The sequence below is a fragment of the Ovis canadensis genome, chromosome 17 (genome assembly GCF_042477335.2).
Source record: "Ovis canadensis isolate MfBH-ARS-UI-01 breed Bighorn chromosome 17, ARS-UI_OviCan_v2, whole genome shotgun sequence".
Taxonomy (NCBI): Eukaryota; Metazoa; Chordata; class Mammalia; order Artiodactyla; family Bovidae; genus Ovis; species Ovis canadensis.
This window is the reverse complement of record NC_091261.1, coordinates 73,365,855-73,646,856: the sequence shown is the minus strand read 5'-3', so window position 1 is coordinate 73,646,856 and position 281,002 is coordinate 73,365,855. Positions and strand designations below refer to the sequence as shown.

The 281,002-nt window shown below is 46.4% G+C and overlaps 5 protein-coding genes and 1 long non-coding RNA gene across 12 annotated transcripts; 1 reads left to right on the top strand and 5 right to left on the bottom strand.

The window, feature by feature from the left end:
- The first annotated feature begins 42,612 nt into the window (after nucleotides 1-42,612).
- On the top strand, nucleotides 42,613-142,767 carry SPPL3 (signal peptide peptidase like 3). Its single transcript, XM_069558205.1, has 11 exons — nucleotides 42,613-43,348; nucleotides 109,312-109,389; nucleotides 127,687-127,775; nucleotides 129,588-129,707; nucleotides 130,525-130,603; nucleotides 131,493-131,605; nucleotides 137,846-137,952; nucleotides 138,521-138,684; nucleotides 139,419-139,618; nucleotides 140,826-140,935; nucleotides 141,629-142,767. Exons 1-11 carry the CDS (start codon nucleotides 43,326-43,328, stop codon nucleotides 141,698-141,700), a joined length of 1,155 nt encoding a protein of 384 aa, XP_069414306.1. The 5' UTR covers nucleotides 42,613-43,325; the 3' UTR covers nucleotides 141,701-142,767.
- LOC138422761 (uncharacterized) lies at nucleotides 135,441-181,573 on the bottom strand. Its single transcript, XR_011250007.1, has 3 exons — nucleotides 180,883-181,573; nucleotides 151,917-152,113; nucleotides 135,441-136,518 (listed from the first exon to the last, which is right to left on the bottom strand). It is a non-coding gene; the product is annotated as an uncharacterized lncRNA (long non-coding RNA).
- A 248-nt stretch (nucleotides 181,574-181,821) lies between these two features.
- Nucleotides 181,822-203,627, bottom strand: ACADS (acyl-CoA dehydrogenase short chain). Its single transcript, XM_069558203.1, has 10 exons — nucleotides 201,859-203,627; nucleotides 200,414-200,577; nucleotides 184,809-184,958; nucleotides 184,487-184,598; nucleotides 183,970-184,121; nucleotides 183,520-183,690; nucleotides 183,301-183,438; nucleotides 183,030-183,125; nucleotides 182,776-182,832; nucleotides 181,822-182,601 (listed from the first exon to the last, which is right to left on the bottom strand). Exons 1-10 carry the CDS (start codon nucleotides 201,902-201,904, stop codon nucleotides 182,449-182,451), a joined length of 1,239 nt encoding a protein of 412 aa, XP_069414304.1. The 5' UTR covers nucleotides 201,905-203,627; the 3' UTR covers nucleotides 181,822-182,448.
- A 454-nt stretch (nucleotides 203,628-204,081) lies between these two features.
- UNC119B (unc-119 lipid binding chaperone B) lies at nucleotides 204,082-215,394 on the bottom strand. The gene is made up of 5 exons (XM_069558204.1): nucleotides 215,086-215,394; nucleotides 212,376-212,489; nucleotides 209,417-209,537; nucleotides 209,114-209,286; nucleotides 204,082-207,526 (listed from the first exon to the last, which is right to left on the bottom strand). The coding sequence occupies exons 1-5, from the start codon at nucleotides 215,327-215,329 to the stop codon at nucleotides 207,414-207,416; spliced, it is 765 nt and encodes a 254-aa protein (XP_069414305.1). The 5' UTR covers nucleotides 215,330-215,394; the 3' UTR covers nucleotides 204,082-207,413.
- A 6,498-nt stretch (nucleotides 215,395-221,892) lies between these two features.
- Nucleotides 221,893-237,489, bottom strand: MLEC (malectin). Of its 5 annotated transcripts, XM_069558200.1 has the most exons (6): nucleotides 236,213-236,549; nucleotides 235,682-235,794; nucleotides 230,333-230,511; nucleotides 229,142-229,318; nucleotides 228,967-229,024; nucleotides 221,893-227,492 (listed from the first exon to the last, which is right to left on the bottom strand). In XM_069558200.1, exons 3-6 carry the CDS (start codon nucleotides 230,495-230,497, stop codon nucleotides 227,263-227,265), a joined length of 630 nt encoding a protein of 209 aa, XP_069414301.1. In that variant the 5' UTR covers nucleotides 230,498-230,511; nucleotides 235,682-235,794; nucleotides 236,213-236,549; the 3' UTR covers nucleotides 221,893-227,262. The 5 variants fall into 5 exon arrangements, with proteins under 5 accessions (XP_069414301.1, XP_069414302.1, XP_069414298.1 ...); XM_069558201.1 differs by lacking the exons at nucleotides 235,682-235,794; nucleotides 236,213-236,549 and adding an exon at nucleotides 237,159-237,489; XM_069558197.1 differs by lacking the exons at nucleotides 235,682-235,794; nucleotides 236,213-236,549 and adding an exon at nucleotides 236,708-237,411.
- A 12,875-nt stretch (nucleotides 237,490-250,364) lies between these two features.
- On the bottom strand, nucleotides 250,365-276,848 carry CABP1 (calcium binding protein 1). Of its 3 annotated transcripts, none has more exons than XM_069558196.1 (7): nucleotides 276,811-276,848; nucleotides 262,587-262,763; nucleotides 259,400-259,430; nucleotides 259,007-259,150; nucleotides 256,761-256,870; nucleotides 256,383-256,530; nucleotides 250,365-250,837 (listed from the first exon to the last, which is right to left on the bottom strand). In XM_069558196.1, exons 1-7 carry the CDS (start codon nucleotides 276,811-276,813, stop codon nucleotides 250,812-250,814), a joined length of 639 nt encoding a protein of 212 aa, XP_069414297.1. In that variant the 5' UTR covers nucleotides 276,814-276,848; the 3' UTR covers nucleotides 250,365-250,811. The 3 variants fall into 3 exon arrangements, with proteins under 3 accessions (XP_069414297.1, XP_069414296.1, XP_069414295.1); XM_069558195.1 differs by lacking the exon at nucleotides 276,811-276,848 and adding an exon at nucleotides 267,351-267,515; XM_069558194.1 differs by lacking the exons at nucleotides 262,587-262,763; nucleotides 276,811-276,848 and adding an exon at nucleotides 275,380-276,165.
- Nucleotides 276,849-281,002: the final 4,154 nt, after the last annotated feature.

Below are 281,002 nucleotides of genomic sequence, written 5' to 3'. Positions count from 1 at the left end.
GAGTTTGCTCAAACTCACGTCCATTGCGTCGGGATGATGTTTGTGTTTTATGGCCTGTCTGCCTCTGCTAGAATGTCCGCCTCACTCCTCCCAGGGCTGGGCTTTTGTCTGTCTTGTTCAATCCCAGTGCTTAGAATGTTGCCTCATCCAGGGCTTCCCCGGTGGCTCAGAGGTTAAAGTGCCTGCCTGGAATGCAGGAGACCTGGGTTTGACCCCCGGGTTGGGAAGATCCACTTGGAGAAGGAAATGGCAACCCACTCCAGTACTCTTGCCTGGAGAATCCCACGGAGGGAGGACCCTGGTAGGCTACAGTCCATGGGGTCACAAAGAGTCAGACACGACTGAGCGACTTCACTTTCCATAAATATTCATGGAATGAACACATTTTATTGCACACCGACCACGTATACTCAGCTCTGCACTAAGCTTTAGTAATGTATGAAATGCTCAGAACCACTCTATGAAGTAGGCACTGTTATTCCCATCCTGTGGAGGAGAAAACAGAGGCTCAGAGGGGTGGAACGACTTGCTCAGAGTCCCCCTAGAGCTTGGCAGTCTAGCTGCACAAGATGGTGCTGGCAATTGCCCCTTGGGAAAGTAAGATGCCCACATTCTTCCAGCGCTTCCCTTATCTCTAGCATAAGTAGCTTTGGGGTCAGGCAGTTCACCGCTGGGGGCAGAATCCTCAAGTCCAGCCGAAGGTCAGGGACGATGCCATGTGCTGTCCCCTCGTGGCTCTCCCCCTTGTTACCCCCTCCAGGAAGCTGCTTGCCACCTGCAGCTCCCCCTTAGAGACTCTCGCCTAGAAAGTGGAGCCAGATTGGGTGGGACCTGGATGCCCAGCATGACTTTTATTTGCCACACCAAGAGGCCTGTGGGATCTTAGTTCCTCCACCAGGGATCGAACCTTCACTCCCTTCAGTGGAAGCACGGTCTTAACCACCATGGCACAACTTTTAAACTCCTTAACTTCTGGGGCCCCTGGCAGCCAGGTGCCTGAGCCAGGGACTTGGGGACGGAAGGTGGGTTTAATTGGGAGGGGGACTAAGAGCGGGAGTGGAGAGATCCTGCAGGGTGTCTAAGGAAAGAGGATCCCCCCAGGGCCCAACTTCAGCTCCCACTGCACACAAAGGCTGTTGCCCTGGGCCCCCTGAGTAGGGCTCCCCTCTTGAATGAGAAGGGTGTCAGATATTGATGCTTGGCAAACAGAAAGGGATGGATCCAGGCCCCAATTTGCCCTTCTTCACAATCAGGGGACACATCTGAATGGACATAGAGGTTGGGAGAGGCATTTTGCCTTCTTGAAAATCACATGAGACCTAGTTTGAATTTCACGGATCCCACACACACACCCCAACCCCAATGGGTGGCCTCAGGCAATGAATTTGCCTTTATTGACTTATGTATAAAACAGAGGTATAGATCTCCAACTTTTTATACCTAATGCAAGTATTCCAAACTTTCTTGGTTCTAGGCACCCTAGATATCTCAGTAATCTTTTTTTATGGCAGCCCCTACTTGCCTCCCCACTTCCCTGCAAAAAAACCCCCAACAGTTATGTTTAGTAAGTGAGGCCAAAACAATTTCATATTTAGGTCAACTTAGTTGCTGCTTGAGTGAAGTGAAAGTTGCTCAGTTGTGTCCGACTCTTTGCGACCCTATGGACTTTACAGTCCATGGAATTCTCCAGGCCAGAATACTGGAGTGGGTAGCCTTTCCCTTCTCCAGGGGATCTTCCCAAACCAGGGATCGAACCCAGGTCTCTCACACTGCAGGCAGATTCTTTATCAGCTAAGCCACAAGGGAAGCCCTTGAAAATGCATGTAAATTGAAAGAAAAATAATGTTTTAGTTTCTTCTTCAGTTCAGTTCAGTTACTCTCAGTTGTGTCCAACTCTTTGTGACCTCCATGGACTGCAGCACACCAGGCTTCCCTGTCCATCACCAGTTCCCAGAGTTTGCTCAAACTCATATCCATCGAGTTAGTGATGCCATCCAACCATTTCATCCTCTGTTGTCCCCTTCTCCTCCCACCTTCAATCATTCCCAGCATGAGGATCTTTTCAAATGAGTCAGTTCCTTGCATCAGGTGGCCAAAGTATTGGAGTTTCAGCTTCAGCATCAGTCCTTCCAATGAATATTCAGGACTGATTTCCTTTAGGATCGACTGGTCTGATCTCCTTGCTGTCCAAGGGACTTTCAAGAGTCTTCTCCAACACCACAGTTCAAAAGCATCAGTTCTTTGGCGCTCAGCTTTCTTTAGTCCAACTCTCACATCCATACATGATTACTGAAAAAACCGTAGCCTTGACTAGACAGACCTTTGTTGGCAAAGTGATGTTTTTGCTTTATAATATGCTGTCTAGGTTGGTCATAGCTTTTCTTCCAAGGAGCAAGCATCTTTTAATTTCATGGCCGCACTCACCATCTGCAGTGATTTTAGAGTCCAAGAAAAGAAAGTCTGTCACTGTTTCCACTGTTTCCCCGTCTATTTGCCATGAAGTGATGGGACCAGATACCATAATCTTTGTTTTTTTGAATGTTAAGCTTCAAGCCTCCCCAGACAGCCATTTTGCTTTTTTGCATTTCTTTTCCATGGGGATGGTCTTGATCCCTGTCTCCTGTACAGTGTCACGAACCTCAGTCCATAGTTCATCAGGCACTCTATCTATCAGATCTAGGCCCTTAAATCTATTTCTCACTTCCACTATATAATCATAGGGATTTGACTTAGGTCATACCTGAATGGTCTAGTGGTTTTCCCTACTTTCTTCAATTTGAGTCTGAATTTGGTAATAAGGAGTTCATGATCTGAGCCACAGTCAGCTCTTGGTCTTGTTTTTGTTGACTGTATAGAGCTTCTCCGTCTTTGGCTGCAAAGAGTATAATCAATCTGAGTTCGGTGTTGACCATCTGGTGATGTCCATGTGTAGAGTCTTTCTTGTGTTGTTGGAAGAGGGTGTTTGCTATGACCAGTGCATTTTCTTGGCAAAACTCTATTAGTCTTTGCCCTGCTTCATTCCGCATTCCAAGGCCAAATTTGCCTGTTACTCCAGGTGTTTCTTGACTTCCTACTTTTGCATTCCAGTCCCCTATAATGAAACTGACATCTTTTTTGGGTGTTAGTTCTAAAAGGTCTTGTAGGTCTTCATAAAACCGTTCAACTTCAGCTTCTTCAGCATTACTGGTTGGGGCATAGACTTGTCTGGGGAGGCCTTACAAATAGCTGTGAAAAGAAGAGAGGCAAAAAGCAAAGGAGAAAAGGAAAGATATAAGCATCTGAATGCAGAGTTCCAAAGAATAGTAAGAAGAGATAAGAAATCCTTCTTCAGAGATCAATGCAAAGAAATAGAGGAAAACAACAGAATGGGAAAGACTAGAGATCTCTTCAAGAAAATTAGAGATAACAAGGGAACATTTCATGCAAAGATGGGCTCGATAAAGGACAGAAACTGTATGGACCTAACAGAAACAGAAGATATTAAGAAGAGGTGGCAAGAATATACAGAAGAACTGTACAAAAAAGATCTTCACGACCCAGATAATCACAATAATGTGATCACTAATCTAGAGCCAGACATCTTGGAAAGTGAAGTCAAGTGGGCCTTAGAAAGCATCACTACGAACAAAGCTAGTGGAGGTAATGGGATTCCAGTTGAGCTGTTTCAAATCCTGAAAGATGATGCTGTGAAAGTGCTGCACTCAATATGCCAGCAAATTTGGAAAACTCAGCAGTGGCCACAGGACTGGAAAAGGTCAGTTTTCATTCCAATCCCTAAGAAAGGCAATGCCAAAGAATGCTCAAACTACCGCACAATTGCACTCATCTCACACGCTAGTAAAGTAATGCTTAAAATTCTCCACGCCAGGCTTCAGCAGTACGTGAACCATGAACTCCCTGATGTTCAAGCTGGTTTTAGAAAAGGCAGAGGAACCAGAGGTCAAACTGCCAACATCCGCTGGATCATGGAAAAAGCAAGAGAGTTCCAGAAAAACATCTATTTCTGCTTTATTGACTATGCCAAAGCCTTTGACTGTGTGGATCACAATAAACTGTGGAAAATTCTGAAAGAGACGGGAATACCAGACCACTTAACCTGCCTCTTGAGAAATCTGTATGCAGGTCAGGAAGCAACAGTTAGAACTGGACATGGAACAGACTGGTTCCAAATAGGAAAAGGAGTACATCAAGGCTGTATATTGTCACCCTGCTTATTTAACTTCTATGCAGAGTTAAACGCATATCATGAGAAACGCCGGACTGGAAGAAACACAAGCTGAAATCAAGATTGCCAGGAGAAATATCAATAACCTCAGATATGCAGATGACACCACCCTTATGGCAGAAAGTGAAGAGGAACTAAAAAGCCTCTTGATGAAAGTGAAAGAGGAGAGTGAAAAAGTTGGCTTAAAGCTCAACATTCAGAAAACGAAGATCATGCCATCCGGTCCTATCACTTCATGGGAAATAGATGGGGAAACAGTGGAAACAGTGTCAGACTTTATTTTGGGGGGCTCCAAAATCACTGCAGATGGTGACTGCAGCCATGAAATTAAAAGACGCTTACTCCTTGGAAGGAAAGTTATGAGCAACCTAGACAGTATATTCAAACGCAAAGACATTACTTTGCCGACTAAGGTCCGTCTAGTCAAGGCTATGGTTTTTCCTGTGGTCATGTATGGATGTGAGAGTTGGACTGTGAAGAAGGCTGAGCGCCGAAGAATTGACGCTTTTGAACTGTGGTGTTGGAGAAGACTCTTGAGAGTCCCTTGGACTGCAAAGAGATCCAACCAGTCCATTCTGAAGGAGATCAGCCCTGGGATTTCTTTCGAAGGAATGATGCTAAAGCTGAAGCTCCAGTACTTTGGCCACCTCATGAGAAGAGCTGACTCATTGGAAAAGACCCTGATGCTGGGAGGGATTGGGGGCAGGAGGAGAAGGGGATGACCGAGGATGAGATGGCTGGATGGCATCATGGACTGGATGGATGTGAGTCTGAGTGAACTCCGGTAGATGGTGTTGGCAGGGAGGCCAGGCGTGCTGCGATTCATGGGGTCGCGCACATTCAAGAGTCGGACACGACTAAGCGACTGAACTGAACTGAAGCTTTAAGCCAACTTTTTCACTCTCCTCTTTCACTTTCAGCAAGAGGCTTTTTAGTTCTTCTTTGATTTCTGCCTTAAGGTGAGGGTGACATCTTCATATCTGGGGTTATTGATATTCTTCCCAGCAATCTTGATTCCAGCTTATGCTTCATCCAGCCCGGCATTTCTCATGATGTACTCTGCATATAAGTTTAATAAGCAGAGTGACAATATACAGCCTTGACATACTCCATTCCCAATTTGGAACCAGTCAGTTGTTCTATGTCGAGTTCTAACTGTTGCTTCTTAACTTGCATACAGATTTCTCAGGAGGCAAGTAAGGTGATCTGGTATTCCCATCTCTTTAAGAATTTTCCACAGTTTGTTATGATCCAAAAAGTCAAACGCTTTGGCATAGTCAATAAAGCAGAGTAGATATTTTTCTGGAACTCTCTTGCTTTTTCTATAATCCAACGAATGTTGGAAATTTGACCTCTGGTTCTGCCTTTTCTAAATTCAGCTTGAACATCTGGAAGTTCTCGGTTCATGTACTGTTTCTTCTTAAATAATCCTAAGTATGTACTAATGAAATAAGTGAATTTATTGGGCTCTAAGGCAATGGCACCCCACTCCGGCACTCTTGCCTGGAAAATCCCATGGATGGAGGAGCCTGGTGGGCCGCAGTCCATGGGGTCGCTGAGACACGATTAAGCGACTTCACTTTCATGCATTGGAGAAGGAAATGGCAACCCACTCCAGCGTTCTTGCCTGGAGAATCCCAGGGACGGGGGAGCCCCATGGGCTGCCGTCTATGGGGTTGCACAGAGTCAGACACGACTGAAGCGACTTAGCAGCAGTAGCAGCATACAGCTGCTCAAACTCGAGAATTAGATTGAACGTGAGCCCCTTCATTTCCCGTCCTACAATAATTTTTACATGAAACTTTTTTTTTTAATTAGAATAACTGCCATAAACCCAGCTTCACAGAGTTATGACATCTAACATTCAAAATGCAAATTACCTTGACCTGGTAGTTTGAACGTTGGCCGATAGATGTCGCTGTTCCTTTCAAAAATCTTCTAAATTAGTCTGTGGTGCCCAGGGGCACCTGGAGGCACAGTTTGGGAACTGCGGACCTAAGAGGTGATCTTGGACAGAGGGTGTTCAGTAAACTGTAGTTGTGAACTTTTATCACCGTTCTCGCTTACTGCGTGAGCAGATGTTTGGAACATTCTGGCGAGACATAGGGTTCTACTTAGGAAGCAGCGCAAGAGGGGTGCCCTGTCATCCAATCTCCCGGCGCTCTTGGAATTTAATTACCACCCCCACCAACCCCACCTCAGGATGCATCTGTTTTCATTCTCAGACTATTCTTCCTCCCAGATCCACTGCCTTTTAACCTTTATTGAACAGTCGCTGCTATATGCAATTTTCATGCTTTTTTCATTTAACCTCTCAGCGGCCTCATGAGGTAGGTACTTTTAGCCTCGTTTTACAGATGAGCAAACTGAGGCTCTAGGAGGCTATATAATCTGCCCGTCTAGTGCTTGGCAGAGCTAACTTTGAACCCAGATCTCCCTGATGTCAGAATCCAAGCCCTTGACCGCTATTCCATGCTACTCTGCCTTTGCGGTAGTTCACGCTCGCTGAACACTTGTTACCGTTATTTTGGTCGGTGTCTCATCGTTTGTTGTTCTGGGTAAGTGTCACTTCCCATTGGCCTTGTCATCTTTGTGCTGGTTTTTACAGATGAGGAGACTAAACGTGCCGAGGAACATAAGGCACAGTGGCTAGGGACTTCCCTGGTGGTCTGGTGGCTAGTTCACGCTCCCAGTGCAGGGGGCCTAGCTTTGATCCTTGGTCAGGGAACTAGATCCCGCAACTACGAGTTCCCAGGTCCCACCTAAAGATCCTGTATGCCACGATGAAGACTGAAGGTCTTCTGTGCTGCAACTGAGACTCTGCACAGCCAAATAAACAACTAAATACTAAAAAAAAAAAAAAAAAAAGACACAGGGGTTAAAAGCAGAAACTCAAGTCTAACTGCCTGGGTTTGAGCCTGGCTCTGCCACTTACTTACAGTCGGACATAACTGGGCAACTCAACAACAGCAACAGCTGCCACTCACCAGCTGTGTGACCTAGGGCAACTTACTTAACTTCTCTGTGCCTCAGTCGCCTTCTTCTGTAAAATGAGAATGAGAGCTGTTAGGATGACTGACGGAGCAATTCACAGAAAGCACTGTGCCTGACACACTACAAGCACTCCCCATGGCTGAGTGGCTGTTCCACTCCCATTGTTTGCTGCCTGTTCAGTCGTTCAGTCATGTCTGACTCTCTGCGACCCCATGGATTGCAGCACGCCAGGCTCTCCTTCACCATCTCCCAGAGTTTGCTCAAATTCATCTCCATTGAGTTGGTGATGCAATCTAACCATCTCATCCTCTGCCTCCCCCTTCTCCGTCTTTTGCAAAATTTCTCCACATCAGAGTCCCTGCTCCCTGCTTTATTTGATTCTTAAGCCCTGATTCTGGTATCGAAGGCCATCAATACCTCAACCCCACTCTCTATCTAGTCACAGAATTTGTCCTCTCCCCAGCATACCTGTAACTGTCTCCCATCCGTGGCTTTTACACACACTGTTTACCTGCAGACCCTCACCTGTGAACCTGTCTTCAGGATCCTCCCGAGTCTCCTCCTGACTCCTGCTGCTGCCCACAGCAACATGAAACTTCACTAACCAGCCTTCCCTAACTCAAGGGAGCAGAACCAGCAGCCACAGAAAGCCTGGGGTTGGGGATTAGAAGCTCAGATTCCTGACTCCACACTCAAAGGGTTTGATATAGTAGATCTGGGGCAAAGCCCAAAGTGTGCCTGCTCCTTGCATCAAAGGGTAGAAAACTGAATCATGCTTCTCTGCAAATCAACAATAAACGGGGAGAGAGACAGGAAAGGTGGGAGGGAGGAGAAAAAAAACAATAAATGGGGTTGTATGTGTGTGTTTGGGAAAGATGAGAAAGGATATAATCCAAGCTGTCAACATCTTTAACACAGAAGTATGCATAAAGAAAACCAAAAACAGCAGTGGGAGGAGAGAAAGAGAAATAAATGTTGAAAGAAAGGAAGAAGAATGTGTAACTAGCAGCAGCAGCAGCAGCAAGGTAATTGATGTTAACTAAACTTACTGTGGTAGTCATTTCACAATATATACGGACATAAATCAAGCCGTCACGTTGCACCTTGAACTAATTTGATGTTCTAAGTCAACTAAATCTCAATTTTAAAAATTGGGAAAAATTAGGTTGTGATGATGGTTGCAGAACTCTGGTTATATACTAAAACCATTAAACTGACTTTGTTTGGCTGTAGGACATGGGGGATCTCAGTTCCTCGACCAGGGATCGAACCCATGCCCCCTGCATTGGAAGCATGGAGTCTTAACCACTGAATGGCCAGGGAAGTCCCCGAACAGACATTTTAAGTGATGAGTTATATATATGAATTATATATCAATAAAGATCTTAATAAAACAAGAAAATAAGCCTGAATAAAACGCTGCATGTATAATAAAGTGACTGGGTATACATACGTGCATCAGTGTAAACCACAGTGGGCGTGTGCGTTAGTCGCTTAGTCGTGTCCGACTCTGCAAACCCATGGACTGTAGCCCACCAGGCTTCGCTGTTCGTGGAATTCTCCAGGCAAGAATACTGGAATGGATTGCCATTCCCTTCTCCAGAGGAACTTCCCCACCCAGGGGATGGTCTCCTGCATCACAGGCAGATTCTTTACCGTTTGTGCTACAGGGAAGTCCCGAAAACACAGTGAGTCAGGTGGAAAGATGGACTTCAAAGGTACATTTGAAATATTGCTAGGTGGTTAGACTTCAGGTGATTTTTACTTCCTTGTTTATCCTTTTCTGTATTATTCAAATAGTTTAGCATGAATATTTATTTTCATAGATATAAAATAGAAAAACAATAAAGGCACTTTTATTTGGGTGGTACCTCCTCTCCAAATCCCACCTCAGGTTCACGTGATGCTCAGAGTTCGGTCCCCTATCTTAGGTGTCTGTCCCTGGATCCCCAGCCAAGCTATAAGCTACAGGTATAAGAACCATGGTATGTCTATTCCTGGGTGCCAAGGGCTCCCAAGTACTGATACCTACATTCGTGAAGCTCCAAACACAGCGAATGCTCAAGAAATAATTGCCAGATGCGGCCCCGTCCACTGCTTCTAAATGAGCTTCTCATGATTTCATGAAGATGTCTTATGAGTTCAATCAGATTGTAAATTCTGCAAGAACAAGGGGAACCTTGACCTTCCTTTTACCTGCCTTTGCCCCTGCCCAGCTCTGATCTAGGCACATAGTGACCCTGAAGGGTAGAAGAAAAATCGAGGCAGGAAAAACACCTGCTGAAGGAAGGGGCTCACAACCCCTCAATGCCTGCGTCCGTTTTACGGTCATCCTCTTTACCGACAGTAGAGGGCGCTCTAATTCCACACAGCAGAAATTTCCAACCCTCTCTTTTCTTTAGAACTCCGGGTCATGGGGGCCGAAAAAAAAAAAAAAAAGACCCAGAAATCCAAGGTCCCGCCCGCATTGTTCCTGAATCAGACTTGCTAGCAAGCCTGCCAGGGAATCCCTCCTTTGAACAAACACCTCAGGAAATTTTCTCTGGATCAAGCAAGTGCAAAAAACTGTCACACAGCCTATCTGGACCTCCCTGATAGCTCAGACGGTAAAGAATCGCCGGCAATGCAGGAGACCCCGGTTTGATTCCTGGATTCGGAAGATCTGCCGGAGAAGGCATAGGCTACCCACTCCTGTATTCTTGGGCTTCCCTGATGTCTCAGACGGTGAATCCGCCTGCAATGAGGGAGACCTGGGTTCAATCCCTGGGTTGGGAAGATCCCCTGGAGAAAGGAATGGCTACCCACTCCAATATTCTGGCCTGGAGAATTCTGCAAAGAGTGTGACAGGACTGAGCCATTTTCGTTTTCTTCATATAGCCCTCCAGGTGTTTGCAAGGTAACTAACCATGATTCCGACAAGCAAAGAGCCCAGAGAGACCTGCAGTGGCGTGAATCGAAACGAGGAAACAAATTCTTCAGCCAGGTTGTCACACTTGAGCCCCAGGGCTACATGATGGCGTTGCCCAGAGGGTAGGCTATTACAAGCTTTCCGTTCAGTTCAGTTGCTCAGTTGTGTCCAACTCATTGTGACCTTGTGGACTGAAGCACACCAGGCTTCCTTGTTCATCACCAGCTCCCAGAGCTTGCTCAAACTCATGTCCATCAGTCAGTGATGCCATCCAACCACCTCATCCTCTGTTGTCCCCTTCTCCTTCCACCTTCAATCTTTCCCAGCATCAGGGTCTTTTCCAATGAATCAGTTCTTAGCATTAGGTGGCCAAAGTATTGGAGCTTCAGTTTCAGCATCAGTCCTTCTAATGAATATTCAAGATTGATTTCCTTTAGGATTGACTGCTTTGATCTCCTTGCAGTCCAAGGGACTCTCAAAGTCTTCTTCAACACCACAGTTCAAAAGCATCAATTCTTCTGCAGCTCAGCTTTCTTTACGATCCAACTCTCACATCCATACATGGAAAAACCATAGCTTTGACTATAGGGACCTTTGTTGGTAATGTCTCTGCCTTTTAATACGCTGTCTAGGTTTGTCATAGCTTTTCTTCCAAGGAACAAGCATCTTTTAATTTCATGGTTGCACTCGCCATCTGCAGTGATTTTGGAGCCCAAGAAAAGAAAGTCTGTCACTGTTTTCATTGTTTCCCTATCTATTTGCCATGAACTGATGGGACCGGCTGCCGTGATCTTTGTTTTTTGAATGTTGAGCTTTAAGCCAGCCTTTTCATACTCCCCTTTCACTTTCATCAAGGGCTCTTTAGTTTCTCTTTGCTTTCTGCCATTAGGGAGGTGTCATCTGCATATCTGAGGTTACTGATATTTCTCCTGGCAATCTTGATTCCAGCTTGTGCTTCATACAGCCCAGGATTTCCCATGATGTACTCTGCATATAAGTTAAATAAGCAGGGTGACAATATACAGCCTTGATGTACTCCTTTCCCAATTTGGAACTAGTCCGTTGTTCCATGTCCAGTTTTAACTGTTGCTTCTTAACCTGCATACAGATTTCTCAGGAGGCAGGTCAGCTGATCTGGTATTCCCATCTCTAAGAATTTTCCACAGTTTGTTGTGATCCACAGTCAAAAGCTTTAGAATACTCAATGAAGCAGAAGTAGATGTTTTTCTGTAATTCTCTTGCTTTCTATGATCCAACTGATGTTGGCAATTTGATCTCTGACTCCTCTGCCTTTTCTAAATCCACCTTGAATATCTGGAAGTTCTTGGTTCACATACTGTTGAAGCCTCGCTTGGAGAATTTTGAGCATTACTTTGCTAGCATGTGGGATAAGTGCAATTGTGCAGTAGATTGAACATCTTTTGGCATTGCCCTTTTGGGGATTGGAATGAAAACTGACCTTTTCCAGTCCTGTGGCCACTGCTGAATTTTCCAAATTTGCTGGCATATTGAGTACAGCACTTTCACAGCATCATCTTCCAGGATTTGAAATAGCTCAGCTGGAATTCCATCACCTCCACTAGCTTTGTTCCTAGGGATGCTTCCTCAGGCCCACTTGACTTCCCACTCCAGGATGTCTGGCTCTAGGTGAGTGATCACACCATTGTGGTTATCTGGGTCATGAAGATCTTTTTTGTGTAGTTCTTCTGTGTATTCTTGCCACCTCTTCTTAATATCTTCTGCTTCTGTTCGGTCCATACCATTTCTGTCCTTTATTGAGCCCATCTTTGCATGAAATGTTCCCTTGGTGTCTCTAATTTTCTTGAAGAGATCTCTAGTCTTTCCCATTCTTTTGTTTTCCTCTATTTCTTTGCATTGATCACTGAGGAAGGCTTTCTTATCTCTCCTTGCTATTTTTTGGAACTCTGAATTCAGATGGATATCTCTCCTTTTCCCCTTTGCCTTTAGCTTCTCTTCTTTTTTCAGCTATTTGTAAGGCCTCCTCAGACAACCATTTTGCATTTCTTATACTTGGGATGGTTTTAATCACTGCCTCCTGTACAATGTCACGAACCTCCATCCATAGTTCTTCAGGCACTCTGTCTATCAGATCTGATCCCTTGAATCTATTTGTCACTTTCACTATATAATCATAAGGGATTTGATTTAGGTCATATGTGAATGGTCTAGTGGTTTTCCCTATTTTCTTCAATTCAAGTCTGAATTCTGCAATAAGGAGTTCATGATTTGAACCACAGTCAGCTCCCGGTCTTGTTTTTGCTGACTGTATAGAGCTTCTCCATCCTTGGCTGCCAAGAATATAATCAGTCTGAATTCAGTGTTGACCATCTGGTGATGTCCATGTGTAGAGTCATCTCTTGTGTTTTTAGAAGAGGGTGTTTGTTATGACCAGTGCATTCTGTTGGCAAAACTCTGTCTTTGCCCTGCTTCATTTTGTACCCAAGGCCAAACTCGCCTGTTATTCTAGGTATCTCTTGAATTCCTACTTTTACATTCCAGTCCCCTCTGATGAAAAGGACATCTTTTTTTTTTTTTTTTTTGGTGTTATTTCTAGAAGGTCTTACAGGTCTTCATAGAACTGTTCGACTTCAGCTTCTTCAGCATTAGTGGTTTGGGCATAGACTTGGATTACTGTGATATTGAATGGTTTGCCTTGGAAACAAACAGAGATCATTCTGTTGTTTTTGAGATTGCACTCAAGTACTGCATTTCGTACTCTTTTGTTGACTATGAGGGCTATTACAGGCTTTGTCTTGTACTATCTGTTGATCGGAACGTTCCCATAATCTTTACATTTATTTCCTCATTTGTAAAGTAGGGACGATGTGGACCTGAGAGACTGCTATGAGAATTCAGTGAGATAAACAGCAATTGTATTTATATAGCAAGCAGGCATTTGGTTAAATGTCAGTTGTCATCCTTCTAAAATTAGCTGATTTTTGAGCACCTACTACCAGCCAAGCCCTGCTTCACATTTTACATTCAAACGATGTTCATTTATCTTCTCCTTTCTGTTTTGCCATGCAGCATGTGGGATCTGGAGAGTCCCTTAAACAGCCAGGAAATCAAACCAGCCAATCAACCCTGGTTGACTCAGGGGAAATCAAGCCTGAATATTCATTGGAAGGACTGATGCTGAAGCTGAAGCTCCAATATTTGGCCACCTGATGCAAAGAGCTGACTCATTGGAAAAGACCCTGGTGCTGGGCAAGATTGAGGGCAAGAGGAAAAGGGGGTGACAGAGGATGAGATGGTTGGATGGCATCATCGACTCAACGGACATAATTTTGAGCAAACTCCAGGAGATGGTGAAGGACAGGGAAGCCTGGTGTGCTGCAGTCTATGGGGCTGCAAAGAGTTGGACATGACTCAGCGACTGAAAAACAACAATGTGGAATCTAGTTCCACCACCAGAGATAGAACCTGTGTCCCTGCCTTGGACTCACAGAGTCTTACCCACTGGACAGCCAGGGAAGTCCCTTATTTGCTCCTTTAAGCCTCGAAACAGCCCTGTGAGGTACGTTCTATTTCTCTCCCTATTTCACAGGTAAGAAAACTGAGACAAAGAGGTTAAGCAGCCGGCCCACTGTTTCCCAGCCAGGAGGTGGAGATCTAGGATGTGAATTCAAGAAATGTGGCTCCAAGCCCCAGGAGGAGCTGACCCCATGGGAGCAAAACTAAAACATCCTTTAGGAATCCTAATAATTGGGACTTCTCTGGTGGTGTAGTGGTTGATTCTGGGCTTCCAATGCAGGGGCCCAGGTTCGGTCCCTGGTCTGGGAGCTAAATCCCACATACCCCTGTCACAGCTGAAATCCTGCAAGACCCAGGGTAGCCGAAAAAGAAAAGTTGCCCTTGGTTTCTTTGGGGAAATGTAGACCACTCAGGTGAGGGAGTCCAAAAATGAGTTGAGGGGCCAAATATAGGCTGCCAGCCAGGATTCCTCACCCTAACGAGTTTTCCGGGACTGACTCTTAGACACCTGAATTACCAGGAAGGGCTTAGGGTCTTGCTAAAGCCAGTTGCTGTTGGCCCACCTGCCTTGGACTAATGTCCATTAGTTGCAACTCAACATCAGTTCAGTTCAGTTCAGTCACTCAGTCGTGTCCGACTCTTTGCGACCCCATGAACTGCAGCAGGCCAGGCCTCCCTGTCCATCACCAACTCCTGGAGTCCACCCAAACTCATGTCCATCGAGTCAGTGATGCCATCCAGCCATCTCATCCTCTGTCGTCCCCTTCTCCTCCTGCCCCCAATGCCTCCTAGCATCAGAGTCTTTTCCAATGAGTCAGCTCTTCGCATGAGGTGGCCAAAGTGCTGGAGTTTCAGCTTTAGCATCACTCCTTCCAAAGAACACCCAGGACTGATCTTTAGGATGGACTGGTTGGGTCTCCTTGCAGTCCAAGGGACTCTCAAGAGTCTTCTTCAATACCACAGTTCAAAAGCATCAATTCTTCGGCGCTCAGCTTTCTTCACAGTCCAACTCTCACATCCATACATGACCAATGGAAAAACTATAGTCTTGACTAGATGGACCTTAGTCAGCAAAGTAATGTCTCTGCTTTTGAATATGCTATCCAGGTTGGTCATAACTTTCCTTCCAAGGAGTAAGCGTCTTTTAATTTCATGGCTGCAGTCACCATCTGCAGTGATTTTAGAGCCCAAAAAAATAAAGTCTGACACTGTTTCCACTGTTTCCCTATCTATTTCCCATGAAGTGATGAGACCAGATGTCATGATCTTCGTTTTCTGAATGTTGACCTCTAAGCCAACTTTTTCACTCTCCTCTTTCACTTTCATCAAGAGGCTTTTTAGTTCCTCTTCACTTTCTGCCATAAGGGTGGTGTCATCTGCATATCTGAGGTTATTGATATTTCTCCCAGCAATCTTGATTCCAGCTTGTGCTTCTTCCAGTCCAGCGTTTCTCATGATGTACTCTGCATACAAGTTAAATAAGCAAGGGGACAATATACAGCCTTGATGTACTCCTTTTCCTATTTGGAACCAGTCTGTTGTTCCATGTCCAGTTTTAACTGTTGCTTCCTAACCTGCATATAGGTTTCTCAAGAGGCAGGTCAAGTGGCCTGGTATTCCCATCTCTTTCAGAATCTCAATTTAGGACCTGGTTAATTCCAGAAAGCCCTGGTTTCTGGACTCCGTCCACTGGAAGCAAGGCCTTTGTGAGGACACAAAGGGACAAGAGGGAAATCACACTGAACCAGTGTCCTCCCAACATGGCGTTGGGGTTACGTCCACTCACGGGCCTGGCTTGACTCACAAGCTATTGATAATCCTGAACAAGCCAACAGAAACCTCGAAGTCACAATTCCGGGTGGAGAGACGCAATGGAGCCTGGGAACACTGTTTCCTGGGGGAGGGGCACCCAGATTCCAGAGGACGGGGATGGACGAAGCTTTTGCTTTCATGCAGCTTCCAGGTTCACACCCGGAGCGGGGTGGTCAGGGTCCTGGCAGGACACAGCTGCCACTTTCTCAAGTGCGTGCATGCGTGTCCAGTCACTTTAGTCATGTCCCACTCTTTACAACCCCCATGGACTGTAGCCTGCCAGGCTCCTCTGTCCATGGGATTCTCCAGGCAAGAATCCTGGAGCAGGTTGCCATGCCCTCCTCCATGGGATCTTCCCAATCCAGTGAGATGATGCAAACAGGCTTTCCTGCCTGGGATCTTTACCAAAGTGGGAGCGGATGTAGGCAGACCTAAGGATGGCGTGTCCGGGGGTGGGGCTGGGGCGGGTAACAGTGGGGAGCTGTTGGCAGGCCTGGGCCTGGCTGGGTAGGGGGGGCTGGAAATGGCTACCATGGGAGGGGCTGTCCTGGGAGGACCGGTGACTCAAAGCCCAGAGGCGGGGAGGGGCAATAAATACCTCCACCTCTGCCTCGCTCCAGTCCTGCCCTCCAGCCTTTTTTTTTTTTTAATATTTATTTATTTGGGTGTGCCAGTTCTTAGTTGTGGCACGCAGGTTTTTCAGTCGCCCAACGAGGGATCTCTGACCAGGGCTCAACCCCGAGCCCCTTGCATTAGGCACTGGGAGTCTCAGCCAGTGGACCACCAGGGAAGTCCTTGCCCCTTGATCTCCTATTCGCTGCTCCATTTGCTGAAATCAACCACCAGGCAGAGACGAGGGCGACTCTGAGGGGCGCACAGCAGGGTGGAGGCATTCAGAGACCACCTGTGCGGAGCAGACGAGACCCCCCACACTGTAGGCATGGTTATGGAGATCTGGTGGTGTCAGAAGACATGTATGTTTGGTCTCCATCCCAGGGTCCTGGCACAGAGCTTGTAAACCCTTGTAAAACTGAGCAATGAGGTGATCAGAATGTCTTTTGTTATACTGTTTGATCTTAGTCCCCGTTCCTTAAGTAGAGCTTCTGAGACCTTTGTACCTCCAAAGTGACTGAGTGTCTTTCTGTATGTAAAGGAGATGATTGATGACAGAACTACACGGTGAGGGGTGGGGAGTGGTCTTCATCTGGACTGGAAAGACCCCGGGCATGGTTAGAGGGTTAAACATTTCAGCCCCATCCCCACCCCTGACCTCTGGGGGTGGGGTTAGAGATTGAGGTAATCACCTGAATGGGTGACTCATTCATGCTTTTATAAGGAAATCTCCATGAAAATCCTAAATGAAAGGGTTGGCTTTGTTTGTGCTTGGGGATATTTTCAGGAGCCTGGAGGGTGGGACACTTGTGTCCTTTATAATATCCTTTATGCATGCTGGGCATGCTTAGTCGAGTCCAATTCTTTGCAACCCATGGGCTGTCACCCACCAGGCTCTTCTATCCATGGAATTTCCCAGGCAATACTGGAGTGGGTTGCCATTTCCTCCTCCAGGGGATCTTCCTGAGTCAGGGATCAAACTCACGTCTCTTGTGTCTCCTACATTGTCAGATGCAATCTTTACCACTAGTGCCTCTTGGGAAGCCCAAATATCCTTTATAATAAGTCAGTAATTGGGACTTCCTTGCCAGTCCGGTGGTTAAGACTCCATGCGCTTCCACTGCAGAGGGAGCAGGTTTGATCTGTGATCGGGGGACTAAGATCCCCCATGTCCCGTGGCGCAGCCAAAACAGCAGCAATAATAAACCTGTAAGGCTGGGCTAGTGATGAAACATCCACCTGCCAAGGCAGGAGATGCAGGAGATGTGGGTTTGATCCCTGGGTCGAGAAGTTCCCCTGGAGGAGGAAATGCCAACCCACTCCAGGATTCTCGCCTGGGAAATCCCATGGACAGAGGAGCCTGGAGGGCTACAGTCCATGGGGTCACAATGAGTCGGACACGGCTGAGCATGTACAAACACTCGCAGTAGTATGTAAAGTGTTTCTCTGAGCTCTGTGAGCTGTTATAGCAGGTCATCCAATCTGAGGAGGAGGTCACGGAAGCCCCTGATTTTGTAGCCAAGTCGAGTAGAACCTTGGATGCCTCAATACTTACAAATCCAATATTTGTGACTGGTGTCTGGGGTGGGGGCTATCTTGTGATATAAAACCCTTAACCTGTTGGGTCTGCATGGACCCTGGGGGGTTAGTTTTAGAACTGAATTAAAGAATTAATTAATTAAATTAGTTAATTGAGGTTAAAAATAACCTTTACTTAATCGAATTAAAAGTTGAGTCTTCTAAAAGTCTCATGCAGGGTTTGGTGGTCCATTGTTTAACAGCTTTCACTTCTGTGGCCCAGGTTCAATCCCTGGTCGGGGGACTAAGTTTCCACAAGCCGAGTGAGTGGTGTGGTCAAAAAACAAAAGTCTCCTGCAGTATTTCTGCCTATGATTCACTGAAACAAAACACAAAATCACACGACCACATCTTGGTGTGAGAGAGGCTGAAAAGTATCTTTATTGTAGGCAATGAGACCAGGATTCTATTACTAAAGAAAAAAATGAAAATGTATATTAAGTATGTAACTAGCTACAAAGGCTAACCATAGCATCTCCATTTATTGAGCACTTGCTGTGCAGCAAACACAGTGCAGAGCACTTAATAAGTCTGGTCTGGTCAAACAAGATTGCCCTCTGGTAGCCAGGAAAACACACACAAACACACACAGAGAGCCTTTTAGACTCAGTGCGGCCCGTTCACTGTGAGCCATTGATGTGGAAAGTCTCTGTAATGTGATCCAGCAGGGAGGGAGGGGGTGATGTCCCCTTAGCATAATAAGGTCAGGATTACTGAAATCAAATCAAAATCTGTAACCAGGAGGAAATATGAGTGTCCTGTGCAGAAGGTAAGGGGGAGGGATGTTTTCAAAAGGAAATTAATCTTTGTGGTTTGAGACATGTTTGATTTTAAGTACATGGAGAGAAAAGCAGCCACTACGTGACAGTGGAAACCCCCGCTGTTCCAGCCAACCCCATCCTCCCCACTCCTGCCCCCAGAGGAGTCAACAAACGATGAGGACCAAAGTCCCTCTGTCCCCCCCTGCGAGTCAGCAGAAACTCGGAGAAGAAAGACTTTTAACAATCAGCAGACTCCGCGAACTGTGTACTTAGCAATTTACAAAAAGGGGTTTCACCAGGGACTTTGACATTTTTACAGAGAAGGGTGATGTTTCATGAGTCGTGAAAAGGTTGGAGACAGAAATAGGCGGTTCAGAGAGAAAGGGAGCATCGCAAGGCTGCCATTTCGCACAACCCCAGGGTCATGCCCACCCACAGAGAAGAGAGGATGACACCGGCTCTAAAGACTTAGGACACAGGGGATTGGAATGGAGGAGAGGGAAGGGGTTGGAAGAACTGTTGGAGGGCTAGAGGCTGAAGCAGTGGGAGATGCCCCGGGAATGGAGACAGGCTTGGGGTTCCCAAGTATCTGGGGAGGCTGCATCTGAACTACAAGTAGCCAGTCTGAACAAAGACCCCTGAGCCAACACTTGGCACAGAGACAGAGATATTGCCAGGGCTCAGGGGTTCCACAAGACTAATCAAAGGGCACGTGAGGGTCACCAGTGTAGACCAAAGAACAGCTGACCCAACTTTGTCATATCATTCCATCTGGCTTTGCTAGCTAGTCTGGCCTGAACAGGTGGACCAATGAGATGCAAGGAGGGCCATGGTCTGAGCTAAGGCCAGAAGGCTTCCCCCAAACTATTTTGCCTGGATAGGAATCCCACCACTCCCGTACAACACAAGAGATAGGAAGCCCTGAGTTACAATTAAGCGTGCATCTGTGCATGCTAGGTCGCTTCAGTTGTGTCTGACTCTGCGATCCCAGGGGCTGTAGCCCGCCAGGCTCCTCTGTCCATGGGTTTCCCCAGGCAAGAATGCCGGAGTAGGTTGCCATGCCCTCCTCCAAAGGATCTTCCCGACCCAAGGATGGAACCCGCGTCTCCTGCGGCTCCTGCATTGGCAGGCGGACTCTTTACTGCTGAGCCACAGCCTAAGCGTACATACTGACCGCCCTAACACGTGGAAGTCTTGGGTCAGGAGTAAGTTGATTTCAGAATGCTTAAGTGATGTTCCCAGATTCCAGTCACCATCACCATCATCCCAAAGCTAAGAGGGTTTGATATCATTAGGATCCCAGATTCTCTTGATCTTCCCTCTCAGCAGTCCACAGCATCAGCTTCCCTGAAGGTCAACTGCCCAGACGGTCACAGAGTGGCTGCCGCCACTCACTGAGGCACCTTGGTTTCGCAGAGGGTTGGCGGAGGAGAGGGAGGGGCTGCTCACACCCCTTAGCTCAGACCACGCCCCTCCTTGCATCTTATTGGTCCACCTGTTCAGGCCAGACTGAATCCATCGCTAGCAAAGAGAGATGGAATTATGTGACAAAGTTGGGTCAGCTGTTCTTAGTGTGGTCCCAAGACCAGCAACATGCACATTGTCTGAGAACTTGTCAGAGATGCAGATCCTTCAGCCTCGTCTCACACCTGTCCAATCACAAACCCTAGGGGTGGGACCCAGCGGGCTGGATTTTCACGAGCTCTCCGGGGATTCTGATCCAGGAACCCCTGCCTTAGGTAAAGGTCTTTTGGAACTGCTCTCAAGGTCTAGTCGTGGGGACGACTTTGGAGGAAGATAGTGGGGCCGTTTGAGGGTGGGGGAGGGGAAGAATACCCTCTTCAGTGGGCATTGCAGCGCCTGCTGTAAACAGCGAGATGCCAGGGACAGTGTTGACTCAGGAGTCTGCATCTGCAGTAAGGAGACAGCAAGACTAAAGTCTCCTCTTAGGACCAACCGGCTGACCCCCACCGCAGAGGAAAAGGATAAGTCCAACGGACAGGAGGAAAAAAAAAAAAAAAAAACTACACGCATACTATGTCATTTGACCTCACAGCTTCCTCTAGAAGGGATGTTATTAAATTCTCAGTTTTTAGTGATGAGGAAATCGAGGTTCAGCGAAGTCGCTGCTGCAAGGCTACACACAGCCGCCTATTCCACATACATCTCTTCCATCTTCGTGTCCACGTGATGTACCAGTGGCAGGGGCACTGGGAGTCGTGGGCACCGAAGGGGTGCTTTGGTGTAGACAACTTTAAAACTGTAATAAAGCAGGCTAATAAGTCCTTCATTGTGAAGGTGTAACGGCAGTTTTTAACGATCAAAATGCAACAGCAATTCTAATTATTTCTCAAAAAGACTGGGGAAAAATAATAAAAGAAAAAAATATAATAGCAATTCTAAATAAGGTCAGAGGCAAGATTCTCTCCCCTGAGTTGGTTTTGGGTTCTAAACAATCTCTGTGGTTAACCGTTCAATTTTAATAATAGAAATGATGATATAGGGTGTTCTCTGGCTACCCAGTGGTTAGGACTCTGTGCTGTCACTGCCGAGGGCCTGGGTTCAGTCTCTGGTTGGGGAACTAAGATTCCACAAGCCCCGTGGCATGGCAAAAAAATAAAAAGACAAAATAAAAGTTAAAATATGACACAAATAATATAGATTAAAAGCAAGCACTTTTAAATAACTTCTCTTTTAACAAACATTGTAGTCTCTGTGCTAAGTCACTTCAGTTGTGTCCGACTCTCTGTGACCCCACGAACTGTAGCCTGCCAGGGTCCTCTGTCCATAGGATTCTCCAGGCAAGAAAACTGGAATACGTTGCCATATGCCCCTCCAGGGGATCTTCCCAACTCAGGGACTGAACCCACGTCTTTTTTGTCTCCTGCATTGGCAGGTGGGTTCTTTACCATTAAGCTACCAGGGAAGCCCTCCATGTAGGGAGCTAACTCAGAGAATTCTCAGTTATACAGCTGATCCCTGACACAGTTGGTCTCAGCCATCTTGGTTTCAAAAGAAAGTTTATAATAATATGAAATTACAGGGCATGGTTTATCACTTCCAGCCCCTTTGGTACTACATCTCCCTCATTTAAACAGATTAAAAAAAAAATAGTACAGTGATTGCTAAGATGAAGAAACAGAACCTAGCCTGCTTCATTTCTGTCAATCTATAGGGCCACTTGGAGTTTTTATTTGTGTTTAAAATTTAAAACAGTGAAACAGCAGGTAACTGACAAGGTGGAATGCTTTCATTCAGTCAGTGTTCATTGCAGTTCATGCATGAAATAGTTTACTGAATGTCAATAATACCTTTAAAATTGAAATGCATTCCTACCTCCTAATTGTTGACAGTTTTAAAATGAAAGAATGAATCAAGAAAATGATGATGCTGATGATTAATACTGAAAATATTTTTCTCATCTAGACGTTACCGGAAGGTGAGGGGTCCAGCTGCTCGTCTCTCAAAAGCCGATAAACAGGGCAGGTTGGTGGAAAGGAAAGTTTGCTTTATTTCACATGCCAGGAACCGGGGGCAAAGGCCAACTCCACCCCCACTGACAACCGGTGGGGCAAGAGCCTTTATAGACAGACGGGGGAGGCTACAGGCAGAAACAGCGCAGTCAGCTCTGACAGTCACCTTCAGATTGGTCATCAGCGGTCTGACCAGTGTCGTCTGGTTAAGCACAGCTCATCTTCAGTTCTGCGGTCCACTTGTTCACATTTCTTTGAGGCCAGCTCTTGGAATTGTGGCGGCTTATGTCTTGGGTACAGTCTGGTCATCACGTAGTCAATTTCTTCTCCCTGGGGTTTTAGTATCTATAAGACAGCTCACAGGATGTGGCTCAGAATATTATTGGTGGCCCTCGAGAAAGAACGAAAGGTCTTTGACTGTCCTTAATCACTACATTATTTGGTCTCCTTTGACTGAGTTCCTTTGTTTCTGCATTTCTCATTTCTCTGATTAAACTTATTCATTGACTAAAGTTTTCCACAGGCAAAAGGCAGACAGACTGTGACCCCATGGCTTGTAGCCTGCCAGGCTCCTCTGTCCATGGGATTTTCGGGAATGTTAAAGATGATATATGCTAGGTCAAGTACAGTTCTTCAAATGTCTGAGGACGATTTTATGTTATTGCTGAGAGTTCTCTCTTCCTGGCTAAATGGCCCTAATTCCTTTGTCTGCTCCTCAGCTGACACATTTCAGACGTCTGCTTGCCCAGTGTCACAGCTAGAGCCTAGTGGAGGCCTTCTAGGACTGTGGCATCCAGAGAGGAGAATTCTGCAGGAGAGGAGAGCCAACACAAGCTTTAGAATCAGGTGTGCCTGGCTGCAAATCCAGGATGTGGCCATGTGACCTTGCGCAGGTCATTTTCTCACTGAGCATGTTTCCTCATCTCTACAATTTGGTTAAGGATGTTTATCATCTCTTAGGGTTAATGTGAGGATTAGATGAGCTAATTTATTGTTTATCGAGGTGTGGTTATTCATCCTTTTTCCCTCCCCACCTTCTAAGCGGAGAGGATTCTTGCCAACTCAGCTCCATGATACCTTGCCTTTATTATGCAGGACCCTAGTCCTGGGTTATATCTTGGGAAAGAAGGGGTCAGGCAGTTTTGAGATCTGAGAGTGTGTCTAAGGGACTACCTTCTCTAGGGAGAGCTCTCTGTAAGGGAAGAAGTGTTTTGAAGAAGTCATCCTCTGCATTGAAAATAAGCTCCCTCCAAATCCAAATCCACACCTATTAGGATAGCTACAATGAAAAAGACTGACCTAATTGAGTGCTGGTGAGCATGTGGAACAAACGGAACTCTCATGCCCTGCTGTTAGAAATGTCAACTGGGAGGATTTCCTGGTGGTTCAGTGGTTAGGACTTCATGCTTCCACTGCCTGGGCACAGGTTCAGTCCTGCAAAACACACACACACACACACACACACACACACGCAAGAAATGTAAAGTGATGCCAATACTTTGTAGTTTGTAGTTCTGTTTTTTGTGGGGGCTTTTTGGTTTTGTTTTTTGGCCACTGGGCAGGCAGGATCTTAGCTTCCCAGCCAGGGATCAAATCTGTGTTCCCTACACTTCAGGGAACACTGGAGTACTAGAGTACTAACCGCTGCATTGCCAGGGAATTCCCAGTTTGCAGTTTCTTAAAGAGCTGAATGTATAACTACCGTCTGATCTAGCTGTTTCACTTTTAGGTATCCACCCTTAAGACATGAAAATATGTCCAGAAGCAAACTTGTACCACTAATGTTCCTAGCAGCTTTATTTGTGAAAGTGAGAAGCGTTTTAGTCCCTCAGTCCTGTCTGAATCTTTGCGACCTCATGGACTGGAGCCTGTCAGGCCCTTCGAGCCATGGAATTCTCCAGGCAAGAATACCGGAGTAGGTAGCCATTCCTTTCTCCAGGGGATCTTCCCGACCCAGAGATTGAACCTGGGTCTCCCCACATTGCGGGCAGATTCTTTATCGTCTGAGCCACCAGGGAAGCCCAGTTGGAAGCAACCCAGTGACCAGCAACCAAAATGGATAAACAAAGGGTGTTCCATCCATACCATTGAATGGGACTTGGCAACAAAGTGAAAGGAGTTAATTAGACATAAAACTACGTGAGCGAATCTCAAAATAACTACACGGAGTGAAAGAAGGCAGGCGAAAATGAGAATTACTGTGTGATTTCACTGAGATAAAAGTCCAGAAAATACAGAGTCATCTGCAGTGATCGAAGGCAATCTAGTGGTTACCGGGTACGGAGGGAGGGCGGGAGAGGCGGGAGGAAAGGATTACAAAACGCAGGAGGAAACCCTTGGAGGTTACAGGTATATTCATTATCTTGATTGTGGTGATAGTTTCATAGGTAGACTTCTGTCAAAACTTGTCAAATTATACACTTTAAACATGTGCAGTTTATTGTATGTCAATTACACTGCAACAGAGCCTTTGTTAACAATGTACTCACCCATTTGCATTCTTTTGAGAGACTGGGAAAGGGTCTTAATTACTTTCATTTTTTTCCTGACAAATAAGTCACCACGCAGCGACAAGGCCACCAGAAGCCCTGGGTATATTCAGTTTACATATATTACGCAGACAGCTTGGTGCCTGGCTCAATGAAAAGCAGTGATTGGGATTATTAATGCAGCATTCCAGGTACCATCTGAATGAATTATCTATTTAGACCAGAAGCTGACAATTCAGAGAGCTTTAGGGGCCAGGCAGGTGAAATAAAGCAACAGTGAGACAAGCATATATAATAGGTAATGGTAGAGACTGGGCTTCTCTGGCAGTTCAGACAGTAAAGAATCTGCCTGCAGTGCAGGAGACCCGGGTTCTATCCCTGGGTCGGGAAGATCCCCTGGAGAGAGGAACAACCACCCAACCCAGCGTTCTTGCCTGCGAAATCCCATGGACAGAGGAGCCTGGTGGGCCACAGTCCATGGGATTGCAAAGAGTCGGACACGACTGAGCGACTAACACACACACACAATGGCAGAGACTATGGCAAAAATAATTTATGTCCGGTCCGAATGCATTCAGGTTCTAAGTGTTAAACAGCACTCATGGGTGGCCTGACTTGGACAAGTTTGGGGATAGGGGGTGGCTTGGCAGTCACTGCACTATCTCTATGACAGAATATATCAGGTCAAGCAGGTCCTTGAAACTTAGTGATTCGATAGCAACAGCTGACTTTTTTTTTGTTTTTGTTTTTATATATAAAAAAATCTTGGCCACACCCCCATGACATGTGGGATCTTAGTTCCCTGACCAGGGATCGAACTGTCACTCCCTGCACTGGAAGGCAGAGTCTTAACCACTGGACTTCCGGGGAGTTGCAGCATCAACTGACGTTTTAAACATGCTTTTATTCGGTCCTCCTGACAACACCGTATGCTGGGTAAGATTATCCCCATTTTCTAGATGAGAAAATGGATGTTCACCAGGACTCCCACCCAGGGCCAGTGAATCTAAGACTCTGCCTTGCTGCTTCTCATCCTGGCTTGAGTTTTTCCCCATCCAGCTGCACCTGTGATTGTATTAGCTCTGTTTACTCTGGTGGACAAAACTCAGCTGTTTCTCCATTCTCACAGTGGTCTCCTCTGAGACCAAGGGTATTCTGGAAGGAGAAAGAGCTCAAGAAGCCCCCTGGTGGACATTCCAGGGGAAAAAAAAAAAGAGTTGGAAACGCTCCAATTTAAAAAAAAAATAAATTCGCTTTGTAAGGAGTTCATCTGTGTCTGAACATCCTCGGATACAATGCAGGTAAGTTCACTTTAAGGAAGCTATTATCTATGGTCAGTAATTATGTAATACCTTTATACGGTGTCAGATGGTAACCAGACTTATCATCGTGATTGTTTTGAAATGTATAGACATACTGAATCACTGTGTCGTGTAACAGGAACTAACGTAGTATTGTGGATCGATTACACTTCAAAAAACAAACTGGGGGACTTCCCTGGTAGCCCAGTGACTGAGAATCTGCGCTCCCAACGCAGGGGCCCGGGTTCAGTGCCTGGTCAGGGAACTAGGTCTCACTTGCTACAAATTGGCAGGCCAAAACTAAAGATTCTGAATGCCAAAACTAAGACCCCTACCAGACAAATAAGTCAATATTAAAAAAAAGAAAAAACCAAACAAACTCATAGAAAAAGAGAACATATTTGTGGTTATCAGAGACGGGAGCAGGAGGATGGACGAAGGCAGTCAAAAGGCACAGCCCTCAGGGGATTCCCTGGAGATCCAGTGATTAGGACCGCACATTTCCACTGCTGAGGACTCGGATCCCTGGTATGGGAGCTAGGATCCTGAAAGCTGCGGGCCGTGGACAAAAACAGAGGTTATAAAATCTCAGTTATAGGATAAAAAGGTACTAGGGGTGTAATGTACAACATGATAAATATGCTTAACACTGATGTATGTTACATACGAAAGTTAAGAGGGTACGTCCCAAGGGTTCTTCTCATCAGAAAGAAAATTTATTTTCTAATTTCTTTAATGTTGTATCTATGGGTTCCCATGTGGTTCAGTGGTAAAGAATGTGCCTGCTAAGGCAGGAGATGTGGGTTTGATTCCTGGGTCAGGAAGATCCCCTGGAGGAGGAAATGGCAACCCACTCCAGTATTCTTGCCTGGGACATCCCATGGACAGGGGAGCCTACGGGGCTACAGGCCATGGGGCCTCAAAGGGTCACGACAGTGATTGAACAGCAACAGTGTTGACAGATGATGAACGTTGACTAAACTCATTGTGGTCACCATCTCCTGATGTTTGTAAGTCAAATCATTTGTGCTAATCAAATAAAAAGCAGTCAAATAAATAAATTTATTTATTTATAAATAAATAAATAACTTTAAAAATTCTATCATCTCTGTAGCGGAGAAGCGGGGTCGGGGGGAGTTACTCAGGTCTAGAGAAGTGGAACCCGTTCTGGTTTGGGGAGTCAAAGAAAGGGACTTTCCTTAGGAAGTGCTGGTGAACAAAGAGGGGAGGTGGAGTGACAGGCAGAGTGGAAAACCTTAAGAGAGCTGGGAAAAAGAGTGTGGACGTGATGCAGAAAGCCGGTGGAGAACCCAACAGAGGACAGTGGCTGAATCGGGGGTGTATTGTGAAGATCGCTGACTAAGAGGGACAGAGGGGAGCAGGGGATGTCCCTGCCAAATCCCGGCTTCCCCTCTCATGATTATTAGGAGAAAAGCAGAAGCAACAGCAACTGTGAAGCCTGTAGCAGAGTCGCTGGCTCCCAGCGTGAGCGGCTCAAGGGCAGTGGAGAGACCCAGCCCTGGGACTCAGACTTTGAGACCTCCCCTCGATGGCTTATTGGGCTTCCCAGGCGGCGCTGTGGTAAAGAACCCACCTGTCAAGGCAGGAGATGCAAGAGACGTGGCGGATTCAATCCCTGGGTCGGGACTATCTCCTTCAGTAGGAAATGGCACCCCACTCCAGTATTCTTGTCTGGAGAATCCCATGGACAGAGGAGCCTGGTGGGCTACAGTCTATGGGGTCGCAAAGAGTGGGACACGACTGAGCACGCGCATGCACGCACACACACACGCACACGCACACACTCAATGGCTAATCGGCTGTGTGTCCTTCTGCAAATAGTTTGCCCTCTCTGGGCCTCTGGGGGCTCTGGATGGACTGGGGGAGGTGAAGCTGCGAGGCTCTGAACTGCCTTCTCAGCATTTCTCAGCACGTTGTACTCTGACCAGCCTCAGGCTGTGCTGACAACTGCTGGAGTCCCCACGCTACCACCTCCTCCGCGTGGCTTCAGAGTCTCTAGGTAAATTCCAGGCCCCGCCCGACCAAGCCTCAGCTCTTAAATGACAGAGCACTGTGTTAGGAGAGCGCGTCCCCGCTCCAGGACCGCACCTCTGTTCCATGGTTTCTTGAGCTCAGGCTTGTCCACAGCCGGCCTCTAGGATCAGTCCAGGCTCTTGAGTTTGCCGAGCTCAAATCCTGCTTCTGTTGTGTCCTAGCTGTGACCTGGGGCGGGGAACAGGCTCTCTGAATCCCAGTTTCACCATCTGCATCACGAGGATTTGTGAGGATTCAAGGAGATTTCTCGGCACACAAAGTGTTCAACCCACAATGTGGTACGCAGTGACTTCCAATAACAGTTTTCATTTTTAAAAAATATGTATTTATTTGGCTGTGCTGGGTCTTAGTTGTGGCACGCAGGATCCTCAATCTTCACTGGGGCATGTGGGATCTCTAGTCGCAACGTGAGCAATCTAATTCCCTGATCAGGGATCAAACCAGGGCCCCTTGCATTGGGAGCTTGGTGTGTTAGCCACTGGACCACCAGGGAAGTCCCTGTTTTTTATTTTTTTTAAGACGTTTTATTATATAATAGTCAACACATACCTGTAACATATTTATTCCAAAAACATTGATGAAGGACCTGCTGGGTACCAGACCTCGTGGTAGATGCTGGGAATACCGCAGGGACTGAGATCTCATTGCTGTCTCTGTAGAGTTTACCCTGTAGAAAGAGTGATGAGTGAGTGAGTGCATGTGAAGTCGTGTCCAAGTCTCTGCAAGTCCACGGGCTGTAGCCCACCATGCTCCTCTGTCCATGGGATTCTCCAGGCAAGAGTACTGGAGTGCGTTGCCATGCCCGCCTCCAGGGGATCTTCCCAACCCAGGGATCGAACCCACATCTCGTATGTTTCCTGCGGGTTCTTTACCACTGCCACCTCCTGGGAAGCCCCCAACGAAGCAATGGCTGTCATATTATTATTTACATTTCTCTATTACGGCCCACCCCAGTTTTAGCCATCTTAAGAGGTCCCCCCTGGACTTCCTTGGCGATCCAGTGGTTAAGACTGAGAACTTCCACTATAGGGGTGTGGGTTCAATCCCTGGTCAGGGAACTAAGACCCCACATGCCACAGGGGGTGTGGCCAAAAATAAAGAAGAGGTCCTTCAGTCTTTCTTCATCCTCCTCCATCAAGAGGGCTTCCTGTTTGCCACACCTCACATTTGTCTCCTTACTCATGAGTCCTGAAGCGCTTTATAGCTCAGTTAGAAAACCTGAGTCAGGAGTCCTGGGTTCAACATGTCACTTAAACACAGGCTGTCTCGGTGACCTTGAGTGAATCACTGGTCTGCTCTGTACCTCAGTTTCTCCATCCTGAAACCTAAAGATAAGAGCCTCTTCCAGACCCCTTCCAGCTGAAACCATGGATTGGACTGTCTATGTGTGTGTGTGTGTGTCTTTCCAGTTCCAACTCTCATTCCTGTAGTTTGGAGGATCCACCTTGTAGATCAGATATCAGATTTTGTGTGGAACAAAAATATCAAATACTTGTTCTCACCAGGCTGGATCGTTTGGATGGAATCCCTTGAAGCGCAGGCAGAAGGCTCCACGGGAGGAGAGGGGGGTCTGGACTTCGGGTGGCCGCCAGTGTCCCTTGGAGGCAGCAGGCTCTTTGTGGCAAAATCCTTAGCTGTGGTTTCAGTCATCTAGTTCCGCTCCCCAGGGTTTCTGCCAATTTTCAGACCTGTCTCACTCGCCAGTTCTCTAAGCTTACAGGTATCCTTCCAACAACCTCCTTTCTGCTTAAGTTACCTAGATTCTGTTGGCAACCCTTGGGCTCAGACCTTCAAGTGGTCCCTGTGACATAACCACGGGTCTTGCCTTTTCTTTTCTTTTTTTTTCAATTCTTAACTTTTTTTGTTATGTCTCGTCTTTTCTGAAAACAATATTTATTTCATTTACTGGCTTATTGCGGTGGTTTCTCTTGTTGCCGAGCACAGGCTCTAGGCACGAAGGCCTCAGTAGTTGCAGCGCTTGGGCCCAGCTGCTCTGTGCCATGTGGGATCTCCCTGCATCAGGGATGGAACCTGTATCTCTTGCATTGGCAGATGAATTCTTTACCACTGAGTCACCAGGGAAGCCCTATTTTTTTTTTTTTTTAACATGTGTGGGATCTTAGTTCCCTGACCAAGGATCAAACCCTCACTCCCTGCACTGGAAGCATGGAATCTTACCCACTGGACAGCCATGGAATTCCCCCCATGTGCCTTTCCTTAAGTGTGTCTTGCCTTTTGGATGTGTGTGACTTATGTCTCCTCACCCCTAACCTCGTCTCCCCAGACAGAGGGGTATCTTGAGGGCCCCCAAAGCAGTGCAAAAAATCAAAACCAGGTGTTTCATAGAAATGAAATCTTTCCAGAGTTCATGGAGCATCTTCTTGGGGGTCAAATTGTCAGCCTGATATAGCCAGGCTATATCAGAATTCCATGGACCGCATAGTCCATAGGGTCACAGAGAATCAGACACGACTGAACAACTTTGACTCTCAAGAGGCACTTGAATTTGCATCTCTTGTTTCGGTGGGTAGAATGCTGCAGTTTCTGCCTTATTGTCCTTGTGTGCGTGCATGCTCAGGCATGTCCGACTCTTTGCGACCCCATGGACTGTAGCCTGCCAGGCTCCTCTGTCCATGGCATTTTCCAAGCAAGGAAAATTGGATTTTCCGATTTTCCAGTATTGGAGTGGTTGCCACTTCCTACTCCAGGGGCTCTTGCCGACCCAGGAATTGAACCTGTGTCTCCTGCATCAGTCGGTGGGTTCTTTACCATTGTCGCAACCTGGGAAGCCCCTGTTGTCTTTGAGTGTGTCTTTTAAGGCCATGACTGGGATAGGAGTGGCAGAATGAGATGAGCACAGACTTTGGAGTCATTCTCTAGCTGTGTAACCCTTGGAAAGTCCCTTAACCTCTCTGACTTTCAGTCTCTTCACCTCTCAAATGGAAACAATAGTTTGCAAGAATGTTGTGAAAAAGATCAGCCTGACACTGAGGGGGTATTCATTAAATGTTTATGAAAGATGGGATTCTGAGATCCCATCTCAGAAGGAGGAGGAGGAGACTTGGCTCAGAGTGGGTGCTTTGAAAGTGAGCTTTCTCTTCCCGCAGCTTTTTTTCGAAGTAATCTCTCTCTCTTTTTTTTTACTTTTAATTTCATATTGGTATATAGCCAATTAACAATGTAGTGATAGTTTCAGGTGGACAGCAGAGGGGACTCAGTCATATGTAGCCATTCTGCCTCAAACTCTCCTCCCATCCAGGCTGCCACAACTTTGAGCAGAGTTCCCTGTGCTCTACAGAAGGATGAAATAATCTTTTTTGATTGAAGTACAGTTGCTTTAAATATTGTATTAGGTTCAGATGAACAGCAAAATGGGATACATACACACACACACTTTTAATCTCTTTTTCCCATTTAGGTTACTATGAGATATTGAATATAGCTCCTTGTGCTATACAGTAAATCCTTGTTCTCCCAGCTTTTTGATGGCTGGGCGGAGTTCCTGGGTAAGGATGTTTTGGCTGAGCCAGATTTGGGCACTCAGGCCACAATGCCCTCCAGTGAGGCCCTGTGGGTTAGAAATAGACAAGTCCCCAAATGGCTTGAGAACCATAGGTATAAGGTACAGCCTGTGGGCTTCTTGGAAACGAATTGATATCCTGTCCAGGCAGGTGAATCTGAGATTCAGACAGGCTCAAACCAGCCCAGCAGGCTTAGAGGGGCAGAAAGAAGCTGGATGGAGGGAGGAATAGGGCCCTGAGGCAAAAATCATAGGAGGAAGGCAACTGGCAGAGAGGGCAGGCCCAACAGAGGACAGGGCTGAGATGGGAGAGAATGGGTGTGCTGGGAACAATCGGAGACTGTGTGTGCCCACGTGGTCCTCGCTGACTGTGGATGGAGAAGCCTGTGGTGAGGAGGCTAAAAGGGACTCACGTGGGGCTCCTCCTCCCTGTAGAAGGTCCACAGGAAACACGGCCGGGGTCAGCAAATAGCCTCCCTGCTCAACAGGCAGGGGGACGGGGCCTGAGACGCACCCCCCCACCCCCACCCTCCAGACAGCAGACAGTAGCTCAAGCTCTCCTGAAGTAACTGCTCTCTTCTGAGACCTCACAAAGTTCCACAGCACTTGTCAGAACCCAGAGCATCACTAGGATATTCGGTGAAGGGGATCGTGTCCAGGACAGGACCTGCGGACCCACCATGTGGTGGGGTTGGGGCACGAGCGGTTATGGAGGCCTTGGAGCACCAAGACTGTCGGCGTAGGCCTGGCTGTAGCTGTGGTCCCTGCTGTACTGGAGGACCATCTGCAACTGTTGGTCGCCGGCTCTGTGCCAAGCTCCACCCCAGGTGTACAGTGGGAGCAACGGGGTAGAGCTTCAAGGCAGCAGGGGAGATAAGAAGCAAGTGATCAGGTGAGTCACTGGTGACTTGGGGTGGATCAGCTGGGTGGGGCTGAGCGCCCAAGGCAGACTTGGTCCTTTGTGTCACCGTGGAAAGAGTGAGAGAGGGGCAGAGGGGCCACTGCTCTTTCCCCGCCAGGATTTGCCTTGTGGGGGTGCCTGGCCCATCTGAGAAGTCAGGGTGGGTGGCAGAATGGCCTGCCCAGGAGTGCAGGTCAGCCCAGTAGCCCCTCAGCAAGCCCACCCTGGCCTTCTCATCTTAGGAATGAGGCCAAGTGGGTGAGTGTGCTCAGAATGCTTCTGCCTGCCCAGGCTCCAGGGCTGGGGCGTCACCTGTGACTCATCCCAGGTGGTGCTGGGGAGCAGCCTGCCATGCCCCCACCCCCACCAAACACACACACACACACACACACACACACACCCCGGATCTGGACTTCTGGACCTCTAGGAGAGGACCTGATCAGTGGTGTTTATGGAAGCAGGGGCTTATGATCACTGGGGCAGCAGCCAAAACCCTCCCCTTTGTAGGCCCCATGGCGGCCTGATGAAATTCAAGGCTCCTTTCCACCACTTCCTGTGGGCAGGGGGTGTGGTTTTGGGGGACGTGATATCAGCGTTTCTTAGTTTCTTAGGGGAGTGGCCTGGGCTGTCTTGCCACATCCAGAACACTTGCTCTAGGAGGCGGCCAGCTGGCTATCCCCCCGACCCCCTTTGCTACTTCTCCCTAAAAACCGCTTGCTTCCAAGTCCACTCTGTTTCTGCCTTTGCATCCCCATCACATTCATTCAAACTGGGACACCCCGCCCGCCCTCCACCCCCCGCTGACCTTTTGCTTCCCAGGTCATCACATTTCTCTGGATTCAAAGCCTGGTTCCCGTTCATTTATTACCTCTGCATTTTCAGTTTCTCTATTTATAAACTAGGAAGAGTCTAGCCTCATAGAGTAGTTATCAGATTTTTCATCCAGCAAATACTGTGTGAGTTAAGAGACCCAAAGCCCTTTGAAAAGTGCCTGGCATGTGATAAGCACTCAATAAATGGTAGCTATTTCACTATTACTGTAATTAAATATTCACCGAGTGTCTATTCTGCTAGGCCTTGGGGATTCAGTGGTGAGGAAAACAGACAACGTTACAGTGGGTGAGGTCAGATGAAGGATGTGAGGCATCTGACACCTAAGGATCCCCAATAAGTAAGGGGATCTTCCCTCCTTTCTCGCCAGGAGTATTCCCAGCTCAGAGAACCCCTCTGGTTCTGTGTTCATCAAACCTATAGACCTGACCTGAGATGGAGGTTGTGAGATACTTTTGGCTGGCGGTAGAGCCCCCAGTGTCTAGTCACCTTGGGGGTGGGCCATGTGCCATCTAGGAAAAGTTTCCCTGGGGAGGAGTCCTGAGGAGAAGCCTAGCAGATGGGGGGGGGGGCAACTTCCAGGGTGGTAGTGAGTCCTTTCTCGTATCCCAGCCAGCTTCTAGAAATGGGGGTGTCAGGAGCTTGCCTTCCATGAGTCCTCTTGGTCAGGCCCAGGTTCCCCTTAGGACACTGACTCAGGCCTGACTCTCAGCAACAAAGTTGGTTCGTCTCAAAGGTTTAAGCGTGGTTTTGCAATTTTCACATCTCATTCTGGAATTCAGACTTGCCACTCATGTGAGGGTGTGGCCTGGTGATCATCGTGGTTTAGTTGCTTGGTCGTGTCTGACTCTTTGCAACCCCATGGACTGTAGCCCACCAGGCTCCTCTGTCCATGGGATTTTCCAGGCAGGAATACTGGTGTGGGTGGCCATTTCTTTCTCCAGGGGATCTTCCTGACCCGGGGATCGAACTCAAGTCTCCTGCATTGGCAGATGGATTCTTTACCGCCATGCACGCAGAGGGCATGGCCTAGGAGGTCTCAATCATAGGCAAGAAAGAGCACAAGCTGAAGCGGAGGGTATCTGAGTCCATTCTAAGAAGCACTTCCAGGCTCTGGTCTCAATTTAAAATGCTTCTTGGGCCTTCCCTGGTGGCCCAATGGTTAAGAATCCATCTTCCAATGCACGGGAAGTGGGTTCAGCCCCTGGTTGGGGAGACAAGATCACACATGCCTCGGGGCAACTTCATTTCGCTCACCAAAATGAAGACCTGGAAGAATTAAAACAAACAAACAAACAAACCTTCTTGCTCCAGGGCAGAGGGACATCAGTGGGGATGGATTAGTTGCAAAGATAGAGGCTGGGTTAACTTTGCGGAGAGAGGGATTTTGAAATACCTTAGAAGTTATAGATATGGTTTAACTCTGGAAGTTGGATTTAGGTAGGAGACAGGACAGAGCTCCAGGCAGCAGAAAAGCTAAGGATGTTTATCATAATAGCTACTCTCCGTGGAGTGTTTACAGGTGTCAGGTGCTGTGCAAAATACATTGTGTGCATTATCTCATGGAATCTTTACAATAGCCTCATGAGGTTGCTGCTGCTATCATCTCCATTGAAGAGGAAAGAAGGCAAACGGCTCAGAGAGGTCAGGCCAGCCGCCCAAGGCCACTTAGCTAACAGGTGACAGAGCCAGGACGTGGGCCCAGTGCCACTGTCACTACCTGGGCAAAGCATGACGCGAAAGTCAGAGTATTGAGCTCCAGAAGAAAAGGCGCTGTGCCTTTATTAGAGGGATTTTTTTTTTTTATTTGACTGCATGGCCTGAAGGATCTCAGTTCCCCCACCAGTGACTGAAGCCAGGCCACAGCCATGAAAGCTCCAAGTCCTAAGCATTGGACCACCAAGGAATTCCCATACCACAGGGGTTTTTAACCCTGACTGGGCACTAGAATCATAAGGAAACAGGGACTTCCCTGGCGTTTCAGTGGTTAACACTCTCACTTCCACTGCAGGAGGCTCAGGTTCCATCTCCCGTTTGGGGAACTAAGATCCCACAAGCCTCGCGGCACCACTGGAAAACCAGCAACAACAACCAGGAAACAGTATAAAATGTAGATTCTTAGTCCCTACTTCCGGAGATACTAATCCAGTAAATGGAGCCTAGCATCCTTATTTTTCAGTTTTGTAAATGATTCTGTTGATTTGGGTTGAAAACTATTGCGCTACCCTGAATGGGGGTTTTCAGGGAGCTGACTTCTTCTCAATTCCAGTGGGCTTTAGGCTGGAATCCAAATCATCCTGAAGACGTTTGGGAAGTGGATCAAGGATACGGTTATGTCATTTGGTTGGTTTCAAATTGTGACTTTGCCGTAAACTAGTTATGTGACCTTGAACAAATGGTTTCACTTTTTTCAAAGCCTCAATTTAATAAAGGGGGCTAATTATACTGACTGTAAGGGGACATCCTGATTAATAAAATGGTTAAAGAATATAAGGGGTGGTAATGGCCAAGTAGTTTCATCAGAATATTTTTTTGTGTGTGTGGGCTCAGTCATGTCTAACTCTTCGTGACCTCATGGATTGTAGCCTGCCAGGCTCCTCTGTTCATGGAATTTTCCAGGCACGAATAACTGGAATGTGTTGCCATTTCCTCCTCCAGGGGAACTTCTAGACCTGGGATCAAACCCGCATCTCTTGCGTTTCCTGAATTGGCAGGTGAATTCTTTTACTGCTGCACCACCTGAATGACTGTCTCTCAAACAGAAAATAAAATTAGCACTCTTGAGAGAAACAACAGAATCCAGGGTCTGTACAATAACCAGCACACAAAAATCAAGTGCTAGACACAGGAAGAAATAGAAAACAGACTCAATCTCAAAGAGAAAAAGTGATGACCCAGGTGTTAGAATTAGCATCAAGAACTTTAAAGCAACTCATAAATATTTTCAAACTCCGCCCACCCCACCCCCAAATATAGTCATAATGAAGGAACAGATGAGGAACTTCAGCAGAGAACTGGAACTATTAAAACAAAATCAAATGGAAATTCCAGAAGCAAAAAGTACAGTAACCGATATGAAGAATTAACTTGATAGGTTCAGTAGCAGAATGAATGCGACAAAGGAAAGAGTGAGTCTGTAGATAGATCAACACAAATTATCCATCCTGAAGACCAGGGAGAAAAGGAAATCACTGGAAAAAGTTACGCAGAGTTTCATGGACCTGTGGGACAGCAGTCAAAGATCTACACACCACATGTCATCCAAATTTTAGGAAAAGAAAAGAGAAAGAATGGGGCATAAAGGTATTCAGAGAGAGGGCGTTCCCTGGTGACCTAGTGGCTAGGACTCCAAGTGTTCAATTCTGTGGCCTGGGTTCAATCCCTGGGCAGGGAATTGAGATCCTGAAAGCCATGGGGTGCGAACAAAAGAAAAATATTTGAAGATATAGTTCCTGATAATTTCTCAAAGTTAATAGATACATTTATAGATTCATAGAGAAAGAAATGGCAACCCACTCCAGTATTCTGGCCTGGAAAATCCCATGGACAAAGGAGCCTGGCGAGCTATATAGTCCATGGGGTCACAAAGAGCTGGACACAGCTTAGCAACTGAGCATGCGCATGAATGATGATAGTGACATTAAGGACCTTTGCATGGATGTGTTTAACATCTTTATGTCTTCTTTGGAAAAGTATAATTTAAGTCTTCAGCCCATTTTTAATTGGATTGGGTTTTTCTGATATTAAGTTATAAGCTGTTTATACATTTTGGATATTAATCCTTCATTGGTTATATCATTTGCAAATATTTTCTCCCATTCAGTTGGTTGTCTTTTTGTATTGTCAATGGTTTCCTTTGCTGTCCAAAAGCTTTTAAGTTTAATTAGGTCCCATTTGACTTATTTTTACCTAGGTCTCCTTTATCTTAGGATATGTGTATATATATATATATATATATATATATATATATATACACATATATATTAGGGAATATATATATATTCCCTAATATATATATTAGGGAATTTTAGGGCAATGAAAGTATTCTCTATAATGGTGAATATATATTATACATTTGTCAAAACAGATAGAACTACAATTTATGTCAAAGAATGTCCTGCCTATATTTTCCTCTAGGAGTTTTATGGTTTCCAGTCTGGTATTTAAGCATTAACCACTTTGACTTTATTTTTGTGCGTTATGTGACAAAATGTTCTAATATCATGTAACTGTGCATTTTTCCAGAACCACTGATTGAAGAGACTGTTTTTTTCATCATGTATATTCTTGCCTCTTTTGCCATAAATTAACTGAACATAAAAAATGCATAGATTCCAAAATCTCTGTGAATATTCACCAAAATAAGTCAAAGGCTGAGCCATAAACAAGCTTTAACAAATTCCTGGGACTTCCCTTTCGGCCCAGTGGCTAAGCCTCTGAGCTCCCAAAGCAGGGGGCCGGGGTTTGATCCCTGGTCAGGGAACCAGAGCCCACATGATGCAACTAAGACTCCATGCAGCCAAATAAATAAATAATCTTAAAACAAAACAAAACAAAACAAAACAAATTCCAGAAGGTTGAAGCCTTACAGAGGATGTGCTCTGACCATAGCAGAATTAAATCAGCAATTAATAACCATAGGATAGCTGGGAAAGCCCCACATATTTAGAAATTAAATAGCACACATCTAAAAATCCCATGGTATTCCAAAATCCTGCACAAGGATATTTATTCTATTTTATTCATACTTGCCAAAACCTGAAAGCATCCTAGATGTCCTTCAACAGGTGAATGGATAAGCAAACTCTGGTACATTCATACAATGGAATATAATTCAGTGATTAAAAAAATAAAAGCTATCAAACCATGAAAAGACAGAGAAGACTTGGCATATTGCTAAGTGGAAAGAAAAAAAAAGTTTACATACTGAAAACTGAAAAGTTTACATACTGTACGATTCCAACTGTATGACATTCTAGAAAAGGCAAGTCTATGGATACAATGAAAAGATTGGTGGTTGCCAAGGATTTAATGAGTTGAGGGGCTGGGGGGAATGGGAGGGTGGGAGAGAGGGACGGAAGGATGAATAAGGGGAACACAAGGGAATTTTAGGGCAATGAAAGTATTCTCTATAATGGTGAATACATATTATACATTTGTCAAAACAGATAGAAGCTACAACACCGAGAGTGAACCCTAATGTAAACTACGGACTTTAGTTAATAAGAATGTGCTGTTAGTGGTTCATCAACTGTACTGAATGTACCATGCTAATGCAAGATGTAAATCATAAGGGAAACCTTGTTGGGGAAGAAGGGGTGTGTGGGAACTCTCTGAACTTTCCCATCAATTTTTCTGTAAACCTAAAATTGGTCTTAAAAAGTTAAAAAAAAATCTTTTTAAAGGAACTTATGATCAAAGACTGAAAGTGACCTGACACCTAATAAGCTCAGCATGATGTACCTTCCCTCCAATTCTCTGTCTTACCCACATCCCTAAGAGAGATTTCTCTTCCCTTAAGGCTTCTCTTTCTCAATCAAAGAGGAGGTCGTGGGGAACAGGGAGGGATGCTGAATTCGAGATCATGGGAGTCATGGGACTATCAGGTAGAACCAGTTGTTTTGAAACCTGGTTTGCCTTTTCGCTCACTCAAGAATTCATTCCACAAACTTTGAGCTTCTTTCCGCTGAGTTCTGCACTGGGATCTGAATGTGAAACTGGCGACAGGCCACAGTCCCTTTCCACAAGGCGTGCACAGCCCAAGGGAGAGGATGACAAGTCAATAGGTAGTGACAGTTCACTGTACTAAGTGTTAGAGGACACGGGGGAAACTCAGGGGTCTGTGGGAATGCCAGAGAGGAGTGTCTAACTCGGCCTGGATTTGCTCAAGTGAGACTTTCTGAAGGAGGGGACATAGAACTTAATCATTTCTGACTCTTGCAGCCCCACAGATTGCAGCTGCCCTCCTTTGTGGGATTCTCCAGGCAAAAATACTGGAGTGGGTTGCCATTTCCTCCTCCATGGGATCCAGGGATTGAACCTTCGTCTCCTGCATGGGCAGGCGGATTCTTTACCACTGAGCCACCAGGGAATCCCGAGGAGATGGAAACCAAGCCTCAAGTTTACAACCAGCTGTTAAGAAGCAGAAAGCACAGCCCATTGGAAGCTGCAAGCGGTTCACTCTGTGTGTGTGTGTGTGTGTGTGTGTGTGTGTGTGTGTATTGGAAGGGAGTGTTGGAAAGAGGTGATAAGTGGGCTGGAGAGGCAGGCAGGGACTGGTCAGACCTGAGCCCTTGACCCTCTCAGAAGCAGCACCTACGCAGCCCAGTCAAACCTGGCAATGCCTGCTCCCTGTAGTCTGCACCTGCGGCTGGTGACGCGTCATGGGGAGAGTCATCAAGTCCCTTGAACACACTGGGTAGGAGGAGCAATCCTATAATTACCATGGTGATAATTAGAGGAACTTCCCTTGCCTCTTTCAACAAAAATTTCACAAGCTCTGGCCCTCTCACCTGTGCAGCGGTGGAGGGTGGGGTGCGGGGAGCCGGGCACCCCTCCTGCAGGGAGCCAGTGCCTGCGTCTCCTGCCAGGCACACCTGACTCCCCGGCTGAGGCCCAGAGGTGCCACGGATACCACCTGGGACCGCTCCAGCTTCGAGCTGAGTGCTGCTGGCAGAAGGACTGAAAGTGACTCCCCAGGTGCCCCAGGCTGGGCAGCCTCCAGCTGATGCACAGACTTGAGATTTACTCTAGCCTGGCCTTCTCCGGAAGGGTTCAAGCCTGCAGCAGTTCTGACCGGCACCTGGAGGCGCCTTCTCCATCTGGGCAACCTTAGCCTGACATACCCCAGCTACCAGTTTCTGGGCGCATACTCCATCTGCCGGGACCACATGCACAGGCTTCCATGGCGTGGGTGTCCTCTGGCCCTGCCCAGTGCTGTTTAGTTCACATGTTTTCCCAAGAGACACTTGGAGGGGCCTCTAGTTTGCATGGAAGAGAAGGAAAACTTTCTTCTCATTTCTCATCCCATACTTTCTCCCAGAACCCTTCACGCCCCTTTCTTCCAGTGGATTCTTCTCAGGGCCCAGAAGGGTCCCTTTGCTTCTGGGAAGGCCTTGACCTTCTTTCATCAGCACCTCCTGTTCCATCCCTCCAAAACTTGAGTTTTCTCTTGGTTTTGCGTCCTCTGACTCACCGGGAATGAAAGCCCAGGTGAACTGCCCAGGGGCGCAGCGTGTCTTTTTGTTAGTGACATGTCTGATCTGTTTTGTTCTCAGTCTCCAGGGAAGGAGCTTCCTCACCTCCCAAAGCCATTTGTGCCAGTAGCTTCTAGCCTTTTCCAGGGCCCCGATGTCTCACGTTTTTAAGACTCAGAATGACTATGTGTCACATTCAAGGGTACACTTGGCATTCTGTAAGACCATCTGGAAAAGTAGTAAGCGCTAAATGAACATCAAAAACGTAGGCTCTTTGCTTTTCCATCTCCTCATTATATCCACACATCCAGCGCCATTTACAGCTGGGCAGGTATTTGCAGGGAGAAGGCAATGGCAACCCACTCCAGTACTCTTGACTGGAAAATCCCATGGGCAGAGGAGCCTGGTGGGCTGCAGTCCATGGGGTCGCTAAGAGTCGGACACGCCTGAGCGACTTCCCTTTCACTTTTCACTTTCATGCATTGGAGAGGGAAATGGCAGCCCACTCCAGTGTTCTTGCCTGGAGAATCCCAGGGATGGGAGAGCCTGGTGGGCTGCCGTCTATGGGGTCGCACAGAGTCAGACACAACTGAAGCAACTTAGCAGCAGCAGCAGCAGCACCAGCAGCAGCAGCAGCAGGTATTTGCAGGCTGGTATCTTTCTGTGAAAGGTCAGAGGAAGGGACCTTGGTGGTCTGGTATATTCTTGGGGCCCTGCCTCCAAATGTCTGGAGGGAATCTGATCTTATCATCTGGCCCTTTCCCCAGACTCACTGGTGGAGCTTCAGGAAACACACTGAACCCAACTGGTCCTGGTCACCAGCAGTGGGGGAAGGAAGAAGGAGAGATTGCTTCTGAACGAAAAGTACATTTGGCTTTCTCATGAAAGGGTTCCCCTTAGGGAACAGGCAAGCAGCAGATGTATGGGCAATGGCCAACTGATCTATTTGAAGATAGATTCAGGGCGTGGTGTTCCCCCGTAAGGCTGGGCAGGTCCTGGGAAACTGGAGCAGCGCTTGATCCCGGCCTGAAATTGGGCCAGCTGCGGAGGATCTTGAGAATACTGGTTTTGGGTGTGCCAGCTCTGCTACCTGTGGAGAACGGGGGTCTGGGAAGTCTACTGTGTCTGTTGCCCAGGCGTGCTTCTAAAGCCTGGAGCTGCACTGATCATTTTCACTCATGAACATAGTAAGTGGCCGGGAGGCTTAGCTAGGCCCTTCAAAGTCTAGCCTCAGAGCAGTCTTTCAGTCTCTTCTCTGAACACTCCGCAGCAGGAATCATCCATCCCACTCCTGGATCCAAGCTCACTCCAAGCCTTCACATCGTTGGGACTTGCCTCATGTCATTCTCTTCCTAAAGAGTGTCTTTTCTCCTATCAACACGCTCACTCTTTCAGACCACCTCATCAACTCCTAGCAAAGTATTGCCCAGTGCCCCGGGATTCAGTTCATCTCTCCCTCCTCTTTCCTCCTAAGCCCCAGATTCACTCTGTGAATCTGGTCTGCTGCTGCTGCTGCTGCTAAGTTGCTTCAGTTGTGTCCGACTCTGTGCGACCCCATAGACAGCAGCCCACCAGGCTCCACCGTCCCTGGGATTCTCCAGGCAGGAACACTGGAGTGGGTTGCCATTTCCTTCTCCAATGCATGAAAGTGAAAAGTGAAAGTGAAGTTGCTCAGTCATGTCCGACTCTTAGCGACCCCATGGACAGCAGCCTACCAGGCTCCCCTGTCCATGGGATTTTCCTGGCAAGAGTACTGGAGTAGGTTGCCATTGCCTTCTCTGTGAATCTGGTCCAGCCCCATTAAATTTTCTTCTGTGTCTGCCTCCAGATGGACTGTTCCCTGAGCTTTGCTCTTGCGTGGTCAGCTCCTTCTCATCCTTCAGGTGTCAGCTGTCACCTTCTCTGCCAGGCCTTCCTTCACCATGGAAACTAGGCAGCACACCCCCTCACACTGTGTCCCATTACCTTGTGTTATCATCTTCATAAAACTTATCAGCATCTGCAAGCACCTTCACTTATTTGTCGGCTTGGGCTATCTGTAAGTCTTTTCCTGTAGAATGTAAGCGCTCAGAGGGCAGACCAGCAGAATGAACTGATACATGGTTGGCACCCAATAAATATCTGTTGATGGATCACATGAAGGCCAGTACGGGGTATTCGACTTGGCCCCTCGAGGACTTGGCACAGAGCCTGGGCGCAATAAAAGCTGGCTGCGTGGAGTTATTTGCTAAACGAATGAATGAACCAACGAGCAGACCAACTAAGCGAGGCAGCGTCCCGCCTGCTGACTGACAGGTTGACTGACACTTGGGAGCCCGTGGCCAGCAGACTCTTGATGGATGGGTGACAGCTGAGCGGTAGTCAACAGACGCGCACGGGGTTCCTGACTGGCTGGCTGCAGCAGCCCCTCGGAAAGGGGAAGGGAAGAGGGGCCCCCAGAGGCGACCGCCCCGCGTGGGGAGGGGGCGGCACCAAGCGGCGGGAGGCAGCGCAACCGCCAGAAGCCGAGCGAGCAACAGTCGCCTCGAACCGAGGAACCGACGTCTCCGCGCATGGGCCCGGCGCGAGAGGCGGGGCGCGCGCGTCACGTGAGCGTGTTTTGGGCACGTGACCCACGCAGGGCCAAGGCTCACCCCCCCGCCCCCTCCTCGCCTCCCCTTGGCGGGTGTGAGCCGAGCGGCCTCGCCTCACCGCCTAGCGCCCCCCTCAGTCGCCGCCGCCTCCGCCTCCGCCCGCCGGCCATGTCCCCGGGCCGCCGCCGCCGCCGCCGCACGAGCGCGGCGCCCCTGCGGCCCAGCGCGCAGTGAGCGCGGGGCCCTCTTGCCGTTCGCCCGCCCCGGGGCCCCCTTGTTCTCAGTGCCGCCGCCGCGCCGCCATGTTGGGTTTAGAGCCGCAGCGGAGCCGCCGCCGCCGCCGCCGGTGAGGGAGGCCGAGAGCGGAGCCCGCCCCGCCCCGGGGCCCAGGGAGCGGGTCCGCCTCGGAGCCCGGCCTCTCCCCGCCAGTCACTTTCCCGGCCCGTCCGCCCGCGGTGTGAGCGAGAGAGCGAGCGAGCGAGCGCCGGGCCGCGGCCGCGCCTTCCGCTCCCGGCCCGAGCGAGCCCGCCGCCCGTTTGTTCCCCTGCCGCCGGGCCCGGCCCGGCCCGAGCCTGCAGCAGAGCCCTCGAGAGTCAGCGCCATGGCGGAGCAGACCTACTCGTGGTGAGTGCGGGGCTCGGGGAGGCCGGGGCGCGGCGAGGGTGGGGGTCGGGACGCCGGCGCGGCCGGCCGGCGAGGAAGAGGAGGAGGAACAGGTGCGCTTCGGGGGTGGCGGGGGGCTGGGGGCCGCGGCATAGGGGTGCACGCCCCCCTCGCCCCCTGCCGGAGGGGGCGGCTGGCGCTCGCGGAAGGCGGTGAGCGGCCGGGGGCCCGGCGTCCGAGGAGGGGCTTGGAGGAGGCGGCGGCCGCGGCGGATGTCATCTGGTCATGGGCGGAGCAGGTGATGGAGAAAGGGGAGCTTGACCCCGAGGTGGGAAGCCCACGCGAGGGAAATGGATTCCCACGGGCACTCCGGAACCGACCCGAGGCGGGAGGCTGCTGGAAAGGAGGAATGGACAAGGTGGAGAGGGGCGGGTCGGGGCAAAGGCGGGGGGCCACCGGGCCGAGAGGCATCTTCTGAGAACAGGTGATACGAGGTCGAACTTGGAAGTTGTCAGGGAGGAGGAGCCACCTCCACTGGGGCTGCTCCTTACCCCTGGGATGGGGAGTGAAGGGAAGAGTTGGTGAGGTGGGCAGAGGCCCAGACGTGAGCAGAGGAAAGCCGCGGAAGGGGAGAGTCTGGGGAACCCTGGAGGCTACACCCTGCTGAAGAGGTTGGAAGGGGAGCCTGTTTGGATAACTGGATTTTGGAGAGGAAGTCGCTGATGACAGTGGGGCCTGGCAGAAATCTTTATGAGGGTCGGTACCCTGTTCTGTAGAATAGGACGTAGCCCGGTGCCCTGGGGCAAGTATGGGGATGAAGGAGCTACAAGTCTTGTCCATTTTAAAGAGATTTTTAAAAAGTTATAAAATAGCTTACTAAGAGCTGACAAGCGTACTGTGTAGTTCATGGAGTGAGAACTATACCTGCCCTGGGAAGGGAGGGCTGAGGTTTGGGGCGAGGGGGATGCACCTCCCTTTATCAGGCTGAGGTGGAATATATGCTGGAGGGGGTTGAAGGAGTGACGATAATATCCATGAGGAGTGGAGTGGAGAGAAAGCGAGAAATGGGATGATGGTAGGTGCAGAGATGGAAAATCTGGTTGCAATCTAGAGCGATTGTTCGAAGATCGTTTTCTCTTGGAAGCCAGTGTGGTTTTTGATAAAACTGTAGGCTTTCCCTTCTTAGAAAAGAGTATAGTGGAGTGGGAAGAGCTTGGCGTTTAGAGTTGGTTTGGACGTCGGGTTCACCTCTTAACTTGCTTTATAAGTAGACAAGACAGTAAGTTCTCCATTCTTTTCCCCTCACCTACAAAATAGAATTATCTTTCTCATAAGCTGTAAGGAGTAAGTGAATTCAGTTTACAAACTACTGGGTAAACTGTAAGGTGCTATACCTTACTACATTATAATTATCTTAGGGGAACAGCAAATAAATGAGTAATACCTGAAAAGAATGGCTTTGGATGAAGGCTTTAACCCAGGGGAGGATTTGTGGTGGCTGGGGTTATGATAAGTGAGGAACGCATTATGTCTTCTCATAGGGAAAGAGGATTGGTGACTGAAGAAGATAATTCAAAAGAGAACTTCAGTTACATGCATACAAAAAAGAAAAAAAAGATAACTTAGAGAAAGCAATGCTAAAGGAAGAATGAAAATCCTAATTTACAATTGTGACAACATATTTTTAAAAAGACGTTTAAACTTCTTTGATTATTTTGAGCAACGGTGAACTGCCTCTCCAATGCACGTGATTCGGAACACCGGATTAGAATTCACGCTTTCTCATGGACAGAGTAAGAAAGCAAGTGCAGGTGCCCCTTGCATGCCTCATCTTGAGCTTCTTAACGCGCTGGCCCCGCTGAGTGTCCTGATGGCCGCCCTGCTGTCTGTAGCCTGCTGTAGAGGGGCTGTGGATGGTTCAGAGAGTAAGCGTAGCAGCCGGGAAGTGGGGATAGTGAGAGTGTTTTACTAGGTACTAGGTAGGCCACATTCTTGTGTGATGTTGGACGGCTCTGCTAGTTAAGGTGGTGGGGGGAGACTGTTGAAAAGCGGAGGTGTTTTGTGAAGTTTGACACTCTATAAGATTTATCCTCCTGAATACTTGCTTCAAGCTCAGGTCCCTTAATTTGCTTTAAGGTGAAGAAAGAAGCTCCATGAAATCAGAACGCTTAGCTCCTCACCTTAAGCACGTTTTGAGATGGAGAAAGTTTTTACATTATCTTGAGAGAGAGAGTTGGGAAACCAGGCATCATCTTGAGAAAGGGGAGAGAGGATTGGGAAACGAGGCAGCTTTCTTCCTGACTGGTTCTTCCCAAGTCAGTCGGGGGGTGGGGGGGTGATATAAAGAGCCAGCCATGTGGCATTTAACATATACACTCAGTTGATTCTCACAAGTACCTGAGGCAGGTGATCTTTCTCTTATAGAGGAAGAAACTTAGGCTCAGGAGCCCAAATGATTTGTCCAAGATACTTCACCTGTGTTCATGTGTTTTTAGGACATGAATTCTCCATCATTTTATTCATGTTCATTGAAGTATTAAGTTCAATGAGAACTTAATATTCAATGAGAACTGAACTATTGAGCATTAATATGCTCATGGAAAAGGTAATCTCAAAGTACGTGCAAACCTTTTTGGATTGTCTTGTCATATTGGAATATCTTTGTCACTGTTCCGTTGGTTTGTGTAAACAGTCAAGAGTTGATTTTTTTGAAAATAGTCTTGTACTTTATTTGTATGTGGCCTTTAGGAAAGTCAGCCTTTTGGAGACTACTGTGCTATGGATTTGTCTGAAGATGGAGTCAGTGAAAAATGCAGGAACATTCGAAAATAGGTTCCTTTAGGGTTTTTGTGAGGCAGACATGTAAGTTGTAAGAGAAAATTGGCCTTGAGTTGATGATTGTGGAAGCTCAGTGGCGAGTCCATTTATCCTGTATACGTTTTACATGTTGAAATTTTTCACGGTAGTTTTTTTTTTTTTTCTTTAAAGAAAGCCCCTACACATATGTTCATGCTGTTCTCTGGTTTCTTGTGCCTGCTTTTTTTCCTAGCAAATTCAGTCAGTTCTGTTACCCAGCTGTGATGCGTTTTCTGACCACCCCGGCTGAAAGTGAGCTCTTTCTTTTAGACACTTGTTCTATCTGCCTTACTTCTTCTTTTCACATGTGAATACCTAGTCTCCTCACTGGATGGTAAGCTTTTTGATCAGCAAGGTGTTTTTACCTGCTCCGTTTCCGACCTGGGCAGGTTCACCCCTCCTTAGGTAACTTGGTGGTCCCCCACTCCTGAGAGGTCACCATATTGATGCCAAACTTGGTGTGGACACCTGATCAGCATAGTACATACAGCCCAGAACTCCTGGGCTCAAGCGATTCTCCACCCTCAGCCTCCTGAGTAGCAGGGACTACGGATACACGCCACCGAGCCCAGCTAAGCTTTTTGAAGGTCTGTTGTTACATTGCTAAGTCTTGTCTGATTCTTTGCAACCCCTTGGCTATGGGATTTCCCAGGCAAGGATACTGGAGTGCATTGCTATGCCCTCTTTCAGGGCATCTTCCAGACCGAAGGATCTCCATTGGCAGGTGGATTCTCTACCACTGAGCCACCAGGGAAACCCAAGCTTTTTAGGGTTAGGATGCAATCCCATTAACTTTTGTCCTCCTCTAGCGCCCAGCACTTTGTCTTGCCTATAGCTCGTGCTTAGTAATTACTGAACGATTGAATATATAGGTTTTCAGGGTGGTTCATCCTTTGTTGAAAGGATAAGTGTCAGGGGCAGATCCAGAACGTTTACACCAGGATGTTTATAGGTGTTGTCCCTGGGAGAGCTTGACTTTGGATCTCAGTACTGCCACTTCCTTCCTGGGCTGAATGTCATAAAGTATCTACCTCTCTGCTCAGTTTTCCACCTCCCCTTTTTCATGCAGCCAAGCCTCAGATCGTTTTTAAAATCAAAACCCAGAAAATAATCCTTTCCTGTGCACAGGTTTCCTGACTATATTCTAGAGGGAGTAGAATACGTTTTCTTAATATCAGTTCAAGCCTAAACATTAATCTAACTTCCTCAACCAAAATACCAAGTAGGTTATTTTGTTAATGTCACCAGTATCCTATTAACTGCCAACTTCAATAAAAAATTTTTCACACTGAAAAAAGAAAAAAATGTAAGGGGAAGCTGCAGACGGCTGAATTTTGTAAACTTATAGTTACAAAAGAAAGCTTCTGGTGACTTAGTTCCCTGGTGTCTCAGTGCTGTCAGAGTGAGGGTACCGTCCCTTAATAGTTTTAAATAAAAACGATTGACAGAAGTTAAAATAATTGGTAGTAACAGCACAGTCTTTATCACGATCAACCGCAAGGTGCTCCTTGTCTCATTTTTATTCATAAACACTGAGGAAATAAAATAATGCATGTGAAAACACACGTTGAAGGTGCAAACTAGAGTTTCATTAATTTGAGAAAAACACCTTGCTCAGTGTATATTTATGAGCAGTTGTTGTAGCGTAAGGTGGGGGAGAAACATCCTTCTCTCTCGATGGAGTCCCTGCAGTACTTGTGTATAATTGCTCTCGGTAAAAATCATTTATGTTAGGGCTAATCTTGGTGCAAGCAGGGGTTGGGGCCGGGAAGTGAGCCCGTGTGAACCTCATTCAGATGAATTTGTTATCAAAGTATTGGTAGTATATCATAATTTGTTGTGTTTTCTGTGTGCTGCGGCTTTAGAAGCATTGATCGATAAGGAAACCAAGGCTCAAGGGTATAAGTAACTTGCCCAAGTATATAAATGGAAAAATGGTTCTAAGTCTAGACTGTCGGACACCAGAATTCTAACACTGATTGTGTGCTGCTTTGTCCATAGTCACTACTCTCAGCCAACCCTCTTCTGCTTGAATATCTTTTTAGTCTCCGCACTGGTTCCCTCCATTCTCTGCACAACCACCATCCATTCTCCTGAGTAGTCTTCTGACAGCCTGATTCAGGTCACCTCAGTCCTCTGTTCAAAACTCTTCAATGGCTTTTGGCCACATTAGAATAGAATCCTTAATGGGGCTCCTCACATTTTGTGTGTGTTTTTGAAGGATGTCAGTAAACCAGAAGTTACACAGATGAAAGTCTTTCTCGTTTGGTGCTCTGTCCAGTGCCTGGCATAGGATAGGTGGTTTGGCAAATATTAATATTTACTGAACAGATGAATGTGCATAGCTCCACCTGGGCTGCCTGTCTGAAGATCTGCTCTGAGGACTGCATTATACTGGGGTGAGATGTTGTTGTGATAAAGGACATCGTTATGTCAGAGGCTTGTGAATAATGCTAAAACCGGAGAGTGGAAAACAAGGTGGCTCTCTGGAGCAAATGGAAGCTGCGTCTGTTTTGGATTTCTGTTACGTATCACGATCTCTGTTGGCATCATATCTGATTGTGCATTGTGATCATTGCATCTGCTGAAAGTTTTCCAGAGAGAAACTATTTACTTGAAGATGTGTGAGCAGCATTGTAGACTTTAGACTTGGTTTTATTTTTAAAACATGTTTTGCCTGTAGTTACAGTGCTGTAGTAGTAATGTTTTGGTGATACATGATTCAAGCTAAAATTAGCCAAAGCTAAGACTATGAATTTGTATTGAAATAATTTTCCTTAGTGTTTCATATAAAGCCTTGGGGAGGGGGAGAGCTGAAGAGTTAGTAACCATGTCAGCCTGTAATTTATCAAGAATTAAAATCCCTACTGTTCAAGCATTTCTCAAAATACATTTCAGTAATCATTTACTTTAGAGATATAAATGCCTCTGTGTTGAGGTATTACGTAGTTCTGTATAACTGTATTTTACTTTAACATTAGTAACTTAGTTTTCATCATTTTTACCTGTCTCATTAAGCCATCCTATGAAAAATCGAGGATGTCCTGAGAGTGTCTCGTGAGGTCCTGTTCTAGTTGGCTATGTTTAGCACCTGAAATTTTTATGTGATTGCTGTCCCTGACAGAGCCATAAGTATAATTTGATTTTTCAGAATTCTATATTTTCTGGAGTTTAATGATTCCTTCTTAGGATTTAAAGGAAAGTAGTGGTTTTATTTGTTGTATGTATAAATCAAGAAACGTTAGCAACTTTGAGTTTCTGTGGGTTATTTCCTAATCCTCACTTAAAGAATTAGAGGCAGAGTGTGCCTCTTCTGGAATTTTTAACCCCTTGGGTATCTAGAGGAGCTCCAGGTGATCAAATTCAATTTTACAGGGAAAATCTACAGTTAGTTCCCATGATGCTCACAATGAATTACCTCTCAGATTTTGTTAATAGGTCTCATTAGAGCCACAGCTTAAAATAAAGCAGACGCACTCATTTGCCATGATAAGACTAGACTGAGCTCCTCTGAAAAAGTTAGGTTTTTAAATACTTTTAAGGCATTAGTCTGGATATGCATTAGTCTAATAGAGACCTAATAGAAAATCCTATTTCTTGGTTTGTTCAGTTCACTCTATCTTGGAAAGAAAACTTGATAATCTGTTTTGGAGTTCCAGGTTTGATATGATGAAGAGCCGCTAGAGGATTTTTTTAAAGGCACTAAAGTAGAGGTGTGTCTTGATTGTTTTTTACATGTGTGTAAATTATACTGAATATAAGTGATCACTCATTAAATTTTATTTGAAACCCTAAGATAGGGTCTAATTCTGTTCTGGTTTCTTTAAATTGATAAATCTTTAGTTGGAGGGTGATTTTCATTTCTTGATTCAGTTGAGTTGCTCAGTCATGTCTGACTCTTTGCGACCCCATGAACTGCATGCAGCACACCAGGCCTCCCTGTCCATCACCAACTCCCGGAGTTTACACAAACATGTCCATTGAGTTGGTGATGCCATCCAACCATCTCATCCTCTGTTGTCCCCTTCTCCTCCTACCTTCAATCTTTCCCAGCATCAGGGTCTTTTCAAATGAGTCAGTTCTTCGCATCAGGTGGCCAAAGTATTGGAGTTTCAGCTTCAACATCAGTCCTTCCAGTGAACATTCAGGACTGATTTCCTTTAGGATGAACTGGTTGGATCTCCTTGCAGTCCATGGGACTCTCAAGAGTCTTCTCCAACACCACAGTTCAAAAGCATCAATTCTTCGGTGCTCAGCTTTCTTTATAGTCTAACTCTCACATCCATACATGACTGCTGGAGAAACCATAGCCTTGACTAGATGGGACTTTGTTGACAAAGTAATGTCTCTGCTTCTTAATATGCTGTCTAGGTTGGTCATAACTTCCCTTCCAAGAAGTCTTTTAATTTCATGGCTGCAGTCACCATCTGCAGTGATTTTGGAGTCCCCTAAAATAAAGTGTGCCACTGTTCCCATCTAGTTGCCATGAAGTGATGGGACTGGATGCCGTGATCTTAGTTTTCTGAATGTTGAGCTTTAAGCCAACTTTTTCACTTTTCTCTTTCACTTTCATCTTTGATTAACTGGTTCAATCCCTGGGTCAGGAAGATCCCCTGGAGGGAGGGCACGGCAACCCATTCTAGTATTCTTCCCTGGGGAATGTATGGACTGAAGAGCCAGGCAGGCTACAAATACAGTCCATAGGGTCACATGGAGTCGGATGTGACTGAAGCAACTTGGCTTGCAGGCACAGTCTTGTGTTAGTCCCAGTGTTGAATTTTGTACAGTGGTTATTAATGCCTGTCCTACTCCACAGGGTTATTGCCAGTATTCAGTGAGATAATATATGTGAAAAGGCTTTGAAAATTGGTGCATGCAATATAAAAGCAAGTTATTTGTTCTCTACGTTTTTAGACCCAAATTGGCTCCAGGTAGTGTTCCTCACTGCAGAAAAGATTTTCCTTTTTCTAAAAACATGTCTTAGAATGGAAGCATAGTTGATTTACACCATTATTGGTTTCAGCTGAACAACATAGTGATTTAATGATTTAATATTTGTGTAGATTATACTCCATTTACAGTTGTTACAAAATATTGGCTATATTCCTTGTGCTGTGCTGTATATCCTTGTAGGTTATTTGTTTGATGCATAGTAGCTTCTACTTCTTCATCCCCTATCCCTTTCTTGTCCCTCCCCACAAAAAAAGTTTTCTTGTTTCACAATTTAACCAACATTTAAACTTTGAGATGTTTATTCTAGTGAGAATTCTGTAGAAATGTTTGAATAATGCTGCATAAAAAGAACTAGAAATGTTAGTTTGTAAGTTGTCATTGATTTCAGTTGTTGCCTTTGAAATGTGTTATAAGTGAAACGCTAGCTGGTCCATTTCTGACTCGTTGACACATCATGGACCATAACCCTGCCAGGCTCCTCTGTCCATGGAATTCTAAAGGCAAGAATACTGGAGTGGGTTGTCATTTCCTTCTCCAGGGGATTTTCCCAACCCAGGGATTGAACCCAGATCTGCATTGCAGGCGGACTCTTTACCATCTAAGCCACGAGGGAGGTCTTGGTGTTGTAAGGTCATCTTTTAGTAACAAGTTTCACAGTCCACTACTACTTAACCAGAAAACAAGAAAATTTGTGACTTGAGTTAAAGTTAAATTTTTTTTGTAAGTTTATTTTATTTTGATCTTTTGAAGGTAGTTTTCTTCATAATCGTGGATAATACTCTTCTTTGCCTGTTTTTTTTGTTTGAAGTGCACAGGAAATTTTTCTACCTTACAATGCCTGAGGAGGGCCTGTGAGCGGTGGGTTATCTGTTTTCCTCACTCTTCACGTTTGCCAGGCACACCCACTTCCCTCTGTCTGAGGGCCTCAGGCTTGGGCTTCACTCTTGACCTAAATAGGACATGTGTAGCCAAGTTTTGTTAATTGTTTCTTGAACCTGGTTATACACATTTGACCTAAGTATAGTGCATGACTTTTTGTTGTTTCCTTGTCTTAATTTTTGCCCAGAATAGTCTAGCTTGGCTTTCCAAATTTGACTAAATCTTCAGGCCTTGCCTGACAGTCTTAACTTTTAAACCTTTGACTGTATGCTCTGGTTTTGTAAATGCCCAGAAATGTACATTCATTTCTCAGAAGTGCTTGCAAAAATACTCCTGTTAGAAATATAAGCTAGTTTTAGAGAATGAATTCTCTTACCTATGCCCCTGAGTACAAGCACTAATATCTTAAAAACATTAAGGCTTAATACCTTAAAAACAGTTTCAAACCTAACTTCATAGGGCTCAGTTGAGTCTTATCACAGGAATACTTCCTGGGACCACAGGTGGGATAGCTGAAGGGAGAGTACAGAGAGGACAGAATGAGAGACTCGAGTTGAGCCCTGGGATACTCAGTTGGGAAATGGAGGAAAGAAGAGTAGTCAAGAGATGCTTCCTCAGAGGTAGGGTAATTAGCAAGGTGTGATGGTGACAAAAGGCTCAGGGAATCTTCAGGGGCAGCAGCGCAAAAAGTGTCAGGACCAAAGAGAATGAAGGAAATCGGGCTGTGGAATTGGCAAAGGAAGGCATTCCTGAAAGTGCGCTAATAAAGATCAGAGTAGAGGGGCTGAAAACCAAATTAGGGGTGGACAGTGAAGAAATAAAGGCATCCTTTGGGTACTGGCCATTTGTTTGAGAGATGAGATGTGAAAGACAAGGAAGGAGGATGGTTGATAGAGACAGCAGAGTCATTAGGGTCTTTTGTTTTTATTTTATGTAAGGGAGAGAATTGTGTATCTGAAGCCAAGGAGGAGAAATTGATCTTGGAAAGAAATTGTTTTGGTTTTCTTTTCTTTTTTTTTTTTTTTAACTGTAGTTTAGAGGGGTTTTTTTTATAACTCATGGATTTCAGTTAGGAGTTGTGAAGAGGACTCAATGGGGAATGAATGCTGTGTCATGTACATATAGTCTGTTTCTGTTGATCTTTGCTTGTTGCTTGTTTGGATTGTATTGCATTTGAATTCTTAGGGTTTTTTTAAATTGCCTACAGAGTAAAATCCAGTCTTCGGTCTGATTCTCAAAATAACCTGGCCTTTTAACCCTGTTGTCCTGTATCTTTAAAATTTGTTGTTTCTGCCAGGCTGGATTACTCACTGGTTCCTCTTTTCTTTAAGCTGGCTGGTGTACCTGGTTAGCCTTTCCCTGTCTTTCAAGGTCCAGCTGAAATGCCGTCCTCTTGTTACAGCCTTCTGATTGGCCCAGGAGAAATATTTTTCTGATGCCTGCACTTCTTTATCTGATCCTGTCAGATAGCTGTGCTTTTACGATTTTCTGACCTTGTATTGAATGTATTTATGTGGCTCTCTTCCCACCTTGGCGGTGAACTCTGGAAAGGTAGGATCAGAGTCATTAATTTCGCGGTTTAAGGATCTGTAATACATAATAGATGATCAGGTTTTTTATTTTCCTCCAAAGAATGATTACCTTAGCGGTGAAGTTTGTCAGGTGCAGGATTTTAGAATAGAATGTGCCCTTAAAAATAAAACGTCAGGGCACATAGAAGAGAAAGCGATACTTGCCTGATGTCTCATTGCTCTTTGAAGAAAATACAAGAGAATTGTTACTGTTAAGTTGGGTCACCTGTTGTGGCCAGATGTACCTGACTTCCTAATATCCATTCAGCACATAGAGAATGAAAGTGGCTCAGCCTGGGAACTGAACTCCCAAGGGAGACATTTACAGAGGACCATAGGTCCTTTAGAGTAGTCATCTTCGTTCATCTCCAGTCCTCAACGCCCACACACTGACTGCTGTGTGTGTATAATTCTCCCAGATCGGCACTTGTTACATATGTGACATATAGGACACGTATGAACCGGCACTTGTTACGTATGTGACATATAGGACACACACGAATCGGCACTTGTTACATATGTGATGTATAGGACACGTATGACACATACACAAGTAGAGGAGCTCTGCTATTTTGTTTCTGCAGTTAGCAAAACAGTTTTGGGGAAATTCTTCTCAAATGAAGATAGTTTGCAGGAAACTTCGTTGAGAGCTCAAAGCTATATGGATACTACTTTCTGAATAATTTAACATTTTCTCTCTCGTTACTATTTCAGAAATTCATATTTTTTGTGTTTAAGCTTCTGTTTAAAAAGTTAATGTTTTTAAAGATAGAAACTTACATTTCATCTTTTTCCTGTTTCTAAAAGACTGTTAACTTTTTTTTTGTTTTTTGTTTAATAATTCTTCAGAATGGCAATTAGAGAGTTGTAATTTTAATTTTCAAAATGTATTGGAGTATTGTTGATTTAAAATTGTGTGTTTCTGCTGTACAGCAGAGTGAATCAGTTATACATATATCCGCTCTTTTTTTAGATTCTTTTCCCATATAGGTCATTACAGAGTTTTAAGAAGTTCCCTGTGCTGTACAGTAGATCCTTATTGGTTATCTATTTTATATAAAATAGTGTGTCAATCCCAGTCTCCTAATTTATCCCTTTCGCCCTGATAGCCATAAGTGTTCTATGTCTGTGGCTAATTTTGTTTTGTAAATAAGTTCATTTGTACCATTTTTTTAGATTCCTTATATAATCAATATCATATGATATTTGTCAGAAAGGGCAATTTTAAAAGATCTCCTGGATTGGTGTGTGCATGTTTTAAATTTCATAGATACAGTAGTGAGTCAGTCTTAGGTCAGAATTAACTAACCTAGTCGTATGGAATAGGCATAAACCGAAGTTTGGGCAACTAGGAGCTTGTTTTGAACCTTTGCATTCTGTGCAGTGGTGAAAAATAACCTGCAGGCCTAAGGATGATCTGTTAGCTCAGCTAGCAGAAGTTCTGGCTTTCATGAATAGCAGAAGTTCTAAAAGCTGAACTTAAGGTTATCGTGAACTTAGACAGGAATTACAGGTAGGAGAGAAGTACATAGCAGTGGACAGCAGTGGCTAACAGACATGATTGGACAGTGGAAGCAAAGGCAGAGGCTAGAGACTCAGGAAGCTTCCAGTAGTGAGGCCAAATGGTCCAGTGCCAGCTACTAGAGGATAGGAAACTAAACCAGAGTCATTGTATACAAAGGTACCCAAGGCTCCATGGAGCTCTGGAAATTCAGATCTGTGCCTCAGTTTAGACTTGAGTTTATAATGAGTCAGCATCTTTAGCCTGTCCCATAGCTGTTGAAAGCATCTGGTTTGAGCGTCACAGCTAGAAACCTTGAAGACATTCTTGATTTTCATCAAACATGTCAGTAAGTCCCGATGACGGAGATATCTTTGTGCATGCATGCCAAGTTGCTTCAGTCATGTCTGACTCTTTGCAACCCCATGGATTACAGCCCACCAGACCCCTCTGTCCATGGGATTTTCCAGGCAAGAAGACTGGAGTGAGTTGCGATGCCCTCCTCCAGGGGATCTTCCCAACCCAGGAATCAAACCCTCGTCTCTTAGGTCTCCTGCATTGGCAGGTGGGTTCTTTACCAATAGTGCCACCTGTGAAGCCCTTTGTAATTATATATTACATGTATATAACTTAAAAAATTTGCCTCCTCTTTGTTATCTTTGTTCCTGAATGACCCTTCGTGTTCTCTTAGAACACTTCACTGCCTCTTTAACAGCTGCTGTTTGTTTCCTTGTTTATATCCCTGTGAAGTCTTGAGGATGTAGGTTATACTTGGTTCATATCTTTATCCCTAGTGGGATAAAGTGCATAGTGCATAGTTTATTTAAATTAGTATTATTCCATTTTTCATTTTTAAAAATAAAAATCCTAAAATAATAAAATTAGTAAGATGAAAGAGTGTGTAATATCTTAAGTTGTTCTCAACCTTTAGTTTAAGAGGTTAAAGGGACAAGCATTAAAATTTGAGATACATAGGTCATTTTCTTAAGCTGAGTAAATTAAACTATTTTTATTCAAGGTGTTAAGCTGGACCTACCTTGATAATCACTTTCTTTCATGGAACCTCTTCAGAATACCGTGGGAGAATTGGTTACTGTATTAGTTTAATATCACCACCATAGTACTGCATACCAAATTGCCCCAAAACTCAGTGCTTAAAATAGCCATTGATTTGCACGTTGACTTGGGCAACTTTGCTCTTGGCTTCAGATCTGTCAGTCAGCTGGGTGGCTCTGCTCCATGTGTGTTCAGTTTGGAGCTCAGGCTGAATGGGCAGCAGCTGCCCAAGGGAAGTTCTCATGACAGTGGCAGGAGCTCAGCAGGGCACATGGAAACGTGCAAGACTTGCTGAAGCTCAGGAGTGGCACACTGCCATTTGTCCTTCATTCTTGCAGCCAGAACAAGTCATGTGGTGGAACTCAAAGACAAGGAGCCACGAAACTAAACCTTGCCCATTTGGTGGGAGGAGCTGCAAAATCACAGGGCTGAGGAGTAGATTTGGGAAGGAGATCCAACCAGTCCATTCTGAAGGAGATCAGTCCTGGGATCTTTCGAAGGAATGATGCTAAAGCTGAAACTCTAGTACTTTGGCCACCTCATGCGAAGAGTTGACTCATTGGAAAAGACCCTGATGCTGGGAGGGATTGGGGGCAGGAGGAGAAGGGGACGACCGAGGATGAGATGGCTGGATGGCATCACCGACCCGATGGACATGAGTTTGAGTGAACTCCGGGAGTTGGTGATGGACAGGGAGGCCTGGCGTGCTGCGATTCATGGGGTCGCAAAGAGTCGGACATGACTGAGCGACTGAACTGAACTGAGGCATTTGGGCCGGTAATGGCAGTCATAATTGAAATTTTTTCTTTCTTTTTGTGTGGCTAGCTATCACTTGTTCCTTCTATTCTAAATGAAGCATTTCGTATAGGTCCCTTTCTGGAGCATTATGGTTTTCATTCTAATGTTTTACTTTTTTATAATGGGTTTATTGAGATAAAATTCACGTACTATTGTTCAGTCAGTAAGCCGTGGCTGCAGCACACCAGGCTTCCCTGCCCTTCACCATCTCCCTGAGCTTGCTCAAACTTATGTCCATTGAGTCGGTGATGCCATCCAACCATCTCATCCTCTGTCACCGTCTTCTCCTCCTGCCCCCAATCTTTCCCAGCATCAGGGTCTTTTCCAATGAGTCAGTTCTTCGCATCAGGTGGCCAAAATATTGGAGATTCAGTATCAGTTGTTCCAACGAATATTCAGGGTTGATTTCCTTTAGGATTGACTGGTTTACTCTCCTTGCTGTCCAAGGGACTCTCAAGAGTCTTCTGCAGCACCACGATTGGAAGGCATCAGTCCTTCGGTGCTCAGCCTTCTTTATGGTGCAACTCTCACATCCATACATGACTACGGGAAAAACCATAGCTTTGTTTATACAGACTTTTGCTTTCAAAGTGATGTCTCTGCTTTTTAATACAGTGTCTAGGTTTGTCATAGCTTTTCTTCCAAGGAGCAGGTGTCTTTTAATTTCACGGCTGCAGTCACATACTATGCTATACAATTCACTAGTTTAACGTGTACAACCCAGTGGTTTTTTGTACATTCACAGAGTTGTGCAACCATGACTACAAGCAATTTTAGAACATTTTTTTCGCCCCCAAAGAAACTCTGTACCTGTTAGCAACTCCTTCCTTCCCTTTTCCCCGGCCCTGGCAGCCTCTAATCTGCTTTTGGTTTCTGCAGACTTGTCTGTTTCATATAATCATGGAATAATAAACTAATGTCTCCTGACTGACTCTGCTTAGCGTCGTGTCTTCAGAGCCCATCATGTTGTAGCGTGTGTTAGTGCTTCATTCTTCTTTATTGCCAGATGGCCTTCGGTTGTATATGTATGCACCACATTCTGTTTATACACAGTATAGTTCTCGGGTTGTTTCCACTTTTTGGCTATTATGTACAATAATGTTGTGAGCATTCATGTAAAAGCTTTAGTGAAGACACATGTTTCCATTTCTCTTGGGTAGATACCTAGGAGTGGAATTGCTGGCTCTTAGGGTTTCTGGGTTCTGACATTTTGAGGAACTGCCAAACAGTTTTCCAAAATGGCTGCACCATTTTTTATTCCCTTAGCAGTGTATGCGGGTTCTGATCTCCAAGTCCTCACCAGTTCTTCTCACTGCCCATCTTTCTCGGCATTTATTTATTCGGCTGCGTCAGGTCTCAGCTGTGGCATGTGGAATCTTTGTTGCATCATGCAGATCTTCTCTTGTGGCTCTTGGGCTTAGTTACCCTGTGTCATGTGGGATCTTCGTTCCCTGGCCAGAGATGAACCTGAGTCTTCTGCATAACAAGGTGGATTCTTAACCTCTGGACCACCAGGGAAGTCCCTCATTGTCCCTCTTTAATTATAGACATCTTAGTGAGTGTGAAGTGGTTTTGTGTAATTTATGTTTAAGGATTTATAGAAGAGGAAGGAAATGGTGGGTTTAGAATGTTACATCTGTATGTTCTTAACAGTTTAGTACCAAAATTGAACCTTAGTTTTAGTCACCTGAAAATCTAGCATTGAGGGAAAAAATGTAATCTTTTGACTCACAGATTTTTCTTCCTACTCCTTGTTTCTTTTACATGCTAGACTAATTTAGGAAGAAAGGAGCCTCAGGTGATTGTTAAACTAGTTACTTACCTCTGGGTCTGTGAGGGACCAGATGACTCTGGCAACCTGCTGCATTGTCAGTAGTCATGGGACTGGTTTAATGACTGAAGTTGTTGTTGTTTGTATGGGTGGGGGTGAGGCTCCAGATCTCTTTTTGCCAGGAAAGTAATCATTGGAGGAGTTAGTTGTGAAATTCTAGGGCAGCACTGTCCAGTAAAAATATAATATGAGGAACATATATGATTTAAACTCCAGCTGTAGCCAAATTAAAAGGTAACAATCAATAGGTGAAATTAACTTTAATAATATCACTTATATATTTAATATTATATATCTCAATATATAGGACTTCCCGGTGGCTTCGGTGTTACAGAACCTGCCTGCCAATGTAGGAGAAGGGAGAGATGCAGGTTTGATCCCTAGGTCGAGACGTTCCCATAGAGAAGGAAATGGCACTCCACTCCAGTATTCTTGCCTGAGAAATCCCATGGAATGAGGAGCCTGGTGGGCTGCAGTCCTTAGTGTTGCAAAGAGTCAGACATGACTAAAGCAATTTAGCATACATATCAATATATGGTTTCTCCTTGTAGCTCAGATAGTAAAGAATCTGCCTTTGATGTGGGAGACCTGAGTTCAGTCCCTGGGTTGGGAAGATCCCCTGGAGAAGGGAATGACAGCCCACTCCAGTATTCTTGCCTGGAGAATTCTATGGACAGAGGGGCCTCCTAGGCTGCAGTCCATGGGATCGAAGAGAGTCGGACAGGACTGAGCGACCAACACTTACTTATCAATATATCAAAAGTATTTATCGAGTCATTTATTGTATGTAACCAGTACAAAAGTATTAGCAAGATACTTTATGTTTTTAGTACAAGGTCTTCTCAGTTCAGACTAGCCACGTTTTCAAGAACTCAGTAGCTACACGTGGTTAGCAGCTACCATACCGTACAAGACAGTCCGGAAGGTCTGAGAGCTTAGATCCAGACTTTCTGCTCACGCGTATGATGATTGTGTATCTCTGGAAAAACAGATGAGTGCTGATCAGCCTGTATTTCTGGTTCTTAAATTTTAGTTGTTACATAAAATTCCTAACAACACGTTTAAGTTTAAATTTATTTTATGCCTGACCATTTTTTGTTGTTGTTCTATTTTAGTGTGGAAGACAGTCGTTAGAGGGATACAGAGGGCAAACTCCTTACAGGTCAATTTTTTTATTGTGAGTAAAGATTAGTTAGCACAAGGAAAAAACAGTTGGTCTCCCTCATCATTAAGGATGTTTGAGTTTCCATTGTTCTTAGCAAATGAGAGAAATCTGTTAGATCTGCTGTTGTTTGGTCCTAATTATAATTGTTCTGTATGTTTAGGGTCTGCTTTGGCCTGTTCTTTATCACTTACACACTACTTGCACTGTTTGACCGAATAACTCACTTGGTTAGACATTAAAAGTTGTAGGTTTGATCTCTATAATTAATTAATGACTATGCCTGCTGGGACTCTCTCTTCTATGAGTTTGCAGTGTTGTTAGAGACTGTTTGGCATTTGCTGGGTCAAATGCCAGCAAATGTAATTAAGACAGCTTTGAGAGAAAGGAGATGTCAAGAGTGGGCCGTGTGTCCCAATCACTTGATTACTAGGAGGACTAAATTGGTCAAGTGTCTTTACTCATAGTGTACATTTTCTGATTTGGCTAAGTCCCTACCACTTTCTGTTCCTGTACACTGAGTCTCTACATCACTGGTTTGTGTTATTTATTTAGCCCTGAAGGCAGGTTGTGGCCTCCTGGTGTCTGATCAATTCGTTGCCTCAGGGATGGTGGGTTGAGGGGACTTCCCTGGTGGTCCAGTGGCTAAGACACTGTGCTCCCCTTGTAGGGGGCCTGAGTTCAATCCCTGGTCAGAGAACTAGATCCCACATGTTGAAACGAAGATTAAAGATCTTGCATGTCACAGCTAAGACCCGGAGTAGCCAAATAAACAAAGATAAATGAAATAAATATTTTTTTTTAAAAAGGACAAGGAGATAGCGGATCAGTGCCCCAGTGACACCGGATATAGACACTTGCATATTGAAGGCACAAATACTGTCACCAAATGTGACCATTGCATTCAGTATCACTCACTGACTCTGTGGTACCTTAATGTTCTCACAAATGTTCTATCAGCCGTTGTGATTTTCTGAGTGCTGAAATGCAGTTACTCTAAATGAAATTCACATGCCTTTGGGTTGGGGTCTGTGAGTGGTGTCCTGACCGCGCAGAGATCACGAGTTAACGCATACATGTTCATGGCGCAGCCTGCACACTCACCTTTGTGCTCTTGGCATTTTTGATAATGTGGACCCAGGACCCATTTTTGGGTTCATGAATTTGAAGACCATGTGAAATCCTTGTGTACTGTAGGTCCTTAGTGCACAATTGTGGGATTAAGGAATACTATGAGTGGTACTGTTGTGTTTTTTTGGAGGGGGGGGTCAACAGTTTCTTTGGCTTTGTTGTGTTTTTGGCATACGTTATGATTCTGACTCTTTGTTAACTTTTTGAAATGGGCTTGCAAGCATTAGCCTAACAGAAAAATAATGATGCTTTTTAGCTGTTGAGTTTTAAATGCTTTGGTTTGTTGGTATGATGAAATATTAATTTAAGGGCTGTTTTATTAATGCCTGTTCTCAGCTGAGTGCACAGTCTGCAAGTGGCTAAGCTTTGAGTTGCTTGGGCCAGTGGGGCAGAATTGGAAGCCTTACTTCTTCTCTGGTCTTGTAAGCTAAATAATTCCATTCCTCTGGTAGTAAAATATAATTTAGAGCTCTTCTGTAGTAAAAACACAAGATTTGGACCGATGTGAAGTTAGTTATGTGACCTGTTCGTTCCACTTAGGAATGTTTGCAGGGATGCTTGTGGCGCTTTCTGGTTTTGTTTTTCTGCTACAAAGCTTGCAGGATCTTAGTTCCCCAACCAGAGAGTGAACTCAGGTCCTGGCAGTGAAAGCGCCGAGTCCTAACTGCTGGACTGCCGGAGAATTCCCTAGAAGTTTGTTTTTAATTGCTGTGTGGATATATCTCAATATGTTTACCATTCATCAGTCAGTTGGTGGACACTTTCTCCTTTTTTTTGGTTGTTATAAATAAAACTGATATGAATATCCAAATACAAGTCTTTTTGTGGACACGTGATTTTATTTCTCTTGCATAAAACCCAAGAGCAGGAATGGGTCATGTTGTAAGTATATGTTGAATTTTAAAGAAACTGTCAAACTGTTCTCCTGTCAGTTCTCAGCTGACTGTCAGTTGAGTTAGTTGTTTGGTCTCAGTTGGTGAACTGTCAGACTGTTCTCAAATAGCCTCCAAAAAGACTGTAGCGTTTTGCATTCCCACCTGCAGAGTGTAGGATCCAGTTTCTCCAGTCTCATAGCAGTTTTAGTCGCTGCATTCTCTAGCCATTCTAGGTGTGTAATGGCATCTCATTGTTGGTTTAAATTTGTGTTTCTGTGGTGACTGATGATGTTGAGCATCTTTACACGTGTTTAGTCGAAACTAGTCTGTCTTCTTTGTTAATATCTATTGAAACCTTTTACCCATTTTTTCCATTGGTTTTTTGTTTTATTGAGTCATAAGAATTCTGAATATATTCTGGATACAAGTTCTTTGTCAGATATATTCTTTGCAAGTTCATAACTTGCCTTTTCATTTTCTGAATGGCATTTTTGAAGAACAAAGTTTTTAAAATTTTGATGGTCTAATTTATCCCCCCACTTCATTATGCATACTTTTCATGCACTAGGTGAGAAATCTTTGCCTAACCTAAGGTCATAATAGTTTTTCCCTGGGATTTCTTCCAAAAAGTTTATGTCCTTTGTTCAGGTCTTTGATCCATTTTGTGTTAAATTTTGAGTATGGTATGAGAGGCAAAATACTGCTTGTTTTTTATTTCCATTTCCATGTGAATATACAATTGATCCAGCACCATTTTTTGAAAAGACTGTCCTTTTCACATTGAATTAGTTGCACCTTTGTCAAAAACAATGACTGTAAACACGTGTTTATTCGTGGGTTCTCTGTTCTGTCGATCTGTGTTTTTATCTTCACATCACTGTTACATTGTCTTAATGACTATATCACTATAGCTGTATAATAAGTCTTAAAATCAGAGAGCGAGGATCTTTCAGTTTTCTTCTGTTTTAAAATTGTTTGACCTATTCTGGGACCTTCCTATTTTAGAGTCAACTTGTGGATTTCTAGTTTAAAAGTCAGATGGGATTTTGACTAGGATCCTGTTGAGTCTCAAGATCGATTTGGGAGAGTTAACATCTTAAGGATATTGAGTCTTAACAGTATCTCTGCTTAGACTGTCTTTAAATTTGTTACAGCAGTGCTTTGTAGTTTTCAGTACATAGTTCTTCCTCATACTTTGTTAAATGTATCTCTTTTCATATTTTTGATGCAATTGCAAATAGTGTTTGTGTTGAAATTTTAATTTTCAATTTTTCATTGATAATGTATAAAAATATAACTGTTCTAATTGCTCTTGTAGTTTGCAACCTTGCTAAATACACATTTTATAGTAATTTTTGGTGGGTTCCTTAGGATTTTGTACTTGCACAGTTATATCATCTGCATATAGAGGTACTTTTATGTAATCATTTTTAATTCAGATGCCTCTTCTTTTTCTTGCCTCATTGCACTGATTAGGACTTCCATTAGAATGTTGAGTTGAAATAACAAGAGTGGACATCTTGATCTTGTTGTCGATCTTAGGTAGAAAAGATTGAGCCTGTTACATTTTCTGTGATCTAGGTTTTTCTTAGATACCATTTATTTATTTGGCTGCACTGCTTGGCTTGTGGGCTTTTAGTTCCTTGACCAGGAATTGAAGCTGGACCCTTGCCAGTGAGAGCATGGAGTCCTAACCTCTGGACCATCAAGCAATTCTCCTACATGCCTTTTATAAGGATGAAGTTTCCTTATATTCCTAGCTTGTCATGAGGTTTTATCAGGAATGGATGTTGGATTTTGTCAATGTTTTGTATGTGTCTGTTGAGATGATCTTATATACATATTTTTTCTTGATATGGCAGATTACACTGATTTTAGAATGTTAAACCAATCATGCATTCCTGGGATTATGATGTATTTGTGGCAAGGTTTGGTTTGCTGAAGTTTTGTTACAGACTTTTGCATCTGTATTCATAAGATGTATTGATCTACTATTTTTTTGTAACATTTTGGTAGTGCTGGCCTCATAAGATGAGTGAGGAAATGTTTCCTCCTCTTCTGCAAGAGGTTTGTGTAGACTTGGTATTTTTATTGCTTCCTTTAAATGGTTGGTAGGTTACCAGTGAAGCCAGTTGGGCCTGAAGTTTTCTTTATAGAAAGATTTTTAAACTATAAATTCAATTTTGTTACCAGAAACTGGGCTATTTAGGTTTTCTTCTGGAGGTTGATTTAGGGTTTATGGTATATATCTTTATCACTGTTAGTATTGCAATTGGTAATTTGTCTTCTCAGTTATTCCAGGTTGTCTTAATTTGTTGGCATAAATGTATAATATTTTCTTAATTCTCATAATATTATTTCTTATTTTCTCATTACCTTTTATTTTTGTGCTGTGTGTTATGATATCCCTTCTTTGATTTCTGGTATTGATAATTTGTGTCTTCTTTTTCCTGATCAGTCTAGCTAGTTTATTAAGTTTATCTTTTCAGAGTCACTTTTGTTTTTTATTGCTGACTCTTCAGTGGGGTGTTTTTGTTTTTTTTTTTTTTAATGTCTGGCCTTATGTTTATTATTTCCTTTCTTCTTATGTGGTATTTTATTTGCTTTTCTTTTTCTGGTTTCTCAGGGTGAAAGCTTAGGTCATTGATTTGAAATCTTTCTTCTTTTTCAAAATAAGCATTTAAAGTGATAAATTTACCCCTCAGCACTTCTTTACCTCTAGCCCATGAACTTTAATCTGTTTTCTTTTCATTCAAATCAAAATATTTTCTATTTCTCTGACAGTCTCCTTGGACCCATGGCTTATATATTTAGAAGTGTATTTTTCTATTAATTTATAGTTTCTCGTCTAGTTAGAAAATTTGCTTTTTATTATTTCAGTTCAGTTGCTCAATCGTGTCCGACTCTTTTTGACCCCACGGACTGCAGCACGCCAGGCCTCCCTGTCTCTTACCAGTTTTTGTTTTTTTGATTGCAAAATTTTAATTTTAAAATTCATTTATTTATTTTAAAATTTATTTTTAATTGGAGGAAGATTGCTTTACAGCCTTGTGTTGGTTTCTGCCATACATCAACATGAATCAGCCATAGGCATACACATGTCCCCTCCTCCTTGACACGCTCCCATCTTCCACGCCTTCCGTCTTGTCTGTCACAGCGCACTGGGCTAAGCTCCCTGACTGTACAGCAGCTTCCCAGTAGCTGTCTGTTTGGCACACGGCGATGTACGTATTCCATTGTTGCTCTCAGTTCCTCCCGCCCTCTCCTTCCCCTGTTGTCCACAAGTCTGCTCTCTGTGTCTGAGTCTATTCCTCCCCTGCAAATCGGTTCATCAGTATCTTTTTTCCAGATTCCATATATATGGATTCAGTCGGTTCAGTCACTCAGCCGTTTCTGACTCTTTTCGACCCCATGGACTGCAGCACGCCAGGCCTCCCTGTCTATCACCAACTCCTGGCGTTTACCCAAACTCATGTCCATTGAGTCAGTGATGCATCCAGCCATCTCATCCTCTGTTGTCCCCATATATGGCTTAATATACAATATTTGTTTTTCTCTTTCTGACTTACTTTGCTCTGTATAACAGGCTTTAGGTCCATCTACCTCACTAGAACCTACTCAAATTTGTTCCTTTTTATGGCTGAATTATATTTCACTGTATATATGTACTTTTTTTTTTAGTGGTCCAAAATATGGTCATGTTTTAGGTAAGAATGTGATTTTGCTGTTTTAGGGTAAAACATTATATAAATATCTGTTAAGTCAGGTTAATTAATAGTGTTCAAATCCTTGCTGATTTTTTAAAATTTTGTCAATTACTGAGAAAGATGTGTTGAAGTTTCCAACTTTAATTGCTTTGCCTATTTCTTCTTTCAGTTCAGTGAATGTTGAATTTCTGTTCAGCATATGTGTTTAGGATTGGTATGTCCTTTTGATGAATTAACCCCTCCTTTGTTATGTAATATCTCCTATTATTTCTTGTTCCAAAGTCTATTTTGCTGATGTTTGTGCCACTCCAGATTAGTGCCTGCATATATATATATATGTATTTCCATCCTTTTATATTTAATCTATTGTGTCTTTATTTTTACACTGGGTTTGTTATAGTTAACATAGGTTGGGTCTTGCTTTTCAAATCCAATCCAGTCTTTGGCTTTTAATTAGTTAATTCACTCACATTTACTATATCGTTGATATTCTTGTATTAAAATATTTTCTTTCTTGCCTTTTGTTTTCTGTTCGTTCCAACTTTTCTTCCTCCTTTCTCATTTTTCCTGCCCCTTCTTAACATTAGCGGAGTATTTTTATGATTCCATTTTGGCTTTCTTGGCTTACTAACTTAATGTCTTTGTTTTATAATTTTAGTGGTTGATACAAGATTTCCAGTGTACATCTTTAGTTTATCACCCTTGCTCTTGAAATAATGTTATGCAATTTCACCTAAAATTTAAGGAATTTACAGGGGTATACTTTACTTTTTCCTGTTTTAGTTATGTTCATGGAATAAGAAGCCACCAGTAACTTAGTACCTTAAAACTCTGCTATTAAATTTGCAAACCTTGAATGGGGCACAGTGTGGATGATTTGTGTCTGTTCTGTGATGTCTGTGGCCTCTCCTGAGGCAGCTCAGAGCTGGGGACTGAAAGTAAAATCTTATTTTTATATTCTTAGTAATACCACCAGCAGAGCTTTGTACTTTGTAGGCACAAAAACTATTTTAAAACACAAATACTGAGGGACAGGACTAACTGTTAGGAGATTGGATTGTTTTTTATATGTTATTTCAAGAATGTGATGTTTTAAAAATCTACCAGAGATTGGATTGTAAAGTGTAATGTCAGACAGTGTTCTCCCCTGCCAGTTAAACCACAATTCAGTCCTTTGCTAAAAAGTATATAAACAAGGATATTTTATCTGTGTAGTGTCATCTTAGGGCACTGTAGTTTGTTTATCATAACAAAGCAAAAGTTCACCACAGTCTGGTTCACAAATGACTAGAAACATGGCTGATGGATAGCTAAAGGAAATCTAGATCACGTGGGTAGCAGTCTCTTCCAGATTGGTTTCCAGAAATCGTACTCTTTTCCAAAACCCTTCCCAAGGGTCTTTCCTTTCAGAACACTTTGTGCTTTGTCTCCTTCCATAGCCTATTTTTCTTTAATGTTACACTGCGGGAATAAGCAAACTATGACCTGCAAGCCGAATCTGACCCACCGCCTGTTTCTGTAGCGCAAGTCTTGTTGCAACACGACCATACCCATTTTGTTTGCATGTCATCTGTGGCTTCTTTCATGCTATTACAGCATGAGTAGTTGCAGTAGAGACTGTATGGCTTGTAAAGCCTGAAATATTTACTATCTGGCCCTTTACTGAAGAAGTTGGCTGGCTTCTGCTTCTTAAACTATTTCTGATAAAATATGAGTTCCTCCTTCCTCCCTCCCCCCAGTTTGTCACAAACAGATTTTTGGATAAAATACACTAAGCATAAATTACCAGATTAAAAAAAAAAACTGACAAAATGCGTGTCCCCAATTTTCATTATCAGGGTCAACAGACATAAAATTACCAAATTGTGTAAATGCTTTGCAACATTTAGTCTTTGTTTTTAACCATGCTTTTAAATGGATCAGTTACGAATGGTCTGTGGGCCAGTGCCAGTGCCGAACCACACTTTGAATAGTCCTGTTCTAGTAGTCAGTGTTTTATGAGAAAACGTTGACATTTATACAGTTTGCTCATCCCTTTCTAGCAAGTATCTTTGTAGACCAGGTATATTGTACACTTGTGGTTACGTATGCCAGAAGAGGATGAGGCTGGATCCTGAGTGCTGTGACTCCTGCAGTGTGAGCCACGCCCTTCCCGATCACGCTGTGTACTTACACCTCAGCCACTGAGGGGACTTTTGGACTCGCTGTGTTTTCTATTGAAATTTAACAGAGCTTTCTTATTAATGGGGACAGTATGACTGTAGGCAGGAGTGTTCAAGAAATTCTTGAAGTCAGTGATTCTGTGAACATCTCTGTCCACGTGCTGCACTGGTTTTGTTTCGGTAGAGGGTGAGGGACACGCTGCTGCAGGTAGCTTGGCTGTGCTGCCACAGTCCTCACCTCAGTTGCTGCTTGGTGAAGGCATGTAGATTTGGCACTCCTTGTTTTACTCAGGAGGACAGGTTATATTTTGTGTATAGCACACTATAAATTTATTGCATGTATAAAATCTTCCTGTTGGAAAATTGTTGAACTCTGCCTCCAAGAGACATAATGAGACAGAATTTAAAAAATGAAAATATAACACTGTTCAGTTAATAAGTAAAGGAAACACTAATAGTTTCTAAAAAGGAACTGGCTCTTAAAAAGTTAAGCAAATTTGCCATATGACTCTGCAGTTTCACCCCTCCTCGTTTGACTGCTTGTAAATTCTTGACTTACATTTGGTTTCCTCAGTGCCATGTAACATTGCTGTCAAAGACTAACAATATTCTGATAGTCTTAACATTGCAAGTGACTTTGACTTTTTGCCAGCATGCCAGGACTTCCGCTTTACAAAAGATCCAGTAATTGTACTATACTGTTTCTAGAGTTGGTCATTAGGGATTGGGTGATTCAATATAGACTTTTTTTTGTGACGTTTTTCTTACTTTTTTTTTTTTTTTTCAGTATTATGTTGCATTGCTTTGATCTTTTCTTCCCCTTTGGGGCATTAGGACATTATTACATCATTTTGTTAAATTTTTAAAGCTTGCTTTGAAATACAGTTTTCATGTAAAAGGGTTGCTTTTCTAATGTGCTTTTATTGTTTTAGGTATGCTATCTGTACCTCCTCCCCCCCCCATTTTTTTCTTTTCCATATAATATCTTTTAGGTATAACTACACTACTATTTCTTGCTCATTTTAAAGTGAGATTAATTTTTCTAAACTATTCGAAAAAGAGAAGTGAGTCTTGAAAACTTTTCTAGCTTCATGGTTCTAGAGCTCCCTCTTCGGAATTTTCTCATTTTCTGGCCCTTTCTCCTCCCAGTTCCATGTCAGGGCTGCAGTCTTCCTTTACTGTCCTTTTCTCTGTTCTGCTTAATTTGGATTCTGTTCCATAGTAATTTCTCCTCAGTATAAGACTCTGTTCTGAAAAGAACTTCAAATGGTTAACTTTTTTTTTTTAAGATTATTTTTGCGCTGTGTTGAGGTAGGGGTGTGTGTGTGTGTAGGTGTGTGTGTGTGTGTGTACTGGGTCTTTGTTGCTTCTCAGGCTTTCTCTAGTTGTGGTGATCAGGGGCTTCTCATTGCGGTGACTTCTCTTATCGTGGAGCTGGGCTCTAGGGCTTGAGGGGCTCAGTAGCATGGGGGCTCCGTAGTTACCGTTCCTGGACTCTGGAGCACAGGCTCAATCGATGGGGCTCATGAGCTTAGCTGCTCCACAGCATGTGGGATCTTTCTGGACCAGGGATCAAACCTTTCCCCCTGCATTGGCAGGCAGACACTCAGCCACTGGACCACCAGGGAAGTCCCAGATGGTCAACTTTGAGTTTATAGGGCCAGAGTCCTCCATCCCTTTCAGTCGGACTGCCGGTCTCACCCGTAAGTGGAAATGTACACAACTTTCCAGCTACTCTCATTTTGGCCCACTGCACTCTCCAGTGACTATCTCCTGTCTCTTTGGGGTTGTCTTAAATTCAGATTCATCAAATACCCTGTTGCTTTTTCTCTCACAGATGGTAGTTCCACATGAGCCTTTAGCAGTCAGTAGTTCCTCCCTGAAGTGAAGTGAAGTCACTCAGTCGTGTCCGACTCTTTGCGACCCCATAGGCTGCAGCCTGCCAGTCTCCTCTGTCCATGGGATTTTCCAGGCAATAGTACTGGAGTGGATTGCCATTTCCTTCTCCAGGGGATCTTCCCAAACCAGGGCTCGAACCCAGGTCTCCCGCATTGTAGACAGACGCTTTACCGTCTGAGCCACCCTCCCTACCTATTTGTATTTGGGGCTTTGTGAGGATGCCTTCTCACTTAGTACTGTTGTGAGTGCAGTCAGTTTTGCTATCCAGATCACTCTGTTTTTTATGGGAGAATTTAGGAGGGTTCAGAAAAGAAGTGCACCCTGGCTGCTGGCATCATTCTGGAGGTCCTGTCCCATAATTAAATGTTTTAAAAAAATTTTTAGCACAGAAGTGCCAAAAGTTGTGAGCAATAATGTTTTAGCTTTGTTTTTTAAGTGTGCATGTGGCCTGTTTAACACAATAAAATAGAAAAGTTCCAGTGTGATCCACTTGACCCAAACAGATTTGAATTATTTCACTTAGTCTGTGTTTATATGATTAGTAAAATTCATAATGTGTTATTGGACCATTATTTGGTTTCAGATCACTTAGATAATTAAATAATCCGTATTTTGTAATTGTTTAAAACAGTACAGAGGGAGGTGAGTGGAGGAGAAATTAAGTTAGAAAATTTTCCTGTTTGTACTTATACCTTACTAGTTATGACTTTAAATGAGTCCTTGGATGGTAGTATACAGGTGGTTAGTTTACTATTAATGACATGTATTTATTTATATTCCTTTTAGTAGTCTGGCCTTAATATTTGCTGATGTGATTTTTTTAGCAAAGTACTTATGACACATTATTGATAAATTCTAGAGTTTCTTTGTTTGGAATTGACATCAATATCTGATATTTAAATACCTAGGTTTGTTTCACTACTGTTCTAAGGAAGAGAGTTTACTTTCATCCACTTTTACTTTGTTGCTTTTGTGAATTAGTATCTCTTCAGCTGCAGTTAACCAAAAAATCCTAATTTTGCTGACTTAAACAGTAAGAATTTATTTAATGCTTATGGACAGGGATTTTTATCTTTTATGATCCGTACTGTATCTGTAATCAGTGCTTAGGAAATAAATGAAAATATGTAAGTATCTTAATAGATGAAAATGTTATCTTTTCAGGAGTGGTCAGGCAGCTCATTAATGTTAGTTTCACGGGGTCATGTTCTTTCATTCTCTTCTGCTCTCTTCACCACATTTGTGTCATCTGTAGGTTTGTGGCCCTACTACTTGGAAGATCGCTGCAGCGTTTCCCAAACACCACATCCTCAAGACCATATCCAGAGAATTTTCTCTGCCTTGTGTGTGTGTCTCCCCCACCCCTGCCCCCAGTACAAGAGAAACCTTTTCCTCCTTTCTCATTGGTCAGAACTGTGTGTCATAAGCCCAAGCCAGGTCACTGTCAGGGGGGCTGGAATCTCCAGGATTGTCCTAGGTCTCTCTTGTTCGGTAAGGTAGCCGCTAGCCACATGTAGTTATTTAAATTTAAAATGAAATGACAGAATCAGGTCCTCAGTCACACTCGCCACTTTTCTAGTGCTGACTTTCTGGACAGTGCAGATACAGAATGTTTTCATCATCGCAGAAAGTTCTGTTGGACAGTGCTGGTTTAGGATTATCAGGAGTCACCCTTTGGGCCTTTTAGGATCCCACTGTTGGGACTGGCGTTCTCTCAGCTGCCCTCCGGGGGTGTCTGGGTGGTGAATGTGTGCAGTGTCTGGCAGTGACTCCATCCTGGTACGGCTCTCGGGCTTCAGGCGCACCTCTGCTCTTTACAGGAGTGGCTTAGTCCATCACGTGTGGACGAGAGCAAGGCTGTCGCACTGCCAGAAAGAAGACAGCACGTTTCTGAAACAACTATTATTTTCCTTGAGACCAGTAACTTTTTTTGAAATTTAAGCTTTTAATTCATAATGCTAATTAACAGGGACCTATGATTTATTTGACAAAAATCGGTTTATATATGTTTGCCAGTTTCTAATTGGGTAGTTGAAAAATACCATTAATCTATGTTATTTCTGTTCATTTATTGAGCTATCTGGAAGCTCTTCCACTGGGAAATTCTACTTCATAAGTTATTAGAATCAGAAGTTGAGAAGTTGTGGAGTACCCAAAAGATGCTAAGTTGTTAGGTCATAAATGCTTATTAAGTTTGGGCTTCCCTGGTGGCCCAGCAGTAAAGAATCTGCCTGCTAAAGCAGGAGACATGAATTCAATCCCTGGGTTGGGGAGATCCCCTGAAGAAAATGGCAACCCGCTCCAAAATTCTTACCTGGGAAATCCCATGAACAGAAGAGCCTGGTGGGCTACAGTCCATAGGGTTGCAACGAGTCAGACACAGCTTAGCAACTAAACAGCAGCAGCTTATGAAGTTTGGACCCAACAAACTGTTAGGCATTTCTTTTGCCCTTGGGTATCCCATGAGTAAATGACATTCTGAGGGAGCAATGACCTGGGACAGTTTAGGAACCTCTGGTGTGGTCTGGATTTTTATTTTTTATTTTTTGGATACTTTGCAGTTTGGACTTTTATTATGTTAAAAAATTGTTGAAAACAAGAGGAGAAAGGCCAGGGAATTATAAATAGCATCGTAGAGGAGAAGGCAATATGTGGCTCTGGTTTTGAGTCCTGATTTTTGGCTGATTTTATGATGCCAGAGAAATTAGCTTTCTAGACCCACTTGACCCTTAAAAAAAAAGTAAAGAGGGACTTCCCTGCGGTCCAGTGGTTAAGGCTTTGCGTTTCCTTTGCAGGGGGTGTGGTTTCCATTCCTGGTTGGGGGAGTTCTGCATGCCTTGAGGCGCAGTCTCCCCCCCCCCCCGAAAAAATTAATGACACCTCATAAGATTTGAGTGAGATATTGTTGATAAGTATACTTTATAGAATTTAAAATCTCTGTCCAGGTGTATGGTAGGCTGAATAATGGCCATGAGAGATGTCCACATCCTAATTCCTTTTATGTGTGAAATGGTGAAAGAGATTTTGCAGATGTGATAAAGGTAAGGATCGTAGATGAGAAAATCAGCCTGGTTTATACTGGTGAGCCCAAGATAATCACAGGGGTCCTTAGAAAGGGGAGATAGGAGATGAGATTTGATGACAGAAACAAGAGGTTGGAGTGGTGTGTTCAAGGGCAGGCCTCTGGAAGTTGAAAAAGGCAAGGAAACTGATTTTCCCCTTAGAGCCCCCAGAAGGAACCAGCGCTCCCAGCACCTTGACTGTTAGCCTCATAAGACTCCTTGCAGCTCTGTGACCTCCAGAAGAAGTTCTATCGTGTTAAGTCAGTCTGTGGTATTTGTTGCAGGAGTAATAGAAAACTAACAGGGTATTACTCAAGTTGAAAAGGGGACATTTTAAGAAGTCATTAGTCCATTATTCAACATTCTTTTTCCTAGTGTGAAGTCTGGGATAGCAGCAGTCAGCTTTTTGGACTCCCCCACTGTGGCATAAGCTTCTGTGGTGTGGAGGATTGCCTTTGGCTCTAGAGACTGAGTAAGTGGTTAGATTGGAAAGGGGCAGTGGGGAGGACTCCTAAACCTCTGGTGCATCTGTGATAAGAGTGTCTCCAGAAGGCTTAATTTAGTGAAGAGGGTTCTAGAACTTTCTCCTGGAAGCTTTTGGAGCTGGGTTTTGTTTGTTTGTTTTTTACTGATCATCCATCCTATTTCCAGGTTTAGTTTGGTCCAGGAACTTTCTTTAGAACAGTTTCTCCAAGCTTAGTATATTTTACATGTGTACACCAGAGGGTAGTATTTCAGAACCTCTGAAGTGCAAACTTGGGGTTTTCCATGGCCTGGCGATTCAGCTGAGGGGAGCATCTGACCAGTGCCTGCCTGAATATGTCTGTTACACCGTTAGGAATGATTGTTTTTACTGAATCCTTGTCCACATTTTTTTCAGTCTTAAATTTTCCAATAAAAATTCTCACTAAATAGCATTTGCCCCGTCCTCGAATGCCTCGGACAAAGCCAGATCGTTTCTTGGAGATTTTCTCAGATGCCATATGCAAAAATCATACACAGTATGTTGGTCACTCTTTTTACAGCAGTTTTGATTTTCTAGGTAAAAGTCATGATTTTTTAAACAGTTGCTGTTGTAAACATCACCATTTCATCTGCTTTCATGGTGACCCATTAATCTGTCAGTAGCTAGGTAAACAGTAGCTTAGGAGATGTCCTGCCAGTTGGCCACAGCTTTGTAGAAATTGGTATAAACTACATGAATTTTTTACCTTTACAAAACTGCCTTAGGTGGCTTGATATGTGGGGTGTGTGCTCAGTCCTTTCAGTTTGTCTGACTTTGTGACCCTGTGGAATCCTTGCCACCCTGTGGAAGCCTGCCAGGCTCCTCTGCCCATGGGGTTCTCAAGGCAAGAATTCTGGAGTGAGTTGCCATGCCCTGCTCCAGGGGATCCTCCTGGCCCAGGGATCAAACCTGCATCTCCTGTATTGCAGATGGATTCTTTACCCACTGAGCCACCTGGGAAGCCCAAGTGGTTTGATATATCGTGCCATAAAGCTACAAACTGGGGAAAATTCCTAAAGAGATGGGAATACCGGATCACCTGTCTCCTGAGAAACCTGTATGCAGGTCAAGAAGCAACAGTTAGAACAGGACATGGAACAACTAACTGGTTCGAAATTGGGAAAGGAGAGCATCGAGTCACTCATAGGGACTTGGGTCGTCACACAGGGTATATTGTCACCCTGCTTCTGCTTATTTAAATTATATCCAGAGTACATCATGTGAAATGCTGAGCAGGATGAATCAGGCTGGAATCAAGATTCCCAGGAGAAATGTCAACAACCTCAGATATGCAGATGATATCACTCTAATAGTAGAAAGTGAGGAGGAACTAAAGGGCCTTTAGATGAGGGTGAAAGAGGAGAGTGAAAAAGCTGGCTTAAAACTCGGCATTTAAAAAACTAAGATTGTGGCATCTGATCTCATCACTTAATGGCAAAGAGAAGGGGGAAAAGTGGAAACAGTGACAGATTTTCTATCCTTGGTCTCCAAAATCACTGTGGATGGTGACTGTAGCCATAAAATTAAAGGATGCTTGTTCCTTGGAAGGAAAGCTATGACAAACCTAGGAAAAGGAAAGGAAAGTGAAGTCGCTCAGCCGTGTCCAACTTTTGCAACCCCATGGACTGTAGCCTACCAGGCTCCACTGTCCATGGCATTTTCCAGGCAGTAGTACTGGAGTGGATTGCCATTTCCTTCTCCAGCTGATCTTCCCAACCCAGGTCTCCCGCATTGTAGACAGACGCTTTACCGTCTGAGCTACCAGGGAAGTCAAACCTAGAGAGCATATTAAAAAGCAGAGATATCACTTTGCCGACAAAGGTTCGTATAGTCAAAGCTATAGTTTTTCCAGTAGTCAGCTGAACGTCAAAGAATTGATGCCTGCGAATTGTGGTGCTAGAGAAGACTCTAGAGAGTCCCTTGGACTGCACGGGGATCAAACTAGTCCATCCTAAAGGAAATCTACCCTGAATATTCGTTGAAAGGACTGATGCTGAAGCTCCAATACTTTGGGTTCAGTTCAGTCCAGTCGCTCAGTCGTGTCCGACTCTGCGACCCCATGAATCGCAGCACGCCAGGCCTCCCTGTCCATCACCATCTCCCAGAGTTCACTCAGACTCACGTCCATCGAGTCCGTGATGCCATCCAGCCATCTCATCCTCGGTCGTCCCCTTCTCCTCCTGCCCCCAATCCCTCCCAGCATCAGAGTGTTTTCCAATGAGTCAACTCTTCACATGAGGTGGCCAAAGTACTGGAGTTTCAGCTTTAGCATCATTCCTTCGAAAGAAATCCCAGGGCTGATCTCCTTCAGAATGGACTGGTTGGATCTCCTTGCAGTCCAAGGGACTCTCAAGAGTCTTCTCCAACACCACAGTTCAAAAGCGTCAATTCTTCGGCACTCAGCCTTCTTCACAGTCCAACTCTCACATCCATACATGACCAATGGAAAAACCATAGCCTTGACTAGACGGACCTTAGTCAGCAAAGTAATGTCTCTGCTTTTGAATATGCTATCTAGGTTGGTCATAACTTTCCTTCCAAGGAGTAAGCGTCTTTTAATTTCATGGCTGCAGTCACCATCTGCAGTGATTTTGGAGCCCCCAAAAATAAAGTCTGACACTGTTCCCACTGTTTCCCCATCTATTTCCCATGAAGTGACAGGACCGGATGCCATGATCTTCGTTTTCTGCATGTTGAGCTTTAGGCCAACTTTTTCACTCTCCTCTTGCACTTTCATCAAGAGGCTTTTTAGTTCCTCTTCACTTTGTGCCATAAGGGTGGTGTCATCTGCATATCTGAGGTTATTGATATTTCTCCCAGCAATCTTGATTCCAGCTTGTGTTTCTTCCACTCCAGCATTTCTCATGATGTACTCTGCATATAAGTTAAATAAGCAGGGTGACAATATACAGCCTTGACGTACTCCTTTTCCTATTTGGAACCAGTCTGTTACCTGATGCAAAGAGCCGACTTGCTGGGAAAGACTCTGATACCGGGAAAGGTGGAAGGCTGGAGGAGAAGGGGGTGACAGAGAATGAGACTGTTGGTTAGCACCACTGACTCAATGGATGTGCGTTTCCGCAAACTCTGAAAGATAGTGAAGGATAGAGAAGCCTGGTATGCTGCAGTCCATGGGGCCTCAAATAGTTGCACTCGACTTAGCCCCTGAACAGCAATGATAAAGCTATTTAGAGTTGATAATCCCATCTGTGGTAACTTTGTTAGGGGAAGAGTACTTGTGCGGGGGGTGGGGGGTGGTATATGTGAGTTTAACGTTAGTTTTGCTTTCATTAATGTAAAAATATTTATATACCCTAATTAAGTTTGCATTACAACTTGGACTCCAAAAGATGGTTAAAATAAATAACTGAATGTCTTTTGGATCATCTCTGGTGTGCTTAGTTTTTGTCATTGGTGTTATAACAGAGGTGATAAAGAACAGTTCATGCAGTTTTTTTAAAAAAATTATTTTCCTTACTGTTCGTTTACTTCATCATTTCCTTATTCTTAGATGAATAAGATATGCTGCAACAGCAGTATTTTAAAATACCTGTGAAACGCCAGTCAGAGTGGCTGCCATTAAAAAGTCTACAAACAATAAATGCTGGAGAGGATGTGGAGAAAAGGGAACCCTCTTACACTGTTGGTGGGAATGCAAACTAGTGCAGCCATTATGGAGATCAGTGTGGAGATTCCTTAAAAAACTGGAAATAGAACTGCCATATGACCCAGCAATCCCACTGCTGGGCGTGCCCACTGAGGAAACCTGAATTGAAAGAGACATGTATACCCCAGTGTTCATCGCAGCACTGTTTACAGTAGCTGGGACGTGGAAACAACCTAGATGCCCATCAGCAAACGAATGGATAAGGAAGTTGGGGTACATGTATACAGTGGAATATTACTCAGCTTATAAAGAAGAACACGTTTGAGTCAGTTCTAATGAGGTGAATGAAATTGGACCCTATTATACAAAGCAAAGTAATCCAGAAAGAGAAACACCAATACAGTATATTAATGGATATATATGGAATTTAGAAAGACGGTAACGATGACCCTTTATGCAGGACAGCAAAAGAGACACAGATGTAAAGAACAGACTTTTGAACTCTGTGGGAGAAAACGAGGGTGGAGTAATTTGAGAGAAGAGCATTGAAACATGTATTTTACCATATATAAAATAGATGACTAGTGCAAGTTTGATGCATGAAGCAGGGCACTCAAAGCCAGTGCTCTGGGAAAACCCGAAGGGATGGAGTGGGGAGGGAGGTTGGGGGGGGCTTCAGAAGGGGGGGCACATGTACGCCACCACAACATTGTAAAGTAATTAGTCTCCAGTTAAAGAAATTAAAAGAAAAAAAATACCTGTGAAAAACCTAGCACTTCTCTTTAGCCTAAGTTTGACTTTCGGAAATGAAACCATTAGGAAGTAGTTAACAAAAATTATAAATTTGGCTTCCTTTAATCTTAAATATATAGATTAATTTCACAGTTTATCTGTATAAGATAGGCAGATGATTAAAGTCATGTAGCAAATGTAAATATGATTAAAGTAGTTTCAGTCCAGTTCAGTCACTCAGTCATGTCTGACTCTTTGCGACCTCCATGGACTGCAGTACGCCAGGCTTCCTTGTCCATCACCAGCTCCCAGCGTTTACTCAAACTCATATCCATGGAGTTGGTGATGCCATCCAACCATCTCATCCTCTGTTGTCCCCTTCTCCTACCTTCAATCATTCCCAGCATCAGGGTCTTTTCCAGTGAGTCAGTTCTTCACATCAGGTGGCCAGAGGATTGGAGTTTCAGCTTTAGCATCAGTCCTTCCAGTGAATATTCAGGACTGATTTCCTTTAGGATGGACTTGTTGGATCTCCTTGCAGTCCAAGGGAGTCTCAAGAGTCTTCTCCAACACCACAGTTCAAAAGCATCAGTCATTCATTTTTCAGCCTTCCTTATGGTCCAGCTCTCATATCTGTACATGACTGCTGGAAAAAACATAGCTTTGACTATATGGACCATTTTTTGTAAAGTAACATCTCTGCTTTTTAATATGCTCTTTAGGTTTGCCATAGCTTTTCTTCCAAGAAGCAAGTGTCTTTTAATTTCATGGCTGCAGTCACCATCTGCAGTGATTTTGGAACCCAAGAAAAGAAAGTCTGTCACTGTTTCCATTGTTTCCCCGTTTATTGCCATGAAGTGATGGGACCAGATGCCATGATCTTAGGTTTATGAATGTTGAGTTTTAAACCAGCTTTTTCACTCTCCTCTTTCACTTTCATTAAGTGGGTCTTTAGTTCCTCTTTTCTTTCTGCCATAAGGGTGGTGTCATCTGCATATCTGAAGTTATTGATGTTTCTCCTGACAATCTTGATTCCGGCTTGTGATTCATCCTGCCTGGCATTTCACATGTTCATAGAAGTTAAATAAGCAGGGTGACAATATACAGCCTTGACATACTCTTTTCTCAATTTGGAACCAGTCTGTTGTTCCATGCTCTGTTCTAACTGTTGCTTCTTGACCTGTATACAGGTTTTTCAGGAGACAGGTAAGGTGTTCTGGTATTCCCATCACTTTAAGAATTTTCCAGTCTGTCATGATCCACACAGTCAAAGGCTTTAGTATAGTCAATGAAGCAGAAGTAGATGTTTTTCTGGAATTCTCTTGCTTTTTCTATGATCCAGCAGATGTTGGCAATTTGATCTCTGGTTCCTCTGCTTTTTCTAAATCCAGCTTGAACATCTGGAAGTTCTTGGTTCATGTACTGTTGAAGACTAGCTTGGAGAATTTTGAGCATTTCTTTGCTAGCTTGTGAAGTGAGTGCCATTGTGTGGTAGTTTGAGCATTCTTTGGCATTGCCCTTTTGGGGATTGGAATGAAAACTGACCTTTTCCAGTCCTGTGGCCACTGCTGAGTTTTCCAGATTTGCTGGCATATTGAGTGCAGCACTTTCACAGCATCATCTTTCAGGATTTGAAACAGCTCAGCTGGAATTCCATCACCTCCACTAGCTTTGTTCGTAGTGATGCTCCCTAAGGCCCACTTGACTTCACATTCCAGGATCTCTGGCTCTAGGTGAGTGATCGCATCATGGTGGTTGTCTACGTCATTAAGACCTTTTTTTGTATAGTTTTTCTGTGTGTTCTTGCCACCTCTTCTTAATATCTTCTGCTTCTGTTAGGTCCTTAATATCTTCTGCTTCTGTCCTTTATGGTGCCCATCTTTGCAGGAATCGTTCCTTTGTTCTGTCTGATTTTCTTGAAGAGATCTCTTAATTTTTCCCACTCTATTGTTTTCCCTCTATTTGTTTGCATTGATCACTTAGGAAGACTTTCTTATCACTCCTTGCCATTCTTTGAAACTCTGCATTCAGATGGGTATATCTTTCCTTTTCTCCTTTGCCTTTAGCTTCTTTTCTCAGCTATTTGTAAGGCCTCCTCAGACAACCATTTTGCCTTTTTGCATTTCTTTTTCTGGGGATGGTTTTGATCACTGCCCCCTATACAGTGTCATGAACCTCCATCCATAGTTCTTCAGGTACTCTGTCAGATCTAATCCCTTGAATCTATTTGTCACTTCCACTGTATAATTGTAAGGGATTTGATTTAGGTGATACCTGAATGGTCTAGTGGTTTTCCCTACTTTTTTCAGTTTAAGTCTGAATTCTGCAATAAGGAGTTCATGATTTGAGCCACAGTCAGCTCCTGGTCCTGTTTTTGCTGACTGTATAGAGCTTCTCCATCCTTGGCTGCAAAGAATATAATCAGTCTGAATTCAGTATTGACCATCTGGTGATGTCCATGTGTAGAGTCTTCTCTTGTGGTGTTGGAAGAGGGTGTTTGCTATGACCAGTGCATTCTGTTGGCAAAACTCTGTTAGCCTTTGCCCTGCTTCATTTTGTACTCCCAAGGCCAAACTTGATTGTTACTCCGGGTATCTTCTAGCCCCCTACTTGTGCGTTCCAGTCCCCTATGATGAAAAGGATATCTCTTTTTGGTGTTATTTCTAGAAGGTCTTGTAGGTCTTCAAAGAACTGTTCAGCTTCACCTTCTTTGGCATTAATGCTTGGGATATAGACTTTGATCACTGTGATACTGAGTGGTTTGTCTTGGAGAGGAACAGAGATCATTCTGTTGTTTTTGAGATTGCACCCAAGTACTGCATTTTGGCCTTTTTTTGACTATGAGGGGTACTCTGTTTCTTCTAAGGGATTCTTGCCCACAGTAGTTGATACAATGGTCATCTGAATTGAATTCGCCCATTCTGGTCCCGACCTAGATAGCATATTATAAAGATCTGTCTAGTCAAAGTGTGGTTTTTTCCAGTAGTCGTATATGGATGTGAGAGTTGGACTATAAAGAAAGCTGAGTGCCAAAGAGTTGATGCTTTTGAACTGTGATGTTGGAGAAGACTCTTGAAAGTCCCTTGGACAGCAAGGAGATCCAACCAGTCAATCCTAAAGGAAATCAGTCCTGAATGTTCATTGGAAGGACTGATACTGAAGCTGAAACTCCAATACTTTAGCCACCTGATGTGAAGAACTGACTCATTGGAAAAAGACCCTGATGCTGGGAAAGATTGAAGGCGAGAGACGGGGACGACAGAGGATGAGATGGTTGGGGGGCATCACTGACTCAATGGGCATGAGTTTGAGCAAGCTTCCAGGACAGGAAAACCTGGTATGCTGCAGTCCATGGGGTTGCAAGGTGTTGGACACGAGTGAGCTACTGAACTGAACCAAACTGATTCCTAAAATGTTATGTTTGCTCTCGCCATCTCCTGTTTCAGTTCAGTTCAATCTCTCAGTCATATCCGACTCTTTGCGACCCCATGCACTGCAGCACGCCAGGCTTCCCTCTCCTTCACCAACTCCTGGAGCTTGCTCAAGCTCACATCCATGTTTGACTGCTTCCGGTTTACCTAGATTCATGGACCTAACGTTCCAGGTTCCTATGCAGTATTGTTCTTTACAGCATTGGACTTACAGGTCAGAGTCTACTCTGGTAAACATAGACCACCTCTCCATTCCACTCCAGTGCTTATGAACAAGACTAGTTTAGTTTTGTTGCAAAATGCCTTACTTCTTCTCTGTCATCAGGCATTCAACTGCCTATAAAAATAACTCTATCCAAATAGAGATTTTCCCATTTATCTTAGCAGTTAAGATGCCTACAGGTTCACATTCACTGTGGCATTTAGAGAGTAAGGGTACACACCCAAACTGATTATGGCATGTAAGTACAGAAGAACAGGAAGACCAGTGCTCTGCTGTGGAACGCTAGTTATGAATATTGGCACTATTTTTTAAATAGATTAAAATTGGGTTCAAATGACTACTTTAAAAATAAACCTAATCTGCATTTCCTGCCTTCCCAGAGGACTAACGAGATTAGGTGGGTCCCCCCCCACCTTCTTGTTTTCTTTCTCTCACCCACTGCAGTGTTCTTGCCTGGAGAATCCCAGGGATGGCGGAGCCTGGTGGGCTGCCGTCTGTGGGGTTGCATAGAGTCGGACACCACTGAAGCGACTTAGCAGCAGCAGTAGCAGCAGTGTTGAAGTCAGCGTTAAGTCTTTTGTGTGTGTATGTGTGAGGGGTCTCCGTTGTTTGAATCTCCTTTTTCCTGATGCTTGGTACTGTGCATAGTGAAGCTCCAGGCTGTTGGTTCGGGTGTTCAGTGACATAAAACTTCCATTTATTGATGTTTTTAAATCAGAATCCTGTTTCACTTCTTCCCAAGCCTGAGGGGAAATCTCAGAAAAGTCCATTGAGATTTAAGTTATAAACACACCACTTAATTACTGCACAGGATTAACCACAGAATTTGCTGTCACAATATAAATACCCAGGTGAAAGCTGGGGTGAAGCCTCCACGGTCCACCTCCATGAACTCTCTGGCTTTCCTGATCCTGCCCTTTGTCTGGCAAACAAAAATATGAAATCCATTCCAAGAGCTTCTGTGAAACAGGTTTAAAACCTTATAAATCACTCAACTGAGTGCTCAAAACTCTGCCTCTCTTCTGTTTTGCCAGCTTTTTCCAAGCCTTTTTTTTTTAAGTTTGAAAGAAATGGTTATTATTCTTAAAAACTTACTGTATTTCATCTACTTTGCTGCACATTTTTTAAAACTCATTTCTCTTTCAAGTCTTAGGTAGCATACACTAAATAAGCAAAACATCCTTGGCTCACTAGTTTATTCTCCAAAGCCTTCATAGGATAAAACATGCTCAGGCCTTAGGATTCTCATACGACTATTTTGAAGTGAGATCACAGCTGTGGGAGTAAACCAGAAACTAGTATAGTTCATGCTTCATCAGTTTAAAATGGTAAAATAGTGCCTTTACTACAATTTAAAATCTTACTTGAAGAGATAGACACATACCATGGATGAAATGGTGACAAGCTAAACAAATACGCCATGCTCTGCATGCGTTTGTGATGAGTTTATGAAATTTGAAGACTTTATTTTCACTTCATTTAAAAAAAATTTTTTTTAGAGTGTAGTTGATGTACAAAGCTTTTGTTAGAGTATAGTTGATATACAGTATTGCATAGGTTTCTGCCGTACAGCAAAAAGTATTGGTTACGCATACACCTATATCCACTCTTCTTTAGCTTCTTTTTCCCTGTAGGTCATTACAGAGTCTCGAGGTGAGTTCCCTGGGCGATACAGTACATGTCAGTTATCTTTTTTATATATGGCAGTGTGTATAGGTCAGTCCCAGTCTCCCAATTTTATCCCCTCACCCCTTTCGCTTTTCTTCCTGGTCACCATAAAAGTTTGTTTTCTACGTCTGTGACTCCATTTCTGTTCTGAAAATAAGTTCATTTGTACCATTTGTTTTTTGAGACTCCACATATAAGCAATTAAGATATTTGTCATCCTCTGACTTAATTCACTCAGTGTGACATCTTTAGATTCAGCCATGTTGCTGCAGATGGCATTATGAAATAGAAAATTACTGTCTCTGTCCCTGTAGCGTGTCCCTACTCTTCAGTTAGGTGGTATGTTTTCAGAACTCTGGGTGTGTGCGAGGCACTGCTGTAGGTGGCAGGGATGCAGCAATGGTCACTGTGTCAAAGCCCCTGCTCCGGGGGAGTGTCCCTGCTCATGGGGAGCTGTGAACTAGTGTAAGAAAGTGTAAGAAGGAATTCTAAGCAGAGAATGAATAGAGAATGCCATCTAGTGATGGGGATGGCCCCAAAATTGGGTGGGCAAGAAGTGTCTGGCTGAGAAGGGGACATTTAAGCTGATGTCTAACGAGCCAACCATGCCACGATCAGAGGCAGCATGTTCTAAGCAGAGGGCCTAGTATCTTCGGTGGGAATGAGTCAGATATTCAAAACAGAAAGATGGGCAGTGAGGCTGAATGATAGTGTTTTTGTTGGTGTAGTATGGGGTGAGGGAGGGGATGTTTTAGGGAATAAGGGTAAGTTTGAGGTCAGGTAGGCAGACAGGAGTGAGGATTTTATTGAGACAGTGGCATGCCACAGGGGGATATTTAACAGAGGCATAAAGAATTGGTTGTGTGGGTTGGGAGAAGGAGAATGGAAGTTAGACCAGTTAGGAGCTGTTGCAGTAGTTTAGGGTAGACATGGCGGTGACTTCAATTAGGATGCTTACACTGGAGATTAAAGTGGAAGGATTTGGGATAGGTCTTTGGAGGTATGGTTGGTTCACTTGTGTTGCAGATTTTGATTTGAGTACCAGGGTGCCTGGTGCTCTTTACTTGATACGGTAAAACTGGGGGAAGAGCAGCTTTGGGAGAAAAATCAAGTGTTTCTGTTTTGTCTGTTTTAACCTCAAGATATCTGTTACTGGATAGTCAACTGGAGATCTCAAAATAGCAATTGGGTGTATGTCTCTGGAGTTCCCCAGAGAGGCCAGGTCTGTGAGTACACATTTAGGACTGAGCATTAGAGAGCAAGTGCTATTTCAAACTCCTGGCCTTTATAAGATCATTAGGGAAATTGTAGATCGAGAAAGGAAGACTTAATGCTGCCGACTGAAAAAAACTGAGTGTGAGCCTTCATGAATTAAATTTTATTTGGGCCAGAATGAGGACTGTAGCCTGGGAGACAGCATTTCAGATAGCTCTGAGAAACTGCTTAGAGGTAGGAGGGAAGGTCAGTATATATGTGATTTTGGTGAAGAGGGAGTACATGCAATCAAGTACATACTTTTGGAAAAAGTTTCTGCTGGTCACTAGGATCGGACTTCACCAAGAAGGATTTTAGTGCTTTTCAAGATAGAAGGAAATGGAAGAACTGCACTCATAAATAAAGTCATCTCTTGAAAATGTCTATGTGGAGACTTCTTCTGCCAGTTTTTTCCGGAGCCCAGGGTGCTTCATTTCTGATGGCCACCCTGAGCTCATTTCAGGGGGTGTGGAAGGTCAGCAGCTGCAGTGGCTCATCATTTTATCCTTGTAGAGGTAAATTGTTACAGCTCAGTTGTGTCTGACGCTCTTGTGACCTCATGGACTGTAGCCCGCCAGGCTTCTCTGTTGCCTGGCGTTTCCAGGCAAGAGTGGGTTACCATTTTCTTCTCCAGGGAATCTTCCCAACCCAGGGATCAAACCTGCACCTCCTGCATTGGCAGGTGGACTCTTTACCACTGAGCCACCAGGGAAGGCCTGTGGAGGTAAATGGCAGATGCCAGTTTGTAGGTGACAGAACCCTGAGGACTCCAAGAGAAAGAGCCAGCAGAAGTGACTGAAGAAGAATGACCACTGACGTGGGAGGAAGCCAGTGGGTTGTGGCATCAGAGAAACCAAAAGTGGAAAGTTTCAAGAAGAAGGGGTAGAAATCAACATGCTGCTCAGAGAGCAAGTTAAATAAGAACGGCATGGACACCGGTTTTGAGAGTCACACATGATCCTGACGAGAGCATTCTCGGCAGTCAGGGATTAGAAGTAAGGAAGGAGACCGGTTATACACAAATCTTTGAATCAAAAAGTGTTGTATCAAAAACAGATAGAACAGGTAATTAATGCTTTCTGAGAGAGAACAGGTATACCAAATATATACTTTGTTCCTAATACAAGTCAACAAAAATGTCCCTATGTAATTTATATAATATATGTATCTGCCACCTGGGGACCCAGACATATATTAGTAGAACTGTGAGCCCTCATGGTGTGAATGCTCTTGAATGGAGCATAGGCTCAGTGGTCCTTCATGTAGCTGCACTCCTGGCAATGGGCTCAGGAACTCACTCTCCTCGTTTGAGGCTAGAGTTTAATATATTTCAAGCTAGAAATAGTGCAAAATGTGTAGTTGTGTGTCTGTGTGTACTGCCTCTTGGAGCTTCCAGATCATTGATCAGATCCTGTTCTTTTGCATTAAAAAAAAAAAAATGCCTTGCTGTTTTTTTCCATTAACTGAATGTTAGTGCTCTGTCTTTAATACTGTTTTTTTTCCTTTTCTCTATCTTTGAAAAGTAATCTGTTCGGCAACATTTTTCACAGGAACGTCTTTTAAGCTATTGGTGAGGTTCCGCCCGCCCTCTGTAACTTGGAGTGTAATATAATGTTTTGTTCTGTCGAGACACGAAAGTTTTCTGATATTTGTGTGTTAATAGATGTCTTTAACTTTGTGGTGTGCGCTGGCATTGTTACTTTTATCAGTCAGATAGCCCATCTGAGAACTTTCATGACTGTTTTCTCTTACCACTCTACCTAAGGATCAACTTCCTGTGTGTGCTGCTGACCCACTGTCTCAAAAATCAGATTCTACCCTTTGTTTTGCCACCCACCACAGCTTAAGAGCTGCACTTTATTTTCTCTCTGTACTGCTACAGTCCAGTAGAAGAGATTCAAAACAGTCTCTGGTGATGATCAAAATAAATCCAGCCTGCAGATCCTTAGGGTTGCCGTTCCAGATAGGAAGCTAGTGCTGTGGTGTGGTAGAAGCTTAGGATGTCATAGTTACTATGTCATGTTTTCCTTAAATGCCTGATAGTACTGGTGCATATTTAAATGTGCAAGCTGTGATTCAGGCTATTTATTGATTAGCAGTCAGAGGAGAAAGAGAAGTTAACATTGATGCTTATTTTGCTTTGAAGAAGTTGTAATTGTGAGGCAGTCAGATACTGAGACTGCAACCCAAGGAAAATTCAGTTATCACTCTGTGTCTGACCTTTCACTTTCCAAATCAGAAACTGAATAGATTTAGATAACAAGGGGTAGTTGTTTTTGTAACATTGGGCTAATTGTATAAAGCACAGACTGGGACTTGCCCAATTAACACATTTTGTTTCATATTCCAGAACTTCTGACTTTTACAGTCAAGTAATTTAACCTAATTCACATGAAGGAACAGATGAGGCAGTTTCTGTTTTCACTCTTTTAAGGAAAATATGTAATGTGGCCTTTTATTTATCCTCTTGCAACAAGGTTTCAGGAATCTATAATAATAAAAAACTGAGTTGCAGGAAGGAGACAGCCCAGATGTTTTGCATATAAGTAATCTTTTTATTCAAAAGTGCATAGCCAAGAAAACCAGTGAATAATAAAGATATGAACAGTTCAAAGCTTTTATTGTTTTTTAAAATAACAGCTTTATTGAGATGTAATTAACATAGAATTCATCCTTTCTTCGTACATAGTTCTCTGGGTTTTAGTTATGCCACCGTCATGATCTAATTTTTATTCCTCCCATAAGAAGCTCACATGTACAGTCACTCCGTTCTCCGATCCCACCCCCCCGACCCCCACCCCTGCCGCCCTAGGAAGCCACTAATCCCCTCTCAGTCTCTGTAGATTTCCCTCTTCTGACACGTCATATGATTGAAGTCATGCAACGTGTGGCCTTACGCACCTCGCTTCTTTCACTTAGCATAGTGTTTTCAAGATTCATCCAGGTAGTAGCATATGTCAGCACTTCATCCCTTTTTATGGTCCATGTTACATGGATATACCACAGTTTGCTTATCCATTCCTGAGTGATTATGAATTATCTGTGTACATGTTCTTTCTCTGCGTGAACATGTTTTTTCAGTTTTCTTGAGTATCCACCTAGGAATAGAATTGCCCCGTTTAATAATCTTATTGTTAGGTAATATAGTTGTTGACTAGTTCATTGAGTGAAATTATCAGATATATCTACATATAATGTAGCCATGGAGTTAGGAGTAGTAGTATGCTGTTTTCCACCTTTGGTTATTGAAAGAGAAGGGCTCTTAAAGATGAGTTGAAGGTAGCTCATTGAGTATTCTGAGTCTGCCCACTTTCTTGGACTGGTGGCTGATGTATAGTACTTTGGTACTCACGTGCTCCTTGGTAACTCTAAAAGTCTTACCAGGTGAATGTTTGGAAGCAAAGAATACAATAGAAAGCTCAGGGGCTTAAGCAGTACTGAGGCTTTTCTAGAACAGTAATTGAAAAGTCCAGGTAGCCCTGCCTTTGGGCAAGATTTGTTTCTTCACTCTGAGAGTTCCTTGTGGCTTAAATAGAAGGCCCAGTGGACTCTCACTGATCCTGTTGATCTGTCTGTCTTGGGTTGCATGCTTATCTTTGGTCAGGATTTGGTATAAGCTCGAGCTTCTCGGGTGCAGCCCAGGCCAGCGTTCTGTTAGGAAAGGAAGCGTGTGCTAGGAATAGCGGCAAGGGGCCATTGCACAGTCGCCCTTGTCTCTGTAGAGCTGCTCTGCTGCGGAAAAAAGTGTGCATTCCCCGCGTGCGAGTCTGCATCTGGTGACCTGCTGAGTCCAGAAAGCCCATCTTTCCTCAAAAGACCAACCATATTCTTATTCTGGCCTTTCCTGCAGATCCTTTGGATGTCTGTGTCCTTTTATTTTTTTTTAATAATTTTATTTGTTTATTTTTGGCTGTGCTGGATTTTCGTTGCTGCATGGCTTTTCTCTAGGTGTGGTGTGCGGGCTTCTTGTCTAAGTGGCTTCTCTCACTGTGGAGAGCGGGCTCCAGTAGCTGTGGTACGCGGGCTTAGTTGCTCTGCAGCGTGTGGGATCTTCCTGGACCAGGGATTGAACCCATGTCTCCTGCCTTAGCAGGCAGATTCTTTACCACCGAGCCGCCAGGAAAGCCCTATGCCTTTTTATTCTCAAGTATTTCTGTTGGTAAAATGTTTTGTAGCTTTTGTAAAGCAAAACTGACTCCTTTGTATTAAATAATAAGCATGGGCCGTATTCATAATCACTGTCTGAGTTTTCATTCTAAAGGGGTGGTGAAGAATGTTTTCACTTTTGCTCAGTGATAGTCTTATTTGACACAAAGGTTGGGCTTTTAGTGACCAGGGTAACTTGAATTTTGTCTGAAACATCATCTCTATATGACCCTTCCAGTTAATTCTGATAAGTAACAGGACAAAAAAGTGAATAAGGTGGCTTAAACATCCCCCTGTGGGCATCAGTGAGGAGAATGAGATGAGCATTGAGTGGGTTTCAGCACTGCATGTGAACTGTATCCAAGATAATTTCCTGGTATAGCTCTGGTGGCCTTTCCCCCCCTTGCTGGGTAACAGCCTCAAAACCTCAGTGGATTACAACCCACAACATTTATTTTTGTTTGTGGGTATTCGGGTTGGTGTAGTTCTGCTGATCTAGGCTTTGCTTGTCTAGGCCAGGCTGGGCTTGAACTTCTGGCCAGGTTCAGGTCGCTTTCCTCAGTTTGTGCTCTGGAGCCTAGGCTGAGAGCGGTGGCTCCCTGGGCATATGGCTACATGTTCTTCTCACATAGGGTTGCAGGAGTTTCAGACAGTGACTAGAAATGCATTGTCTCTTAAGGCTTCATCTGGGAACTGGCACGCTGATAACTTCTCCCAGTTTTAGTACCCAAAGTAAATTATATGGCCAAGCGCAGCATCAGTGGGACCAGGAATAAACTGTTTCCACAGAGTGAGATTGCAAAGTCACATGACAGCCAACACAGGTGTATAATTCTACTAAGGATGGAGTGAAGAACTGAGAACTGTAATCTGTTTAGTCATAGGTATTGTTTTAGGAATAAAGGTGCGTAAAACTGTGACAAAAACAGATTTCTCTGTAGAGAGAGTAGATTAGGATTATGTGAGAATATACTTGGGTATGTTTTAATAGTGTGATTAAAACCATTAATAATACTCAGGCTAAATTATTAAATGATGTTTTATTTACTGCTGCTTCTGAAAAAGCAGTCATGGTGGTGCTGTGTTCAGTTCCTCATCTCAGTGTCTGGAGGCCTTTACTAAATTGCCTCTGGTGGTAGTTAGTCTCTCGGTTGTGTCTGACTCTGCGACACCATGGGCTGTAGCCCTCCAGGCTCCTCTTGCCAAGGGGTTTCCCAAGCAAGAATACTGGAGTGGGTTGCCATTTCTTTCTCCAGGAACTTCCCGACCCAGGGATCGAACCTGTGTCTCATGCATTGATTGACAGGCAGATTCTTTACTACTGAACCACCAGGGAAGCCCCAGTTTATATTAATACATCGGTTGTTATAAGACTTTCGTAACTGCTAGAATATAGAATCAATGAAAAGATGGGGCATTTAAAATTATATTTAGAAACATCCAGGTCATCTAAGGAACATTTCAGAAATGTTGTATGCAGTTCCCATGGAGAGAATTATAAATTTGTTTTTGCCTTCTTTGAGAGTTTCCAATTCCAGCGCTGGCAGAGGAGTGACTTTTGTAGACTTGGAGAAATCTAGATTTTAATGGCTAGGACAGTATTTCCCTACTAACTGAACTACAGAACCCTTTTCCACAAGAAAGGAATATTTTGAAAAACTATGATTCCATGAGATACATTTTGGATTATACTATTGTAGACCATATTTATGTAATACATAAGTTTAACTATATGTAAGAAGTATTAAGTAATATGTAATAAGACCCCTAGTCTTCCCAGTGGTCATGTACATTTGTGAAAGCTGGACCGTAAAGAAGGCAGAACACTAAAGAATTTATGCCTTCCTATTGTGGTGCTGGAGAAGACTCCTGAAAGTCCCTTGGACAGCAGGGACATCAAACCAGTCAATCTTAAGGGAGATCAACCCTGAATGTTCTCTGGAAGGACTGATGCTGTCTGATGCAAACGGACGACTCATTAGTAAAGTCCCTGATGCTGGGGAAGATCGAGGGCAGAAGGAGAAAAGGGTATCAGAGGATGAGATGGCTGGACGGCAGCACTGATGGAATGAACATGAACTTGGGCAAACTCCAGGAAATGGTGAGGGACAGGGAGGCCTGATGTGCTGCAGTCCAGGGGGTTGCAAAGAGTTGGACATGACTGGGCCACTGAACAACATATGTAATAAAAACTTAAGATAATAGTGACTTAGAAAACAGGAAACAGCTATAAAAAACACAAATGTTTTGTGTTTAAAATGCAGCTAAATACATATTTGAACTTCAAGAAAGCTCATATTTTAATGTCTTTCAGCTAACCTAAGACTGCTAATTTAAAATGACCCCATTATGTTTGTGCCACTAAAAAAAGAAAAAAGGTGGAGGGGGGACTTCCCGTGGTGATTCAGTGGTTAAGACTTCAAGCTCCCAATGCAGGGGGCCAAGTTTCGATCCCTGATGAGGGAACTACATCCCGCATCCCCAACTAAAGATCCCACATGCCACAGCTGAGACCTGGAGCAGCCAAATAAATAAATATTTTTAAAAACTGTCAATTTTAAAACACTTCAACTTCAGAGATGTTAAAATGTGGGGAAAGTGTGTTATTGACAGTATTAAACATTTTCATGTGTGACTTTTGTCTCTTCCCATGCCTCTCTAACATGGGAGGGAACATTGGAGGGAACATCAGTGTGTAATTGAGGGCTGTTTGGTCGAAGGCAAATAAGCTAGGGGAAATAATGCACTCTACTGCTGCTAGCCCTCGGCAACGTCAGCGCTATATCCAGGAAATCTGGGGCTTCCCTGGTGGCGGTGGCAAAGAATCCACCTGCCCGTGCAGGAGATGAGGGTTTGATCCCTGGGTTGGCAAGATCCCTTGGAGAAGGAAATGGCAACCCAATCCATGGGAAAATCCCGTGGATAGAAGAGGAGCCTGGCGGGCTATAGTCCATAGGCTCTCGAAGAGTTGCAAGTTGCAAAGAGTCAGACACGACTGAGCACACCCTTAAGTTTTCTCTTAAAAGCTGAGCTGTTAGTTATTTTAAAGTTTACTGCTCGGTGTCACTATTACTGCACAACCACTTCAAAATCTCATAGCTTAAAATAACCGTTTTTAATTGGCATTAAATTTGAGATAAAATTGTAGATTCACATACAGTTGTTAAAAAAAATTTTTTTTTAAATAATGTAGCGAGATCCCATGCCTCCTTTGCCCAGTTTCTCCCATTGGTAAGCTTTGCAAAGCTGTAGTGTAGTTTCACAGTCAGGATATTGGCATTGATGCAATCCACTGATCTTACTCAGATTTTATCAATTTTATCTGCACAGGTATGTGTGCACATGTATATGTGTTAAGGTCTGCATGGTTTTATCACCTGTGTCTGTATAGCCACCACCAACCCAAGGTTCTGAGCGGGACTGACACTAAAAAAGGACCCTTGAGGACGTCCCTGGTGGACCAGTGGCTAACACCATGAGCCCAGGGGTTCGATCCCTGGTCAGGGAACTAGATCCCCCATGCAGCAATTGAAGATCTTGCGTGTCACAACTAAGATCTGAAGCAACCAAATAAAGAAATATTTTTTAAATAGTTTAAAAAATTAAAAAGTGCCCCTCATGTTGCCCTTTTATGAGCATACCCCACACCCACCTCCTGCTTGAGGCTGATCTGCTACCCTTGCTTCCATTCCTAACCACTGGCAGCCACTGTCCACCATTTCTAAATTCTGTCCTTTCAGAAAGAGTATGTTTGCTCTGTGGATTTGCAGTTAGGGCTGGTCTCAGTTGAGTTGGTTTGTCTTTGCTCCATGTGGTATCTGCTGGCCTCCCTGTTAAGGTGTCTGAACCCCTCCCTACAGCCTCTCGTGTAGTCTGCTCTGCTACCGGGCCTCTCTCCACATGGCCTCTTGCTTCTAGCAGTAGAGCCCAGACTTCTTTACCTGCCAGCTTCGGGCTCCAAGAGAGCAAAAATGGAAGCTGCCAAGTCTGTTTTGAGCTAGGCCCCAAATTGGCACAGCCTTACCTCTGTAGCAGTCTGCTGGTGGAGCGATCACAGGGGTAAGCAGGACTCAAGGGGAGGGGAAGTCTACTCTGCCTCTTGATGGGAGGAACTGCAGGCTTGTGCAGAGATGAGCAGCGTTGCTGGTGGCCAGCTTTGCGTGCCCAAGATAAGAGAGTTGTATTATAGCAGTGATGGCGCATGTGTCTGCTTGGATCTGTTGTAAACATTATCTTCATTTTGAGTCGTGAATTCATTTTAATTCCATAAAAAGTTCAAAGAATATGGTAAGATTACATAATATTCTTCCATTAATGCCTGTTTCAAATAGAACAGTTTCTTTGCAAGACAAGTTGCTAAGTTCAAGTTACCAACCAGATCTAAGAATTCCCAGGGGGCCTGTGGTATTTTTAAGAACAAGTGGTTGCTTGAAGTGGCTGTTAAGATGTTAGGAATGGTTCACCTCTCTTTATTTTCCCAGGCTAGCTGTTTTCTTGTGATCCTACAATACCAGGGCCTTTTTGTATACATTGTTCCAGCTTTCTATATTACTAACTTTCAGAGACCATACAAAATTTTGTTTTTTCATTAAGTTTTTTAGGTAGGGCGTAAGGATATTGTTTTTTTTCCCAAGGTATTTTCAGTTTCATATAAAAGATCTTTTAAGGGGGGATAATATTGTAGAAGAAAAAAGACCCTCATTTCAGCAAAGGATTTGAAACCAGAAAAGCATTTTCTCTTAAGATTTTCTTTTTGACTGTCAGATGTTACGCTTCCTTTGTTTTGTTGTGAGAGTGGCAACGGAGTAAGTTAAAGGTTAGAGATTCTGGACTTTGCTGGAAGAATTCTCGATCATTTATTCAACTGTAAGGAATAAGGTTTCATAGAATTTGTGAAATGAGAGATAACCAGAGCTCCTGCTCAGTGAGGACTACATGCTTAGCCTTTGTGAATCAGGAGGATGGTTAAGTACAGTGTGGTTGCCATTATAGAAAGGAGATTTTTCACTCTGAGCTTTAGAACAATATGTTATTTGGCTGAGAGTTTCCTTCCTTCCTTCTTTTCTGAGTGATGATTGATTTCACAAACATTTACTATGCACTCTGTACTTCCCTGGTGGCTCAGACGGTAAAGCGTCTGCCTATAATGTGGGAGACCCGGGTTTGATCCCTGGTTCGGGAAGATCCCCTGGAGAAGGAAATGGCAACCCGCTCCAGTACTCTTGCCTGGAAAATCCCATGGATGGAGGAGCGTGGTAGGTTACAGGCCATGGGGTCGCAAAGAGTCGGACACGACTGAGCAACTTCACTTTCACTTTCTTTCTGTATGCATAGGACACTCTGTTGGATATCATTAAAAGAAAATTAGAACAGGGTCCCTGTTTTCCAGGATATTGTGGTCCAACAGAACAGAAAAGATGTTCACCAATAGCTGGTATATAACACCCCTATGGTGATAACATTGAAGTTTAAAACCAGGAGAAAATATTAAAGCAACAAGCTAAGTAAGCTGTCTGAACTTCATTTTTCATTGCTATAAAGTAATTGTAGACCAGTTCTCTTCCGTCTCAAGTATTGTAATTCTGAAATGTATGTTTCAATTATTGGAGGCTTGTACTTTTTTTTAAAGACATATCAGATTCCATGTGATGACGTGGAAAGGTTTATTACCGTGTATTTTTGGCACGTTTTACTCACGGTGTACACAGATGAATACTTGTTTTATTATTCACTAATGAAACACAGAATTATGGAAAGGGAGACCCAAAAGGTTGTTTTTATCTTTGGTTAAACCAGTTTAAGACCTTCATTTAGTGCTTTTCATACCATTCATAATGAGAATAGTACAACTGCTCCTGGTCACTCTAGTAGGAAAAGAATTTTACAGTCGCAGAAGGCAGTGTCACATGAGCCATCTGGAGAAAATGTCTGTCTTTGTTGTAGTGGGCTGCTAACTGCTCTGTCTATGGCAACACCCTTGGCCCTCTTTTGCTGCCCACCTCCTGAAGGTTGGGTGTCCAGGTGGCTGCTGTTGTGGCCCCGCCTCCAACCTTTTCCACAGTGTCTTAAAGGGCACTGCAGAGGGCGGCGTCCTGTCGTCCCCCCCGCCGCTCACCACCGCTGTAGGAGATTACCAAGCTGACTTCTGGACCGCTGAGCCCCTCTCACTACTGTGGCCCCTTATTAACCATGCGTGGCACACTTGGCTTGAAATTGGGTAGCGCGTGTGATGGTGCTAAAGAGATAGGGAGCTTGGAGGAATAAAAATGAACTAAAAGATTCTCATATACTAGCTTGTCTGCCTGTTATGAACTGAATACTTCTAAAACTCAGCCTGGTGAGGTGTGCTTTGTTTCTGCTTTCCAGACTGGGGGGAACATAAGAGTTCTAACTGTGAACCCACAAGCTAGGAAGAATTGATAGGCCAAGTACTAAAATTTCAGGAAACAGTGATAAGTAATCTTGTGAGATAAGTATTATCTCATTAGGACTAAAGAAGAATGTAAGTGAAAGTGTCTAATCCTTGACACACATTTATTCTCAGTCTACAAAGGTGGTGGTTGTTTAGTTGCTGACTCACATCTGACTCTTTGCAACCCCAGGGACTGCAGCACTCCAGGCTTCGCTGTCCTCCACCGCATCCTGGAGTTGGCCCAAATTCAGGTCCATTGAGTCGGTGATGCTCTCTAACCATCTCATCCTTCATAGGTCAGGGCTCTGCAAATTTATAATCACCTTTCATATGTGTATGTTAAGATGAAATCTCAGTTTTGAGCTCTAGCCTCACATTGGCAGCCCACTTGAGTTATATAAAACAAACAAGTGGATCTCACCACTTCCATAGCTGTCACTTGAAGCTCAGTATATAAGGAAAAACCCTTTCCCTGTCCTCCTCACATGTTCCTGTCTCTCCTCCTCTGCTTCATGCTTATTTTTGTTACTGTACTGCCACCCTCTTATTTACCCGGCTTTCCTCCTGTTTCTCTCTTACTCCACTGTATCAAGTCAGCTGCCAAGTGCTGGCCATTCTGCCTGTCTTCTACTTCAAATGATTCCAATAGTCTTTCCTGTCTAGGCGGTCTCCTGGTCACTCCCCCTTTTTTCAGGCCTGTTGCCTGTCTGCCCGCAGCCTAACTGGTCTTGTTTTCCTCTGTTTCCCCTCTGGTCCTTGTGCTCCAGGTTACCTCCAAGTACTTAGCACACCCCACACTTCCTTGTCATTGGCCACATTCCTCTTGGAGCCTTTGCTTCTGAATGTTCTCCCCGCTGGTTTCCGCCTCTTTACAAGAGGCTGAGTTGAACTCTGGTCGGAAGTAGTCTCTTCCTCCTCTCCTGTCGCTCGTGTATTGCTCCTTTTACTGGATTTTAGTCTCTTGCTGGGTCACTTAGAGTTGTTTATGTGTGTTTTCTCTTCCTACTTAGATGGTAGTCTTGAGATCACGAGCCAAGAGTTATCACCATATTGCCACAGGGCTGATGTGGTGCATAAAGTACCCCTTATACTTCGGAAGGGCTCAGTAAAACATCTGTCCCAAACCCCTGTTTTTTGAAGAGTCTTCCTTGCAGTCAGATCTCTTACATTAAGCAACAGTGTGCAAACAAGTTGCCTGAACAGCACAGTGAGCCCTGAACTGCTGTGAGAGCAACTTGACATTTTCAAACAACCCATTTTCTCTAAGAAAACCTCTATTTTTCCTTTTTCGTTCAAACATTAAAGCCAGGAAACAACAGTCTAAGGCAGAGACCGATCTTTCATGGTCCATTGGGGATTAATTAAATGCCATACTCTACTCCTTAGTATACGGCCTAAATATTGGACATTCAAACCAAATTTTAAGTACTCGGTGCTTATTTTATTTCTAAGGTTGATGTAATACCTCCTGTTTTTATGAATGTTATTGTAAATTGAAAGCTAATTTGGCACGTGTAAAATAGGATTAACAGTAATGATAACTTTGTCACAGAATTATTTTGAGTGTCACGTGGACTGATTTATTTAAAACACGTAGCACAGCACCTACACATACTAAATGGTCAGTGAAACCAAGCAGCTATAATTACGATTAGGAATTTACAGTCTGAGAGTTAAGATTGTTGGCAGTATTAAAGGCGAATGCCCTGCTGGTTTTTATGGATTGAGCTGTGCCAAGTAGTTTCCTAGGAATTAGATTAGCCTGGAAATGTTATGTCAGCTGAGGATTTTGGTTTCTAGGTGACAGTGCTACCATCAGAGACAGGACTGGCATCCCTTCAGAGAAGAAACCTTTCAGTAGGAATCTATAGTAGCTTTCTCTGTCTTTCCAACTCTCAGGTTAAAATGATAGTCGATGTAAAGGAGACAGTAGAGAGCCCCTGCAGAAAGGATTGGGAGCTACAGAACTTCAGAGGAACTGCTAAGAGATAGCAGAAATGAGAAGCTGTTTCTGTTTCCATTAAGCACGCCCTTTGTTAGTGGAAATGAAAAACTCCATGATAGGAAGGAGAAGCTGTATGAGAAATATGAGTGATTCAGATATGAACTCCCGAAGTGTACAACCTCTCCTTCACATAAACTGGAGGGGTAAACATTTAACGTAGGGAGTGAAATACAGAAGTAGTAACATGGAGGGATTTCTTCTACAGGGGTGTGAGTGGAACCTGATCAAAGGAGCCAAAGATCGGGAACCCACTCTTCCCTTTTGTAGGAGAAGCAGGCTTAACTTGCGGGGAGAACTGGTAAATTCTTCAAGCTGCAGTGAGCAGAACTGTGTGGTGGCTGGGCTTCCTTTTAGAGTCACAACGAAGTCTACATAGTAGGACTTCCGGCTGAAATGGAGAATGCAGTGGTGTTTACAGAAGAAACAAACCATGAGTTTAAGTAGTGGCATTATGTCTGTTTATAGCAGACTAGAACTAGAACTGAGTTCCTGATCCCGCTCCCCACCCCCTTTGCCTGCCTCCACAAACACACATCGTTCCATCTGTAGCCTTCCCATCTGGCTTGATGGTGACTCCATCTTTCCACTTGACTGGGCTAAAACCATGGTAATCAAATCCTTTGCTCCTCTTTCTCTCCTGCTCCATGCTCACTCTTACCAGGATATTCGGCAGAGCTTATCTTCAACATAGAAATGGAATCAGATCACTTCTCATCTCTACCATGACTTTTACCCCTGTGCCAGCTACCTTCTGTCACCTTGCGCCTGGATTACCGCAGTAGCCCATTCTCTCTGCTTCTTTCTTACCCCACTGGAATCTGTTCCCCCACTCTCCAGGTTAATATGTATTTATTTTTGTATAGTTGATATACAATATTTATGTAAGTTTCAGGTGTACAGCATAGTGATTCACAGTTTTAAAGGTTACATTCCACTTCTAATTACTGTAAATTGACCGTATTCCCTGTGCTACACTGTATATCCTTGGAGCTTATTTACTTTACACATAGTAGTTTGTACCTCGTAATCCTCTACCATCGTCTCCTTCCTCCGTGCCTCTCCCTACTGTTAACCACTAGTTTCTTCTCGATATCTGTGTTTCTTTTTTCTTATATTTTATTCACTAGCTGTATTTTTTTGATTCCACATGTGCAGTTATGTATCGTTATAATATTTATCTTTGTCTGACTTACTGCACTTAGCATAATACAGGTCCATTCATGCTGTTACAAATGACAAAATTTCATTCTGTGTTTGAGTAGTCATTTTGTTTTTATATTTTTATATAAAATATATATTTTCCACATTTTCTTTATCCATTCATCTGTTGTTGAACCCTTAGATTGTTTCTGTAATCTATTCTTAATACATCAACCAGTCATCCCTTTTCCCCCTACTTTCCTGAAAGTCAGATTTCTTAAGGTACAATTTACAACAGTAAAATTCACTTTTTTGTAGCTGTAGAGTTCTGTGGATTTTCACAACACACAGTCTTGGCCCAACCATCATAATCAAGAAATAGAATGTTTCCATTGCCTCCAAAAGTTCCCTTATGCCCCTTTGTAATCATCCTCTCCTCCCAGCCCCTGGAAATTAGTCTCTGTTCTCCCATGAGATTTTTTTCTAGAATGTCATATAAATGGGGTATATTTGTAGTACTTTGAGTCTGGGTTCTTTCACTAAACATAATGCACTAGAGATTCATCCATAGTGGATTGCTCAAGAGTTGGTGGCTTTTTATTGCTGAGTACTTCACTGTATAAAGGTACCACAGTTTATCCTTTCACTAGTTGATGGTATTTGGATTGTTTGCAGTTTTTGTCAATTTTGGATAAAGCTGCTGTAAGCATGCACATATAATTCACTCTGCTATGAAGAAATTTAAAAGAACAGCTTGGAAAACCGTTACAGGAAGAAGCATGCTGAAGACCAATACATCACATAATCCTCCTTTTGTTAAAAATGGGACTCACTATTTCACATTTATTTATTATTTGAATTTTTAAAATAACACTAAGTTTTTTAAAAATTGTGTTTAAGATCGTGGTGTACATGTTAAGAAAAGGACAAAGAAGTTTCTGTGATTTCTTATTTGGCCATACTTTTTTATTTTTAACCAAATGCTAGAAGCTTATGTTTTACAATTAAATATAACATTCCTTTATAGTAGAATTTTATTTCAGAGAGCCACAAAACTAAATGCTTAGTTTTAGTTTTTCTAAAACTAAGCATCAACAACATTGCAGTTACGTGTATATATATTTTAAGATTTATTTAGTCACATCACATCAATTGAGAATCTTGATTCAGCACTAAACACTATTGCAGGTAAAATACTGCTATTCTGGTTAATAATACTGCTTTTCACATAGGAAACAGCAGCTAACTTCCATACCTTAATTCATCTAAAAGGACAGGTAAAAAAATACAGGTCATATTTGAATTCCAGTCTCCCCAAACCCCATCTCACCCTCTTTTGGAAACTTTCCAAATTTCTCTATTAAATGTTACATTCTTCCACCTTGTCTTGTGCAATGTCTCTTTACTAGATTGTAACCATCTTCGATGACTGTCTTATTTTCTGTATCTTCAGTTCAGTTCAGTTGCATCCGACTGTTTGCGACCCCATGCACTGCAGCATGCCAGGCTTCTCTCCAGAGTCCATCACTAACTCCCAGAGCTCGCTCAGACTCATGTCCATCGAGTCAGTGATGCCAGCCATCCAACCATCTCATCCTCTGTCGTCCCCTTCTCCTCCCACCTTCAATCTTTCCCAGCATCAGGGTCTTTTCCAATCAGTCAGCTGTTTGCATCAGGTGGCCAAAGTATTGGAGTTTCAGCTTCAGCATCAGTCGTTTCCATGAATATTCAGGACTGATTTCCTTTAGGATGGACTGGTTGGATCTCCTTGCTGTCCAAGGGACTCTGAACAGGCTTCTCCAACACCACAGTTTAAAAGCATCAATTCTTCGGCGCTCAGCTTTCTGTATAGTCCAACTCTCACATGCATACACAACTAATGGAAAAACCATAGCTTTGACTAGATGGACCTTTTTGGCAAAGTAATGTCTCTGCTTTTTAATGTGCTGTCTAGGTTGGTCATAGCTTTTCTTCCAAAGAGCAAGCATCTTTTAATTTCGTGGCTGCAATCACCATCTGCAGTGATTTTGGAGCCCCCCAAAATAAAGTCTGTCACTGCTTCCATTATTTCCCCATCTATTTGCCATGAGGTGATGGGACTAGATGCCATAATCTTAGTTTTCTGAATGTTGAATTTTAAGCCAACTTTTTCACTCTCCTCTTTCACTTTCATCAAGAGGCTCTTTAGTTCCTCTTCACTTTCTGCCACTAGGGTGGTGTCATACCCATATCTGAGGTTATTGATATTTCTCCTGGCAATCTTGATTCCAGTTTGTGCTTCATCCAGCCCAGCATTTTGCATGATGTACTCTGCTTATGAGTTAAATAAGCAGGGTGACAATATCCAACCTTGACGTACGACTTTCCCTATTTGGAACTAGTTTGTTCCATGTCCATTTCTAGCTGTTACTTCTTGACCTACATACAGATTTCTCAGGAGGGAGGTAAGGTGGTCTCGTATCCCCATCTCTTTAAGAATTTTCCACAATTTGTTGTGATCCACACAGTCCCAGGCTTTGGCATAATCAATAAAGCAGAAGTAGATGTTTTTCTGGAACTCCCTTACTTTTTCGATGAGCCAGTGGGTTGTTGGCAATTTGATCTCTGGTTCCTCTGCCTTTTCTAAATCCAGCTTGAAGATCTGGAACTTTCTTGGTTCATGTACTATTGAAGCCTGGCTTGGAGAATTTTGAGCATTACTTTGCTAGCATGTGAGATGAGTGCAATTATGCAGTAGTTTGAACAGTCTTTGGCATTGCCTTTCTTTGGAATGAAAACTGACCCTTTCCAGTCCTATGGCTACTGCTGAGTTTTCCAGATTTGCTGGCATATTGAGTGCCGCACTTTCACAGCATCATCTTTTGGAATCTGCAATAGCTCAGCTGGAATTCCATCACCTCCACTAGCTTGTTCTTTGTTTTGTATCTTACACATGAAGACTTGTTAAAATTTCATCTGATAAGATACTTATTCCATTACTATATTTAGAATATATGCTTGGCTGTTTTTTCCCTGAAAATAAGAAAAAAATGTGAAAGACCATCACTCTGAACATTGTGATAGACAATATTTTAGATAAAAATACAAATTAATTTCTGTTTCAGTGTATTTCACCGTTAAGGGAAAGATGGTACCATTTCTTAGGTCTGGAATATAAGTCATATTCTGCACATTGTATTTGAAGTCGGATGTTTTGCAAAGCAGAAACAGATTGTGGCTACCCTGGTGTCTTGTGATCTGTTAGAATTGCATGTGAGAAAAGGCAGTAGTTTATATAGCCAGCAGTTCTCAGATTGTGACCCGTGGATCACTGGGGTTTACTCAGGCCGTATCAGGGAATCTACAGGGTCAGACTGTTTTCATAATGCTACTTATTTGTCTTTTTCATTTTGACTTCTTTTTTTTTTCCTTACGGTGAAAAGCAGTGGTGGGTTAAAAAAGAAAAAAAGTCACTGTGATGCTATAACACGAATCAAGCTGAACTAGTAATCATTGTATTCTTCACCACGACGCACATACTGCTTTAAAAAAAGAAAAGTTTCACTTAGGTGAAGCCGTGAAAATTGCTTTTATTAAATCTCAGCGCTTGAGCACACTTGTTTTTCTCTAATAAAATGCAAAATTTCCCCTTACTAAAAAAAAAAAAGGGCAGAAGACCTTCTTTTCCAAAAAAGATATACAGATGGTCAACAGGCCCATGAGAAGATGCCCATCGAGGCTAATCATCAGGAAAATATAAATCAAAACCACGGTGAGATACCACTCACCCCTGTCAGCATCACTGTCATCAAAAAGACAAGAAATAACAAGAGTTGGCGAGGATGTAGAGAAAAAGGAACCCTCTTGCACCGTTGGTGGGAATGTCAGTCGGTGTAGCCACCATGGAAAACAGTATGGAAGTTCCTCAAAAAATTAAAAATAGAACTACCATATGAACCAGCGGTTCCCTTTCTGGCTGTTTATCCAAAGAAAACAAAAAGACTAATTTGAGAAGGTAATGCACCCTAATGCTTATAGCAGCCTTATTAACGATAGCCAAGATGTGGAAGTAACCTAAGTGCCCATTGATAGATGAATGGATAAAGAAGATGTGGGGACCTGTGTATACACACATACCCACACACTGTGCAATGTTACTAAACCATAAAAAAGAATGAAATCTTGCCGTTTGTGACAACAAGGATGGAGCTGCTGGAGGGTGTTTTGCTTAGTAAAATAAATCAGAAAAAGATGACTACCAAATGTGGAATATAAAGAACCAAACAAACAAATATAACAAAACAGATACAGAAAACGAACTAGTGGTTAGCACAGGGAGAAAGAGGCAAACAGGTGAAGGGAATTAAGAGGTACAAACAGCAGGTATAAACAGGTCACAGAGATGTAATATCCAGCATAGGGAATGTAGTCAGTATTTTATAACTTTGTATGATGTGTAATCTATAAAAACCTGAAACTAGTATATTGTAAGTCAACTATATACTTCAATTTAAAGCAAAACAAACAAACAAACAAAACCCAAAAAGTTATTGTTAAGCACTTCAGCTATATAATAAAAGTACTATTAGTTCTCTTAAAAAAAAAAAAACTTGTGTGGTCATTTAAAATGCTAGCTGAACTAGCTACTGTTTTCTTAGGGTACCATTTTTACTTGAAGAATAAATAGTAGAGAAACTGTGGAGTTACTCACACTTCAGTGTGTGGCTGACAGTTTCTCACAAATGAATAAAGTGAGCCTGTCACTTCAAGGGGGGAAAAAGTTATTTTTGCCAGTGATAAAATTTGCATGAAAATAGACATTTTGGAAATTTTGCCCCCATTAGCATTAGCCTCAAGAGTGAAATTAACAAATGAGGTTTTTCAGATATTGTGTAATGAAATGTGACAACATCTGGAGGAGCTACATGACTTAGTGACCAGTGTGTGATGTTACAGAATCACCCATGGATAAAAGAACCACTTGATAGCATAGTCCATGAGGTTTTAATGTAATCGTTTTTTTGTTTTTGTTTTTTAATTCACAGACAAGGTTTCAGATTTCACGTTTCAGGTAACCTGTAAGAAATGATGACTTGCTGAATTTTAGGGTAGTATCAAAGAAGAATATCCTTAGTTATCTGAAAAGATTATTCCAATGTTCTTCCCTTTTCCAGCTGCCCATCTATGTGAGGCCAGATTTTCCCTCCCTTAAAGTTCAACTAAAGTAACATACAGCAACAGATTGAATGCAGAAGCAATTATGAGAATCTGGCTGACTTCTACTTAAGTCAGACATTAAAGAGGTTTATGAAAACGTAAAAGGATGCCCCTCATCTAAGTCTTTTGTTCTGGAAAATGTTATATTTCCTTGAGAAATGTAATTTATGTGCTCGTGTTGTAATGGTTTTATTATATTTAAATGAATTAGTAAATAAACATTTAAAACTTTTCTCACTTTTAATTTCTAGTGGCATAAATATCAGTAGATATAACCTATAGAAACAGAAGTTCTCAGGGTCCTTAATTTTACGAGTGTAGATGGTCTCAAGACCAAAAAATTGGCCAAGTGCTGTTCTCAGTCAGTGTGCAGGGTTGGAATAGTAGTGACTTGGTTTGTTGGGTGCACAAGAATGCTTTCATTGTATAGCTGGAAGGCTGACACAGGACACGTTATAGAACAGTACACTCTGTGTCTCGGTTTGGCATGATTTTTAGCAGGATATGTGTCTAAGCACTTGCTGGTAAAGCAGCTAGAAATAGATGCTTGACTGTAGAGCAGCTACTAAAATCCAGTATGGGTCTAAAAATCTTAGGTTGTGGAATATAACCTTACATATGCGAGAACTTTCTGGTAGTTCTTTGTCTTTGTCTGTTAAGGCTTGGGGGAATGCAGTTAAAGAATTAATGGTTTTTGTAATAACCATATAAAATATTGCAGCTCAACAGCGGACCTATACTCCTACCTCATTTGGCCAAATCTTTGAGTCTGTGTTTAGTACGTTCGGCTAACCTGATTTCAGTGTGTCTCAAATGCATGTATTTAGTTTCTGTTTGCATTTCTGTAAGAATTGCTTTTACTTCAGAGTGTAGAGCAATTCCTGTCTTTAATGTCAGTCCAGAGTCCCTGGAAACAGACACCTTACCTTGTTGGAGGGCCTGAGAAACGATACATGCCTGTTGATGCTTGGGTGGAGTCTGAAGTATAGGATAGGCTGTAAAGTAAGGTAGACCACTGGGCTTCCATTTTAATTCATGTTCTGTATTTTATAATACTTTCTGTTAAAGGCTTTTTGTAAAACTGCCATAGTGGTAGATTGAGTTGAAAGTATATGAAATTTCAAATAACACTGTGAAATAAATCATAACTTCTAATTATGTAAAATTTGGTACAGTTTGCAAAGTTGTTAAAAGTTTCTTAAAGTTTTATTATAAATTATGCCATGAACTATATTACAAGTCAGCTTTAACCAGATTTCCTTAGTACAGATTTATTTGGAAAATAAAATGGTCCAGTATAGAAGAAAGCATTAAATGAAACCATGCATTTAGCTCTCTAGTGGGTAGTGTGCAGGGCCAGGAAATGGAGATGAGAACTGGTAGTGCTCATCAGCCTCTTCATAAGATATTTTGCACATGGCCAGGACTTCACCTTGAAAAGTAGATTGTGAAGAACATCAGTGACTCAGTATAGTTAGTCACGCAGAGCAGAGCACAGAGGATCTGTGGAGGAGGGAAGGCTGGTTTAACAAAACTTCAACCCAGACTTATAGAAGTCTTTAAGTGATGTCTCTGGAGAGTCTGTATTGATTTGACAGTTGTAGCAAGGAAACAATAGTATCAGACTTAAGATGTGGAGTTTGGCATTAGGGAATGACAGTATGCTTCAGAATGTGAAGGGTACGAAAAAGTCAAGTCATCCAAGTAAAACACTAACAAAAGTCAAGTCAGGTCCTCCTCCTACACACGCACGCACGCACGCACGCACACGCGCACGCACGCACGCACACACACGCGCGCACACACACACACACACACACGCGCGCGCTCATTTCATGCTTTATAGACCAGGCTTTTAATCATATGAAAACCTACTCAGTCTCACTTTAATTCACTTTGAAATTAATTACATCATAAAAGTAACGCAAATGAAAACCATATTGAAATATGAATCTTCATCTGTTAGATTGGTTAAAAAAATTTCAAAAGTTGGACAACACTCACTGTTGACAAGGCTTTGGAAAACAGAGACGCTGGTCTGTTACTGGTCATAGTGCAAAATGATAAAACCTCTCTGGTGAGCAGCTTGACCATGTTTATCACGCTGCATTTCCTCCACGTTTATCATGCTGCATTTCCTCTTCCATCCCACAACCGTATTCTCAGGAACTTTATTCTCTGTAGATGTGTTATTTCTTGTGTGTGACTGTGAGTATAACTTACAAAGCTCTTTGTAACAGAATTGTAGCAGAATTTTTAGAAACAAAAGGGATTTGCTTTTTGGGGAAAAAAAAAAAAAGTGGTATGTCCACACAGTGGAATACTATGCAGATGTTTAAAGAAAATAAAGTAAAGAGCTCTGTATACTGATACGGGAAGATCTCTAGGCTGGATGGTAAAGGGGGAGGTGGGGGAGTACAGGTGTCTCTTAGTGGGTAAGCTGGTAGCTGGACGGAGGCTAGCAAAGGGGCTGGAGCGGCCATCCGCTGTCCCGCATCTGCATCCCCTTTGCTGACTGAAGTTTTAGGAAATTGTGGGTGCCCACTGTGGGGTGCTGTGGGACAGAACTCACAACCCAGAAGATAAGTGGCTGTATTCATTCACCTCGCATGCTTTTCATTGTCTCACCTTCTCACAGACTGCTGTAAAGAAGAGAAAATCTCCTTTCGTGTGTGTGTGTGGAGGTTTTCAGAAAATAGGCAAAAGCAGAAGAGCATAAGGAACCCCCATATACCTGTCATTCCAGTTTCGATAATTAAAAACAATTTCACCTTAAAAAAAAAACTGTCCTTCCTACCTTTCTTACTCCTGGAATATTTCCAAGCAAGCCTTACATCATCTTAGGACTTCCCTGGTGGCTCAGACGGTAAAGCGTCTGTCTACAATGCGGGAGGCCCAGGTTTGATTCCTGGGTTGGGAAGATCTCCTGGAGAAGGAAATGGCAATCCACTCCAGTACTATTGCCTGGAAAATCCCGTAGACAGAGGCGCTTGGTAGGCTACAGTCCATGGGGTTGCAAAGAGTTGGACATGACTGAGCAACTTCACTTCACTTATATCATTTTACCCAGAGCTACTTCAGCATGTGTCTTTAATAACTAAAGATAAAAAATTTGACAGTATAGGCCACAGTGTCTTATGAAATTTCATTTTATGTCCTGGGTTTTTTTAGAAAGGTAAAAGGAAACTTATCCTTCTCTGTTCATCCAACTTTCCTCTTCACTGGTATAATTTCCAGTTAACATACAAGAAAGGTTGAGTATCTCCTGTCTTTAAAAATAAATTAAGACTTCCCTTACCTTGCATTCATTGCCCTCTAGCTGCTGTCTCCGTTGGAACTGTGCTTTTCAAAAAGCTATCTTCATTTCCTTACCTTTAACTTCTCAGCCAGTTCCAACCTGACACCTGTCCCCACCGCTCACTCCATTAAAACTGTTCTTGCTAAAGTCATCAGTGACTCACACATTAAATAAACCCAGTGACTTGCAGTTTTCATCTTACTTGACATCTCAGCCACCTTCAGCACTCATGACCTCTCCCTCCTAATACAAGCAGTGAACATTGAGTAATTACTGGGTTCAGCTCTGTGTGTGAATTCTCATTTCATTCTTTTTTAAAGCAATTTGTTTTACTAATGTAGAGCTTTGTCTTAATCTTAATTCTGTAAAGTTTTCTTTCTTTCTTTCTTTGGGGCTGCGCAGGGTCCTGGTTGCTGTGTGGGCTTCCTCTGGTTGTGGCACTCAGAGCCTCCTCTGGGCTGCGGTGGGCAGGCGTCTCATTGCAGCGGGCTCTCTTGTTGCAGAGCATGGGCTCTAGGGCACAGGGCTTCATTAGCTGTGCCTCGCAGGGTCTAGAGCGCAGGTTCAGTAGTTGTGGCGCAAGCTTAATTGCTACACAGCATGTGGGATCTTCCTGGGCCAGGGATCGAACCCACATCTCCTGCATTGGCAGGCGGGCTCTTTACCACTGAGCCACCAGGGAAAGCCTCATTTAATCTTTTGACAGCTCTTCGAGGGAGGTGTTGTCATTATTCTCATTTCACAGGTGGGAACTAGCTAAAGCTTAGAGAGGTTACGTAACTGGTCAGCTGCGGGTCAGGGGTAGACCGGTTTTAGGTTCAGGCACCATCTTGTCTCATCCTGCTGCCTCTTTGCAAACACTTCACCTTGCTATTGTGGGTCGTCGTCTTCTTTCTCAATCTTAACATGTTTTCTTTGCAGCTCCTCCTCCTTCCTGATCTTCAGATTTCTGGCTTTTCGGGCATTCATCCCGGGTCCTCCTCTCGTGCAACCGTGGCTTCAGTTTCCATGTGGAGGGTCATGAGCTCCCGGTCTGTGTCCTTAGCGTAGAGTGGCTTCTGGACTCTGGACCCAGAGAGCCAGCTGCTCCTCAGCACATTGGGAACTTCAACTCTGCTGCTCCTGTTCTTGTCGCCTTTTTTGCCAGATGGTACAGCCATCCACCAGCTGCTCAGCAGAAACCTGGGGTCGTCTCAGTTCTCCTGAACGGTCACCAAATCCTGTTTTATTGAGTCTTGTGTCTCTCTCCCTCCTCTACCTCCCTAAGGAAGCCCCCGACCCCCAGTTTGGTAGGCTCCACCTGTTACACATTCTCAGGGTATCCTGTACTTCTCTTCCTCCCCTTTATAACATTTTCAGCAGTTACGTTCACTTGCTTATGTTAGCTTTTTGTTTTCATTCCTTTAGCCCAAACTTTAAGTTCCTTTAGAAAGACGTTAAGAGACAGGACCAAGACAACCTTATTTTTTATTCCATCCCTGGGAGCTGGCAGAGTGCCAGGCACAGGATCATCATTAAGTATTTGATGAATGAAAAGAGGAAAAATTTGTTCTGGGGAAATCCCTAACATGAATGGATACTCAAAAGGGTGAATTTCCGAAGACAGACTTGAAAACATTGGGACTTGCCTGGCAGTCCAGTGGTTAGGACTCCGAGCTTTCACTGCAGGGCGTCCAGCTTTGACTCCTGGTCTGGGAACTAAGATCCTACATGCCACATGGTGTGGCCAAAAAATTTTTTTTTACTTCTGATAGTCAAGCCATAGAAGGGAGCTAAGGAACTGGCAGTAACGCTAAGAGAAATAGGGTATTTATTTTTGTTATGCAGTCGCTGAGTTGTGTCCAACTCTTGTGACACCATGGACTACAGCATGCCAGGCTTCCCTGTCCTTCATTGTCTCCTGGGGTTTGCTCAGATTCGTGTCCTAGGCAGTACTGTTCTTTGCAGCACTGGACTTTACTTTCACCACCAGACACGCACAACTGAGCCTCATTTACGTTTTGGCCCAGCTGCTTCATCCTTTCTGGAGCTATTAGTAATTACCCTCTGCTCTTCCCAGTAGCATATTGGACACCTTCCAACCTGGGGGGCTTATCTTCTGGTGTCATATCTTTTTGCCTTTTCATATAGTTTTGGGGTTCTCTTGGCAAGAATACTGTGGAGTGGGTTGCCATTCCCTCCTCCAGGGGACCACATTTTGTCAGTACTCTTTCCTCTGACCCGTCCATCTTGCGTGGCCCTGCACAGCATGACTCTTAGCTTCACTGAGTTACACAGGCCCCTTCATCACAAGGCTGTGTTCCGTGAAGGGGAGGTTACTTGGGGAAGTGGAAGCTGTGGGGCTTTCGGACTGTCGCCATAATATGGAAAGGAAGGGAAGAGGGTGTCAGGAAAGCTGAAGGAACCGTGCTATGCCTTGAGAGGGTCAGGTATGAAGGGAAGAACAATGACTGTAGTTTTCAACCTGTTGCTTTTAAGAACCTTCTGTGGGATACACATGAAGAGAACCAATAGACAGTTAAAAAAAAAACGAAGCTAGAATCCAGGAGAGACATGAGCTTTACTTTATTACTGAGTGAAATCACTAAGATACTACTGATAATTCACAAGTACAGAGTTGGTAGATATTTTGGTACTTGGGAGTGGAAGCACGTGTGTGTGTTATTACTGAGACAGCAGTTTTGCATTGATACCATTGAACACCCGGTGAAGGCCAGCTAATGAAAACTGTGAATCTGTACATTTACTTTTTATGCTAAACTACCAGTTCTGTGTTTCAATTAATACTTTGTTCATGCTAATTTATACCTTTTTTCCTTCTTAGACAAAAATAAAACTTAGTGGAGTTTCTAGAACTCCATTAGACTGTAGATTCCATGAGTTTGCTGCCATGTGATTAAATTTTTTTTCCCTCTTTTCTCTAGGGCCTATTCCCTGGTGGATTCCAGTCAAGTGTCTACTTTTCTGATTTCCATTCTACTTATAGTCTATGGTAGTTTCAGGTAAGATGCTCTCACAATGGGGTTGATTTCTGTTGGAGGTGGAAGACTCATAGTTCTGGGTGTTGGGACCAGAATTTATTGCTTCTTTGAAGAGAAACATGACTTTGACAAGAATTGAGTTGAACAGGATAATTCTGATATTTATTCTTTGGTTGCCTGTTAAAACACTTCTTGGTTTTGCTTATGGCTTTGGCATTTTAATGCAAATAAGTGAAAACTAATCGCTTAAATTCTGGTTCTGGGGGAAAAATGGTTCACATTAAGTATACTTATTAAGAGAGTTAAGGAGAGAGTCCTTGACAGTGGTTCTGCAGTGTCTCAAAGGGACAGAATGTTCTTCTTAATTAAAAAAAAAAAAAGGCATTGCCGTATGTTGACCGCATATGAAACTGCCAATAGATAGTCCACCTTCTTGACATACACGTGTAATTTTATAAGGTTCAGGCTACTGTTATGAGAATTGTGCACGGTTGCATTTACCAAGTATTCTCTCTGCTGACCTTAGGAATGCTGAGACTGGATCTTCTTGAAGTTCCCATCCTAGCAGACAGCCATAGAAATATAAAGATAAGGAAGCTAGATACTCACTCCCTTCTTCTTTTCTATATTCTTACTTTAGAGAAATCTTAGTGGTTGTATAACCGATAGTTTTGTGGTGTACACATTTAAAAATAAAGGCTGCCTGGGAAATTTTAAATTGAGAACTTGAAAGGGAGCAGCAGTGTTAAAGGAAATAATCAAACTTAAGGGTTTTGAATTACCTAGCACTATATTTGGATTTTAATGAGTACTTGGTAAAATTACAGACTTCCAGGTTTTATGTCAGCATTGAGTAGAACAAGTAAAATACTGTGGATAATCCAATATCAGTTGATAAATGTTTTACTCATGGAGACTTCTGCTGAGAACCCTAGGTTCGTAGCCACCTTAGGAAGCATCAGTCAAGCCAGAGCAGCTTAGAACCTCATCAGCATGATCCTGTATTTTTTGTATCTCTATGCTTTAGACAATTTTTTTTTCTTTTTGAGTATATAATAACATTTCAGAAGTTTTTATAATTAAAAAAAACCCAAAACTTTAGACTCACAATTCTGAAACTCCTTTCATTAGTTCAAGTGACATTTTATTTGGCATGTACTGACATACTGTGTACATTTTTATAGTTTAAATCAGCTGTCCCCAACCTTTTTGGCACCAGGGGCCAGTTTCATAGAGGACAGTTTTCCCACAGACTTTGGCAGAGTGACGGGGCTGAGGGTGGTTTCTGGATGATTCTCATAAGGAGCGTGCAGCCTAGATCATTCACATGCACAGTTCACAGTAAGGTTTGCACTCCTGTGAGAATGCAGTGCCGCCGCTGACCTGGCAGGAGGCGGAGCTCGGGTGGTAATGGGAGTGATGACCCAGTGCAGCCAGAAAACAAACCTTTTCACAGCAGCAGAAACAGAACTGGCAGCGGTCAGTGAGTAAACCTGCTAGAGTGATTTCCTGGGTTCTTGCTTTAATGTAAACAAGGCATAGCTGAATGAAGAACTGACCGATTATTTATTTGGAGGATTGCTTGATGAAAATACAGGGGATTCATTAGAGCACAGCCAGCTGGTGCCCTGTTACTGTTCAGTCAATCAGTCGTGTCCGACTCTTTGCAACCTCATGGACTTCAGCATGCCAAGCTTCCCTGTCCTTCCCCATCTCCTGGAGCTTGCTCAAACTCATGTCTGTCGAGTCGGTGATGCCATCCAACCATCTCATCCTCTGTCATCCCCTTCTCCTCCTGCCTTCAGTCTTTCCCAGAGTCAGGGTCTTTTCCAGTGAGTCAGTTCTTTGCATCAGGTGGCCAAAGTACTGAAGCCTCAGTTTCAGCATCAGTCCTTCTAATGAATATTCAGGACTGATTTCTTTAGAATTGACTGGTTTGATCCCCTTGCAGTCCAAGGGACTCTCCAGATTCTTCTCCAACACCACAGTTAGAAAGCGTCAATTCTTCGGTGCTCGGCCTTCTTTATGGCCCAACTCTCACGTCCATACATGACTACTGGAAAAACCATAGCTTTGATTAGATGGACCTTTGTTGGCAAAGTAATATCTCTGCTTTTTAATATGCTGTCTAGGTTGGTCATAGCTTTTCTTCCAAGGAGCAAGCATCTTTTCATTTCATGGCTGCAGTCACCATCCGCAGTGATTTTGGAGCCCAAGAAAATAAAGTCTGTCACTGTTTCCATTATTTCCCCATCTCTTTGCCATGAAGTGATGGGGCCAGATGCCATGATCTTAGTTTTTTGAATGCTGAGCTTTAAGCCAACTTTTTCACTCCTCTTTCACTTTCATCAAGAGCCTCTTTAGTTCTTCGCTTTCTGCCACTAGGGTGGTGTCATCTGCATATCATACTCATATTTCTCCTGGCAGTCTTGATTCCAGCTTGTGGAATCATCCAGCCCAGCATTTCGCATGATATACTCTGTATATAAGTTATACAGGCAGGGTGACAGTATATAGCCTTGATGTACTCCTTTCCTAATTTGGAGCCAGTCCATTGTTCCATGTCCAGTTCTAACTGTTGCTTCTTGACCTGCATTATAGATTTCTGAGGAGGCAGGTCAGGTGGTCTGGTATTCCCATCTCTTCAAGAATTTTCCACAGTTTGATGTGATCCACACAGTCAAAGGCTTAAGAATACTCAGTGAAGCAGAAGTAAATGTTTTTATGGAATTCTCTTGCTTTTTCTATGATCCGATGGATCTCTGGTTCCTCTACCTTTTCTAAATCTAGCTTGAACATCTGAAAGTTCTCAGTTCATGTACTGTTGAAGCCTAGCTTGGAGAATTTTGAGTTGTTACTTTGCTAGCCTGTGAAATGAGTGCCATTGTGCAGTAGTTTGAACATTCTTTGGCATTGCCTTTCTTGATTGGAATGAAAATTGACCTTTTCCAGTCCTGTGGCCACTGCTGAGTTTTCCAAATTTGCTGGCATCTTGAGTGTAGCGCTTTCACAGTATCATCCTTTAGGATTTGATACAGCTCAGCTGGAATTCCATCACCTCCACTAACTGTTCATAGTGATGCTTCCTAAGGCCCACTTGACTTTGGACTCCAGGATGTCTGACTCTAGGTGAGTGATCACACAGTCGTGTGATCTGGGTCATTAAGATCTTTTTGTATAGTTCTTCTGGGTACCCTAGGGTGCCAAATGTTGCTGACTAGTCTATCTTGCTGTCTCGCTTCTGCTGTTTCTACCAGTTTAGATGCTTCTCAGATGTTGTGAGTGACTTCTCTTTGTTACTCTGAGGGGGTTGTTTAGAGATGTATGATTGTTACTGGCTACTAGAATTTTCTTTGGTTAGACATTGACTTTATTAAAGAAACCTGATGAAGAAAATAGCTAATGTTTTACTGAGCATTTATGTTCCACGTACAGTGGTAAATGCTTTACCTAAAGTATCATTTAATCTTTATATCAATTCAGCAGAATAAATACTGTTATTCCCATTTTATAAATGAGGAAACTAGGGCCCAGAAATGTTACGTAGCTCACCCAAGTAATAAGTGATGAAGCTGGGATTTAAACTCAGGCAGTACTCTACTGCTGGCTGGCTATTGAGAACAATAACGTTTCATTTGTGAAGCAAATAAATTCTTCTCAGAAGAAATGAGAAGTTTCTTAAAAACCCTTTTTTGTGATTTTTTTTTTTTTCTTCAGTAGGGTTCTCCGACCATAAGAATCACCTGGGGAAGGTTGTTCTGTAGGCTTAGGATGGGAGCCCTGTACTCTAGCCTCATTCAGGTGACCTGCACACTGGATAAACTCTTGCTGTTATTGCGCATTGTTGGCGCTTCATTGCAGGTGGCACTTTATGGACCTACTCATTGATATGTTTTTAACCTTTTACAAATCTGTTGAAGCTCTCCTGAAGTTCTCAGAGTCTCCTTTTTTTGCTAAGTCAAAAACATTTCCTCTCATTCTTCATCCTTGCTCAGCCTTGATGGTTTTATCACCACTTCTTCCTGCAGATTCCTCCTCCCGTGGCCTCCCCTTTCATGCTGCCTTCCATATAGCACTTGCACAAGAAATGCCTCTTGAATTTGATTAGCCCTATCCCTATTGTCTCTCCCGATGCCCAGCCAAATGTTCTTACCTCCTCTGATTTAGGACCATAAAAAATACATTATTTGCTCATTTAAATAATACATTTTATTTAAAGCTCTGAAGACATGGAGAAAATCATAAAACACAGGATGAAAGGTTTGTGCGCTGTACTGGTTATTTTCCCCCAGGCTTTCACATTTCTAAGTACAGAGGGGAGAACTGTGGCAAATAAAACTAGATTTTAAAACCCAAAACAAATCCTCAATCTAAGAGCCCTTACGTTTGCCATGCCTTGGCTGAGCTCTGCTTGCTAGACTTCCTGTTTTAACTAAAGATGACACCTGATATCCTTAATCTTTCCAGCTGCTTAGGGGGAGAAAATAGCATAATTACTCATGTAATAAGTATTTCCCCACAGCCTTTGACAAACCAACAGGAAAACATTAATGGAGGGGCAGGGAAGGTGAAAGAGACCACTCAGATGGGCATAGGAACCTAGAAATCACAGTGTGAGATGGTTTAGAATATTTTAGGCAGCTTATTACTGTGAAGACACTTGAGTTCTGTCCCCACGGGAATCACAGACAAAAAAAAGAACAGCAGGCTTGAAGTAGATCTAAAAGGAAATCAAAAGGAAGATATACTTTATAATTGATAAAAAGGTAATACATAAATATAATACAGATGTATCTCTTTATGTTTATGTAAAGTTACTATATAAAGGAATAATGGAACTTTTATAGAGTACTGTCTTTTTTCAAGGCAAGCACCGCCCCGTGCTTTCTTTAATTTTGAGGGTAGTTTATTTGCTTATACCCAAACCTTCTCTAGGAAGACAGTGCAGAGATGATAAAGAATGTACTTTATATGATTTTTTTTGACCTTCATACCAAATGCATGTAACTGTAAAGTTAGAGCGGGTTAACCAAAATAAGTCTTATTATGGTTCACAGACCAACTCACCATGAGCTATGGCCACCCAAGATGGACAGGTCATGGTGGAGAGTTCTGACAAAACATGGTCCACTGGAGAGGGGAATGGCAAACCCCTTCAGTATTCTTGCCTTGAAAACCCCATGAACATTATGAAAAGGCAAAAAGATAGGACACTGAAAGATAAACTCCCTAGGTCAGTAGGTGCCCAATATGCTACTGGAGATCAGTGGAGAAATAACTCCAGAAAGAACGAAGAGAGGGAGCCAAAGCAAAAACAACACCCAGCTGTGGATGTGACTGGTGATGGAAGTAAAGTCCAATGCTGTGAAGAGCAATATTGTATAGGAACCTGGAATGTTAGGTCCATGAATCAAGGCAAATTGGAAGTGGTCAAACAGGAGATGTCAAGAGTGAACATCAACATTTGAGGAATCAGTGAACTAAAATGGACTGGAATGGGTGAATTTAACTCAGATGGCCATTATATCTACTACTGTGGGCAAGAATCCCTTAGAAGAAATGGAGTAGCCATCATAGTCAACAGAAGAGCCTGAAATGCAGTGCTTGGATACAATCTCAAAAACCACAGAATGATCTCTGTTCGTTTACAGGGCAAACCATTCAGTATCACAGTAATCCAAGTCTGTGCCCCAACCAGTAATGCTGAAGAAGCTGAAGTTGAATGGTTCTATGTAGATTTACAAGACCTTCTGGAACTAACACCCAGAAAAGATATCCTTTTCATATATTATAGGGGGCTGGAATGCAAAAGGAAGAAGTCAAAAGATACTTGGAGTAACAAGCAAGTTTGGCCTTGGGAGTACAAAATGAAGCAGGGCAAAGGCTAACAGAGTTTTAGAATGCACTGGTCATAGCAAACATCCTCTTCTGACAACACAAGACAAGACTCTACACATGGACATCACCAGATGGTCAACACCAAAATCAGATTGTTTGCAGCCAAAGATGGAGAAGCTCTATTCAGTCAACAAAAACAAGACCGGGAGCTGACTGTGGCTCAGATCATGAACTCCTTATTGCAGAATTCAGACTTAACTTGAAGAAAGTAGGGAAAACCACTAGACCATTCAGGTATGACCTAAATCAAATCCCTTATGATTATATAGTGAAAGTGACAAACAGATTCAAGGGATTAGATCTGATAGAGTGCCTGAAGAACTATAGACAGGGGTTCGTGACATTGTACAGGACGCAGGGGTCAAGACCATCCCCAAGAAAAAGAAATGCAGAAAGGCAAAATGGTTGTCTGAGGAGGCCTTACAAATAGCTGAGAAGACGAGAGAAGCAAAAGGCAAAGGAGAAGAGGAACGATATACCCATTTGAATGCAGAGTTCCAGAGAATAGCAAGGAGAGATAAGAAAGCCTTCCTCAGTGATCAGTGCAAAGAAAAAGAGGAAAACAATAGAATGGGAAACACTAGTGATCTCTCTTCAAGAAAATTAGAGATACCAAGGGAACATTTCATGCAAAGATGGGCACAATAAAGGACAGAAATATCATTCTACTATCAAGAAGAGGTGGTAAGAATACACAGAAGAGCTATACAAAAACGATCTTAATGACCCAAATAATCTCAATGGTGTGATCACTCACCTAGAGGCAGACATCCTGGAGTCCCAAAGTCAAGTGGGCCTTCGGAAGCATCGCTTCGAACAAAGCTAGTGGAGGTGATAGAATTCCAGCTGAGCTATTTCGAATCCTAAAAGATGATGCTGTGAAAGTGCTGCACTCAATATGCCAGCAAATTTGGAAAACTGAGCAGCAGCCACAGGATTGGAAAAGGTCAGTTTTCATTCCAGTCCCAAAGAAAGGCAATGCCAAAGAGTGCTCAAACTACCGCACAACTGCACTCATCTCACACACTAGCAAAGTAATGCTCAAAATTCTCCAAGCCAGGCTTCAACAGTACATGAACCGTTAACTTTCAGATGTTGAAGCTGGATTTAGAAAAGGTAGAGGAACCAGAGATCAAATTGCCAACATCCATTGGATCACAGAAAAAGAGAGTTCCAGAAAAACATCTGCTTTATTGACTACGTCAAAGCCTTTGACTGTGTGGATCACAACAAACTGGAAATTCTGAAAGAGATCGGAATACCAGAGCACCTGACCTGCCTCCTGCGAAATCTGTATGCAGGTCGAGAAGCAACAGTTAGAACTGGACATGGAACAACAAACTGGTTCCAAATAGGGAAAGTTGTACATCAAGGTTGGATATGTCACCTTGCTTATTTAACTCATAGGCAGAGCACATCATGCAAAATGCTGGACTGGATTAAGCACAAGCAGGAATCAAGATTGCTGGGAGAAATATCAATAACCTCAGATATGCAGGTGATACCACCCTTATGGCAGAAAGCGAAGAAGAACTAAAGGGCCCCTTGAGTGAAAGAGGAGAGTGAAAAAGTTGGCTTAAAGCTCAACATTCAGAAAACTAAGATCATGGCATCCAGTCCCATCACTTCATGGCAAATAGATGGGGAAACAGTGTCAGACTTTATTTTTGGGGGCTCCAAAATCACTGCAGATGGTGACTGCAGCCATGAAATTAAAAAACATTTGCTCCTTGGAAGAAAAGTTATGATCATAGACAGCATATTAAAAAGCAGAGACATTACTTTGCCAACAAAGGTCCGTCTAGTCAAAGCTGTGGTTTTTCCAGTGGTTGTGTATGGGTGTGACACTGGGACTGTAAAAAGAAAGCTGAGTGCCGAAGAATTGATGCTTCTGAACTGTGGTGCTGGAGAGGACTCTGGAGAGTCCCGCGGACTGCAGAGAGACCAAACCAGTCAATCCTAAAGGAAATGAGTGAGTCCTGCATGTTCATTGGAAGGACTGATGCTGAAGCTGAAGCTCTAATACATTGGCCACCTGATGCGAAGAACTGACTCATTGGAAAAGACCCTGATGCTGGGAAAGATTAAAGGCGGGAGAAGGAGACAACAGAGGATGAGATGGTTGGATGGCATCACCGACTCAATGGGCGTGAGTTTGAGTAAGCTCCGGGAGTTGGTGATGGACAGGGAAGCCAGACGTGCTGCAGTCCGTGGGGCTGCAAAGAGTTGGACACGGCTGAGTGACTGAACACATGTCATGATGTATTTATCACGCACTGATGTGTGATGTGTTTATCTTTTGAATTGTTCTTTTGCCATCTCATATCCTGTCCTACCTTAAGAAAACATTTACAGAAATCTGAATTTATCGGATAGTGTGGGGAATGGTTATGTACATTGTAATACATATGGACAAGTTCCTCGCTATATATAACAGCCTCATCAGTTCCTTTTTCAAGGTTCCCTTTATAGAAACCACTCTAATTTTTCTGGGAACACACATTTAGCTTACAGCAAAGTTCCACCATATAGTGTTTACCGTGACCAAGTGAATGCTCCCTTTCATTGTGTTTCCTTCCAATATTAGAATGATCAAAAAACATGGTATTCTTAAAGTACTAAAATAAAAAATTCCATTTTGCCTTTCTTCTCCAGTATTCATAATTGTATTCCATTATCAGAATTCAAACAGGTGAACAAGTATAACTTTTCAGTAAATGTGTTCTCAGCTCCCTTTTGCTTCCTGCAATTGTCAATTGTTTATTTTCACTCTGCCCTGTTCAAAAGTATTTCAGACCATTAAGTTTTACAAGCTGTGATGAGATAAGGTAACTTAAAATGGGGCCAAAGAAAAGGTATGGGTGGAGACAAAGTAGAGCCAAAAATAAGTCTAAAAATGCATACCATAGTGGCCAGCACCCCTCCTGGTGGTCCACAGACACACAGTAAGCTTTCTAGCAGCTAACTTTCAGAAGAAAGAAAGAAATTTAAAACTTTACAATGTCCTGAATAAAAGAACCAAATTGTGCAGGTGAATTGCAGTTATTCTTGCTTTTAAGATCAGACATAGGTTTATCCCAAAGATCCTCAGAAAGAGGATGCAACGTTGTATTTCATAGCACTTCATAACCAACATTGTTTGTTTGTTGACTGAATTATAGTACTCTTCAATATAACCTGGTGGCATTTCATGAAATTAGATTTCAGCAAAAGCAGTTTTGCCGAAATTGAGGAGACACAACCGGTAGCAGAAAATTGTGGTCTAGATTGCTAGCTTACTGTGATCTAATGTTACATTTTATAATATCTAGAGAAATCAATGGGTTATTAGTTCTTCAACTGATTATTCCTGAATATTGATCTCTTGTTAAACGTGGGTAGTGGTCCAGACATGTACTGTATGGCTGGCTGAATATAGGCCTCTTTGTCTTAACAGTTCTCACGGCATATTTGCATTTCTATCACAACCTAGGAACCTAAAACGGCCTAACTATAAGCCCATATTTCCCCTTGTCCCAAGCAAGCAGTGGAAGTTCTTGTGGGCCCAGGACTTTCCCAGGAAATCCCCTGTAATTCAATCTGGTACCTAAAGATACTAAAAGTTGATTTCCTAAGTTCTATTCTTTACAGCTGAATCAGTTTTAGCCTGAAAAAACATTTAGAGCAAATATCACTAGATATCCACCTCCACCCCAATAAAACCTTAGTAAAGCACTCAGAGAATGTTAAACTACTTCCTGATGTAGTATTTGAATCAAACTACTGGGTTGGCAAAAAATTTGTTAGAGTCTTTCCATAAGATGTTATGGGAAAACCCAGATGAACTTCTTGGCTAACCCAATACATCAAAGTGACCCAAAAATGCACAGTGGGATTTGTACTTGTGTATCAGCTTAAATTTGGAGAATGTTGATCAAATGTCATTCTTTCTGTCACTGTTTATCTGGCAGACTCAGTTGTTGGTTATATCCCACCCAGTTCAAGATCACTTGGAGAAGGCAGTGGCAACCCACTCCGGTACTTTTGCCTGGGAAATCCCGTGGACGGAGGAGCCTGGTAGGCTACAGTCCATGGGGTCGCGAAGAGTCAGACACGACTGAGCGACTTCACTTTCACTTTTCACTTTCATGCACTGGAGAAGGAAATGGCAACCCACTCCACTATTCTTGCCTGAAGAATCCCGGGGACAGGAGCCTGGTGGGCTGCAGTCTGTGGGGTCACACAGAGTCAGACACGACTGACGTGACTTAGCAGCAGCAGTTCAAGATCAAAACTATCATCTGCCTGTAAAAGGTTGCTTTTCTTACTGCTTGTCTCTAATAAGGCAGGAATTGAGCCAAAAATGGTATCAGATCGAGTTAACTCAAGGAGAAGTATTCTTGGCTTTTTTTAATAGTTTTTAAAATTAATTTTTGGGTGCTGGGTCTTCATTGCTTTGCGAGGGCTTTCTCTTGTTGCAGCAAGCGGGGGCTACCATTTATTGCTGTGTGCTGGCTTCTCGTTACAGTGGCTTTTCCTTGGAGCACAGGTCCTAGGGTGCATGGGCTCAGTAGTGGCGGCTCCTGGGCTCTAGGGCACCGGCTCAGTAGTTGTGGCACACGGGCTTAGTTGCTCCTTGGCGTGTGGGACCTTCCCGGTCCAGGAATTGAACTCGTGTCTCCTGCATTGGCGGGTGGATTCTTATCCATTGTGCCACCAGGAAGTCCCCCCCCCCCTTTTTTTTTTAATGAAAAGGAGTTGTATGTATTGATGTGGAAATATATCCTTGGTGTATTATTGAATGAATATTAATTTGTGAAATGACAGCTGTGTAGTGTGGTTAACCATTACTGGACCCCAGTCACAGTAGCCTGGGATCTGTTAATCCTAGGTCCGTGGACCTTGTTTTAGAAAGCTGGAATACATGTATCTTCATGTTTGAGCAAATATATGGATCCTCACAGCCTCATTTAGCCAGACTTCTGTTTTGTGTAATAGTGACCCATGATAATGTTTGACAGGGCAAGGCCAAAAAAAAGAGAAAAATTGACTACAGTGATAAATACAAAAGATTTTTTCCCCTTATTTAAAATTCCTTATAAAAGATAATGGATTATATAAACAATAATAATATAACATGGAGTTCATGGTACGACATGTAAAAATAAAATGCATGGTAATAATAGTACAAGGGTTGAGAGGGAAATAAACGTTAACTGTTGTCAGGTTTTAATACTATAAATGAACTACTGCCATATAACTTGAAGGTAGACTGTGTTGATTAAAGATGTACACTATAAACTTTACAACAGCCACTAAAAAGAACAAAGAGTTATAGCTAATAAGACAACAAAGGAAATAAAAGAGAGTCATTTAAAAAACTGTTAATCCAAAAGAAGGCAGGTACAGGGGGGCAACAACAAAAAACAGTCTCCAACCTAATCATAACAAAAATCACGTTAAGTGAAATTGGCCTAAAAACCCCAATTAGAAAACAAGAGTTGGTAGAGTGCATAAAAAAGTAAGATCCAATTACATGATACTTGCAGAGAGTACACTATAAAGCCGGAAAAAGGATTTAGGGTAAAGGTTGGGAAAAGATAAAACTTATACTCGTCAAAAGAAAACTGGAGTGGCTATACTGATGTCAGACAGAGCAACTTTCAGAGCAGGTAATATTGCTACAGACAGAAAGCCTTGTTTCATAATGATAAACGGGGTCAGTTAAGCAACAAGACATGATAATCCCTAATGTTTACGCATCCAACAGGAGATTTTCAAAATACATGAAGCAAAAGCTGATACAGCTTCAAGGAAAAATAAAACAAATGCACAGATATAGCTAAAGATTCCAGTACCTCTCTCTCAGTAATCGAAAGAACAAAGTAGGCAGAATATCGTTAAGGTTATAGTGGCTTAAGCAATGTTCTCAGCCAGGCCAAGCTGGCATTTATTGAACGCTTCAGCAATGTAATAATACACATGTTCCTCAAGTATATGTGGGATATTTACCAGGATAGGATGTATTTGGGGACATTAAAAAAAGGTCTCAGTAAAAGGATTCAAGGCATACAAAGTATGAATGCTGATCTCTGTTAGTCCGCTGGGGTTGCCATAACAAAATACCATAGACTGGGTAACTTAAACAACGGAAATTGTTCTCATAGTTCTGGAGGATGGAAATCTAAGGTCAGAGTGCCACCATGGTTGGGTTCTGGAGAGTTGTCTCCCTGGCTTGCAGGTGGCCACCTTCCTACCAGGCGCTCATGTGCATGGTCTTTCTTGGGCGTATGCTTGCTCTGGAAGGGAGAGAGGGAAACAAGAGAGGAAGAGAGAGATCTGTTAGAAGGATACCACTTCTACTGGGAGGGCCCCACGCTCAGGACCTTAGGAAAATTACCTCCCAAAGGCTCCATCACCAGATACCATCCACCACATTGAGGGTTAGGACTTCCACAAATAAATCTTGTCGGGGATCCAAACATTTGATTCCTAACAAATCACAACTGGATTGAGCAGAGAAAGCTCTGGAAAATCCCCAGATGTTTGGAAACATAAAGTAACACTCTTCCATGTATCAAACAAGACGGCAAGAAGGAATTGGAAAATATTTTGAATTAAAGTGAAAACATACCAAATTTATGGACTGCTGCGAAAGCAAGGGGAATTGTAGCTCCAAATACCTGGATTAGAATAGAGGAAAAAGTTATCAATGACTTAAACCTTTTACCATTTCTGACTAAACTGGGAAAATGGAGCAAATTAAACTGTATTCAGTAGACGGAAGGAATAAAGATCAAAGCCAAAGTAAATCAAATAGATTTTCTCTGTGGAGAAAAATGGCTGAAACTAAAAGCTGATTAAAAAAAAAATCAATGAAGTTAGTACCCCTCTAGCCAGACTAACCTGGGGAAAAAAGGAAGACACAGACTTAATATCAGGGATAAGAGGTGATATTACTAGAGTGCACAAATATTAAAAGGATAATAAGGGATGACCATAAACAACTTTATGCCAATAAATTTGACGACTTAGATGAAATGGATAAATTTTTTGATGTATCTATAAATCACAATCTATGCCCAAGGTTACTCAAGAAACAAGTAGCCTGAGTAGACCTGTACTCGCTAAAGAAATTGAAAATCGCCACAGTATTTTCTGCAATGGCTGCAGCAGTTGACAGCCCCACCTGCAGTGTGTGATGCTTCACAGCCTTGCTGACCCTTGGTGGTTATCGGACGCTTTGGTCACAGCCCTCCTAATTGGTATGTAGTGGTTCAGTTTCAGTTCAGTCGCTCAGTCGTGTCCAACTCCTTGCGACCCCATGAATCGTAGCATGCCAGGCCTCCCTGTTCATCACCATCTCCCGGAGTTCACTCAGACTCACGTCCATCGAGTCCGTGATGCCATCCAGCCATTTCATCCTCGGTCGTCCCCTTCTCCTCCTGCCCCCAATCCCTCCCAGCATCAGAGTCTTTTCCAATGAGTCAACTTCGCATGAGGTGGCCAAAGTACTGGAGTTTCAGCTTTAGCATCATTCCTTCCAAAGAAATCCCAGGCTTGATCTCCTTCAGAATGGACTGGTTGGAGCTCCTTGCAGTCCAAGGGACTCTCAAGAATCTTCTCGAACGCCACAGTTCAAAACCGTCAATTCTTCGGCGCTCAGCCTTCTTCACAGTCCAACTCTCACATCCATACATGACCACAGGAAAAACCATAGCCTTGACTAGACGGACCTTAGTCGGCAAAGTAATGTCTCTGCTTTTGAATATACTGTCTAGGTTGGTCATAACTTTTCTTCCAAGGAGTAAGCGTCTTTTAATTTCATGGCTGCAGTCACCATCTACAGTGATTTTGGAGCCCCAAAAAATAAAGTCTGACACTATTTCCACTGTTTCCCCATCTATTTCCCATGAAGTGATGGGACCGGATGCCATGATCTTCGTTTTCTGAATGCTGAGCTTTAAGCCAAAGTTTTCACTCTCCTCTTTCACTTTCATCAAGAGGCTTTTTAGCTTCTCTTCACTTTCTGCCATAAGGGTGGTGTCATCTGCATATCTGAGGTGATTGATATTTCTCCCAGCAATCTTGATTCCAGCTTGTGTTTTTTCCAGTCCAGCGTTTCTCATGATGTACTCTGCATAGAAGTTAAATAAACAGGGTAACAATACACAGCCTTGACATACTCCTTTTCCTATTTGGAACCAGTCTGTTGTTCCATGTCCAGTTCCAACTGTTGCTTCCTAACCTGCATACAGATTTCTCAAGAGGCAGGTTAGGTGGTCTGGTATTCCCATCTCTTTCAGAATTTTCCACAGTTAATTGTGATCCACACAGTCAAAGGCTTTGGCTCAGTCAATAAAGCAGAAATAGATGTTTTTCTGGAACTCTCTTGCTTTTTCCATGATCCAGCGGATGTTGGCAGTTTGATCTCTGGTTCCTCTGCCTTTTCTAAAACCAGCTTGAACATCAGGGAGTTCACGGTTCACGTATTGCTGAAGCCTGGCTTGGAGAATTTTGAGCATTACTTTACTAGCGTGTGAGATAAGTGCAACTGTGCGGTAGTTTGAGCATTCTTTGGCATTGCCTTTCTTAGGGATTGGAATGAAAACTGACCTTTTCCAGTCCTGTGGCCACTGCTGAGTTTTCCAAATTTGCTGGCATATTGAGTGCAGCACTTTCACAGCATCATCTTTCAGGATTTGAAATAGCTCAACTGGAATTCCATCACCTCCACTAGCTTTGTTCGTAGTGATGCTTTTTAAGGCCTGCTTGACTTCACATTCCAAGATGTCTGGCTCTAGATTAGTGATCACATCATCATGATTATCCGGGTCATGAAGATCTATTTTGCACAGTTCTTCTGTGTATTCTTGCCACCTCTTCTTAATATTTTCTGCTTCTGTTAGGTCCATACCATTTCTGTCCTTTATCGAGCCCATCCTTGCATGAAGTGTTCCCTTGGTGTGTCTAATTTTCTTGAAGAGATCTCTAGTCTTTCCCATTCTGTTGTTTTCCTCTGTTTCTTTGCATTGATTGCTGAAGAAGGCTTTCTTATCTCTTCTTGCTATTCTTTGGAATTCTGCATTCAGACGCTTATATCTTTCCTTTTCTCCTTTGCTTTTTGCCTCTCTTCTTTTCACAGCTATTTGTAAGGCCTCCCCAGACAGCCATTTTGCTTTTTTGCATTTCTTTTCCATGGGGATGGTCTTGATCCCTGTCTCGTGTACAGTGTCACAGCAAACACCCTCAGTCCATAGTTCATCAGGCACTCTATCTATCAGATCTAGGCCCTTAAATCTATTTCTCACTTCCACTGTATAATCATAAGGGATTTGATTTAGGTCATACCTGAATGGTCTAGCGGTTTTCCCTACTTTCTTCAATTTGAGCCTGAATTTGGCAATAAGGAGTTCATGATCTGAGCCACAGTCAGCTCCTGGTCTTGTTTTTGTTGACTGTATAGAGCTTCTCCATCTTTGGCTGCAAAGAATATAATCAGTCTGATTTCGGTGTTGACCATCTGGTGATGTCCATGTGTAGAGTCTTTCTTGTGTTGTTGGAAGAGGGTGTTTGCTATGACCAGTGCATTTTCTTGGCAAAACTCTTATTAGTCTTTGCCCTGCTTCATTCCACATTCCAAGGCCAAATTTGCCTGTTACTCCAGGTGTTTCTTGACTTCCTACTTTTGCATTCCAGTCCCCTATAATTAAAAGGATATCTTTTTTGGGTGTTAGTTCTAGAAGGTCTTGTAGGTCTTCATAAAACCGTTCAGCTTCAGCTTCTTCAGCGTTACTGGTTGGGGCATAGACTTGGATAACTGTGATATTGAATGGTTTGCCTTGGAGACGAACAGATCATTCTCTCGTTTTTGAGATTGAATCCAAGTACTGCATTTCAGACTCTTTTGTTGACCATGATGGCTACTCCATCTCTTCTGAGGGATTCCTGCCCGCAGTAGTAGATATAATGGTCATCTGAGTTAAATTCACCCATTCCATTCCATTTTTAGTTTGCTGATTCCTAGAATGTCGACGTTCACCCTTGCCATCTCTTGTTTGACCACCTCCAATTTGCCTTGATTCATGGACCTGACATCCAGGTTCCTATGCAATATTGCTCTTTACAGCATTGGATCTTGCTTCTATCACCAGTCACATCCACAACTGGGTATTGTTTTTGGTTTGGCTCCATCCCTTCATTCTTTCTGGAGTTATTTCTCCACTGATCTCCAGTAGCATATTGGGCACCTACTGACCTGGGGAGTTCCTCTTTTAGTATCCTATCATTTTGCCTTTTCATACTGTTCATGGGGTTCTCAAGGCAAGAATACTGAAGTGGCTTGCCAGTCCCTTCTCCAGTGGACCAGGCTCTGTCAGACCTCTCCACCATGACCCGCCTGTCTTGGGTTGCCCCGCCAGGCATGGCTTGGTTTCATTGAGTTAGACAAGGCTGTGGTACCTCATTGTAATTTTGACTTATATTTCCCTGATGACCAGTGTTGTTTAAGAACTTCTCATGTTCTCACTGACCATTTGCTTATCTTCTTTGGTAAGAGATTTATTCACTGTCTGCCCACTTTTTATTTGGGTTGTCTGTTATTGAATTGGAGGGGTTCTTTCTATATTCTAAATGTTCTCAGATACATAAGAGCACATATTTTATCCCATCTTTTGCGGTTGTCTCTTTTTTTTTTTTTTAAAGTGTTCCTTGGTGCTCACAAGGTTTTTAATTTTGTTGAAGTCCAATTTATCAGTTTTTCAGTTGTGTTTTTTGGTGTCATAGGTAAGAATCCACTGCCACATTCAAGGTCACAAAGATTTTGTCCCAAGTTTTATAGTTTTAGCTCTCAAATTATTTAAATTTAGATTAATTAAAATGAAATGGAATGCAGAATTCAGTCGTTAAGTTGTACTCGCACGTTTCAAGTGTTAATGGGCTCATGTCTACCAAATAGGTCAGTGCAGGGTACAGGGCATTTCCACCACCACAGGAAGTTCTTTTGGACACACAGACACTTTAAATGAAGGCAGTAGTAGGAAGTGAGCTAAGGACTTGAACAGTTCAAACAAAGAGAAAGAAATGGGCAAGGTCAGTACATAAAATTGTTTAGTGGTTAAAGGATTCTAAGTTAGGACATGTACAGCATTTTTAGTCCCCCAGATTGAATGTGTCTACTTTCTTCCAGTCTTGACTCAGAAATAGTACCGATGAGCCCTGCATGCCCCATTTAAAATTTCAGGTCTACCCTCTCCATTTCCTGCCTTATTCCTTAGCTGTTAACATATCATATACAGTATTTAATTTTTCTTGTTTATTTTCAGTCTCCCTGCTCTTCAAATATAAAATCCATGAGCGCCTGTTTTTCTCTCTACTTGTTTCTCTCCAGTACCTAAAACACTCCCGGATACAGCAGTAACTCAATACATGTTGCTGCTGAGGGAGAGCTGATACGGTGAAGAGAAACAAGTGCTCTTGATAGCTGATGGTGTACGATGTCGAATTTGTGATCTCCGAAGATTTAGCTTTGGGACCAGGGACCAGGCTTGATCACTCAAGACCTTTTGTGTAGCTGAGTTTTATTAAAGTAAAGTAGGGACAGAGAAATCTTCTGACGCAGACATCAGAAGGGGGATGGAGAGCGCCCAGTCCATAGTGTTAGCAAGGCCTTACATACTTTCTACCAGACCTACTCCTAAAGCATACATCTTAAGTTAACAAGATTAGAACTGACAATAGAAAGGTCTTACCAGACCCACTCTCACAGTATACAAGTTTTAAAATAACAAAATTAGTCAGAAGGTTCTTGTTAAGGAGAAACAAGATATTCTTGAGCAAGATATGTTGTTGTTATATAGTCATTGGTGCAGAGTTTAAGGGAAAACATATATCCTTAAGCAAGATGAGTTGCTTTGTTGTGCAATCATCAGCTCTGGGCTTAAAGAAAAAAAAATGTTTGTCCTTTTCTCCTCCTTGAGAACTCCAGACCTCTGTTTCCTCCTTAAGAGCCCCAGACCCCTTTCTCCTCCTCGGGGACCCCAGACTTCTTATCCACCTGCCTGGAATTGATTCTCTCTCTCTCATGCACTGCTCTGAGAGTAAATTGGTCCACCCTTTTTAGAAGCAGTTGTGTGGTATGTAAAAGTTTCAAAATTGTGCTTGCCTTTTGACCCAGTATTTCCCCTTCTAGGTATTTCTCATACAGAAATAATTAAAGATGTGCACAGAGATATGGCTGGAATATCCAGCCACAGTGGAATGCTTTTATCTGCTGTCAGGAAAACTCCTGAGCTAGCATGGAGAACTGTTTTGCAGAGCTGTTCAGAAGAAATCTTCCTTTCTTTCCCAGTGCTTTAACATTTAAAACTATGTCTCATTACTGACTTTTCTAATCTGCTTCTTTCTTGAAACTAAAACTTACCTATACAATTTTCCCCACAGGTCCCTTAATATGGACTTTGAAAACCAAGATAAGGAGAAAGACAGTAACAGTTCTTCTGGGTCTTTCAATGGCAACAGCACCAATAATAGTAAGGCATTTTTTGACAATTAACTGTCTACATGTAGTGGTCTTAATTTGATTCTTTCTATAACCCCAATGATAATTTACTGGGTTTAAGGATTACAGTTGGTATAATAATACAGTTGAATCTGTATGGTATAATTTGTTAGTTGTATGTTCTGAATCTGAGCTACAGATTTCTTGTGAATTCCTTTTAATTCGTGCCTCAAAGCTTGCAGCCAAGATTCTTTATTTTCTTAAAGACAAGCAAGATAGATAGGTGTCTGTCTGCTTGTAACTTCATTTAAGTCCTTTGGTGAGACTGATAATTTTGTAGGTGTTGGTCATAAATTCATTTAGTGACTCTTAAAGATAGCTACTTGCAGTACTTGTAGAACTGTTGTATCTCCTCTGGTATTTCAGATTTTAAAGGATGTTTGCTTTGAAGAAACATAAGTATGCTATATGGCAAGTGTTTAGCAGCATTATTCATAATAGCCAAAAAAGTAGAAGCAACTCAAAGATCAATAAACTAGTTAATGGGATAAACAGCATACAGTATGTCCATGCAATGGAATACTATTCAGTATTAAAAAGAATGAATTACTGAAACATCCTCCAACTTAGATGCACATCAAAACATTGTTAAGTAAAAAAGGCCAGATAAAAAAACTACTATTTTAAAAATCCAATTATATGAAATTTCCAAAAAGACAAATACAGAGAGACAGAAAATAGATTAGTGGTTTCCTGGGGCAAGAGATGGGAAGGAAAATTAACAGTTAACTGGCATGAGGGATCTTCTTCAGATGAGGACATTCTAAAACTAGATCATAGTGATCCTTTCACACTTGGGGCTGCTAAGTCACTTCAGTTGTGTCCAACTCTTTGCAACCCCATGAACTGTAGCCCGCCAGGCTCCTCTGTCCATGGGATTCTCCAGGCATGAATACTGGAGTGGGTTACCATTTCCTCCTCCAGGGGATCTTCCGCACCTAGGAATCAAACCGCAGTCTCTTATGTCTCCTGCATTTGCAGGCGGGTTCTTTACCACTAGTGCCACCTGGGTAGCTTTATACTTGATAAACTTACCAAAAAAAAAATACTGAATTACTTAATACTGGTAAATTTTATGGTATGTGAATTGTACTAGAAAGTTGGTAATGCTTGTTATAGAAGGTACTAAATTAGAAATAAGGAGACTTGATAATATTAAGAGATTGATATTGGGTACCTACATTCACTTGACATTTATTAAATATTTTGAAAGTTGCAAAAAGAGTTAGTACTCAAGCTGTTGCATAAGCATTGTGGCCAGAATACCCCCAAGGTGTTAATAAAGTGCTAAGACAGCAAGTGCCACTCTCCACCCTATACCTCAAGCGGGTACTTTTTCTTATGGGCCTTTAACATAGCCTCCGAGTCCCTTCTGAGCCAGCCTCTGCTGTCAGTAGATCAGAGCAAGCACCAGTGGTGAAGTCATTTTGACCTCCATATACAAAGAGACTAGAGAGAGAGACAAGATGGGCAACAGTGGGTCAAGTTAGTAAGGGGTTCTCCTGGAGAAGGTGAATGTGACATGAAGCAGTGATCTTGGATCACTGGAAGAGCACAGCATACAGGTGCAGAGCAGGAGTCGAGCTCCTGCTATAGTGAAGGCATGACGAGGACAGCAGGGAGCGCGTAGTCTCGTTTCCTAGCAAAGAATCCGAGGGCCTCGGTGTTCTGTATCATATGTGCTAATCCCTAGAGCTGTCTGCACCTTGATCAGTTAATGTATTTCAGTCCATGGGCGCAGAGCCTGTTATGTAAGCTGTTAATATACCCCTTTCTCTTTCAGGTATCCAGACCATTGACTCTACCCAGGCCCTGTTCCTTCCAATTGGAGCATCTGTCTCTCTCCTAGTAATGTTCTTCTTCTTTGACTCAGTTCAAGTAGTTTTTACAATATGTACAGCAGGTAAATGAGTTCTGCTATCTAGTCTCAACCTTAAAAGGAAACTTTCTAACGTTTTTAAAAATCACCATTCAAAAATTAAGATTTATATACCACTCTTTTGCAAGTTTTTCTTCCTAAGTCTTCTTTCTCCCTAAGTCTGCCTTCCCCAACCTCCCCACCCCTCCCTGAACCACTTGATACCTCTGTCATCAGTTCCAACTTGCCAACTCAGTCTGGGCGAAAGGCTAGGGGCTAAAAACTCAAGAACTTTGTGGCACCAGAGCAGAATTGCTTTGGCTGTGACTCCTTGTCTGATAAGTTACCAGAAGGTCCAGTTCGGTAGAGTGGTTGTTGGCAACCCTTACCCATGCATGTTTCTGCAGATAGAAACACTGAGAGCTAATCACAGTAATTCGACTGTCACCTATCTGATCAGTTTTCAAGATGATTGATGGTGGACATGTATCAATGTAAAACATCAAAATGCTAGCCTTCAATATTGTAAAGTAATTAGCCTCCAATTAAAATAAATTAATTTAAAAAATGCTAGCCTTGTTAGATCATACTCTGGCCTGCCGTTTATCATTTCTTGTTGAGATAGACGAGAAAGAGAAAACCTGCCAGTGCTACCCCTACCTCAAATCAGGAATGCAGAGAGTTTATCTGTGCGCTGCTAAAGAAAGACACTGTTCTTTCCTCTAGTTAATTAATATTATTGTATGCACTTGTGGAGGAAACTATTGTAGGCAATCATTATTTCTGTAAGTCATGCCACGTTTCTTATGATTAGTAAAACATTAAACAACAAAAAAATTAACGATACATTTTCTTTCTCTAGTTCTTGCAACGATAGCTTTTGCTTTTCTTCTTCTCCCGATGTGCCAGTATTTAACAAGGCCTTGTTCACCTCAGAACAAGTAAGGACTTGGGATTTTCCTCTAAACTATAAGTGTGTATGTTTTTTTCTTTGTGCGTGATAGCAATATTAAGAGCACATTTTCTGATACTGACTGAAGCACGAAAATGCCAGGAGGCTAGAAAATGAGATGTTTGATTTTTTAAAACTGGAAAATGATACTTCTTTTTTGCACCTTCTCATAGCAGAGGAAATCTAAACAAATCTTAGGAAGTCAGAGTCATTGCAGTATGCTTCCTTGCTTAGATTATTTAAAGATGAGCAGTTTTTTTTATCCCTTTACTTGTTAATAGAATATGAAAACAGTGCTTGACTCAGACATTCTTTCCCTCTTGTCTTTGATGACCTAGATATATACTAGCCGCTTAGGTGTAATTCTGGTGTTCACACCTTAACTCCTAAAGCTGTTGCTTCATGGAAACAAAGAGCTGTGCTAAGGAAGATGCATATGTTCTTAGAAAATCAGTCGCTTGTGGTGGCTGATTTTCCCAGGAATTAGTGATAACCAAATAGATGGACTACCTTAATTTTATTCATCTTTGGTTAATGAATTGAATTGTTGACTTTGCTCATTTTGTTTTCCTCATAAGAATTAGAAATTTCTCTGTATATACATTTTTCAAATATTATCACTTTAAACTTCTCAATACCCATGTTGGTTATCTGGGATAAAAGGTACATTATCTAATGGGTGCAGAAATGTAATCCTTTTGAACTTTCTATAGTTTCTTCCAAAGAAATTTGGGTATTTTGGATTTCTGGGTATCTCGGTATTGCCTCCTACTTTAATCTGGCCATCACAGATTCTAATCATAAAGAACCAAAGGAGAGTTTGCTTGCTGAACATAATTTACTGTCTGTTAGTCCAGTCAATGTTGTATGTTTCCCAGGATTTCCTTTGGTTGCTGTGGACGTTTCACTGCTGCTGAGTTACTGTCATTCTCTCTGTCTGTCATGCTCGTCCTCATCTGGGTTCTCACTGGCCATTGGCTTCTCATGGATGGTAAGTAACTACTGGGTGACAAGTTCAAATTGTAATATCGTTTATGGTTAAATTTGTCCTCTCTTCCTCTACTTTGTGTTTTAGTAATACATTACTTCTGATTACCATGAATTATTAGGTGTCCAGAGATGGTGTTTTGTATCAGTTTTTACCCACACTCTTAAGATATTTTCTAATAACAGCTTTTTTGAGATGTAATTCACATATCATACAATTTATATATTTAAAGTGTACAATTCAATCGTTTTTAGTATGATCAGAGTTGGGCAGCCACCACTTTAGAGCATTTTAACACCCACCCTCCAAAACCCACACCCATTAGCAGTCACCTCCCCGTTGCCCAACCCCAGCCCCAGACACACCCTCGTCTACTTTGTGCTTCAGTGAATTTGTCTCTTACAGACATTTTGCATAAGTGACATCATATATGACCTTTTTTGTCTCTTCTTTCACTTAGCATAATGTTTTCAAGGTTCATCCATGTTATACCATACATCAGCACTCCTCTGTTCCTTTTTATGGCCAGATATTGTTTAATTTTATAAATGCACCAGTTTTATGTATCCATTCATTAGTTGTTTTCACTTTTTTGACTGTTGTGAATAATGCTACTGTGAGAAATGGAGTACAGATTTTTGTACTTTCTTAATATAAATGGGATTATACTATAATATATCCATATTATATAAATATGAAGAATATATAATAGTGTATTGATATAAGTACATGTCTGTATCATTATATACAGGGTAATAATAGCTAACATTGAGCTGCTGTTTTACATTTTTTCATGAAATCCTGAAAACAACTCTTTGAAGTAGGTACTGTTGTTGTTCTTATTTTACAGAAGAGGAAAGAATTTCAGAGAAGTGACCTTTTTAGTCTCTTCTTGATTTAAGACCCTGTAACTATCTTCAGCTCCTTTGTCATTCATTCCTCCTCTCATTTTCACAGCTCACTTCACTAATCTCATGAGATTTTATCTAACTGCCTTGCCCCACGAAGTCTGTTCACCCTTTCCTTTCTTTCGGTGTTTCAGAAGGGAAGGAAGTTGAAATGCTACAGCCAGTTTTACACTGTTCTAGCTCATCCATGTCGTAATGTGTATCAGCACTATCTAAAGAATTTTTTAAAGGGGGGAATTTGGAAGGCAGATATGGGTATGGGTGGCACTTCTTCTGACCCATTCCAGGCAGCCACAAGGCTAATCCAGGCCTTGGAGCAGAGCTCTTTGAAGGCACTGCCAGGTCTGAGGGCTCCTCTTCTTGCCAGGCACCGTGTCCCTGCAGCTCGGAGGACGGCACACCTGCAGCGGAGCTGTCACTCGCTGCTGTCTCAGCACAGGGCAGGGTGTGACTGTGAAGGAAGGGCACAGGGCTTCTGTGGGGTGGCACACTGCTCTCTGCTGAGTGTGGGGGTGGCTCTACATGCCTGGGTACCTGTGCACATCCACAGAACTGCACGTCTGAAGCCAAACTGCTGTTTCTGCCGGTGATAATCTGTGAAACGTTAAAGATACGTGCTTAGGATTTTATATAATTTGTTTGTATATATTTGAGGCTGTCCAGGTGCGGGTCGGAAAAAAATTTCCAGACACACAGCATCTCAGAAGGGAAGGAATGTGTTAAGAACAAAGAGCAGAGATACTGTGGGCACTGTGAGCACAGTGGGCAGACCTCTGGACAGACCAGTGAGAGTTGACAGGATTTGTGAGTTAGTAGCCAATTTTTATAGCCTGAAGATAAAGTAACTTCCTGCCAGAAGGTTGGCATTAGGTGACAGGTTGGGGCGCTACAGGGTAGAATGGGCATCTTTGCCTAATTGGGAGTCAGGAAGCCTGATAGTGATGATCAGGGGCTTTTGGCAACAGTTACAAAGGGGATCAATTAGCTTTGGAGGTGACCTTGGTTCAGGGCTCTGCTTCTGTGGCCGTGGTACAAGGCCTCGCACCTGCAGCCTGGGATATAACTCTGCATACTTGCTGTCATACTTGTTGTTGAGTGCCTTTTTTTTTTTTTTAAGTGCCTACCATAGACCAAGAATGGGAACTCAAAAGCAGTTCCTTGAGGTTGCAGTTTAGACTTACATACAGACTCCATAGGAAGTCAGAGTCTCGATCACCCAGCCCAGTCTGTGTAGTGACAGACTGATTTCCTGACAGGCTTGGTTTCTTGTGGTAGTGCCATACATTGCCTGATTAAAAAAAAAAACTAACTATGATCATTTGCGTCACTACTTGAATACCCACTGCGCATATAAATATGTGTTCTGAAGTGCAGTGTTTAGGATTTTTAAGTGGTTTATCGAACTGCTAAATTTCCCAGATTCAAGTATCTGTGCTTTCCTTGTGGATTGGTGGTTGATAACTTAAGTGCTTCTGAAGGTTGATAAAGAATAAGTCGAGAAGAAGAAATTCCATCCAAAGTCACAGCAGGGCTTTGCCATATTATAGCAGAAGGGTAAGAACTGTTTTATAGAGACTAGAAGTTAGTAGTTGTAATGTAGCCATTAACCTGCATTTGATTTTTCCTAACATTAACTCCTGATTCCTTCCAAGGGTTGATTTGTTAACCAAAAGCAGTATTGAAATTGAGCATGTAGGTGATTTTGAAAGACTTTAATAGAACCTAACTGCTCTTTAAAATATGTATTGTAGAAAATTGAGGAGGGTTGGTCCTGTTACTGATTAGAGCAGTGTCAGTAAGTCAGTCTCACAGCTGCTTTTGTGATTATAGCCCTTTAATCTCATCTAGTCCAGTGCTTCCTGATGAGGAAGCAGACAGACATGTCTCCTCTGCTACTTCTGAACAAAAACTTGATGGAAAAGTTGGTTAGTTGGTTAAAATCTAACTGAATTATTTCAGTCCCATAGACAGTTTGGATGATTGTTAGCTACATATTAAGAGAAAATGTTCTATGATGATGTCCTTAAATGACAGAGCCCATTCCCATAAATGGCACCCCTAAGTTCATCTACACAGAGGAGAGCTCCAACCACGACGACAGTTTTACCTAGACCTCTGGAAACCACAGTCACCTGCCTGGGGCTGGTTAGTCTCCATCCTGGCACTCAGAGTTGGTGTGGTGATGGTGATGCTTAAACAGCCTTGGAGCCTCTAGCCCCTGGGTAGTCTGAGGCTCTCTGTAATCTGTAATCCCACTCCAGACTGTCGGTGGCTCTGCCTCCATGGAACTGGGGCTTCCCAGGTGGCTCAGTGGTAAAGAATCCACCTGCCAGCACAGGAGACATGAGTTCGGTCCCTGGGTCGGGAAGATCCCCTGGAGAAGGAAATGGCAGCCCACTCCAGTCTTCTTGCCTGGGGAATCCCATGGACAGTGGGGCCTGACAGGCTACAGTCCATGGGGCCACAGAGGAGTCAAGACGCGACTGAGCGACTAAACGACAACTGGACACGCATAATACTGTTTACAGGGTTTGCTAAGGATTTGAAGTTTACTAAGCTGCTGACCCAGTTTTTAGAAGATTAGGTGCCTCAAAACAGCAAGCAGTGTGTCCTTCGCACTCCATTCTCTCCTCTCCTCGAGCGTGCGTGGGACAGGAAAATGCCAGAGTGGTGCGCCTCTGAAAAAGAAGAGGTTGGCATGAGGGAAGGTGACGTGCTTTTCCAGATAAATTGATTTGCACAGCCATCTGAAGCTCAGTTTTGAGAGCAGTCAGCTGCATGGTCTTCACCGCACGGCCGCAGGTAGGGTGGGGAGAGCCCTATCAGACTCTCTGTAGGAAAGTGGGGGCAGCGCCTCTCCACACGCTGTTCGACAGGGACAGGGCCATCTCACCACGGGATTCTTGCCTCCTGACTAGAGTCAGTACAAATTGGCCATAAAGGGCAAGCTTTATTTTCTCAGAGACCAAGATCAGAAACAAATTTCATTGTGAAATGTAAAATTATTTTTAGTGTTCATCTAGGCTCCCCAAACTTGTAAACATATCATTTTCTATCATTTTTGCTACTTCCCCAAATGATAAGGATCTCTTACTGGTTATACTGGTTAAATTGTCCCTGTGACCAAGCTTACAGTTTTCCCTAAAAAAGAGAGAGCGCCTTTGAGCTTTTAGTTGTTTGTTTCTCATATGTATCATTGTCTGATGTGTATGTGACTTGTTTTCTGCTGTTAGAGAAGAGCTAGCTTGCTAGCCACGCATCTGTAACATTCTGAAATATGTTCTCCCCTGACATGCAAACTGTCTTCCCAGACTTCTGTGCAGAATCAGGTATCATTTTGTAGATAGTGATAATGTGGATTGCTTTTAAATGAGTGTGTTTTTTTTTTTTCCATTAAATCCTGTTCTTTGAAGTTAATTTACAGTGAAAACAGAATGATAAATGGAGCTAAAGAGTGAGGCATGAAGCTTGTTTTCAGAGTTATTCTGAGAAGCAGTAATATTAAGAAGGTACTTTACAGAGTTTTCTTGAACTAAATCTGTAGCTTCTTTTTTACCTATTCAGTTTCCTACTCTTAACAAATTAACCTTTTAAATTTGGAAGGACTTGAAAGAATTTGACCAATAAGTGGTGTGGTATGTTACAAAGGCTGATGAATCTTGTACACACATTCCTCATGTTCAAGGACCATTGAGCCAGGTTCATACTCGACTTCCCCGGAGCAGTTCAGGGCCTAGAAGAACCCTGACAGGCAGATGTCTCATTTTATAGCTCCTGCTGTTTGCCTAGGATTAGAAAATGCTCGATCCCAGAAATCTAGCAACTCATCTCTTTTTTGTTTGGTTTTGTTTTAAAATGCTAGACTCTGGCGCTTGGTCCGCGTCCAGATTAGCTTTCCGGAAGCTTCTGTCTTGGATGTGAGTGCTGCTTAAGGCCTTCCAGGTCACACGGTCCTTTTAGAGAACATTGCAGCTTGGCTTGGCCTCCTTTTCTTTGTTTCTGGCCCTCCTGGTTGAGAAAGAGAAGGTGATAGAGATTCTATCAATAGTATATTAGAAATAATTATAACTAAACAGCAAAGATTAATAATTTACCTCTCTAACATTTTTATTAATTTACGTTTAACCAGAAGTCAAGTCTGTTGGTAAATCTATTAGGGAAAGTCTTGGGTTTTCTCAGGCAGCGTGCAGTGAGGGAAAGTTATCACCTCTGTTCCTTAGAAGAACCCAGAAGAGGAGGTGAGATTTTTTTAAGGATGACTTGAATGAAAGAATGAAGAAGAAAGGCCAGCTCGAATACTTGAGAGTGTTTAGGGGCTGTGACCGGCTGGTGGCACTATTCAGTTGGTGGGCATGATTGTCATTGAACGTACTTGTGCTGAGAACCTTCTCTGAAGTAGTCAGATGGGATGCATGCTGCCTCTTCAAACATGGAACTTGGGCATCTGGTGGGGAGACTTGGTTGGCATGGTTGGAAAGAGGTTATCGCTCAACTCAGACGGAGAGAAGGAGTTGGTGGAGGAATAGGAACACGAGAGGAGACCGGAGGCCAGGCCCCTGCGGCATAGCCTGTGTGTGAGTCGTGCCTCCTCAGTCAGAAGTGGTCCATCACAGACAAGGGGACCTCGTGACTTGAGGCTGGGGATGGTTCTTGACAAGGGCAGTGAAGAGCGTAAGTGGGGGAGAGAGAAAACCGGAAGGATACACACAGCGAAGCAGGAGGTGTGGGGACTTCTGACCGAGGTGTGCAGGGACGTAAAGAGGAGTACCCCAGGTAGCAGCAGCCTGTGGGTGCGTGAGGAGGCTGAGTTAGGTCGAAAAGGAGCGCAGGGTTTCTTGCTTTGAAGATGAGCGATAGGATGACATTGTGTGGAGTCATGAAAAACCCTGTCATTGAGCAGTTCTGTCTTGTCCCCTTTACTTAGACCCAGGTGGGGAGGATGAGCGTAAAAGAGTAACTTGACTGGAACAGTGTCCTTAAGGAAGTGAAGATGATGTGGTCTAGGGTGTGGCTTTAAGGGAGTAAGGACAGTGCAGTGAAGTAGTGGGGAGGCAGGAGACAGAGCTGGGAGAGCTGGGCTTGGCCCAGAGCTTCATCATTCAAAACAGCCCCCGGGGTCTTAGCTGACCACCATCTCCAGCATGAGGAAAGGGGTTTTCCCAAATACCAGGGGGTCAGAATGGGGTGAGGTGGGCACGCTGCGCTAGAGGAGTGTAAGCACCTCTCCTGGGGCCTAGGGCTGAAGGGCTCACAAGCTCTGTTAGGTTTCTGAGCTGAAGAGCGTGTGGAGGGAGGCTGTGCCTGTGCTCCGCTCTGACCGCTATCTCCTCCCCAGCCCTGGCCATGGGTCTCTGTGTCGCCATGATCGCCTTCGTCCGCCTGCCCAGCCTCAAGGTCTCCTGCCTGCTTCTCTCAGGGCTTCTCATCTACGATGTCTTCTGGGTGAGTGTTCCCCCAGAGCTGCTGTTCTCCTTCGGGTCTGACTGGAACATTCACTCCTGAAAATATACTCAGTACCCCAAGTCTGCTGGCCAGGGCCCCTCCTGTCCAAGACCACTCCTCCAGGCCAGCACTGCACGGTTGGAAGATGAGCAGGCCTGTGTGCATGGAGACTTGTCGGAGTAGAGGTGACTCTTGGGTGAGGAGGGAGCACAAGGCTCTCTACCCTGGAGAGAAGCAAGGCTCTCTACCCTGGAGAGAAGCAAGGCTCTCTACCCTGGAGAGAAGCAAGGCTCTCTACCCTGGAGAGAAGCAAGGCTCTCTACCCTGGAGAGAAGCAAGGCTCTCTACCCTGGAGCATGGCCAGCTCTGCGCGCAGGGCTCCCTCTCTGGGTGTGGAGAGAAGAAATCTGCAACACACACGAGAGCAGACATCTTCTCTTTCCTCAAAGCGTGCAGTCTGAAAAGCCTGATGCTGCAGCCCTGAGACTTTGCTCTCAGAAACAGAGGGCTGGTGCTGAGATCGGGGTGCCTCCAGCTCCCTCTGGTAAAGGTGACTCTCCCCTGGCAGGTGTTTTTCTCCGCCTACATCTTTAATAGCAACGTCATGGTGAAGGTGGCCACGCAGCCGGCTGACAATCCCCTTGACGTCCTATCCCGGAAGCTCCACCTGGGGCCCAACGTCGGGCGCGATGTCCCGCGCCTGTCTCTGCCTGGAAAGCTGGTCTTCCCTAGGTAGGACGGGTGGGCTCGTCTCGGGAGGGTGAGGACCCCACCCTCCTCTGCCCCTCCGTCCCTGCTGGGTTGTCGTTGTCATCAGCATTCGATGGGAACCAGGAAAGGGCTGTGAATCATCTCCATCTTACAGATGACAGGACAGGAGTACTGACAACTTCCAGAGATGGGTCATTAAATGATGTGGGTGCAGCTTTTTAATAATTGATTAATGTTATCAAACAGCCATGCATTACTGCTGTACTACAGTTTAAAGTTGGCTAGAGGGAATTAGCAGGAGGCTCCGGGTCTTTTATTTTTTTTACTTTTCAGACATTTATAAAAATGTGCTAATGCTAAAATTACAGAGTCCCTAGAACTATAATTTTGGAAAAACTAACGTGCTGCTTTCATCTCCCTTGTCTGGTAGTATTCGGGTGCTTACTGGCAGTCTCAGCAGTGAGTGTGTCACACATGGCGAGCCGACGTCTCTGGAGGCGGCAGCACCGCGCGGATGCTTCAGCAGCCACTTAGGTGGTGCTGTCCCACAGCGCCGCTGCTGCAGACCACTCTTCCAGTACTCTAGTGCCGTCAGGCTCCACACCCCTCTAACAGCTAGTGCTGTTAAACCAGTAGCGATTGCCATCAGGGGTCAGATAAATTCTTTGGCTTCTTAAAAAGCGAACAGACCTTGAGCAGGAGGAGGAGTGGGGTTGTAGAGCCTGAAACCCCTGACGTGTGACACTGCATTCCAGCTCCACGGGCAGCCACTTCTCTATGTTGGGCATCGGAGACATCGTGATGCCTGGGCTCCTGTTGTGCTTTGTCCTGCGTTACGACAACTACAAGAAGCAAGCCAACGGTGACTCCTGCGGCGCCTCTGGACCTGCCAACATCTCCGGGCGCATGCAGAAGGTTTCCTACTTTCACTGCACCCTCATCGGATACTTTGTAGGTAAGAGGACCTGGGAGGCTGCGTGCAACCCCTCCCTGACTGTCCTCCAAGCCCCGGAGTTGGCCCAGATCTTGCAGCTGCAGATGCTGGAGGAAGAAGAGCAGTCACTCCAGTCGTCGTTATAAACAATCACAAAGGGAAAGGAAACTCCTGACCCTGAGGTGAGGCCAGCAGCCTCGTTCCCTATCCGGTAATAGTGTGTTTGAAGGACATTGTAGGAGAAGTGTGGTCGGGCCTCAGAGCTGAGAAGACCCACCCCACGATGATGGAGCAGTGTGTGTGCTTAATCACATCTTCAGCGTGAGTCTAATGGGTGGCATGTCTGTTTCCTGTGCTGTCTGACAGACACTTCCCTTCATCTGCCTGGACACTTCCGTCACCCCTGACCTGGACTCTCCCTCGGCTAGTGCTTCTCTAGCCAGCTCTGTTCTGGCTGGAAGGGAGAGACGGTTGTATGTCCGCCCTGCGTGAGCTGCGACAGCGAGGGGAGGGGAGCCCCTTGCTCACCTCGGTGCCTCCTGCTGAGGGAGCGCTGCACAGTTCCATGGCGCTTTCCTAGCCTGCGCTCATGTCCACTCCAGCAGCTCCCAGTGGGGCAGGGCCACTGCCCTGAGGCTTGAGATGTACAGGGCCACACGGCGTCATAAGCAGCAGGGTTAGAACTTGAACCCAGGTCTTTTGCCTCCAAGTCTGTCCTCATCCAGCTTCCCAGTTGGCACTAGTGGTAAAGAGCCCACCTCCTGCCGATTCAGGAGACATTAGAGATGCGGGTTCCATCCTGGGTCGGGAAGCTCCCCTGGAGGAGGACATGGCAACCCACTCCAGTATTCTTGCCTGGAGAATCCCGTGGACGGAGGAGCCTGGCGGGCTACAGTCCATGGGGTCACAAAGAGTCGAACACGACTGACGCAACTTAGCACATCCACACACCTGTCATTGTATATGTGGGAGACGGGAGACCAGGCACACTTGGGGCTGAAATGAGGCCTGGAACTAGGGACTTGGGCCACTTACAGGTCCTTGGAATTCTAAGTTTTAAAAAGCTGTGCTGCTCTGTTTCTTTCCCTGCTCAAGGTAGGCATGTCACTCCCTACCACTGGAGGGAGTGTCACAGTGGAGCTGCACAGTCTCAGGGCTGTGCCGCGAAGCCGTCAGGTGATAGAGGCTGGCTGCTTGGCATTGCTCACCAGCGTTTCTCTCCCTGCAGGTCTGCTCACTGCGACTGTGGCGTCTCGAATTCACCGAGCAGCCCAGCCTGCCCTTCTCTATTTGGTGCCATTTACCTTATTGCCACTCCTCACGATGGCCTATTTAAAGGTGAGAGAGGCAGGTGTAAGCCAGTGAGAGCAATGATAGGGCACTGGACCTGGACCTGGCTAGGTATTCCCCTTGCTTGAGGTATTCCCCTAAGCTCTTCATCTTGGGATCTTTGTGTGTGTTTGTGTGTTTTTGCTAACCTGCTACTAGCAACCTCTTCCAGATTTTTAACAGCCATTGGCTGAAAATACTAATGAGTTAGACCCCTCACCACGTAGTCATTGATTAGTTAACTGAAATCCCTAAAACCCTGTTGCAGAGACTTCCTGTTTCTCTTAAAAGCAGCATGCTGTTGCCACCTAATAGCTCTTTTAGTACTCTGCATTAAAGTTTGGAAATAAGAAGTGTAAAACCTGAGGGCTTTATCTGATTTACAGAGTTTATACTATCACCCACGTTTTACAGACGAGGAAGCAGACACAGAGGTTAAGTATGAGCCTGGATCATTTGACTCACAAGTGGTTGAACTGCCCCCAGGACAGAGTCAGAGCCCTTTCCTGCTCGGGGAGGGCCTAGAGCCCTTCTAGCAAGTTCTTCAAAGAACTGGGAGGTTTCTTTTCAATGAGTAAAATGTGAATGTTCTTTGATTCTGCACAGAATCAATCTGCTCTGAGGTCAGGAGTCAGGAAGGGCTTGTACATAGATAGGTGTGCCTCGATCTGAAACGTGTGGCTGAAGTTGTGTCTTTCCCAGGGTGACCTACGGCGAATGTGGTCTGAGCCATTCCACTCCAAGTCCAGCAGCTCCCGATTCCTGGAAGTATGATGGATCACAGCGGGCGACCAGAATGGCCTCTCAGTCCTTCTCTGTCAACGTGTGGTTTGTTTCCTCTTAGAGCTGGCCTGGTACTCGGAGATGCACCTGTGTAAGGACTGTCGTGTGCCCAGATTTTGCATTTTCGGGAGCGAGGTGCTGGAGCCTGCATGGTTCCTTCTCTTCCTGCCGCCGGAGAGGTGGAGCCCCTCCTGGAGTGACAGGTCCTCCCCCACCCACAGCGCGCCTCCCTCCCCGGTTTTTATGGATCTGCACCAGACTGTTACCTGTGGGGGACGGAGATGCGACTGTTGACACTGACAACGGCAAGGAGTCGTTCTGTACCTTTGAACACTAAAAGGATGGAAACCTTAGCAAACTGGTTTCTTCAGTGAACCCTCAAGAACTTTGGGACCAGTTTCCTGTGGGGGACTCAGTTTCAGAGAACTGAGACAGAAGCTCTTCTGTCGTTATATTCTTCTTTCCTTTTTTTGGATTTATTAAATATTTTCTGTGGTGTGAAGTGACTTATTAAATCCACAGACATTGAGTGACTTCTTACAACATACACATAAGAATTTGTTGTAATGAGTTCATGTCCACCCAGACGTCGTGTTGGCAGTGAACGAGGGCACGGTTTTTATACGTACATACACACCCACATGCACATAGATATATATGAATAAACAGAAACTAAAACCCGCTAAGCTCATGCTGTGTAGCGGACAGGAGCTTGCTGTAATTTCTAGCATGTAGAGCAGTTCACGCTGGCTTCCTTGTATACAGACAAGCTGCTGTCTCTCCCTCCACAACTGAACATGCAGTTAAAAACCAGTATAGTATTTGTACTGATAGACTCATGGACTCTAGGGGACTCTCATTTGGTTTTGATCAGTGTAGCAAATTAGGGATGAAAAGTTGAACCTTTTTGGCCCGTTTTTTGTTTTGTTTTTACCGGCTTCTTCCTCGCAGGGTTTTTAGTAGTTTCCTGAGCCAATGCATGTATTATAGCAGCAGGTGTCTTTGTGCTTTCTGATCATAGTAATGTACTACTTGTAAATACATTTTTCTATTTTCTATTTTTTTGTTTTTTTTTTTTTGGCCTTTTGTTTCATTGGTGTGCTGTATTTTCCATGCCCTCACTCCTTTAAGAAAAAAAAGGAAAAAGCAACACGAGCCTGTCCTTGCTGTTGTGATTGCAGTCTTGGTTTCCCATGGTGACAGCTGGGTACTGGGGACAGTGTCAAATGCTCCCCAGAGACGGGCCCTCCTTTGCAGGAATCGCAGCCAGAGTTTGCAGCTACGGCCTCCCCTGGGGGGCCAGCGTCCAGGCGGTGACTAATATGAGTGGCATCTGCAGACTGATGAGGGACTTGCCTGCCATCTGGATCGAGAGAAGCCGGGGACGGGCCTATACACCTGCGAGCACAGGCTGGGGAGGGGCCCACTGTCCGGGGCTCTTCCTGAGATAGATGACCTGTGTAGAAACCAGGGGCGTTGGGGGCCCTGTGGCTGGAGGCCGAGGTGTGTGGCATTCACAGGCAGGCGGTGCACGTGGCCATCAGCGTACTGCATTCCTCCATCGTGTCTTCAGGTCCCGCTGAAGGCTCTTTGGTTTTGTTGGTGGTTATTGTTTTTAATAAATGCCTCCTTTCTAGCCTTTGTTACCTCACCTTCACTTTCGGGTGTTGGTACCAAGCAGAGCTCCCGTCCCCACCTACCTGCTCGGCCTGTCCAGGAGACCAGCAGCGTCCCCTGCAGCTGTCGTTCACCCTGCACACGTCCCAGCATGGAGGCTTCCGCTGTCCACACAGCTCCCAGCAGCCTCTGGGTTCGGCGAGACGGGGAATACACGGTGCCACCCCTGCTACGAGCCGGCCCTCTTCCTTAAGCCCTCGAGGATGCCGATGACTTAACTAAGGGGTGGGGCGAGAGATGGGGGCACTCTTTCACAATGACCCTGATTAAGGGCAAGTGCCGACCATAGTCAAAAATAACCTTCTAGCAATTCCAGACAGACAGAAGGTAAATTTCTGTCATCACGCCTATGCAGGTTTAGTGGGGGGAATACCCATACAGGACTCCTGAATGTAATCGGGATTCCAGCTGTAGTCTGCAGAGCACTTGAAACTTCGGCAGAGTGACCACAAATGTTCCTTTTGTTTTAAATTAAGCCCAGGAGCCATGCCAGAATGTGCCGGGTCCTGGAGGTGGTGTGGTCTTCTGACCGGGAAAGGTAGGGGGCGGGGTGCAGTTAAAGTGTGTGCTTCCATTTTCTCCTTCCAGCCTCCCTCTCAGCCTTGCTTGATACACTTCCGTCCTGGTCTTGCTTTTCCTGGTTTCTCAGATATTCTTTGAGTTTCGGGGTTTTCTGTCTAAAAAGTCTCTTGCATTAATTAGGCAAGGGATATTGGCATGGTTCCATCATGGACTGCCCCCCACACCCCCAGTCTTGGGATCTTTTTCGTGCAACGAGTCTGCATGTTGGAACTCCCACTAACTCGCAGTCACTTTCTTCTTTCTAATTTGAGCGAATGGAGACACGACAGCAGTTTATCCAAAGCCTAGCACGTCCCATTGCTATTATTACCACTTAAGCCTTTTCTGAATAAGACAGCTACACAGCTCCTGTGTAGGAGCGATTCAGACTAGGGGAGTGTGCCAGGGGGCGGCAGGCTGCTGTGTGAACCGCCTTTGTACCATGCCAGCACAGGCCTTGGCTAAGCAGGTAAGTTATGTTATCTGCAAGAAAAGCAAAATGGCTGGTTCTCTGTGAGGGTGGAGGGAAGGGAGCTCTGTTTCGCCAATATAGTGTTAAAAATAGACTCCGCCACGCCTGCATAGCAATGCTCACGGTGCCGCCAGCCAGATCAAGCGTCGTTCCCAGATGTTTGTGTTTTGTAACGTCTGGCGTGTGTCACAGCCTCGGAATGTAGCAGTCTGGTCCATACGTGAATGTCCGCTGTGTGGTTCTCCACAGAGGCCAGCCTGCCTGACAAGCTGAGGAGACCAGCCCGCTCGGCTCCTGGTCCTCCAGTGCGTAGGGGCCTGGCCAGCCTCCCTTCACTCAGTCCCATTGTTTTGGCAGTTTCCAGCGATGGAATCATCTCAGGAACCAGGGCTCCTAACACCAGTGTCAACCTTGCCACAGAAGTTTGTACTGAAGAGCTGAGACTCTAGAATCAGAACCCAGGCCCTCCCCTCTTCTTGGAGGGATAAGCCAGGTAAGAGAATTTTTGTTTGTTTTTTAATCCAGAAATTGTATTCCCATGCAGTTTACACACTGCTTTCCACTTGTGAGGTCTTAACTTCTCCAGGTTCAGACTCCAGCTTCTGATGCATGGAGCTTTCCCAGGACTGGGTCAGCTATGACTTATCTCCCCAACCTTTTCCTTGGAATTCAAAGCCCTTTGCCTCCGTTTGAGATATTTCAGTTACGTTTCAGTTTAAGCTGTGTCAGTCACTAGGTGCTGCTTGAACAGAACCAGACACCCTGATCCCACCCTCGTGGTCTAACGCCAGCCTTGCTTCAGCTCCCTGGCGTGTGAGGTAGGTGGGGTGGCAGGCATCCCCCCGTGAGGCGGGTGTGCAGCAGTAGCTCTCAGTGCACGACTGTGGGCCTGGCCAGGAATGCCGATCCACGGGGCTGGGTGTGCCGGCCAGGGGGAGGTGGGGAGTGCTCCTCTGTCCTGATGGACACAGGCCAGCACTGGGCCGAGGGTCTCTCTGCCCGCTGAACGCAGTGCCAAGCCCGGTTTAGATGTCTTAACTGCTCATGGCCGGCGGTCAGCAGGGGTCTCATCTCAGTACCTTGTGGTCCGCTGTGGAAGTCTCACTTGGTGCAGTGGTGACCCTCGGCTGTGCAGTGGCGCTGTTAGACGCTCGAGTTAGTGGAGATGGGCGTGGAGGACTCCAGCTGAGAGATGGAGTCTGTCTGGTTGGTTTCTTAAGATCCAGGCAGTCCGCCCCCTGTTGGGTAGAACCTGTGAAGCCTGCCGCTGGTTCCCAGATGAACAGAGGCTCTGAGGGTCCTGAGATGGGGGTGGGGTGCCTGGGCTTCCTCCAGTGCCCACTGGACCCCAGGAAGACAGAGGAGTGGGGAGGCTGAGGGGACTGGGGGGGGGGGGGTCTGCCAGGCAATGGGCGCAGACTTCTGTCTTGTGAGGAATGAGAGGCAGGAAGTGAGTGTCCAGAGGACAAAGGCATGGGGCAGGGGGTGCCCCCGGCCAGCATTCCAGCCCCAGGGTTCCGTGGGCCTTGCTCCAGGCAGGTTACGCATCAGCCTTCCAAGGAGGTCACTGGATCCTCCCGGGCCTGGCAAGCTTATGCACTAACTTGTGGCGGTCGATCCCTTTCTGTCGGAGGCAGTGCATCTCTCACACTTTGGGTCAGCATTGTGGCTTATTTTCAGTACCCGCCCCCGACACCCCCGAGGGTAGGGTAGCTGTGCCCGGCTGTGCAGGCTCCCAGGGGAGGGCAGAAACCTGGCTTCAGTAGAGGAGATGGAGGACTCGGTCGTATGGGAGGAGCAGCCCTGGCCTCTGAGCTGATGGCGCGGCGAGTCTCGGCCTCACCAGCTGCGCGGCGGCGGGAACAGTGTTGCCTCCCCGGCACCGTCCGCAGAGCCCGTGGCCCCGCCACCCTGGCCGCCGGTGCGTTCTGTGTCTGCCTTGCTCAGTGTCACCTGCTGGGTCTCCCTGTCTCTCTCTCCTTCACTGAGCTCTTCTGCCAATAGGCCTTCCTGTGAGAGCTGACCTGGGCTCTTGGAGTGGGAAGAACAGACAGAACTTGGTGCCACGGTGGATGCAGAGGGTGGCAGCTGGATGATGACTCTGGCTTCTGACCTGAAAACAATTAATTGCCAAAACTAAGATAAGGAAAAGATAGGGAGTCCTGGTCTAGTCAGTAGAGTAACTAAAGCTCAAAGATGGGGATGAAAGCATGTTGTTCAGTCACTCAGTTGCGTCCGACTCTGTGACCCCGTGAACTGAAGCCCGCCAGGCTTCCCTCTCCCTCACCATCTCCTGGAGTTTCCTCAGACTCATGTCCATGGAGTTGGTGATGCATCCCCTGCCACCCTCTCCTGTTGCCTTCGATCTTTCCCAGCGTCAGGATGAGAGCTTAGAAATGGTATTCAGAGCCTTGGGGGATAGATTTATACAAGCTGTACTCAACAGTGACAGGTCAGAGAATCGCTCCCACAAGGTTGTGTGTGTCAAGGTACCTGGCAGCACGTGGCCCTCATGGCCACACAGGACCTTCCTCGACGACAGAGCTCTTTGGAGCCTTCGTTTCTCAGTCTGGAGTGGGAATAAAGGGCCCTTATTTGACGTATCACAAGAATATTAGGCACCATTCAGGTTTATTTTCTTGTACTCCACAAACAATTTGCCAGTCTTCACAGAGTTAAAATACACTTCTAAAAAATCAGATTTAAACAGACACACTTCCGTTATCCAGATGACCGCAGCTTTGGTAATACTTTCCAGCTCGTCACTGAGGAGGCTGGCTGCCCTTCCCCTGTTGAGGGGTGAAAGCCCCGCCTTCCTTGTCTGGGCTTTCAGATCTCGGCAGTGGCTGGGTTGACAGCAGGGCCACCGCCGTGAGCCTAGGCCAGTCCAGGTCTGGACACTCTGGACACGCTGGAGGATCTGGCACAGGGAGGGGGGTGAGTGAGCCTGAGTAGAGGCGCCCCACACCCGTGTGCCCTGGGGCGCCTGCGCACGTGTCCGCTGCCACAGCTCCTCTGGGGAAGGGCTCAGGGGCCACCTGGTCAGGCTTGAGGAGCAGCCCTGAGGGCCTTCCTAGGGCCCTTCCTTAAGAGGCCACCTCAGCCCTTAATCGTCTCGCAGCCCCATCTGAGCAGATTGCTCACAGCAGAAGCAGGAAGTATCCTCATGACAGGACCTGGGGGGCCTCCAAGGGGTCCTGGACTTGTCCTGGCAGGAACTCCACTGGGGGTTGGTCTGCCGAACGGACCCTTCACATTGTGGGGCTTAAAGCCAAGCATATCAGCCTCTGACCAGGTTCTGCAAACAAACCAATATTGACATATTTTTGCCCAGTGTTGACATTTTCATTTTTCTATCCTTTTGATTAGCTTTTTCATAATAAATGCTGTCTATGCCCTCTTACTTTGTTGTTCTTTACAAATCTGTCTATTTTGAGGGAAAATCTAATTGTTCCACTGTAAAGCTTCCGGTCAGTCATCGTGGGCCTTAAATCTGAAAGCTTTTCGTAAACACCTTTTGTAACAGAAGACTCGATGGACCAAACTCCAGCCTGTTTGCAAATAAAGAGCGGTGTCATCGTAAGCCTCTTGTCTCGAGTCAGCCCACAGGTGGGGAAGATCAGAGGCCAGGCTGGGCAGAGGCTGCAGCCTGCTCTCCTTTAATAATGATTTTTATTGGAGTGCAGTTGCTTTGCAGTGTTGTCCGTTTCTGCTGTGGGGCAAAGTGAATCAGTTACGTGTGCGCATATACACGTGTCTGCACTTGCCTGGCTTTCCTTCCGAACGAGGTCCCTACCGAGCGTGGAGTAGAGGTCCCTGCGCCATACAGTAAGTTCTGGTTGGTTGTCTGTTTTATACATTGTAGTGTGAGTAGGCCGGTCGTAATCGGCCAGTTCATCCTCCTCTCTGTCCCCCTTGATAACTTGTTCTCTACACCTGTGACTCTTTTTCTGCTTTGCCAGTAAGTTCATTTGTACCATTTTTCTAGATTCCACATATAAGCAGTATTGCATCTTCCTTTTCTGACTGACTGCACTCTGTATGGCACCCTAGGTCCGTCCATAGCGCAGCAGATGGCGTTCTCTGGTTCCTTTTTACGGCTGAGGGATGATGTGTTGTACAGACGTAGCGCATCCTTACCCATTCATCTGTCGGTGGGTACCGGGGGTGCTCCCGTGTCCTGTCTGCTGCAAAACAGTGCTGTAATGTACACTGAGGTGCATGTATCCTTTCAGATTAGGGTTTTCTCCAGGTAGTACCCCAGGAGTGTGATGACTGGGTCATACAGTAGTCCTGGTTGTAGTTTCCCGAGGAACCTCCGGACAGCTCTCCATAGTGCCTGTACCAGTTTACCTTCCCATCAGTAGTGTAGGAGGCTTCCCCCTTCCCCTCACCCTCTCCAGCATTTTATTGTTCGAAGACTTCTGACGATGGCCATTCTGACTGGTGTGAGGTGATAACCTCGTTACAGTTTTGATTTGCATTTCTGTAAGAATTAGTGACATTGAGCATCTTTTTGTGTCTTTTGACCCATCTAAATGTCTTCTTTGAAGAAATGTCTATTTAGATCTTCTGCCCATTTTTGATTTTTTTTTTAATATATTGAGCTGCACAAGCTGTTGGTATATTTTGGAATTACACCCTTGTCAGTTGCTTTGTTTGCAAATAATTTTCTCCCATTTGAGGGCGGTCTGTGTTTTGTTTAGGATTTAGTTGCTGTGCAAAAGCTTTTAAGTTTAATTAGGTCCTTTTTTGTTTTTATTTTCATTGCTTTTGGCGGTAGATCGAAAAAGATCTTGGCTGTAATTTATGTCAAAGGGTATGTTTTCCTCTAAAAGTTTTATAGTATCTGACCTTACATTTACGTCTTTGATTGATTTTATTTTTGTGTATGGTGTTAGGAAGTGTTCTAATTTCATTCGTTCACTCATAGCTGCCTAGTTTTCCCAGCACCTCTATTGAGTAGACTGTCTTTTCTCAAGAAGTCCACTCTTAATAAAAGATGTCAACAAAGCATTTGGAAGAGTCTCTATCCTCTAGGTTAAGGTGGGGAAAGGGGGGCATCCAGAGTATCACTGATGAAGCAGATTAAATAACTAGTTGAATGGCCCTGTTATCCCAAAGGTTTTCCCCTTTGTCCCCAGCCCTGCGTGACACGACTCTTGATAATGTGGCTGCGGACGCAGCTTAGCAGATTTGGGTCGGATGTGAAGCAAGGAGGACCATAGCTGTGATCCACAGAGAGCCCCGAGGCGCTGGACTGGGGTCGGGTCAGACGCAGGGAAGTCTGGTGTTGAGAGCCACACTCCGGCCGCGGCGACAGCGCCCGGGGCCCCTGAGGCGGGCGCTTCTACTGTCGCCAGTGTGCAGAGGGCTCCTGAGGCCAGCACCGGCTAAGTGGCAGTGAGCTAAACACAGGCCTGTGGCCACAACCACTGTCCTTCCTCCCCTCGCGGAATTGCTCATAGCCCCCACCCTCAGGAAATGGAAGTCATTACACTCTGCTGGCTCGGTGGCCTACTCCTTGCTCGCAAATGTTTTCAGTCCACCCACTGCCCATAGCAATCAAGGACTGTTAAAGCCACCTCTGTCCTCGTCTTCCCAAATCCAAATCCAGTGTTTCTTCCACACTGTGGGCCAGAGTGGTGGGCAGTCATCTCAGACTTGTAGTAAAATCTCATGATACAGTGTAGGCGGGGCAAATTTTATTACCCATGTTATAACAAAAGACAAGGAGCTTCATGGTCAGCCAATTTGCCCCAGATCTTCCTGCCTCCAGAGCCTGACCTCATTATCAGAAGATAGTCACACCCACATTTTGTTTGGCTTAAAGTTTCTATAAACAGGGAAGGACCATGCCAACAACTCCCTACTAGAAGTGGGGGAACCACTGACCGTCAGGCAAGGAGGAGCTGGGGTCTGGCTGCCTGAGCCTTACGCTGACGCAGCTGCTGCCCACAGGGTGTGCAGGCCTGTCTCCCTCCCCGGAAGGCTGTAGCAGCGTGAACTGCTACTCACTAAGCTAGGGCACTCACTGCCTCACACAGGGACCAGGACACACGCCTCCTGGCAAGCCACAAACAGACCTCAGTGTCCCTCGTTGCTGTCATTAAAACAGCAAACCATAAAAATAAATGAAAACAACTGTCAGCTGCTGTTCCGATCGCCAGTAATGGTGGGCTGTAATTCAGACCAATCCGCCTGCTAAAAATAAGATGAAATACCAAAAATACCTTTTGAAAAGCAACAGAGAAGCTTCTGCTTCTGCTAATGATGGGAGAAGAACTCCTGTTTCATCCAACCCTGCCACAAATGACAGCTATAAATTCTCAGCAAAATACAGAAGCAACCTTAAGGCCGCGTAGGACAACCAAACTCGAGAAACGAGGGGAGCCGACAGTCGGAAGGGAATAGCTCCAAGTTAGTGCCCACGTTTATGGCTTTTTGCCTGAAGACAGGCCCCAAGGGGCACTACGTGGGGTAGTTAAAACTCTGGCCCCACAGCCTGTGTACAAACTCCACCCGACGCTATGATCTGTAAATACACACCCGCAGGGCAGACTCCAAGCAGCCGGCTAAAAGAACTAAAGGGAAGTTCTCAGCAGCTGCCCACCACAGAAGAGCCAGAGTTTGAAGTCTGAGTTCAGCCCAGTTGACTGCCTACTTTAAAAGTACTCTTCAGGAGAGGGAGGTGGGAGCGGGAGGCTCAGGAGGGAGGGGACATACATATACACACCTGTGGCTGATTCATGTTGAAAAAATATATGGAAATAGAGTTTCTACAGTGTATTATTAACAATAGCCAGGCTGTAATTCAGAATCACTGAACATATGAAAAGACAAGAGAAAGATCCATACTCCAGGGAAAAGGCTATTAATGGAAACTTTGAGATGACCCAGATGTTAACATTAACACTCAGAGTTTGAAATCAACTATTACTGTTCATGTGCAGCAACATGGATGGACCCAGAGGTTATCATACTGAGTAAAGTGAGCCAGAGAAAAATAAATATCATATGTCACTTACTGGGGGAATCTTAACAGAAGGGTACAAGTGATCTTCCCGACCTAAGCATCGAACCCGGGTTTCTTGCGTTGCAGGCAGATTCTTTACCAACTGAGCCACCAGGGAAGCCCAACATCAGTCCTAACACAGACATAATTGTAGCCCCAGGATGAGAAGAGAATTGGGGCATTTTTTTTTAAAAGATGAATGGCTGAATTTTCCTAAATTAGGGTATGGTTCAGGAATCACAGCAAACCACAGGTAGGATAAATATAAAGAAACCCATACCCAGAGACTTCATAATCAAACTTAATGATTATAGAATGTAAAAATTGAAAAAACTTGAAAGCAATAAGATAAAAATGGCATATAAGGAAACAAGATTTCAATTATAAGAAATATCCCACAACTTTATGACTATACTAAAAAAAAAACATTGAATTGTATACTTTTAAAGGGTGAATTATATGAGAATTGTATATAAACTTACCCAAAAAGGCCCCCTCCGTCTTACTGTTCTGGGTCACTCATACTGGGGAGGAGCTGTATTAAAGGGCTGTGATGTGAAATCTTGGAGCGGATCCTCCAGCCCAAGTCGGACCTTCAAACGACTCAGCCCTGGCCCATATTTTCACTGTAATCTCACACGAAACCACAAGCCAATTCTGGGTTCCTGACTCATGGAAACTGTGGAGACAATAAGCATTTACTGCGTTAAGTCACTAAGCTGTGGGGCAGTTATGGAGCAATACATAATAAGACTGGCGATAGTAAATGTGTGGATTAAATATTAAAAAGGCTTGTCTCAATTTCTTTAATGCATATAACAGCAAAAAATTTTGACATCGTCTGGTAGACACTGTATGTGTTGTATAGTGTATAAAGATGAAATACCTATGACTTGGCATAAAATGTGTGCCCTTCCCCATACAGTACCCTATGCATCTGTGTCTCTGGCTGTTCCTGAGCTAATCTACCTGTAACAACCTGTGTCCATTGATGGTGAAAGAATTTAAAAATATGATACACAGTGGAATACTACTCAGCTATTTTTTAAGAAACTGATATTCTGCCATCTGTGACAGATGAATGGACCTCACAGGGAGCACACGGTTGAGATTTATTAGAGCCAGCAGATCTTGACTCTTCAGGCAGATGGATAATGTGCAGGCTGAGGAATATCATCGTGAGTTCACAGGTTCAGGAAAACCTGTCTGATTATCACATAAGTCTGGGGGTGAGCATTTCCTCCCAATGCTAATTCATCGCACTCACCTTATCAAGTATAATACTAAATGAGATGCTAAGGAAATTAGCCTCTAACAATCTTGAGATGCTCCCCTTTGTTATCTTCCAATTGTTTTATTTCCCTCTGTCCTAACTACTTAAGTAGAAATAATTATTTTTATGGAAGATAGAGATAATAATAGACAGCTTCAAGCAAAAGAAGATGTGAGATTCATAACATAAAGAAATGTATGGCAGCTATCACACAAGGTTGGAAGAGAGGAACATCAACATTCTTGTATTACATGAGGTAATATATTATTTGAAAATAAACTGTGATAAAGAGGCATACTGTAAATCCTAGAGAAACAAAGTCAGCCAGTGATGGGAGACAAAATGGAATCATAAAAATAATCCAAAAGAAGAAATGAGGCAAATAGGAAACACAATGCAGGAGGGTGGATATATAACGAAACATAAATATTCACATTGGACTATTTATATTTTAACACCTCAATTAAAAGGCAGAAGTTCTCAGATGAGATTTTAAAAGCAAGGTTCAGTTATATGCTACTTTTGAGAAACCAACTTTAAGCATAAAGACATAAAGATTAAAAGGGTGGAAAAACACATTATCATGCTAACACCAACCATTAGAAAGATGGAGTGGCTATACTAATATGAAAATAGATGTCAGGACAAGGAATATTATTGAGACTAAAGCAGATCCCTCCATAATAATAAATTGGTTCATTTATCTGAAGTCCATAATAATCCTAAATGTTTATGTAGCTAATAGTAAAACTTCAAAATATTTGAAGCAGAAACTGATATAAATAAGAAAAATAGTATAACCCACAAGTATGGTTGAATTTTCAATATCCGTCTCTCACTGATCCATAGACAAAGTAGATAGAAAATGAGGAAGGACATAGATTTAACGCAGTCAAACTCCTTGACCTAATTAACATTTATAGAACATTCCACCCAGCAATAGCAGAATACACATTCCTTCCAAGTGCATGAAGAACATTTACCAGGATACACCATAGTTTCAGAAGTAAGACAATGGGAAAGTACCGAAACGATATGAAGTATGTCCTCTACAACAAAACTAAAAATGGAGAAACTCCTCAAATATTTGTAAGCTAAATAAAGCACTTCTAATTCCCAGGTGGCGCTAGTGGTAAAGAACTCACCTGCCAGTGCAGCAGACATAAGAGATGGGGGTTCGATCCCTGGGTCAGGAAGATCCCTTGGAAGAGGGCATGGCAACCCACTCCAGTATTCTTGCCTGGAGAATCCATGGACAGAGGGCCTTGGTGGGCCCCAGTCCATAGGATCACAAAGAGTTGGACATGACAGAAGCAACTTAGCATGAATAACTCACAGCTCAAAACGGAATCACAGGAGAAGTTAGAAAAAAATATTTTGAATGGAAAGAAAAACATGACATGTCAAGCTTGTGGGATACTGCAAAAGCAATGCTTGTAGAGAATTCACATATGTGTGTGTCTCTGTGTGTATGTATATTTTACAGATTTTTTTTCTTTTGGCCACCTAGCTTGTGGGAGTCTTAGTTCCCCAACCAGGAATCAAACCCCAGCGACAGCTGTGAACGTGCCAAGTCTTAATCAGTAGACTACCAGGGAAGTCCCTGAAACAGACAAATTTCTTGAAAGAATAAAACTTCCAAACCTCAGTGAAGAGCAAATAGATAATCTGAAAAGCCCTATATCTATTAACCTAAATTTCTAATTAAAAACCTTCCTACAAAAAAACTCCAGGTTCAGACATCGTCAATTGTGAATTCTAACAAATACTTAAGAGAAATATTGTCAATTCCGCCCATGGGGTCGGAAAGAGTCAGACACGACTGAGCAACTAAACTGATTATCAATTCTAAACGAATTCTTTCAGAAAATTAAACAAGGAAATACTTCCTTGTTCCTCTATTAGGGAAGCATTTCCCTGATAACAAAACCAGACAGACGCTACAAGATCAGAAAACTACAGATCAGTATCCTTTATGAACCCAGACATACAAATCCTTAACAAACTTTTGGCAAATCCAACAACATATAAAAAGGATAATGTATCCTGACCAAGTGAGTTTATTCACCAAATGCAGGTTTGGCTTAACATTCAATTATTCAGGGCTTTCCTGGTGGTCCAGTGGTTAAGAATCTGCCTTGCAAAACAGGGGACACAGGTTCAACACTTGGTCCAGGAAGACCACACATGGTGTGGAGCAGCTAAGATGGTTTCCGTCACTAATGAGCCTGTGGTCTTGATCAGCTCACCACACGCTGCAACAGCTGACCCCGAGGGCCCTGGAGCCCGTGTTGTGAGCCCACGCTCCACGACAGGGGAAGACCAGCAGACCATATATTTTTCTGAAAACATTCGTTCATATCAGCAGACTAAAGAATTGCAGACACCCAAAAGGCATTTAACGAAATCCAACATCCATTCAGTTTAAACAGTTTCGGCAAACTAGCAATAGAAAGGAACGTCCTTGTTTGATAACGGCACCTACAAAAAATGAGTTATGCTTCATATCTATAGTATTGATCCTATGTATGAAATAGATAATTAATGAGAACCTACTGTATACCAGGGAACTCTATTCAGTACTCGGCACTGATCTAGAGGGAAGAAATCTGAAAGGGGAATATACGTGTACATATGGCTGATCCATTTTGCTGTACAGTAGAAACAACACTGTAAAGCAACGATACTCCAATAAAAATTAATTTGAAATACAAGAGTCATACAAAATGTTGAAGGAAATCAACAGAAAATAGGAATCTGAGAAAGTGTTTTCCAGGAATTCACGTTTCTGGATGTGCACAAATAAGTTTTTCTCATGATTTCCATCAGCATTGCTTTACATCAATCAGCTATATAACTGTTATCATCAGATGTTTTATCTTATAGGGAAGAACTTAGCATTAATAAGGGGGATAGTGTGGAAAATAGGAAAGTGAAGGTCTAGTGACTGGCACTAATCTAGGAGGGGAAAAGTCATTTACTAGAAGAAAAAGTTCATATTTGACCAAAAAGATAAATCCAAACGCTTGTAAGTGACAAGAGCTGGAATTTGGTGGAAAGCATGAAGCACAACAAAAGTTTCACAGTGGGAGGACCATACTCCACTCAGTATTTCATCCCGCAGCTCAAGCTGTGAACCAGCGTGATTTTCAGAAAGGGGAATGAGGCTGGCGGGGGGGGGGGGGGTCACAAATACGGACTGTCCATAATTTCAAATATTTCGTAACAGTCTCAGGCATTACTACAAGAAGTAAATATGGAAATCTTAAGATCTGACATCGTTATGAACCTTAACTGTCAACATATCGCAGTCTAAGAAAAAAATGCAAGACAAGAAATTGATAGAAATTAAAGCGTGGTTGAAGAATTACATCATCTCAGTCCTGGACAAGTCAAGTAGGGAACGGGGAATAAAAGGACTGTGCAAAGAAAGAAAAAGCTCATCACGTCTGAGCCAGGCCAGTGCTCTTCCCAGCTCCACCTCTGACAGCCACGCCCCCCTTCTGTACCAGTGACTCCACCATCCACGCAGCTGGACGAGCCCCACTACCCCCATGACCAACCAATCCATCACTCAGTCCTGTCCACTTAACCTCCTGAATGCGCTTGGAATCTGTCCATTTCTCTCCATCACCTCTGTCTCCACTCTGATACCAGACACTAGGGTCTTGCCCCTAGAGTATGACAGGAGCCTCCTAACTCACTCTGACAAACCTCCCCTTCCACCTCCCATCACCTGCTCTGCACACCACAGCCAGAGCCATCTTTACAAAATGGAAACCTTTTACCACTCTGCTGGGTCCACGAGCCACGGACTTGCCCTTGCTCTCAGAGTATGGCAGAAATGCATCCTGCAGCGCTCAGGGCCGTGTCCACCATGGCCCTCCCTGCCTCTCCAGCTCCTCTCCCACCAAGTGTCACTACTCCATCCTCTGGACATCCTTCCACTCCTTCAAGACCAGGCTCCTCTCCCACCTCTGGCCGTTCATCTGCACCAGCCATATCCTGGACCTGGACTGCTTACCTCTGGCTCTGTCTCACTAAGGCCAATTCATGCTTCAGATCTCAGCTCACCTGTCACCTTGTCGGGAAAGCCTTCTGTGACCTTCCATTCTAGCTCAGATGCCTCTGTGTTATGCTCTCAGAAAGCACGGCTCCTTTCCTGCACAGGACTTCTCCCATTGAGGCTATTATCTGGTTAACGTCTGCCCCCACGTTCCTGCCCCCAAAACCTATTAGAGTTCTGAGTAAAGGAATCCTGCTTTTGCTCACCTACCATTTCCCCCAGTGGCCTACACAGTATCTTAAACGCAGTAGGTGCCGCAATAAACATGGGAGCCACAAATGGCCTGGATCTAAGTATCAATACTCATTAGATTGATCTGATTCAACTCATTTACTGTCACAGAAAACATAACCTCCTTAGTTTCCCATGGAATAGCAATGGAAACTGATCATAAATTAGACCCTCACAAAATCGCATATTCTGTAATGTGCGAACAACTGATTGCTTTCTCTCCAAAGCGCTAGAATATGCTAGCATATTGCTTTGGAATATGACTAGAAATACATAGGAAAATTAGAAACAGCAAGGGCATGGACTTATTCATTGCTGTTTCGCCAGCACTTAAAGTAGGTGTTGATACATATTTGCAAATGAACACACACAAACGTGGACATGAAACTGACAACCCCCCCAAAGAGCAGGATGGAGAGACAAGAAGGAAGATAAGAGAGAAAATCAGGTTCAATCAAGAAGGGATAATCAGGAATTTTAGAAAACAGAATAAAATGATCAAAGAAACAATGTACTTTTCTAAGAAGTTGAGAACATGAATCTACAGCTTGAGAAAGCCCACAAGCACCCAAATAAATGGATGAAAAAAAATATGCCACATACACATACGCACGACTGAATACTACTCAGCCATAAAAAAGAATGGAATAATGCTATCTGCAGCAACAATGCGGGACCTAGAGATTATCATACTAAGACAGAAAAGACATATATATGCTATCACAGGCACATCTAAAATATGACTGATGAACTTGTTTATAAAACAGAAACAAGACTCACAGACATAGAAAACAAACTCACGTTTACCAAAGGGGAAGAGGGGCAGACGACTTAGGAGTCTGGGATTCACAGATACACTCTATATAAAACAGAAAAAGAACAAGGACCTGCTTCATGGCAGAGGGAGCTATGTTCAATATTATGTAATAACCTAAAATCAAAAAATAATCTGAAAAAATATATATGCGCACATATACATGTATAACCGAATCACTTTGTTGTACACCAGAAACTAACACTACATTGTAAATCAAATATATGTCGATTTGAAAAAAGGAAAATCGCCCACACCCAAAATGGCCACACATCACCATAACATCGCAGACACTGGAAACAGAAACGCTGCAAGCTTTCCTAGAGAAAATAAAGGTCACCTACAGACATTCGCAAATCAGAAGGACTCTGCATTTCTAAGTCGTGTTCAACTCTGCAACCCTATGGACCCTAGCCTGCCAGGTTCCTCTGTCCATGGGATTCTCCAGGTAAGAACACTGGAGTGGGTTGCCATGCCCTCCTCCAGGTGATCTTCCTGACCCAGGGATCAAACCCACATCTCCTGTCTCCTATACTGGAAAGCCGTTTCTTTACCATTAGCACTGCCTGAGAAGCCTAAATGGTAACACTGGAAGCTAAGAGACAATGGATACCTTTAAAATTCTGAAGAAATAACTCCAAACTAGAGTTCTACACCCAGCCAAACATATAAGGGGTTAATAAAGGACAGAAGAAACATTGATACACAGGAGTTTGCCAGGGTCCAGCCCCGGTGGATCCAGGGAATTCGAAGTGTGGACGGCGTTGGCGTGAGAAAAACTTATTTATTGATTGATATGATTAGATTAAGAAACAATAGTGTAGTAGGAAAATTAAGTGGAGGAAGAGGGCTGAATAACTTGGATTATGTGGAAGGCCAATAAAATTCCAGACAAGGAATTTGCACCATCTACGTCGGGCCACCGGCGCTCGCTTGAATATCTAAGGGTGCCTAACCTTAGGCTCCCTTTCACGCGGGTCTTAACAGCCAGGGCAAGTAAGTAGACTTGGGGAGCCTCCGCGCCCCAGATGGGAATTCAGCCTGAAATTAAAGAGGAGAGGGAGGGAAAGGGAGAAAAAGAGAGACACGGGGGAAACCAGTCCAGCGACTGGCCCCAGCTCCTATTGTCTAGAAAGGCCTTTTATACTTTTGATAAAACATGGAGATCAATGGGTAACACAAAGTTAGGCAGCGTTAGCAGTCCAGACTCTTACCAAAACCAGGCTTCTCTCTCTGCATACCTAATTGTACACACAAGTCTTAGGTGATTTACATCATCTTCTGGCTAAGAAGGGCCAATTAGCATTTTACAACCTTTTTTCTGATAAGGGTTTGTTAACTAGAAGACTTATTTGTTTTGATCTTCCCAAAGTCTGGTGCCACTCTCAGAAAGCACTAAATAAAGTTACATTCTTACATAGCAAAGATACAGCAACTTATAACAAGTAAAGGGAGTACAGTGATTTACAACAAAAGAGAAGCAATTAACTCAAAAGTCTAGTGTTGCTAACATCAAAACTACTATATATCCTTTTCCATATCCCATTTATTGATTAACATCCTCCCAGGTGGCTAAAAGATAAAGAATATGGAGGCCTGGCAGCAGTCATCAAGTCAACAGTGAAAACCCTCTACCAATATAATTTTTAACTCTTTAGAAAAGGCTCTGTATCTTTAAGATGCTTTTAAGCTTTGTGCCTCTCAAGGTTGCGGAGTTGTAAGCAATTCACAAGCTGTAAGAGGTCTGGGGAACCTGTTGGGCAAGCTAGAGAGCTATCAGAGGGGGTTTAACTGAAACATCCCTTTCGAATGCAGAAGACTAAAGCCCTGATTTGACTTTTTCCAGAGAATATCAGAAGAGTGGGAAAGCAGGCAGATTCTTATTTTTTTTGGGGGGGTGGATGCTCAGGAAATTCCAGGGGGAAAACCTGAGGTCTGATTAGCCTTGCCATCAGAGCTCTTGCCGCATGACCTTGTCACGGGTGGAATTCCTCACGCTGGCTCCCGGCAGGAGTTGTTTTTGCTTTTTTGGCCACACCATACAGCTTGTGAGATCTTGTTCCCTGACCAGGGATCCAACCTGGGCCCCAGCAGTGAAAGTTCCTAGTCCTAACCCCTGGACTGTCGGAGATTTCCCGAGAATTTATCTTTTAAATGCTTATAATTAAATGCAGAAAAGTCTCAAATTACCTAAGCTTCTATCTTAAGAAAGTAGAATACAAAGACCACAAGAGGAAATAATACAGATAAAGGCACACAAGTCAATGACATCAAATACAGAAAAATAATAGAGACAGGCGTTAAACCAAAAGCCGATTATCTGAGACGATCAAGTTAAAATTCATAAACATTTAGGGCTTCCCTGGTGGCTCAGTGGTAAAGAATCCGCTGGCCAATTCAGGAGACGTGGGTTTGATTCCTGGTCCCGGCAGACTCCACATGCCGCAGGACCCCTGAGCCGCAGTGCTTCCGCTTCTGAGCCTGTGCCCTTGAACCTGAGCCCTGCAACAGGAGAAGCCACCCCAACCGGAAGTGCACACACCGCGATGAGAGCAGGCCCTGTTCGCCGCAACGAGAGAAAAATTCCTCACAGCAACGGAGACCTAACACAGCCAAAAATAAATATATTTTAAAACTTATTAAAAATTAATCTTCAAAATACACAAGCAGCTTATGCGGCTCAATACCCACCCCCCAAAAAAACACAACCCCATCAAAAAATAGGCCAAAGACCTAGTCATTTTTCCAAAGAGGAGATACAGATGGCCTCCTCAAGACGCATGAAAATAGGCTCAACATCACTGATTATCAGTAAAACGCAAATCAGAACTACAGGGGGGTTCTACCTCACGCCGGTCAGAACGGCCATCATCAAGAAAATCTAAAGACACTTCATCTGAACATCTAAATGCTGGTGAGGCTTTGGAGAATAGGGAGCCCTCCTGCACTACTGGTGGGAATAAAATGGCCCCAGGCACCGTGGAGAACCGTACGGCCACCCTGGCTCCGGCGGCTGAGGGGCCCAGGGCCCGGCACAGCACGTGGCTGGGAAGGAGCCACCTCGTGGGGCGGCACTCAGATTGGACACTGCCCAGAGGCAGCCGGGGAGGTCGCTGGAATAGCCTAAAGGCACAGCTGAAGGGCCAGCTGAGGAAGCGCTCTCAAAGGACGAGTGCTGTCCATCCGGATGGGGCTTTTTTATAAAATCAGAGGTTTCTATCTAGTTCCTTCCCCAAAGGAAGGACACACGGCTCTTGGCTGAAACAAAGATGGGCAACAGGGGTGGCCCCACTCCCGTTTTGCCACCACTCTGGGGTCTGCAGGGCTGCATGGCCCTGGGACCAACAGCCCGGATCTCCCGCCAGGACACGGTGGCTCCTGCTGTCCAAGGACGGGCGGGAGCAGAGAGGAACTGCCATGTGGGTGGGGGTGATTCTCAGCAGGTGGGGGGACAGGAGACGACGTGGGTGGACCTCAGGTGATCCACCTGGACACGGCTGGTCTCCCCTCACCCCACCGCAATGGCCAACAGACGTGCAGAACCCCCGCCGGAGACGCACAGTAAGTGTTCAGACACTTCAGAAAGGAAGGTCTGGGCTGCTGGTCCAGGCAGGCCCCCAGCGCCTGCTTGGGTGATGGCCAGGGGGTGAGAGGAGTTTGAAATGGACAGTGGGAGAGGGTGAGGATGAGCACACTTCGGTGTGTCCCCTGAGGAAGGAGGGCCCATGGAAACCACGAGATTGCCGCTCCCCAAACCTGGGGAGAAACAGAACTGAACACGTGCCTCAAAGCCCTCCAGTTTCACCAAGGATCCTTAACCAAGAGCCGCTGCTGCAGAGCTTTGAAACCCACCCTTCAGTCTGTGTTGAGGCCACGCCTCCCACAGGCCTCCCCCCATGCCGAGGACACAGGACATGAGGGATGCAGAGGCAGGCTGGTTGCTGGGGGACCCAGGACGCCTCTGAGCCAACTTTGGTTTGAGGAAGTTTGCGGAAACTTCCTGGGGGTGCATGGCCGTCTCGGGAGCTTCTGTCCACCCTTCTCTGCTGCTCGTCTTCATTGGAGTCCTTGCAGCCTTGACCAGCTCCTTCCTTGTCTCTCTGGGTATTTCCCCAGATAACCCTGCCCCCCCAAATCCCGCACATTTAGTCTCACCCTGGTGTCCCTTCTTGAAGGTCCTGGACCAACACAGGAGGCCTTCTGAAGGGATGGTACCAAGAAAAACTCAGAACCTATAGGACAAGTGATGTGTGTGAATATGCAGAAAATATAATCAGAAGATCTGTTTCCTTCTGTTGCAGAGATAGGAAAACTTAGTGATAGATACACAGAGCTAATAAACAGGAAAATGAGGCAATTACTAACTCCAGGAAAAAAAGAGCATTGTTTAAAAAAAAAAGGAAATCAGACTTGGTTCAGTGTGACAAGGGTTGACATTGAGTACTAACTAGGCCAAGAATGGAGACAGTAAACTAGACAGAATGTGAGGGAGAGGGTAGGGAGGATGGTTTGGGGAAAGAGTGCTACAATTTCAACCTCTACAACTGGGACATGAACAAGGAAATTCAAAAATTATACATCAAGAAATGGACTCGGGGACTTCTCTGGTGGTCCAGTGGCTAGGACTGTGCGTTCCCAATGCAGGGGGCCTGGTCGATCCCTGGTCAGGGAGCTAGGCTCCACATGCCGCAACAAAAGACCCCACAGGCCACAGCTGTTGATGAGGGTGAAAGAAGATTGGAAAAGCTGGCTTGAAATGCAATAGTGGAAAAACTAAGATCATAGCATCCAGTCCCATCACTTCATGGTGAATAGAAGGGGGAAACATGGAGGCAGTACCAGACTCTATTTTCTTGGGCTCCAAAATCACTGCAGATGGTGACTGCAGCCATGAAATTGAAAGGCGCTTGCTCCTTGGAAGGAAAGCTATGACCAACCTAGATGGCATATTAAAAAGCAGAGACATCACTTAGCTGACAAAGGTCCGTATAGTCAAAGCTATGGTTTTCCCAGTAGTCATGTATGAGGAGAGTTAGACTATAAAGAAGGCTGAGCACTGAAGAATTGATGCTTTTGAATTGTGGTGCTGGAGAAGACTCTTGAAAGTGTCTTGGACTGCAAGGAGATCAAACCAGTCAATCCTAATGGAAATCAACCCTGAATATTCACTGGAAGGACTGATGCTGAAGCTGTAACTCCAATACGTTGGCCACCTGATGCAAAGAGCTGACTCATTGGAAAAACCCCTGATGCTGGGAAAGATTGAAGGCAAAAGGAGAAGGAGGTGGCAGAAGATGAGATAGTTTGATAGCATCACTGACTCAACGGACATGAATTTGAGCAAACTCTGGGAGACAGTGAAGGACAGGGAAGCCTGAAGTGCTGTAGTCCGTGGGGTCGCAGAGTCAGACACGACTTAGCGACTGACAACAACAACAAACGCCCCAACTAAGACCAGATGCAACCAAATAAATAAATGTTAAAAAAAAAAAACAGCCTAAATGGAATAAATATGTAAACATCAGCATTCACTTATTTTTAAGAACCATATATATATCAGTACTGAGCCACTTCTCTGGGAAAGTGAGAAGGTGAGGCAGAACACCAAGGGTTTTGTTTTGTTAGAAGACTTGTAATATGATTTAATCTTTGCATATTGTATTTTGGGAAGAAATTACTATAAAATGAAAACAGTATATGTCAAATGGTCTATTTTCTGGGGAAACAGAAATTAACAGAATTGATCCTAGAAGAAGCAGAGGGGGGAGAAAAAAGGAATAGACCAGTTAGTCTAGAACAAATTGAAAAGACAGTTAAGAACCTGCCCTCTGGGGGAAAACACCATATGATACTATAAAGGAGGGTCTGTGTCATTATACACTTGTCCAAAGTATGTAACACCAAGGGTGAACCATGGTATAAACTCTGGACTCTGGGTAAGGACGTGTCACCCTAGGGCCGTGACTAGTGACAAAGTCCCCCTCTCGTGGGCACGCTGACGATGGTGGAGGCTGCGAGTGTTGCGTGGCGTGGAGGGAAATGGGAAATCTCACTACTTTCCTCCCCATTTTACTGGGAACCTAAAACTGCTCTAGAAATAAAGTCTTAGGTTTAGTTGTGCTTGGGGCTTATTTGTTTTTTTTTTACCACAAACTGCCTGTTCTCCTTTGCACGGCCCTGCAATAAATCTTTCTCTGCCCCAAATAAGAATGATGATAATAGGACTTCCCTGCCCTGATGGTCCAGGGGTTAAGACTCCATGCTTCCAATGCAGGGAGGGCAGGTTCGATCCCTGGTCAGGAAACTAGATCCCACATGCCATGCTGTGAGGCCATAATAATAATAAAGTCTTAAAACTGAATTTTAAACACAGACCTGCCCCTTGCCCTGAAAAAGGCATCTCATAACAAGGGTCAGCTGAGACATGGAGCCGCTGGAATTGTCCCTCTTGTGAGCAGGGGAGTAAATAGGTAGAACCGCTGTGGAGAAATGGTGCCCAGGAACCCCTAAACATATCCGTGCCCCATGATTGGCAATTCCACCCCCCCCCCGGGCATACAGCCAACATAACTGAGAGCCATGTCTCAAAAGACACAGGCAAAAAAAATGCTCATATCTGCATGATCTGTAATAGTGAAAAACCAGGAACCACCTACAAACCCATCAACAGCAGAATGCATAAATAGCTCACGGCATATTCACACAGTTAATACACAGCTTGGAAAAAAGAATAAACTGCTCACCATACTCTGACATCACAGATGAATCCCCCAGACAATGCTGAGTGAAAAAAGACTCCAAAGAGTTCACATTGAACCGCAATTAGATGAAGTTCAAATGCAGGCAGAGGTCATCTGTGGTATAGAAACTAGATTTTGGTGGTGGTGGTGTTCAGATGAAGTGGTTTTCACTTTTAAACCAACCAAACACATTTAATATAAACACCTGAGAAGGGAAAGGCTACCCACTCCAGTATTCTGGCCTGGAGAATTCCATGGCCTTGATAGTCCATGGGGTGGCAAGGAGTCAGACGCGACTGAGCGACTTTCACTTTGGTGGCCCAGGGGTAAAGAATCAGCCTTGCAATGCAGCAGACACAGGTTCGATATCTGGTCAGAGAACAAAGATCCCACATGCCTTGGAGAAACTAAGTCGACTCACGACAGCTACTGAAGCCTGAGCAGTCTCGGGATCTTTGCTTAAAGATCCGCCTGATGTGGCCAAGATCCTGACAGCCACAGCTGAGACCTGACACAGCCAAACAAACACAGTAATTAAAAACCCACAAGTATCTCAAAGGCTATTAAAACATCCCTCCCTTGGACTTCCCTAGTGGTCCAGTGGTTAACAATCCACTTGCCAGAAGACCTAACCAGACATTTCTCCAAAGAAGACATACAGATGGTTAACAAGCATATGAAAAAATCGCTCAACATCACTCATCATTAGGGAAATGCAAACCAAAGTGAAAATGGGGTATCATCTCATACCAGTCAGAATGGCCATCATCAAATAATCTGCAAACAACAAATGCTGGAGAGGATGTAGAGACAAGGGAACCCTCTTGTAGCTGGTGAGAATGTACACTGAGACAGCCACTATGGAGAAGAGTATGGAGATTTCTTTAAAAACTAGGAATAAAATTACCATATGACCCAACAATCCCACTACTGGGTATATACCCTGAGAAAACCACAATTCTAAAAGACACATGTACCCCAATGTTCATTACAGCACCTTTTACAATAGCCAGGACATGGAAGCAACCTAGATGTCCATTAACAGATGGATGGTAAAGAAGTTGTGGTGTGTATATATATATATATATATATATATATTTATGCATGCAATGGAATATTACTTGGCCATGAAAAGGAATGGATTTGAATCAGTTCTAGTGATGAACCTAGAGCCTGTTATACAGAGTGAAGTAGGTCAGAAAGAGAAAAACAAATATCATATATTCACTGAGAGAGTAGCACTGAAAAATATATATTACCATATGTAAAATAAATAGCCATTGGGAATTTGCTGTGATGCAAGGAACTCAACCTGGTTCTGTAATAACTTAGAGGGATGGAAAGGAGGTTCAAGAGGGAGGGGACATATGTATACTATGTTGATGTATTACAGAAACCAACACAACAGTGTAAAGCAATTATCCTCTGATTAAAAATAACTTAAAAAAAAAAAAAAGAACCAAGTTCAGTTCAGTTGCTCAGTCGTGTCTGACTCTTTGCAACCCTGTGAACCGCAGCACACCAGGCCTCCCTGTCCATCACCAACTCCCAGAGTTTACCCAAACTCATGTCCATTGAGTCAGTGATGCCATCCAACCATCTCACCCTCTGTCATCCCCTTCTCCTCTTGCCCTGGATCTTTCCCAGCATCAGGGTCTTTTCAAATGAGTCAGCTGTTTGCATCAGGTGGCCAAAGTATTGGAGTTTCAGCTTCTACATCAGTCCTGCCAATGAACACCCAGGACTGATCTTTAGGATGGACTGGTTGGATCTCCTTGCAGTCCAAGGAACTCTCAAGAGTCTTCTCCAACACCACAGTTCATAAGCATCAATTCTTCGGCGCTCAGCTTTCTTTATAGTCCAACTCTCACATCCATACATGACTACCGGAAAGACCATAGCCTTTACTGGATGACCTCTGTCAACAAAGTAATGTCTCTGCTTTTTAATATGCTATCTAGGTTGGTCATAACTTTCCTTCCAAGGAGTAAGTGTCTTTTAATTTCATGGCTGCAATCACCATCTGCAGTGATTTTGGAGCCCAAAAAAATAAACCCTGCCACTGTTTCCACTGTTCCCCCATCTATTTGCCCTGAAGTGATGGGACCAGATGCCATGATCTTAGTTTTCTGAATGTTGAGCTTTAAACCAACTTTTTCACTCTCTTTCACTTTCATCAAGAGGCTCTTCAGTTCCTCTTCACTTTCTGCCATAAGGGTGGTATCATCTGCATATCTGAGGTTATAGATATTTCTCCTGGCAATCTTGATTCCAGCTTGTGTTTCTTCCAGTCCAGCGTTTCTCATGATGTACTCTGCATATAAGTTAAATAAGCAGGGTGACAATAGACAGCCTTGACATACTCCTTTTCCAAAGAGGGGAGAAAAAGAGTCCACGTGCCAATGCAGGAGACACGGGTCTGATCCCTGGACCAGGAAGATGCCACATGTTGCAGGGCAACTAAGCCCGTCACCACAGCTACTGAAGCCCTGCCCTGGAGCCCACAGTCTGCAACGAGAGAGAGCACTGCAATGAGAAGCCGCAACCAGAGAAAAGACCATGCAGCGACGAAGACCCAGCACGGCCAAAATACATACATAAAAATGCCCCTCCCTTAAAAGAGAAACCTTCAGTACACAAATGGCAATCATAACGGCAGCCCCGTGGCAGCCATGAGCAAGGGGAGGGGAGGTTTCTGCTCTCTCCTGCTCCCCTTGCCCAAGCTCTGTGACCTGTGCGAGCATGAGGTCTTAGCAGAGGGTAGATCAAGGCCAGAAGAGGCATGGGAATTCCCTGGCGGTCCAATGGTTAGGACTCGGCACTTCCCCTGCCATGGCCCAGGTTCAATCCCTGGTCGGGGAACTAAGATCCCTCAAGTGCTGGGGCATAGCCCCCCATAGCTGGGGCGGGGGGGGGGGTGTGGGGCGGGCAGCCAGAAGTAGGAGGGGTGGTTCCTGAAACTGATGTTGAGACAGACCAAGCACAGCAGGTCCCTCCAACATGCCATGTCCCCACGTGGCAGCCTCCAGGGAAAGCCAGATCCAGTTAGGAGGTAGCGGAAGGTGGCTGTGATGGACAGGAGACTCAAACACCATTCCTCAGCATCCCGCCAGCCACATCTTTGGGGAACAGCACTTTCCAAGGGCCTTCTGAGATTAGTTCCCTCTGTCAACCATAGACGTGTGAGCTATCTGCCCAGGGAAATGACGGGGTCCTGCCCCGGTTGGATCCAGGGTATCCGAAGTGTGACAGCATCGGCAAATGATTTAGAGCGAGAGAGAATGAAAGAATGTTGCAGATAAGAAAATAGAGGAGAGAAAGAGGCTGATATTAATGCAGAGAGCCTCTGTGCTCCAAGGGATCAGCCTGAAAAAGGGAGTAAGAGAGAGAAAGAAAGAAAGATAGAAAGAAAAACACAAGGAGACCAAGCTTCTTCGGTGAGCAAGGCCCGTAACTTTATTTTCAAAAGGGACTTTTATACCTTGGCTTGTACATAGAGGGAAATGAAAGATGCAAGGTCATGCAGAATCAGCCCAAACACTCCAGCAGTTTTGCCCTTATTGAAGCCAGGATTTTTTCTGCATACCTTTCCCACAAATGATGTTGTGTACATTATCTTCTGGCCTTGGAGGCCTGTGGACATTTCATGACCCTCTTTTGATAAAGGCTGCTCAACCAGAAAACTTATTTTCCCTCAAAGTGTTTTTTCTTCATATTTCTAATCTATATCAGCCTCAGAAAATGCTAAGCAGGGTTACATTTCTAAGGGAGCAAAGATGCAGTGAGTTTCAACAAAGAACCAATTAGCTCAAAGGTCTGATGTGGTTAATTTCAAGGCTACACTTGTTTTTCTTACATTCCAACTATGTTAACTAACGCACTCCCAGGTGCACAATGGATAAGAGATATGGGAACTTAGCAACAGGCATTGGCCCAATAATGAAATCTTACACCAGCACTACTCTAATAACTTTTAACTCTTTGAAAGGCTCTACGTTTTAGGCTTCCGTGCCTCTCACAGTTGGGAGGCTGTGAACAATCATATGCATAGCTGCAAGAGTCTGGATAAACCTGCCAATGCCAACCGAGGGGGTTGATTTGAAATACTCCTATCATGTCCAAGAGACTTATTAGCTAGAGCCCTAATGTTGATTTTCTCCAGAGAAAGGTGGTTGGGGATAGCCCCCTCTTAATGTCAGGAGAGTTGGTGAAAGGCACAAAATAGTAAGACAGACAGATTCTGGTTTTGGGGGTAGATGCACGGGCAGGTCCGGGGGGGGGGGGCGTCCCTTGAGGCCTGAAGCCTTGCTTATCAGATCTCTTCCACATAACCTTAACATGGATGGGATCTCCCGTGCTGGCTCCCAGCAGGGAAAGCCGCTCAGGTCTTGGAACAGAGCTCTTATAAGAAGACAGGTCACACACAGGACTTCCCTGGTGGTCCAGCAATTAAAACTCCACGCTCCCAGTGCAGGGGGCACAGGTTTGATCCCTGGTCAGGAAACTAGATCCTGCATGCTGCAACTAAGACCCGGAGCAACCAAATAAATTATTAAAACTTCTTTTTTTTAAAGAGTCAAGCTTACAAAAAAAAAGACTCACAAGATGGTCACACAGACATGTTCCTGCTACATGACCAGCCGTGGTAACTAAAATGCAGGGCTCCAGAGCAGACATCAGGTGCACATCCTAAATCTTAATGTGTACATGAAACATGTCTGATAATCTGCTCCATTGCACCCCTAATGCCCTAAGCCTACACAGTAACATCATTAATCAGGAGGATCCCTTAGACTGCAAGGAGATCAAACCAGTCAATCGTAAAGGAAATCAATCCTGAATATTCATTGCAACGACTAATGCTGATGCTGAAGCTCCAATACTTTGGCCACCTGATGCGAAAAGCCAGCTCATTGGAAAAGACCCTGATGCTAGGAGGGATTGGAGGCAGGAGGAGAAGGGGACGACAGAGGATGAGATGGTTGAATGGCATCACTGACTCGATGGACATGTGTCTGAGAAAGCTCCGGGAGTTGGTGATGGACAGGGAGGCCTGGAGTGCTGCAGTCCATGGGGTCACAAAGAGTCGGACACGATGGAACAACTGAACAACAGCAACAACGAACATTCCTAGAGCTCAGTCTCAGAGCTTGCCCAGGTGAGGACCAGGGCTCCAGGTGCCACTGGGGAACAGCAAAGACAGTGAAGCAGGAGGACTGCAGGAACTCCGCCTGCAGCAGACACTCAGACTGCGGCAAAGCCCTGGGCTCTGCACCGCTCTGTCTGCCTCTGCAGACACCGCTCCACCTCTGAAGGACAGAAAATCATCCGAGGGAGCCCAGCCCCAAGCCAACACTGCGAAGGGACGACTATGTAAACAGTAGAGAAGAACAGGTGTAGGAGGACAGTGCTGAGGCCATTCAATGGGGGAAAGGCAGTCTTTTCAACGATGGTGCTGGGAAAATTTAATATCCACAGGTGAGAGAAAGTAGTTGGACCCTTACCTTACACTAGACACAAAAATTAACCCCAAAATAGATCAAAATTCTAAGTATGAGAGTCCACATTATAAAACTCTAAAAGCTTCCTGACACTGGATTTGGCAACAACTTCACGGATATGACACCAAAAGCACAGGCAACGGAAAACAAAAACAGATAAGTGGGGCTTCATCAAAATGAAAAATCTTTGTACATCAAAAGACACCATCGACAGAGTAAGAGGATCCTCCCTGGTGGTGCTTGGCTAAGACTCCATGCTCCCAGTGCAAGGGTCCCCAGTTTGAGCCCGAGTCAGGAAACTAGACCCCACGTGCTGCAACTAAAAATCCTACATGCCACAATGAAGACGGATGATCACACAGGCTGCAACCAACCCAGTGCAGCCAAATAAAGAAATAAATACAAACAACAACAATGAAACAGAGTAAGAAGGCGAAAGGTTGTTGTTGAATTACGACGCTGGGATTCTTGGCCCCCGGAGGAGAAGAATTCAATCCGGGGCCAGAGACGAGGCTTGATCGCTCAGAGCTTTTGTGTAATAAAGTTTTATTAAAGTATAAAGGAGATAGAGAAAGCTTCTGACATAGGCATCAGAAGGGGGCAGAAAGAGTACCCCCCTGCTAGTCTTTAGCTGGATGTTATATAGTTATCAGCAGTCTGTTAATGAAAGAAAGAAATGTCTCAAAACTTAGAATGGCACCAGGCCCCTCACCCATAGGATGTATTTTGGGATAATCTTGGCTCCAAATGGTGCATCTTGGGCCATAAAAGGATTAACTTGAATCTTGAAGAAGGGCAGAGCACCATACAAATAGTGTTATTTACATAGATTAGAGTAACAATATCGGTGGATAACATACTGGTTTATCAAGTAGGTTCTGAGCCCAAAAGGCCGAACAGACTTGAAGACAGAGTTTGGGGTAAATGCATAATATATTAGCATAGCCTAAGATAAACATTTCCATAAGAAAAAGGCATTTGTTAACTTCAGGTGAAACCAGGTGTCATGGCAACACAGAATTTTAAGAGAAACCTTTTAAATTTGTACAGAGAAGGAAAAAATATCGCTACTTTGTTTCCTCCTGCTGCTTAAGAGAGATAAAAATGTCTGACACTTGCAGGCTATTTCCTCCATTTGGAGACCCCTGGCCTTCCTGCCTGTTACCCTCTCAAAGGCAACCCATGAAAAGGGAGAAAATGTTTGCAAATTACATATCTGATAAGAGATTAATACAAGGAACTCCTACAATTCAGTGACAAATGAACCAGCTGAAAAATAGGCTCCTCCATCCATGGGATTCTCCAGGCAAGAGTACTGGAGTGGGGTGCCATCGCTTTCTCCAGAAAAATAGGCAAAGGAACTGAAATACACATTTCTCTGAGGAAGGTACACAAATGAGCAAGCACACGAAAACCTGATCAACATCCAGCAATGAAGGAAATAAAAATCAAAACCACAGTGAGAGACCACTTCAATCTATTAGGATGGTTATTATCAAACGAGCAACCCACAGAAACAAAACAGAAAATACCAAGTGTTGACGAGAATGTAGAGAAACTGGAACTCTGGTGCATTGCTGTAAAGATGGAAAATGTAGTCACTACGCAAACCAGTATTCCTCAGAAAACGTAAACAGAGAATTACTATGAAAGTGAAAAGTGAAAGTGAAGGCGCTCAGTCGTGTCCGACTCTTTGCGACCCCATGGACTGCAGCCCACCAGGTTCCTCTGTCCATGGGATTTTCCAGGCTAGAATACTGGAGTGTGGTACCATTTCCTTCTCCAGGGGATTTTCCCCACCCAGGTCTCCGGCATTGTGAGCAGACGCTTTACCGTCTGAGCTACCAGGGAATGACTCAGCAATTGCACTTCTGGGTATACAACCACAAGGATTGAAAGCAGGGAATCAAACAGATATTTACACAATCCATGTTCACAGCAGTATTCTTCACAATAGCTAAAAGAAACAATCCAAAAGTCCAATAAATGAATGAACAACATGTGGCCTATTAGGAATTCTCTGGCAGTCCAGTGGTTAGGACTCTCACTGCCAAGGGCCTAGGTTCAATCCCTGGTTGGGGAGCTAAGATCCTGCAAACTGCTTAGTGTGGGGGAAAAACAAACATCTATCCAAACAATAGAATATTCTTTAACCCTGAAAAAGAAGGCAGTTCTGATACTCACTACAACACGAGTGAATCTTGAGGACACCACACTAAGTGGAATAAGCCAGTCACAAAAGGCTAAGTACTGTATGATTATATTACATTAGGTTCCCAAAGGAGTCAAATCCATAGAGACAGAGAGTAGAAAGGTGGTTGTTAGGAGAAAGGTGGGGAATGGGGAGGGATTTTTAAATGCGTACAAAGTTTCAATTCAAGGAGAGAAGATTCTGGAGATGGGCAGTGGTGATGGTTGCCCAAGAATGTGAGTATGAAACTGCACAGCTCAGGTGGGACTCGAACTCTGGCCAAAACCCACACTGGGACTTGAACCCAAGGGCTGGGATTCAAATCCGCTGTCTAAATAAAATCACAAACCTGATCTCAGGACTTAACGAACCTCAGGTTCTTTGCGTCTCAATGTAGAAGGAAACAAGTGAGAGGCAAAGTGATAAGGAGTGATGAAAGGAACAAATTTCAATATTTGCAACTGACAAAGAATTAATCTCCAAAATATAGAAGCAGTTCATGCAGCTCAATAACAAAGAAACAAACAACACAGGACTTCCCTGGTGGTAACAGTGGTCAAGAATCTGCCTTGCAATGCAGAGGATGTGGGTTTGATCCCTGATCAGGGAACTAAGATCCCACACACAGCAGAGGAACTAAGCCCGTCTGCCACAACCAGAATGTTTGTGCACCTCAATGGAAGATCCTACATGCTGCAGCTAAGACCCCACACAGCCAAATGTTTTTTAAAAAAAATTTTAAAGGGGTGGGAGAATTAAGTAGACATTTCTCCAAAGAAGACATACAGATGGCCATCAAACACATGAAAAGACAACATCACTAACTGTTAGAGAAATGCAAATCAAAACCACAAGGAGGTACCACCTCACAGTGGTCAGAATGGCCATTATCAAAAAATTTGCAAACAATAAATGCTTGAGAGGGTGCGGAGCATTTACACTATTGGTGGGAATGTAAATTAATATAGCCATTATGGAGAACAGTACAAAGGTTCCTTAAAAAAAACTAAAAACAGAACTACCATATGACCCAGCAATCCTACTACTGAGCATATACCCTGAGAAAACTATAATTTGAAAAGATCGATGCACCCCAGTGTTCATGGGGGGCTTCCTTTTGTGGCTCAGTGCTAAAGAATCTACCTGCCAATGCAGGAGGCTTGGGTTCGATCCCTGGAAGGTCCCTTGGAGAAGGAAATGGCAACCCGCTCCAGTATTCTTGCCTGGGAAATCCCATGGGCAGCCTGGTGGGCTACAGTCCATGGGGTCATAAAAGAATCAGACATGACTTAGCAACTAAACAACAAATGTTTGTTGCAGTGCTATTTATGTCACGCGAGTGTATGTTTTTCGATTTTTTGTCTCGTCACAACAAAGATTTGGAGTGACGGACATTAAAGCCCCCTCGGCATGTCACAGCTCTCAGGTCTTGAATGGACCGTGTTATAGCTCTTAGACAAATCAGTGTTACAGCTCCGTGTTACAGCTCTATTTTATTTAGAAGATAGCAGGAAAACCCATCTTCGAGGCGTGAGGGCATGTCGATCTAGACACGAGAAGGGCGCCCCAGCGCGCGGGAGCGAGCGAGAGCTGGCTTTGGCTCCTCTATTTATGTGTTTCTCTGGGCCGGTCCTGTGTAAATTGGGCCAGCCAGGAGTGTTGTTTGTTTTACCTGAGGTCCTCACTCCGGTCCTCGGACCTTCTTTTGTTTCATTTTTGCGGGCTTTTCCCGTCCTTGTCTTGTAGCCACCGCCATTTTGGGCTCCTTTTCCCTGTTCTACCTACCTAACATCTACAATAACCAAGACATGGAAGCAACTTAAATGTCCATCAACAGAGAAATGGATAAAGAAGATGTAATGCAGATATACAGTGGAATATTATGCAAACATAAAAAAGGAATGAAATTGGGTCACTTGTTGGTCTGTCATATAGAATAAAGTCAGGAAGAGAAAAACATCATATAGTAACCCATATATATAGAATCTAGAAAGATGGTACTGATGAACCATCAGCTTGGCAGGGATACATATGCAGACGTAGAGAAGAGACTTGTAGACACAGAGGGGGAAGCGGATGGTCGGACAAACTGAGAGCGTAGCCTTGACATGTACACAGGACCATGTGTAAGACAGACAGCTAGTGGGAAGCTGCTGCATAGCGCAGGGAGCTCAGCTCAGTGCCCGTGATGCCTTAGAGGGGTGCGGTGGGAGGCGGGGGCAGGGGGGATGTATGTAGACATACTGCTGACTCACTTTGTTCTACAGCAGAAACTAACCCAATATAGTAAAGCAATTATACTTCAGTTTAAAACAGAGAGAGACACACATTTCATAGACGGGATTCAAAAGGCAAGAGTGTTCCTGGGAGAAACACACTTTGCAGAGAGGGTGTGGGCCATCTCAGAAGGCCAGAGGCCCTGAAATACAGGGTGGTTAGTTTTTATGGGCTGGCTAATTTCATAGGCTAATGAGTGGAAACTGCAAGTCACTCATTCATGTCAGACTCTGCGACCCCATGGACTATACAGTCCATGAAATTCTCCAGACCAGAATACTGGAGTGGGTAGCCATTCCCTCCTCCAGGGGATCTTCCCAGCCCAGGGATTGAACCCAGGTCTCCCTCATTGCAGGCGAATTCTTAACCAGCTGAGCCACCAGGGAAGCCCAATGAGTGGGAGGATGATTCCAAATATTTTGGAGAAGGAGTGGAGATTTGTAGAAATGGGGCCACCACCCACGTTTTGCTCTTCTGTGGTTGCCCTTGGAACTGCCGTGGCACTTGTGGGTGTGTCGTTTAGCACACGCTAACAGACGGTGACTGCAGCCATGAAATTCAAAGACACTTACCCCTTGGAAGAAAAGTTATGACCAACCTAGATAGCATATTCAAAAGCAGAGACATTACTTTGCCGACTAAGGTCCGTCTAGTCAAGGCTATGGTTTTTCCAGTGGTCATGTACGGATGTGAGAGTTGGACTGTGAAGAAGGCTGAGCACCGAAGAACTGATGCTTTTGAATTGTGGTGTTGGAGAGTCCCTTGGACTGCAAGGAGATCCAACCAGTCCATTCTGAAGGAGATCAGCCCTGGGTGTTCTTTGGAAGGAATGATGCTGAAGCTGAAACTCCAGTACTTTGGCCACCTCATGCGAAGAGTTGACTCATTGGAAAAGACCTTGATGCTAGGAGGGATTGGGGGCAGGAGGAGAAGGGGACCACCGAGGATGAGATGGCTGGATGGCATCACTGACTCGATGGCCGTGAGTCTGAGTGAACTCCGGGAGCTGGTGATGGACAGGGAGGCCTGGCGTGCTGCAATTCACAGGGTCAGACACGACTGAGCGACTGAACTGAACTGCATGTATACACAATGAGTGTATAATGAGGCTCAAGGTCAAGTTAAATCTTCCACCATCTAGGACCCCATCAGTTCTGACCAGTTTATGTCATTCTTTTAAAGGCTATGCCCTGCCCTTTTCCCTCCTGTTTCAAATATACATAAGGCCACTGAACTGTACACTTAAAAATGGTTAAAATCGTAAACCCCATGTTATGCATATTTTACCGCAACCTTTTTAAAAAGGAATATGTGTAGACAAGCTGGCTGGTTGGTTCTCCCTTCAGCGCTAGGCGACTCCTAGATCGGGAGGAGCGGGGTGGTGGCAGGTCGCATACGTGTGTATGCACGTTTATACATGCGTAGGCACAGGGGGAAATTTGTCCTAAGGAGAGGTACACAGAGGCTACTTGGTGTAAAGGCCACATGATACCCAGAGTATTCATCCCATTTGAGAGGAAAGTAAATAACTGATCCTAGATGCACAGGAAAAGGTCTGGATAGATGTACCCAAACTGCTCCCCAGAGGGAAACTGTCACTTTTTATCATGAAATGTGTGTCTGAAACATTTAGATAAAACTTCTGAAAGGTTGTTGTTGTTGTTGTTGTTTTTAATTTTCGAAGTGGACGTTAAAATGTAAGTGAAAATCACTCGGTCGTGTCCGACTCTTTGCAACCCCATAGACTGTAGCCCGCCAGGGTCCTCTGTCCATGGGATTCTCCAGGCAAGAAGACTGGAGTGAGTAGCCATTCCTTTCTCCTGGAGATCTGCCCGACCCAGGGACTGAACCCGAATCTCCTGAACTGTAGGTGGATTCTTTCTCATCTGAGCCACCAGGGACACCACTTTAAAAAGTTTAAGGGTGTCCCTGTTGGCTCAGTCATAAAGAATCCACCTGCCAGAGTAGACCGGTTCCATCCCTGGTCCGGGAAGATTCCACGTGCAACCCCAGAGCAACGAAGCCCGCACACCACAACTGTTGAACCTGTGCTCGAGAACCAGGAGCCACAACTGCTCAGGCCCCGTGCTCCAAACTCTGAAGTCCATGCACCCCAGAGCCCCTGCTTCACATCAAGGGGGGCGCCCTGCAACGAGAGGGCCGCCCACCGAAACTAGAGAAAAGCCCCCCACAGCAGCAAAGACCCAGCACAGCCATAAATAAATATAAATCCATAAAAATGTCGAAGTCACACAAGGAAGGAGTCTTTTGGCAACTCTACAGTTGGCAAGTGATTAGCATCCAAAACATGTACATGGAAGACCCTCCCTGGTGGTCCAGTGACTGAGACTCTGCTCCCCCTACGCAGGGGGCCTGGGTTCGATCCCTGGTCAGGGAGCTAGAGCCCATGTGCCACAACTAGGACCCTGTGCAGCCAAATAAATAAAAGTAAAATTAAAAACTCAACAAGGAGAAGACAACCCATGGAAGAAACAAAGGATGTAAATGGCAATTCACAGCAGAAACCGGAATGGCCGATAAACAGTGAAAAGCTGGGCGATTCCTCTATCGACTAGGGAAATGCAGGTTAAAATCACAATGAGGATGAAGAAAAATCGTCAAGTCTGCTGGTACCAAGAGACGGACACTCTCCTCCACCGTTAGGAGGCTGTGTGCCAGTGGAGCAACAGTGCAGAGCAGTCTGGCAGGTGCCAAAGCTGAAGCAACCAACAGCGTGAGGCCAGCAAGCCCACTTCTATTTAAACACTCGGAAGCTCTCACACAGGAACGAGGAGACACGTTCCAGAATGATCGCCGCATCGTGGTTTATAACAGAGAAAAGCTGGAAACTACCTAAATATATTCGCACAGAGAGACATCGTAGAGAAATCAAAATAAATGAACTGGGGCTAAATGCATCAATGTGGGGAAAGAGAAAATCTTTCAGAAAACATTCAGTCTTTATAGCAGATGACTGGGGCCGTGACACAAATCTCAAAACATTTCAAAGAATTTAAATAATGCAGAAAATGTTCTGAGACTACAATGCAACTAAGGTAAAAATCAATGCTGATGGAGGAATTCCCTGGAGGTTCAGGGTTAAGAATCAGTTTCCACCCCAGGGAGCAGGGTGGGGGTCGGGGTGGGTGTTCCCACTCCTATTGAGGGGAGGGGAGCTGGCTAACTAAGATCACACAAGCGGTCAAAAGAAAAAAAAATTCAAATCAATGGGTATGGGAGTTGCCTTCTGTTTGTTTTTTACTTTTTGGCATTCCAGCTGAACTATTTCAAATCCTAAAAGATGATGCTGTGAAAGTGCTGCACTCAATATGCGAGCAAATTTGGAAAACTCAGCGGTGGCCACAGGTCAATGAAAAGGTCAGTTTTCATTCCAATCCCAAAGAAAGGCAATGCCAAAGAATGTTCAGACTACCGTGCAATTGTGCTCATTTCACATGCTAGCAAAGTAATGCTCAAAACCCTTCAAGCTAGGCTTCAACAGTATGTGAACTGAGAACTTCCAGATGTACAAGCTGGATTTAGAAAAGGCAGAGGGACCAGAGATCAAATTGCCAATATCCACTGGATCCTAGAAAAAGCAAGGGAATTCCAGAAAAACATCTTCTTCTGCTTCATTGACTACGCTAAAGACTGTGACCGTGTGGACGATAATAAACTGTGGAAAATTCTTAAAGAGATGGGAACACCAGACCACCTTACCTGTCTCCTAAGAAACCTGTAGGCTGATCAAGAAGCAACCATTAGAACTGGACATGGACAGACTGGTTCTGAATTGGGAAAGGGGTACATCAAGGCTGTATATTGTCACCCTGTTTATTTAACTTCTATGCAGAGTATATCATGAGAAATGCTGGGCTGGATAAATTTCAAGCTGGAAACAAGATTGCTGGGAGAAATATCAATAACATCAGATACACAGTCTGCAAGATTAACCAGCCTGATCTACTTAAAAAAAAAACAAACCTGTAATATACAGTGGAACTATTATGTAACCTCGTTCTGTATTTTCCAAGTCTCCTGTAAATGTGTTACGCTTTCATAATTCAAAAAGAAAATAAAAATTAACCTGCCTGTACACTTCAAAAGTGCCAATATCACAAAAAACAAATTCAGTCTGAGAAACCATCCTAGAATGAGAGGCACACAGCAACATGTTTGCAACCCATCTGTGTAGTTCAGGTTCAAGGGGACCTCAGGTGGAGTTCAACATTCAGTTCTGAGCTGGAGAAGCTTCAACTAAGGAAGGCCTGCTCCCTGCTCAAAACTGAGGGTTCATGGTTGATTCCTCTACAAGCTGAAATCAAGATTGCTGGGAGAAATATCAATAACCTCAGATATGCAGATGACACCACCCTTACGGCAGAAAGTGAAGAACTAAAGAGCCTCTTGATGAAAGTTCTTTAAAAGGAGAGTGAAAAAGTTGGCTTAAAATTCAACATTCAGAAAACTAAGATCATAGCATCGGGTCCCATTACTTCATGGCAAATAGATGGGGAAACAATGGAAATAGTGACAGCCTTTATTGGGGGGGGGGGCTCCAAAATCACTGCAGATGGTGACTGCAGCCATGAAATTAAAAGACGCTTACTCCTTGGAAGGAAAGTTATGACCAACCTAGACAGCATATTAAAAAGCAGAGATGTGACTTTGCCAACAAAGGTCTGTCTAGTCAAAGCCACGGTTTTTCCAGTAGTCATGTATGGGTGTGAGAGTTGGACTATAAAGAAAGCTGAGCAGTGAAGAATTGGTGCTTTTGAACTGTGGTGTTGGAGAAGATTCTTGAGGGTCCCTTGGACTGCAAGGAGATCCAACCAGTCCATCCTAAAGGAGATCAGTCCTGGGTATTCATTGGAAGGACTGATGTTCAAGCTGAAACTCCAGTACTTTGGCCACCTGATGCAAAGAGCTGGCTCCTTGGAAAAGACCACGATGCTGGGAAAGATTGAAGGTGGCAGGAGAAGGGGACAACAGAAGATAAGATGGTTGGATGGCATCACCGACTCGATGGACATGAGTTTGAGTAAATTCTGGGAGTTGGTGATGGACAGGGAAGCCTGGAGTGCTGCGTCCATGGGGTGGCAAAGAGTCAGATACAACTGAGTGACTGAACTGACTTCTGTGCCACCCCCCCTTCCGCCCGCCCCCGCAACTGGAAAGGGAGACCGGAGACCCATGAGCTTTTGGAAGTCCAGGAGTGCATATACTGGACCTTGTTTCAGAGACCCGGGTTTTTCACCAGTGAACTGGAGGATATGGTATTATTATGCCCAAGTTGCGAAATCTCCCAATGACCACCAGGGAGCCGGTATCCGATGCAAAAGCAAGAGTTTTTATTACCAAGCTTGAGCTGGGGCTCCCACCATTACCAACGCAGCAGCTAAGGAGAGGAGCCCGGAGTTTTGGGTTACACTGCTTATATAGGGAATATTCAGGTGAAAGGGTAACAAAGGGGGTGTTCAGGCTGAAGGACTACTGATTGGTTATCCTCTTCTATAGGGTTGTGTGTGGATTTGATTGTTTTTTTTACTTCCACGGTAGATCATTACTTCCAAGGTAAATCGCAAATCCTTGAACTTAAAGTCAGGAGGTTTAACCTAAGGGCTGATTGGCTCTTGTACAGTGGGGCAAGTTTAGGCAATATCCAAAGTCTAAGTCTGTTTGTCCGTTACCTTTGCAAAATGGAGTTCTTTTACAAGATGGAGTAGCTCAGGCTCTTCAGTATGGCTCTATCTGGCCCTGTCGCTGAGGTTCTTCCCAGCCCCATCTGAGAACAACACCGTCAGCTGGGGCGGCCACTGGGCAAATCAGCGTATTTCCCGCGCGGGGCTGACTCCGCTGGCCCAGCCCTGTGCCCTGAAGGAGCTCTGTGGCTCTGGCTGCCTGGCCCTTCACGGCCTGGAGCCTTTGCAGCAGGCAGGCCAGGCAGGCTTGATGCCAGGCCAGGAGGGGCCAGAGTCCAGAGCAGGAGAAGCAGGTTCCCAGCCTGGCGCCCCGCCTGGGACCTGAGCTCAGGTTGGGCCCCCTCTGTTCCCCTGTGAACCTCAAAGCCCCTTCACCCTCCACCACTGCCTGGAGGAAAGGCCCAGAGACTGCCTCAACCTCGTGCCTGTCCCCACACCCTCACCCGGGCCAGGAGCCAGGGCTGCCTTGTTGGAGGCATTGTGGTGCCATCTGGACGCCTGTGGTGCCCCAGTCACTGAGAGAGACCGTCCTTCCCCAGCCTCCCAGGTGGCTCAACCGTGGCTGCTCCGGGGCAGGAGCCTTGAATCCCAGGCTGCTCCCCGCACCTTCAGCTTGCACCAGGGTCTCGCAGAGGGGTGCACTGGCCGCTTACCTGAAGTAGGAGGAGGCGGAGCTCCGCAGACGCCGAGGCAGCAGCGAAGCGGTCCGTGCGCTCCTGGCGGCCGCGTCCGTGCGCCTGAGCATCTCGGGATCCCGGGATCCCGCACCTGTTACCAGTCACGCCTCGCCCGCCTGCGCGGTGGGGGAAACACGCCGCCTCCGCTGCGCCTCCCGGCCCCGCACGGCCAGGCTCCTCCATCCCGCGCACTTGGACCAGGTGCCCCGCCCCCAGGGAACGTGTGCCCAAAGAACCGCTCTCTCCCGCGGGAGCCTCGGCTCGGGCGCTGCCGGAGGGTCAAAAGCAAGGCCGGCCCTGGGCGCCCGGGGTCCGCGGGCTGGAGGCGGCCTCCCAAACCTGCACGGAATCCGCGAGGGCGGCAACGGCCCGCGTGGTTGGGCGCCCACTGCATGGTGGCTCCAAATGGATCATGTCCCGTTCCCTCTGCCCTCCAGAGACCTCAAGTCTACGTCTCAGCCCTTCCCGCTCGGCGACGGCGGGCTGTCCCCACCTCCTCTGAAGCTCTTTGCGGGCTCTTCTCACGCCCACCCCAACCCCCTTTTCCGTCTTCTCCAGCAGCTCCACTCTCTTCTCTGCCTTGGGCCACAGCGGTGATGGTCGCGTGCTCCCCTCGATCCCCGCAGAGGCTCTTCCCTTCCAACGCCAGCCCCGCAGCACCGGGACTGAAAACCCAACTCTCCTAAAACCCGTTTCCTTGCTGAGTTTATGATTAACCCCTCTCTCCAAAACTTTGCGCTTCCCTAGTGGCTCAGACGGTAATGAATCTGCCTGCAATGCAGGAGTCCCTGGTTCGATTCAGCCGCGCCGCCCCCCCACCCCCCACATACACACTCACAAAGGGTGGGGGTTTGTAGAGAGAGGCTAAAGGACCATCGTTCCCTCCCCAGCAGCACTCAGGCAAGGACACAAGGGTCAGGGGACAGGTATGCTTTATTACTCGGTTCCCACATATAATTGTCCCAAAGCACAAGTCAGACCTCTCACCTGTACTCATTTATACTTTACAAAGGTTATCGGTGCGCAGGAAGGTTTCCATAACTACCCAGCCCCAAGGCGGTGGCGGCCTCAGAGAACACAACTTCTGGGTCGAGATGTGGTCGTTCGGGCCTCCACCCCACTCCTCCAGACCCTGACCTCAGAGGAAACGGCAGACGCTGCGTCTCCTGCTCAGCGCCAGGACCCACAGGACAGAACCGGGGAGTCCCCGGGGGGATCATTTCTCCCTTCCCACGGGCCAGCCCCCAGATGAAGAAAATAAGGCACGGTCAACGGTGGAGAGGGAACAAAGTCAAGAAACTGAGCTGGAGATGGGCGTCCTCAGGCCAGGTCGCAGCCCCGCCTCCGCTTCCTCCTAGGAAGCCGACTCCAGGGTGGACAGAGGTGACGGCCGGCAGCAGGCCCACCCAGGAGGCTGGGCCTGGAGCTAGGAGGGGTCCTGGCAAGAGGGGGCGTGGCCCCGCCCCTCCTCCCGCCCCCTTTTCCAGGGTCCTCGGGCCAGCCCAGCTCCCCGGCCAGCACGGTCGGCCCTCCAGAGAGGGCTCAGCTCCGGTAGCTCTTGAGCAGGTGCCCGGCGACCACCAGCCTCTGGATCTCACTGGTGCCCTCATAAATCTCTGTGATGCGGGCGTCGCGGTAGTGCCGCTCCGCCGGCATCTCCGTCACGTAGCCCATGCCGCCCAGGATCTGCATGGCCTGAGGGGGAACGCGGGGCTCAGGAAAGGAAGACCAGCCCCCGCCCTCCCCAACTCGTGGGGGAGAGACAGGGCAGGACCATCCCCACGGCAGGACGAGCGGGGAGGAGGCAGCAGCCGGCACTCTCCCGCTTACCCAAGCCTGGGGAGCTCACCCGGCAGTGGGGACGCTCACCTGGTGGGTGATGGCAGTTGCGGCCTCCGATGCAGCCAGCTTGGCCATTGCCGCCTCCTAACCACAGAGGACGGTGGCGTCAGAAATTCTTAGCACCTGGCCTGTTCAACAGGGCGGGCTTGGGGAAGCCGCCCCTTGGAGCGATAAACCCACAGGCTCAAGGAACTGCGACCCCGCCCAGACGGCTCCCTCAGTGCCTCTGCCGCCACGGAAGCTCTGGCCTGGGCCCGGGGAGACCCCTGCCCCACTGGCACCTTGGTGAAAGGCTTCTTGTTGTCCTTCAGCATGGCAGCGCGCCAGGTCAGCAGCCGGGCACTCTCCAGGGCCAGGGCCATGTCCGCCAACTTGAACTGCAACAGCCCAGACCCGCCCCACCGTCAGTGCTGGCCCGCCCTCCCCTCTTCCTGAGGGGCGGGATGGAGGAGGGCGGAGGACAGGGCCGAGGCTGAAAGCCATCCGGGAGCCAGAGAGGACAGGCCGAAATCGCGTCCCTCTGGCGTCCAGGCAAGGCTGCGCCTCTGTTACCTGGATGCCCTGCAGCTTGGTGAGGGGCGCCCCGAAAGCACTGCGGTTCTCGGCGTAGCTCACAGCACAGTCCAGGGCGGCCTGGGCGATGCCCAGGGCCTGGGAGGCGATGCCGATGCGGCCCATGTCCAGGGTTTGCTGTGAGGACCCACCTGTCAGGAGCCGGCCGTTCCCCAGGGCCTCACCCTAGGGATCCCCGCCCCTCGCTGCCAGGCTCACCATGGCGATCTTGAAGCCCAGCCCCGGCTCCCCCAGCAGGCTGTCCTTGGGGATGCGACAGTCCTCGAAGATGAGGTTGGCCGTGGACGAGGCCCGGATGCCCAGCTTGTCTTCCTTCTTCCCCAGCGTGAGCCCGGGTGTGGGCATGGGGACCAGGAAGGCACTGATGCCCTGGAGGCCGGGACACGCCCCTGACTTGCTCATCGGCCCGAGGCCACGTCCCTCAGACGAACCACCCGAGACTCCCACTCGGCACCCCCCCCCCCCCCGCAATTTCCACCTCCCTCAGAACCTCGCTGTGATGCCCTCTGCCGGCTCCTCCGGACACAGCGCCGCCCGGGGCCGGAAAGGGTCTGCTGGCAAGAGCCCTGGAGCCCAAGCGGCTGTCAGACCAGAGACGTAGCTGGAGAAACTGAACCGCTGGCCGCCCCTCCCTTGCGGGCCCCCCACCTTGTTATACAAGGATCTGTCGGTGGTGGCGAAGACCACGACGGCTGAGGCCTCCCAGGCGTTGGTGATCCAGGCCTTGGTGCCACTCAGGACCCACGAGTCACCGTCTGCCCGCGCGGTGGTGGCCGCGGCCCCTGCATCGCTGCCGTTCCCTGCCCCACACGCAGACTCAGAGTCCACAGCCGCCAGCTTGCCCAGGACCCAAGCTCACACCTCCCACACCAAGCACCCCGCAACCCCGCCAAGCAACACCCCCATTCCGCGCCCCACCCCCACCGCACCCCCCAACCCCCACAGCTGATGAGCCAGACCCAGGCGCAGGGAATCAGGGTCTGGCTCCCGAGAGAAGGGGCTGGAGGGCCACACCAGCTCCCTCTCTAGAGGTGGGGGCACGTGGCACCCGGCTGTCTCCAAGCCAAAGGGGCCGCGGGGCGCAGGTCCGTCCTTCCCAGCGCAGGCAGGGCGGGGCGGGGGCGGGGCGGGGGCGGGGCGGGTGAGCACGGTCCCAGGGTGGTACCTGGTTCACTGAGGGCGAAGCAGCCGATCTTCTCGCCACTAGTGAAGGGAGTGACCCACCGCTGCTTCTGCTCCTTGGTGCCGAACTTCAGGATGGGCCCTAAGTAGAGGGACTGGGGGACAGTGTGGGGAGGTCGTCGCAGGCCTCAGCACACCCGCAGACCCACCCCCAGGCCTCCTCTCTCCAGAGGCCCCATGCAAAGGACCAGGCCTAGTGGCGGTCAAGGGCGGGGAGCCAAGGGAGGGCTGTGCCCAGATGTGGGGCCATCTGGAGCCTCCCTCCCCCGCTGCCTGTGTGTCCGAGGCCCAGGCGGGAGACTCACATTGTTGACACTCATGATAACTCCCGTGGAGGCGCAGCCCCGGCTGATCTCCTCCATGGCGATGGAGTAGGCCAGGTAATCGAGGGCGGCTCCGCCAAGCTCCTCGGGCACATCCATGGCCATGAGCCCCAGCTCGCCCATCTTCTTCACCTGGCCCCAGGGAAGGATGTCAAGGGCAGCTCCCGGGGGATGGGGGTAGGGTGGGGCCACAGGGCCCACTTTCTCCAACCCCAACCCACCTGCCCCCAGGCTGGTGCCCACAGAAACTCAGGTCATGTGGCCCTAACCACCCACCCCGGAACCCCCAAGGCTGGATCTGTATGACAGCCCTGTTGTCTCAGGCAGTCCTGTCCCCATACTCTGCCCTCACTCATCTCTGTGTCTACAGCCACAACCGGTGAGCACGCAGAAGGCACAAGAAGGCTTTGGGGGCCTCTGAGGTGAAGGAGCAGGGCAGCACAGTGCCACACAGACCTTTCAGCCCCTCACGCTCACCACACAGCCTGTCCTCCCCACCACAGGGCCTTTGCACATGCTGTTCCTGTCAGTGATACCCCGTATCAACTGGTTGTTAACTCCTCCCGCCTGGGGGTCTCAGCTCAGGCATCACTTCTGCTGGGTGGCCATCTCGGACCTCACTGAGTCAAATCCTTTAATCACACACTCCCGCAGGACCTGTAACTTCACACCTTTTCATGTGCTTGTTCTGATTACGGTCTCTCTCCCTGACCACAAGGGCAGAGATGGTGCAGTTTTGCCCACTGCTGTATTCTAGTGCCAGTGAAAGACTCAATAAAAGGGAAAAGCCTGGAATGTTTGACTTGGAATCCAGGAGTGGCTTGGGTTAATGATCAAGTGCCGTTTACATGCTCAGCGCTGGAAAGCGCTTCATGTGTCTTCTTGGTCGAGTCTCTCCGGAGCCTGAAGCTTTGCTGAGTCAACCTCATGTCACAGGTGAGGAAGCTGGAGCTCAGGGAGGTGGAGTGCCTTGCACAGGGTGGACCTGATAAATGGTGGGGTGAGACTGAAACCCAGCACTGACTCCAGGACCACAACCAGCTCAGTCTGCACAAGGTGAGTGATCCGTGTACGGAGTTTAAAAGAGAAAGTCTTATTGTCCGCTTGCCGGGAGCCAGCACAGGAGATCCCACCCATGGCAAAGGTCATGAGGAAGAGCCCTGATGGGCAAAGGCGGATCAGGACTCAAGGGACTCCCCGACCCCACCCATGACAAGGTCATGCAGGCAAGGTGGATCAAGAACTCAAGGGGTCCCTTAGATCTGCTCGAGCATCTACCCCCAAAACCAAAATCTGTCTGTTACACCACACTCTTCTGACATTAACAGGGGCTATCCCCAACCACCTTTCTCTGGAAAATTAACTTAGAGCTCCAGTTAATAGTCTCCTGCATATAAAAGGAGTGTCTCAGGTCAAACCTCTCTGCTGGTAGACTAGCTTGTGTAACAGGATTATCCACACTCTTGCTACTATGTACATGATTGTTTCAGTTCAGTTCAGTCGCTCAGTCATGTCCGACTCTTGGTGACCCCATGAATCGCAGCACGCCAGGCCTCCCTGTCCATCACCATCTCCCGAAGTTCACTCAGACTCACGTCCATCGAGTCAGTGATGCCATCCAGCCATCTCATCCTCGGTGGTCCCCTTCTCCTCCTGCCCTCAATCCCTCCCAGCATCAAGGTCTTTTCAAATGAGTCAACTCTTCGCATGAGGTGGCCAAAGTACTGGAGCTTCAGCTTTAGCATCATTCCTTCCAAAGAAATCCCAGGGCTGATCTCCTTCAGAATGGACTGGTTGGATCTCCTTGCAGTCCAAGGGACTCTCAAGAGTCTTCTCCAACACCACAGTTCAAAAGCATCAATTCTTCGGCGCTCAGCCTTCTTCACAGTCCAACTCTCACATCCATACATGACCACAGGAAAAACCACAACCTTGACTAGACGGACCTTAGTCGGCAAAGTAATGTCTCTGCTTTTGAATATACTATCTAGGTTGGTCATAACTTTTCTTCCAAGGAGTAAGCGTCTTTTAATTTCATGGCTGCAGTCACCATCTACAGTGATTTTGGAGCCCCCAAAAATAAAGTCTGACACTGTTTCCACGGTTTCCCCATCTATTTTCCATGAACTGATGGGACCGGATGCCATGAGCTTCATTTTCTGAATGTTGAGCTTTAAGCCAACTTTTTCACTCTCCTCTTTCACTTTCATCAAGAGGCTTTTTAGTTCCTCTTCACTTTCTGCCATAAGGGTGGTGTCATCTGCATATCTGAGGTTATTGATATTTCTCCTGGCAATCTTGATTCCAGCTTGTGTTTCTTCCAGCCCAGCATTTCTCATGATGTACTCTGTATAGAAGTTAAATAAGCAGGGTGACAATATACAGCCTTGACGTACTCCTTTTCCTATTTGGAACCAGTCTGTTGTTCCATGTCCAGTTCTAAATGTTGCTTCCTGACCTGCATACAGATTTCTCAAGAGGCAGGTTAAGTGGTCTGGTATTCCCATCTCTTTCAGAATTTTCCACAGCTTATTGTGATCCACACAGTCAAAGGCTTTGGCATAGTCAATAAAGCAGAAATAGATGTTTTCCTGGAACTCTCTTGCTTTTTCCATGATCCAGCAGATGTTGGCAATTTGATCTCTGGTTCCTCTGCCTTTTCTAAAACCAGCTTGAACATCAGGGAGTTCACGGTTCACGTATTGCTGAAGCCTGGCTTGGAGAATTTTGAGATTGTTTACAGCCTCTCAACCATAAACAGCACAGAGAGTTTGGAGTATTTTGAAAGTCTTAGTTAGCATAGGGTTTTTCTAAAAATAAAAATCATGTTGGTGAAGGGTTTCATTGCTGAGTTAATGATTGCCGCCAGGCCTCCATATCCTTAGGCACCTGGGAGTATGTTAATCAATGTAATTGGAATGTAGGAAAAGAAATACAGTAGTTTTGATGTTAGCAATACTAGACTTTTGAGTTAATGAATTTTCTCTTTGTTATAAATCACTGTACTCCTCTTTCTTTGTTATAAATCCTTGTGTCCTTGCTATGTAAGAATGTAACTTTATCACTATCTTAAGACTAAGTAGATCATAAGGGAAAACAAGTTTTCTGATTGACTAACCTTTATCAATCCCTGGGATTTCTTTGGAAGGGATGATGCTAAAGCTGAAACTCCAGTACTTTGGCCACCTCATGCGAAGAGTTGACTCATTGGAAAAGACTTTGATGCTGGGAGGGACTGGGGGCAGGAGAAGAAGGGGACGACAGAGGATGAGATGGCTGGATGGCCTCACTGACTCGATGGACGTGAGTCTGAGTGAACTCCGGGATTTGGTGATGGACAGGGAGGCCTGGCGTGCTGCAATTCATGGGGTGGCAAAGAGTCGGACACGACTGAGCGACTGAACTGAACTGAACTGAACATTTATCAATAGAAAGAAAGATGGGGCCATAAAATGTTAATCGGTCTCCAGACCAGAAGATATTGTAAACAAACGTAAGACCCTTGTAAGAACAAAGATATGCAAAGAACACTGTCTTTAGATAAGGGTCAGAGCAGCTGACCCTGTGTGACTCTGTTTCTTACATTTATCTCTATGTACAACTAAAAGTATAAAAGCGGACCTGGAAAATAAAGAAACGGACCAGTTTGTAGAAAGACTGGTTTCCCCCGTGTCGTCTTTTCTCGCTCTCTTCTTTTCTGGATGAATTTCCATCTGGAGCGCGGAGGCTCGCCAGGCCTACTAATTTTGCTGGGGCTTCTAAGATCGGAACAGGGAGGCACTTTGTGTCTCCGCTCCTTCAGGAGACCTGGAAGACACCTGTGGCCTACGTAGGTGGTGCAAACTCCTTGTCTCAGAGTTTTATTGGTTCTCCGCGTAAACCAAGTTATTCAGCCTCTTTTCTCCACTAATTTTCCTACTACACTATTCTTTTCTAATCTCTCTCCATATCTTTAATTAATCAATTTTCCTCTAGACGCCGACTCTGTCCCCGCTTCGAATTACCCTGGATCCACCGGGGCTGGACCCCGGCAACCGCCAGTTGATCTACAATGCTGTGTGAATTTTCTGCCGTATAGCAAAGTAACTCTGCTATGCAGATTCTTTTCCATATTCTTTGCCATATGGTTTACCGCAGGATATTGAATATAGTTCCATGTGCTGTACAGAAAAGGCCTTGCTGTTTATCCATCCTGTACACAAGAGTTTGCACCTGCTAATCCCAAACTCCCAATTCGTCCCTCCCTCACCCCCTTCTCCTTGGCAACTACATGTCTGTTCTCCCTGTCTGTGAGTCTGTTTCTGTTCCGTATTAATAGATAGGTTCAATTTGTGATGTGTTTTAGGTAACACAGGTAAGTGATACCACATGGTATTTGTCTTTCTCTTTGACTTACTTCACTTCGTATGATAACCGCCAGGGCCACCACGGTACTGCAAGTGACATTATGTCATCCTTGCTCGTGGCTGAGCAATATTCCACCCTATGTGCGAGCCACATGTTCCTTATCCGCTCATCTGCCCGTGGACAGGTTGTTTGCATGTCTTGGCTATTGTGCACAGTGCTGCTATGAACACAGGGGTCCATGTTATCTTTTCAAATTACAGCTTTGTCTGGATATATGCCCAGTACTGGGACTGCTGGACCACATGGCGACTCTATTTTCAGTTTTCTGAGGAGCCTCCCTACTGTTATCCACTGCACCAATTTACATTCCCACCAACAGCATAGGAGGGTTCCCTTTTTTCCACACCCTCTCCAGCATTTATTATTCAGAGACTTTTGAATGATGGCCATTCTGACCGGTGTGAGGTGGTACCGCTCCATTTGCATTTCTCTAAGAATTAGAGTGGCATTTCTTATCATTAAGTGACTGAGACGTTCTTGACTCGACAGCAATGTCCGGGAAGAGGGGCATCGGTGAATTTGCTGAACTTTCACAATGATTTGTGTCCCTCTATGAAACCGGGTGTTTGATTCCACCTTGAGCTGTTCCCATGCGAGACAATTTGCAAGACTCTACGCTTGGGGTGGGCCTGACCCACCTCAGGGTCTCCCCTGTAATACGGGGGAGGAGATGGCCCGTGCCTAGGAGGCAGAATGACAGCCTCACAGAGACAAGCGCGCCCTAATCCCCAGGTTCAACGAGACTGAGTATGCTCAAAGAGACTCTGCCGAGGAGATTAAGCAAAGGACCCTGAGGTGAGGACGGGCTTCCCTGGATCATCCAGGGGATCATCCAGGACATCCTGTGTCCTCACAGGGCCCTTGTAAGGGAAAGAGGAGAAACAGGAAAAGGCCAGGCAGTGATTCTCCCTGGGGCCTGCCCAAACCTTGATCAGAGCCCAGAGAGACCAGCTTTGGATTTCTGCCCTCCAGGAATGGTCAGGTACTAAGTGTACACTGCCTTACGCCACTGCTTCTGGGGCCTGGTGCTGCAACAGCAATCGGAAGCTAGTACACAGTGACAAATAGGATTCAGAGCCACCAGGGACATGGCATTTCCAGAGTCACTAAAAAAAAAAATTCTGTGGTCACTGCACACCTGGGGACAGCAGCAGGTGACACTGCTCAGGGAGCTGGTGGGGACCGAGGAGTGGGTGAGGGTGGGAGGATCTAAGAGTCAATTTCTAGGTAAGTTGATAGGAAGTCAGGGGTCCCCAAGGAGGAAAGAGGGGTCTGGGGCTCTCAAAGAGGAGATAGGGGTCTGGAGTTCTCAAAGAGGAGAAAGGGACAAAATTTTTCCCCCCTATATTCCTTAGTCTTAGTCACATCAGATGTTTTTTTCTTTAAGCCCAGAGCTGATAAAACAACTCAGCTTCAACTCTGTACTAAGGATTTTATATATAAAACAACAATGTATCCTGCTTGAGGACATGTTTCTCTTGTCCATGATCCTGTTCTCCTGAACATGATGTTTCTCAGTCCTGTCTGACTCTTTGCGAACCCACAGACTGCAACATAGACTATATTATAGACTATATTACAGTCTATGGAATTCTCCAGGCCAGAATACTCGAGTGGGTAGGCTTTCCCTTCTCCAGGGGATCTTCCCAACCCAGGAATGGAACCCAGCAGATTCTTTACCAGCTGAGCCACCAGGGAAACCCAAGAATACTGGAGTGGGTAGCCTATCCCTTCTCCAGTGGATCTTCCCAAACCAGGAATTGAACCGGGGTCTCGGGCAATGCAGGTGGATTCTTTACTAACAGAGCTATGAGGGAAGCCCAAGGATTACATATATAACAACAATGTATCCTGCTTGAGGACATGTTTCTCTTTCTTGAGAACCTTCTGACTAATCCTGTTATCTTAAAATGTATATTATGGGAGCGGGGGTCTAGTAAAATCTTTCTATTGTTAGTTCTAATTCTGTCATCTTAAAATGTAAATTGTGGGAGTGGGTCTAGTAAGATCTCTACAACTGTGAGACATTCTTTTGATTTATTGTAATAACCAATTAAAAATATATATAGCTCCCTTGCTAAGACTAGCACTCTCCGCCCCCTTCTGATGTCTGTGTCAGAAGCTTCCTCTGTCCCTTTTCATTGTAATAAAACTTCTGCCACCAAAGAGCCCTGAGTGGTCAAGCCTGGTCTCTGGTCCTGAAGCTGAATCTTCTTGGGAGGTCACTGAATCCGACATGGTTCACTGCAAGCTACCAGATCAAGGAGTGGGTGAGGGTGGGAAGTAGAGTGCAGCTGAGGCGCTGTCTGTCTCTGAGCACAACCTGGGGACTCAGAGCCCAGGGCCAGCACCGGGATGGCCTCAGAACAGAGCCCCTTTCGAGCCCACACTTATGGCCTCCGGCAAACCTATTCCAGAGTGAGGTAGTGGTTTACTGGGGAGGCCTGTGCTGGCTTACCAGCTAGAGCTGCATTCTACCAGGAGCTAGAAATACGCAGGGTCCCCAAGATTCATGCTCAGGCCCAGACAGGAACCCCACTGGAGGGCTTTCTCTGGCCAAACAGCAAAAGAAACTGAAGTAGAAAAAAAAAAAAAGCCCCATTTGTCTCACCCTACATGCACCATCCAGCTTCTCTAGGCATTAAGACACACACCCCCCTCTTTAGTCTCTCTCTCTTTCTCTGGTCCACGACCGTGGGATAAGTGACACATTAGCCCACCACACCAAGAAGACTCCATTTCACCCCAGGAGACACAAGGGGAACCGAAACTCCCAGGTGGAGTACAGCCAGGACAAGGACAACCCCGTTTTCCTGTGATGGGTCGGGGCTCTCGCGCAGATGGTGACGGTCCCGGGACACCCAGAGTCCGATGAGAAAGCCAGGGCCCCTGGCTCTCTGCCCCTCACCCCGCCCTCTAGTGCTCTCTGTACCAGAAGAGAAAGCTGCCGGAGTCCCCAATGACTGCACCCACGTGGCGGCCTCACCAGCATGCTATTTCCCCCCCAAGCTTTCTCATTCTCAAGTGTATCTGGAGATTTCTGGCAATATGCCATGGCCAGCTGCAGGAACATTCCAGACAAAATGTGGAAACAGAAAGGCGGTGGAGAGAAGAGACGGCATGATCAAGAAGAAAGCGAAGACAAAATAAAAAGCAGTACACACATACACAAAAAGACCGTGTGTCCAGCTGCAGAAACCATTTCTGATCTCGGCGTGTTTGATGTTAACTGGCTAACAGCAGCCAGCCTCCCTAATATTTTTGCCAGTTTTGAGCGATCGCAAGGAGAGCCCCTCAGAGACACTACCCACAGTGGTTACTCTCCATGCCTGTGTCTGTGAACCAGGAGTGTGGATCTGCAACCCTGACCGGGCCAAGCCTGCTGCTGCTGCTAAGTCACTTCAGTTGTGTCCGACTCTGTGCAACCCCATAGACGGCACCCCACCAGGCTCCCCTGTCCCTGGGATTCTCCAGGCAAGAATACTGGAGTGGGTTGCCATTTCCTTCTCCAAAGCATGAAAGAGAAAAGTGAAAGTGAAGTCGCTCAGTCGTGTCTGACTGTTAGTGACCCCATGGACTGCAGCCCACCAGGCTCCTCCATCCATGGGATTTTCCAGGCAAGGGTACTGGAGAAGGGTGCCACTGCCTTCCAAACCCGCAAGAGAGGGACTTCCCTGGCAGTCTAGTGGTTAAGACTCCCCATTTTCAACGCAGGGGTTGCAGATTGAATTCCTGATTGAATTAAGGGTTCTTGGCACACACCAGCACAGAGTAGAAGCTGGGGAGGCGGCTCCCGTGGCCCTTTCCCATGAATAAAGCAACGGATCTTCAACAAGTAAGGAGACGTGATTCTCTGAAGGGAGTTAGTTTGGACTCTCATGAGCATAAGGGTGTCAGAATTAAGGGCTCTCATGTGCTGCATACATTCTCAGTCACCAAGTTGTGTCCAACTCTTTTGTGACCCCATGGACTGTAGCCCACCAGGCTTCTCTGTGCATGGGATTTTCCTGGCAAGAAGACTGGAGTGGGTTGCCATTCCCTCCTCCAGGGCATCTTCCCGACCCAGGGATAGAACCCACAACTCCAGCAGTGCAGGCGGATTCTTTACCACTGAGTCACCTGGGAAGGCCCCAGTTGCATGGCCAAAAGTAAATAAATAAATAAATATTTTAAATGCATGAAGTTTATTTAAAAACAAAAAAACAAAACTCCCAAGAGAACATGTGAGAAAGAGAAAGACCCCTTTCTTAGCAGAGCAAGCCTTCAGCACCTCTGCCTTCATATGTGGGACCTGTTTCAGAGGATGCTTCGTATACAAATCAGTGCTTTTAAGTCACTTCTAAAGCTCACATTTCTAAAAAGTCAAATTTGTCCTGAGTTTGCCGATGCTCATGAGAGTCCAAACTAACTCCCTTTAGAGAATCACGTCTCCTTACTTGTTGAAGATCCATTGCTTTATTCATGGGAAAGGGCCACGGGAGCCACCTCCCCAGCTTCTACGTTGTGCTGGTGTGTGCCGAGTGCTGGGACAGTAAGAGCATTCAGAATGGCTTGACCAAAAAGTTCAAGTCCATAAATTCAGCAAACATCTGCTGAATGCCAAGCACTTACTTGGCAAGGAGGTGTTTCGCTGGGCCAGGAGGTAGGGGTTTGAACAAGCCTGGCCTTCAGGAAGGCAACCTTAGAAAATAACTGGGTTACAGGACACACACAATAGCGTGATAAGCACACCCAGAGAACCAGGGATTATGAACACAGAGTGACAAATTCTTGGTAGGAGAGGTGAAAGGTGATGCTATTCAGGGGACACCACCAGGGTGGTGGTAACAAGAGTCTGTGCATGTGAATAAGAGGAAAAATGGAGTATGGTTCAAGAGGCTTCTATGTGGTACACTATCATCTGAGATTAGGGCAAGAGGAGGAAAAGCAGATTTTGCACCCAATACATTAAACTTACTCAATAAACATTCACTGAGTGAAGGAAAAGAAATTGGGTTCCGTTTTCTAGATACAAGCACGCACATACAGGGACGTCCCTGGCGGTTGCGGTGGTTAGGACGCGGTGCTTGCACTGCAGGGGACTTGGGTTCGATCCCTAATTGGGGAACTAAAATCCTGCAAGCCATACAGTGCGGCCAAAAATAAACAAATAGATAAAAATTCACATATACATTCTCAGGTTCCGGAGTCCAAAGCTGGTTTGGAAACACCATTCTATTTCTAATTTCCCTTTATTATATAATGGCATTGTATATCCATAACTGTTCCTTTTTTTTCCCCCTGGGAGTTGCGGGGGGTAGGTTTGGACACAGGAAGACCAAAGTTCAAACCTAGATTACAAAACCAGCCAACTGAGCAGAGACTGGTGCTAGCCTTCCACCTCCTTCATGGCCTGTCCACCTCTCAATTCTTCTCCCCTTGACTCTTCCTCAGGAAACCCACTTTTCCTGGGAGAAAAAATTCTTCAGGAAAAAAAATATTAGAAAACACTGACTAAGCATTTCCTGCATGTTGGGGGGAGCACAGAATCTACATCTGGCTCCTCCGATCCCAGCCCTGTGGCTTTATTGACAGCGAAATGAAATTCCTGGCTTCTGTTTCCTCATCCCAAAACTGGAGATCAGTGAAGAAACTGCCTGAGTGTTTTGTTGATGATTTAAGGGTAAGCACATGAAAATCACCAATTTAATGGACATGAGTTTGAGCAAATTCCAGGAGGTAGTGGAGGACACAGGACCCTGGCGGGCTACAGTCTGTGGGGTTGCAAAGAGTCAGACACGACTGAGCAACTGGACAACAACCTGGAATATGGTAACCCCCAAATGAGAGTTACTCCTGTTATTATTACTATCGTCATTTTAAAACACGACCGGTATTATTTTAAATGTTGCAGCCTATCCTATTACCCCTGTGTCTACCGTTTTGATCCTTCTGCTTGTTTAAGTCCTGGATTTCCTTCTGTAACTAGAGCTGAGCACCACCCATAGTAACAGAGACAGTGAGAAAAACTGTGAGCCGATACACTCTGATCCTCAGCGAAGGGACACCCTGGGCAACCGCTGCATCCCATCAGTGACCAAAATGAGAGCGTCCAATTCATGTGAGGCAGTGGCAAGATCAGAGATCAGAAGATTTAGCACCATTTCTCCCCAAGTCCTAGAACTTCAGGCAATTCTTACAACTGTTCCTTTATCCCCTGTTGCTGTTCAGTCACTAAGCCTGCAGCACGCCAGGCTTCCCTGTCCTTCACCATCTCCCAGAGCTTGCTCAAACTCATGTCCATTCACTCGGTGATGCTATCCAAACATATCCTCTGTTGTCCCCTTCTCATCCTGCCCTCAGTCTTTCCCAGCATCAGGGTCTTTTCCTTGGAGAAGGAAATGGCAACCCACTCCAGTGTTCTTGCCTGGAGAATCCCAGGGATGGCAGAGCCTGTTGAGCTGCCGCCTAAGGGGTCGCACAGAGTCAGACATGACTGAAGTGACTTAGCAGCAGCAGCAGGGTCTTTTCCAATGAGTCAGCTCTTTGCATCGGGTGGCCAAAGCATTGGAGTTTCAGCAACATTGAATATTCAGGGTTGATTTTCTTTAGGATTGACTGGTTTGATCTCCTTGCAGTCCAAGGTACTCTCAAGAGTCTTCTCCAGCACAACACTTTGAAAGCATCAATTACTGGGCAATGAGCCTTCTTTATGGTCTAACCCTCACATCTATACATGACTACTGGAAAAACCATAGCTTATATAAGGACTATACAGACCTTTGTAGGCAAAGTGATGTCTCTGCTTTTTAATATGCTGTCTAGGTTTATCATAGCTTTTCTTCCAAGGAGCAAGTGTCTTTTAATTTCATGGCTGCAGTCACTATCCGCAGTGATTTTGGAGCACAAAAAAATAAAGTCTGACACTGTTTCCACTGTTTCCCCATCTGTTTGCCACGACATGATGGAACTGGATGTCATGATCTTAGTTTTCTGAATGTTGAGTTTTAAGCCAACTTTTTCACTCTCCTCTTTCACCTTCATCAAGCGGCTCTTTAGTTCCTCTTTGCCCTCTGTCATAAGGGGGTATCATATGCATATCTGAGGTTACTGATATTTCTCCCAGCAATCTTGAATCCAGCTTGTGATTCATCCAGCCCGGTATTTTGCATGATGTACTCTGCACATAAGTTGAATAAACAGGACGACAATATACAGCCTTGACGTACTCCTTTCCCAATTCTGACACAGTCTGTTGTTCCATATCCAATTCTAACTATCGCTTCTTGACCTCTATACAGATTTCTCAGGAGGCAGGTCAGGTGGTCTGGTATTCCCATCTCTTTCAGAATTTTCCACAGTTTGTTGTGATCCATACAGTCAAAGGCTTTAGCATGGTCAATGAAGCAGAAGTAGATGTTTTTATGGAACTCTCGTGCTTTTTCGATGATCCAGGGGATGTTGGCAGTTTGATCTCTGGTTCCTCTGCCTTTTCTAAATCCAGCTTGCACATTTGGAAGTTCTCGGTTCATGTACTGTTGAAGCCTAGCTTGACGGGTTTTGAGCATTATCTTGCTCGCAAGTGAAATGAGTGCAATTGTGTGGTAGTTTGGACATTCTTTGGTATTGCCCCTCTTTGGGGTTGGAATGAAAACTGACCTTTTCCAGTCCTGTGGCCACTGCTGAGTTTTGCAAATTTGCTAGCATATCGAATGTAGCACTTTCACAGAATCATCTTTTAGGATCTGAAATGGCTCAGCTAGAATTCTGTCACCTCCACTAGCTTTGTTGGTAGTAATGCTTCCTAAGGCCCATTTGACTTTGCATGCCAGGACTTCTGGTTCTAGATGAGTGACCATACCATAGTAGTTATCTGGGTCATTAAGACCTTTTTTGTACAGTTCTTTTTCAGGTATGACCTAAATCAAATCCTTTATGATTATACAGTGGAAATGAGAAGTAGATTTAAGGGACTAGATCTGATAGACAGAGTGCCTGATGAACTATAGACTGAGGTTCGTGACATTGTACGGGATACAGGGATCAAGACCATCCCCATAGAAAAGAAATGCAAAACAGCAAAATGGCTGTCTGTGGAAGCCTTACAAATAGCTGTGAAAAAAAGAGAAGCGAAAAGCAAAGAAGAAAAGGAAAGATATAAGCATCTGAATGCAGAGTTCCAGAGAATAGCAAGGAGAGATAAGAAAGCCTTCCTCAGTGATCAATGCAAAGAAATAGAGGAAACAACAGAATGGGAAAGACTAGAGATCTCTTCAAGAAAATTAGAGACACCAAGGGAACATTTCATGCAAAGATGGGCCCAATAAACGACAGAATGGTATGGACCTAACAGAAGCAGAAGATATTAGGAAGAGGTGGCAAGAATACATGGAAGAACTGTACAAAAAAGATCTTCATGACCCAGATAACCACAATGGTGTGATCACTCACCTAGAGCCAGACATCCTGGAATGTGAAGTCAAGTGGCCTTAGAAAGCATCACTACGAACAAAGCTAGTCGAGGTGATGGCATTCCAGTTGAGCTATTTCAAATCCTGGAAGATGATGCTGTGAAAGTGCTGCACTCAATATGCCAGCAAATTTGGAAAACTCAGCAGTGGCCACAGGACTGGAAAAGGTCAGTTTTCATTCCAATCCCAAAGAAAGGCAATGCCAAAGAATGTTCAAACTATTGCACAACTGCACTCATCTCACATCCTAGTAAAGTAATCCTCAAAATTCTCCAAGCCAGGCTTCAGCAATACGTGAACCGTGAACTTCCAGATATTCAAGGTGGTTTTAGAAAAGGCAGAGGAAACAGAGGTCAAATTGCCAACATCCGGTGGATCATGGAAAAAGCAAGAGAGCGCCAGAAAAACATCTATTTCTGCTTTATTGACTATGCCAAAGCCTTTGACTGTGTGGATCACAATTAACTGTGGAAAATTCTGAAAGAGATGGGAATACCAGACCACCTGACCGGCCTCTTGAGAAACCTATATGCAGGTCAGGAAGCAACAGTTAGAACTGGACATGGAACAACAGACTGGTTCCAAATAGGAAAAGGAGTACGTCAAGGCTGTATATTGTCATCCTATTTATTTAACTTATATGCAGAGTACATCATGAGAAATGCTGGGCTGGAAGAAGCACAAGCTGGAATCAAGATTTCTGGGAGAAATATCAATAACCTCAGATATGCAGATGACACCACCCTTATGACAGAAAGTGAAGAGGAACTAAAAAGCCTCTTGATGAAAGTGAAAGAAGAGAGTGAAAAAGTTGGCTTAAAGCTCAACATTCAAAAAACGAAGATCATGGCATCTGGTCCCATCACTTCATGGGAAACAGATGGGGAAACAGTGCAAACAGTATCAGACCTTATTTTGGGGGGCTCCAAAATCACTGCAGATGGTGATTGCAGCCATGAAATTAAAATACGCTTACTCCTTGGAAGGAAAGTTATGACCAACCTAGATAGCATATTGAAAAGTTTGCCAACAAAGGTCCGTCTAGCCAAGGTTATGGTTTTTCCAGTGGTCATGTATGGATGTGAGAGTTGGACTGTGAAGAAAGCTGAGTGTCAAAGAATTGATGCTTTTGAACTGTGGTGTTGGAGAAGACTCTTGAGAGTCCCTTGGACTGCAAGGAGATCCAACCAGTCCATTCTAAAGGAGATCAGTCCTGGGTGTTCATTGGAAGGACTGATGCTGAAGCTGAAACTCCAATACTTTGGCCACCTCATGCGAAGAGTTGACTCATTGGAAAAGACCCTGATGCTGGGAGGGGTTGGAGGCAGGAGGAAAAGGGGATGACCGAGGATGAGATGGCTGGATGGTATCACTGACTCGATGGACATGAGTTTGGGTAAACTCTGGGAGTTGGTGATGGACAGGGAGGCCTGGCGTGCTGCAGTTCATGGGGTTGCAAAGAGTCGGTTACGACTGAGTGACTGAACTGAACTGAACACTTAGAGTATGAATTCTAGCTCCACAGACTGGTAAGCCTTGGAAAATCACATCCCCTCTCTGTGCTTCAAATTTCTCAACTGTAATAAAAATAATAATAGTATTAATAGCTTCTGTTTTTCAAATGCACCATGAACTTAACATACATGATCGCCTATAATCCTCACAACCATTCCAGGAGGCCAAATGGAGATTAGACCTGCAGCTGGGGATGACTAAACGCGATGAAGACAACTTCAAGGTTTACCACATAACAGGTGCCCAATTCATTTTGGTGCTCAGAATGCCACCCACCTACTCTACTTTGAGCTCTTTGGATGTTATATCCACAGTCCAGGCACAGTGCCCGGTATACTGTGAACACAGCACGCACTAAGATGGGAAAACCGGCCCCAAGGCTGAAGAAGCATGTTAACAGCGATCACAAGTTCTGAATTCAGGCCTGACAGAATCGCTTTATCACAAGTCATCTCAACAATATCTACTAAGTGTTTACAATCATGTACCAGAAAACTTGTTAAATCCCATGGGAGGGTACAGCAGACGTGCTTGTCCTCGCAGGAACGATACAGTGGTACAGGAAGGACAGGACTGACTGGGATCTCAGCGGCCGGCAGAAGACAGACTTGAGTTGGCACCTTAGCTCTGTAACTCATTAGCTCCATGACCTTGGGCCACATTATTTAAGCTTCTCATCAATCCGAGTTTCATCAACTACACAACAGGATATATAATAATGGCACCTTCATCTCATTGGACAGTTTTAAGAGACAGATAAGCTAGGCACTTCCCTAGTGGTCCAATGGTTAAGACTCCGAGCTGCCACCAAAGGGGGCGTGAGTTCGATCCCCAGTCAGGGAACTAAGATTCTGCATGATGCAGCTAAAAAAAAAAAAGAAAAGAAAAGAAACAGGTGTGCTAACCCATCAGCACTTAGGAGAGTGCCAAGCACACGTCAGCATTTTATGTGTTAACTATTATTATCAACACAATGCCTGGTATACAGGAAGCATAGCAATCATCCACCACGATTACTGTTATTCCAGAAGTTATTATCCTGGCTACAGGCCTCATGCTGGAGAGCGGACACCTCCAGGGCATTTTCTGGCTCCCAGGATCACACACCCTGAGGGTCCCTGGCTGCAGTGTCACTGCCCCTGGTTGTCACTGTCACCAGTTATCCTGGAGCAGAGGGAAGATTCCATCACTGGGTGCTGAGGTGGAAACCCTCACCTGAGCTGCTGGGAAGCGATGCTCCTTGTCCACCTGGGCTGCTATGGGAAAGAGCTCCTTCTCGGCAAAGTCGCGGCACGTCTGCCGCAGCATCTGGTGAGTCTCGGGCAGTTCAACAGACTGGTAGACGGTATGTAGGCGACGCCAGCCCCAAGGCCAGGGGGCTGCCAGAGAGAAAAGGAGTCAGTGGAAGGGGAATGCAAGAGGTCTCATGTAGTAATTAAAATAATAACAGTGATCCACTTACTGGGTAGGCTTCCCTGGTGGCTCAGATGGTAAAGAAACTGCCTGCAATGCAGGAGACCCAAGTTCGACCCCTGGGTCAGGAATATCCCCTGGAGAAGGGAATGACTACCCACTCCAGTATTCTCGCCTGGAGAATTCCATGGACAGAGGAGCCTGGCAGGCTACTGTCCATGGGGTCACAGAGTTGGACACGACTGAGTGATGAACACTTTTCACTTTTTCACTTACTGGGTGGTTCTCCACCACAGATGACTCGTGTCCCCCAGGGGGACATCTGGCAATGTCCCGAGACATTTTTGGTTGTCTCAACCAAAGGGTGGTAGGGAGTGGGTAGAGGCCAGGAATACTGCTAAACCTTGTACAGGACAGAACCCATGATAAAGAACTAGGGGACCAAAATGTCATTAACACTGCTGTTGAGAACAGAACGGAATGCTCGCCATGCTTGCTGAATACTTTGTACAACAGTCCTACTCAGTGGCCAGCGTAACAAGTGACAGCAGCAGCACAGCTCTGTGACCCCAGGCAAGGATCTTAACTCCACGGGTTTCTCTGAATGTGGAGGACAGTAGTGCTCTGCTCCTGGGCTAGAACCAGGAAAACTAACCGGAGCACTTAGCACATAACCCTAACCCTGCTGAGAGTAGCGACAGCTCTCAAAGAGGGTCCCCTTTACTATTATTCGGGGTGAGTGGGTCTTGACCAGGCAAGGGAAGCCCTGGCCACAGGTGCCACTGCGGCTACAGGGTAGAGAAATTAGAAGATGGGAAAGAGGCTACCAGCGAGCTCCTGTAATCTGCCAGGCACCTGTGTTTTAATCCTTGTAACTCTATGAGAACAGCAGTATTACTGTGGTCGTTTCACACAAGGGCCCAAGGTCACAGTCTGGGTTCAACCCCAGACCTGGCACCCTAGGAATGGCGTACCCTGAACCTCCCCCGAAGGTGTAATAAGTGAGGGGGTGAGGGTGGGGGCGGTGGTGCAGCGTGAGAAGCGGGCTGGGACTGGGGATCGGGGCAGGGACTGGGGGTCGGGGCAGGGGCCACGCAGGCGCAAGGAGTAGCCTAACTGGGGCAAAGGCCTTGCGATCCGGAGGGGGCACCGCCCGTCTGCCCGCCCTGCCGCAGGGGTGAACCCGCTGCCCGGACCCACGCCCGCCCCGCCCGCCGCCCCACCGTGCGGGGTTGGAACGCACTCACCTCCGCGGACAAGGCCACAGGCCCGGGCGAGCAGCGTGGCAGCCATGGAGGACAGGCAAGGCGGGCTGGTACTGGGCTTCTTCCCGGCGACCTCCAGGCTGTAGCACGGTTCCGGGCCGCGCGGGGAGGGACCTGCGCCTGTCAGGAGCCCCGCCCCTCGGGTCTCGGGGGCGGGGCCGGCCGCGGGTGCCCCGCCTCAGCCCGCCACCCCCACCGCGGAGATAATACAACTCTAGGGAAAGTCTCCGAAGCTGGTTCTGTTGCTCAGCCCGCTAAGTGGTATCCCACTCTGCAACCCCATGAACTGAAGCCCGCCAGGCTTCCTTGTCCTTCACCATCTCCCGGAGTTTGCTCAAATTTATGTCCACTGAGTCGGTGGTGCTGTCCAACCATCTCATCCTCTGTCGTCCCCTTCTCTTTCTGCCTTCAATCACCTTCACGCTTTCCCGGCATCGCTTTTCCAATGAGTCGGCTCTTCTCATCAGGTGGCCAAACTATTGGAGCTTCAGCTTCAGTCCTTCCGATGAATATTCAGGGTTGATTTCCTGATTCTAGGCTAACCTTAAAACTCTTCAAGGGGTGAGCCTGCTGCTGCTGCTAAGTCACTTAAAATCCAGTTCCGTGATCTAAAAACTCCACTTGGCCTTCCCCGGCCCCAAACCCACCGCGCCCTTGCTGTCCCTGCTGAAGCCTCACAGTGCAGCTTTCTCCAGGATCTCTAGCTGTTTCCTGCCTCAGGACCTTTGCAGTCACCATTCCCTGCGCTGGAAGACTCCTTCCCATCAACACCTCCGAGGAGGCCGGTGCTTCCCTTCGCAAACTCTCCATCCCATTGTTTTATTTCTGGCAGGTAGCACCTGAAATCTTATCAAGTCCCCTACTAGCCTGTGAGTGCCCAGGGGGGCAAGGGTCTTACTGCTGCTCATTTCTTGGCATAAGGAGTTGGGGTGCTAGGAGGTTGGGAATGTGGGGTGACACTGCTGCCTCCCTGTCCCTCTGTGGTCCGGCATCTCACTCCCAGTTGTGGAGTGGAGAACCCCACCTACCGCTCCAACAGGAGCCTTCAGTGCTGTGCCCTAATGTCCTGCATTTTGTCCTTACTCAGGACCCCTTCACCCTGCGCCCCAAAATTACAGCGATTCCTCTTGCCTGACAAGCCTCTTCCACGGGCCCAGGTGTGAGTCAGACTTTCACAGGCTCCAGGCACCACCCACCTGCAACCAGGAACCCAGTCCCTCCAGCTGCCATTCTTCCCCCATTAACTCAGCAAGGCGTCTGTCTCCAGCACAGACTGAAATCAGAACTTGCTCTGACTTCTGAAGATCTATTAGAAGATGGCACAGTCTTTCACGTGTTTTTTTCCTTAAGTCACTAAGTCATGTCCAATTCTTTGCAACCCCATGGACTGTGCCCACAGGCTCCTCTGTCCTCCACTATTGTCGAGTTTGCTCCAATTCATGTCCACATCGTTGGTGCTTCTATATTACCTTGCATTTAGAAGAAATGCATTCAAAAGAAAGCCTCTAAACCGACAGTACATTTACTGTCCTTGGCAAATGAGGCTTCCATACCTTTTACCACTGCACCCGGGCACCAGCCCTGGGTAGAAGAAAAGGGGGAAGAGAAGGGGAAAATCAATGAGTGTTTGTAGGCAGAGGCCAACAGACCTTCAGGTGCCACAAACTGTCTAAACCAGAGTTATTTTTAACTTGCATTGTTTGTGACCTTAAACATGGATATGTTTTATATTAAAAATATGCATGTTTTCCAAAAAAGATAGGAATCAGAAGTTGGTTGCAAGGGGTGGGGTGGAGGGAGGGAACTGGCTGCAGACACCAGGAACCTGAGGAAACTTTCCGAGGTGATGGAAACGTCCTTTATCATGACTGCGATCAGGCATCCATTTATCAAACTCATCAAACCGTACTCTTAAATGGGTTGAATTGACTCTTAAATGAGGTACGGTTAAAACACACCTCAATAAACCTAACTTTAAAATATATATGCATTTTAAATTCTCAAACCATTTCATTAAAATGTAAAGCAGAGACATATGAAACCTAAAGCACAATACTATGTCCTAATCACTCTAGAAACCAGCGCTACCCATTAAACCAGTATTTACAGAAAAGCCACATAAAGAAACTCAGAGCCCACTCCCACTCCATACCTACTCTCCCTGCAAATCAAGAGGCCCAGTCAGGAGACACGAGAGGGCACACATACTGCGAAAATCTTTCTTTTATTACTGTCTCTTGTGGCAAAATAACATTTTATACAAATAAGTCACCTAGTTTACTTTGGACACAAAGACAATACAAACTGGAATGAGGATCTTAGGTAAAGGGGAAAGGGAGGAAGGACAGATTTGGTAATTGACGTTTCTTACATTCTGTGAAAAATAGATTTACGGGGGAAAAAAATAGACTTTCACAAGTTCGACGACTTTACGTGATCCTTTGTATACAACAAGGAGTAAATCCACCTCCATCAGATCCTTCTTGTGCCTAAGACGTTCTGTGACATGGAATGTGAGAAACAGGATCGACGCTTGGGTTCCTTCACCGGGTAGACTGGCACCCTCTGCATCAGGGGTCCTCACCCACAGACACCGAGTCTGTGCTGTAATTCTGAGAATGTCCCCATTCCCCAAGCTGACGTAGTGGCCACGGCCACCAGGAAGTGACAACAGCCACCAGGAAGAAAGTGACTTTACAGCAAAAAACTAAGAGCACACTGGGGGCACTAAACTGACAGTATCAAGGGTGGCGAGACAGCCAATCGGCACACCGGACACAGCCTATGAAGGCCGTTCCAGAAATGAGTCCCACTTAGACTAAAAAAACAAGTTGAAGATCCCCCAGCTACTGCCACATCAAGACTCTTCAGTCTAAGGAGAGCTCCAAGACCCCCAAATCACTGCCCATATTTGAGAATCGGGTGGTCCAGACTGTGAGTGCCTTCAGGAAGTCCTGCAAAGCCCTGAATACTCGCATTCCCTGTGAGACAGCTACGAGCTGATATATGAGAGGATGACCTACTTTATCCCAGAACTACTTTTACTTATTTGCTGTTTACTCTTTAAAACATAGAATAAAATAAACCATGGTCTTCTCTGCAGAAGCTAAAAAGGCATCTCAGCCCAAAGGCGCCACAGGAAAAGAAAGGTGCTCTCCCAGGAGCCCCAGGGCAGGACAGGAGCGAGACAGGAGAAGGAGGGGTGCAGACGGCAGGCCCTCTGGCCACAGCTGGGTGAGCTGGTCTGCTGGGATGTGTTCCCTCCAGGAGCTGCCTCGCCAGGGCCAGGTCTGAACAAAGGGAGGGCGTGTCTCCCCAGCAGGCAGTTTCTGTCCAACTGCCCCAGTGCCCACAGGTATCTGCTGCCCACAGTCCAGCCTTCTCAATGCCACGGCCTCCTGATTCAGCTTCTGATGAGTTCACCTACTTTCAGAGAAAGTATAATTTCCAATTCTCTCCCCAGTTCGGGTACAGAAGGGTGAATTTCAGACTTATCCTAGTTAACACCCCAGAGGCTTCTCAAGGTTTCCTGAGTAGCTGGACACAAGAACTGGAGTCCCAGGTACAGGCAGCATATCTTCAAGTGCAGAACAGGGGTCTCCAGTGAGACTAAGGCAAGTTCCCAGGAACAGGGTGCAGCACTCTTCAAGCCAGAACACTGGCCTCCTCCTGCCCTCCTCCCAGCAACCGCTAACACTGCAGGTGAGGGACCCCACGAGCCCACAGACGGGGTCTGCCTGGGACACGCTCTCCTGAGCAGAGCTCTGGGCAGCTCCAAACCATTTCCTAGATAATAATTAAACATCAAATAGTGGAAACGCTCCCGAGTGGGCTTGTCGCAGAGAGAAGGGGTTGCTCCAAAGCCCAATGAACACAGACCTGTTGAAGGTGCCCCGGTGAGAGAGAAGGTGAAGAGGCAGTGCCGAAGTCCGTCCGCTGGGGACGGGAAGGAGCCACGCCTAAGGCACCTGGATTTGCAGCCAACTCCAGTTCTGGGGCTCATTAGGTCTGGGGTGAGCAGCCTGCCCTGCAGGGAGCCCGGTTTCTTTCTCCCTCGGGAGCTGGGTGCAGGGCCGGCACCCAGGATGAACCAGGGTGCTCTCAGTGAGCAAGCTGCAGGCCTCTGGCACAGCCCAGACTGGCACAAAGCGCTGGACCAAAGTTCAAGGCCACTCACACTCTAGAAACCAAACAGGGTGCAACATGGGGCAGCAAAAGGCCGGGTCCACCTGCGGCACAGCGCTGGCCCTCCTCTCCCGGCCACGCCCAGCCTTTTGCCCAACACCAGAGAGATGGCGCTCCTGCCAGAGGTACCACGTGCCTGGGCGCTTCCTACTGCGACCTTCCTATGAACGCTGAGCCCTGGCCACAGCAACAGTCTCACCAGAAGGGCAGGAGTTAGGCCTGAACACCTAAATCCACCCACACATACAGCAGTAGGGAGCTGAGGCGGGGAGAGTCCGTCCAGTGAGGGCCTGAGGGAAGTGCAGAGAGACACGTTTTGGAGAACACATGTCTCTGCCAGGCTACCTCAGCCCATTTCCCCCTTTCCCAACACCGAGACCATTCCGCCTAGCGGTCCACAGGACCAGAATCCACCTTACTTGGGTGGGACCGGCCAGGATGGTTCCAGAGCAGCTTCAGTACAAAAGCAGAGGGGACAAGAGCCAGAGGAGCCATGGGAGCCTGATCGGTGCTCGGGAAAGTCTAGCCACACATCACATACGCCAGGAGCACCCCTGACATTTTATAAAACCTCCCCACAAGAAGCCTAGAAATAAAAAACCAAAACACGAGGCCAGTGCAGGCCTCGAGTGACACTACAGTTCCCAGAGAGAAAACGGACACATTCGATTTCAGGAGAAACTCAAAAGGCAGGAGCTAGGAAAAGCAGAACAAGCTCATTTTCCGTCTGGAAGGAGAACGGGAAGGCACGGCCAGGCTGAAACCTCGGGGGTACCCCAGGAGGAGCAGCCAAGATCCCGGACGTCAGACAGGAAAGCGGCTCCCTAGGTTCGGCAGTCTTGCCCACCCCCGTGCCCCAACTCCTGGCTCCATCCTCTGCTCCACTCCGTTCAAGGTCCTCTCCAGCAGATTAAGGATGATGCTCAGGCTGAGGTCTGAGTGTGCTGATGGCGGCCCTGCAGGTGAGGGAGGAGTCTCAGCTTCGCAGAGGGCCCCTGAGCCTACGGAAGAGCCTTCTCTCCCTGGTACAGCTGTGCCTGCAGAGACCCAGGCTTGTCAGGACATCCTGAAGGAGCTGGGAAAATAAAACTTTCTATCTGGATTCCAGGAGTCTTCTAAGTTTTACTACCTCTGCGACCTAAGGGGCAGGGGGAAAAGGGAGGAAAAAATATGGGAGGAAAGAGACACAGCACTGCTTGGCACCTCTCTTGGAGCACAGGAAACTGCCACTCCAGCCTCGGCTTGCGGAGGCCATGTTCCAGATACGTGTCGACAGACAGCAGCTTCAACCACCTCCATGCGCCAGGACCTCGGGCCACAGCGAAGCACCTCCCCGTCTGCTCCGGCCGCTGCTATTGGCCCCCATTATAGGCATAGTCGGCCTTGTTGTGCATTATCAGCTTGTTGTCGACGAAGTAAAAGCTGTCAGAACGGGTCTCATAGGGATTTTCAATCATCAGACGAACTACAAGTTAGAAGGGAAAAAATGCAAAGAGTTCTGTGTGAGTCTGCCCTGGAGCCAGGTGGGAAAAAACTCAGCATCCCCTCTAAATTCCCAGGTGGCTCAGTGGTAAAGAACCCGCCTGCCAATGCAGGAGACGCAAGAGACGCAGGTCCGATCCCTGGGTCAGGAAGATTCCCTGGCGGAGGAAATGGCAACCCACTCCAGTGTTCTTGCCTAGGGAATCCCAAGGACAGAGGTGCCGGTGGGGCTACAGTCCACGGGGTCGCACAGAGTTGGGCATGACTGAGCACCCACACACAAAAACGCATAAACCAGCCCTTCCTGAAAGTGTGAGCATGTGCTATCAGAATAACAAGGTCAGAACAGAGGGAGCCAGGCCTGGAGAGTTGGGGAGACCTGGGACCACAGAGGCCCCCAAACTGTGCGTGCCATCCACTCCCACAGCAGGAGGCCACCAGTCTCCGACACTATTTAGCTCACATCCAGAGGACTGACCCCCATCCTCTTTTAGCTTATCTGGTTTCAAGAAGAGAAAATTAGATGGCTGGCCTTTGATAAAAAACTTGAAATGCTGTACCTAATCTTCTCTTGCAAGTATCAACATGTTCCAGCCCAGCTTGGGGAGCAGGCTTTAAAAACGGGATGATGATGATAGCGGATGCAGGTGACATCCTGCCCACTCCTCATCTGTCCTCACTTGACTTGTGAACAGCACCGTTGCACAAGCACAGAACACTTGTCAGAAAACAACACTTTCAAGGATCTGGGACTCTGAGAAAAGTGGTCAGTATATGTAGACCCTTGCCCACAATTCAACTAAACTCCACCACTACTCACAGGATCCCATCGTATCCTTGTTGCTCCGGAACAACTTACCCTCACAACTCACAGGCCATGCTAATGTGAGAGCCAGAAGGAAGCCACAGGACTACACAGCCTGTTTGTCCTCTGTGATCGAGTCCATCTCCTCCCTGGCCTGGCCTTCCCTGCTTGGTGCCTCCCCCAGGTCTTCCTCCCCATATCTCTTCCTAAGACCTTGTTTCCATTCTGTCACTCCTGCTCCCAGACCTCGACCAGCTCGCTATTTCCTGCCTGATCTATTCTGACAGTTTATCCCATGACCCTTCTACTGGCAGAGAATGAGAAAGAGGTGGTCCTCAGATCGAGAATCCCGCTCAGCTCAGTTTCACACATAACTCTGATTAAGGAGGAAGCAAAGGGCCAGTGCAGTGCTGAGCAGGAACTGGGATCCAGAACAGTGAAACCGGGACTGGCTGTGTATGGAATGGGCACCCCGGGGAGGGTTGGGGTCTCCTCTCATCTCCCTCCATCATACCCTTCCCCGCACAGGCTTCTTAAAGGATGGCCTGTATTAACACCTTCAGAGTCCCACTGCCAGCAGAGCCAGAGTGTGAAATACGAGACAGGAGCGAGAGGAAATCAGAAGCTTGAGGTCAAGTGACTGGAGACCCATCACATCCCTGTTTCTCTGCCAAGAAGACCGCCAGACCAGATGGATTTCACTTCAAGGTCCACTCCTGCTAAGCTGAAAGATCCAGAACGTTGCACAAGTCGGGGGATACGTACTGACATCCTCAGAAAGTTGGGGAAACTCATAGATGTGCTCGCAAGTGTTCCTGCTGCTGGGGATGCAGAAGCCGAAATCAAAGTCAAAATTTTTCAGCAGGCGTTCCCGGAAGTAGTGCCGCTCGATCATCCGGAAGTTTGACACAGGTTTGTCTCCCACGGTGAACTCCACCCTGCGAAACACAATTTCCATGAGCCCGGCTTTGTTGCCTCCTCCGTCCGCTAGAGCCAATCCCAACCCAACGGAGGACATTCTTCTCTGTGAACCAGAAGGTGCTCCCCTCAGGAGATGCTGGGACTCACGTGGCGCCCACGGTGCGGAGGCGGAGAAACGCCGGTGTGAACTGGTAGCGGACGAAGCGGCCTGCGCTGACGTCCACATCTCCACCTGCCTCCCCTTCCTCGTCCTCTTCTTCCTCCTGGTCTGAAAGGGGACACGGAACGCTGGCTCAGCAAAGAGCATGACCAATCAGGGATACGGACACCCGCAGCAGGACGGCCGTGCTCACTGAGCACCTGCTGAGACTCCTGGCTCCATCTTGCATACCTCACAGGGTCCTAACAACCCTGGAGGTGTTGTCTTCATTTTTATCTCCACTTTACAGACCCAGAAAGGTGAGCTCACAGGTCCAAACTCCCCCCAGTCTTCAATCAAAACCCCAGAGTTGAATCCCTGGTCAGGGAACTAGATCCCACATGCGACAACTAAGACTCAGAGCAGCCAAAGAAGTAAATTGAATAAATGTAAATATATACACATTTTTAATGAAAATGAAAATAATGCTGCCAGGAATTCCCTGGGGGTCCAGTGGTTAGGGCTCTGGGGTTCCACTGCAGGGGCATGGGTTGGATCCCTGGTCAGGGAACTAAGATCCTGCAAAGCCATGAGACATAGCAAAATATAAATAATGCTGCTACATACAATATCCTGTAATAAACCATAATGGGAAAGAAAATGAAAAGATATATATGTATAACTATACACCAGAAACTAACATAACACTGTCAATCAACTATACAATAATAAAAAAAAATTTTTTTAATGTTGAAAAAATGGAGCCAACAGACTTACTCAACACAAAGCTGCCATGAACTTTCAATTTATAAAAAAACACACTATCTGTGAAGTTCAATAAAGCAAAGTGAGCCTATAGTAAATTAAGGGAGCAGGGATGTGGATCCAGGCCCATCAGACTCTAGGCCTATTCTTAAACACAAGGCTATTTGCCTTTTATATAACCTGAGGCCTTGCACCATGTCCTAACGCTGAAGCCTGAAACACCAGCTGGGTACCAGGCCCCTGAGGTGGTCTGTGCTTTACAGACCAGGCTGGCTGTTGACCAAGTTAATGTGCTTGCTGCTAAGCAAAATAAGGAGGCTGCAAAAGTTGAAACTATCGAGACGGCACCTTCAAAGAATGCAGAAATTTCTGACACAGCAAAAACAAATCCCTAGAAATAATTCTGCTATTTAAATGAAAGACAGTGACCTTCAGCCTTGGGGAACTGCACCTCCTTAGACTGCTGCCTATTCTAGGCCATACCAGGCCCAACGCTCTGACCATCTGGGAAAGGGTGAAGCATGAAGCAGATGGGCCATGAACCAACATGTGGGACCCAAGAAAGAAGACGGTCCACACCAGCAATGATGGGCTCTGGTCTAGCCCATTCCTGAACCCAAAAGGAACTGGCAAACATTCTAATGTGAACCAGGAGTTAGCACCCTCTCTAGTAGCCACCTAGTGTCCCGCAAGAGCATTTTTTTTCCAGGTCTAGGCTGAACAATACAAGAAAAGAGAAGTCTTTTTCAGTATCAAATATACCGAAAGCAGTGAACAACCAGGCTGAGTGGGAGTTCAAAGGTAAATACTTCAGAGGCCCGGCTCCAACTATGGGATTCAGAAAGAAACAGAGCAGATCTTCTTGGGGATTCGAGCTCATCAGAAAAGGGCTGCAGGAGGGCTCTGGTTTGGCATGCACCTTAGTGAATCAAGATCCTTAAAGACTGGACAGGCTGAGTATCAAGGTATTTTTACAGTGTCTGATGCTGACCTTCTTGTGACAGTTCAGTTTTGTACTGAAATGACTGCTCTCAGTCTCGTCTCATCCAAATCCATACACCGGAAGTAGCCCTGGTGTTCCCTGGGTCCTGGGAACACCTTAATACCAAAAGGACAGGAAGCTTAGAGATGCGAATGGTACAGACCCAGGAAACTAGGTGGCCCTGACTCTCCCAATACAAGATAAGTACCTACCAGCTCGAGCCATTAGTGCCCTGGTCAGTCCGGGATTACGGCAGCAATCTCAAGTGGGGTCAATCAGCAAGGAATCTCAAGTGGGGTTAGGAGACGGATGCCTTAGTCTTGGCTGAGACTTTTTCATGAAAGCCTCTGACTTACTTGGTTACTAACAGCTCTCTTACCAAACTTATATAGGCTCCTCCTGAATAGCAAATAGATGCGAAAAGCTTGGCAAAAAGAGTCATTAACAACAGACTGTGGCTCCAACTCTGGACTATCTGGGCTGGTGTTCTAAAAACAAACTCCAGGGGGCGCTCAATCTCCAGTGACATGCTCCCCAGACCTACACGTGGTCCCCTAGACAGAAATGAAGTGCCCTGGAACCACATCACAAGCACAAGCAGTATTCATTCAAGGCTAACTGAAGGGGTCCCAAGCAACTGAGTTCACAGGCCTGGGCTTTCTGGTCATCCAGAAAATGCTGGAGATTAAAATCCAAACCGGGACTAACTAGGAAATCTGAGACACTATTCAGTGGAAAGGGCGTGAGAAGAGAAAGAAACTGCCTCATGATGTGGACTGGAAGCCTCCCTATCGCCCTTCCAGAGTGTCCCCATGACGCAAGGCTCAGGCAGGCTTTCCTCATTATACTTTCATTTCAAGGATTCCTTCCTAAATGGAGGTGACACGGTCAGATCAAAGAGCCTGGGACCTTAGGAAAGTCACTTGGAAATTCTGGGCCTCAGTTTCCTTATCTGGAAGATAAGGATGATAACCCCTCATGGAGGTGTGAGGATTCCATGAGCTGATATAAACAGAAAGCTGTGGAACCCAAAACCAGTGCAAAGTAAATACTCAACAAGCACAGCTTCAAGCCCGCAGGCCAGGCTTTAGGAGGCGGCTCAGAGGCAGGCCTTGCTGGCGTCCACGACACACGATGCAATGGCACACAAAAACTCAAGCCTCAAAGACTCTTTGCTCCAACGGTCAACTGACTACTGTTGATACGATACTGAGACCTACCTGAAACACAAGGTTTGGCAATTTCAAAAAGCACTGTCCCTGTCTCCAAATCTCGAATTTTGAAGCGGGTAAAATCAATACTGTAGATGTTGTCTTCAGGTTTACATAAATAATCTGAAAATGAGAGAGAGAGAGAGACCACTGCTGTTAAATAATCCTCCAAAACTACCTTTTCTTTCTCAAGTTGTGAAGCAAACTCGGGTTGTTTTTTCTCTGACATAAAATATACCCCAAAACTTCAAATATACCCCAAAACTTCCTCTTATGTTATAGGCAAAAGTTGCGTGCAGAGAATTATGGGATCCAAGAAAGGAGAAAAGTGCATGGACTTCGTTTAGATGGAAGATTATGGTAACATTTAGAAACAGGGAGGGCAGAAGGGAATTTCTCTGGAAACAGTTCAAATATGACCTACAAACCTTTCATCAGAAGTCACAACACAACAGAACTTTTTTATAAATCCATTTAAAAACATGCTGACCTAAAAATCAGACGCGACTGAGCGAGCACACACGCACGCAGTGGTGAACATGGTGCATGCTTGCTGACCGTATCACAAAGCAGAGATCAGCCAACTTTCTCTGTAAAGGGTCAGAAAATGAGTAATTTAGTTTTCGAGGCCACAGTCACTATCACAACTACTCAACTCTGTCACTGTAGCACAAATGCAGTCACACAACTATTTACAGACAAAAAAATACAAATTTTATATAACTGTGTGTCCCAAGAGATTTTTTCCCCCAACCATTTGAAAAGGTAAAAATCATTCTTGGATTGTGGGCTGCACAAAACCAGGCGGTGGGCCATACCCACCCAGGTGGCAGGACAGATTTGCTGGAGAGGGCATGAGGCCAAACGGAGATGGAGCTGCCAATAGCTTCATCTGTTAATCAAGATAGTGCCGACCAAAGATGATTTCATTTCCGTCTTTCCACCATGACTCCTGAGAGCATCATCTTCACAGCTCCCTTTGGTACTGTATCTTATGCTGCCTGCTGTGTTTGCTGTTTCACGTTTTACAAGCTGACTCTCCGATAAGATGGCAAAATTGACAGCTACTGATTATTCCATAACTTCCCAAGGCACTGATATTGGTTCTGCATCTTTACAGGGGCCTCAATAAATACCCTGCTGAACAGAACAGACTTTTAAGAAAAGTAACAAAATCCAGAGGTCACCAAGCTGACTTATGACTTTCTCCAAGAAGCTGCAGTTCTGAAGCAAGTTCTTACACAGGGCCTGAGTGCCCTCTGAGCATGCCACTTAGCATCAACAGCGGCTGGATTCACCCTTGCTATCAGGAGAAAGCAGGAGGTGAGAAAAGGTGAGGTGGTGAGCATTTCCGTACTTTCAGAACCCCTGGTGATAACTGGGTTGGAACAAAAGCAGCTTTTTCACAATGTTTCTATGAAACAGAATAGCAAGACCTTCTAAAGACACACTCAGGTGTGCAAAGGATAGTCCCAAGGCAAATAGTGATTGAAAACAAACACGTGACAATACTCAGAATCAAATCAAAACTGTCTTAGAAGATGGGAATTCTATTTCACAGAGGTTGAACCAAGGCCTCAAACTACCATCCTCAAATCACTGGGATGGCCTCCAGCTTCCTGAGGGCCACCTGAGCTTCGGACCAAAGCAAGTCAACAGATAAAAGGAGAGCAGCCTTAATTCATCAAGCTGGTGCTGGGGCTTCAACGTTAGAAGTCCAGAGGATGGGGCAGGTGGGTGGGCTGGGCAAGCAGGATCTAACCTATGGACTGGAAACTCGGGGAAACAGCAGTAAGAGAAAGGGCAGCAAGTCAGAGCATGAGAACAAGAGGGAGGAGAGCCAGGACAGGGGGCGGGCTATGTACTACTTCTATCAATAGACGGTGTGAAACCGTTGCATCCTATGCAAGAAATGCATCTCTGATACTCTGACATTCGTCAATCACTAGACCAGGTGTCAAAAGCAGGATTCACATTTCGGTTTTATACATCGAACTGAAACTTTATTAATATATACACATAAATGCAGCCGGAAACACCGCGGCAATGTACTTAAGGAAAGAAAAGGCCACCTGCACACAAAGAGGGCAACGCTTGGGACCCAAAAGAGGCAGGGGGCCGAGGCAGGGGGCCGAGGCAGGCTGGAAAGACGAGGGGCTGTCCGGGGGGCCGGAGTGGAGGGAAACGCGGAGAAAGCAGGTAGGGGTCTGGGCTGGCAGAGGGCAGCAGAAGCTGGCTCAGGTCGAGGGGGCCAAGCTGAGCAGGAACTTCACTAACAGCAGCGAGCTGGGGGCTGAGGGAGTGGGGGAGAGGCAGCGGCCCACTTGCCAGGGTCAGGAGGAGCTAGTTAAGAAGCCAAGACGGGGTCTGTCCCCACCCAAAGAGATCCAGCTAAGGAGGAGAACGGTCGGCCCGGCCTGAGGGCCCAACCGGGACGGGCCACAAGGAAGCCTGACGTGGCCGGAGTCAGCGGAGGGCAGCCGAGCTCAAGGGGACCCATCCCAACCAGGTGAAGGTGAGGGTGGAGAGCGCCGACTCGGCCGGGCGGAGCAGTGGGCAGCGAGGCCTGGCCAGTCGGGGGCGCCTGGGTGGACCCCCTGGGCCCGCCGAGCGGCGAGCGGCCGGCTCCGCGGAAAGCGACACGGGGCCCGGGGGTCCGACTGCCCCGCGGCCCGGGGGCCCGGCGCCGAGGGGAGGACGCGGCCGGCCCCGCACTCACTCTCGGTGACCCGGCTGAGGCGCAGGACGTGCTCGGGCCGGATGGTGTCCAGAGCCAGCAGCTCCTGCTCCGTGACCGCTGCCCCGATGCCGTCGTCTGCCGCGTGGTGGGGCGCCTGCCGCCGCGCCTTGAGCCTGTTCAGGACGCCGCCGCCCGCCTTCTTTTTCTCTTCCTTGCCAGTTACTAGCCCCCCGGGCCCAACGGCCGACCCCAAGGCCGCAGCCTTCGAATTCGACCCGCTCATCGCTCCACCGCCAAGATGGCCGCCGCCTCCGCAGCGCCGTAACTATGGAGAGAGGGGGCGGGGCCGGGCCGCGACCTGGAGGCGGGGCCGAGGTGGGCGGAGCCTGCGAGCCGCGTCGCTGGCGCTCCCCGCCTCTACCCTCCCCGCCAAGCCCTTTCTCCAGCGCTGGTCCACCCAGGTGGGCCGCCACGTTAGTACCCCGGACTCTCCACTTGGCCCCCGAAGTCACCCCAAACATCTAACATATATATTTCGTACGGTCAAATGACTTTCTAGCACATAAAATGTAAACAAGGCATCTTGAGAAAATGTGTTTTCATCTGCAGTCTAGAAGGTAAGACTGTTTGCTGTGCAAAAGCAGCTTTCAGATTAGATTGCCATTCTTAAACCCTACTGCGTCAGGCTTTGGGCTAGACATTGAACTAGGCTACAAGGAATATAAGAATATGAAAGGGGGCAGGGATTGAGTCTGCTGTATTCACCACTGTATCTTGGCAGGCTATCAAGAAAGCTGAGCACCAAAGAATTGATGCTTTTGAACTGTGGTGTTGGAGAAGACTCTTGAGAGTCCCTTGGACTGCAAGGAGATTCAACCTGTCCATCCTAAAGGAAATCAGTCCTGAATATACATTGGAAAAACTGATGTTGAAGCTGAAACTCCAATACTTTGGCCACCTGACTCGAAGAACTGACTCATTTGAAAAGACCCTGATGCTGGGAAAGATTGAAGGCAGGAGGAGAAGGGGACGCCAGAGGATGAGATGGTTGGACGGCATTGCCAACTCAATGGACATGAGTTTGAGTAAACTCCAAGAGTTGGTGATGGACAGGGAGGCCTGGCGGCTGAGGTCCATGGTGTCGCAAAGAGTCGGACGTGACTGAGCGACTGAACTGAACTGAACTAATGCCTGTTGTTCAGTGGCTAAGTCATGACTCTCTGAGACTCCATGGACTGCAGCACTCCAGGCTTTCCTGTCCTTCACTGCCTCCTGGAGTTAGCTCAAACTCATATCCATTGAGCTGTTGATGCTATCCAACCATCTCATCCTCTGCGCCCCTCTTCCCCTGCGCTCGATCTTTCCCAGCCTCAGGGTCTTTTCCAATGAGTTGACTCTTCGCATCAGGTGGCCAAAGTAGTCGAGCTTCAGTCTTTCCAACAAATATTCAAGATTGATTTTCTTTAGGATTGGCTGGTTTCATCTCCTTGCTAAGGGATTCTCAAGAGTCTTCTCCAGCAGCACAATTTGAAAGCACCAGGTGCTCAGTAATGACTGACTGACAATGAATGAATGAGTGCAGGAAGGCTTGCACAGCATGGTGCTGTGGAAGAGCTCCCACTTTGTTGGGGAAGACTGTGAGGTACATAATTCACTACATGGCCCTTCCTCTTGACCAGCCTAGTGTGAATGAACTAGAAGACAAACCAGACTGCTAACTGTAGCAGCAGAGGTGCTACCGGAGTACACAGGAGAGGTCTGGGGGGTGGGAGAGAGGCTTCAGGGGTAACGTCTGCACTGAAAACTGGAAGTTCACCGTTATTGCAACTGGAGGTGAGTGGGAGGGGGGAAGACACTGCCCTCTTACACCCCGAGTGGCTCCTTTGCTTGAGTCAGGATCTGCTCTCTTCGGTGTTGGGAGGCCCCCGCCCTGAGTGCTGAAAATGTGTCTGCAAGGCTGATGTCACCTGTTAGGCTCAGGCCAAAGTGAAACTCTACCCATCTCTCTACGGTTAGCCTCAAAAGACTGGATTTATGCAGGACTTGCTGGGTCCTCTCACCTGATACGAGGGGTTTGGGAGCAGCTGATAAGCCTCATCTGGTTTCTGGATAAAATCCAAACCTGACTCCACCTCAGTGGCCCAGCAGGGTGAAACAGTATGTGGTCAAGTTCCTGTCAAAACACTGTCCTGTCCTGGAGAGATTACCCACCCCGGGTGGGACGTCTCAAACTGTTCAGGGAATTTTAAGATGTGTACAGAGAATTAAGCTCTTTCCCTTTGCAAACAATTCTTTTCAAACTACTCAGCCGTAAGTAGCTACTGAAGAATTCCCCAAAATGTTAATGTGCTACCTGGTCGTGAATCAGTAAGATGGTGATGGCTGGGGCGGGGGTGAGCACACAGCCACTTCCCACAATCACTTGCTCCATGAATCTTTGTTCTCAGAGCACCAGAACTCGAGTTACCTGGATCCTGGCTTTTCTCTTTTTAGGGATGATGACAAGTGTGTTGACCACTTTATTTGCAATTCCACATCCAGGAATTTAGCCGATATGTATTCACAAAGATGAGGGACCATTCTAACACTGAGAAGTTACAGTAAGTTACAGTTGCATCTATTCATGTCCTGCAGCTGTTAAAAAGAATGAGATCAGTCTCCATGTACTAGTATGGAGAGACCTCAAAGATAGTTTGTGGGGGGAGGTGGACAAGGCATATAATCCCATTCACTTAAAATTTAAAAGTACATGAGTATTTGTATGTGACTGCAATGGAAGGGGTTTGGATATAATGTATTAAGTGAGGTTCCCATTGGGGAGCAGAGTATTAGGGACTGAAGGGGGATATATTCTTTCAACACTCTTGAGCTGCTTCTATGCTATTTTATCAACAAGCACAGGATCATGGGCTGCTTATTTACTTTGAAATAAATAAATAACTTTGGATCTGTGTCTGGAAGGTAGATTCTAAGTCAGAGTAGCCTTATTATCTCTTGAAAACTTGAAAGCTACCTCAGACTGGATCACTTTTTTCTGTTCAAAAAGAAATGTAAATAAATACTGCCATATATGGGAGCTGAGGCCTGTACTCTTTCTGATCACTATCTGTAAACTGTGGTTAAAAAGATTTTGTCTTTAGAATAGCAAGCACCCCAAAAAGAAAGAAAAGATATCTATAATTATTCCTTTTTAAAAAGGAGTTGGAAAAATCAGGGCTGTAAACTCCAATCAGCCTCTCCTCACCAAATCTTCCTAAGGTATGTCAAAAGGCTCTTAAATAAAAAGTGTTTTTTGAAAAGTACGTCTTCTCATTCCGTTTGGTGGAAAAAGGAAAATAGAGATTTACTGCATTAAACAACAGCCCCCGTGTCTGCCAGGGCCAGAACGTGGGAAGACAGGAGTAGAGAGGCTGACCTCCCTTTCGTCCCGACAGTCCTCTTCAGGTCCCTCTCCTTCAGCGGGTTAGTTTCTTCCCTGTGAGAGGTGTGCCAGTGGCTGTTTCCCAGGACAGTCTCAGAGTTACCAGGCAGTCGGCCTCAAATCAGGCCAGGCAGGTGGGGCCCAGAGCTGGTGCAGCCAAGGTAAGCAGGACATCACAGGGCTTTTTTCTGCTGAGACAGGGAAGTCCAGTCCTCCTTCCTGCTGCCTCCCTGAGGTGGCATCCATTGAATCCGCAGGTCGTGGCTGGGACTGCAGGCGGGCCTTGTGGTCTGGTAAACTGAGAACTAGTAATTTCTCTAGTACCCAAGTCACTTCTCTCCCTGGCCAAGGGCTCTTTAAGTATTCATTTATTACTTTTATCCCACCTGCTTCCAAAAAAGATTCATGGCATGTTCCAGAGTCATACAGCATTAGACTGGTGGGCAGACATTTGTGTAGTCTTCTTGAGGGCAGAAATTTCAACATTTTAAGTGCATATATTGATTTTGGTTTTTGTTTTGGCTGTACCACATGGCACACAGGATCTTGGTTTCCCAACCAGGGATCAAACCTGCAGTCCCTGCAGTGGAACTAAGGAGTCTTAACCATATACTATTTGCATATACTGTTTTCAGTAATTCCTTAATGGAATTCTAAAGGCACATTTGCACATGTGCAAAATAAATATATATGTAAGTATGTGTATGCATGCGTGTTCAGTCGCCTCAGTCGTGTCCGACTTTTTGTGACTCCATGGACTGTATATGTACATGTAAATATATATAAATACATATAAAATGGAAGATCTAAACCAAACATAAACGTGTATTATTCTCTAGGGATTAAAGAGGTAGGGCTAAGACAGATGAATCTTTTTTACATCCTGTACCACATATAAAATTTTTAAATGTGCTTTTGCACTTTGTATCACTAAGCTTTAAAAGGTTACGTTTCTTTTTCAGAGAAATAATAATATAATAAACCTCTGTGTAACCAACACCGAGCTTTCTCAGTTATCTACCCTCAAAAGGTTCCTTCTTAAAAATAGTACATCATGTTTTATGTCCCTGGATATGTCCGGTGTATCCTGGTTTACAGTCTATGGGAACTTGAATACTGTATAAAATCTCAATTATGTGGAACTGGTTCATAGTGCTTTTCAGGTCTACTATATCCTTCTACTTCCCTGTATATTCATTCGATTAATTTTTGAGTTTGATATTGAAACACCAACTAAAAATCTTAAATTTATCTACTTAAAAAGATAATTGTAATATATAGAACGATATGTAACCTTGTTCTGTATTTTCCAAGTTTCCTGTCAGTGTTTTCATACTTTCATAATTTAAAAAAATAAAAAAAAATTTTAACAATAAACTCCATCTCAAAAAATAAAAAGGTAATACATCATGATGTTAAAAGAACACAGGGTAGGTCACATATGCCCTTTGAGCCTTTGTTTTCTTATTTACACGTCAGGCCAGTGACTGGTCTTTCCTGGGGTTGAGAGGAGATGAAAACAGCAACGAAAAGCGCTGTGCTGGCGCCAGGGAGTGTCTCATGAACAGTCGCTATGGCAATACATTTAAGCGCCCACTTTCTCCACAACCCCTCTGCTGAAGGCAGGCACCCTGGGCACGGAGAAGCCATGGAGCTGGGTGGGCGAGCGCAGTGCAATGACTGAGAGAACAGTCAAGTCAGCACAGAAAGGAGGCGCGTCGGGGACCAAGGCTTACGGAAGCAACACATGGGAGGTCAAGCAGAAGCCATGAGAAAACCCAGGAGAGGGGCTTCCCTGGTGATCCAGTGGTGAAGACTCGGCACTTCCAAGGCAGGGGGCTCAGGCTCAAACCCTGGTCAGGGAACTAAGATCCCACATACCTCATGGCCAAAAAATAAAAGAAAACCCAGGACGAGGAGTCTTAAGGCCCAAGCCAAAAAACAAGTGGGATTGTTTTTCACTAATGTTAAGTGGTTAACAACAAACAAAACTAAGACTCTGGGGTCAAATAAATGCGGTGAGGTGCCTACCATTTCCGGTTGCTAGAGAGCAGAGGCCGCCTGCTCCAGACCTCCGTGCTTCGCCTCTGTTCTGCCTTGACCTCTCACCATTGCTATGGCAACAGGCATGCCAGTAAATGTTGGAAAAACTCTTTCTTTCTTCCTCTATGGGGGGGTGGAGGGGCGTGGGGTACTAAGTATGGAGAAAGGTCCGACACATCGGCTCCAGCCAACCGGGAGCCTGATTTCCTTAGCAAGATTAAGATCTGGACCCAAGAGTGGTTTAACCCAACCCCAGGCACTTGGCCCAAGACCTTCTGTCAGACAATTTCCCTCCCTGAGAGTCCCTAGAGTAGGGCTTCTTCAGGTCTCTTCCCCATTTGGCAGCTCACGCGAAGCTACTTGAAATAGTAACAGCCACGTCTAAATTAGTCAAGAACTCTAGTTATGGGTGGGCTCAAGCTAAGAATGAGGCTCTGTGGGCCTCCTGGCTTACTTGAGCCCTGAGAACAGACTCCATCAACAGTGGTTTCATTCTTGGAGCCGAGCGCTGAATTCTGCCCTTCAAGGGATAACTGAGGAGAAGCAGGCCATGCTCTCCCTCCCTCTCCCCATACCAGCAGCCTCGGTTCCTGCTTGGAGAATCACGGAACATGGCGTCAGGGGTGGGCGGGGGCGAGGGGTGTTATGGAAAGCCAGAGAGTCATGGTCAAGAGCGAGAGTCTTGGTGTGAAACCTCAGCCCTGCCTTTTGCTGGCTTTGTGAACTTCGGCAAGTCACTTCACCTCTTAAAGGTGAATACCAACTCGTTTGTTAAAGATTAAACAGATTAACATCTGTGGAAGTGCTGGGCCTTCTGCCAGGCCCATTTCAAAGGCTCAGTCAAAGGTATCTGTAACAATTATTCCTATAGCCTTAGCAAGATCATGGGCTTTGCAGCTAGACAGACTGGGTTTCAATCCTGGCTTGACCATTTACTGGCTAGTCTGGGGTAAATTTCTGAAGGTTTTTTGAGCTTCGTGTTTCTGAGCTTGTCGACACTGACAGCACACCAGCAGAGGAGAAAGCAGAGAAAACTGTCTCACGGCTGAGTCTGTCCACGGGTTACTGTGGAAGTTGAGGGGAAACCTGGAGGGGAGGAAGCAACGGGCTCAGTGTGTCTTGGAAGTGAGAGTCCCAGCCTGGTGTTCCAGTGAAAGTGGAAACAAAACAAAATAATTGTTTATTCTTCCTTGAGAGAGCTGCTGCCAGTTGAAAAGGCCCAGCGGCATTTTACAAAACTTCGTTCCCTTAGCCAAACATCCTGGTGAAGAGAAAAGAAAGCTCCCTGACACATCACAGGAGAACTCTTTGCAGCCAAAAGAACCCCTGGGTCTCTACCTCACTTCTTTGCGATCAAGTTCAAACTCAATCCCAACACAGAGTGTCACTGCAAATTGTTTATTAAAACACAAAGCAATGGACAGTGAAAAACATCCTGATTTTTTTTTTCCACTTTTTGGTGGGAGTTGGGTTGGGGCATGGGAGGGGTAGGGGCAGATGGAGACACCCCAAGACAGCTCTGTGCACCCCGGCAGCTTTCCCGGGCCAGCCAGGTTCAAAGCTCCTCAGTCACACCCCGCTGTGTCGCTATAAATGTGTGTTGTGGCTACAGACAGAGCAGGTTTGGCCTCCGCAGGGAGAGGATGGGCATTTAGAATAGGAGCTACGAGGGCTACCATGAACCAGACACTGGCTCCAGCACTTAGTACAGAATCGACCGACCAAGAGGGGCAGGCTGGTGTCCTGACAAGCCCAGCTTAGGCCAATGACGGTTGAAGAGGCTGCCCTGAGCTCTGAAGGGACAGCTGGTCCAAGCGTGGGAGCGCTTGGGGGAAGGAAAATCCTCAGAGGGGACTGATCCAGGGTCCAATTTCTTTTCATTCCCTGGATCACGACGCACCAGGGAAGAGAGGAGTCAAGGGTGTCTCACTCCCGGATCTGTCCTCCCGCCTGGCCCTGCCAACTCCCCTCTCCCCCCTGGCAACTCAGCCCTCTTTTCGTGGCAGTCGTCCTTTGAAAGGACGGAAAGCGCACTTCAGATTGTTGTTTTTCCTCGTACTGAAATAAAGGCCTGAAGCTCAAAATAGAGGTGAGAACGGAGTCCTGCTTTTCCTGGTGCTGCGTTCCCTCGTCTCACAAGACTGCCTGGATGCAAGAGGTGCCAAGGGCCTCTCTGCCAACTCCATCAGGCACTACTGTTTCCCTGGCTGCCAGCACCATCCTGGCTCCTTGTTTTTATACTCCTAGGGGGCGGGGGCAGGAGCGGGGAACCCGTCCTAAGAGATCTATCTTGTTCTTTCCCTGCCAACCCGGCCAGGCCCCAAATTGCCTGCCCTTATCCAAGTGGTCTGGCAGCTGAAAGCCATCTAGCCAAAGGCTGCTAGGCAAGGACACACCAGATAGGCAGTGAGCCACCCACGTTAACAGAGAAGAAACCACCCGCTCTGGGCAGTGGACCCATTGGTGCCAACCTAGTCTTGTAACAGATCGAGGAAATCTAGCCCTCTTGCCCCAGGAGAGGTCTAAATACAGAAGGAGCCCTAGCTCGGACTGAAAGGGAGAAACGACTCCGATCTCCCAGAAGCTTGAACGTTAAGGCTTCTTTGTAGTTTTCTTAGAGCTCTTTCATCCCTACTCGTCTCTTCCCACAGAAGAGCAGATTCCTTCTCTGGTTTCTGAATGGAGCCCGGGTGTCTCTGGTTCTACTTCTGCACCATCCCTTAGGCTCCTTTCCCAGGGTCACAGCAGAAGGAGGCCCTAAGCTTTCCCTCCCTCCCACCTTGTTTTTGTGACACAGAAGTATCTCTTATTAGTCTCTCATTCTGGAAAGCTCATCTGCTCTTCTAAGTCTTTCTGGAGAGGCGTGGAGCACAGCATTATATGTTGCCACTTGATACCATTAAGGCTCCCCGAGGCAAGAAGACACCTGGACTAGGTCAGAGCCGGCCAGCAAAGGGGAAGGGAGGGAAGGGACGGGGAGGCAGCCCCACAGCAGGAACAGTGGGACCTCCTGCCCAGACCTGAATCTCGTGGGAATACCCATCCCGGCTCAGAGCAGGAGAGGAAAAGGCACTGTGCTGACCAGGTGGGTCCTTCCCCAACCCCCAGGGAGGATGGAGAACCTGCTGATTCTCCCCCTGGGCTTCCCAAGGTGAGCCCATTTCTAGGGAGTGGAGCGTAAGTGCTAGGAAAGGGAAAATACTGCTGCTGCTTTCCGAAGTTCAACTCAGATCCTAAAAGCCACGGCCAGGCCTTCCCAGGAGAGGGCAGAGCAGGATGTGAAGGGTGAGAAATTCCTTAAAACAGAAGCTTCTCCAAAAAGAAAAGAAGTCACAATGCGATTGTAAAACTGGATTAAACAGTCCCCAGGAACAGAAAGGGGGCGGTTAACGTAACTCAAACACTTTACCCCATCTCTTCAAAGCCTAAGTGACTTCTAATATGATCCTCCAATTTCGGGCCAGTATCTCTTAGGCAAATGGTGGGAATGGGAAAACAAGATCACACTCTCCAAGCGACGACAGGTGGGCCTGCAGGCCCTGTGGTCCTCCTGCGAGTCTAATACCACCGAAACAAAGAGAACCATCTTTCAAGTCACCGAAATGCAAGGTAAACATTGAGCAGCTTCTTCTCGGTCATACAGGTTTTTTCTTTTTCTTCCCCCCAGAACATCATATTTGGTTTAGGGTACATGGGTCCCACAGATTGTTTCCTGGCATGATGTTCCCATCAGCGCTGAGTGAAGCCCCCTAAAAGTCTGATTGGAGGCTAGCTGGTCCCTGACCCCAATCAGGGCGACACTGCAGGATCAGCCCACCTCCCACGGACATCTGTGCCCTGTCCAACTGGAAACTGGACCTGAGCCACACTTCGGGCACCAGGAGTTTCATCTCAGTTAGCGTTTGCTCTTGGCTTTGGCCAGCTGGGCTGAGGAGGATCTCAGAAGCTCGGACAGAGGGTGGATCTCGTAGAGAAAAGTCGAGGCCTTTCCTTTCCCACCTCTAATGGGCCTGACTTCTCACCTCCCCAGCCCCAGCCAGCAACTCCCCTACCGCGCAGACTCTCAGCCCTAGCACCAGCTCAAGACACAGACGAGGGGACAAACAGTGCAAAGAGCAAAGGATAAACAACAGAGTAATTCTTGACACGCACTAAACAAAAAATAAAAATAAACAGTACCCCATTCCCACCCCTTTAACCTAAACTTCATGTACCTACAACATCTTGAAGGAGCAAAAAAACAAACAAACCAACCAACCAAAAAGCTTTCAAGTTCAGCATCCCAAGCCAACCGTGACCAGCCCTGGGCGGCTCTGAGAGCTGGGTGGGCTTGGCTACAGGGGACTTGACCCCCGCCTCCGCCATACTTCTTCCTGTTTCCTCACTTCCCCTTTAGCTTTTATGAGCCACAGAAAGCTGTTCCTTCCTTTCAGACACGACCAAAGAGGAAAGCGCCCATCCCTGTCCTTGAGCTCAGGGAAAGGGTGGGCTGGGAAACAGAGGCAGAAGCGAGGCTGCTTGGCTTACAGTACCATGAGGAAATGGCCCCAGGAGTCAGGGTTTCCTTCTGAGACTCTGAGTCACTGGAGGGAAGGGTTGAGGTGAGGAGGCGGGGAGCCTCCTTCCTCGGAGAGGCCCAGCAAACGAATGGACAAGGCAAGATGGCGGCCGCAAGCCCTCCCGCATCCTGTTTACCCCGTGGGCAGTGGCCTCAGGAGAGCGGCGATGGGACGGGAATCCAAGCCACCGTCAGGACGCCCACTGCCCCAGGCAGGCGGTCCCCAGGACAGAGGCTTCAGGACGTCCCCCGAAACGCAGGAGGCTTTGTGAAGCACTCCAAGTGCGCCTCTAGTCATAGCTTCAGGACGCAGCGACCCAGCTGCCTGACTCTTGCCTGAGCACGGACGTCTAAGTCGCAGCTGAAATGACGGGCTTTGACTCTCTCGAAGGACTAAAGGAGGACCTGGAGTAACTTCGGTCAGAACCCAAAACCCAGGACAGGAGCCCAGGGGCTACTCCCTTTGTCCCAAAACTAGCAGTTCAAATACGCAGAGCTCTTGGAAACCAGACAAACTCAAAATTCAACAGGTTCTAAAGATGGGCCTGGCCTGAGAGTTTGTGCTGTTCCAGCCCCAGCAGCAGCTCATCCTGCGGCTCTCCAGCCACAAAACTCCTTGTAGCTTGGCTGGGTCCCAGCTCACTGCTCCCCTAATGGGGAAAAGGATGACTGGGATCAGAAAGGAGGGTAACAGGGAGCCTCACTTCCCGCAGAAAATTTTCACAGGGAATTCAAGACAGACATATCCGGGGCTGCCAGGACTAGGGCTGCCTGGTAGCCTTCCTGCCCCATCACACCAAGAACTTGGCAGCGACCTGGACAGGGAAATGAAAGGTCATAAGGGCGCACTCGTAAGGTCAGTGAGAGGCGTCATTGGGCCAGATACAATCAGTCTAGCTCCTTGGGCAGCTCTAGCCTTAAACCAAAACTGGCTGAACCGTGACGTAGGATGAGGAGGGAATCAATGAACGTCGGATACTGGATACTTTCAACAGTGGTCAGTCACTTAGTAGGGCTCAGGTCTCTGAGGTTGCTCTTAAGTTATGCTAACGTAAGCCTTTTCCAATCCAAAGACTAGAAGAGACTTTTAAGGTCAAGTGTTCTGTGTCTGCAGGCTGGAAAGCCTCTGTGTCCCATGGCAGCGAGCCCCTACAAAGGGGCCAGTAACAGAGCTGCTCGGTCAGGTCCTCCTGGCTGCTGGCTCAGAGATCCAGGGAGGGAGGTACCAGTAAGGTGAGGTGGTGGAGGAGAAGACATTCAAGCAGAGGGAACTCCAGATCCCCAATGTCTCCTTCCCTTCTTGGCAATAACTTAGCAGGATGGTTGAGAGAGAGCGAGAAGAGATTTCCAAATGAGCCAGATTCAGAAAAATAAGAGAGAGAGAGGAAACCAAGTCCCCAACAGGCACTGAAATCAAAATGATCTGCTGTGGTAAGAAGTCATAGGCAACTCGAGGACCTGATAGAAACGAATCGTCTTGGATACCAGACAGTCCTCTAACTGGCGCGTGTCAGGGAGACAAGCGATGACAAAGCTCAAACACTTAAGGTGGAACCATCACTGGGCTAAAACCAGACAGGCTTCCGTGTAAGGAAGTATCGACTTTTCTTCTTTTGAATCCCCCTTCCGTTTTTGTCTTATCATACAAATTATACACCTTCACACACACACACACACACACACACACACACACACACACACACAGACCACACACCCACTTGGAATCCCAGGACGTCTGAAAACTTCTCTGGACGTCACTTCAGAACATACCCAACTCCCAGCGCTGGTCTTCTGGAGTAAGAAGATTGTATTTCCCTGCTGTTAATTTCTAACCTAAAAAAAAGGAACCAGGTCGGCTCTGAGTTCAGAGTCCCTTCCACTGGACGAAGACCCTTGGCCAGGTGGGATCCAGTTTACCCTACACACCCTAGGGAGGAAAGAGATAGCTGGGGGCTGCCCCAGGGAGAGGACGAGGACTAGAGCAGGTCTGGGACCAGGTGGTGGACGAGGACTGCTCTCTAGTCACTCTGCCTCTTTTCATCTCCTTTAATTGTGTGTGTGTGTGTGTGTGTGTGTGTGTGTGTGTGTGTTCTCATTTGCTTTTGTTAATCACTATAAAAAATACAGAAACCCAAACCAACACGTTCGGTTTCTTTCCCACACTCCTCCACCTGTTCAGGATGGTGATTGGTTCTCACAACCGGCAGAGGCAGAAGAGGGTTGGAATGAAGACTCCGAAGGCCACCAGGATGGGAAACATGAGGCTGCTGTTGTCCGAGGCGTAGGGGTTGGGCGTGCGGGGGCCCGACTGCACTCGGTTCTTATTGGTCTGTCTCTTGAGATTAGACCCTTCATCGTATTCTTCTTCCTCCTCCTCCTCTTCTTTCTTTTCCAGTCCTGGATGAGGCTGCAGCTTTGGTACATCTGACACGAGAACAAGAACACCTTTTAAGTAAGACTCACGGCATTTAAATGAGGCCCTTAAGGGAAGTAAATGAGCCACAAGAGACCCTATGACCTAAAGCAGGATCCACAGGAAGGAGCAGCCCCAGCTTCAAGCCTGGAGAAGAGCAGATTGCTGCAAACATGGGTCTTTCTGAGACTTAACTAAAACGGAGTAGAAGTCTTGCACCCTGAGAGGCTTCCTGTCTCCCTTCCCTGTCCTGCTTCTTTAAAGCCTGGAGAGAACCAGACTGGATGAGGACACTGACCCAACACCCCAAGCTTAACCTTTTCAAATCTTTGCTCCCTCCTCCAACCCCACATTCCCTTCTGATGCACACAGCCACCGAGGAAAAGCTGATCCATGGAGTTCTGGGTTCTCTGCACACCCTCCCGCTCTGGTCACTGTCCCCTCCCAAGGGATTCTGTTTTACCCATCAGTCTGGGAGTAAGACATCCTCTGGGATGTGCCTCCAGAAGAGGTGGGGAAAGGTATGGAGGTGGGATGGGGGAGCAAAGTCACTGAGACAGACGCCTTCTCGGCAAAAACCAGCCTGGGAAAGCTGGCAGCCAGGACCTGCAACCCCAAGAAAGAGATGCACTTTTGGGCTGGATCCCAGGAACAAGGAGACATTAAGTGAACTTCTGCTCAGTGCAGCCCAGAGACACTGTGCTCTTAGAGCACACCAAACACTCAGGGCCCTTCCTCTGCCTTTTTCTTCTTTCTACCTACCTGCCCTGCACCTCATTCACAGATGTCAAAGAAACAGAATAAGGGTGAGGTTTAGGCAATTCCAAATGACTACAAGGGTCAGGGCACACCCGTAGTCCCAATTTACAGAGCAGTTAAAAGGACTTTTGTCTAAAACTAATTCACTGATTAAATGGTGACAGGAAGATTTGAACACAGACCCTGCTGCAAAGCTTAGGGCTAGCACTATGCTTGCTACACTTCAGCCCAGGCTACCTGACTCTGGGTTCCTCATATTAAGGCTTTAAGTGTTAGTGTTTTCCAAACAGTGATCAGCTAAATCACCTCTAGCAGTTCCCTCAATCATATCCTTCAGCCCACGTCAAAAAGCACATCAGAGGAGCTTCCCAGGTGGGAAGTATAGAGAAATCTACCTGCCAATGCAGGAGACATGGGTTTGATCCCTGGTCCAGGAAGATCCCACGTGCTGGGGAACAACTAAGCCCCTGCGCCACGGCTACTGAGCCTGCGTCCGAGAGCCCAGGAGCCACGGCTACTGAGCCCACCTGGGCTGCAACTGCTGAAGCCTGAGTACCTGAGACTGTGCTCCATAAAAGAGAAGCCACCACAATGAGGAGCCTCCATACCACAACTAGAGAGAAGCCTCTGCTTGCTGCAACTAGAGAAAACCCCGCACCACAATGAAGAGCCAACACGGCTAAAAATAAATAATTTTTAAAAAAGCAGACCAGAAATACAACTTACCATCCACTGTCCCAGCCATGATGTAGAGTGCACAGACTTTGGGGTTGTCATAGTATCCCTAAAATAAGGGAAACAGCGGTCACCCCCACACAGCAGCAAACAGCTTCCCCCTGCCCCTGGCACCCATCCTTTTGAGCTCGTCCTCGGCTGCAAGGAGGCAGAGAGGGAGCATTACCTTGACAAACTCGATGTAGAGTTTGCCTGTGAAGGTGGACACCTCACCCTGGACGCTCAGCTTCCCCTTCCGGATGCTCATGGGGATGATCTCATCGTGGGCAGTACTGTGCCCTACGCGATCAAAGATATCCAGGTCCTTCACCACCACGTGGCCATTCAACCGCACGTCAAATACCTGCCAAGATGAGACAAGGAGACAGCGTCAAAACCACCTGCTTCAGACTTCCCTGGGGGTCCAGTGGTTAATGCTCTGCGCTTCTAACCTACAGGTTGTAGGTTCGATCCCTGGTAGGGCACGTTCTCCGTGCCACTCAAGACAGCCAAAACAGACAAACAAAAAAGCATCTGCTTCACACGCCTTCAGCAGCTGGACATTAGGCACCCGCCTGGGCTTCAGGTTCAAAAGTAATTCAAGGAATGACAGGCAGGGCTGGATAGACTTCAGGGTGGCGAGAGACCTCTACCTGAGCCGAACCAAAGGCACATTCCTTCACTGTCAAGGTTGCTAACTGGGAACAAAGAGTGCAAACAAAAAGCTCAAGGCGGAAAGAAGGCAAGTCAGAAGAAGGAACAGGAAAATACCACGGCGAAAAACAAGAAGGTGCAGACAACCAAGAAGGGAGAGGTTATAACCAGGAGGACCTTAGGAAGATTAGTTAATTGCTAAGATCTAGGATTCTGGCATTGCTTTCTGTCAGTTCAGTTCAGTCGCTCACTCGTGTCTGACTCTTTGCAACCCCATGGACTGCAGCACGCCAGGCTTCCCTGTCTATCACCAACTCCCGGAGTTTGCTCAAATTCATGTCCATCGCATTGGTGATGCCATCCAACCATCTCATCCTCTGTCGTCCCCTTCTCCTCCTGCCTTCAATTTTTCCCAGCATCAGGGTCTTTCTGTCACCCCAAGGCAAATGCAGCCTCATAGTTACGGGATACAGCTGGGCAAGAAGAACCCAGCTTTGGGAGTTTCCTGGTGGCCTAGTGGTTAGGATTCTGGGCTTTCACTGGGGTTCAGTCCTTGGTTAGGGAACCGAGATCCCACAAGCTGCGTGGCGTGACCTTAAAAAAGAAAACCCAGCTTTTCCTCAAACTTCAATTATTCCCCCCTCCTAAGCACCCACATTCTCTGGGAGCTTTCTCCCAGAGTGCCGAGGTACCACGGGTCAAGTGGGGGCCTGAGCCGCCTCACCTTCTGCTGGGACTGCGCAAAGTAGACCTCAGCAAACTTCAGCACCAGCACGTAGTCCCCCTCCTCCTTGATGGGCACTTCGTAGCCAAAGGTCTCCTCATTGTACCTCTCCGTCTGATACAGGATCTGGTCCTCTGGGTTGGAACGCAGGATTGGCAGCTTCATGCCATAGTCAGAGGCTGGTGACAAAAGACACAAGAGAAACCACATCAGAGGCCAAACAAACACAAAAGCAGAGTGGAGACCCCAGAATGGCCAGGGGCGTTTCCCTGGGCAAAGCTAATAACCCTCCCCTACTGCACCTGGCTCCAAAGAGACCAGCCACAAAGGCAGGAGTCAGGTAGCTGTTACCAAGGAAGAGTAAAATGAAGGAAACCAACACAGAAATCACTCCCAACAAGCTCCCATCACCCTCACAGCAAAACTTTCAAACATTCGTGAAATTGACTTTTCCCCAGCTATATCCAGAGTGGTGGGAATGGAACAAGTCTAACTCATTATTACAACAAAGCACTGCCCTATAGCTGCTGGGCTTCAGAGAAACCTCGTAAAAGCAGGGGGATGGCCAGGAACACTGCAAGATGATTAAGTTCAAAGAATTTTTTCCCCTCATTTGGAAGAGCTCAGTCTAAGTAAAAAAACAGGATATCTGTTAGGAAAGTCATTCTTCATTGTCTTTACTGCAAATAAGAAACAAGCTTTCGTTGCTTTTTACAACGTTTTCATTCAAAAAGTTCCAGGGCTGGTCAAAAGCAACAAGGTCGTTAAAAAGAGGATGTGATGCTCTCTAATTTCCTCTGGGTCTAACACCTTACTTTCCACAGACTCACAGAACTCAACCTCACCCGTGGTCTCCAACATTCCCCCAGACAAACTGAAAGAAGAAACAAGATTCCCGCTGTATCCCCAGCACCTAACATTGTCCTGGGCACGTTCATCAGCGCGCTCAGTGTGATCCACTGAACAAACAAATGGCAACAAAGGAGATGCCCGCAGCACAGTCAAGTCACACGCCCCTCTCCACAGGGCCAGAGCCAGCCTAGCAGGGAAGGAAAATGGTCCATGGTCCCGTCGCACCTCTGGCCTCAGATTCCCAGGTCCAGAAGGAGCCATTTTCCCCATTTCAGACATGAGGAATCCATGCATGTGTGTGCTCTGACACTCAGTCGTGTCTGACTCTTTGCAACCCCATGGACTCTAGCCCGCCAGGCTCCTCTCTGTCCAGGTAAGAATACTGGAGTGGGTTGCCATTTCCTCCTCCAGAGGCTCTTCCCAACCCAGGGATTGAACCTGCTTCTCCACTGGTGGGCTGATTTTTTACCACTGAGCCACCTTTCCCATTTTAAACAGATGAGGAAGAGGGCAGAGTAAAAATAAAGTTTTTACTTGTGGGTGGGTATCAGAAGAGCCAAAATCCTCTACTGCCCTCAGCCTGCTCCCAATCTTACAAGATGATTCTGTGTATGTTTTTCTTTCTCCCACACAACAAATGAAACCCGGGTCCTTCCTCAAAGATGATTCCACACTCAGGGCCCAGAGGTGAACAGCTATGCCTTCCAGAGTGCTATCCATCTACTTTCCAAACCACAGACTTGGCAGTGATTTTGGTTCACGGGCCTAGTCTCTCCTCCACCTGGGAGGAGGAGTCTTGGAGCTAAGATGTCAAGACCACCTTCCAATTTCACATGGTGGCTCTGAAGACATCTGGCACCTGGATCCCCAGGGTGATGTTTGAGAGCTGTCACCCTGGCAGCTTTATCTTCCGAGACTCCAAGAGACAGGATCTTTTATCTCCACGGGAGGTAAAAGAGTAACTAGAAGATCCAGTGGCTGAGGTCAAGCCTTCCAGAAAAATAAACAGAACTGTTAACAGTTCCTGTAAGTGAATAGCAGCCAGATCAGATGGACTGATGAGACAATGAACAGGAAACTCATTGCACTTTTGTCTCCAGACATTTTTTCTTCCTATTTCTCCTTGAAAATCAAAGGGGCGGGGGGTGCTGAGTAGCTCTACAAAGGATGCGCTGCCAACTGCCCCAGATCCATCCCCCAGGCTCAGACCACAAACCTATAAAGATGTAAAGATTGCCAATCCTCTTCCAACTGAGTTCTAAGAATCTCCCTCTTTCACAAGGACCGTGATCCTTACAAATTTGGAATGGTCACTCGATTTGCTTTTTGGAGACACAGAAAATCTCATGCATGTGTGGAGAGTCTATTCTCCCCCCTTCCAGCATGGAAAAAGTGAGACACTGACGGTAACATAATCTGTGGCAGTCTCAGTCTCACAGCTAAGAAAACTCAGCTGTGTGAGCAAAAAACTAGTCAACAACCTTGGAATTACCTTTAAAAGCTTTTCCAAGTGGCTTACCCATGAAATTTGCCACATGCAAAGCTGAATTTGCCCAAGTCTCAAGAGAGACAATAGCAACATCCCCTCTGAGCCTTTATGCTTTCATGGCTACCGTAACAGTGAAGTGAACATGGGGAGCACACAACGGCAGCTGGAATTAAAATTTCAAGTTAGCCCGACAGAGGTGGGACAGTTAACCAAAGATGGAAGGGGGCCAGAGAGTCCACACTCTGCCCACAGCTTCTTAGCTCTAGACGATGGAGTCACCAGGCTACCTGAAAAATTCAGTCCAGGTTTGCGGGGAAGATGGGCCTGGATCTGAATTCTGGCTCTGCTACCTACTGTGTGATACAGAACATGCTGTTGTCTCTAGGTGTTTTTTCATCTGGAAAACGGGCTATCATCTACCTAAATTCTCTGCCAGTGAACTGCTCCTAGGAGGGCCTGCAAATGAAACTGGCCTCTTATGTAGCAGTATATGAAAGTGTCAGTCATCCAGTCATGTCTGACTCTTTGTGACCCCAGACTGTAGCCTGCCAGGTTCCTCTGTCCATGGGATTCTCCAGGCAAGAATACTGGAGTGGGTTGCATTTCCTTCTCCAGGGGATCTTCCCAACCCAGGGATCGAACCCAAGTCTCTCCACTGCAGGCAGATTCTTAACCGTCTGAGCCACCAAGGAAGCAGTTTAGGAAGAAAATTTTAAACAAATCCCTTGGCCTTACACAAATCAGAAGTAGCAGTGTCTCTCTCACATTATCTTTCAAGCTCTTATTTCCCCAAAGCCAAATCCTTCCCCAGCCAAAAGGGAAGAGTCTTCTTTGTTGTTCTTTAATTGCTCAGTCCTGTCTGGATCTTTTGCAACCTCATGGACTGTAGCCCACCAGGTTCCTCTGGCCATGGAATTTCCCAGGCAAGAATACTGGAATGGGGTGCCATTTCCTTCTCCAGGGGATCTTCCCGATCCAGTAATCGAACCTCCATCTCCTGCATTAGCAGGCAGATTCCTTACCACTGCCACCAGGGAAGCCCCAGCAGGGTCTTCCTTAGGTCTAGAGAATTAGTAATCCAACGGGCTCAGACCCCTGGCCAGCTTTTTCCCCTCCAGAGCCACGTTCTGTTCCACTTGTAATTCCTTGTAAAAGATCTTCAAGCAAAGAAAAAGACAGACACTTGAACCTACTGCACAGGAGAATTTTCAGACTCATGTCACTGATTCCTAAAGCATGACAAGTTTTATGAAGAAGGAAAACAAGGTTCAGAGAGGGAACGCAAATTCATCAAGGCCATACAATTAATTAGCGGGCATCTTTCTATGAAGAAGAAATAGCCTTTTTCCTAAAAGCGAGCCAACCTCTATGCCCTCAGGCCAAATAACCAAGTCTTTTCCATCAGAGTCAAGAAGAACCCACAGAGAGCAAGTTACGAAGAACCTAGGATGCAGAGCACGCCAGAATCCCACACAGAGCGCTTCTGAATCACTCTTCATAGTGGTACCTCTGTCTGCTGAAGCACACAGGTTGAAAAAAGCCTTTCCCAGGCTGTCAGCATCTTCTACGAGCACTAGCAATCCTCAAGGCAGAAATGAAATTCAATACACAATGTGAAGTGCCTTTGAAAGCAAAACCCACTAGGTGCCTTGGGCCACTCACAGTTTCCGAGAACACCAAACTACAAAGACACTATAGAGAGACAGCAAGTTCAAAAGCAGGCTAAACTCTTATCTGGATTAACTTGGCAACAAACACCTGAATTCATTAAACACGAAAATGGACTTTCCTCGGGTGCTGGAAACATCACAGGCATGTGGAAAAGAAATAAAGTCGGTCAGCTCCAACAGAAATTATTGTAAATAGCAGCTAGCAGCGGTGGGGGGCGGCGAGGGTCTCCAAATACTTGGCACATCCTTATCCAAACAGAAGCAGCAGCTGCACTTCCCTTCATGGTACTGACTCCCCTGCACAGAAAGAATCTAAAGAGCTGCTTTCTGAGAGAGAAAGACTAATCACTTCTCAGCCCGACCTACAGCCAGCAAAATGCTGCTCTCAGGAGCCCTCCAAGTGCAACGTTGCAACTGGCTGGCTCAAGCTACAACCTAAAGGCTGACAACCACCCTCCACCCTCATTCAACCATTAACACTGCTGCAATTCATACCCAAGTGGACTACCAGAGTGGAGAAGGGAACCTCCATTTAGAGTGCCAGGGTTCCAGCCAGAATTCCAGAACAAGTGAGGGCTTTGGTAATATGGTAAGTCGCACACTTTTACCTGCTACAATAAATTCTTCCAAAGGCACTGCAACTATGACCCAGTAACCCAAGGACAGAGAGCCTGGCTGACTACTGAGAAGACTCAAAAAAAAAAAAAAAAAAACCAAATCCACTGGTACCAGCAAATGAAAACCAGGATTTCTGAATAAGGGAAGTAAAGTAGCTGGGGACTATACCTGTGTGGTCTCAGCTCCCTCCTCTGCACTAGGGACCAAAGAGAATAAGGTCACCTATGAAAAGCCTGGTATTTGTTAATTGAAAAGGAACCATCTGTACATGGCCTCACCACAGCTATCTCTAGAGGCGAAGTCCACAAACGGTCTCTAATTTCCTCAAGGGCTTCTTCCGCCCTGCCCACACCCATGAAGAAAGAGGAAGGGTCCAGGCTGAAGATAACAACCACCTCCTGCTATTAAGTAGCCTTTGGCTGCTGTGACGGCTGCTGAAGACCAGGGCCCTGACTCAGCTGAACCCACGCTACTGAGACCTACATGCCAGGGCTAAATAAATTCCAGAGCTAAACTGAAGACAAACGTGGAGCTTTGGAAAACTGCTCTATGTCCCAACACCCCCACGTCTATGGAAGCAATAAACTCCCCCCAATACAACAAATTCCAGGCAGGCCAGGGCAATTAATTTGGTTGGAAGAACCAAGTTAAACCTTTTAGGAAAGGCAAGAGTCAAATCTGGGCATCGTGGAAAAAAGAGTGAGAAAGTCTGTTTCCTACTTTTCTGGAGATGGCCTGTTGCCAAGCTGGCAGCCTCTGAACCCAGCCGACAGCAAAAATCTCCTTCCAACACATGAAGCAGGGAACTTCCTTCTTAAACCTGTTTTCCAATCCTAGGAACAGAAGAAACAAAGTCTAGATTTTCCCAAAGAGTGGTCTGCAGATGACCTATATCAGAAGCCCCAGGGGTGCAGAAACCTGGGTTTAATCCACAGGTCTAGAATTTGTATTTTTAACTAGCTCCGCCAGCAATTCTTACGCTGAGAACTGTGCCGCTCTTGCAAAACTACTGTTGCTCAATCAGTTAAGCCAAAAGCAATTTTCCCATAACCTGGAATCACACCTCTCAGGACCCCTGAGGGGTAGGCTCTCCGCACAGAATATTCAGACCTTACGCTACTGACACACCACCAGCCCCACGTGCAGTAGGGCTGGCGACATAACCACCCTCTGGGAAGGGCCTTAAAGCTTCTACTTTTAAGCACACATATGCCCCGCTCCAAAAGGGGGTAGGGCGGGGGAGGAGGCTACCATCAAACTTTCCTGGCCCATCCTCTTCGAAGATTCCTTTCCATTCTGGCTAAGAATCAAGCCCCGCTTCTGCAGAGAGGGTAAAAAGAGCGGCCGATTTCTGGGTCGGCAGAAATCTACCAGAAACTGACTGGAGAACAGAACCATCAGGCCAGGAACAGAGAAAACCGAAAAACCCGTGAGGCCTCGAGGTGGCAATAGGCCGTCCCCGACTTTACTTTCCCAGCGCGGTTGGAGGTGAGGGGTTAAGAAAATACAAGATGCGAGGTCCAAATGTAACTTCTCGCCAACTCTCTGCCTCGATGGCTCTTGGTTGCTTCGAGCCAGTGCCAGTCTCTAGGCTCTGATCGGGTCCCCGAGGAAACTGTAAAGAGAAACTTCGCTCCAGAGACGTGGCCCCGGGGTCGAGGAAGGGGTTCGGGGCCCGCAGCCCTCGGCGCGCTGCGCCCGGCACGGCAGGCCCGGGATCCCGCGGCTCGGCGGAGGGGCTCTCACCTCGGCCCACCCGGCCTTCCAAAGGGTCCTTGCGGAAGTGGATCCCGTGCACGTCCACATGCGCCTCCCCGCCCGCGTTGACGGCCCAAATCACGCTCTCGGGCAGCCCGGCCCCCGCCAAGCGGACCACGCCGAGCGCCGGCAGCAGCAGAAGCAGCAGTCGCAGGAGCGCCACGGCGGCTCCCTCAACCGCCCGAACGCCTGGCATGGCGGCCTTCACAGCGGGGGCAGCCTCCGCCGAGTCTTCTCCTCAGCCGGCCGCCAGGCCGCCCCGGACTCAGAAAAACAGCGCCACGGGCCGCTGTGCCTCAGCCGCCGGGGACATGTCGCTCTCAGGCCTCCTTCTCAGCCACGGGTGCCGCCTCCCACCTTAGGAACAACCTACCCCACCGCCCAGCCCCCGGCCACGACCCTGTAACCAATCAGCGCCCGGTCCTCATTAATTACCCACCACCCCGCCGGGAGGCTCCCGCCCATTGGCTGCCAGGAGCGGGAGAGGGCGTGGCTACTCTCAGGCGCCGGCCCAACCATCAGGCATGAGAGGGAGCGCGCGCAGAGGCTGGGAGTTCGGTTGAAGCGGCGGTTCAATGCGGAAGTGGCGGGGTGCAGCGCCCAGGCGGCCCCGGAATCCCGCAGCTGAATAGGAAAGGTGGCCTAGGGGGGAAGGTTTAGGATAGGGCGCACCGACACGTCGCCAGCACTTCCGGTGCTCCAGATTTTGGGGGCCGAATAGGCTCTCGAGGGGGGCGTTACCGGCTTTTCCGATCCCCGCTTTCTTTCTCAGGGAGAGGCATGAACATTAGCTCTAATAGGAGAAGCAATGATCACGCTTCCGACGTGATACCCAACCTTTGTCCCCACGCGAGGCAGAGAACCCATCCTCCCCTAGAAAGGCCACATGCACAGGTTTTCGGGGCAAGGGTCCCACGAGGACAAGATCCCTCCCCCACCCCTTAGCGGGCTCTGGGCTGGTGGTAGCGTCCAGATGGCCGTCCAATCAGGAGGCTCCAACGCAGCGGAAACGCGTGGCCTGGCGGGGAGGGGCTCCAGGCTACTGTATCTCCATGGCGACAGCCTCAGGCTGGCCCCAACCTTGGAGGGGCGGGACTGGGGCTTCCCCGGCCCCGGCCACGGCAGAAGGACTTGAGACCGGTACCCAGTCTGGAGGTCCAGACTGTCCCACACAGAGATGACGCTAGCTTCCTCCTATTCTTTGGCAGTTCACACCACGCTCTCCTGCCTTGGCGATCCCTGCGCTGTGGTCGCTGCCCGAACTCCCACCTGTCGGAGAAACAGGCCCAGAGAGGGACCAAGCGTTGCTCAAATGGTCAAACCACAAGTTTAGGGCGGAGTCAAGGCAAAACCTCCTTTATCCATTTGTTCCACAAATATTTATCGAGACCCTACTCCTAGGGTTGTCAGATTTAGCAGATAAAATACAGGAAAGACAGTTAAATTTGAATTTCAAATAAATGGAGCATACACTAAAAATAATTTATTGCTTGTCTAAAACTGAAATTTAACTGGGCTTTTTGGATTTTTTTCTGACAATGCTGCTTACTACCTGCCAGGCAATGAGTTTTTGGCAGCAGTGAACGAAACTACACTCAGGATCTCACATGAGAATCACAGTCCTTAGTTATTTGGTTAGAACAATGATGAGTACTCTAAAGGAACAAAGTGAGGTACCAAAGTAAAGTATAGTTGGGGAAATTTTTCTTTTTTGGCCCGGCGGGTGGAGTGCCTGCTGGGAAACCCGGCAGGTTCTTAGTTCCCTGACCAGGGATGGAACCTATGGCCCCTGCAATGGGAGCACAGAGCCTTAAACACTGGACTGCCAGAGAAGTGCTAGAAAATTTAAATGCACCTGAATTGCTTCCCTAGCCCCTAGGAGCAGATTCCCACAGAGATCATTTTTGAAGTATCCTCTTCTTAGTCCTATTTCCCCCCCTCCTTCTTTTGCAAGAACATGAACTTGTTTCCTTCCAGGGACCTGTTTCACCTCCCAAGCCATCTGGGGTCCTGCTCTGGAGTTTCTAATCCTACTTTCCTCTAAAAACTGTCATCTTTGGAGGAACCTGACGAATCAGAGCTACAGAGCCCACAGAGCAGGGTGTGGTGCAAGTGAGGGAACACAGACACAGAGAGGTGATGGGGACTTCTTCCCTCCTGGGCAGTTGACCTGTAAAGCCCATGTGCTGGCCATTTACTACGCTGCTTCCAGACACTCGTGTTTATTTCACCCTCAAGGCATTCTAGTCTAGAAGAAACTATCACAAAAACCATTAAACTTTTTATTTTTTTATTTTTTAGAAACCGTTAAACTTTTGAAGAGGACCCAGGTGGCACAGTGGTGAAGAAGACTGAGGGTCGATGCCTAGGTCAGGAAGATCCCGTGGGGCAGAAAATAGTAACCCATTCCACTCCATAGCAGCATTATTTGTTATTCCCATTCTTGCCTGGGAAATCTCATAGACAGAAGAGCCTGGTGGGCTACAGTCGATGGGGTTATGAAGAGTCGGACATGACTGACCACACACACACACACACAAAGAAAGCCTAAACTTAAGCCTTCTCTCAGTACCTTAGATCCTTGATCACCCCAGGTGATGAACGAGATACCTGATTTTTCTCCACCCCAAACCCCTCCCCAAACTACCCTCTTCAGAGTTCATTCCTGGCTGGGCTATCATAGTACGCAGAGGCCTGGCCCCATTTTTGAGACTCAGATGCTTGTAGCTGAGGCTACCTGTTAGGTAAAACAGAAGTTCTAAGACCCTGAAGGTGGGACGAGAAGCATGGGATCTGAGTTAGACTGCCTGAGTTCCAAGTCCTGCTCCACCATTCACTCACCATGTGGTCTTAGGCAACCTCTCTGAGTTTCAAGTTTCCTCAGTTGTGACTTAGAGATAGTTTTGACTTCAAAGGGTAGATGTAGAATTAGAGAAGGTAATGCAATCATTTGACTCAGCAATTTCACTCCATTTCACCCAAAAGAAATGAAAACACATGTTCACACTAACAGTTGTACATGAATGTTCATAGCAGCATTACTCATAATGGCCCAAAACTGGAAGCAACCCAGATGCCCATCAACTAATGAATGGGTTTTAAATGTGGTGTATCTGTACAATAGACTGTTCGGCCAGTAAAAGTAACAAAGTACTGGTACAGGCTACAACATGGATGACCCTTGAAAACACTGTACTGAGAGAAAGAAGCCAGAAGAAAGAAAGGCTATAAAATCTAATACTGCATTTATATAAAATGTTCAGAATAGGCAAATCTATAGTGACAGAAAGTAGATTAGTGGTTGCCTGGGGCTGGGGAAGTAGGGAGATTGGGGTGTGATAACTACTATGGGGTGTCCTTTTGGGTAACAAAAATATCTAAAATGGATTGTGGTATGGTTGTACAAATTCTGTGAATGTACTAAAACCACTGATTTGTGCATGTTAAACAGATGAATTGCCTGGTATGTGAATTATATTTAAATAAAACTGATACCGAAAAGAAGATGAAGGAGGGAGAGGAGGGGGCAGAGGAGGAAGAGGAGACGGTGATGTACTTTAGAGTAGAGATTAGAGTAGTGCCTGCCACAAGTCAAGCACTCAGCCAATTGTTATCCTGGAATGAAAGGGTCCCTGAGTTCTTGCTTTCTGCAATTTGTACCTGCACCTGTCCTGTGAAAGGTTGCCAGAGCCAAGCTTTTTTTAGGAATGCCAGGAGTGGTAAGTATAATCACTGAGGCTGCAGCCTCCTCAAATTCCTTTCTGCTGAAAGACCCTGTGCCCCTTGAGGGTGACCATGTCTTCTGTAGGTGACACCCCATAACCAATTTTGGTGAAATTGGTGGTACTGTTTAACAGGGGATTTCCTAACAGAAGTATTGGGCCCCTCGACTCACCAAGCTCTTTCTCTTTTATCTCATGAGATTCTGGTTGTTGTTTAGTCACTAAGTCATGTCTGACTCTTTTGCGACCCTATGCACTGTAGATTGCCAGGCTCCTCTGTCCATGGGATTCTCCAGGCAAGAATACTGGAATGAGTTGCCATGTCCTCTTCCACGGGATCTTCCTGACACAAGGATCAAACCTGAGTCTCCTGCATTGGCAGGCTGATTCTTTACCACTGAGCCACTAGGGAAGCCCTGTGAGATTCTTACAGCATTTGAAAGCCCCATACCTACTCTCCTCATATAATGGAGGAAGCAAGCCTGCAGGGATGGGAGCCAGCAGATTTCAAATGGCAGACATTGCTTCTGCAAGAAGAAGCTGGCACCTGTACAGTGGGTCTCATCTGAGATAGTGTGATTCAGGGGCAGTTTTATGGGAGCAAGTGGTGATAGAGGTTGGAGGAGTTAAGATTCCAGCAGCTGAAGAGTTATCATGAGCAGGACTCAGGGCTGGGATGCGAGTGGCGTTGAAGGACTGCATTAGTGGCTCAGTTGTGTCCGACTCTTTGCAGCCCCATGTGCTGTAGCCTGCCCTGCTCTTCCGTCCGTGGGAGTCTCCAGACGAGAATACTGGAGTGGGTTGCCACTCCAGGAGATCTCCCCAACCCAGGGATCAAACCCAGGTCTCCTGCATTGCAGGCAGATTCTTTACCATCTAAGCCACAGGGAAGCCCCCTGGGATGGGGGTAGTTGGGGGAAACAAAAGTGTTAGGGTCCCAGCTGCCAAGCCAGACTGGAGGGCCTGACTCCAAGGCAGGATTACATCCAAAGTCTCTGACCTAGGAGTCCCCAAATAGCCCTGGACCTCCTCTCAAGGCTGGCTGTCCACACGGCAGGGAGTGTGAGCTCTAGGAAAGCAGAGAAGGGTGTCAGTTCCCTGGTGGCACCAGGCCCAGGCATTTCTCTCCAGCTTCCAATGTCTCCTGCCTGCTGGGGAAGGTCAGCCCCATCTCAGAGCACAAGGACTCTCAGAGTGGCTACATCCCCGCCCCCTTAAGCTGGGGCTGGTTTTCTCCAAAAACTTCAGCTCTTCAGAGGAGGAGAAGTGCTCATTCACTGCTGGTGAGAACCTTAAGCTGCTTTGGAAAACAGTTTGGCAGCTTCTTACTACTCAGCATGCTCTTACTGTGAGATTCAGTAATCAAACTCCTGGTATTTATCCAAAGGAGGTGAACACCAACATCCACACAGATGTTGACAGCAGCTTTGTTTATAACTGACAAAACGTGGAGGCAACCAAGATGTCCTTCAGTAGGTGAATGGATAAATAAACTATGGTACCTCCAAACAATGCAATATTCTAATATTATTCCATGCTAAAAAAGAAATGAGCTATCAAGCCATAAAAAGATGTGGAAGAACCTTAAATGCATAGTACTAAGTGAAAGAAGCCAATCTGAAAAGGCTACATACTGTATGATGCCAAAACTATGGAGACACTAAGATCCGTGGTTGCCGGGGGTTATTGTGGGGAATGGGGAAATGACTAAGCAAAGGACAGAGAATTTTTGCATGCATGCCTGCATGCTCAGTTGCTTCACTTGTGTCACAGCAGCTAAACTACTCCGTATAATATTGTAATGGTGGACACATGTCATTATGTGTGTGTGTGTGTTTGCTAAGTCGCTTCAGTCCTGTCCAACTCTTTGCGACCCTATGGACCATGGTGCTCCAGACTCTTCGGTCCATGGGATTCTCCAGACAAGAATACTGGAGTGGGTTGCCTTGCCCCCCTCCAGGCACATGCCATTATACTTTTGTTTAAAGCCATAGAATATACAGCACTAAAGAGTGAACCTCAGTATAAACTGGACTTTGGGTGATAATGACATGGCAGTGTAGGTTCATCAGTTGTAACAAATGGACCACTCTGGTGAGAGATGTTGACGGCAGAACAATTGTGTATGGAGTGAGGATGGGGAGTAAGATGGGAACTCTAAGTGCTTTCCATTCAGCTTTGCTGTGAACCTAAAACTGCTCTAAAATATAAAGTCTATCCAAAAAAAAAAAAAAACCACTACTCCAAACGCTCCAGAACCTTCTCAGAATGGAGAATTTGCCCTCCACGAAGTGATGTGCATGGAGATTTGACAGTCAGACAGAACTGGGTTCACTTCCTGTCTCAGCAGCTTCCCAGCTCTGTTACTCCTTTTCTTTCTAATCACTTCTCATCTAAAATGCAAAAAAGATCATCCATCTCACAGCGGTTGGAAGAATTGAGTGAGACGGTTTAAAAAAGGACACAGATTATTTTTCTCTGTTCGTGAAAGAGAGATACACATTTTGTTGGAAAACTCAGAAGAGAATTTCACAAAGACAAAATCTACCACAATTCTATCCAAAACTGGGATAAAGTCAGGCCCTGAGGGAACAGTTCTCAAGAACCACTGTTTCCCAGCCATTTGATTCTCACAACCGCCTCAAGAAGTTAGGAAAACAAAATGTCCCCATTTCACAGATAAGCAATGAAGTTCAGAAGGCTTAAGTGGATTGCCCACACAATGAGGTGCCAAAATCTGTGGGAGTTTTTGGCTTCTAATCTACTACTTTTCCAAGCTACCTATCAGACACAGCTCGGTACAAATCACAGCTCCACTATTGATTGCTATATGACTTTGGGTAAATGAATTCACCTCTCTGAGCCAAAGTTTCCTCATCTGTGAAATGGTGAGAATAATTATACATGCCTTCTAGGACTGTAAGAAGTGAAAAAGATGTTTTAAACAAGGAAAGTAAAAAGGACATGTTTTAGACCCTTGAGCCCAGGGCTAAGCAGTCAGTAAAATATTAGTCATGGGTGTGTGGAGGCATGGAGCCCAGATTCAAAGCCAAGCTCCACCTCTTGGAGTTGTGCAGCCTTGGGAAAGTCATTTTTCCTCTTTGGGCCTGTTTCCTCATCTGTAAAATGGAAATAAGATCTACCATGTAAGAGTATTAGGAGCCCTTAACAGAGTAGGTCTTCAATGCATAGTAGCTATTAATCACATGAGAAGAAATAATTATAACATGTAAGACTAGTGATATGGTAAATAGAAAAGGCCTTGATGAAATCCTTAGGCTAACGAGTTGGGAAAAACCTTTCCACCCCAAGGAGGGAGAAGCCAAAGGGTCTCGGAGTTCAAAAGTAGAAAATGGAGCAGCTGTTTGGAAGCCCCGAGGGGTAATTTCACCTTGACCCACAAAACCGAAAAGGGGTGTATCTTCCTGTACGGATAAGGATCAGAAGAACAAAGCATGCTATTAATTAAGTCTTGCCTATTTTAAGTTTATGGAATATTTTTCCACTTTAAAGATAAGCTCACAATAAAAGTTCAAAAGGTAAACACAGAGAGGGGGCGGGAGCCAGCCCTGCCTTCTGCTCAGCCCGCCCTGCCAGCCCTTGGTCTTGGAGCTGGGTGGTCTGGTCCCAAAGCCAAATTTCCATGCCCAGGGCCTCCAGCAGTTAGACAGCAGGGAGACCAGAGCCACCCGGAGAGGTGGGGAACCAGCCGTGGTGTCTCCTGGCCCTGTCCCGAATAGGCAGCTTGGACCAAGATAAACCTGGCTGGGTCTCCAGCTTCACAGGAGGGAGTATGGACTTGGCTTTTCTTGGCTTCCCCCAGGAGGATATGAGTCACGGGGAAGTTGCCTGGGACAAGGTCAGAGACAACAAGCGTCTTCCCATCTGGTAGCCATGGGCAAGTCACTTCCTCTCTGTGCTTTTGGCTTCCTCACCTGTAAATGAGGTGGTGAGAACACTCAGCCGCCCAGGGTTGGGATGAGATTTATATAAAGCGAATTTCCAAGAGAGCCTCACGCAGCCATCATCAACACTTCCTACGTATTACCTGTTCTTACTATCTCCCAGACTCTTCCTGTGTTAAGGACACAATTTTTTGGAGTTGGGAACACCAGGGACAGTCTTGACAAGTCATAACCTCTCTTTGAACCCCAGTTTCCTCGTCTGTAAAATAGAGTGGTTGTATAGATGGAGTGAAATGAGGAATGAAAAGGACTTAACATACCCAACAACACTGTAAAGCAGCTGCTGTATCCTTTCCACTCCTTCCCCGTGAGATGGGCAAACTAGGGAAGCAAGAAGAAATGTCATAACCAGCACTTGCACGCCAGTTTACTTGTCAGCTGTCCTTTTAGACTTGAACTTCCCACCATGATGGAAACGTACCATATCTGCACCATCTAACATGGCGACCCCCTGCCACACGTGGCTATTGAACACATGAGATGTGACTAGTACAACTAGGGAAGTAAATTTTCACTAAGTTTTCCTTCACTTAAATAGCCACGCCATATTGGACAATGTTATAGACGAGAAAACTGAAGCTTCAGCAACTGATTCAAAGTCCCAGAGACTGTTAGTGACTGATCATCAGAGACTAGCGTCTAGGTCTGCCCAACTCCCAATCCTCTGTCTGTTTTCCCAATATAGGGCACTGCCTATCACTTTGAGGGCCCCGCAGCACAAAGAAATGGTCCACAAAAATCCAGCGTTGGAACAGAGTGAGACCTGAGTCAAGAAGCCACCAGGAGCAGGGCCTGGAGTGCCTCCTGCACCTTAGAGCAGCGGTCACAGCTGACTGCCACCCTCTGCACCGCCGGCTCGTGTCCACCTGACAAGTGTTTACAGATCATGCAGTGCACACTGACCAGTGCGAGGGGCCCAGGAGACACAGCCGAGAACAGTCTGTCAAGACCCTGTGCTTATGTCCCTCGCAAACCAGTCAGAAAAGACAGACTACAGAGGAGCGAATAATGCATATTTGTAGATTTGTGGATTTTTTTCATTTTTTTTTCAGTAAATAATTGCCAGGTACCTACTAGACACTGGAGATACTGCAGTGAACAAGGTAGAGGTGGTCCCTGCCAACATGGAGATTCTCAATTCTAGTGAGGGGCAGGGGGTGTCAAAGAATGAAAAGAAGAATATACTGTAATCTAATAAAGTACGTCAGGCCAGAAATGTCATACATGCTCTAAAGAATATAAACGAGATGTGGCAGTGGCTTCCTTTCTTCCTTTAGAAGGGAAGCCAAGGAAGTATTTAAGCCCAACCCCAAGAAATGAGAAAGATCCAGCCATTCAGTGAACGCAGGGAAAAGCATCCTAGGCAAAGGGAACAGCATATGCGACGGCCCTGAGCCAGGCCCTCTATTAAGCATTACGCATGGGGTATTTCTCCAAACCAGCCCCCCACCCAGGTACATGCACTTATTATCATAACTACTGGATAACAAGGCTCAAAGAGGAAGAGGGACTCCCTTAACACCTATATCCCTTAACTAAGTGGCAGAGATGGGCTAGAAAGCAAGCTCATATTATCATCAAAGTCCATTCCTTGATCATGAACCTCAGCCCCTTTGTCCTTCTTCTAGGAAAGACAGACATCAGCAAGATCATGGGAGCAGGTGGCAGATACCTCCAGATGGGTGAAGGGATATCCTGGCCCCACAGCCTAAGCCGCAAGCACAGCCAACATCATCAGGACTGCTTCGCAGGTCCACACCATGCAGACTGTCACTGCCTGGTCATAGAGCCAGATCCCAGACTTAAGCTGTGATTATCTTGTCACTGTCAACGAGAGGTTCAGCCACAGCCATTAAGGAATGCCCAGGCTAGTTCTCCATTCCCCTTTCCTTGAGAGGGAATCACGGAGGCATGAAGACACATGGGAGAGAGGAATAGGGGAAAAAGGAATAACAACACAATAGTAACAAAAATAGCAAAAACTTGTACCAGACTTCCTGTGTGCCAGGCACTCTTCCAAGTGCTTCGAGTACACTAGAGTGTTTTATCTTCAGAACAACACTGTAACATCACCCCCATTTTGCAGATGAGGAAACTGTGGCCTAGGGTGGTTTTTTTTTTCAGCCACATCTTGAGGCCTGTGGGATCTTAGTTCCCTCATTGGGGATGGAACCCACGCCCCCTACAGTGGAAGTGCAAATTTATTCTTTTTTAAAAAAATTTATTCAGATTCATTATTAACCACTGGACCACCAGGGAAATCCCCAGAGGATCTTATAACTTACCCAAAAAGATACAGCTTGTAAGTGGCAGAGCTGAGATTTGAAACCTGGTGGCTGACTCCTGAGCTCATACTTAAAAAAAACACACCAAAACTTCTATCATAAAATAAGAAAAACTGAAAAATACCCTGGCATAAATGTACAACTAAGTGAGAGACAAACAACCTTGTAACTACCACATGGATCAAGAAATAGAACTTTGAGGGACTTCACTGGTGGTCCACGGCTGAGACTCCTTGGGCCCAGTGCGTGTCCGGGTTTGATCCCTGGTCAGGGAACTAGATTCCTCATGCTGCAGCTAAGACCCAGAGCAACCAAATAAATAAATAAGTATTTTTGAAAAAATAGAAGTTTGTCAGACTCCCCAGAAGCCCCTCTCTGTGCACTGTCCCAATCATAGTCCCTTCCCTCTCTCTCCCTAAGTGTGTTATTTGGGCAGTCATGTCCGACTCTTTGCGACTCCATGGACTCTGCTAGCACCCCTCTAGGCTCCTCTGCCCATGGAATTTCCCAGGCAAGAATACTGGAGTGGGTTGCCATTTCCTTTTCCAAGGGATCTTCCCCACCCAGGGATTGAACACACATCTGCATTGCAGGCAGATTCTTCACTGTCTGACCCACCAAGGAAGCCCGATCACAGTCCCCCTACCGGACTCTTTCTCCCTAAAAGGAACCACTATTCAGACTTTTATAGGAATAATTCTCTTCTGTTTATGCTTTTTTTTTTTTTTCCAACTCAAGTGCACATCTCTAAACACTGTCATTTATTTAGGCCCACTTAAAAAAAACCAAAAACTTGACAACTTTTAAGTCTCTTTTCATCTACAAGTCCTCCGTCCATCCCTTTCTTTTTCTTGTAATTTATATGTTGAAGCTTTTGAGCCCTTTGACCTGTGAAGCTTCCCAGGTCTGAATTTTGCTGATGGAATACTCATGGTATGTCTCAACGTGTTCTTCCGTACTCCGAATTTCCTGCCACTTGCCTGCTGGAGCTAGAGGCACACTCCGGCTTGGGTTCTTTCCTCTCAGCAACACCCCCAACGGGTGTGTTCTTCTATTAAGGGCACAGGATGTCTGTTTTTCTCCGTCTTTTGGTCAGAACAAGACTCTCAACCATGTTGCTATAAGAGTGCTTCCTGGCAGCCCCTGGCTGCCCCCGAGCTGCCCTGTGAATTTGTTCCATGCTCTGGACCCATCTGTTAAATATGAGCCCTTTCTAAGCACCAGGTATTCTGTTGCCGTGGGCCTGGCTCACACAAGGAAGCTGCCCCTCATAAGTCCCCCCGAGCCCTGTCCCAGTCACACTCCACCCTCCAAGGTCTGGGTGGGATCAGGCCTTGCCTCTCTGACCAGCATCATCTCTGCTTCTTCCTCCAGCCCTGTACACCAGCCAAGTGGAATTCTGCTTCATTTCCCGAAGAAGCCACACTCTCTCTTATCCCTGGGCCTTTGCTTCTGCTGTTCCCTTAACTAGAAACACTCCACTCCTCACCTCAATTCCTCTGACTCAGCACAGCTGATCCTTCAGGTCCTAGCAACCCTGTCCCTTCTGCCCCACCAGATTGGTGGGTAGATTCTAGTGCAATCACTTCTCCTAGGCTAACCTCATAAGTGAGCTGGTAAATAGCACGTCTACCAGTACATTAGCCTTGTCTGCCTTCTTATTCGTTTCCCCTACTAGAGTTTGAGCTTCTAGGACTCAGGCAGAGGACCTGGTGCAGACTAGGTGCTCAATAAAAATCGGTTGAATGCATGCTTGAATGAGCGAATGAACTGGACTTTACAGGTACAAGGAGGCAAATCCAGGCTAAGTTTCAGACCTCACAGACAATGAGAACTCTTCTAAGATGACACACCTGCCTGGGGAGAAGATATAGAAAGAGTTCCTGCCTGAGACAAGGTTCATCTAGGAAAATGAGCCTCGGTTCTTGGAAAGGAAGAGAACCTCTTCTTCAAATGATCTTGTTAGGCATACCTAGATATACAACAAGTTCAAGGGGTTTCAGCATTGGAGGAGGCAGAAGCCCCACCTCTGGGTTTCCCCTGGTCCTGGGCATGAGGGCTCCTTTGAACAGTGGCCTGACACCTTCTCAAGTCCGTTTATCATAGCTGCTGTGTCTGTGACTCTAGCAAACCACAGAACTGAGGACAGACACCCTAACTCTGTTTTCTCCCTGTGGTGCCCTCAAGGGCTCATCCCTGTCAGCTGTCAGGGATGCCCCCCAGACACACTCTTTCTACAAGTGGCTCTGGGCCATTGGATTTCTGAAACAGTGTGGATCTGGAGTCTCTGGGCAGAGCTGGGTACAGGAGCAGGCAAGGCTGCAGATCTGCCCACCAGCACACAAAGCCAAGGGCTTAGTCTCAGAATTGGATTATTCCAGAGAATTTGGAGCTCCCAGCCCCCCTGGCTCTGGGGATTTGGGGATTACCCAGGCCTCTAGGAGGTGGAGCCCAGGTGAGCCCACCATCCTTTAATGGATCTGATAACACGGATCCTCTCTGTGTGTCTACAGAAAGGCAGGGGATTGTTTACTTACCTTGCGCTTCCAGCCTGCAGCCCACAGCCTCCATCAGCTACGTCCCATGTGTCTGGGATGCTCAGCCGTGTTATTCCCATTGAGGTTCTGAGGGCATCAGCATCCCCTGGAGCTTGTGAGAGATGCAAATTCACGAAGTGTGTCCCAAACACTGGATCTGAATCATTGGGTTGGGGGTGCCTAATAAACCCTCCAGGTACTCCTGATGAGCAAACTCAAGTTTGAGAACCCCTGGCTTGGAGTCCATGGGTCCATCCCACACTCCAGTCAGATTATGCCTCAAGCCTATCAAAAGATTCTGGGCAACTTCTGCCCACAAACTTCTCCTTCAGACTTCTTTAAGCCTTCAATTATAGAAATTAATGACAGTGATTACAGTGGAACCTGCTTAATAATGCCACCTTGCACTATTTCGAGGTCTCTGGAGGTGGGCACTGCAATACCCCAAGATCATTTACAGTGGACTTTATTATCCCCTTACTGCACATGAGGAAACTGAGGTTCAGAGAGGAGATGTGGCTGGCCCAAAGTCACACAATGAGCATAATAAATCCAGGACCCAACACTATCCTGCTTCTCGCTTGGCGGAGAGAATGAAGGCTGCTTCTACCTCTGTCTCTTCACACACACTGGGATTTCCTCCTGGGCAAAAACCGTGTTATCACTTCCTCAGGAAAGCCTCTCCTGACCTCCCGGGAGAGTAGTCCGGACCTCCTTATTCTACCCCACCGAAGGTCCCTGCATTTTTCCTTAAAAGCAGGATTACAACTTGTAATCACATATGGATGTGATTATCTCCTGTCGTCTCCCCAACCAGTGTGAAAGCTCCAGGGAGGCGGGAAGTGAGGCAGAGTCAGGGCTTGCACAAGCCATATCCAGTCTCCTTTCCTTACAGAACTTGACTCGAGCAGCGGAGAGTCCAGCTACATATGTATATGCCCCAGTCTCCCTTTCAGTTAAAGGTGCCAGGTTCTGGCTTCTGAGATGAGTGTGGAAGAGTCTGGGGACCTCATGGAACTCAACACAAGGGGAGTGCAGGGAGGTTTTTCAGCCAGTTCCCTGTGTGCAGCTGGTACTGAGGAAATGCATGTATCCATCTAACCAGGCAGGAGAAGCAAAGAACCCCCAGAGTCGCCTTCCTCTTGGAAATATTTTTATTGGTTCTGAGATAACAGGGCTGAGGCGAGCTGGAACGGGCACAGAGCTAAGGAAGGTGGTAAGAGGCTCTGCCCTGGGGCAGACATGCTGTGTGGGCCCCCCCACCCCAGCCAGCGGCGGCTGGGTCCGTGGCACTCGGCGCCCGGCCTGACCTCTGCCGGCCTGGCATGGTGGCCTCCTCGTTGGCGGGCGCCCCCCCTTTCCAGTTGCAGGAGTCGTGAGTCTTTTTCACAGTGCGGAGGGGTGGGGGTCCGGGGTGGGCACCTCCCCGGGGTGCAGGCAGGCCCCGTCCGCCAGTACATCCTGGGCTCTGGGCAGCGGCGGCGGCGGCGGCGGCGGCGGCGGCGGCGGCAGGGTGAGGCGAGCTCATGCTCTTCGTCTCCCGCCCCGCGGAGCTTGGCGGTCCTGGAGGGGCCCTGGCGGCCTCAGCGGGACATCATCCGGACAAACTCTGCGGTGCGGGAGGGGCGGGGGGACGGGCGCGGGTGGGGAGAAAGCAGCAGTCAGGGTCCAGGACACTGCCCCCCACCTTCCTCAGATCGATGCCTCCCTCCCCGTCTGTGACCACCGCCTCTGACCGGTGCTGGTCCCCTGTGTCCATCCGGCATTTTTTTTTTTTGGTCTCGCCCACCACGTGGCATGCAGGATCTTAGTTCCCCGACCAGGGATTGAATCCAGGCTCCCTGCAGTGGGAGCATGGAATCCTAGCCACCCGGATCGCCAGGGAAGTCCCCATCTTCCAACCCCTCTTCTTTGCAGCAGCCAGCAGGATCTTTCTATCTGTAGATGTGACCCCTTTGAAACCTCTCCCAGTCCCCACAGGACAATGGGCACAACCCCAAGGCCTTCCTGTTCTGGCCCCAGCTGACAGCTCCAGCCTCACCTGTAACTACACACCCCGCACCACGAATCCCAGATCCGGGTGTCAGCACTTCAGATGGAGCTGACTCCCTGCTCCTCTCCCCGTCTTAGCTTTCCTGCAACCCGTCCTGCTCCCTTCTCTTTTAACTAGACTTTGTGTTTTAGAGCAGTTTTAGGTTCACACCAAAAGTGAGCAGGAAGTCCAGATTTTTCCATCTACCCCCTGCCTCTACACACACACACACACACACACACACACTCACAGAGCCTCCTCCATCACCAACATCCCCGAGCAGAGTAGGATGTTGCTTATAGATGAACCTATGCTGACTCATCATTATTACCCCATGTCCATGGTTACATTAGGATTTATTCTTGGTGTTGGAGACTCTCTGTGTGTGCATGTGCTAAGTCGCTTCAGTCGTGTCCAACTCTGTATGACCCTATGGACTGTAGTCCCCCAGGCTTCTCTGTCCATGAGGATTCTCCAGGCAAGAATACTGGAGTGGGTTGCCATGCCCTCCTCCAGGGGATCTTCCCCAACCAGGGATCGAACCTGCGTCTCTGAGTCTCCTGCATTAGCAAGCAGGTTCTTTACCACTAGCACCACCTGGGAAGGCCTGGAGGCTCTGTGGGTTTGGACAAATGTCATGTATCCCTATTATAGTATCACACAGAATAGTTTTACTTGCCTAAAAATCCTCTGTGTTCCCCCTATTCATCCCTCCTGCCATGAGCAACTCCCGGCAACCACTGATCTTTGCACTGTCTCCGGTCTCCATAGTTTTGCCCTTCCCTGAATGTCATATTGTTGGAATCACAGAGTACGCAACCTTTTCAGATTTTCTTTCGCTTACTGTGCTTTTAAGTTTCTTCCATGTCTTTTCATCACCAGATAGCACTTTTCTTTTACAGTGCTGCATAATATTCCATTGCCTGGGTATACCATGGTTTTATTTATGTATTCACCTAGTGAAGGGCATATTGGTTGTTTCCAAATTTTGGCAATTATAAGTACATCTGTTTGTAGGTTTTCGTGTAGATATGAATTTTCAATTCCATGGGGCAAATATCTCTTCCTTCTTTTTCACCTGGTGACTCCTACTTGTCTCTTAGGGCTCTGCTTACTTACAGCCTCCTCCAGGAAGTCTTCCTTAATCCTTGCCACTTTGGCAAAGGTGCCCCCACTGTATGCAACAGCCTGCTGTACTTCCCCCATAATGGCATGGACTATACTGTCGGCTTCTCTTTTCCTTGCTGGTCATGGCCTCCTCAAGGTGGGGATCAAGTCTTGGCACACAGCTGGTGTACAACACATGCAGGTAGAATGAATGGGAGATACTGGGCTTTCAGGAAAGAGCTGTCATCTGTGGGGGTTACTACCTGGACACGGGGTACCTGAAATGTTCAGCTCTGGTGGTAGCCCAGCCTTTGGTAGCCAAGCCTCTCCACTGCTACACTCTCCTGACCTAAAAGATCAAGATGAAGATCTGGGACCTTGAAGGCCCCAGAAAAGGCCTCGCAGCCTTTGGGTTCTGGACGTATTCACAGTCTAGCTCATGTTTATCTTGCCTTTCTGCTCAGCACGCAAGTTTATGGAGTGTAGAATCAGTGTTTTGCGGTGTTTTTTTCCCCCTGTATCCCATGGTGCCTCGGATGGTGTCATGGACAGTGTAATGTATGGAATGGCTGAGATTCTAGGCCTTGAGTTTATGACCCAGCACTGCTTCTCTGTAAGAGAAGCAAGTCATATCACTTCTTTGAGGCTCAGTTTACTCAATTGTAACGTGAGGTAATAATTGTGCAGTCCCTGGAGTCATTGTAAAATTAAATGGGATAATACAGGTACAGTTACTTAGTACAGTGACTGGTGCATGATAAATGTTCAGTTCAGGTCAGTCGCTCAGTCGTGCCTGACTCTTTGCGACCGCATGGGCTGCAGCACGCCAGGCTTCCCTGTCCTTCACCAACTCCTGGAGCTTGCTCAAACTCATGTCCATTGAGTCGGTGATGTCATCCAACCACCTCATCCTCTGGCATCCCCTTCTCCTCCTGCCTTCAACCTTTCCCAGCATCAGGATCTTTTCCAATGAGTCATTTCTTCACATCACGTGCTCAAAGTATTGGAGTTTCAGTTTTAGCATCAGTCCTTCCAATGAATATTCAGGACTGATCTCCTTTAGGATGGACTGGTTGGATCTCCTTACAGTCCAAGGGACTCTCAAGAGTCTTCTCCAACACCACAGTTCAAAAGCATCAATTCTTTGGCACTCCGCTTTCTTTGTGATCCAACTCTCATATCCATATGTGACTACTGGAAAATCCATAGCTTTGAATAGATGGACCTTTATAGGCAATGTCTCTGCTTTTTAATATGCTGTCTAGGTTGGTCATAGATTTTCTTCCAAGGAACAAGCGTCTTTTAATTTCATGGCTACAGTAACCATCTGCAGTGATTTTGGAACCCAAGAAAAGAAAGTCTGTCACTGTTTCCATTGTTTCCACATCTATTTGCCATGAAGTGATAGGACCGGATGCCATGATCTTCGTTTTTTGAATGTTGAATTTTAAGCCAACGTTTTCACTCTCCTCTTTCACTTTCATCAAGAGGCTCTTTAGTTTCTGCCATAAGGATGGCATCATCTGTGTATCTGAGGTTGTGGATAATTCTCCTGGAAATCTTGATTCCAGCTTGAACTTTATCCAGCCTGGCATTTCGCATGATGTACTCTGCTTAGAAGTTAAATAAACAGGGTGACAATATACAGCCTTGATGTACTGTTTCCCCAATTTGGAACCAATCTCTTGTTCCATGTCCAGCTCTAACTGTTGCTCCTTGACCTGCATACAGATTTCTCAGGAGGCAGGTCAGGTGGTCTGGTGTTCCCATCTCTTTAAGAATTTTTCAGTTTGTTGTAATCCACACAGTCAAAGGCTTTGGCATAGTCAATAAAGCAGAAATAGATGTTTTTCTGGAACTCTTTTGCTTTTTCCATGATCCAACAGATGTTGGCAATTTGATCTCTGGTTCCTCTGCCTTTTCTAAATCCAGCTTGAACATCTAGAAGTTCATGGTTCATCTACTATTGAAGCCTGGCTTGGAGAATTTTGAGCATTACTTTGCTAGTGTGTTGAGATGAGTGTAATTGTGTGGTAGTTTGAGCATTCTTTGGCATTATCTTTCTTTGGGATTGGAATGAAAACTGACCTTTTCCAGTCCTGTGGCCACTGCTGAGTTTTCCAGATTTGCTAGCATATTGAATGCAGCACTTTCACAGCATCATCTTTCAGGATTTGAAATAGCTCAACTGGAATTCCATCACCCCCACTAGTTTTGTTCATAGTGATGCTTCTTAAGGCCCACTTGACTTCACACACCAGGATGTCTGGCTCTAAGTGAATGATCACACCATTGTGGTTATCTGGGGCATGGAGACCTTTTTTGAATAGTTCTTCTGTGTATTCTTGCCACTTCTTCTTAATATCTCTTGCTTCTGTTAGTATCTAACAGAACATGTGCCCATCTTTGCATCAAATGTTCCCTTGGGATCTCTAATTTTCTTTAAGAGATCTCTAGTGTTTCCTGTTCTATTATTTTCCTATATTTCTTTGCATTGATCACTGAGAAAAGCGTTCTTATCTCTCCTTGCTATTCTCTGGAACTCTGCATTCAAATGGGTGTATCTTTCCTTTTCTCCTTTGCCTTTTTGCTTCTCTTTTCTCAACTATTTGTAAGGCCTCCTCAGACAACCATTTTACTTTTTTGCATTTCTTTTTCTTGAGAATGGTCTTGATCACTACCTCCTATACAATGTCACGAACCTCTGTCCATAGTTCTTCAGGCACTCTGTCTATCTGATCTAATCCCTTGAATCTATTTGTCACTTCCACTATATAATCGTAAGGGATCTGATTTACATCATACCTGAATGGTCTAGTGGTTTACCCTACTTTCTTCAATGTAAGTCTGAATTTTGCAATAAGGAGTTCATGACCTGAGCCACAGTCAGCTCCCAGTCTTGTTTTTGCTGACTGCATAGAGCATGTGCAGTTAGAGATGATCACTAATTATGATTATTACTATTTTAAAAACACTTTTACTGAGCATTCACTATCTATCAGGTACTGAGTTCTGTGAGAATCTCAGAGATAAAGAAAGTAGGGTTCCTCTTTTCTCCGAAAGTTCAGAATTCAGTGGAGATATAACTAGCACTTAGGGGCCGGTGTGAAGAACGAGGGTAAGCCTGAGGTGCTCTGAAAGCCCAGAAAAGAGGAAGCTCAGTCTGGGGACCGAGGGAAGTGGCCCCACTGCTGGGTCTTAAAGATGGAATAGACTTTAACCCCAGGGAAGAATAGAATACAGGCATCCTGACGAAAAGAATAGTGTAATCAAATGAGAGCTTGGCAGGCTTTCGGATCACCTGGGGGTTTAAGGCGGCGTGTGAGTGAAGGAATGGCGAAAGCCGTGGCCAGAGAGGCGAGTCGTGGACAGATGTTAAGGGGTCCGAGTGTCAGGTTGAGGAATGTGGTGCTCAGAAAATACCTCCATGGATGGATACAGGAGAAGGTGGGCCAATAGACATGGAACACGGTGGGTGCGGGCAGAGGGACAGGAGTGGATAGATGGATGACTAGATGGATACAGATGGGGAAAGGACTGTGCACACAACTGACAGACCCATGGAAGTACGGGTGGAGATACAGACGGATGGGTAGAGAATAAATGGGTGAATGAAGGTTGGGAACTGCAGATGCATGGATAGACGGGAGGGGGTATACGGGTAGATGGAGGCACGGGTGAATGTTCAGAATGAATAGATGCCTGGATGGGTAGGTAAGGCCATAGGTAAACGATTCTATGGATAATGATCTGGAGATCCGTTAGCGGATAAATAGGCACCTGGACAGAAAAAGAGACAGATGGATGAACACATGGAAAGAGAGGTCTGGAAAGATGGATGGATGAGTGGGTGTAGGAATAGACGATGGATTAGGGGGGTGGAAGGATGGAAGGGTAAGGGGATGGCAAGTTGGGGCGGGTTGATGACCGCATGGTGGACCCACATGTGGAGGGATGCTCTCTGTGGATGCCCACTCCTGTCTTGGTTCTTCTTCCACTCTCAAGACCCACCTACCTTCAAAGTCCACTCGTCCATCCCCATTGAGGTCCACATCCCGGATAATCTCTTCTATGTCTCGGTGTCCCACCTGATGACCCAGGAGTTTCCTCATGGCCTCTCGTAACTCACTGGTGCTTATCTCCCCATCACCGTTGGTGTCAAACTAGAGAGGGCACGGAGGAGGAAAGAGTAGCTACAACAGGAAGACTGTCAGAAGCAGATCCCAAGGTTGAACCCCTTCTTCAGCATCATTGTCCCCCCCCAGCCCTTCCCCAGAGCGCCTCTCTGTCCAAGCTTCTTCCCCTGGGGTGGGATCCAGAGGTCCAGTTTCCTTTCAGGTTGGGAATTCTAACAAGTCCCCCTGCCCCTGCCTGTCCGCTGTCCACCACTTACCTCTCGGAAAGCATCTCGCAGTTCCTTTACTCCAATCATATCTGCTGTTTCCGCCAGGAGTTTAGGTCCCATTAGCTCCACAAAGTCATCAAAATCCACGTGGCCACCCACTGGGGACAGAGGAACAGGCTGGGTCATCCATCTAACCACCACCCACCTCCAACTAGACAACCGACCGGGGAAGCTGTCAGCCCTCCCCTGACCTTCCCAGCGACAGGCCGAGGGTAAAAGCAGAGGCCGAATGAGGACAGAGAAGAGACCACGGACAGGGGGGTTATCACAAAAGAGCTCAGAGGAGTAGCCGGGGGCTAACTAAGGGAACAAGTCAGGAACTGGACAAGCGTACACAGGGGAGAAAGAAACATGAGGTCACAGAGATAGGCAAAGAATTTCAGAGCAGGAGAGAGACAGAGACAAACATGCAGAAAGGCAGAGAGGGGAGCAGGAGTCGTGAGCGCCTGGCCCGCGTGCCCACTTGCCCCCCTCTCTCCCTCACTGTGCAAGTGGAACTCACCTTCCAACCAGCCTTCAGAGGGTGGAAATACAGGAGACCTGCCCCCGGGGCCTGCTCACAACACTTTCAGCCAGTGACTGAGCTTGGGGGATAAATACCCAGCCCGAGAGATAGCTCCATGGTGGGCCTTCGACACCAGCACCCTGAGCTCCATCACCCACAGTGGCAGCTCCTCGAGTGCCTTCTCCCTTGGCGCCCTGTCTTCACCCTCCTGCCTCCCTAATCTCTATAGACTCTGTCCTTCCCCTTCTAAGTAAACTCCACACTCAAACCGTTGTCTCCTGGTCTGCTCCTGGGAGGACCCAAAGGGAGACAGAGAAAAACATAATAATGATAGTGTCCTCTGTTCAACTCTTACTGAGTGCTAGGTATCGATTATTGGGCTGTTCAGAATATTACAGCCCAACAGTGTCTAGGGACTTCTTTCCTGGTGGTCCAGTGGTTGGGAGTCCCGCCGGCCAATACAGGGGACACGATCCCTGGTCTGGGAAGGTCCCACCTGCCATGGGGCCACTGAGCCCGTGCACCACAACTGCTGAAGCTCGCACTCTAGAGCCCATGCTCTGCACAAGAGAAGCCACCGCGATGAGAAGCCCACACATCGTAACCAGAAAGTAGCCCCTGCTAAAGGCAACTGGAGAGAGTCCGCGCGTAGCAACAAAGACCCAACACAGCCAAAATAAATTAATTAATTTAAAAAAATAAAATATGTCCCCTAAAGAGAAACAGGCTCACGGATACAGAAAACAAACCAGCAGTCACCAGTGAGGAGAAGGGGGGTTGGGGGAAGGGCAACATAGAGGCTGGGGATTAAGAGACGTCAGCTACTCTGTGTAAAATCAAAAAGCCACGGGGATATATTGTGCAGCACAGGGAACAAAGCCAACATTTTACAATAACTTTAAATACAGTCTAATCTGTAAAAACTTTGAATCCCTATGTTGTACACCTGAAACGAATATAATACTATAAATCAACCATAAGGTGAAGGTGAAGTCGTTCAGTCGTGTCTGACTCTTTGCGACCCCACAGGCTGTAGCCTACCAGGCTCTTCCATCCATGGGATTTTCCAGGCAAGAGTACTGGAGTGGGTTGCCATTTCCTTCTCCAAACAAAGATACTTCAACTCAAAAAAAAAAAAAAAAAAAGAAATGCCCAGAATAGGCAAATCTGCTTAGACAAAATGTAGATTAGTGGTTGTCCAGGGCTGGGGAGGGACTTGGGGGTGATGGCAAAGTGGTATAGGACTTCTTTGGTGGAGGGGGCATGAAAATATTTTAAAGTTGATTGGGGTGATGGTTGCGCAACTCTGAATATACTAAAAGACACTGAATTTTATCCTTTAATTCCCCAACCAGGGATCAAACCCATGCCCCCTGCAGTGTGGATAAGAGTCCTAACCACTGGACCACCACAGAAGTCCCTGAAGGGAATGCTTTAAGTGAGTCACCTGTATGATATATGAATTATATCTCAATAAAGCTGTTTCCTCCAAAAATAAATGAATAAATAAGCCAAGAAAAATAATAAATAAATAAGCAAACATACCCCCAGTTAACTCCCCATTCCACCCCTCATTTTACAGGTGAAGAAACTGAGGTACAGGGAGGGTAAGCGGTTTGCCTGCAGGTCACAGAGCTAGGAAGAAGGGGGAGCTCAGAACTTGAACCCCGGCAGAGGACAGCGAGGGCGAGGTCCGGGAGGGAACGGGGTGCCTGGCAGCGGGACTCACGGTTCATGTTGATCTGCTGAGACAGCTCGATGAGCTCCATCTCGGTGGGCATGTAGCCCATGGTGCGCATACAGTTACCCAGGTCCCGGCAGTTGATGTAGCCATCCTTGTCCTTGTCAAATTCTCTGAAGGCCTCCCTGAGCTCTGGGGAAGAGAAGGAAGGTGGACGTGGTGCGGAAGGAGGACCAGCAGAGCCTCCAGGGTAGAGGCGGCCCCGAGGGGCCCATCGACTCATGCATTCCTCCAACGCCGGCTCCCCAGAGGATGCCCAGCCCTGCACCACACCCTGTTCGCAGGAGGCAGAGACGTCTCTGGCCCTCTTCCCACCCACCTCCCTCCCCTCATCTTCCTGGATGGCTGAGGAACACCCTCCGCTAAGAGGCCAGGTCTCACCTTCAATCTCCTCTGGCCGCAGAGATCTGTCCTGAAACAAAAGAACATGTGCCATTAGCAGCCGGGAGCGGCCCGGAAGTCATCCAGTGCCCAGCTGAGGGCCATCCCAGTGGCAGCAGGCACTGGCTGAGGGTGATGGGCAGCAGCGGAGGTGTGCCTGGACCATGTCCTGGAGGGGAAAAGTGCAGCCCCACCTGTCCCACACACATGGGAGAGGTCAGGGAGCCAGAAGCCCCTTCCAACCTGGGCCCAGAACCTCTGCATCCATAACCCCTTAGTCCAGACACAAATATGTGGTCAGGGAGCAGAGCTGATCTGGAGGCCAAAACCTGTAAATAAAATAGGGTTATTGGGAGGATCCCAACAGGCAGTAGAGGACTCTACCCAGTGAAACCAGGAGCTTCCCCAGTGGCTCAGCTGGTAAAGAACCCGCCTGCCAGTGCAGGGACACGAGACGCTGGTTCAGTCCTTGGATCGGGAAGATCCCCTGGAGAAGGAAATGGCAACCCATTCCAATATTCTTGCCTGGAAAATTCTACGGTCAGCGGAGCCTGGAGGGCTACAGTCCATGCGATCGCAAAGAGTCGGACACGATTGAGCGTGCACACACACACACCCAAGAAAACCAGGAAGAGTGGGGGAGAAGGGGGGCTGAGGGGGGCAATGGGAGAAGCAAGAGGCTGGGAGAAAGAAAGCAGGGTCCAGACAGGCGCGCAAGAGGGAGGACAAGAAGGGGCAGAGGGAGTGGAGGCAGGACTAGGGCTGCGCCCTGCTTCCTGGGCACGGCCCCACCTTCTCCAGTTGGGCCCCCATCGCAGACCTCGCCCCGTCACAGGACACAGCACAGGACCCTGGGGGCTGCCAGTGCCTCTGGCGGCTGCCAGGGTCCAAGGCACACGTCTCCAGCCTCAAGCAGTGCCCAGGTCTCCTTGGGGAGTCAAGGAAGTCCCAGGGTGAGGCATCCGAACAGATGGCAGAGAAGTCTCCAAAGAGCGGGCCCAGAGGGAGCAGGGGGCAGGCTCCGGCTGGTGACGTGCCAGCTGCCCCAGGCCTGCCCAGGAGGGAAACAGACTGGCATGAAATGGATGCGGTGCCCAGCTGGAGATGCTTAGAAGGCTCCAAAACTGGTCCATGGTGCTCATCCTGCCCATATGTCACAGCTCCCTGCCCAAAGGGGCAGGGTGTACCCGCCCTGAGGAAGCGCACACCAGGCGTGAGTAAACCAGTCAGGGACACAGACATGTGGGCATGCCATAGCTGTGCACACAGGCTCTCCTAGCCCCCTGGGCCATGGCAGGTGAGAGGTTGCTGCCCACCTGCTCCGAACTGGCCCCAGGGCAAGGGATCCCAGTGCCAGAAAACCCAGGAATCTTCTAGAAAGGGGCTGTTGAGCAACATTTTGCAGGACCACCAGCTGCACAGGAAGGACTCGGCTCTTGGAAGGGGCCATACATGGCAGGACCATGCTGAGAGTGTGCATGAGCTTGGCACAAGTAGTGTGCAGGCTCCCAGGGCCTGCCAGCAGCATTTCTGGCTGAAGCTGCCTGTCTCTGTGAGATGACTGGAAGGACTTCCACTTAAAAAGCCTGTCACCATGCACAGGGAGGGGTTGTCACTCTTCTCTAACGCCTGCCCATTCCTACCTCTATCACCCACTAGCTATTCTTAGTCAGACTGGGATCTTGAGTGACCACAAAGGGTGCTTTTCACAATGCTCCCCGTAAGAGAAAGCGTCAGCAAGAATACGCATGTACCCACATGCAGGGCATGCTCACTGGGACAGGCGACAAGTCCCTTCCCACCCTGCAGCCTCTCACATCTCCAGGATCAGCTCTGCAGCCCCCTCTCTGCTTCTTGTAAACCCAGAACCAGGGTGCAGAAAAGCCAATACCCATTCATGTGCCTGTGGCCGGAGCTGGTCCAGCTGAGTCCTGGTGGCTGGTCCCTGAATCACACGCTCCCCAGGGCAGAGTGGCAGGGGATGTGGGGCAGAGCCAGGGATGCTCACTGACATGACAGGGAAACCATGAACACCAATTCAGGGAGTCAGGTGGGAACAGAGCCCACCACAGCCCTCACTCCCCAGCTTATGCAGTTGAGGGATGAATTTGGCCTCTAAAGTCAGATGGACTCAAGGACAAAGCCCGGATCTGCTGCTTCCTAGATGTAGGACCATGGACAGGTCACTTCCACTGTATGAGCCACAGATTCCTCATCTGTAAAATGGGTTAATACCAGAAACTACCTTACAGGGTCTTTGTTAGCATCTGTGAGGCAAGATACATAAAGTGTTTAGCAGGTGGCATTCAATAAACCCCGGAGAAGGAAATGACAATCCACTCCAGTATTCTTCCCTGGGAAATACCATGGACAGAGGAGCCTGGCGGGCTACAGTCCATCAGGTCGCAAAAGTTGGACACAACTTAGCAACTCAACCACCACCATTCAATAAACCTACCGATGTTTGAATCTGTAACATCATCAATACCCTCCTCTCTGTGACTGTTCAGATATGTACAAGAGGCCCTCCAAGGCAGTGGCCACATGTGACTATTTAAATTGGAATTGGAATCAGAGAAAATTAATAATCCACTTCCTCAGTTGCACTAGCCACATTTCAAGAGCTAGTGGCTACTGGAGAGGGCCGTACTAATTGGAAAAAAATGTTTCTATCATCATAGAAAGTTCTAGTGGTTGGTGCTGTGTATTCAGTACTGTTGTTCAGAACACAGGGGGCCCCTGACGCAGGCTCCCTGAGTCTGAATCCTACCACTAATGCCCACCAGCTGTTACTGTGAATATGTTACATGCTCCAACTCAATTTCTTCATCTGCAGATGAGGAGGATAATAGTACCTACCTCTTGGGGTTGCTCTGAGGCTTAAGCACCAAAGCACTGAGCACAGTGCCTGCATATATTAAGTGCTCAAAAAAAAAAAACCAACCCAAACCCCAAACAATACCATAGCTGCTATTATTATTTTTTTGCTGGTGGATGTGGACTCACCAGGGCTCTGCAGCCATAAGTGGGAAATTCTGGGGGTCAGGTTCACAAGTTGAGGGTGTGAGGTGCATCTGCAGGGGGATGCACACCGCTGTGTACAGAGCCCCTTTTCTTCTCAGCACCTCCTTCCTCATGCCCCGTGAAGCCAAGTCGAATGCGGCTCCACCAGGGCCAACTTACGTACAGGCTGCCTGTTCTCCGCGAAGCCCTTACGCAGGAAGATGCAGGCTGGGCCCAGCAGGTTGTGCATGACCGCGCAGTTCTGAGCCAGCATCAGGAGTGGTCCGGGGAGCTCGCTGCTGGCCGCCAGGCCCTCCTCGCTTGTCTGCACCACCGTGTAGCTGGTCTCCTCCTGGCGCATCTTCAGCCAGCACCAAGCAAATACAAAACAGAGGCAAGGTGTCACCTCTCTGGCCTAGCTGAGTCCTCCGGGCCCCAGCCTGGCTCCCGGTCCTAGAAGGGGCCCTTCTCAAGAGAAGACCTTGAGAGGCAAACACCAGGGTGCAAAGAGCCCTCAGGATGCACGGGGGGCAGGCGGCAAACTGGTCCAACGGTCGGAGTCCCGGATCTTTGGCCAAAACGGATGCTGCAGGGAGAGCTGGGTGTGATACCCACTGTGTAGCACACCTGCACACACACACACACATGTGCACAGAAACACATCCTTGTGTGCAAACAGAAGCTCAGAGAGGAGCAGGCAGAGGGAGGCTTCTGTTCATTCAGGGAATAATGTCTTTTCCTAAGATGCTCCCAACATCCCAGCACAATCCTCGGGGCTAAGCTCCCCAACAGACCTCTGATCCTACCCCTGCTGGAACCCACTGGAGGGTAGTGTGGACCATCAGAGCTGGCAGCAGAGCGTGGGCTCAGCTAGTCTGCGAGACCGGAGGTTGCCGACACAGAGGCCACGGCAAACAGAAATAAAGCAGGCAGGTGTGAGAGGCGGGGCCTGGGGTAAGATGGATGCTCTGGGTCCTCTCTGAAGGGACAGCACGACGTAACTCCAGCCTGGTGTTGCCAGACCTTCCGATTTAAAGCACTGGGTGGGCTAAACAAAGCACTTCTGTCGGTCAGCTTCCACCCAGCTTGTGGCCTCAAGACTAGACGCTGTCTCCCATAAGCAATCCTCCTCGTCCCTCCCGCCTTTGCTGGCTCCGTGCCTGGTCCAGGGACCTCTGGAGGCTGAGGCAGGGGCCCTCTGTGCTGACCAAATATAGCCGTGCTCCCTGGCCCCAGCCAACCCATCCTCCTCCCTGATGGTTCCCATGCAGCTATAAAAAGTCAGCACTGCCCACAGACCGTCCCCTTAGGACAACAGCAGCGTCCAGACACAACATTCTCTCCTAGCCCAGCCTCCCCGCCAGGATGCCCAGCATCCCCCTAAGTCAGGGTGGTCTGCTTTCAGCCCCCAGCTCGGATGCCTCCACCCCCAGAGTGAGGAGCTGGAGCCAAACCTTCCAAGGAAAGAGCAGTGAAAACTTAGAGGGCTGCCTCTGTCCGAGGACCTCAGAGTTGCATGTTCTACACATCCATTCTGCTACATTCATTCTCTTCCTGCCAGTTTCCTCCAGCTCCAAGAAGGTCACACTCAGGAGAAGATGCTAAGACCTAAGGGGTAGCCTGTCCTCCCAGGTGGACAAGCAGAGCAGTCTCCCATATCTCACCCTGTCCTCATGCTCCTTCTCCTCAAAGCCCCACAGTGTGGGGCTGCAGTCTAGACTCTTGTCCAACTTCTAAGCTTCTTCCAGGCCTAGAGAGGAAGAAGCAACATTCTGTTCCTCTAAGGGCAAGCAGCCACACAGACCCAAGGTACGGGACCTCAGTGCAAGGCCTGAGTCCAGGGAGTGCAATAAGGGTCACCCTGGGTAGTCTTAGAACTTGCGGGGTGATCAGGGTCCATTCTGGCTTGATGACCAAAAGAGGTTCAGAGCCTTGGCCATACTCACACAGGCTACAGGGACCTGGCTAGAGCGAGGGCAGGACCAGAGAGACCTTCTGGACAGAGGGAGCCAGGGAGTCAACTGTGGTTAAGCCCCAGGAAGTAATCTCAGGAGATTTTTTCAGAGAATCAGCCTTTTTGTTTCTGGCTGACTCTCACTCACTTGGCTCAGATGAGCACACCCAGGAGGAGGAGGCAGCAGGCGGCAGGGAACTCAGAAAGGAGCTTAAGTATAACTGGCTTTGGACTCAGACAGTCTTGGGGACAAATTCTGGCTCTGCCACTTGCTCCTGTGTGACCTTGGGCAGGTCACTTCACCTCTCTGGGCTCTGGTTTCCTTCTCTGTCCAATGGGAGATGATCAGGGCCACTCACAGGATTCTGTGAGAGGCAAATGAGCCGCTGCGCAGTGCCTAGAGCATGGCAAGAGCCGAATATGTGGAGTTGCCATGGTGATGACAATGATGATGGCGATGACGATGACGATGATGATGCAACTTGAGAGATGCTGGGCGCCAGAAGGCATTCACTTCTGGCTGCAGAAGAAGTGGGAGAATATTTGCCAATCAGGAAAGAAGTGAGGAGGACAGAGAAAAATTTGCTCCCACGAAGCAAGAACCAGCGATGGCTGGGGAATTTCCACTGAATCTCTTGATCTTAACCCAGTCTGGCACCCAGTTTGCCCCGGGAGGCAGCTGTTCTTCCCTGGCCAGTGATGGTACCTGACAGCCCAGTCCTGCCCAGCTCAGAGCCTGGAAGAGGCCACCTCTCTCCATCACCAATTCCCAGTCACCACACAGGAAGCCAAGTGGTCAGTGGCCTATGGGATGACAATGTTTCCTGGCACCAAGGGGACATCTCTTGAGTGTGGCAGGGCAACAGGAGGAACCAGCACGCCTCCTGAACTAACAGCTTTCTAACAACACAAGCTAGCCAAGACTGTGCTCCCTCTCACCGAAGGTATTCACAGAAGGAGGAGTTGAGTGAGGAAGCGCTGGATGTGGTGGGAGAGGGCATTGCCCAGTGAGTGGAAATTTGGACTAAGATGACCTGTAAGGTCAGGTTCACGAATCTATGAATAACAGCTCTGACAGCAGGAGAAAGAGAGAGAGGCAAAATTAAAAACAAAACCCTTGCTCTAGATTCATACAGATCAGGGTTTACACCTCAGCCCGGCTCCCAGTCAGCGGTGGCATCTCAAGAACACTCTTATCTTTGAGTCTTGTTCCTTTCTCTAGAAAGTCGGCAAGAGAACCACTAGGTGGAAAAGAGCAAATGAGATAACAGATGTTGGAGATCTTGTAGATGTTCAGGAAAAAGCAATGTTTACTATTATTTTTTTTAAAAAATGAAACTGATATAATACCTATTATGATCTTTTGCCTTATTCCGTGGACTCAAAACCTCTCCTATTTCCTTTTCCTCATCCCCCTTCTCAGAAAATTTATGATTATGATTGTGATGATATGATTTTATGATTGCGAATCATAAAATTATGATTATGATGCTATTAACACTAGGTAACATATACTGAGTACTGCATCCCAGGCAGTGATCCCAGCTCTTTCTTTAGGCCCCACAATCACCTTAGGAGGTAGATGTTAGGATTTCCACTTGATAGACAAGGGAACTGAGACCCAGCAGGGGTCAAATAACTTATCCAAGGTCACATGGCTAGAAAGAGGAGACCTAAGGAGTCTGAGTCATGGGTGGGGTAGGACAGAAGGACAGCTCTTGTTCTTTGAGTTCACCTCTTGAAGGTCTGGACAGAACTCAGGGAAAGGGCATTCGCCCGAAGGTCCTCTAGGCTAATTCAGATCCATTTCTACTTCTCTGCAACAGTGTGGAGGCCACGTCTGATGCAAAGAACTCTCCTTTAAGATGACAGATGACTGGGGGTGGGGGATGTGCACAGAAGAAACAGTCAACCCTAGGAAAGATCCAAGGAACAGCGAAGATTAAAAGGAATTTGATGTGAGCAGCTTAGCTAAATGAGGAAGATGAGCAGAAAAGCTTGAAATGTCCTAAATTGAGAGGCTGTCAAACTAACAGAGGGGGTAGGAACGGGTTGGGGGTGGAGGAGCCATTAGCTAACCTGAGACCTTGGATAAGTCACTTAACCTGAGTGGCAATCAAGTTCCTCCTCTGGAAAATTAAAGAATTGGAGGAAACCATCCCTCATATTTCTTCTTCCTTTACAAAATATCTGTGGATTTCTTCTATGGCCTGACTACAGAGGGCCAGAAATACAGGCAGAGCCCACCTAAAGCAACATCCTACAGATGTAAGCCCAGGCTTGCAGGAAAGATGCTTTGAAGGTGATTCTTTGCTTTCCAAAAGGGATTCTTGCAAAAGGATATTATCCTGGTGTATAAGCAATGCACCCACTACAGAACGCAACTGACAGACACCTTTGCTGTATACTCCATTTCTGGATGGAAACAACCCTGGGACCCTGAGCCAGACTGGCTCTATTTGTGAGTCTCTGACCTGACTCAATTCTCAAGGGTAGAAGGGGATGTCCGTCTTGTTTCCTCTCAGTAACAATTGGATCTACTTCAAACCGCACAACTCTGAAGACCTTAGAGACCACCAGAGAGGGTCAGAGTCCCTCAGAGGAGATTAACGAACCCCTTCTCCACCACTGGGAAAGAACCAGCAGCCGCAGGGTCAAAGTCCAGCTTAACCCTCCTCTCATTCTGCATATCCCGAGGCATTCTGTCCATGCACATCCTAAGGACCCTACCTGGTTTCTTTCCTAAATCTTATGCAAATTCCCAAACACAGGCCCCCATGCAGCTCTAAGTCCCAACTTCAGCTCAGAGCCCCGGGACACAGACGACTGTGATAGGAGGGAATGCAGAGGCAGGAACGGGGAAGCGGCCCAAGATAGAACCCACAGGAAGGGAAGCGAGCTTCAGACGTCCACCCTCTCCGCCCCCAACCTCTGGGACAGGTGGCAGGATGCCCGAATCTCCCACCCCAGGTCTTAAGAACTCCAGAAACATACCTTCCTTGAGAGATTTCTCAGTGGAGACTTGACACAGTTGCCCATCCTAAGCTGAGGCAGCCTCTTTCAGGATCCCTGGGTCCATGAAGGAGGCTCCCGGGGGCTAAGAGACCTGAGTCCCGGTCCCTGCCAACCCCAGCCTCCCTCTGCCTGCGCCGTGCTTCCTCCAAGACCGGCTGAGCCCTCTCTCCTGCGCGCGTGCTCTCTTACTCGTCTGCCTGTTCCTGCTCCCTGATTTTTTTTTTTTTTTTGTGGATTGTGTGTGTGTTCGTGTGTGTGTGGGTTTAACTTTCTGGACACTTTCTTAAGGAGATGAAGGCAGGAGGGAAGAGTGCAGGCACAGAGAAAATCGCCTGGAGAGCTGATGGCAGAGTGCAGCCGAGCTGGAGAAGGCTGCGGGATCATCTACATGAGATTACAGCCGAGTCCTCTCCCGGTTCACTCCCCTTCCCTCGGCCCCTCCCCTCCCGCTGTCAAATCTGCAGGGAGATTGCCTCGGGGAGGGGAGCCCAGAATGGCAGCTGCAGCTGGGAATTAGGCCAGCAGACCCAGAAGGGGAAGCAGGCTAGTTTGGGTCCCCAAATCCACGGGGCCTCGCAGCTCCCAACCTTGTGTGTGCTGTCTCTCTCTCTCTCCCTCTCCCTCTCCCTCTCTCTCTCTCTCTCTCTCTCTCTCTCACACACACACACACACACACACACCCCCAAGGACGAACAGGCATCTTAATCACCCCCCCGGCCATCGCAGCTAGATTGAGAGATGGCGGCTCCAGTCGAGGCCCTGGAGATCTTATGACGACTCTCCATCATGCTCCATTTTTCACACTTGCCTCCCCACTGAAATGGGATGAGGCTTTGGGGCTGGAAGCACAGTTGAGCCAACAGCAGGTCCTTCCGCTGATTCCCTTCACCGTGTGCGGTCTTTCCGACCCAGGGGAAATCAAGAGCCGGCCCTGAGGGGGTCCTAACCGAGGCAGTGCTGGCCCAGCAGGCGTGAGCGAGCGAGGGCGACGAACCTTCTCCCAAACCCTCTGCCTGACCCTGATAGACCGTCTTTCATCGGCTCCCTCGGGGCGCAGAGCAGAGAGGGCGCCCTTTGCAAAGGGGTCGTCACAGTCCCACGAATGGAACTTCTTAGGTAGCCGGCACATCCTCGTCCCTCCGGGTTCCAGCTTTGACGTGAATTCATCTCAAGCCTCAGATGTCACCATCGAGACCTACAGCCCGGAGCCAGATGACCCAGGAGAGTCTGTGTCCACGTTTCCCTGCACCCCTGCTTTTCTCAGCAGGGGGCACCAGAGACAGGCTGGGACGCCAAGCTCCTTCCGGGCCCTGATGCAAAAACCCTTCACAAACCACTCTAAGAGTTTCAGTCCAGAGAGGGTCCTTTCACAGGATTTTTTTTGGGGGGGGGGGGTCCAGTTTTGGGTGGCTGATCAGAGCTCCCGTTAGGGATAGATGGGTGGGGACGCTGACCAGAAGCTGCCACAGGCCAGCTCCCAGGAGACTGGGAAGGCAGGTCCCTGGGTGGCTCTTGACAAATGGAATGGCTTAATCAGGGGTCATTCAGCAGCCCGTTTGGCCTCCAGACGGGGATATGGAGGAGGAGGGGCACCCCCTGAGGACACAGGAGAAGCCTGGGGTGGGGGAGAGGTTGTTGACGTCTAAAGGGTAAGAAAGGGGAGTGAAGATACTTGGGGGAGGGGGAGCTGGTATGGGAAGAGCCAACAAAAATGCCTTCTTCAAAGACCTGTTTCTTGGAAGCAAACCGTGAAGGCAGGGTTGTGAGAAGAGCAATAAATCAGATGAAAGGGAAGGGTCTGGAGGTCTAGGATGAGTCCTGGCTCTGCCAGCTTCTGAACACTCACCTGGCAGGGCTCAGTTCCCTCACCTGGTTATAAGATGTGCGTGACACAGAACAGGTACTAGAATGAGGAATTATTAACATGGATGGAGGAAGTAGCATTTGTCCCATGTGCTTGGCTCTGGGAATGTGGTAGGAACAAGATACATACAGTCCCTGTTTTTAGATTTGATTCCTGGGTCAGGAAGTTCCCCTGGAGAAGGGAATGGCAACTCACTCCAGTAACCTCACCGGGCAAATTCCATGGACAGAGCAGCCTGGAGGGTTACAGTCCGTGGGGTCACAAAGAGTCGGACACGGCTGAGCAACTAACACTTTCACTTTCACTGCTTGCAGGGAGCTTACATTCTAGCAGGAGGGCAGGAGATACTAAAGAGCTATCAACTTACTGAGTCACAGTTCAGGTCAGTGCCATGAAGGGGAAACACAAACACTCTGAGAGTGTGAGCCAGAGGGATCTTAGTGTTGGGGGAGCAGGAAAGACTTGCACACAAAATCTAGAGTCTTGCAGACTCTTTTGAAAAGCTAGGGCTTACCACAGACCCCAGAGGGGAGATGAGTTAGGCTCCAGGTAAGGTACAAACCAAATTCATATGAGCTAAATGGATGGATATATGAAAAGACTGGACAGGGTGAAGCAGGTGCGTTCTCAGTGCTGGCTGCAGACTAGAATTACCAGGGAACTTCCCCGAAGATGGTGATGGAATAGGTGTAGGTGAGCCCCGGGCACCGGTGTTGTTTAATACTCCAGGTAATTCTAACCTCCAGCCAGTGTTGAGAACCACTGATCTAGAGGTAAAGAGTTCAGCATGCGGAGTTGGACAGACTTGAGTTCAAATCTTGCCCTGCTGCCTACCAACCATGTGACCTTGAAGACTTGTTCATCTTTCTGAGCCTCGGTTTCTTTATTTATAAAACAGGTACTCTAATAACCTTTCCCTGGTAGGACTTATGAGGAGTTAATGAGATCACGCCTGCAAAGGGCTTGGCACAGTGCCCAGCACCTAGAAGGTGCCCCTTTCCCTGCCCAGCAGCCTTGGTCTAGCAGGGACCCCACTAGGTCAGACCTGGTGACTCCTGCCCCCTGCAGGCCAGTCCTGGGCACAGCACCCATTTGTCAACCTTGGGATATGCTTCTGTCCTTGGAGACAGGAGACAGGACTTCTCCCGCTATGGAAAAATCCACCTAATTTGAAGAAATACCACCCTTCTTTAGCAGAGGGGGTGCCGAAAGTAGCCTGGGGGCTTAACAGAAGAAAGGGATTCGGGATTCAAACCCAGAGCTCGCTTAAGCTATTTTAGGTTGGACAGATGGGGTGGTGGTGGTTCTGCATGACAGGAGTAGCTACTGATCTTGACGAGGAAGATGGCTTGACCTTCCGCAGAAAATTTTATAAAGGGCTGAATGGTGGAGGCTTCCTTAAGGAGCAAAGCCCCATCGCATGGCCCCCACCTTCCCATCCCTATGCACTGTGGCAGCAGGCCTGGGCCTTCGGAAGCCACACTTAGAGTTCTGGAATGGGATAATAGGATCAGAGGGATGAGAAGGATAAACCCATTGCTGATTATTCCTGATTAGGAGGGAGGGTGGCTTTGAGCCCTGAGCAGTCCTAACGCCAGCATTTGAACTTGGGATGGCAGCCCAGTGTTAAGACACTTGGGGAAAGCTGGGTTGTAACCTGAGAGGTGCTTTGTGGACGCTTCTGACAAACAGGGAACACACTTCTGTGACTTTCTACCAGTCGGTACGGTGTGGCACTGGCAGACTTGAGAGAGACACAGCATGTCACAAGTCCTGCCTTTTACTTTCTCTGTGACCTTTAGTCAACCTACTTTCCCTCTCTTGAGCCTGTCTCTTCGTCTCTAAAATGAGGGGAGATGATGCTACATTTCACAGTTTGCTATGGAGATAAGATTATGAGAAGATGCTTTGTCCATTGTTTACTGAGCTCTAAACAGAGATCTAAAGTGCCAATGTTGCTTCTGGAAAACCTACAAACACCAAGACACTCGTATCATCTATGCTGCTGCTAAGTCACTTCAGTCATGTCCGACTCTGTGCGACCCCATAGATGGCAGCCCACTAGGCTCCTCTGTCCCTGGGATTCTCCAGGCAAGAACACTGGAGTGGGCTGCCATTTCCTTCTCCAATGCATGAAAGTGAAAAGTGAAAGTGAAGTCGCTCAGTCGTGCCTGACTCTTAGTGACCCCATGGACTGCAGCCTACCAGGCTCCTCCGTCCATGGGATTTTCCAGGCAAGAGTACTGGAGTGGGTTGCCATTGCTTTCTCCCGTATCATCTATAATCTATGTCAACCACAAATGGGCCTTCTCTTCCCCTTTCCCAGGCCCCAGAGAAAGGCCACAGGGGCTCCCAGAACTCTAAGAGAGCAGTAGGAAGTGACCTGACTGGGAAGGAGTAAGTAATACACCCAAGCTGTCATCTTAGGCACACAGGCCTAGTGCACTTGAATCTGTTAGGACCCAAATTGTCATGGTCTGTCTCCCTCATCTTAACTATGGGAACTAAGAAACTCTAAAGTCCAGAGGCTAGAGATACCCATCATTCATTCATTCATACGTTAAATATCTTTGATCCTGTTATGCACGAAGCAGTTTAGGAACTGGGCTGGCCTGCTCAAATCAGAAGACAGGTCCCTATAGTTAGAGAAAGGGGAGGGATGGGATGGATCTATGGGTTTTATTCATATTTGCCTCCTCTAAAGAGGTGTTTCTTCCCAAACTTAAAATAAGGAACAGAAAGACTCTTCTTTGGGTAGCTTTCTGGACTTCCGTGATGGTTCAATGGTTAAGACTGTGTGGTTCGTATTGCAGGGGGTGCAGGTTCGATCCCTGGTAAGGGAACTAAAGTCGCACATGCTGCACAGCCGAAAAAAATTTTTTAATTAATTTTCCAAGACCCAATGCCAAGAGTTGCCTGTTTTGAGTTACTTTCTGATACCACAACTTCTCTCTAGGCAGTTAGGTGGTGCGCCGTTAGCTGGCCACAAAGAGGATACCAGGGAAGGTCCTTGGTTGTTCAGCTCCTTCCTTTAGCGGCCTTCCTCACTTGGCTCAGAGACAGCTTTCAGACTACGTTATGCAGGCCCTCATTTTGACAATCATTCTATTAATAATAATAATAACAATAACATGAATGAAGCCTGAGCCTTTTTCCAGCACCCACTCTAAGCCAGGCCATTTGGCATCCTTACCCTTATATAACCCTCATAAGAGTTCCGCAAGGTAGTTTGTTGTTGTTGTTGTGGTCAGTCTCATTTCTGAATGAAGAAACCCAGACCAGAGAGAGAAAATAACAGGCCCAAGGTCACAGCAGTGGGAAGTGACATTGCTGGAGTAGGAATCTTCAGCTCTAGCTCCCAAATCACCATCCCATGCCTTAGCCTCAAAACCACATGCTCTCCCTGCAGGCAGTAAGGACGCTCTGTGAGGTCACTGGGAGAACCCTAATTCCTGTTCCCCCTAGTGAGGGAGTCTATCTTGATACCCTCAGTGTCACTTTGGCCCCTGGCCCTCCCTGACTCTGTTACAAATGGAAGCAAGTTCTGACACAGCCCTTGGTAGTGAGTCAACAACAACAATAACAACATCCACAGACCCTTGCTCTAGGCCAAGCTCTGTATATATCTTCATATTCCCTTTAATTCCCCCCACCCCACCCCCCGCCCTGCCAAACCCATTGAGATACTGTGTGTGTGTGTGTGTGTGTGTGTGTTCAGTCATGTCTGACTCTTTGGGACCCTATGGATTGTAATCTGCCAGACTCCTCTGTTCATGGAATTTTCCAGGCAAGAATACTGGAGTAGGTTGTCATTTCCTTCTCCAGGGGATCTTCCCGACCCAGAGATTGAACCTGAGTTTCCTGCATTGGCACATGGGTTCTTTACCACTGCACCACCTGAGATACTATGATTATCCCAAATATGCAGATAAGGAAACAGGTTTACTGAGGTTAAGCGATTCACCAAAGGTTAAAAAAAAAAAAGAACTTGGGAGACATGAAAAATATATTTCCCCAGGGCTATATTTTGCCCAAAGCGGATCCTATCTGAAAGTTTCTATATTCTGAACCTCATTTCCCTTCTCTTGGTTCTGACCTAAGGACAGAAATCTCCATGTAGAGAGAAGGGACAGAAAGACTAATTCTTGCAGGAGACTGGAGACTCTGACACAAAGTCCCAGGCTGGGTTTTGTTGTTGTCACTGTCGTTGGAGCAGATGTCTTAGAGCCATCAGCAAGAAGCCCAGACTGGATGTGCCCAGCTTTAAAGAGAAAGTCGGCAGCTCCAGAGGCAAGAGCTTCCAGGGGGAGGTAGTAAATATTTGATGGGACCTTCCAGCTCCTCCTGACTCAGGTGACCCTGGTGACATTTCAGAACACTGGACTGGAGAACAGCCTTCATTTCATGACTGAGAAAGTAGAAGAAAGAAAAGCACATGAGCTGACATGCTCTGTGCTCACAAAGGGCCCAGGCAGGCAAATTCTGCAAGGCTGGAAAGAAAGGGCTCCTTTTCTAGGAACGAAGTCGGATCACTGGCAAACTAAATAATCAGAAAGTGTGTGATCCTCAGTGACCTACCCTTCCAAGCTTCTAGACTGCTAATCTCCAAAACAGTCAGGACCCCGCTACCCTCTCTACTTTCATCTCCATAGTGCCCAGCAAACATCTGGACAAAGCAGGTGATCAAAAGATATTTGATAAATGCAACCGACAGTTGTCACCGATTCAACTGGCACGGTATCCCTTTCGCAAGCCAGCCCACTCCTGCCCTAACACCTGACACCCCCTCAGTCATACTGTCACAGCTCTGCGTCCACATCTCTACTCTGGAGAAACTGCTTCCAACTGCCTCAACTAACGAGGGCTCCTGGCAGGAACAAAGCCAGACTGCTGCCCTATCACACCACCACCGCAGCCCCGCGCAACCCGAGCCTACGTGCAGCCGCCTTCATGTCAGACCTCCACCGGCATCAGCCGCAGCGGAGTAGTATTTTGAAAAGGAACTGTGCACATCTGAAGCAAAACACACACGGCCTCCTTGGAGTTCTGATCCAGCCTGGCAAGCCAGGAGCTTGAAACGGCTTCTTTACGCTACATCCCAGCAGAGAAACGCACAGGCCCGCCCCCACCCTCCATCCCCCACACACACCATATGCAAACACCCTGATCACATCTATGCATTAAGCCCCTCCTCAGCTGCCGCAGAACGGTGTCCACGCCGTGCCAAAGTGTTCGACTTAATTATGGACTTGGAGCTAGACAAAATCCTGGCTTCGCTAGGGAGTTCACAGGTCCCTTTCTGCTGAACCTCTCCCCAGCACCACGGCCTCAAATTGTAGATCTGGATTATGACTACGGGGCCATTTCTAAAGGGCAGGTACCCAGCTGCTTGGGGCTCTTGAGAGAAAAGAAACAAAATGAGCCACTCGTGACCCCTTAGCGACCTTTCTGACCCTAGAATGCACATTAACTCAGACTAGGGATCTCTGGGTGTTCTTCCACGTCCCACAACTCGACAACTGCCCGCTGCCATCCTTGTGGCATTCCTAGATGACAACCTCCTTGAAATACCCTCAAAGTTCCAGTTTGAGCCATAGTTCTTACAGCCCTCCATGTCTACCCACACACTTCTCTTTTCTCATTTTCTTTTAGTTCTCCTAACTTTTCCCAGGTCTTTGGGGCCACCACAGGCAATGGCTAGGGTCCCTCATCGCCTGACAAGGCTGTGTACCCCAAAGTCCCCTCTCTTGACCCCCAGACTCCATGCTCATTCATTGGTCTTCTCGGTCAGAGGCCAAAAGAGTGGGTTTGGGGCCACCTGCTCGGAGCACCCTTCCTTGACCCCTGCAAATTTCCAGGCGGTTTGTGGAGGTCGCTCCTTTCCAAGACTGGCCCGTTCTGGCAGGTGGAGGGAGTCTAAGCGGTGGCGCCTGGCCCGGAAGAGGCCCGGAGCGTGGACAGCGCACAGGGTGCTGAATCAGGCACGGGGGAGGAGAAGGCGCGCGGACTAGGGCGCCAAGCGGCGGGAGGACCAGAGGAGCGTGACCTGGGGGCCGCGGGCAGCGGGAGGAGGGCTGTGGGCGCGCAGTCGCGGCAGGGTCCCGAGCGCCTCTCCAGGGAGCGGGTGGGAGGCGCGGCCCTTACCTGGCCGAAGGCGGAGCTGAGCATGGGGCGCAGCTGGTGGAGGAACGGGTCTGCCTCGGACGCGGCGGCTGGAGCAGAGTCCCCGCGACCCGGGGCTCGCAGTGAGCCCCGGAGGCCGAGCGCCGGGGACAGACCCCGTTCCTCCCCATCCCGCCCGCGGGCCGGCGGCAACGGCGACGGCGGCGAAGGTCGGGACGCCGCGGCCGGCAGCGCCTCCCGGGGCCTGCAGTGCGCCTGGGGGAGCCCGCGCCGGCTCCCCCGCGCGCCCTCCTCTCGCGGCGCCGGCCGGCACAGGGGCCTCCGCGAACTGGGGTCCCCGGACGGCGACGGCGTGCCAGGGCAGGGGCCGGGCAGCCGGCGACTGGGCAGCACTGGCTCCCGGGCAGGGCCGTGGCGGGGGGCCCGGCTGCCCCCGCTCGCCGCCGCCGCCGCCGCCTTCAGCAGAGACGTCTTGGACTCGCTTTTGGCGATGTGCGAGCTCATCGCGGCGGGGCCCGCGCTCGCATGGCCCGGCGGGGGCGGCGCGGTGCGGCGCGGCGCTGGGCCCCCGGCCGGTAGAGAGCGGGGCGCCCGGCGGGAGCCGAGCCCGAGGACGCGCTGGAGGCGGGCGCCGTCCCCCGGCCGCTTAAATGCGGCCCCGTCGCCGCCGCCCATGTGACAGCGCAGCCTCTACGCCCGGAGCCCCGAGCTCCCCGGCGGCTGGCGGTGCGAATCTTGGGGGGGCCGCCGGCTGTCCCCGAAGAGTCCACCCCCGGCTCCCCGGCGGCCCAGGTACCGCCGCGCCCCGCCCCTTGCCCCGCCCCGCGCTCGAGGAGCCCCGCTTCCGGGCGGCCCCTGGCGGCGGAGGGGGCGCTGCGGCGCGGAGTCGCACGCGCGAGGGAAGGGGCTTGGCGACGGGCCCCCGAAGACGCCCAGACTTGGTGGCGCCGGCAGTGCCCGGGAGCACGCCCGGAGGTTCCCAAATAACCCACAACCGCTGGAACCTCCAGAAATGCTGGAGGGTGCACTGTCCAGGGGATACAACTTTCGAAAAGATGACGAGAGGAGTAAACTCGAGACCCAAGGAGGATGAAGGCAGGCTGTGTATGACACCGCCACCCCGAATCCCGGAGCCAGAATGGCTTGGAAGGACACTGCTGGAAGGAACGGCTCCCCTCTATGGGGGCTTCACTCATTCCCAGTACCCTGGAATGGGACCAGGATGACAGTTCTCAGAACCGAAGAGAAGCCAGGTGGCACCTTCATAACCTGGACTTTGCAGGGTCTGGTGATGCTCAAGTCTCAGGTAGGACCCATCTGCTGCCCCTCCAGCTCTTGTCCTCCTCCTGCCCTCTTGCCCGTATAGATGGTAAAGAAATTTCTGCTCTTGGTAGGCAGGCAGGAAGACCCGTAGGCCTGGTTTGCATCTCAGACCCCAGCTCTGCCACTTACCATCTGGGTATCTTAGGCAAGTGTCATCAGCCTCTCTCAACCTTGTTTTCCTGTTCTGTAAAATGCAGATAATAATCATAACTAACTTCTCAGTAACATCTGATAACACTATCACATAAAAGGCCTAGCCCAGTGTTCACAGCAGGGCCACAAGTGCAGTTCAGGAAGTTCCCTTCCCTCTGCACCTGGTAAGGCCCCATCCCCCACTCTTGTTTAGTAATGGGATACCAGACTTGAAGGGATGGGGTGTGAACCTCCCAGGCTATCCCTGTTCTGGTCTCTCCAAATCACATGGATGATGCCATCCATGCAGGAAAGTGTGAAAGTCGCTCAGTCGTGTCCAACTCTTTGTGACCCCATGGGCTATACAGTCCATGGAATTCTCTAGGCCAGAATACTGGAGTGGGTAGCCTTTCCCTTCTCCAGGGGATCTTCCCAAATGAGGAACTGAACCCAGGTCTCCTACATTACAGGCAGATTCTTTACCAGCTGAGCCACCAGGGAAACCCATCCATGCAGGAGAACAGGGCAAGTCTGATCACAGCTTCGACTCCACAGAAGGATAGATGGACAGATTGCCAATAAGCTACACTTCACTCCTGCTGAGGGTTCACCCCTCTCTGCCTATGCAAACATCATTCCATATGCAAGGATTTAAGAAAAACAGGATGGGAAAAACACCTTGCCCAGAAGCCAAGGTGAACAAGGGAAATTCCTTTTGTGCTCCAGCAAACTGTTCCCCACAGCCAATCCCACTGACAGAGGAACCTGGCCTGCTACAATCCACGGGGTCGCAGAGTGGGACATGAATGAGCGACTAGCACTTTCACTGTTCACTTTCACCTACTCTGAGGGCCTGAATTGCCACATCAAAACCATCAGGTTCCTGGAGCACAAATGCAGAGGCAGGCTGGGGTGCCTCATTGGCACGTCCACTCTCTCGGAGTCCCAGATCAGTCAGTGTCTTACCTGTTCCAGCCCTCAGAGTAATCAGTGTTGGGCAGGATTAACAACCAATGTCCATTCTGGATAAATCACAGGAGATAAAGTACCTTATCCGAATCCTTCCAGAGCTTCTGAAAGCAGTGGGCTGAAGGGTATTCTAAATCCCCACTGTGCCCCCTCTTGATGAGCTTTCTGAAATTCCCTCAGTATTCTTGGGCAAGACCTCTGTTAGCGACCAGTTTCTGAAAAAGTGAAGACTCTGGTTACATCACTTATGATCTTAAATAAAACAAATTAAGATTATGTTCATAGGACAAGTGGATGAAACACTTGCCCTCAGATCCTAGATTATCCTGGATATAGGCCCAGATGCCATTTCATTTGTCAAATGTGTTAATTTGGACATTAACTTGACAAATCCTTCTAGAACCAGGTGCTGTGTTAGTCACCTGGGATATAAAGATTCATCCACTCATTCCACAAACACTTGAGTGCCTGCTGTTTGCCAGGCACCATGTTAGGTACCAGGGACACGGTGGTAAACAAAAACTCTCTGTCCCTAGCAACAGATGGACAACTGGAGATGCACAGATAAGTAACGGTGACCAACTGGTGGCGTTCGGTGCTGTGAAGAGATATAAAGCGGGTAGGAGAGGAAGACTTAATGGAGGGTGCTACCTTAGACTGTGTTAGGAAGGCGCTTTCTAAGGAGGGGATGTTTGAGCAGAGATCGAAGTGAAGTAAGGGAGTAAGCCAGGGATATATATATCCCTGGCAGTTTTCTGGCAGAGAGGAGACAGGTCAAAAGTCCCAAGAAGGGGGACTTCCCTCATGGTCCAGTGGTTAAGATTCAAGCTTCCAATGCAGGGGTGAGAGTTCGATCCCTGGTCAGAGAACTAAGATCTTACATGCCTCATGATGTGGCCAAAAAGTTAAAAAAGAAAGAAAGAAAGTCCCAAAGAGGGAATGACTTGGCACTTCCCAGAGAAGCAGAGACAAGTGCGGCTGGGGTGAGCAAAAAGGAGAGCGATAGAGATGAAACTGGAGAGGAAGGCAGGGGCCGGAGAGCCCAGGGCTTTGGGAGTTTTTAAGTATCGAGGGAAACCGCTAGCAGGTTTGTGGCAGAGACGAGGCACCTGGTTGTTCGAGGAGCATTGGTGGCTTCGCAGCAAGTCCGCTGCCCAGATGGAGACACAGCAGCGTGAGCCGGCAAGGTGCTGTCGTGTGGAGCAGGTGAGGGAGCAGGGTGGCTTGGACTAGGCCGAAAATGGGGGAGGCAGGAAGGGGCGGTCAGAGTCAGGAGATTCATAAAGAATCACGGTAAGCTTCGGTTCCTGCTCTCCAGGAATTTGCACACACACAAAAGCAAAAACAAACAAAAAAAAAAGGATAAACCCTGCTATAATATCAAGGGAAACTTGCGTTAAGGGCAGGACAAGCTAGGTTATGCGGGAGCACCAAGCAGAACCCTTAAGGAGAAGCATCGGAGAAGGTGACATTTGAGCTGCGTTTTGAAGAAGTGAAATTCCACCAGGTGAATAAGGAAGGTAAAAGGAAGGTCATTCCAAGGAAGGGGGACAGCTTCTGTGAAGGCTTGGGAGTGTGAACCTGCAGAGGGGCTTTGGGAACTATCTATGGTTTGTGGGGAGGAGGGGTAAGGGCTAGAAGACAGGCCTGGAAAGGTGATTGGACCAAACTGTGAAGGCTCTGGAATGTGATATAGCCAAGAATCTGTCCTTTATTCTACAGACAAGACAGATGCCTTGACGGTTTTATGCATGCATATAGGACATAAGCAGAACTGTGTTTTTGAAGAAAACGATGATGCATTGTGGAATAGACTAAAAGGACACTGAAGGCAGGACCAAGCAGGAAATTAGGTCCACTTCTTTAACATAAATGTTCAAGTCCCCGCCATGTGCTAGGCACTGGAAACAGAGCAGTAATTAAGGGAACATGGTGCCTTTCCTTATGGGTTGTGAGTCTGATGCGAAGGTAATAACAACTAAAAGTAGACTCTGGGTCAGATTCAGGAAATATTTCAGAAATGTCACTGTTAAGACATGGCAAGTTCTAGATGTAGAAAATAAGAATGGCTTTCCTCTCTGTTTTTTTGCATTAATGGGAGTATAGTTACTGCAAAGTATCCTGCCATGTAGAAATAATTGTTTAAATAATCCTTTTGGATTATACATACTTTTATAGCTTTAAAAGCATTGTCACATAAAGCCTCTCACTTGCCTTTAAATGTTATACAAATTGCAATTATTAACTAATTATATGTTGTGTTATTTGACTGCATAACCTTTGATGAAAGTTATACAAAAGAAGAGCTGTTGTGGAGTGCTGGAAAGACAAAAGGACAGTTAAAAAGAGATGGGTCTGGGACCACATTACTGTAGAGAGAACAGTGTGTTTAGCTGTCTTGGTGTCTCATTTCTAGCAGCATGCATTCAGAGGAGTAAGGCAGGATTAAGGGCAAAGTTTTTTAAATGTACATGGATTTCTCATTTAAAATGCCTCAGTCTGATGATGTCATGTCCCTGTAGCAAACTCCTTTAAAAACTGTTCTGTCCTGACCAGAACTTACGTTGAGAGTCATGAAAAAGGTGGACAGCGGTGCTCGGATTAATTCCCCTGACGTTTCCTGTCGAGCTGGCTCGTTTCTGCCACTGTCAGAATCAAATTTTGTACTTAATCTCTCCCTTGTTTTCAGATGACAAAATCTCTCTGTTAGGTTTCAGAAAGCTGGGATTACAAAATGTTCTTATGGCTTTAAGTCCTCTGTGGTGATTGGAGAACTCGAGAAAGGATTAGATGAGAATTTTTTTTTCAAGAGGTCAGCGGGGAAGGGACAGTCAGTGAACTGAATAGGGGATTCCTTTTCGGATATCTGCCTTTGCACCCGAATGTTCATCACTTAAGAGGATTCCAAGATTTTTAAAATAAAATGAAAAGGGATGTGGATTATAAGAATATATATGCAGAACTGAACTGTACGTTTGAAACTAGACTTCCTGCTGTGTATAAATTATAACTCAATACAGAGAAAAATCAAGCAAGCAGGACAGACAGAGCAAAAATAATTAACACTGACAAGTAGAACCAACTACCAGACTGTCTTAGGGACACGAATTATGATTTTCAAAATAGTGGGGACTGAATTCCATTGGAAGAGGCTCTGACGGTGAGGCCAGGGTTTTCACCAACTGATTCCTATGTAGGCCATTAGCCATGCATGGTTTTG

Excerpts from the sequence above, each read along its gene's own strand:
- MLEC (XM_069558197.1), bottom strand. The coding sequence starts at position 236,915 with ATGCCAGGCGTTCGGGCGGTTGAGGGAGCCGCCGTGGCGCTCCTGCGA. Across the intron at positions 230,512-236,707 it reads GGAAGGCCGGGTGGGCCGAG|CCTCTGACTATGGCATGAAG; the intron begins GTGAGAGCCCCT and ends TTTTGTCACCAG. Across the intron at positions 229,025-229,141 it reads TCTACATCGAGTTTGTCAAG|GGATACTATGACAACCCCAA; the intron begins GTAATGCTCCCT and ends CCCTTATTTTAG.
- CABP1 (XM_069558194.1), bottom strand. The coding sequence starts at position 276,033 with ATGGGCGGCGGCGACGGGGCCGCATTTAAGCGGCCGGGGGACGGCGCC. Across the intron at positions 259,151-259,399 it reads GCGGCCAGAGGAGATTGAAG|AGCTCAGGGAGGCCTTCAGA; the intron begins GTGAGACCTGGC and ends TCTCTTCCCCAG. Across the intron at positions 256,531-256,760 it reads TGCGAGATGCTTTCCGAGAG|TTTGACACCAACGGTGATGG; the intron begins GTAAGTGGTGGA and ends TGCCCTCTCTAG.
- SPPL3 (XM_069558205.1), top strand. The coding sequence starts at position 43,326 with ATGGCGGAGCAGACCTACTCGTG. Across the intron at positions 43,349-109,311 it reads GCGGAGCAGACCTACTCGTG|GGCCTATTCCCTGGTGGATT; the intron begins GTGAGTGCGGGG and ends TCTTTTCTCTAG. Across the intron at positions 109,390-127,686 it reads ATAGTCTATGGTAGTTTCAG|GTCCCTTAATATGGACTTTG; the intron begins GTAAGATGCTCT and ends TTTTCCCCACAG.
- UNC119B (XM_069558204.1), bottom strand. The coding sequence starts at position 215,329 with ATGAGCGGGTCGAATTCGAAGGCTGCGGCCTTGGGGTCGGCCGTTGGG. Across the intron at positions 209,538-212,375 it reads TGCCAAACCTTGTGTTTCAG|ACCAGGAGGAAGAAGAGGAC; the intron begins GTAGGTCTCAGT and ends GTCCCCTTTCAG. Across the intron at positions 207,527-209,113 it reads CCAACTTTCTGAGGATGTCA|TTCGTCTGATGATTGAAAAT; the intron begins GTACGTATCCCC and ends TCTAACTTGTAG.
- ACADS (XM_069558203.1), bottom strand. The coding sequence starts at position 201,904 with ATGGCTGCCACGCTGCTCGCCCGGGCCTGTGGCCTTGTCCGCGGAG. Across the intron at positions 184,599-184,808 it reads TTATCATGAGTGTCAACAAT|TCCCTCTACTTAGGGCCCAT; the intron begins GTGAGTCTCCCG and ends ACTGTCCCCCAG. Across the intron at positions 183,126-183,300 it reads CCAAGCTGCAGGGCATCCAG|TTCAAGTTGGCGGACATGGC; the intron begins GTAACAGAGGCG and ends GGGCTGTTGCAG.